The sequence below is a fragment of the Lynx rufus genome, unplaced genomic scaffold (genome assembly GCF_022079265.1).
Source record: "Lynx rufus isolate CCGP_SWC_20201006 ecotype Redwood Valley unplaced genomic scaffold, mLynRuf1.p SCAF_22, whole genome shotgun sequence".
Classification (NCBI taxonomy): domain Eukaryota; kingdom Metazoa; phylum Chordata; class Mammalia; order Carnivora; family Felidae; genus Lynx; species Lynx rufus.
In genome coordinates, this window is record NW_025814837.1 from 7,312,084 (window position 1) to 7,600,441 (window position 288,358).

The window sequence follows — 288,358 nt, forward strand, 5'->3', positions numbered from 1 at the left end:
TATGTTGCTGTAACAAACACCACCAAAATCTCAGTGGTTTAATACAATGGAAGTTAATTTCCTGCTCACACAAAATCTCCAGGCAGCTCTCAGGGTGACTCATCGCTCTAGCCCGCTTCCTTCCTGTGACTTAGGGGTGTATACTTAGAAATAGATGGAAATGTAGAAATCTTGGTGAACAGCAGTAATATCTACCATAGGGATCCATTTAACACAGGGGGCTGGGGATAAAATTAAATGGAAAATAGGGTAGTGACAATAGAGGATGAGCAGAGATTACCAGTTTGAGGAAGGTACCAAGTTCTGTGAGGAGTCTTTGGAAAAGCATTATTGTTCTTGTTATCATACAATATAATTATATAGGGAGACACTTAAAAGTAAAAACTTGTGTCTCTGCCTGTCAGGGTCACCTTATCATTTAACCAAGGTCAGTCTACTCCAGGCATTGATCATCCAAAGTCTTCTGTGACACAGGGGCTCGGAGTTATCTTCCATGTTGATTATATCCTAGGTGGCACATCAACCATTAAATAAGTAAGGTTACATCAACACAAGCAAATTTGCTAATTTTGCTGACCTTGATGGTCACTCTCTGCTTGAGGGTTGAATACGTGTGTGTGAAGAATGGAATATTTCAGCAGGATCAAATTGTCCCATGTTTCTCCTATGATTGCCTGAATCATGCCTTTGACATATTCAAAGGAATGTTGAAATGCAGCCTAGTGAGTAAAAATCAGTGTGAGAAAAATAAAATCATGGCTTTCAATAAGCTTTGTGGCTTCTTTCTCCAGAGAGCAGAGTTTACATCAGCTCAACTTGCTTCGTTCATCTCCCCACACTTCACATGCATAAAAGAGATAAAGCATTGATGAATGCTATAAGCTCTAAAATGCTCTACACACACAGGTTATCATAACGTGTTGCTGAGCACTGAGCAGTGCTTTGGATCGCAACAATTGTGTGTTGTCTCTGCTCACATCTATCAGTGGCACTCCCTTTAAAACGTTTGCCTCTCATAAAACTGTTCCCAAATAAGTATTTTTACATAACGTCAGCATCTTCCTAAAGCTAATATTCTGAGAGCTTCAATCACACGTTTCCACAAATGTTGAAAATGAGGAATTAGAAAGGAGAAGCAGAGCTTATCAGTGAATATTTTAAACCGTTTGCTCAAATCTTTCTCATTTTATCTGATTTATTTTTAGCTTGGAGTCCTTGCTGAACTGTAATACCTCTTTAAGTATAAATCTTAACCTCAAGAGATATGCTACAGTGAACCACTTATAAATGTATCAGTTAGACCATGTAAGACTGAGATGGAGGTGTTCATTACTGAGATGTGATGGCATTTATCAAGATGAGTAGTGAAGGTGGCACAAGATGACAGCTTGGCAGGGATCGCTGCCTTGTGAGGACCCTAGTGTTTAGTTACAGAGTAAATGTTGAAATAAGAAACAATGCCACCTTCGAGGCACTGCATGAGCTTTGAGTAAATATTGGTGAGTTGGCTAGAAAGTATTCTGTAGGTAAAGTTAAGGAAGGAGCTTAAATGACTCACCCAAGTCCCAATTCTAGTTATGTCCACTAGCAAAAACTGTGTCTCCATAGCATAATACAAAAAATGCCAGAAGGAAAAATACACTCATTATATAATATATATTGGTGTATACATCATAGGCTATGTTTAATGTAGATCAAAAGGAACAAAATGTTACCCTGATTCGTACAACACTGTGTGTTAGAGGTGTCCGTGATTTTATAGCAGATGGAAAAAAATCCCTCATAGAAGGGGTGCCTGGGTGGCTCAGTCGGTTAAGTGTTGGACTTCGGCTCAGGTCATGATCTCATGGTTTGTGGGTTTGAGGCCCGTGTCAGGCTCTGTGCTGAACTCTTGCTCAGAGCCTGGAGGCTGCTTTGGATTCTGTGTCTCCTTCTCTCTCTGCCCCTCCCCTGCTCGTGCTCTGTCTCACTCTGTGTCACAAACAAACAAACAAACAAAAACAAACGTAATTACAAAAATTTTAAAAAAAGAAAAAGAAAAAATCCCTCATATAAAATAAAATAAGTTGGACATGAATATTTTTATATGCTGTTTAGAACAGATGTAGACCATTTGTAGAAGGATCAACTCTTTCTGGATTCAGTATTTTAAACAAAAGGCAGCAGATAAAATTAATTTGTTGATTAGTAATTATCTCTTAAGTGGTGGAGTTATCTTCAAACTTACCTGTTTGGTCTCTGAGACCAAGAGATGAAATCTGTTAAAGTTTCCTGTTGTAGCTCCATGAAGCCCCAAATGCTTTGATCCCCTAAGAGACCAAGGGGATCACTGCCAACTCACTTTGGGACCCCCCTAGGACACAGTATAGCTGTTTTTTTAATGAATTCCTTGGTTATTAAACATTAGCATGCCAATTTTATTTTCTTTGCCATTTCCCTATGTCCTGCCAGTGAGTTGGTCAGCCAGTGTGACAATATCAGGAAATTGATTCCTTGCATTTCTTTAGAATCTTATTTCTAATGGTCTTTGATTCATCAGCAGAAATTTGCTCATCTTTGGCCTTTCTAATTTTAAAATTGCTTCAACCTTTTTAAGTTGTAATTTATTCAACAGTTTTGTGATGCCTTCCTCTGGGCAGTCACTCTGTTAGGTGCTATGTTTCCCCAAATGGTCTTTGGTCTTAAGGGCCTTAGAGTATAGGGAACGATGGACGTGTGTATAGTGTGGCTTGAGGCACATTAAAAGTTATGAATATGGCACCTGGGTGGCTCAGTCAGTTAAGTGTCTGACTCTTGATTTCAGCTCAGGTCATGATCTCATGGTTCATGGATTTGAGCCCTTCAGTGGGCTCTGTGCTGACAGCACTGAGCCTGCTTGGAATTCTCTCTCCCTTTCTCTGTACTCCACCCCTACTCTCTTTAAAATAAATAAACAAACTTAAAAAAAAATAAAAGGTATAAATAAAATGCTAAGAGAACACTGGACAGTCAGGAAGAAAGTCAGACAAGGGCTCTCATTTATGTTGGGTCTAGAAGGATGAAGAAGAGTGTACCAGGTGAGGATGGTTTGGGGTAAGGCAGAGTCTGTGGGCATATATTCCAGAGAAGGAATGTGGAAGCAAATGACGAGTTTAATGTGGCCGAAGAATAGGGTGTGTGGAATGGAAAGGTCAGTGGGGTAGACAAGAGAAGGCCTGGTGTGTCCAGCTGAGATGTTTAGATGTAAGATAGTGGCCAGCGGCCTCCGTGTGGGGTGAGAACACTCTAGAGTTGTGTGAGGTGATATGCTGGGTGTGAGAAGGAAGGGCGAAAACTCGGATGTCTATCTATAATCTGAGAAGGGACTTAGTGGCATATGGGTTGACATTGGTGCTCTTGCTTGATCTGCAAGTCAGACAGACAGAGGGACTTACCAGGTGCAAGGAATTGTGAGGGAAGGGTTGGGATCCACCACACTGAGGGGGTGTCTCTAAGCTCCTTACTCGTTCTCAAAGCAAACTGCAATTTGGTAGTAGTTTGTGTGTGCTTGCGTAAGTGCATTTATGTGTATTGTCTCGTTTGACTAATCTAAGACTCAAAAGATGGATAAATGACTTAAAAGGATTAAAGATAACATGAATGATACAAACATTAGTGGGTTTTCACAAAAGCCCTAATTGGTAGGTGATTTTGAAAAACGAGTATCGTAATTTCATAAGCTCATCCAATGATCTACTTCCTGTGTTTGTACATGTGGTTCTCTGTGAGATGTGCTGTGTGGCACAGCCAGCCATCAAAGCAAACATGGAAATAAAGTGCACTTGGGACCAGGTTTCAAGTTGCTTTATCACAAGGCAGTAAAACTGTCTAAAAATGATGAAGTGTTTTCAACCACATTATTCACACTAAACAACATTTTAGTGATAACAGAATATTTTGCCTATCATTAATACATGGAATATAAAATAGTGTATATTTCATCTTTACCTCACCCTTTAAAACGTCAGTTTTATGTTTTCTAATGTGTATAATATATTAATGCAGCAGTTGTATATCTATACTGTTTACAAATGAATATGCATGTGTGAGATAAGAAATGTACTTAGAGGAGTGCGGAGGCAGAAACAAGCCAGAAAAGGTGTCAGAGCAAAGGTGCCTATGATCAGGTTTATTGGTACCACTGGGGCATGGAGACTGTTCTGGAAATTCACTCAGAAGGTTAGTATCCTGATCTGGAGGAAAGCTGGTGAGGACCTGGAGCGGAGAGATCACCAAAACCTTCAGTCTTCAGTAGGAAGGGATGTGTATGGTGGGGGAGGGGAGGGAGGGAACAACGTTGGGGGCGGGGAAGGGTTTGCAAGTCTGCAGCTTGCCAGTCTCGGTAGAAGGAGAAACCATTGCTTGAGATGAAGAAATGGGATATTGAACAAGATACAGAGTTCAGTTTAGGACACATTAAGTCAGAGGTGCCCAAGGGATTCCACGGCGATGACTAGAGGGTGTTTTAAATATAATTCTGAAGCTCAGGAGAGCTGAGAGATACAGAGTTTATAATAGCTTTAATTTCTCCATCTGCAGCCCTTCCTACAAGTGCTGGTCTTAAAATACACCCCTTCGTCTAAGACAAATTAACACAACAGCTTACCATTTATAATTATTTATAATAAAATGAAAAAAAAATTAAGAATCAGCTTACCAATGCATAATGGGAAGGCATCCCTCAGCAGACGCTCTTAGGATTTTAATTGGGCATTTAGATGAATTTTGCATTCTGCTGGACCTCTCCAGAAGTGTCTTGTCCTTTGCTGGTTTTCTATGCGTACTGTTTTGGTTCTTTTTCAAATGTTATCTAGACTATAGTTTGTTATAAGATAGTCACTCTTTTTCATACTACATTCTATCTTTTCACACTGGAAACCTTGTTGTTCAAGGCAGACATCTATTTTTTCTTATTGTACCAGAGCAATTGGGAACGTTTCTGATTCTGTTGTACACGTGTCCCTTCTTTGGGAATCACAAGCATTGTGAAACCATGGCCACCGTCCTCTCTGAGTTGTTTATTGAGTGACCTGTCAAAGCATATTTTTGCTAAGTTATAAGGATGCCTTTCATACCATGCCATTTCCCCCAATTCCTTACCTTGCACTTACTAAGAATTACAGATAATTTACCTGTTTAATTTTCAGACTCCTTATAATTCTATTTGTTTTTAATTTTAGTTTTAGTTTTTTAGTTTTTGAAAGAGGGAGAACAGAAACAGGAAGAGAGGTAGAGGAGAGAGAGTCTCAAGCAAGCTCCACACTCAGTGCAGAGTCTGAGTCAGGTCTCGATCTCACAACCATGAGATCATGACCTGAGCTGAAATCAAGAGTCGGACGCTTAACTGGGTGAGCCACCCAGATGCACCCGTACGATTCTATTTCTAACCATTTATCTCATGAATAAGATTTTGTAATTAATACCAAATAAGTATTTATTTAAAATTTGAAATTTCTTACAGCATGGTCTTGTGGAGCTCATTATTTAATATCTCAAGCACTTATGCATTGTCTCCTTTATGAAAATGGAATTAATTTTAGTGCAAAGACATGTCTCTGCCCACTAGAATGCAAGCCCCATGAGGGCAAGAATTTTTGTCCATTTTGTGTCACATTTCTATTTTTAGTGTGTAGAACTGTGTTTGGGACATGACAGATGATAAAGAAATATTTTTGAATAATCAAATGAATACATAAATAAGCAGAATGGAATCAGAAATGTCTCAATTGAATTATCTTTCCATTTTTAAAATCTATATTATTATATTATATTATATTATATTATATTATATTATATTATATTATATTATTTCTCTGTAATTTAGCAACTCCATTAATTTTATTAAAAATTCAGCTTAATATAAGTTTATTAGGAGACAGTGACTTTCATACACAACAAATTTTAATTTTTCAGCATCTAGGAGAAAAAAATCTTTTAATCTTCTTTCAGCTGATAGGTTTTCTTAAGACTGAAAATACATCTTACGGAGTCCCCCAGCAATATTTAGGTAGGAAGGTTTAAGTTTAGTCTTAAAATTAAAAGCTAGCATTCATAAGGAACAGTTATTTCCAGAATATGGCAAAAAGGAAATAAATAAAAGAGAAATCTATAAAATATATTGAAATAATAGAACATGAGACCAAGAAATCAATTTCTTAAAGATAATAGCTGCCTGTACCAGAGAAGCTCTCAGCATATGGTACATTTCAAGGCGTTGCTAAAATTGCATTTAACCACATCCACAAACTCATTCTTGCCATTACCATAACCATTTCACAAAACGTTTTTTCTCCTCATCTAAAGTCTGAGAAGAGTAATTGGGAAAAAATGCCACTTAACTGTCTCCGAGAAATCCAGCTGCTGGGAGCTGTCATTGGCTCTGGGGACTCGGACAAGGCCCCCTGTCAGTGAGGATAATGATGAGGAGTGAGATCTGCGGTGGGAGGAGAGTCAGGCCCTGAAACTCCCCAGTCAATTGTGCTTTGAGAAACACTAATGTGTTTTGCCATGCTACCATGTGTCTCTTTGTTCTCCAAGAACGTCCATTCTGTTCACCACTCATGAGTGCACGTTTAGTTTTATCTCATAATTCGTAGTGTAAATGAGTAGATGCAGAGGGCAGAATATGCTCCCGTTGAGATTCCATAAGGCCCGTTCACAAGTCTTCTTCCTCCTCTTATTTTCTTTATTTTCATTCTTTTGAGGACCTTAGAGGATTAAACAAATTTTGGACAAGTCAAAAACATTGCTATGTTAATTGCAAACAGATACATGCTCTCCATAGTGATGATGATACAGAAACGGGGACCAGGAGCCCACATCACTGCCACAAGGACCTTTATGGTGGGTATAGATTTTCGTGGTTACCTACAGAATTGTGGTATTTTTTTGACGCCAGGTCAGACTCACTCTGGCTAAATTCTGAATTGGGAATAAGCTCTTTATTCGTGACAAACTCTAGCCAGCACCAAATGGAACCAAGTGCAACACTTTTTTTTGACATGCAAAAAACTGTACATATTTAATGTATACAATTTGATGAGTTTGGAAATAAGTGTACATCTGCCATTAAATGCAACACTTTTGATCCTGACTTCTAGAGACCTCAGATCCCAGAGACAGCACCTAGATGGCTTTACATGTGGGGAGAAAGTGCTGTGAATATAATGAACTCATCAAAAAGCCCAGATATAGTCAAATAGTTAACATATTATACAACATCTTATAGTTCAGTTATTTGATGGATTATTTGGTAACTGCTAAAAAAATGTTCAAATATTTAAGAGCATGGAAAAAATCATACTTTAATATCTTAAGGGACAAAAAACAAGATTCAAAAGTCTGATTCTTGTATATCCAGTATGATGTCATTTGAGTAAAATGTTTCCATATGTTTCTATGCATAGGGAAGTAAATAAGAAAATAAAATTGGAGGAAATATTTTAAAGTGGTGGTATTTCTGGATTACAGGGAATTTCTATTTTTGTAGTTTTCAGTTTGATCTATATCCATATATAGATATAGAGACAGCCAGGGAGACAGAGAGGAGACAGAGAGGAGACAGAGAGAGAGATTTTATGGAATTGGCTCCCACAATTGTAGGATGGTTGTGGAGGCTGGCAAGTCAGAAATCTAGAGGGCTAGCCCGTAGGCTGAATATTCAAGTAAAAGTTGATGTTGCAGTCTTGAGAGGAATTCCTTCTCTGGGAAACCTCAGTCATTTCTCTTGAAGCCTTCAACTCATTGGAAGAAGCCCACCCACATTATGGAGGGTTAATCCCATCTAAATCCCATCTGAAAAATACTCTCATGGGAACATCTAGACTAGTGTTTGGCCAAACAACTGAGCATCATAGCCTAGACAAGAGGACACATCAGATTACCCATCACAGCTTTCAAGCAATTCCCAGTCCTCTTTCTTTCTAGAAATAGGCAGATTTTCCAGGTAGGTGTTACATCCTTTCCCAGGCTGGCCATGAGCTTTTCATGTACATTTTCGTCTTCCCAACAACCACTGTTCAGGGGGGTGAGGTGGCCTCAGTGCCCCAGGAGTGCAGGTGAATTTTGGAATTCTTGCTCGGAATGCTAGGACAGCAGCTATAACTCCAGGGTGGAGTGGGAGTACAGCTGGGAAACTGCAAGATGGACCCCATGGAAGGCAGAACAGAGATGGCCTTCAGTCCCTGAATTAAACCAACTCTAACTTCCATCCTTCCTCTGGATTTTCAGTTACACAAACTATTTATTTCATCTCATTCTTCTGTTAGGTACAACCATGTTTCTGTGAATCTGTTGTCTTTTCCAGTTTTTCAACAAATATGGATTACTTTTATAAGGAAGCAATTTACTCTATTCATTGATTCTAAGGAAAACTTTTTTGCATTTTAAAACCTCTGAAATTGGGATGTGTCACGGCATGTCATAACTTAATAGAGCTTTCTTTTGTAGCATATATAAAAAAACAGTGATGTCTGGGCACATGGGTGGCTCAGTTGGTTAAGTGTTGGACTTCTGCTCAGGTCATGATCTCATGGTTCGTGGGTTTGAGCCCCACATCGGGCTCTATGCTGACAGCTCAGAGCCTGGAGCCTGCTTCGGATTCTGTGTCTCCCTCTCTCTCTGCCCCTCCCCTACTCACTCTCTGTCTCTCAAAAATAAATAAAACATTAAAAAAATAAAAAACAAACAATGATGTGTCTTATGTTCAGTAATGTTTTAGACTTGATAAAAAAATACGATGTTTTCGACTGGATAAAAGTTATTTTTAAGAGAGATGGAATGCAACTGACCAGGATACTTGGAGGGATGTGCCATATACCCCTGGGATCATATGGTGACCTGGATGCCTGTACATTTCTGGAAGGGTCCAAGAAGAAATCAATAACCTAGAACCTGGCCCTGCTGTACTAAATATTTAAAGACTGATACAAACTTGACTGATAGAGAACACTTGGTTCTCCATAATGAAAATAGGAGCAAATCTTTTCCTTTCAAAGACTCTGATACATTTTCAATGTCTATTTAAAAAAAAATTTTTTTTTTTAGTGTTTATTTATTTTTGAGAGAAAGAGACAATGTGAGGGGGAGAGGGAGAGAGAAAGAGGGAGACACAGAATTGGAAGCAGGCCCCAGGCTTTGAGCTCTCATCACAGAGCCTGATGCGGGGCTCAAACTCATGAACCGTGAGATCCATGACCTAAGCTGAAGTCGGACGCTCAACTGACTGAGCCATCTAAGCGCCCCAGCAATGTCTATTTTCTTTTTCTTGGACTCTACGGTTTGGTATTACTTTTGGTTTCAAATGGTTTCAAAATCAATTCCCTCAATCATGCTATTTCAGGCTCTTGTACATATGACTAATACATTAAAATTGTTTTAAATGTTTATTTTTGAGAGAGAGGGAGGATGTGAGTGGGGGAGGGGCAGAGAGAGAAGATGACAGAGGATCTGAAGCAGGCCCAAGTGGACAGCAGCGAGCCTGATGTGGGGCTCGAACTCACAAACTGGAGATCATGATCTGAGCTGAAGTCAGGTGCTTAACCAATTGAGCCACACAGGCATCCCAACATAAGACTAATACATTAATAATAACAATAATAATATCATATGTTGCCTATGTATAGTATTTTTAAAACTTGAAAAAAATTTAGATATATTATGTGATTTGATTCCAGTAATATTTCTGTGAGTTATGCAGGTTATTGTGATCTTTTTAATATTTAAGAGGCTTGCTTGGTGTCACAGAGTAGTTGGTAGAGGTGGGACTTCGAATGGACTAGAAAGGAAAGGCTGATAAATGAAGTTTTATTGCCTGAAGTTATGATCTGTGTCATTAGCAAAGATAGAATACAATTTTAGAGTTTTTTCAAACGCTGGTTCAAGGTTAAGGTCATCAATTCACGACTGTCTTTCTGTTCTCATGTATATTCCTCACTAAAAATGATCATTGTTTAACTGAGGCCATGTGATTCCCCTATCTTGAAAAGATCCTATTTACTTTGTCCTAACTCACACTGTACTGTAAATAATTGAGCAACGAACCATCCCAAGAACTAAGGTTTTAAGCACTATTATAATTTATTAGATTAATTTGAATTTTTAAGATGGTTTGGATTGTATATTGCATTTACATTTTCCTAAACTGGATCAGGCAGAAGTTATAGACAATGAACAGGGAAATAATGACAAGTTGGAATACAAGAAGTAGAATGAATTCAGGGAAAACTTACCCTTCTACTCCCGTTTATAGAAATCTCTGCTTGTTGTGAATTATGGTCCCATTTTATCCAGCTACACTTACTGTATTTTGTTTTAGTTATTTTTTTCCCACATCCTCCTCTTCACTATACGACGCATTTCTGGAAGGCAGGGACTACGTCTTACTTTTCTCTCGGGCATATTCTTTCTAGCATACCACCTGGCACATAGCAGGTGCTCAAAACATGTTGGCTGCATGGCTGTGCAGGAGAAGAGCAGGAGGAGAGCAGGGGTGGTCTTTAATTTCCTGGAGAAGTCGGTGGGCCCATGTGTTGAAAATTAAGGAGTAGGATCTGGTTTGGGGACCTGAAAGTGTGAAAGCGAGATTTCTGAGTTTAAGTCATAGGATTTCTGGGGATGGGAGATTGCAGGTGAGGTTGGCAGCCCCCCGATTTGGGCAGATGGGGGATTATCAACAGCTTGCTGCTTCCATTTTATATAAGAGAACAGCAGTGACTCAGGTAGATGGGATATTTGGGTCTTGTGATCTCAGTTTCCTCACTGATTCCTGGCAGTAAACAGCAAAAATTTTTTTAAGTTTATTTACTTACTTTGAGACAGAGAGTGAGAGAGCGGGAGCAGGGGAGGGGCGGAGAGAGAGGGTGAGAGAGAATCCCAAGCAGGCTCTGTGCTGTCAGCACAGAGCCTGATGCAGGGCCTGAACCCACAAACCGTGAGACCATGACCTGAGCTGAAATCAAGAGTTGAATGCTTAGCTGACTGAGCCACCCAGGTGCCCCCGTAACCAACATATTTTAAGCCTAAGCATTTTTCTTACTTTCTTCGAGAAGATCATTTATGTGAACACAACTATGGCTATTTAGTACTACCTAGTAAGATAGGACAATGTAGTGACTTATTTTATTTAGCTGGAATATGCCCTGTAAATTTCTAGGAAATTCACCAAAGGAAAGATTCCATTTAATAAGGTAAGACGATGTTTTAGGTAAGTCAGTAAAGTAGAACAAAGAGAAAATCTTGGCATATACCTCAAATCCTGAACATAAAGTAGTCTTTATTTATTTAAAGAAATTGATACTTTTCCCTCATATAATTGTGACTATTCAGTCAATCGTAATAATGGAAAGATAGACCAAGGACATGATTCTGATTATTTTAAAGGGGGTGGGAAAAGAAGCAATGGAGATCCAAAGTTCTCCATTCTCTTTACCTTGTGAATGGTTGAGGTATAAAGGTCATCGGCATGACTACTTACCGTGGCTGAACAGACAGTTGTGAAATCCAACTGAAGGTCATTTTACTATCTCTGAGAGTTCTGGCTCTGACAGGAAGAAGATGAAAATAATTTCAGAAAGAACCAGGCAGTACACAGATACAATTCAGATAAGAGGGTGAAAAGGTTGAAAACACAAATCATGGTGAAGAACTGGTAATCCAGAGGGCTTGTGGCCATCAGACTGCCCCCTTTTAAGATAAGAAGTAACATGGTGGTTTTAAACATAGGCTTACTGCATTCTAGCCTTTTAAAAGGTGAGTCTTTTGGTTGTCCTTGGAGGCAGCTTTTGTTTCTGGAAAAGACTATTTGTACTTGCTTTGATTTTTAGAAACGAATACTTAATTTATTCAAGTTGTGAATCCAAATCTAGTTTTGCCTTAAGATTTAAATTTAAACATGGGACTCCTGGGTTTCTCAGTCGGTTAAGCATCTGACTCTTGATCTCGGCTCAGGTCATGGTCTCACGCTTTGTGGAATCAAGCCTCACATTAGACTCTGTGCTGACAGCATGGAGCCTTCTTGGGATTCTCTCTCTCCCTGTCTCTTTTCCCCTCCCCAGCTCGTGCTCACACTCGTGCGTGCATTCTCTTTCTCAAAATAAAGAAATAAACTTAAAAAAATTTAAACTTGTAAGTCTAATTATTCTATTTACAAATCTCTATTTTGAAAATTAATTTCAAGGAATAGATATAAATTTAATATATTTGATTTTTAAAAAAGCAGTTAAAGTATCAGAACAGATACCCTCCCAGGCATTCAAATTATTTTTAAAATGTATTAAATCATATTTATAAACATGAATAATTTATATATATTATTCTAAATATCTCAGTATTGCTCATAAGCCCATAATTCTTTTGTATTTCCCTTTGAAATTACAAGTCTAAGTGAATTACCTAATCATACATTTCAAATAGGAATCACAAGATTCATCAGACTTTTCCTTTTTTAAATTTATTTTTTAAATATTTTTTAATTGACATATAATCAACATGTAACATTATATTAGTTTTAGTGTAAAATGTAATGGCTCAATATTGTATACATTGTAAAATGATCACCACAATCAGTCTCGTTATGACTCATCACCCTAGGACAAAACTTTTTTTTTTCTTATGATGAGAACTTTTAAGATTTACTCTCTTAGCAACTTTCAAATATGCAATACAATATTATTGACTATAGTCATCATGCTATACATTACATCTCCATGACTTATGTATTTTATACATATTTTGTATCTCTTGACACCCTCTACCCATTTCACCCACCCCAGATGCCTTTCTGCTCTGGGAACCACCAATCTATTCTCTGTGTCTATGAGTTTTGTTTGTGTGTGTGTGTGTGTGTGTGTGTGTGTGTGTGTGTGTGTGTTTCAGATTCCACATAAGCTACATTCATTTTTAAAAATTCCTTTCTTCTTTGGCTGCTCTGATTGGGTGAGTTTCACTGCCCTGTCCTCTAGATTCCTGATCCTTTCTTCTTTAAAAAAAAACTTTTTTTTAATGTTTTATTTATTTCTGAGAGAGAGAGAGGGAGACAGAATGTCAGCTGGGGAGGAGCAGAGAGAGAGAGAGAGAGAGAGAGAGAGAGGCACAGAATCTGAAGGAGGCTCCAGGCTCCCAGCTGTCAGCACAGAGCCTGTGCTCAGGCTTCATGATTTCGTGAGATCATGACCTGAGCCAAAGTCAGATGCTTAACTGACCGAGCCACTCAGGCACCCCACTGATCCTTTCTTCTACTTCATCTAGTCTGCTGGTGAACACTTACAGTGTATTTTTCAATTCCATTATTGTATTCTTCAGCTCTGTGACTTCTGTTACTTTCTGATGATTTCTATCTCTGTTGAAATTCTCACTGTGTTCATCCATTCTCCTCCCAAGTTTGGTGGGCATCTTTATGACTATCAGTTTGAATTCTTTATCAGGTAAGGAACTTACCTCAGTTTCTTTCAAGTTTTATTGTTGTTGCTGAGTTTTTTATCTTTTTCTTTCATTTGGAGCATATTCATGTTTCTTCACTTTGCTTGACTCTGTTGTTCCTATATATTAGGTAAAACAGTTACCTCTCCCAGTCTTAAGGGAGTGGCCCTGAATAGGAGATGAAACTTACCATTCAACCTTGTTCTAGCTCTTGGTTGTCTCCTGAAACTTTGTGATTGTCTAAGCAGCCTGATTTATTCTTGATAGCTCCCTGTTGTTGAGGGTGTGTCAAGACCTTTTAGTGTTCCAAAGGGAAGGGTTGGATCTCAGTCAGTACCTAGATTCAGGCTGATTGAAAGCCAGACCCTCAGGCAGCATCTTTTAAAGTCTGCATATATATAGTCCTGTGGGACCACAGCCCTAAACCCTGCTGGTCTCCAGACTAGGAAATGTGGGTGACAGTTGAAACCATTGGGTCTCCGGATGAGTGCAAAAGCTCCTTTCTGGGAGGTACCAGTAAGTTGTAGTGAGGCCAAAGGAGAGCACAAAGATGGCATCTCCTGGCCTATGTTTCCTGAGAGTACCTCTGTAGTTCTAGATGTGTGAAAAATTTGAAGCCTATTCCTGAAGCTGCAGCTCCAGGACAAGTAAAGAGGCCTTTTTCATAGGAAGGATGGGGTGTGGTTCAGCCTGCTGTCTATTCCTGGGGGGAGGAAGGGGGTGGTAACCTGCCAAGAACTGTTTCTCTGATTCCTTCAGTTCTGTGAGGCCCAGAAACATAAGCCCTCCATGCCACCAGAGCCAGGCAATCAAGGTGCACCCCCTGTGTGTAATTCACATGCCTGCTAGCTTTAGAGAGTCAGTAGAAGAGTGCAGGACAGAGGCATGTTGGTTGGTTTTAGCAAGGAAATAGGAGTGCAGGGATGGGGCATGCCTGCTGGCTTTAGTGGAGCAGTAGGAGAGTGCAATTCAGCACCAACAAGATAGAGGGAGAGCACAAAAATGGTGTCCACTATCTCCTCTGCCCCTGGACAGAGTCCTAATTGCCCCATTCCTCCAGCAGATTCTTTAAGATTAACAAGTGAATCTCCTTCACATATAGTCTAGGTGCTTTTGAAACTGCTGCTTTTGCACTGGGTCCTGGGGCAAGTAAATCTGTGCATGAGTCCTTGAAGAGCAGAATCTCAGTTCCCTATACCCCTTTAGTTCTTGTAGAGGTAAGCCTTGCTGGGTTTTGAAGACAGATATTTGGGGGACTTGTGTCTCTTGTTCAGGTCCCAAAAGTTGTGGGGCCTGTTGTGGGATACCAATCCCTTGTTCCTCAGGAAGAAGTTCTCTATGTGTGAGATCCCTCCCAATTGTGTAGCCATGCCAAAAGGGGGGGGGGGTGGTTTGCTGAGACTGTATCTCTGCCTCTCCTACCAGTCTTGATGTGACCCTTTTAACCTTTGCTGTGAAGAAGTTGTCCAGCTAATTTTCATGTCTTTTTCAGAGGGAATTGCTCCATATGTAGCTATAGATTTACTGTGTCCGTGAGAGGAGGTGAGTTCAGGATCTTTCTACACTGCCATTTGGAACTCAATTGATCTTTTATTCTCTTAATGAGTATACTCTTAATGCCAATTATGCATATGCTTTTCTAACATTTAATACAAGAATATTATATATTTAATTTTCTTTTTCATCTCTCTCCTTGAATCTAAATTTTTTCCCGAGGGGGGAGGGGGGAACAAAGGGGGAAATTTCTACCTAGTAAATCGGGGGTTACTCTTTTAATACCTCCTCAGATGGATAGGTTGCATATCTGCTGGTAATTTTATTTGGATCAAAGGAGGTTTATTGTCCTAAGACACTGCCAAGGCCTTGGAGCAGCATGAGTTCTCTGTATAGTGGCTTTACTAGGTCCTGACAAAAAGTAGACTCTTAGCCCACTCAAGTCCCTAAGATTCAGTTTGTACAAAATCTGATTCTTCTTCCTTGCAATAGCTTTACCACTTGACAGGATTCAACTAATCTCATCTCTTGATCCTGTTTTGAATTTATTTAATATTTTTCTAACCTGACAGGGCCTAAACTCTTATAAATATTTAAATGCTATCTGATTGGATTCTGCACATTCCTCATGGCTTTACCTGGTTCTTCAGCTACAACACTGAAGTCACCTTAACGATGGATAAAACCATTTGATTTAGTTTGGGTGTCTCCCAAAGTAGACCTTGAGACAAGAACAAGAGTTTCAGTAGGACATAAAACAAACACTGGGAAGTGAGACGGGGATGGAAGCCAACCGATGAGAAGTATATTATCAAGCCAGTCATCACTACGGGCTACTGGAGCTTAAGGTGAATGAGGAAGTGCTGGGAGCCAGCATGAAACATGTGTCTCAGAGTCATCTCATCCAAGAAGTAAGGGAGCTGGGGTATTTATATGCCAATTCCTGTTGCTCATATGTTGCATGCCGTTTCTGGAGGTAATTAATTCCCAGCACTTTCTGCCTACTACTCAGAAGGGCAAAGTGGCTTCAGTGGTCAGAGAATGCCGTCAGGAAAAGGAATATAGGGGCTGAATTGGTAGGAGCGTGAGTGTGCGGGTCATTTTCTTTCCTTAGAGCTTCAGTTGCACTTACCACCAACATGCTGATTTCATCACACTTGATTACTGTTACCTTCAAGTCTCCCAAATGCTGGAGATACTGCATAATCCAAGACATCCTCTTTCACACGCACTGTGCTCCAGTTTATCACGGGTGAGAGTCTTAGTAAATGGGGTTACCACAGCATGCCTGGGATTGTTACCACTCTACTTACTACCAGTAATGGAGCCTTTGGGGTCTTTTGGTTGGTCTCACTCAACTCTAGAGTCCCAGCCTGAGGATCTTCTTTTCAGGACTTCTTATCTCACTGAGTGTCTTAATTTGGGTTCTCACAGAGGTAGACTCTGAGAAACAGATTGGAGTGCAAAAAGTTTGTTTGGGAAGGTGAAGCAAATACAAATAGGAGAGTTGGGCAGTAAGACAGGGAGGGAAGCCAGTCCATAAAATGTATGTTTGGCCAGACACCAGTGTGGGCTGCTGGGCTTAATCCACTGGGGGATCTCTGGGAGCCTATGTAGAACACACCTTTCAGTATTATCTCACCCCTTCTTGGCTAAGGAGTCTGGGGTTTTACTTACTACCTCCCTTCCGCACTGGTGGACAGTTCCTACTGAAGCATGCTAATTCCCTGGCATTTTTGATCTGCTGCAAAGTGGCTAGAAAAAGCCCCCAAGGAAGGTAACGCAGGTGCTGGGTGGTGGGTGTTGAAGTCTGGCCTGCATGTACCAAGGTGGTAAGATCAAGGGGATATTTATGGGGCACTCGTGGTATCCCTTATACCATTGTTTCCCACTTCTTAAGACTTTTTTTTTTAAGTTGTATTTATTTAAGTATTCTCTACACTCAATGTGGGGCTCAAACTCATGACCCTGAGATCAAGAGTTGCATGCTTTTCCAACTGAGTCACCCAGGTACCCCTTAAGGTTTTTGTTCCAATTTGATGTTAGGTGTTTATATAAAATGAGAATATTTAAAGATTATTGAACAAATTAGAATGTCCAAAATTGCCAAAGCCTTTTAAACAACTATGAAGCATTTTCAGAGGGCTGGAGAGTAAGTGTGAATTTATAAGGGAAGACAGATTTGCTAAGCTGAGCTATTTGAGCTAAATTATTTATTTTTTACTTTTGCTAATAAGACTCCCAGATGTAGATGTGAAGGAATAGAATAAACATGTTTCTTGGATCACTAGAGGAAGGAAAGAATATGAGTCATGTGCATATAGCCAGACAGGGATTTGTTTAGAGAAGAATTAGCAGTGCTGGGCATTAATATACTTATTTTAGAATAAGTAAACAAGCTAGCTTTGAAGGTTGGGATCCTTCTGGTACGATGAGGTTGTAACAATAGAAATAGACAAGTTTTATTTTAATACTTAGCATGAGTAAGTTTTCTTTTCTCCTTCTTTCATTTTTCCTCCCTCCTTCCCCTCTCCTCCCTCTCTCCTTTCCTTCTTTCCTTCCTTCCTCCCTTCCTTCCTTTTTAAAGAATACATTTGGTAGGGGCGCCTGGATGGCTCAGTTGGTTAAGCATCTGATTTCACTCAGGTCATGATCTCAAGGTTCCTGAGTTCTGCATCGGGCTCTCTGCTGACAACACAGAGCCTGCTTTGGATCCTCTGTCCCCCTTTCTTTTTGCCCCTCCCCCTCCTGTGCATGAGCACACACTTTCTGCACCATTCTCTCTCTCAAAAATTAAAAAACATTAAAATAAAGAACACATTTTGTAGAGATTCAAGGAAATTATTGCTGATAATACATGAGCAAGGTCTTGTGTTAATGTGATAACCATGTTGAAACTTCTGGTTATCTGAAATTTTATAAACACCAAAGTCTAAAGTGAGGAGCATGACGTCAATTGTTCAGAAAACTTCTTAAAACAAAATTTTTTGTCTGAACCACTTTCGAATTACATACGTATTCTGACGATATAGTACAGGCACACAATTGCGGTAAGATATTCTGACTAAACAATAGCAATAACAATAGAAAATGTGTGTATGTGCGTGATGTGTGTGTGTGTGTGTGTGTGTGTGTGTGTAGGAAAAGGAGAATCCTTTCTTTTGATTTCTAAAATTGGCAGTTTTCACTACCACCCATCAAGCATTAGGTTTTCCATTGCTTGAAGTCTGTCTATTCATCAGTTATGTGGATCTATTATTGGTATCTTTTATGAGTGAAGCATTCGGCTGGGCACTGTGGGTAATACGAAGTCAAGTTCCACAGTTTTTGCCTGCATGTTGCTTGTGAGAGTAGGAGAGAAGACCCCAAGTCAGTGAGTTATAATACAATGGGGATCCTTCAGATGCTTATAGAGAACAAGGGTCATCTGACTTCAAAGGAGGGGCTAGTGACTCCACCGTAAAATTAGATGCTGAACAAAACTTCACCAGCTGCTGAAAGAAATGGCTGGCTGTGCTTGGTTAGAGAAGTGAATGGGAACCCCTGAGAAGGGTTTTTGAGTAGTCCTTTAAAACATGAAGGCTGCTACATAGATTCATCCCAAATGTAAATCTCTTAGGCAGGCCATGCTTCTCATGTGGAAAGAAGCTAGCCTCCCCTTCACAGTGTCTCTAAGTGGCTACAGATGTGGGATGGAGATCCCTACAAATACTCAGGAGCACTGAGTATACTTTGGCAAATATAAACTCTATGAAATGAACTGAATCTCTTCTAGATCCTTGGTTAGCGTGAAGCCAATTTCTATGAGCCATTAGCTGTGGTTAAAGTTGACTGTCCTGGTCCGGTTGCATGGTGGTCAGTGGACAGATCTGCTTCATTATCCACTTTCTCAGATCAGAAAGATCACTGGGGAGTCAGTAGTCCTGCCAGCCCTCTGTGTCATCATAGCAAGCTTGGAGGAACTTCTCTGCACTGTCACGACAACTTCCCCCAAACTGTCTCCTGAACACAATCCAGGTCTGAGGCTCATCCTCTCTGTTATCACCCATAGAACCGCTTAGAAAGCAGAGAACAAATGAGTCATGGTTAATATGCCTTCAAAAGAACAATAAACAAAGCTCAATCTAATTCGAAGGCAAAGCTAACATTTCTTTCAGTTACCTTTCTGGTATGATTTTTTGTTAAGAGGCAAAACAAAACCCAGACCATAATCTGTATTTGTGCCTTGACGAATGATCAGATGAAAGTGGGCCAATCAGCACATTCGGGGCAGGAGCGAGCCAAACTATTAATCTGAGGAATCTGTTATTCAGACTAGAGTACATTGGTTGGTGTGAAAAGCAGTACCACTGTATTTCAGTTTTCACTAGGAATCAAACTCTGGACCCTACTTACATCTTCAAATCACCTGATGTGGGTACACCACACCCCAGTTTGAGATAGGTGCTCTCCAAATACTCTTAAGCTTCATATTGCACTGACATTATTGATGTGTGTTTGCCACAAGCTGGTACATATCGGGCTAAACAGATACCTTGTGCTCTATCACCGTTGACAAGTGCAAGGCTTTGGCTTCAGCAGGAGGTTAGGCTATCTGGGCCACCTTGATAGGTGTTGTGAGTCAAGGACCCCCAACTATGTACATAGGAAGTGAAGCTAGCAACGACTCTGGGAACTGAGAACAAAGTTACCAACACTCAAAGGAAATGCCATGCCAACTAGGACCATAACGTGTTGTGGTCTGTTGTCCAGAATGGTGGAACATTTGATCAGAAAGAACATGGGGCTGAACACTCAGCTTTGGAAGTAAAGAGATGAAAGAGCGAGAGAGCTCAGGTCGAGGTCTATGCCAAGGATCTTGCTTGAAGCAAGGTAGGGGTGAAGGAGAGAAGAGCTCAGCCCTTGTAAAATGGGGTGGGCTGGAGTCGGGTGGGAAGTAGCTCCCCTGTCAGTCACAGGGGAGACAGAGCAAGGTTGGAGGCAGTAGACACAGTAGCGAGTGTGGGTTTGATGGTCCAAACACCGCAATCCGATGTAGGAGGACGTTCTTCTAGGTTTGGGGGATGGGAGGGTAGGAGAAGATGTAGAGAGAAGGATGGTGGCAGGTGGCCTGCTCACCTTACAAATACACTTGGGATGAGAATACACAGGGGGCTTTGCCTCTCATGCGAGATACTAGTAGCAATTTCTAAACCTGGCTGATAGGTAATTGATTCATTCCCTCATTCCACGCACATTTATTGAGTGACTGTTATACACATACACTGTCACTGGTCCTGGGGTTACAAGCACATCCTTCTAAGTGGTAAATGAACAGTTAGTTACAGCAGTGGCACTGCAGCCATAGGAATATATACATTGGGAGTGAGAAGAAGGTGATACCTGTTCAGCGTGGACCAGAGACTGGTGAGGAAAAGCTTCTTAGAGAAGTTGGTATCACACAAGCAGAGGAGACAGAGTGGAGGCACAGTGGAGAGAGAGGTTTGGTTCACAGCGGAAACTACAATATAGCAGTTCAGCATTGTTGGCCAGATGGTGAGATCCAGAATACGAGATGTGACTAAAGAGGGAAGCTGGCTATTTTCAGGGCTTCAGGGAAGAGAGCAGATCCATATATGCCATTAACTTACCACTCATAAAGAACTGCTACAGTAATAATAATATTTAACTTTTACTGAATGCTTATGATATTCTGGGCACTATGCTAAGCATTTTATGAATCTTAATTTATTTCATTTTCACAATCATCTCAGTCCTAGTATTATCTTTGTATCATGGATGGGAAAGCAGAAGCCTATAATGGGAGTTCACACCTAAGGGTAGGGGTGGGATGCCAACACAAGTCTGTTTGCCTAGAAAGTTCATGCCCTTTACAACTACCATGGCTGTCCAAAAGAAACACCTGGGAACAAAGAACTAGAAGACGTGGATCATGCAGATCAGAGACTTCAGGCCTGGGGTTGAGTACAAGGCCAATAGTGGACAGTCAGTCAGGACACCAAATCCTGAGTCCTACCTTATTTTCTGTCTTCCAGTCCTTGCCCATCTATCCTGTGAGTTTTTCCAGGGCACAGATCTGCGCACATCAATTCCATCAGTTTAAACTCTCCATCTGTTCATGATTCTCCAAATGTGGTCTGCTGACCACTGTGGGTCCCCGAGACCCTTTCAGTCTGTGAGGTCAAAACCATTTTTTTAAATTGGGGTATAACACCGTATTAGTTTCAAGCGTACAACATAACACTCTGATAAAATCATTTCCCTAACAACACCAAGGCATTGTTTGCCTTTATCAATGTGTAGGCATTTGCTTCAATGGTGCAAAGGACACTCCCAGTAAAAGAATGATCGATTTCACTCAATCAATAATGAAGTAAAATGATTCCTTTTATTAAATTGAGACCCTTGAGAACACATTTATGTGGTCAGCTGGGAAACACAAAAAATATTTCTGTTGCATATTGAAGAATTGTGTTTGTCCTGAGGAAAAGCACTCCTGTGATTGAGTTGTGAACTGAACTATACTTCTTCATTTTCGATGGTATACCCTTTTACTTTAAACAATGACTCTTGGACAAATATATTTAGATTTGGGTAACTTGGCATACGTGTTTCTCAAAAATGAATGAGTGAATCTGTCACCTTAAGAAAAATAGTGGACCTTTGTCATTGTTGACAATGCAAAAACCCAGTCTTTCAAGTGCAAATTAGAATTTTGGGAAACTGGAATCTGCTACTAACAGCACAACTTTCCAATACTTTTTTGACGAGATCAGTGGTGATATTAACAAATCTGATTTTCATAAATGTCACAAAATAAAATGTGTCAATATTTGGAAGATCTGCATAATTCAGCTAATAATATTTTCCAAATGAGCAGTGCATGATATTACAAAATTATGTTATATATTCAAAGGGCAAGATAGACCAACGGATTTTAATCTTAACAGCAGAAATGTTCACTGACATGGTTTCATATTCCACCTGGCAACTAGTGTTTAAGAAACTAGCACTTGCTAAATTTGGGCATAATATCAGAGAAAAATATCCATAATTATCGGAAAAGATTTTGAAATTAATCCTTTAAAATGCGTATCTGTGAGATGCAGAATTTTCTTCCATACTTCGACTAAAACAACATATTGCCAAAGATAGAATGAAGAGCAGTTTTAAGAATCCAGATGTTTTCTATTAGAAGTCAAATCTTAAGGAGATTTGCAAAGTGATGAAACAATGCTACTCTTCTCTCTAAATATTTTTTGTCTTGGAAAATATAGTTATTTTTCATAAAACACATTATTTATGTTAACATGTAATGGATTTACTGTTGTTATTTTAAATAAACGCTTAAGAACATTTCTGTTTTGAATTCTAATACGGTAAATATGGATAGATATAACACATATAAATAAAATGTAAAGTGTCCCTGCTAACAAAATATTTGGACGATACTTTTCTTTTGAGATTCTCCTTGATAAAGTATCTTCCCCCTATGTATTGCAATATAAACTGTTTAGTACTTACATGTTGGTGTGTACTTTGAGAACTCAAAGTTCATCAAAATTTATTTCTTTATTTTTATTTTATTTTAGAGAGAGAGAGAGAGAGCATGTGAGCAGGGGAGAGGGGCAGAGGGAGAGAGAGAAAATAATCTTGAGCAGGCTCCATGCTGACAAAGAAGCCTGACTCAGGACTCGATCCCATGACCCTGGGATCATAACCTGAGCTGAAATCAAGAATCAGATACTCAACCGACTGAATCATCCAGAGGTGTCCCAAATGAGTTTTTCTTTAAGGAAAAACTTTTACTTAAACACGAGTCTCTACCAGCTAGCCCTTTCTTGTTCAATACCACATGTTTAGATTGGAAAGGGATCTAATTTGCAAGATAACCTGATAGTTAGACATTCATTAACATACGGTGCTTGCTTGCCAGACATAGGAGCAGTCCTTTGACTTATTCCTCCAACCCCCTCCCCCCACTCGAACCTTGAAATATGGTAGATTCATCTAAGGGGAAAAATAAAGACTTTGTCCAGATATCTTTTAATATTCCCCGGAGTTGCTCTACTTGAACGGTTGGCCCCCATGTTTGGTAGCTCAGTGGTAACCTGCTTTAGGTCAGTTGAGATCATGGGCCATCTGCCTTGAAATGATGAAAGATCACTTCACAAAACCAGCCCATGTTTGGGAACAGCTAGTTATTTTTACTTCAGAGAAGGTAGTAATGAAGAAATTCTACAAAGTGTGAGGAAAAGTACAACATTTCTTATTCTATGCATACTTCAGCGTATCTGTCCTTCAGAATGTAGTTTTCCCTTGGTCAAAGATCAAAAAGTTTAAATACATGTGATCGAGCACCTTATGTACTTAGGTTTTTACTGTTGATTTAATAAACACTTAGCTGCAGCTTATACAATATAAGGCATATCTGTCAGATTTCCCCATGTGTGGAGCATGATATTAATTAAAGGTCACAACCACATCATTCTGTTCTTCAGGAATTTAGATAATGAGTGTCCTCTCATTTCTTCTGTCTGCTACCAATTTTAATGTAGCCTAGTGATAAATGTTTAAGAATATGTGCTTTCAGTGTTCTAATAAAAATGACTGTCAAAATGTGAACACACTCCACATTTCCTACGTATTCCATTAGTCATTATTGGAGGAAAAAATATGAATAATTTATTGGTGAAAGTTTGAATTAATCTGCTGACAACTTAAATCATGCTTAACGGGTCCTGAGGGTTTGGGGCCTTGGAGGAAAAAAAGGAATGCTTTTTGTTAATAAGAAAAGTAAGTCCTTGATGGACCAAGAAAATAATTTCACCTCTTACAGAAAAGGTCAGCACACGATCATATAATCTGTTTTCTCATAGTGTAATCATCTCAGGCAAACATTTTTTCTTTCATTATATTTATAACGTGTTTTTAATTCTACCAATTTGATGTGGATTCACCCACAGGTATATAATGATGTAATATAATTGGCTTAAAATGGATTTTAAAATCAAATATTTTTAAAAGGTCAGTTTTAGATCATTACATTTGAAAAAATCCAATGCATTTGAGTTTAGAATAAAAAATTTAAAAAACACTAAAAAGTGTAAATCATATAGAATAGCAGCAGTGTATGTAGTAAAGGCAGGTGGGGATAGGGATTGCGATGTAATGAGAGAGGATTTGAAAATGGGGAGTAGAGAGGAAGAAACAAATGAATGAGGATCTCTGAGAGTTGCCAATCCTAGGCAAAATGTAGGTGAATTAGAATAATCACAATTACAAAGGTAAACAAGGATGAGACATTTATAATGCTACGTGTGCAATGTTTTCTATTTAATCTTCAAAATGACACTCAAAATGGATTTTCCTGTTTTCAGATGAGGAACAAATGGAGGCACACATTTGTTTCTTAAGGTCAAACAATTTGTAAATGTTCTAGTCAGTATCACAATTGAGAAGTTGGCCCCAGAGTTCACGCCTTTTAGCACTGTGCTAAGCCCACACAGGCTGCTGTTTCCCTGCCTGGGGATTTGCCTGCCCAGACAAATTCCACTGTTCAGGACCGTGTTCTATGAAGACAGTCAGATAATTTTCCAGAGTGATTGTCACTCATTTACTCCACTGCCTCCCCTCCCTTTCTGTGGTCAATTCTGCAATCAGGCTTCCTCTCTCACCACCTTTTATAAATTTTCTTTTTTTATTTTGAAATAGTTTAAGACTCACAAGAAGTAGCAAAAATAGTACAGAGTTGTCTGTATCCTCCCCAGCACTTGGTATTATCATTAAAAAAAAAAAATTCAGCTGTCCTAATTAGGTATTAGATACCTAGTAGGTATCTCCTTATAGCTTTTGTTTGCATTTCCCTAATGGCTAAAAATATTGAAGATCTTTTCATGCGCTTACTTGACATTTATTATAGCATCTGATAAAATCTCTGCTCAAATCTTTGGTCTGTTTTCCAGTTGGATTGTTTGCTTATTTTCTGTTGAGTTTAGACACTTCTTTACACATTTCAGATACAAGTCTTTTGGTAGGCATATGATTTGCAAATATATTCTCCCAGTCTGTGGCTTGTCTTTTCATTCTCCTCACAGGGTTTTCTCAGAACAAGCATTTTTAACTTTGATAAATCCAATTTATTGATTTTTTTAAAGCTTATTCATTTATTTTGAGGGGGACATTCATTTATTCATTTATTTTAGCACGGGCAGGAGAGGGGCAGAGAGAGGGAGAAAGAGAAAATCCCAAGCAGGCTCTCACTGTCAGTACAGAGCTTCACCTGGGGTTTGATCTTACAAACCGCGAGATCATGACCTGAGCCGAAATTAAGACACTCAACTGCCTGAGCCACCCAGGCACCCCTATTGATTTTGTAATCATAGGGACCACATGACCTAGGTGACATGTCAAAAAACTCTTCGCCTACCTTCAGGTCATGAAGTGTTTCTCTATGTTTTCATCTAAACATTTGAGGGTTTTACGTTTTGTTTTTAGATCTATAGTTTATTTTGAGTGAAATGTTATAAGATGTGAAGTTTAGGTTAAAGTCTTTTTTTTTTTTTTTCCTGTGATTGTCCAATTATTCCAGTACCGTTTGTTGACAAGATTACTTTTCCTCCTCTCAGTTTTTTAAAGTGGTTCTCACCAAGGTTGCCAATGGCCTGTTTTCCTGATCAAAGGAACAATGGCCCATATGTGTTGGTGTGGAGTGCGTGCTTCCTACCAGCTTCATGCACCTGGCGGGTAAGAGGCTGGAGAAGGTTCCTGGGCCTCGGCCACCACCCACTGGAGGAGGGAAGCATGTTCAGGGATGGCAGGAACAGCCCAGGGTCTGCACACTGCCTGTTCAGGTGGTGGGAACCAGGTCTGTCTGCCCAGACTTTTCCACACTGTGACGGAAAACAATTTTCTCAAGAATGTTTGCCATCTGTACTCCTTGAAATGAAAAGTAATATTGTAGTTTAAATTTTTTATTTTAAAAATGATTTTTTTCCTATCACAAAAGTAGTGTAAGCTAATTATAATAAATCTGGAAAATAGGAAAACATTCTCTCCTCCTCTTCTTCCTCCTCCTCCTCCTCCTCCTCCTCCTCTTCCACCTTCTCCTCACTTCTGGGAACATGAACATTACTTTCTACTTCCGTGGAAGAAGAGGAAACATGAGAGGGGCTCAGGCAGATGGCTGGATATAGACGTTGAAACTAATATAGCAAAAAGTTAACGTGTTTCATCTTGATGGTAGGGACACGGGAGTCTATATTTTTCTAGTTTCATCTGCAGGCTTGAAATGTTTCAGAAATAAAATGAATAAAAGCCCTCAAGGTGTTTACTTTCCGATGAAGGGACACAAAGCATTCATGATCTCTATTATTAAATTATACTGAGTTGGGAGGTTAGAGGCAGGGTATCACCATCATCCCAGAGATGGTTGAATGATGCTCTTTGCTATTTGAGATGCACCAGTGCTTTTATTAAATGACATGAAAAATTGGAGAGAGTATAATCTGTCCTGGATGTTTGGGTAGGTGATGGATGGGAGATGGACGAGGTATTTTCTGTCCGCCTTTTTATAGGCATGCTAGTCTTTGGTATAGGTGACAGAATGAATAAATGACCGTATGGCAAATTTGGGAAATTTCCACATGTGTTAAGATAAAAAGGGCGGGCAAGGGAGTTGAGTGGCAGCTATTAACTCAGTAGGTCAGAATTGCCCTTCAGAGTCAACTCACAAATTTTAGAGAAGATTTTCTATGTTTGGTTTGCTGATGGGTCGGTTATATTTTAATATGTTCCTTTTTCAGACATGGCTTCCATCTGCCACCTAATTAGACTCTGGAGATTTAATATTGAAGCATAAATATTAATAGGTTCTAAAGAAGGACATGTCTGTCTAAAAGGCATAGCATTTTAAATGTGTACTTTCTAGTGGTGTCCACGTGTTAAAGTGAAGCAGAGAATTGGGGCAATTGTCTAGATGATTCAAGAAAAAAAAAATTACAAGGCTTTAATTACCTGGACAGTTCAGGCCAAATCTATTTTTGGTATAAAATATGCAGATACTGCTTCATCTTGTATAGACATGCACATGTACAGACATGTGCAAGCTGGACTTGTTTGCCTGCACCCCAACGCACAGTTTTACACATACACTTTTCCCCCTTTTGGGAAAATGAGAGCAAATTTGGAACATTTTCCCCACATTAGAGTCTTGTCTCACTTTGCACAAGCCCCTACTCTCCCTGGATCTCCCTCTGCTTGGCTATAGAATGTGGGGTTTGGACTTTATGAACCTTAAGCTACCTTTCATCTTCATGTTTTTAAATAAAAACCCCTATGAGTCCCCCTCCCTTCTTTAAAAAAATAGATTTTTTAAAAGCAGTTTTAGGTTCACAGAAAAATTATGTAGAATGTACAGATTTCCCCTGCCCCCCACACATGCATAGCCTCCCCCTCTATCAACATCCCCCATCACAGTGTACATTTATTGCAATTGATAAAGCTACATTGACACATCATAGTCACCCAAAGTCCTTAGCTTACATTAGGGTTCACTCCTGGTGTTATACATTCTGTGGGTTTGGACAAATGTGTCCATTTGGACAAATGACATGTATGCATTATTATAGTACTATACAAAATATTTTCATTGCTCTAAAAATTCCCTGTGCTCTGTCTATTCATCTCTCTCCTCCCAGCCCACTTAACCCCTGGCAACCACTGATCTTTTCACTGTCCCCAGAGGTTTACCTTTCTGGAATGTCATATAGTTGGAATCATACAAATATGCAGCCTTTTCAGATTGGCTTCTTTTGCTTAGTAATACGCATTTGAATTTCCTTCATGTCTGTTCATGGATTGATAGCTTCTTTTTAAAAAATTTTTTCTTTATTAATTACTTATTTAAACATTTTTTAAGTAGGCTCTGTGCTCGGTGTGGAGCCCAGCATGGGGCTTGAACTCATGACCCTGAGATCAAGACCTGAGCTGATATCAAGAGTCAGATGTTTAATCGAGTGAGCCACTCAGGCATCCCTAGTTTGTGATTATTTTCAACTAAGCCAACATGGGGGTTCATAAGCAGATTTTGTGGGAACTATTATGTAGCTTGTTTAAAAAGGCAGAATATTCTCAAAATAATGTTGTTTACTCGAAGCCCTCAGCCCAACATCTAAATTGGATGTGTGGTGGCAGAAGTATCATTTTTAGGTGAAAAGTACGTGCTCTTGATACCAAAACACTGTTTATGTAATTTTCAAGTACCTCTCCCTATATTGTATTTTGGGGGTCATCCACTTAGCAGTAATTGACAATTATTTACCAAGCATCTTTTAGGTGATAGGAACATGAGACACATAGTAAATGAAACATGGCCATTGCCATCAAGAATCTTTCAGTCAGTGGAACATACTAATAAGTGAAGAAGAAATTACGTTTCAGTGTGATGAGTGGTCCGGTAGGATAAGCCTAGGGGGCCTGGGAGCCTTGAGGAAGCTTCACACCCAATCCTGGATGTTTCATAGAGAAAAGAGCTTGGCTGAGGCAACGTGGCTAGGAACAGCTGGCTGGGAGGGGAATTCCTATGGTGCCAAGGGCCAGAGACACAAATCATATACAATTGCTCGCCAAAACCAGTATGAAAACAGCTACTCTATTCTATGTCGCCTTACGTTTTTAAGACCAGCAGTTGGGACGATTGCTCTTATATTTGTCCTGTATAAAGTTTTATATCATAATTAGCATAATTGTCATTAAAATTGTAATATCAATATTTCTAGAAGTTGCATTTGTTATTCATTCATTTAAATTATTACACATCCTCGTACTTTTGATTATAATTAGAATCTATTTAAAGTTTGAATGGTCATAAAACATAATAAGTAAGTGGTTATAATTTATAAATGTGTTAGGTAGAAAAAAAAAGAGATCTTTGCTATTATTAAAGTATTTTAGAAATCTCACAAGGATCATTTAAGAACACAATTTGTCAGAAGGAAAGAATTTGGGGTGAATTTTTAACATCCTTATTTATTAGCTTTTCTAAAGTATTTTTTTATAGTCCTTGGGCATTTTTTTGTAAGCCAGTATTCTTCTCCCAAGTTGTTAAAAACTTTCATGTGATAGCCTTAAACTTATGGATTCTGGCAACACTTGACATTATAAACACATAGATTTTTTGAGGAATGGAGCTTTTCTATAAATATTCACTCTGGATGAATACTCTTCTTGGGAGTGTTCTTTATTTTAACTCAAATAAATTTCATATTGGTTTATCAGTGCTTCGTTTATGAAATAGGAGATATAAGTGGTTTCAGATGTGTTGGGAATTCTTTTTATTCTTCAACATTTATTTAAACACCATCTAGAGAATACTTATTTGTAACTAGAGACTTGTTTGCTTTAAGACAGTTTAAAACTGCCTAAATGTTTTTTGTTTGTTTGTTTTTGTTTGCTTGTTTAGTTTTTCCACACACATACTCATTGTTTGAAAGCAGTTGGGGGCTCTTTAGAGAACTGGATATGAATTACATGGTCATGTATTTCATATTAAATTAGCCATTTTCTCTGACTTGTGGACTGGAAGTGTGAACAAAATGGAGAACAGTATTTTAAATATATGGTCAAACTACATTTGCCAGTTACAGGAGCTTGCTAAGGGATATTGCATAATATTAGATGCTAGAGTTTATTATTGGTTTAAGAAATATCATCGTGAGTTTTGTTTGTTTGTTTTTAGGGGAACTCTGAATTCTAGAACTTCTGCAGAAGAGTGCTGTAGTTCATAAGCACTGTGTTATTTATGTCACTGCGTTTTCACAATGCCCCTGTGGTTTCAGTTTGATGACATAATGGTCATAAATGAGCATTTGGGATAATATTTCTTGAACTCATTCAATTGATACATTTGAATTAAAATTCTGTCTCTTTTTCTGTTTGCTATTTGAAGTGGATACAAATGTTTGAGTTGTTGGTAGAGGGCATTGAGTTGCTTTGCTTCAAGGGGGTGAATGGGATGTATATTAGTAAAAGAACTTGAATTATTTTTTAAAAAAATGGTTTCAGTAAAGGTGACAGAAAAACTACCAACTTATTCTTGGTATCTTAGATATGAATTATTAAGTGGCTGAATATGGAAAGTTTATACCACAGAATTACAGCCAAGAGAAAATTTGTATTTGCTTTAGAACAAATCTAGCAGAAAATGAGTTTCAGGAATATTCACCAAGGCTTGCCCAGAGCAATGATTCCAAACCCCTTCTCTCTTGTGATATCCATGACACTCACATGTGTGATAGATTCCCATGGAAATACCCAGATATTGAAGAAATTCTCAGTATTTTTTCACTTGACTAATTGCTACAACTATTAACATTTACTGGCATCACGGTAAACTGGATTGCTATTCAGGATAAGCCGTGGTTATACACAGTTCTCACATATGCAAAGGAAATGAAGAAGAAAGACATAAGGACATGCTTGAATTTACTCTGTATCATATCTAAAAAAAGAAAATAATTTAAAAACGTTGATACTTTATTGTTTGCAGCAAATACATTGCAGCGTGCCTCATGCTTGATCGTTGCACACCAATCTGCTCTGATAGCATGTTTGATGACTGTTGGCCTAGAGGACTTTGGCTAGGGAGAACATCATGAATTATCCTGATTTCACTATTATTGTTGAAAAGTGGAATTCAAGGCCTGAATTAATCGCAACATACTGTTTTTATTGGAGTGAGCTGTTCACCAACAGCACTATTGATTATGTTTCTAAGAAAAATGCTTTGATGGAATTTTGAAATCAATACATCTATTTCCATTAGGACTTGAAATCATTTGTCATTTTTATGGAGGTGATGGTGACCCATCTGGGCATATAATTTGATGAATTATGGATAAGAATAATGGAATGTACTTCATTTACATCAATCAGGATTTTTCAGAATCTCTGATTGGGTATCATTACTGGAGTCTGGAGAATTAGAACTTGGACATATTTGAATAAATACTATATGTCAGGAATCGTGCTATATATGTCTTTGTTAGAATTAAGAGAAGGGTTGTTTTTCTTTGTCAACTGAGATGCTGTATAAAGGTTATAAAGACATGATCACATGCAATGACATGATCACAATATCAGCAAAATGGAGACAGTGAAGACAAGGAGAAGAGCATTTCTCAAGTGTTTTTTTTTTTTCAGCAGAGAAATAATCGAACAACAACAAAAATATTTGAAGATACTTTAAGAAAACATTTAAAGTGGAAGAGTGTTATTTTTGCCTTAAAAATAGCTGAATTAAATATTTTAAGATGAATTCAGCTTTTACAGAAGCAGGCATGATAAATCAAGGTAATAATATATAGAAGAAATAATGTAAGCTTTATTTCTTTTTTCCTTATTATAAAACATCCTTAGGGCAAAAGTAAGAATTTAATGAGACAGAAATAAAGACAAAAGAAAATACGTGTGTAGATAAAATGGTAAGTGATGTGTTAGGTAGTTTAACATACAGTGTAGAGACATATAGTACCGACTCGTTTTTGTAAAGAATGAAAGAATGAGTCAGTTTGATTGTTCCCTCAGGTAATTCCTCAAATAATGAAATGAATTTACCTACCTAATAATGAAATCAGTTTCATCACCAGAAGAAAGTGCTGGTAGACTTCTGAGCTGTTTTGCAAAAGCATGGATAATCTGTACTGGCTCTGTCTAATGGGTCCATCGATCCATTCATTTTTTAATTCAATACCTAAGTACTAAACTTTAAAGTGCACAATTAAAAAAAATAAATGATTTTTCAGCTTACTGAGAAGAGTGAATCAAACAGAAAGCATTCATAAGGGAAAAAACAGCAATGTTCTCCCCAATCTCCACCTCTGCAAAAAAAAATTAAAAATTAAAAAAATTAAAAAATTATAATATAGCCAAGTCATTGTGGTTAATTGTGCAGAGTCTCTGTTCTCCAAACACCTATGTACTCCCACAAATTCCCTAATACCTCATACTAGTTAAATAAGGTCATATGACTAGTTATGGTCAATGAGTTGGGAGTAGAAGTAGAATTGATGTGGGGCACTTCTAAGTCAAAGCACTTATTAACAGGTGTGTGACTCTCCAGGTCTCTCTCCCCTATTGTGGTGACCCAGAAGCCGTGTGTTCTGGATGGAATAGTTGTAATGGGGAATTAGACTGAGTCCCCAAATTGCCACTTTGAAGGGAGCTGCCCTGAGAGCCTGTAAACTCATGTCAGACTTGCTCTGTGTTAACCCACGGAGAGCTCATTGCTGTTGGTTTTACAGCACAGCTAATTCTATGCTGACTACGAAACAGCCAAAATCTGACATTCCATTGCTATTGCCATCAGATTTACTGGGACAAAACTCCCAAGCACATTGACCTCCATTCTTCAATTCCTTTGCTTGTGCATTAAATATAGGTTTTCATCATAATCTCTTCTATCTAAACCCTCCCCATATTACAAAGACTTTACTTAGGGCCCAATATTTTATCTGGACAAAGAAAGTGTGCTAGACTGCAGTAGGTCATATTTATTAAATATGAACGTGTCGAGGGCAACGTGATGTCAGCCCAGGCAGTTACCAACTATCCCAGACTGGAGCTGATAAGCACTCCAATGACTCCTATTGTCTAGATGATGATGGTGGCGATGGTAATACTAATACCAGCTAACATCACAATGGCACTTGCTGTGTACCAAGCAATGGTCTAAATCCTTTCTAGATGTTAACTCATGTAATTACTCCACTTGTAACTCACTTGTAACTGATGACTTTCTCCCTAATTTCTACCTTTCTGACTTCTACTCATTGTGAATACCCACCTCATCTCCCTACTTTGTGATACCTTTCCCAGCTCCTAGAGAAACAAATGGTCATTCCTTCTTCTGAGCTTCCTTATCACTTGGTACATATCTTTAGCTAAAAACTTATAACACGATACTGTAAGTATTTGTTGTGTCTGGATCGTCACATATGTTACAAGGGCTGTGTCTTGTTCAGTTTTGTATTCCCCAAGCTTGTACATTGTCTGTAACATCAATACATGTATGATGAATGGTTGAATAATTGAATGAACAAATCAGTGAATAAATGACTAAAATTATATGAGGTTTTTTTGTTTCTTATGATTGAGAGAGAACTGCTAAATAAGAAATTAGAAAAAAAATTTTTTTACAGTTAAAACATAAAAGATTTTTAAGCTTGAGAATGACTCTGAAAATTTATTTAAAATTTCTAGGCTTCATCTTCAAAGCAAGTTTTAATCAGATGTTTCCTTTGGCCTGAATATTCAGATGTGACCCAAGGGGGAAAGCAATACAAGACCATTAAAGGATTTTTTTTTTTCAAGGAAAATTCCCCTTGGTGCCTAGAAAACACTATTTCAGACCATTGGGGACATGGACAGAAATGGCCTAGGGATCTTAGCAAGGGTCTAAGGATCTAATTTTTTCATGATAAGGAGACATTAGACCTCTTTATGTAACTTAAGGGCAATGCTGTAGAAGCTTAAAACCTAATAGCAAAACAAAAGTGCTCATTGGTGCTTCACTAGGATTAATAGTTTACGTTAGGATTATATACTGTTTAATCAGATAGAAATAAATAATGCAACTGAAGGTTTTCTTTGTAAGTTAGAGCCTTCAGATAATTGAATCCGTTGAAACTTTGACTTATTTTTATTGCAACAGGTTAAATTCAGGGTCACTGATGGATCCTTTCAGGCAAAAGGATTATCTCAGGAAATAACTTCTCAACATTTCTTATTGTAATGTCAACTTGAGTAGCATTAAAGTTTTGTGACCCTAAGTTCTAAGAGGGAAATAAAAAAACACATCTTTATCCCTCCATTTGGTAATATTAGTGGAAATGGGCATTTACTGAGCCTCTGCTGTGTACCAGGAATGCTGTTAACTCTGTACAAATTTTACCTTATTAATTCATCTCAATGTCCTTTTGAGAGTTCTTCCACTATCTCCATTTTACAGACAAGGAAACTAAGGCACAGAGAGGTTAAGTCAATTGCCCATGTCACAATGCTGCATGGTTACTAGTTGACTCTAGAGCCCTATACTTAACCTGAATACACACAGGCTTCTCTTGAATGGAGATGTGGTCCTCTACTCTTTTCACAGTGTCCTAGGCTAGAGGACAAGCTGGGCTAGTGCAGGGCTCATTTCTCTGAGCACTTTTTTGTCAGAAAGTCTTTCACTCCTTGATCTACTATGATTGGTTGGGAGGCTGGAGGGAAGACCTTTTTCTGAGGATCCTTTACTACCCACAACTTGAATTTTGGTTTTGGCTTAAGGTTGGAGAATGAGGACTTTACATAAGCTACCTACTGTCCCTACTATTCAGAGGGGGAGTATGGGCTGCATTGTCCAGATAGCTATCAATTTTTTCATGAGTCTCTGTGTGATAACAGTTTCAAAGAGACTGCATGTTTTCAGGCAAACGTTAAAAAAAAAACCAACAAAAAAACAGAGTCTGGATTTCTAGGTAGGTTTAGTGAATATCTGGAATTCTTTTCTGAAAGTGCTTTTAGCACAAGTGGTTGGATCGTGTATTTTTTTCAATAGCCCTTAAGTGTCTATAAAGAACTCTGTAATTATGTCAATTTTATCTTTGTAGTGAATGTAAGTAATTAGGGAGCTCTGTAACTGAGTATGGATTTGTATGAATAACAATAAAAATGACAAATAATCCAATTAAAAGTGGGCAGAAGACATAAAGAGACATTTCTCCAAAGAAGACAGATGACCAACAGACATATGAAAAGATGCTCAGCATCACTAATCGTCAGAGAAATGCAAATAAAATCTAGGAGGTATCATCCCACACCGGTCACAGTGGTGAAAATCAAAAAAACAAGAAACAGCAGCATTGGCAAAGATGTGGAGAAAAAAGGAACGCTTGTGTGCTGTTGGTGGGAATGCATACTGGTGCAGCCACCGTGGAAAACAGTATGGGGGTTCCTCAAAAAGTTAAAAATAGAACTACTCTAGGATCCAGTAATCACACTACTGGGTATCTACCCCCCCAAATACAAAAACACTAATTCAGAGGGATACATGCCCTTCTATGTTTTTTGCAGCATTATTTACTATAGTCTAATTATGGAAGCAGCCTGAGTGTCCTTTGACAGATGAATGAATAAAGAAGATGTGGCACACCTATATGCAATATTATTTAGCCATTAAAATGGACGAAATCTTGCCATTTGCAACGACATGGCTGGAGCTAGAGGGTATAAGTCAAAGGGAAACAACTCAATCAGCGAAAGACAAATATCCTATGATTTCACTCATATGTGGAATTGAAGAAACAAAACAAACGAGCAAAGGAAAAAAGAGAGAGAGAGAGAAAGAAACCAAGAAACAGACTCTTAACTGCAGAGAACAAACCGATGATTATCAGAGGGGAGGTGGGTGGGGGATGGGTGAATTAGGTGATGGGGATTAAGCAGTGCACTTGTCTTGACAAGTACCAGGTGATGTATGGATGTGCTGAATCACTATACTCTCTACCTGAAACTAATATCACACAGCATGCTAACTATTTGCAATTAAGATAAAAACTTAATAAAAGATAATAAAAATAACAGATTATGTGTAGCAACTGAATTTCGATAATATTTGCACAATTTACAAAGCATAATAACACCTTGGTTTGCGAGCATAATTTGTTCCAGAAACATGCTTGTAATCCAAAGCACTTAAATATCAAAGCAGATTTCCCCATAAAAAATAATGGACACTCAGATGATTCATTCCACAGACCCCAAAATATTCATATAAAAATGATCACAATACTGTAATATAAGACAAAATAATAAAGAAAATACAAAATATAAAGACATAAACAAATTAATATGCACTTACCTTTGAAAATCTTCATGGCTGGTGTGAGGTAGATGGGAGAGGAGGGTTGTGTAGGATGACTTTCACTATCACTAACGGAATCACTGCTATCTATTGTCTCAGTGGAATCATTTTCTGCATGGAGGCCACTGTATATGCTCTCACGGATGTTGACTACAGTGCGGTATTAAACTCTTGTCATATACTGTATTTAATGTAACTGGAGATAAGCAGAGGAATCACTGATTTCTGCCAAACACGGTGGCCTGAGACAGAGCATCCGGGTATGGGAGCTGATCACCCACAATCCCGCAGAGAGAGAGGGAGAGAGAGAGAGAGAATAACCATTGGCTCACTTGTGATCATGTGACGTTCGGCATCACGTACTACTCGCATTGCCAGACCTCGCTCACTTACCAAGTTAAAATTTATTAGAAATGTTTGCTCGTCTTGCGGGACATTTGCAGAACAAGTTACTCGCAATGTACTTTCATTAGCATATTATAGAAACGGTTTGCGAGGCACGGAGAATGAGTGTTGTTAATTCCTATATTATAGATGAGGAAACAGACGAGGTAGTCTCGTGAGATTACATGACTTGACCAAGACAGCTGGACACTCACATTTTGTGTTCTGACTCAAATCTCATAGTTCCTGTGTTACAGCCCTTGACCCTCCTCCCCTGCTGAGACCCAGCTCTGTGACTGGCCTCGTGGGGAGACAGAGGACAATCAGAAGAAGAGGAGAAGAGGGCTGGGTAACACTGTCATAAATTATTGGAAGTTTACTTTCGACACCTGGGAACTTTAAGTGTGGGACTCGTAACTGACTTCACAGATTTTGATTCAGGTGCTGCGGGTTCTACTCATCTGGCTCACTGATGGAGGGTTTTAGATTTTCTGTCTCTATTTCTGGAATTTGTTTACTACAGCAACATATGATACACTCAATAAATATTTACAGTGCTCTCACCCACTTGCCTGGGATATTTCTTCCCCTCATGCCAGCCCAGCCCCATTCATTCTCAGAGTAAGTTGTGAAAGGAAGGATGACAGCTTTGGGTGTGTTACTTACTGTCAGTTCAGCACTGCCTGGCTTCTTTGCTGCTTTAATTGGCACTATAATTGGGAGCAAAAATTCACATTATCGTACACATGTTATAAGTAAGGCATTGTGCAAGGTATTTGGGGTGCACAGAAAATGACAACAAGCAAAACATTCCTTAAGGAGTTTTTAATCTAGTAAAGTCATTTCTAGGCCTAAAAGTCATATGCCAACTCCTATTTTTTCCTCTCTTAAGCAGCATAGATTATTCACTATTCAAAGACATAGTGCGATTAGGAAAAGAGGCGTATTCATTTATTTAATAAATAGTGGGTGGGTGCTATGTGATCAGGCCATATCTCAGGCCCTGTGGGTGCAATGGAGCCAGAGACTACCTTATCCCTTGCTTCTCTCAAATGGGGCATAGGGTGCCTGGGTGGCTCAGTCGGTTAAGCGTCCTACTCTAGATTTCAGCTCAGGTCATGATCTCATGGGTCATGAGTTCGAGCCCTGCATTAGGCTCCCAGCGTGGACCCTGCTTGGGACTCTCTCCTTCTGTCTCTCTCTCTCTCTTTCTCTGCCTCTCCCCAGCTTGCGCACGCTCTCTCTCAAAGTAAATAAATAAACTTAAAAAAAAAAAAAAGAGGTAAACATAAAAAAAGTGAAATGGTACAAGTTATATTACGTGTGATGAGGCAGTAAAGATGCCTCGTGCCCCCCACCCCTAAAAAACCCCCACAAAAACCAACAATGGACTAAGAAATGGAAAAGCAGATTTTAAGAGAAGATCTTCAAGCAGGATGTTTGGGAAAGGTATCTAAGAGGAGGTGACATTTAAACTGAGACCTAGTGGGGACAGGACTTAATCTTGGGAAAAGAGAGGAGGGGGGCATCCCGGGCAGAGGAAAGAACACATTCTAACTCTAACTCAAACTAGCAAAAACAGAGGGAGTTTGGGCTCTTCTGAGCAGCCAGTCCAGGGGCAGATCACGTTTCGGGCAAGGCCAGAGTCAAAGGCTCAACTGACTCAGTCAGGATTTGGTCACGCTCTCCACCTCACACCTCTGCTTTCCTGTGTATGCATGTCCTAAAAAGATTACTCTTGCTGCTCTGGGGCAAATGGATTATAAGGTGCAAGTGTGGGATTACTTGAACAAGTTAAGAAATTTCTGTAGCAATCGGGGTGAGATACGATGGTGGCTGGAATTAGGGAGACAGCACATAGATAGAAGTGGACAGAGAGAAGACCTTTCATTTTTGGGGAAGGTGTGGTAAGGCCAGTAAGATTTACCAACAGGAAGTGAGAGAAAGGAAGGAGTAAAACATAGTAAGGGCCAGGGCAGAATCTCGAGGTGTTTCGATGAGAAGCGTTTGGGTGAAGGTTGAGAACTCAGCAGGCTGGACTGGGAAGGGGCAGTGAAGAAGTGGGGAGAGCAGGAGAATGCCAGGATATGGACGCCAAGAAAGCACATTGTCTCGTGGATTCAGGGGTGGACTATGTCAAAAGCTGCCAGAGGGTGAGGGCGAGGGCAATGGACGCGGAGACAAAAGCGTGCGCTTTTATAACTCTATCCGTTGAAGGTAGACTTGAATCTTGAAATACTGGAAAGCACAAATAAGTTCACAGATAGTAGGTAAAATAATCTTTTGTGGGGCTATGATTCTCTGGAACTATTTTCAAAGCTTGTTAACATTTTTTTTTAAGTTTTCATTTATTTATTTTGAGAGAGAGAGAGAGAGGGAGAGAGAGAGTGCAGGGGAGGGGAAGAGAGAGGGAGAGAAAGAATCCCAAGCAGGCTCCAAGCTGACAGCACAGAGCTCAACTTGTGGCCCCACAAGGGGCTGGATCCCACAAACTGCAAGATTATGATCTGAGCTGAAATCAAGAGTCTGACGCTTAACCAACTGAGCCACCCAGCCGCCTTGCATGCTAACATTTATTATTGTTTTTCCCACAGCGTCTCTGTCAGGTGCCAGGTTAGAAATTGTTATTACCATTTCACACATGAAAAAGGGGAGGTTTGGTATGGCAAAAATGTTTATAGCTATGCACCCCAAATTCATGCCCTCTGAGGCTGAATGGTATTTCTCAGTCCCTGGTTCCTGTCCTTAAGTCTGCATGGCTGTATGACCCATTCTTGATGTTGGATAAGAGGGGAAGTGAGGATGTGTCCCTTTTGGGCCAGGCTATCACGAAGTGGGTAGGACTTTCCCATATTCTCTTTCCCTTTCCATCAGCCAAGAAGCTGAGGACTTTGATGCCCTCGTGAGAGGAGTAGTTTTAAAGCAGGAAGAGACTGGATCCCTCAATCACCATGGGAAGGATTCCTAGTGATTATTACTAGCTTACTAGTAATATCTACATTGAACCATCATGAGCAAGTAACCATATTTTACTACCAATGACATTTTGGTGTTTGTGACACAGCTAGTCTTATCTTAACTAATACATCTGGGAATATGAAGTGTCTTGCACAGTATCCCATAGTGAGATGAGTAGAACCCAGATAACCCCTTGCTAAGTGTACTGATGGTCCCCATTGCACAAGGCACCATGGGATCTAGGAGCAGAGGATGCATTTTATAGGAAACTCTAAAACTAAGTAAGCAGATAGTTGCACCAAATGGTCATTTAAAAAATAATGTTTCTGGGGCGCCTGGGTGGCTCAGTCGGTAAGCATCCGACTTGAGCTCAGGTCATGATTTTGTGGTTTGTGCATTTGAGCCCTACATCAGGCTCTTTGCTGACAGCTCGGAGCCTGGAGGCTGCTTCAGATTTTGTGTCTCCCTCTCTCTTTGCCCCTCCCCTGCTCATGCTCTCTCTCTCTCTCAAAAAAATAAACATTAAAAAAAAATTTTAAAGTAATGCTTCAGATTTTTGAAATAGGTAAAACTAATTTACTTGTCCTGGGCTCCTTATCCATCTGTGATTTAATAAGAAATGGCTTCTATTAGCTGCATAATATCATGTTTTTTTTTTTTTTGTGGTACAAGACTGAAATGCACTTCTAAGAGTGAGACACCAATAATGTGCATAACATTTTATCCCAGATGGCTCTCTCCTTTGCCAATTTTATGTGGAAGTCAACAGCTTGTCTGGGAGAATGCCTAAACACCCTTCCCAGGTCAAAGTTCTCCTCCTGTAACAACACACTCATGTGTTTTTCTCTAAGAAGACGGCTGCATTGTAAGGATAGACCCATTCTAAAGTCTAATTAGTCTTTGCTAAGAAAAAAGAAAGAAAAAGAAAGAAAAAAGTCCCCATTCTAACAAAAGTGTTAGATTTCATTATCCGGGGGCTGATGACCCCATTCATGGGTAATGATCAAGAATTCATTGTTACCAGGTTTTTGGTTAGTACTATTTCTAATGTTTTTTCCTTAAATAATTACCAGTCATTGGAGGAAATGATGCCAAAACTCCCACAAGTGGCTTGTCATTTTAAAAAATGGTTTCCCTGTTGGCCACTCGGTGTCCATATCAGCAGTTTGCAGCTCTCTCTTGCACACAGCAGAGAAAGTGTGCTGTCTTCAACCAGATACCAGAAAACGAAGCTGGAGGTTTTCCTTTTAACTTGAAATACTTGGCAATGGGTTTTACGTGGTAGATTTGGTGACTTGGGGACATCTTAACAGCATAGAGGATGGATGGGTATGCAGAGTACAGCAGAGAGAGCAAATGTGGTGCCCTGGGGCAACTTCAAGAAATACCCTGTCCATTCCTATACAGAGACATGTTAGTAGTTACTCCTTGCCTCCTCATTCTTCTGCGGCTATAGGTTCTTTTATTTATTTATTTATTTATTTATTTATTTAGAGAGTAAGCAGGGTAAGACAGAGAGAGACGGGGACAGAGGATCTAAAGTGGGCTCTGTGCTCCCTCCAGCAGCGAGCCCGATGCGGGGCTCAAACTCACGAACTGTGAGATCATGACCTGAGCTGAAGCAAGACGCTCAACCAACTGAACCACCCAGGTGCCCCTTATAGGTTCTTTTAAGTGCGAAGCCACATCTTCTCTTTGTTGTATGAGGCAAAGTTTTCCCTTTGCATCCAGAAGGGTCATGGGTGATGGGCATCCCCAAAAGGATGGGGAGACTGAGGCAGAGCCTGTTGGGCCCTGGTGTGTGTGGGTGTCTGTAAGGTTAGAAATGGCAGCATGGAGTGCAGGGAGTTTGTTGGGACAGAAGTGCAGGCCAAGTCAGAGAGGGTCTAGGCAAACTTAGGGCCAAAAACCTGAAAAGAGTTAAAATGAAGCTAAGATCAAAGATGGGCATTGAAGTTAACTGTATGGAGGGGCGCCTGGGTGGCTCATTCAATTAAGCTCTGTCTTTGGCTCAGGTCATATCTCATGGTTCATGAGTTAGAGCCCTGCATTGGGCTCTGCTCTGATATCAGAGCCTGCTTTGGATCCTCCCTTTCTCTCTCTCTCTGACCCTCCCCAGCTCTCTCTTTCTCTCTCTCCCTCAAAAATAAACATTAAAAAACATGCCCATGAAGTTAACTGTGTGGAGTCAAGTGCTCATGAAAGAGGACTCTGCCTGCCTCCATTTTGACTTCAAACTTTCTAGTTGGGTCTTTCCAGCTTGTCTCTTGACTGAGGTGGAAGACCCTGAGGGGAAAGCACCCCCTGCTGGGAACCAGCAATGCCCCCTCCAGGCATAAGGACTGCCAGGAGCCCAGCAAGACCCTGCCCATGATGGGGTCCAAAGACCATGATGGACTTGACCTTCACTGCCCACTCATCCTTGCCCCACATTTTCCTTATATAAACCTGTAAGTATTTTTGGCACTTTGGAGACGGTCTTTGAGACGCTAGTCTGCTGTCTTCCCCACGTTGGCCTCGCTGAAACAAGTTCCTTTCTTGGGTCACCACCACCCCCTTCTCTGCCTTTGGATTTTGCCAGAGGAGGCGAGTGGCGGAGCCTGGTCTGTTTGGGACTCCTGGAACCAAATGACCTTGCACCCCTGCACGCCAGCTACACTCAGAAGGAGGATACAGTAAAAACAGAGTAGGATCAAGATTTAAGTCACTCACTTAACCAAAGTTAGCTCTTGCTTATGCTTTTTTGGAATGATACTTCCTTAACATAATTTCTTAGAGTTCCTAATTCTCTTTAAGCTATTCTAGTCTTAGTCATTCGTGTGTGTGTGTGTGCGCGTGTGTGTGCGCATGTTCACATGCGTGTGTGTAGATATATTTCCCTCTGGGGAGATCTTTCAGGGTTCTAGTGTGAGATGCCAGAAAGCACTCTCTGTGCTGCAAACAGAGCCAGGACTTGCTCTGACATCCTTGCTTCCTTCTTTGGGCAGTGGGGTCAGTTTGGGCTGTAAAGCAAAGCACTGGGGAGTTGGGAATGTGCATCCAGCTGGTAGTTGAACCCAAATTCTGATCAAAGGAATGCTTTCTGCCGTTGAAGAAGCTCCAGGAAACCGGTGGAAGAAGCTCTGTGACAGAAGGACTACAAAACCCTAGGTGAGGTAGCACAAGAGATTTTGAGATTAAGATTTGAGATTCTTTTGCTGGGAGTGGTATCCATCCAGGAAAGGAAATACAATGAAAAGATCATAGTTTTCTTCCTTTTTTAAAAAATCAGTTTAATTCTCTTATTTCTATATGGCTACTGGGAGAAAAATTTTTTTGTCTTATTTAGCTTAAAGGAAAACAACAAAACCTCTAACAGTTTCTCCCAGTATTTTGCTTAAAAAACTCATGAACCAATAGGACTTGACTGAGCAGCTCAGAGCACCAGCAGAGGCTGACAGGTTGGGCAGGGAGGGGAGGGAATCTGAAGGGATTTCTGAAGAGAATTTCTAAGAAAAGAAAGAAAGATAATAGGAAACTGCTGGAGGCACAGGTTCAAATACAAGTGCCCGGTAGGGAACATCGGGAAGTTTGCCTCATAGCTGATCACCGGCCCCTCCCTTGTTTTTTCAAACTATTTACAGAAAAGTTTAATTCAATTTTACTAGGATTTAGGTTACTGTGGGGAAAAGAAGAAGTTAGTTACATGGGGGTCTATTTTTACTTTTTGGAGTGAATATTATTAATACAAAAGACACAAAAAGCCTGGATTTACGTATTAGATCTGTGAGAACAATTTTGGAAGAGACACATGTTGATTCTCTGGGTTTTTTTTTTTTCTCCTCAAAATGATACTTAAGTGATATTCCTAGCATCTCCTAAATGAATGCTGTTCTCCTTAAGATTATCCTTTATTCTTTGGTTGCACTTTTATAATAAATTTTCTTTAATAAGTGCAAAATGGAGAGTCCTAGAAGTAAACAAAATTAGGCTTAGTCTGAAAGAATGCATTTAGGAAAAGAAGAATTTTAATACAAATGAAAGTAATGGCCTCATCAGTTCCTTCCTTTTTCAGATTACTGGTGTGATTGCTTGAATCCTAAATTGTCACCTCACCTTGTTAATTATAAGCCACAACTAAGGAAAATGTTGACTCACTGAAGTTTTCTAGGCCCAAAGATGTATTAAATCTATACCATCGATGATGACAAGTCTAGCCAGCATTCAGATTTTTTTCTCTCATCCTCTCTTGGTATTTTGTTTTGAAAATTGGCATTTTATCCAATGTGAAGTTTATCTACAGATGATTACTTGACCCCGCTCAGGCCTTTGAACAAATTAAATCTGAGGAATCCTAGCTCATGGCTGTGGTTTGGGGCCTGCTGTTCTATTTTGTTCAGAAAACACTGTCTAGGGAACAATGAATAGAGTACTTTTTAAATGTACACGGAAGAAGAATTTGGCCTTCAATGAAGCTTCTGGTCCAGAGTTCATTGGACTCATGTAGAAACTTCAGCTTTCATTGAATTCCACCAGATTCAGAATTTAGTTTGTGTGCAAACAACAAAAGCAGAGAATGTGTCGGCAAAGAATAAATACCTTTTATTAATATCAGCTTCTGTTTTCTCTTGGTCTTCATGAACTTAATGTATGAATATTCAAAACTTCTGATAGTAAACGATCTCCATCATGAAAGCCTTCATTTAAGGATGTAGTAAACTGACTTCTAGTTATATAGAAGTACCATTTTTAAAATTTCAATATATTTTTGATGAATATGATTCTTTGCATTTGTGAAATGAATTATTTTGATTCTACCACAAATGTTGAAAGTAGTAGAATTATAAACAACGTCTTCTTTAGAGTGCGTTTAGCTTCTTTAGACCTATTGAGATTTGCATTGGAAATGGGTTAATATGAAAGGGACAAACACGTTTCATTGAAACCAGCTATAGATGTCCGTAAAACTGCTTAGAACAATGTACTGCTAAGCATCACGTTAATTTTCGTTAGTTATCCTTCACAACATGCTTGAGAAGTGGCCTGCAATTCTTGTTTCTTATTCTTTAAATGTTAGACTATTTTACCGAGTTTACCGAGGCCGATAGTGCAAGTAAGAAAGAAAGCAACATTTTCCCAATATAAATAAGTAGATGAAGAAATAAGCAAATGAGTAGAAAAGTGAGTGAGCGAGTAAAAGCATGAATAAATAAATAGAAGGTACACTGAGCATGACCTCTTCAGATAATTCTCAGAGTGATTCAAGTCTCATACCGTGAATGGGTAAGAAGCTATAGTTCGGCAGAACGTGGCTGTTTGAAGAAGAAATGCGTTCCTACCTGAGCCTCCATAAGCAATAATATGTACAGCTCTACTAGGTGGTTTACAAACATTGTACTATTTCTTTTTCCTGTTACTCATATAGCATTCGCCACCTAAGTGATCATTGACTTCGTAATAAGGAGACGTGGGCTTGGATCACAATTCTGCCCTGTGTATAGATAGCATGGCTGTTGGTAAACCTCGTTTTTCTAAGATTCAGTGTTCTCCTGTATAACATGGAGATGATGACAATCCCCTCATAAGGATGGCTCTGGTGACCAAGCCTGATAATGGTTATTGGAGGGTACTGTGAAAGGCAAAGAACTATGGAGATGGGAGGAACTGCCAGGGGCTGTAACCATCACTTTTTCACAAAGACAAAATGTGAAGGTGCCACATTTGGCGTGGAGTCCGTTAAGTCATTTTTGTCACAGACTTGGAGGCGACAGAAAACTGGTAGTGAGTGCCACTGTATTTATGCTTAAATCATTCCTCTTCAGAACTTACTAAGCTTATCGGAGCAAAGGATTAGAAGGAGAAATTACTTACATTATGGAAATAATCATTAAAAATATCAGTGCACAATTTTGAATCCAACTCTTCTCCTTGGGGGTTAAAAAATCAGCAAAGAGCAAAGCAAAACAAAATATAAAAAACCCTTTGTGAAATTATGGGAAAGAGTAAAAAAATATGTATTCCAGTGCTGAAATGCTCGTACAGCAGAACTTGTGAAGCCTCAAAAAGGCAATGTCTGGGGAGGAATTGACATACACGACCAGATGGGGGCTTACTGGGGTGGGTCACAAGTCTGCACTTAGATACGTACCTGCGTAAGCATCTGAGATATTTATTCAGCCACGTAAGAGAATTCTGGAACTGTTTTAACTGCTACGTGAGAAGGAGAGTAGGAAGCCCACCAGTTCTACCCAGTTAAGTCAATTATTGTTACCCCTCAGTGACATAAAGACAAATGATAAACACTAATTAGAAAACACTAAACCTAGGGGAGCCTAGGTGGCTCAGTCAGCGAAGTGTCCGACTTTGGCTCAGGTCGTGACCTCATGGCTCGTGAGTTCAAGCCCTGCGTCGGGCTCTGTGCTGACAGCTCAGAGCCTGGAGCCTGCTTTGGATTCTGTGTCTCCCTTTCTCTCTGCCCCTCCCCCACTCATTCTCTCTCCCTCTTTCTCTCTCCTTCAAAAATAAATAAACATAAAAAAAAAAAAGAAAACACTAAACCTATAATGAATGAACCAAATGGGTGAATCCTCAACTCTCTCCAGCTACTCTGTCAGGGGACTCACATTGTAGAGCTCCCAATTTAAGCTACTGTTTCCCAACCCAGTAGAAATCACCAGCACGTCCCTCGTCAGACTACCCTGGGCTTGGCCTGCAAATTCCCAGTTTCATATACCACTCCTCGGTAGTTTCAATAAACAAGTACTTTGAGAACAGCCAGCCAGGAGGGGAGAGATGGCTTGTTTTCAAACCCAAAGGGGACACGCGCCCTGCTTGCGGAGTGAACTGGGTTCGGGTGCGGCAAGGAAGGCTATGCTCGGAAGCCCAGGATCTGGCTCAGAAACACTGCGACCATTGTCTTTAGAGGCAACAAAAGGGGTTGTTGAAAAACCAAGCTTTAATATAAAGCCAAAAATCTGTGCTTGTCATTTTGTGTTTATTTGGCATTCACGTATGGCAGTCATTCTCGGCTCTCGCTGCTGTTTGTATTTAAAGGAAGGCCCATAGCCACGGAATGGGAGCCAGCTTCCAATATCTCACTCTTAAAAAAAACAAACCCCCAAATCCGGCTATCATTTCTATTCATATGTCCTTGGAGTTCCTGTCTGAACCGTTGGGGCTGCTGAGTGACAAGTCAGCGGGCTCCTTAACACCAGAGCCTGCTAACCCTCCTGGACAGTTCTTTGATAACTAGATACACATTTGTATTTACTTGGAGGAGGGGGACGACATTCCTTTGCCATTGGGTCAGATTTTCCTGTGCTCGTGCTCGCACTCTTTGTGGTTCTAGTTGGGCAGTTCCTGTCAAGTTGCAGGAGAAGGGGGAGTATAATCATTGCATAGTTCGTTTCAGCTTCTTGGTTAAGAGTACCATCAGGCCTCTGGTCTAGGGGAAACAAAGTTAAGCTAATCTTGAACATCAGAGGAAACTGATGGCGTCCTGTAACCTTTAACTGCTAGAGTGAATGAGAACTTGAAGGCAGGGTGACTGAGAGCTTCTGGTAACCTGGCAACAGGCAAGGGTCACTTCCCTGTTAATTGGTGTCTACAGAGCAGACCCATTTTTCTACGGTGATCAATGTAAGACTATCCTCATTCGTTAAAATAATCCAGTGCTGCTGACTTCATAGAAGAGGTGAAGGGAATTGATGACAGGGAGTTCTCTGAATGTAAAAGTTAACTAAGATAAACTGCTAGAACTGATGTGTGGGATAATAATACTTTCTTTTCGAATGGTGAATTATGGTTTTTCACAATGCTCTTCATTCATATTACTTCAAATTACTACATAGCTACATTCATATTTTATTATATTACTTTATTTGATCATCACAATAAATCTGTAAAGAACTTAAACTAGGTATCTGCACTCTCAATGTTGAGAATGAGAAGTTAAGAGATTAGCCTGGGGTCTAATGAGCCAGTCTACTGACCCAATCTCCTGATTACTAAAGCCACATTATTTTTCATTGTATCAACTGACTTCATGAAATGTTGACAGAGAGCCCAAACATAATAATTCAACAGTTGAGGGGCACCTGGGTGGCTCAGTCGGTTAAGTGTCTGACTCCTGATTTTGGCTCAGATCATGATCTGAGTTCGTGAGTTTGAACCTTGCATTGGGCTCTGCACTGACACTGCGGAGGCTGCTTGGGATGCTCTCTCACTTTCTCTCTCTGCCCCTCTCTCTCTTTCTCTCTCTCTCAAAAATAAATATTAAAAAAATGATTCAATCATTGAAATACAATAAAATGATAACGTGCCATCTTTTGAAAAATCTATAAGGCACATTCTGGTTCTTCAACTCAGTTCTGACCTGAACGACTGCTGGCAAGAGTCATTGCTGCTTCCTGTGCGCCCCACAGAGTACATTCCTCTCTACCTGCCTGCCCCACCCCTACATCCCTCCCCCTCCCCCCCTCCCCCACCATCCCCACACCCAGCCACTTTATTTTGGCTGTTAAAATCTGATTGTCACTTGACTTCAGTGGATATTTTCACATAATCCTGTCTTGAATTAATTTAGGGTATCTTTCTTATCGTCAAAGCTTACATTCAAAGGAGTTGCCTTTCCTTTGTTTTGTAGATTACAACTAAACCCAAAAGTCATTTCCTTTCATCCCCATTAAAAATGTTCACAATAATGAATCATCTCAGCCAAAGTGGTGTTGGAGCTCCTGGCCTAGAGAAACTAGTCAAAATCCTTTTTTAACCACATTTCAGAAGACCCAGGGAAAGCTGAAGAAAGTAACTGTAGGATCCTATGAAATTCGGATCAGCCCACTAGATGGCTAAAGTATAGTTATTCTGTGAATAACAGCCTCGGTCTATAAAGAAAGGACCTGGTGACTCCTTAGATCTTGAAGGAGTTAGTTATTCAATAAATACTCGTTGATGGTGAACAACAGGACTGGAAGTATTTCTCATTGGGATTTTATTTTCCCAAACATCTTTATAAAATGATATTTTGTGGAATGCTGAATATAAATATTTAAGAGACTCAGTAAAACTGAAATTCTAAGCACTTCCTGTTTCCAAGCTTTTGTTTGTTTTCCAGTGAGAATGTATAGTAATCCATTTTCAAACTCTGGTTTGCATGGATTTAAACAAGGCTCCCCTGGAGGTAGGAATGCCAGGGCAAGAATTAACCAGATTGTAATCTTTGTGCCTGGCAGTCTGACATCACTTGTAAACTCTGCCAAAATTCCTTTGGAAGCAGATGTTCCTGGAAGGGGAATGGTAATCATTTATCCTCTTACATTTGTTCAGTAAAAGCTGATTCATGGGAAATACGAGGATTAAGGTTATGGTTATAAACAACTCACTAGAGATGTACCTTTTCAGAGAGAATAAACATGATTACTCCAAAACATTTTTTGTTCTCTCCCGGCATTTCTCGTGTTTTAATTCATGCTTTCCTACCTCTGTATAGTCAGGGAGGAGTTGTCATATATTTGCCCCCTCCCCATTGCAATAGCTCCCATGTCCATATGTATGTAATTTATGGATCCTAGTAATTTTCCAATCACTAGTCTAGCATCCAAATATAAACTTCAAACCCTCTTCCTTGCACTTGTATATTGTCTCTTTTAGGAAAAAAAAAAAAAGTGGAATTAAAACACAAAACTCCAAAAGGGCCAAGTTTGTTGATAACTTATAAACAAAGAATACAGTGTGTTCCATGTCAACACTGATTACAATGGCCTTTGGTTGCTACAATGGGTGTGTACTGACAACATTAGGAGAATATTACGTCTAGTATAAAAATATTCAAGATTTTTAATTTTTTTTTTTTTTTTTGCTTTCAAGGAATACATGCAATTTGGAACAACAAACTGAGTAAAACTAATGTATGACCAGTTTGTACTTGTCTAAATCTCTAGCAGTTACTACGTATTTTTTTGGCAGTTACTATTTCTTCATTGGCAGTTACTATTCAACTGAATGAGTAATCAACTACTGGTAGAGATGCAAGTTCATCCAGAGGTGAACTCTTTCGGCAACTGCTGAAGCATCTTACCCAGGAAATCTTGGGGACCTTTTGTGTAATTTGTGGCGTGTTCTGTAGTTTTTCTGGGTTGTCAAACTTGCTTGTTACGTATTTTAAACCTCGAAATATTTAGAGCACAAAAAAGAAAATATGTCAGAACAAGCTTCCTCCAGAAATTGCAGGATAGGGGCAATTCTATCATGCCATATATAAATCCCACTAAATGTTAGTAACTATTCCAGAAATATCAAGCTGGCTTTTTTTTTTTCTTAATTGAGAACACAAACCTTTATAGCATGTATCTTATTTAATAAATGGAAAGGTCTGTATAGATGTTCCGTCTGTAGAGTCCAAGCTTATATGTTTATTTCCAGACTCTGTTCCAACACCCCATTGACATATTGGAGAGAATGAGCACTGGGTGGAAGAACAAAATGGAGAACATAGGGCTGAGTCTTAGCTACTCTCTCTGAGCTCAGGTCTAACAAATTTGATTTGCTCTTAGATGAACAAAATAATGTCCTCTCTTCAAAAAAAATGGGAGTGGAAATTAATGACCTACTCAAAACCTCTGAGGTAGCCTCAAGAACAAATTGCTTAATATAGTCAGTCGCCTTTTTTAAAGCTCAATATTATGCCAAAATTCACGACGGCAGACTCTCTTTAGGGTCTCTTAATTTTTGCAAACTCTCTTTAGCATCTAGATGTGTAAACAATTCTTATCTATAGGCTATCTCAGATAACCCCACAGTGAACCCGCAAGTCATTTTAGTTACCCCAAGGGAATTCTGCAGCTAATATGGTCTTGGCAGGACATCAGAATATAGTCCTGCAAAAAGTTAAACTTTTGACTGAAAAGACACGTTCATGTTAGATTAAGCATTTTCTGTTCTCCAAATGTCCCACTGTAGAGTGATATCTTGCTTTCTGATGCAGAATTCACCTGAGATCTGTTACCGGCCTGGGTGCTTGAGTGTCTCTTCACATGCTTTCTGGGGCACAAATCAGCATCTCCACATCTGAGAATAAGCAACATCACTTCCTAGCTTTGCGGCATGGCACCCGGGGGAATCTCCTCAACCTCCTGCTTACCAGAGTCTATTCCAGATAGATTTTCATCTCTTCCAAAGCTTCCATGAAAAATCCTGGCCATGACTACTGATATTTAGAAGAGTAGCCTGAGGAATGGTGTGTTCTCCCTGCTTTCTTTATTTCTTCTGTATTTATTGCTCAACCCCTTAGCACCAGGCATTGGGGTAAGTGATGTAAGTGAGGGTGGACCCTGTTCACCACAGGCATAGAGTCCGGTAAGGCAAATAAGTATACGTGCAATTTTTTACAAAGCTTTGCTCCTTCATCAGGCCAGGCCAGGACGGAGCTATGGTCTTGGAATAAATCCTGTTAGCTTTACACTCCTCACCATCACAGACTTGCAATTTAGCATTATGCGAATTGGTCACGTGAAGAATGACTTTGTGCTTTTTCGGAAAAAAAGGGAAGACTGTCCCTGGCACCGCCCAGTGTTCGTAATACAGAGACTTTTACAATGGCTGGAAAAACATGTCTCTGCCGTTGAACAAGTATGATGCTTGTGGTGGACAGTGGGAGCTAGGAAGCTAAGTTTTACAGGCAGTTTTCAGTATCTGTTCTAGCCTTGGTTTAGGTTTTCTGGTAAAATTATACTGTTCTTATTATCCTGTTAAAATATTTGGATCTCTCTCCATCAAGGAGGCTTCCTGGCTCTCTTTACAATGACAGGGGAAATACTGCTCTTTTCTCATATACTAACCCCTCTGAAGGCAGTATTTTTGAAAAGACTCGAAAGGATTTTGTGTTTCAGAGGACCATTGTTACCAAATTGGCTGTGAACCAGGGAAAAGATTCTTGCCCTAGGCTTCTTCAATATTCTACAACCAGACCTGCCCCATTACTCCTGACTTTGGCCGGTGAAGTCTTAGGGAAATGTTTCACGGGTGGGGAGTGGTTCTTGGTGTATTTTATAGCCTTACTTCAGTCTGATGTCTTAGAAAAATTTCGTCCTAAAATCTCCTTTCACCTTTCCTACCCTCCCAGTTCTGCTTTACTACCTCAAATAATATTTTAAACAAAAAAATCTCCAGGCTTAATATGTATTGCTAGGGTAACCAGAGAGAGCTGCAGGAATTAAACCAAAGCCAAGGAACTGAGCACAACTCCTTGGGTGATTCTTAGTCTTGGCTGGTGCCAGATCTAGCAGAGGTGAGTTGCAGTCTACTTAGCCCTGGATCAAGGGAGAAGCCTGCTTTCTGAAACTCTTCTGAGAAGCATATCATCTTATCATAGTAGGAAATTTCTTGTGTGTCCCTTCTGTTTTTTGTTTGATGGAATGCCCAGTCTTCTCCCCCATATTGACCTTGGCTGCAGATGTTTTCACAACAAAGACAACTCTCTAGGTTATACTTCTGGATGACTAAGCACTCCTGAAATGGGTATTGTGGGAATTAAATGTAGATGACACAGGCTTTTTGAAAGGTGTAAAGGATTATACAATTGTTAGTTATTTTCCCCCAATATATGGAATTTGGGAGGAAAAAAGGCTAAGAGGAAGGGAAGGAGAGAAAGTATATAGATTTTTGACCTTGAGATTCTTATAAAATTGTGGCAAAGAGGGGCATCTGGGTGGCTCAATCAGTTAAGCCTCAGACCCTTGATTTTGGCTCAGGTCTTGATATCATGGTTGGTGGGATTGAGCCTTGCCTGGGATTCTTTCTCTCCCTCTCTCTACCCCTCCCCCGCTTGTGCATGCAGTCTTGTTCTCTCTCTCTCTCTGTGTATTCTTACTACTGGTCAAATTTGCCTTGAAATGGTCCTAAAAATTGCAACCCTTCCTAGAGAGACATTTATTTTGTTGTTAAGAAAAAGAAAACAACAAAGTAGTTAAGAAAGTAAGTGGAAGAGGGTCATATCTGGTATGTTTACAAAAGGGTCAAATGTATGCAAGTTTTCCATCAATTAGAAGAGCAAATTAATGCCATGAAAACTCCTTTTCAGATAGAAAAACATATTGCTTTTAAACTTTATCTAATATTTCACCCATAAAAGTAGCCCATGCTTATTTTAGATTATGCAGGAAATACAGATGGAAGAAAAATATTTTACAAGTTTGTCCAAAAATCCATCATCCAAGGACAATCACTGTTAACACCTTAAAGTATTGCTTACCATTTTTTCTTTTAAGAAATCAAAATTATGCTCACTTGGTCTAAAAGTTTGTCACTTTCTAAATTCCTTTTCTTGGAAACAACTAATTTCATATTTTTTTATTCTTTTGGTATTTACCTCTAAATAATATGTTTGTATATATTCTTGTTATGTTTTAGGGATCATCTATGACTTCCCCACTATGGAAAATGAGAAGTTAGCTCTCCCCCTCCACAACGCACATGTACACATCTTCCCAAAATGATTATGTGTGATTTTAGCTGATTGTTATTTTGTGCTTACGTTATTATTGTATGTATGCTATTTATTTTTTTTTTATTTTTTTTTCAACGTTTATTTATTTTTGGGACAGAGAGAGACAGAGCATGAACGGGGGAGGGGCAGAGAGAGAGGGAGACACAGAATTGGAAACAGGCTCCAGGCTCCGAGCCATCAGCCCAGAGCCCGACGCGGGGCTCGAACTCCCAGACCGCGAGATCGTGACCTGGCTGAAGTCGGACACTTAACCGACTGCGCCACCCAGGCGCCCCTGTATGTATGCTATTTAAAGGTGAGATTGAAAGTTGAACTATGTGGTATACTGTGATTGCTTTTCCTTTTTTTGAACAACTTGGTAATTAATAATCTTCCTGATTTTCTTATTTATTTTCTAGGTATAAATGAATAGATCCAGGTTTTGTCAGCATGGACATTATACAGTATTGGAAACCCACTACAAAACAGAATACAAATTACAAATTTTCAAAAGGTTGGAAGGAGCCAGGATCCCTAAATCAGTATTTGGAGGAAAGCCACCCACGTATCAGGAATTTCCCTTTTGGGCATTTTGCTATACATAATCATCATTCTATATGGGTTTGATTGTTTTAGCAGTTAGCATGACATTATTTAATTTCCTTATGATAGTCCATTCTTCCTCTAAGGTGCTATTTTTTCCTGTTTTGGTCTCTATCACTCATGGTAAAGGCTTTTTCTCAAGTGTCTGGTTATACTTGGTTATCTGCTCATAAGGAGCTAATTGGTAGTCTTAGCATATGACCTTTTCTGTAGGGTACTCTGGTTGGCCCCATGTCAGTATTGTTAGGGCTTTTTTGGGGGCAGGAGTGGGGTTAGTCAGATTTCCCAGAGAGGGCTCTTTCATCTTTTATCTGAAGAGTAAATTCCTGGCTGCCAGTGTTCTGTGTGTTGAGTGGGGAAAGCCAGCTGGAGGGCCTCAGAATTTAGTGTTTATAGGATCACTAAATCCCTCTAGTATAACAATATTTTAATTTCTAGTCTTAGATTTCCTTATATTTGTTTTTAAGCTAAATTTATTTTTGCGTGAGTGTTCTGAAAACTAAAACTACCACCCCCATTTACAATGAGAATTGTAAACTTCACAAGGGACAAAGGGAAAGGAACTGATGTAAGCTGACCTTCCAGCATGCTCAGGAATCGGGCTGGGTGCTTTACATGTATTGTTTCCTTAAATTTGGCGCTCAAAGCTACCAATAGATAGTGTCAAATAGATACATAGTGCCATAAAATGGGAGAGCCATTTTTTAAACTTTATTTTTACACATCCAGAGACCAGGAGAAGAGTTTTATAATTTAGCCTTTCTTTCTCAGAAATATAACTGAGGCAAAGTCCTAAAATCAATAAAATGGTCCTTTTCCAAAAATAACAATTAAAAAAAAAGCCATTTTGAAGGGTCAATAAGGAAATGCTTTCTATCTTAACTTGGTTGTTATCGAGTGCCTAACACAGTCTCTAAGTTTTCAGTGTTGTCTTTGTGGATTGATCTCCCCAAGTGAGAGAAGGTAGGGAGCTGACCATAAGGGAGTGTGGAGATGGAAATCATAGTCAAACTGTCCATTTATTATGCCACAAAACTAATCCCCTAAGGCCCTGAGAGGAAAAACAAACACGAGTTTCCACTCAGTGTTTCTCAAGATTTCACTGAGAACACAGGAGTCGAGAACCAGCAAAGAGATTCTTTGAATATGATTAATTCAATTTGACACACATGCAATGAGCCACTTGACTGAGCCACCTCAAGCTGGAGAGCTGGTCTAATTGGCCCTTCCCAGATATTTTCAGAGAGTATCTGTTCTCAAGAAAGAGCAGCTACAAAGAGACTTCCAGAAAAATGGAATGCCAGAGAAACCATTTACCTACTGCCATCTGTGTTCCAACAGATGTTCTTGCCCAAGACTTATCCTTAGCAGCCCTCCTCCTCAGGAGCACAATTAGGAGACTGGAAAGCAAAGGAGACAACCACCAGTGTGATTTAGCCCCATTTTACACATGAGACAGGAGAACCAGACATGGGGAACATTACTGGTTCACTTGCTTTGTTTCTACCTATTACTGAACCGATTAGCACTGGGAAGAGGATGAATTGTCATTATTTAACTTGACTCATAAGCCTCTGATATTTTTATTAGGTTTTCTTTAAAGCAAGCATACACCTATTTTCCAATGGTCTGTGGCATACTAATGTTATTGAGCATCTCTTCAGGCAAAAAGAGAATCCTCTGTTTACTGAAGGCATAGAAAAATTCTCATTGTTAGACATGCCCTTCAAAGATGTTGGCTAACTCAAGTAGCCTTGTTACTGAATTGAAGAAACTGTCCAACCCTGGTGTTTCTTATCCATCCAGCCATTCTCCCATTTACTCTATTTATGGCATGAAACCTGGAAAAGATAGAATAGCCTGATGAAGGAAATAAAAATATCACCCACAATCCCATGATTTAGACCATCAACATTTTGATGTATATTTTTCCATGCACCAGCGCTCAAATATTTATCAAACCAGGATCATTCTTACACTATTTTATAACCTGGCTTTTGGCCGGACTTATGTAAACATCTTCCTTGGTGATAAATATGTATCTTCATCATCAGTTTTTATGGCTTCTTAGTATTCCAGCCTACCATATTTTGCCATAAGTAGTTTAAGTGTTCCTCTGTTAGTGTCTATTATCTTCTAATATTATAGATAAGGCTGCATGAACATACTTGTTTATGTATCTTTGAGTTCTCAAAAGCAGAGGTGGCTCCATCACAACATAGTGCCCCAGCATAGTCCATGGCATCAGAGTCCCAGTCTAGGTTTCCAAGGTGCCCAGAGAACCTCTTCCTGGGTGTTGCGTGTCTCAGTAGCTGATGTGCTCTGGTGGAATAATGAATCTGAAATTTTGCCAGCTTCTTCTCACCACACGTGGCCCTATCCCAACTTTGCAAATCTGCCCTTCTGGGACCACTAGGACCATGGAGTCCTACTCCCTGGTGATTCTTTGTATCATGGAGACAAAGGCCTCAATTCTTGGAGCAAAAGATTCTTCTTTGACAGAATACTTAAATGCAGCTGCTTCCAGTACTCACTGTATAGTTTAACTGCTGCGGTGTTACCCATGGGGATCCAACCAACTGAGGTTCCATTATGTTCATGTCCTTAGACTTGAGTATCTTTCCTGCTATGTATAGAAATGCACAAATCTGACTTACCAGTAACAAGATCCCTAGAATTTACCTTAAAAGAAACCCATATGCACCAAAACCCATAAAGTACCTAGGAATAAATCTAACCAAAGAGGTGAAAAATCTATACACTGAAAACTATACAAAGCTTATGAAAGAAATTGAAGAAGACACACAAAAAAAAAAAAAATGGAAAAAGATTCCATGCTCCTGGATAGGAAGAACAAATATTGTTAAAATGTCGATTCTACCCAAAGCAATCTACACATTCAATGCAATCCCTATCAAAATAACACCAGCATGCTTCACAGAGCTAGAACAAACAATCCTAAAATTTGTATGGAACCAGAAAAGACCCCGAATAGCCAAAGCAACCTTGAAAAAGAAAACCAAATCAGGAGGCATCACAATCCCAGACTTCAAGCTATTCTACAAAGCTGTAATCATCAAGACAGGATGGTACTGGCACAAGAACAGACATTCAGATCAATGGAACAGAATAGAGAACCCAGAAATGGACCCACAAACCTATGGCCAACTAATCTTTGACAAAGCAGGAAAGAATATCCACAGAATAAACACAGTCTCTGCAGCAAGTGGTGCTGAGAAAACTGGACAGTGACATGCAGAAGAATGAACCTGGACCACTTTCTTACACCATACACAAAAATAAACTCAAAATGGATGAAAGACCTCAATGTAAGACAGGAACCCATCAAAATCCTTAAGGAGAAAGCAGGCAAAAACCTCTTTGATCTTGGCCGCAGCAACTTCTTAGTCAACACTTCTCCTGAGGCAAGGGAAACAAAAGCAAACACGAACTACTGGGACCTCATCAAAATAAAAAGCTTCTCCACAGCAAAGGAAACAATCAGCAAAACTAAAAGGCAACCGACAGGATGGGAGAAGATATTTGCAAATGACATATCAGAAAAAGGATTAGTATCCAAAATCTATAAAGAACTTACCAAACTCAACATCCAAAAAAGAATCCAGTGAAGAAATGGGCAAAAGACATGAACAGAAACTTCTCCAAGGAAGACATCCAGATGGCCAACCCACACATGAAAAAATGCTCAACATCACTCATCATCAGGGAAATAGAAATCAAAACCACAATGAGATACGACCTCACACCTATCAGAATGGCTAAAATTAACAACTCTGGCAACAACAGATGTTGGCGAGGATGCGGATAAAGAGGATCTCTTTTGCATTGTTGGTGGGAATGCAAGCTGGTACAGCCACTCTGGAAAACAGTATGGAGGTTCCTCAAAAAACTAAAAGTAGAACTACCCCATGACCCAGCAATTGCACTACTAGGCATTTATCCAAGGGATACAGGTGTGCTGTTTTGAAGGGACACATGCCCCCCCATGTTTATAGCAGCACTATCAACAATAGCAAAAGTATGGAAAGAGCCCAAACGTCCATTGATGGATGAATGGATAAAGAAGATGTGGTATATATACATATTTATACAATGGAGTATTACTCGGCAATCAAAAATAATGAAATCTTGCCATTTGCAACTATGGGGATGGAACTGGAGGGTATTATGCTAAGTGAAATTAGTCAGTCAGAGAAAGACAAAAATCATATGACTTCACTCATATGAGGACTTTAAGAGACAAAACAGATGAACATAAGGGAAGGGAAACAAAAATAATATAAAAACAGGGAGGCGGACAAAACATAAGAGACTCACAAATACAGAGAACAAACTGAGGGTTACTGGAGGGGTTGTGGGAGGGGGGATGGACTAAATGGGTAAGGGGCACTAAGGAATCTACTCCTGAAATCATTGTTGCACTATATGCTAACTAATTTGGATGTAAATTAAAAAAAAAAAAAACAAATAAAAAAAAAAAAGAAGAAATCCATAGCCTTGCACCTCAAAGTGTGGCCCTCAGACCTGTATCAGCATCACCTGAGAAATTATTTGAAATGCAGATCTCAGTCCCCATCCCAGACTTACTAAATCAAAACACTGTACATTCAAGAAGCATGACACTTAGTTTAAGGAGGACTCCTGGCTTGTCATTCTATGCCCCGAGGACCCAACTGAACCTAATCCTAGAAGTCTAGGATTAAAGCTGATCTCCAGGTCAAGTGCCTCCTAAATTTTAAAGTGCACACAGATTCCCCGGGGCTCTTGAGGAAATGCTGACTCTAATTCAGTAGGTCCGGTTTGGAGCCCGGGCTTCTGCATTTGAAACTAGCTCTCAGGTGATGCCAATGCTATTGGTTGTTGGACCACATTTTGAGTAGCAAGAGGAAAGTCGTTCTTAAAATCTGTCAGACTATATTACCAGAGGCACTTGTTAAAAAATACAGATTCCCTGGCCCCGGCTAGACCTGCTAAGTCTGGTTAATGGATTCTTCAGGTGACTTTGGCAATTAGATAAATTTAGGAAATGCTGAGGTAGGGATCAGAGCTACATGTGGCTCCTAGGAGATGAGAGGATGAGACATTGAGATACAGCTGAAAGAGACTTGGAAAGACACCCATGGACCTGCCTTGGTCTCTCACCTCCAAATGGGATGGGGTGTCTGAGCTCCCACTAGTGGTCGTATCAGGTCAGGGTTTGCCCCGGCACTTGATGTAGAGCAGAGCCTCTTGGTTTCTTTCTCTAGTGCCTCTGGAGTGTTTATAGCATTTTCATGAACTGTAAATCAACCCCAGACTCTGTGAGCACAGACTTTCAGCAACATTCCAGCTCAGAGTTCCCAAAAATGCCATTCATGAAGTGTTGGAGCCAGACTCACAGATTCTGCTATTGGCTCTGCAAAGGAATCGGCTCCTTGAGCAAACAAAACACACAACCCAACATTGCATGGGAATCCAGAGGTTCCCCGGAGAGAGGCGAGAATGTAGGGGGTGATTACCGCTGCGGACCCTGAGTTTCTGTCCGCTCTTTGGAACTCTTCATTTGATTCCTGTTGCTCTCAGCACACTGACCTCCGGGAGGTGCCGATTCTCCTTCCTCACCAGCTCTAGCACACACCAAACAAAAGCCACAAATTCACTCATTCATTCATTCAACAAATAAGTGGGGAGCTTATAATTGCCAAGTACCTGGCTAGATGCTGTGATTCAAAGGATCGGGTCAAGTAACATAAACTGCTTGTAACCGTGTCAGATAGAAAGCAAGCTTTATGTTAGCTATTCCTATTCTCACACTCATCCCCTATGGAGTACAGCAAGGCTTTCCCTCTTCAAAAAAAATTGTGTCTCCAAAGGCAGGGAAAGGCGAGAAATTTTGCTCTAGTTGCTTAATACTCAACTGACAGGTCCCGCTTTCTGCTGCAAGTGCTGACTTGTCTTTCTTCTGTCAACAGACACTCCAGAAAGTTTTCATTGAAACAAAGGTATAAAATACACAGATATAGTGTTTTTAAAAACGTTTTTTAATGAAGAAATAATTCCATTCCAAAATATAGACACACAATTAAATAGTTTAATCACTTCAAAATATAACATGTCCCCAGGAGGTTCCAACACACACACGCACACACACAAAACAATACTTAACAGCAATACAAAAAAACCCATACAGTAGTAGTTTTGTTACAATACCAATGAATAGTGTGAAAGCTTTAGTGTCTCTGAATTGGTTATTTCAAATGGTGTCAAATTACAGTAGTCATAATTAAAAATGTCTTGCAGTTAATTAGCCTCCAGATGTAACGTTTCTGATTTTTTCCCCCTCTTTTTGGTTCAAAAGTAAAAATGCCCTTGCTTCTGAGGACACAGTGGAGTTCTTGTTTGTGGCTCCTTGGGCGGAATCAAACCAAGGTGATTGCAGCAACCAAAGGTTGCCGTATTTACAACGTCTATCTACAGTTAACAGCCCAGAACTAATAAGGGTGGACAAGGATGACCAAAATAAAAGCAGACATCAGTGCTAAATTATGATGCAACAGTTTGGCTCATGCATATAAGAAAATACATAGTATATCACAACAAAGGCCACACTCTTATGCAATTCAGTTCACATTACTACTTACAAATGAACCTTCCCTGCCTTATAGAGATCATTCGAGAATCCATTTTTCCCAATCTCCAGCACATCTCCCTCTGACCAACCGAACTTACCCCGACTTGCGTCCTGACCAACCACAACTGATTCCTGAATCTCATACAGTAGATTCTGCCCTCCATCCTCCCTCCCTCCATTCACATGGTGCAGTGGAGGAGGGTGGTTGGCTGTGTTAGACCAGTGCTCATTAACAGGCCATCATCCCTGATGATGATGGATGTGCAATTTGTTGTGGAACAAGAAAGAAACAACCCCTGCGAGATATAATTGTAGCTAATGGACAGGACAGGCGAAACCTGCTGGGTTTGCACTTAGAACAGGTCCCAAAGGTAAATTTGGAGAGCCAGGGAAAGAAACCCGCCAAGAAACACAAAAACCCAAAACAATACACGCCATTTTGTCTCGGTTACAGGACAGGGGTGCTTGAGTCTGGTCTCAGTGCTGACGTGGCGCTAAGAGAAAGAAAAGGTGGCTGGTTAGTCAGGAACTGGTCATTGGTGGCAGTCTGCAGAGTCCTTGCAATGGCTTTGTACGACGCTATCGACAACCGTGTGATGGAGTTGGCAATGAAAGCTATGACAAGGGGGAAGGCTATCAGCCCAATAGTTCATACCTTAGACAAATATTTTGATGGAGAAACACAAAGTGACAACAGAGGTCAGCTCGGTCCAGTCGGTGGCTGAGCGCCACTTGCAGGATCAGAGTTCCGAGTTCAAGAACTACCTGGCTATGATTGAGAGCTGACAGCAATGTAGGTAGCTGGGATGTAGTGGTTTTAAGTACCGAGTATGAGGCACGAGGGGCCACCTGCTCCATCTAGAGAGGTACGGTTTCACAGACGATGGGCAGTGGAAAGGAGATGAACGTTATGATAAACCAACGAAACCCAGAACAAAACCCATCTGTGCAAAGAAATCTGACAACCGTGCAGTTGGGCCACTTTGGTGTCAGCCTGTTTTCAGGGACATTTGTCAGGCTGGTTCTCTGGGGAAAGTATGATGAAGTACATCAACGGACAGAACGGGCTTCTTAGTAATGCCGGCGGAGAGCTTTACGGTCCCCAAGGCAAGCGATTTTGTTCCAAAGGGCAGCCAAGGAGATGGTTTGCGACCAAACGCAGGGACGGGAACAGCTGAGAGCCCTCTGGAGGGGGACCTGGAAGGTGTCCTGATGTGTCTTCTCAGCTGGGCACAGACCAACTATCGACTACCTGGGGTGGGGGAGAAGGTTTTTGCCAGCCCCGGAAGCAAAATCGAATTGCTGAAGCTTTGAGGTTGACTCAGAGCCTTTCTCGCTTATTCTGAATAAGGCCTTGTTAGAGATTTTGTTATGCAACTTTACCCTAAAGCAGTGGTTCTCAAACGTTAGCGTGCATCAGGGATCACCTGGACGGCTTATTAGAACACATCTGGTTGGGCCCAATATGCAGAGTTTGTGATTCAGCAGGCCTGGGTTGGGGCTTAAGAATTTGCATTTCTAAATAAATTCCCAAGTGATGCTGATGCTGCTGGTCCAGGGAACACACTTTGAGAGCCACTGCTCTAAACGGATGTTCTCTTCCTTCTTTTAAAGGAGACAGGAATGCCAGAGAAGTTGCCAACTTAAGTATAACATATTCAATATGTAGCAGGATTTTTGTCTCATCAAATCTTGAAACAAGTGGATTATTTTTTCATTTCCCCAGAACCCCTAAGGGAGGTCGTTAAGCGCTCCCCAACGAGGGCCCTCATAAAGGACCGTCAACAGAGGCTTTCATTCTTCCTTCTTCGACAGTTCTTTTGCACACTGGCTTTTCACTGAGTGCAAAATCCCAACTCGGCTTAGAGGAGCCTGTTTCCTCGCACATGACCACAGAAGGCTGCATGCAGAACACCAGGTAAGCCAGCTAAGGCAATAAACATTCAGAAATAAAAGGAGAGTGAGCATTTGGAAGCGCACTTGAAGCCTGTACATTTAAAGCTGAAGGGCTCCAAACGGCCTGATAGGGGAACCTGTGGATGAGCGGTGCGGTTAGACATGCTCCCTAAAGCTAAAACAAGAGGAACGAGCCCGTGGAAGAGTAGAGAGGACTTTAGTCCGTTTGGGGATCCTATGGCACCTGTGGTTTATAAACAGCTTTAGTAACGAGTATTTCAAAACATAGTTCACAGTTTTTAAGAAGATCTGTGCTGATTTTAAAAACTAGATTCTATATCATTTGAATGTTGCCTTTTTTTTTTTTTGAGTATGATAACTATTTGGAAAAAAAATATTTACACTAAATTCTATGGATGATTTGTTAGAGTATCTTGAAAGAAAACAACCCCAAGCTGGAAAGAAGCCCCGAAGACTGGATTATCCTGGTGTGATTGGTTCAAGTCACTGCTCACAGAGACTTAGAGACAAATGCGGATCGTGCGGGCCAAGGACCCTTCTTGGCTTCCGGGCTCTGAGTCTGGACACTCAGGTACCAAATCCTTCGGGGTTAGTGAATGATTGCAAGTGGTTGTTTTTTTCCCAACCGTGGTGGAAAAAAAAATGTACAGTGTATAATAAACTGTTTCGCTAAAATCTCAAAGAATTCAGAAATCAAACTTCCAGCTGTACACAGTATTAATATTGTCATTGTAAACGGAACAGGTTCAATATCATGTGCAAAGGTTGAAAATGCTTGTTAACACTGCCATCGTGAGTAACAGCAGCGTGGGTTTTCAGCCTGTGGGATACATCTGTGCGCGTGTGTGGCTGTAGTTCTGTTTTTTTGTTGTCCTTGCGGTGGTTGGTTTGTTTTGTTTGTTGTTAACCAGGGGTGAGCCATGTTACAGAAGATGTGGTTGAAAAGTTAGCTTCGAACAGACGTCAGAAGTCTTTTTTTTTTTTTTTTTCCCTTCTCAAAACACACACCTAAGAACTAGGAATCTTAGAACGAAAAGTTCGCTGCGCTCCGGTTGGCAGAACGCGTCTCTAGGGGTGGGGGGGGTCTGTCAGGAGCTGCTGTGCGGGCGGCTCCTCTCTCTCCAATGAGGCTGCTGCCAGGCCGGGTCTTCTCCTCTGTGTGGGTGGGTGCGGGGCTCTCCTTCACCACCAGCTTTCCTGTTACCTTCATCATCTGTCTGACTATAGCTTGCCTGGGAATAAGGAACGTGTGATTTTTTTCTTTTTTTAAGACGAAAACTGTCCTCTAAATCAGGGTTATGAAGCTTAGGATTCCCCCCACCCGCCTCCCCCAACACACACGTATTCACACACTCTCTCTCTGTCCTCCCTTCCTCTGACAATCCGAAACCAACGTCCGGGGACACTATGGGCTACTGCTATTGCTGCAGCGAGGACAGGAATCCTCTGTGTTGAGTCTCTTGCTTCACAGGAGCTGGAGGCATCTGGAGGGTTGAAGCCACACAAACAGGAATATTTGTGTTGTCCTCAGCCGACCAGCAGATGCGACCCCTAACCTACCATCAGAATGACATCATAATTAGAAAAAAATACCCACTTTCGATTGTCCAAGCCCCCGGTTTCTGAAGTTAGGATGTGGCTGGCCAAGGAGAGCGGGGTATCATGTGGCCAGAGGGAGGCAAAAGGGCCCAATCCAAGATCTGAGTCTGCCCAAATGGTGTTTTGGTGGATTCTTAAATTTAGTGTTAGACATTACATACACTGTTTCTTCCAAAGAGGCTCGTTGGAAAGCAAGGTTCGCTCTATTCACCCCTGTTAGTATTGATGAGTACATTCTTATCCTCAAACAGGACTGAAGCTCTTTTTGAGCAGAGGATGGGTCGTTTATTTCTTTGGCGTCCCACCCTCTGCCCCGTACCCACGTAGGGCTGTGCCTTAGTGGACCCCTAATGAACTTCCAGCAACGAAGCTGGCTTCAGGACTCTTGGGTAAGAAAGGCACGGCTTTGGGATAATTTCTGGTCTTGCAGCACAATCAGAAAGCCCAGACAAATCGATTTCAATAGCATAAACGGTTCCAAGATTTCAGCTGTATTTCTTGGCTGCCTCAAGAAAAATTATACTAGGATAGAACTAGCCACAAAGATGAAAAGTCACTGGCTTCTGGACTGATCCAGAAGATTTTAAGTAAATTTGGCCTAAGGAGCTGATTTAGTGACAGGCTAGTTCATGTTTAGAGTCCTGTGGAATGCCCGCTGGGGAGGTAGGAAATGGCAGAGGCCACGACTGTTTCAATTTTTCACCGCCAGATTGACAACAAAAGATGAAAAAAAAAATGGCCTGAGAACTTTTAGCGAACTGAGATCTTTGGCTTTTAGGTAGAAGACCCAAATGCCACTTCTTATCTGAGTTTATGTCAAGACATTTCATTAGTTTTTAAGAAAAATATTTTTCTAAGAACTAGTTACTGATGTTTAAATAATGTGCAGAGTAAAAACGATCCAATCGCTGGTACTAAGAGAAAGAAAATGCTGTTAAAGGAGAGGCTTGCTCCTTTGGGACTAGATTTGTTATAACCGGAATAGATATTTTCAGAAACAGCTCCTGGGAATTTTTTCACCATGGTCATAATGAATCAGGAGAGCATGTGCTGTGGCGTTCTCAAATCCAAGGGAGGTAGACTAAAATGCAGACAGTCAGATCCTTCTTTTCACACTAAAAAGGCCTCAAAGCTCCTGAAGTATATTCCTTAACAGCAGTTATGTCACGATTTCTACTTGCTTAATCCTAACCTGAGGACTGAGACGGGTCAGTCAGTAATGCGTGAGTTAGGATGTATTCTTTTCAAGTTGATTTGTCATTTAAGAGCTATATATTCCTTTTTAAATTTAGCAGCCAGAGTGGACTTTACTACCATCTGTCGGATAGACTTATGAAATCTATGGGTGGGAAAGACTACATCACTCAGGTAGACACAAGTCCCGGGGCCCTGCCAGCCAGAGACTGTGAGAGGTGCATTTACTCTGAACCGTATGGGGTACAGCTAAAGGGCCATTGGCTGGAGCCAAGAAAGGAGCTCGACTTATGAGACAGTGTGGCCAAAGGTGTATAAAAATATTTGCACATAGCTGAGTCCTAGCTTTGTTTATAAAAATACAGAGAGCAAGCTGGTTCTGAGTCCCGGAGGTTCCCATACACTTAAAAAATAACTACAGCAGCTCCCCAGGATGAAACTGCTTGTAAAGCACTAAGCATGGTTCCAGGCACGTATGTGTGCGCTCATAATAAATTATGGTGTGTCTGGCACCATGTTAAACTCTTTAAAAACTACACCCCGGTGAAGACAACTCCACTGTGAGGTGAGTATCATGATATATGTTGTGCAGAGGGAACAGAGGTTCACAGAGGTTTAATAATCTGTCAAGGTTATGCTGCTGTGATTTGGTGGAATCCGTGTTTGAAATCAGGTCTATTAGGGTCCAGAGTCTAAGCTTCAGATGGCTACACTCAAGTGGTCCTGCCAATCCAGTGCTATTCTCTCTACATTAAACACATTACTGAGGATTTCCCATGTAGGTAGGTAGGTCCTCGGGGGTGGGGAACCACATGCCATGTAAATGATATTTTAAATTAAGCTGTATCTTGCTGAATTCCACACTGAATCTGAATCAACTATTCCAAAAATATAAGGCTGCAGAATTTCTCCTCTCTGTTTTGCTTTTTTTTTTTTTTTTAAATAATACATGGTTTTGACTTTACTTGTTAAAGCACACACATTTGATCTTTGGGTCTTGAATACAGCATGATAAGAAGCTGACCCATCTCTGGACGTGATGAGCAAGCCTGGACTTTTCCTTCTCAAGGGACAGAGAGGCTGCAAACTCAGATGCTGTTAGTGGATTGGTGATGAGGCTTCATAGCCATAGAAGATTTCGGGGGCATCTCTGGTGTTACAGAAGTCTCTGTGCCAATTTTCCTAATTAACAGAGTAAAAAGTCAATTCCCAAGATTGTCTGCCAAATCTCCACTGGATTATAATGTAAAGCTCCACAGGCCGGGATGATTCTTTGACATCAGCAGGGAAGGAGGATATTTTATCACACAGAACACAGAAACACCTAAGAGAGAGTGATTGTGCATTTAGGTTACAAGTCATTGGAGTTCAGTATACAGTGGCCACGTTTCTTCCTAAATAAGACGGTACTTACTTGAGAGGAGAGTGATAAAAGGATATTGTATTCAACCTTGCAAGCTGACCTGCGGGTGACAAAGGACACAAACAAGAAAGGTGACATGTCAAGTCTGTGACGCGGTCAAGCTGGTGAATTATTTGGTTGGAAGCCATGCAGAAAGACAGACAGAGTCCAACGAACGAAAACAGCATTCCGACCCATCAAGCAAGCATGTGCTCACAGAGTAGTCAAGGAAAACCACTTCAACGTTCTCTAGGGCATGTGTCTTGAGTGGGAACCCACGGGCCTACTATGTCCTCCTACACCTTTTCTTTGCCTTTCCCTGGAAGCCACTGGGCATGGAAAGGAAAGGAGAGAAAGAGCTTAAGATTAACCGGCGAAAACTCCAGTTGGATCTTAAGCCATTAATAGAATTTCCCTTCATTTTACTCCTACAAGGTTAAGTTCCTAATTCATTCATGTAAATAAAAATCTAATATTTTATATGAAATGACTGTCTCCCTTTTAAAAAAATCTAGAATTTCAGTTACCGTTGTCACCCCAATCCAGAAACTGATATGGGCTCAAAGAGGGAGGCCTAACAGGCACCTTGAACAGCATGAACCAGAACATTGACTATTTAACCACATCCCTCTCTTCCTCTGTGCAGCAGAGCCAAATGAAATACGTGTAGGAATGCCATCCTTCAGAGTTCCCAGAGACACCCTGGCAGCTTCTTCATCCAGGCTAATTTCCCTCCGTGGACGGGTCATAGAAGTGGCAAAGTGAGAGCATTCTCCCTGGGTCTCCCCTTCAGGCAAATTTGACCGTTTCCGTTTCTGTAGCATTGACTCATGGCTTTACATACAATCACTGATTTTTTTTTCTTTTTTTTTTTTCTTTTTATGACTAAGCCTACATTTTAGTTGCTTCTAAAACGTTGTTAAACTGAAAAGGCTAATGGAACATTCCAAAGGCGCCAAACTTTATTTGATACTATTGGGGTGGGGTTGGTAGGCTCCAGTTTTTCTCTTGCTACATTCTTCTTGGGAAAATATTTCAAAACAATCCATAAACATACGAGAAGTAGAGGTAATCTGTTCTTTCTGCCTCTCTCTTTTTAAAAAATTTTTAATGTTTATTTTTATTTTTGAGACAGAAAGAGACAGAGCATGAGTAGGGGTAGGGCAGAAAGAGAGAGGGAGACACAGAATCTGAAGCAGGCTCCAGGCTCCAAGCTGTCAGCACAGAGCCCGACGTGGGGCTCAAACCCACAGACCGTGAGATCATGACCTGAGCCAAAGCCGGACGCCCAACCGACTGAGCCACCCAGGCGCCCCCTCTCTGCTTCTCTTTCCTTCACTAACAGACTAAGAGGGGGACGCTGCTCATCTAAGAGTGTGGAAGAGGTTTGTCTGCTTAATGGACAGAAAGCCTGACATGAAGAACTATCCCAAGGGGACCTGGGGGGAGGCAGTAGGTCTCAACCACGCAAACATCCCTGAACTCCCACAGCCTCAAGGAAACACCTGTGAATTACAGGGAAGAGAAACATTCAAGCAAGACAAACACTGCAGTAGAACTACTCCATGGGGAAAACGCATCCCTTTTAGGATGACTTACTAATTAACACTTATTTCCAATTGCATGTGTTATGTCCAGTAAATTCTCAGGTGGATTAATAGTATACTCCAGTATATATGAAAATCTGTCCATCCACACCCTGCTGAACATGGGGCCTACAGTTCACCGGTTCCCCATTTCTCCATGAGATTTGATACTCTCCCACATATTTATTTTGACATGAGGCGGGCAGTGGGGGAAGCTGAGGGCAAATGATTCAAGGGAGGAGATATATTTATGCTTATTCAGTTTCTGGGTGCCCTGTATCTTTTTTTTTTTTTTTAATCCATGAGAAAAAACATCTTTCCCAGCGATCTTGGAGGAAGATGGATTGTTTCCATCCATCCCCATGCATTTCCACTAAGGCAACGAGGTCTTTTTCACTTTTCGGGTCAGAATTTCTAAGAATTAATGGTGAGCTGTAGCTCTCAGAAGCATTTACAGTTCTTACTGTTTGGAATATGTGGAGTAAGAAATGCACGCAGAATATTCTGCAGAGGGAAGGTGGAAGAAAGGAGTGGGTGGGGATTTTCTGAGTCATGTCAAAGACCCAACCACCGAGGGGTGAGGGCCGGGGGGTTGGGGGCTGGGCCTGGCTCCCCATACCTGGTAGGTTTCATCCTGCAGCTTCTGCTTCAGGTACTCTTCCATTTTGAGCTCGTTCTCCAGCTGCCGGACAGAGTCATTTTCATAGTCCTCATCCTCTGGCTGCACGTAGGGGTCCCCATCTTCTGTGACCCTGGGAATACACCACAAGGGGTGTTTGGGAGCAAATCTTTTTTTTTTTACAGTTTATTTATTTGTTTATTTTGAGAGAGAGAGACAGAGAGAACGAGTCAGGAAGGGCAGAGAGAAAGGGAGACAGAGGATCCAAAGTGGGCTCTGGGCCAACATCAGAGCCTGATGAAGGGCTTTAACTCACGAACCATGAGATCATGACCTGAGGTGAAGTCAGACACTTAGCTGAGCCCCCCAGGTGCCCCTGGGAGCAAATCTTAAAAGTACGAGTGGAACTCCAGTGTTAGCTGTAGTTTGGGGCCCACTTCTTTGTTTCAATTAATTTCAATTCAGTGTCCTCTGTTACCTAACAGAAAAAATTTTTATAAACTTTGGAGGTTTGGAGAAAGACATGATCAAAGTATTCTCATATGCAGTTTTTCTATGGCACTCTGATGATCACTGGCCATCTGTGTTTTCCTCTGACTTACAGGAATGGGTTGCCCTTAAAGTGTTTGTCAATCTTAAAAAGGGCAGCCTTATCTTTTGGGAGGATATAGTCTTCTTAATCTGAGGACTTCTTTTCTTTTCTTTTCTTTTCTTTTCTTTTCTTTTCTTTTCTTTTCTTTTCTTTCTTTTCTTTTTTAATGGAAACCAAGATCACTTTCTATAAGGAAAGTGAGCCCTCTAGTGAAATAACGATTAAGGACATTTGTTCATAATTTAACCCTCTTTGTGTTATGTACATATGTAGGCACATGCACCCATGTGCTTTATTTTTATAGTAGAATAAGTCTTAGAATATCAGCTCCTCGGTGTCTGGAAGGTAATACTTGAACTCATAGCTCTGGATCTTAAAAATTTATACTAGCTCTGAATCTAAGAAATCTACTTAAATTATTCAGTTCTACCATGAAATAAATAGCTAGCAATGATCTCATTCACTAATGTGTGACTCTATTTCCATGTATTCACCCAGTTTATAAAAACCCTTCCTGAGACTGAACATAAATTCACGACCTAAATCATAGGACTAAAATATTCTCAGGGTAAAACACAGTACGTGTTTAGGTAGTGCAGATATTAAAACATCCCCTAAAGTGAAAAGAGTGGTCAAGTAGAAGTTTCTGGGTTGGAACTTAAATACCATTGTTTACATTTATTAATGTCTGTATGACATGTTCTCATTATATTTAGAGGTTTGGGGCCAGGCTAAATAGGTCTGTGAGGCCTCTATGAACTGTCCCTCCCCAATTCCCGCAGCCGTGTTGGTGGCTGGTTCTGGCACCAGCCTACCAGGGACAGTGGACTGGGGTAGACTTAGCTACAGGCTTGGATCTTGGGAGCAGGACAAGAAGACTTTAGGTGACCACATGTAAATGCTTCATTATAAAAAGTCAAACAGATATGTTATTTACCAGACTAACCTGATGGCCATTAATTCACCATTCTGAATAACAAATCAAATAATTCTAAATTACAGAGGAAAGGACAACAAACTAAAATTAAAAGCAGCAGCCTATCACTATTTGAAATCATGTTATAACTGTTTTGTTTTGATCTTAAGGCCTGCCTTTTCACAACCAGCTTTCAAACCACATTTATAATTCCCCATTACTACTGGTCTACTCGCTACTTGGATTGAGATCCAAAATGCCAGAAAGGCTTCTGGTTAGTTTCTTCTTTGGGTCCTGAAACTGGCCAGTTTATTTTTGAAGACTAGTCGGCAGAACTTTTCGCATTAAACATCATCACCCTTCTGCAGTATGTTTTTAATTAAAGTTTTAACTTTATTTTTTATTTTTTAGAGGGAGAGAGTGCAAGTGGGGGAGAGGAGAGGGGCAGAGGGATAGAGAGGGTCTTAAGCAGGCTGCATGCTCACTGTAGAGCTTGGGGCTTGATCCCATGACTCTGGGATCATGACCTGAGCCGAAATCAAGAGTCAGACGTTCTCAGCAGCCCTGCTTCCGTAATTTAAATGCTCAGTGATCCCCTTTGCCCTTCTGGCGAGCGCCTGCCCATGTCTCTCGCAGCTGCATGAGCCTCTCTTCAAGGTTCCCTTGCTTCCCTGCCTTCCTTACCTCCCAAATGGGCTCTGTACATCTGTCCTAGCTCCCCCTTTGTTTCTCAGCTTTGCTTTCCTGTCTACTTTGAGTTTGAACTGATTCAGGGGCACAGAAAGTCTAGAGGGGACGTCACTGATTCTGCTGGTTTCTGTCAAGCTACAGAAGCCTAATTGGAAGAAAATCTTTGTAAAATGTCTTTCAAAGGTCAGATTTATACACACTCAACAAGTTGACCAGATTGGATTTCTTTATAATGAGATTTTATATATTTACTTATTTCAATTCCAAGTGCTTTCATGGTGTTTACATTCATTCTGAATAGAGGCTTCTCCAGCATCACCTGGTCCTCTAAGGGCAAATACAGTAAATTTAGAAGATAGAATGATTGATCCCCTGAAGTAGTCTGTGAGTCCTGGAAGGCTGGGAGGGAGTTTTAAATACTATTTTGCATACAACGAGCACTGTGCCTTGGGTGAGGGAGGCTCTCAATGAGCACTGCTTGCTTTTAGTTATCGCTATTCTCACGATATAGTGAGAGGGCAAAGTTCCAATACCAAATTTAATGTAGCACCTTTCTACCTCTTCTGCGTCGTACCTTTCCAAAATAAAGGACTAAACAGCCATGTTTTTATTTTCTTATGTTCCCTACTGAGTATTCTGTTACTGAGGAATGTTCTGGAGCAGAAGATACTCACACGTCACTACGCATGGTGCTGGGGGTAGCGCCACCGTGGAGGTACCCAGGTTTTCGGGCGTGGATTTGTGCTAGAAAAGCCTTTTCAGTGGTTGGTGATGGAACCAGATCCTCAAACTGAGTCCGTGCAAACTCAGAATCCACATTACTCTCAGTTTCACTCCCCACCTCTATTAGGGACGATGGAAGAAATGAAGAATGGCTTAGGTTATTTTATGATTGGCCAATAAAGGGCTAGATTTAACATAAGTCAACCTTACGTTTATACAACCTGTGCTGTATAAAACATCAACCAGTTATTGTACATAAGTCAGTGGAGTTTATTATTTTTTTTTTCAAAATGACATTTGATACATGAATTTCTAGAAAATTATTTGGTATATGGTATTGTCTTTTTTTTAATCTCAATATTATGAGGAATTTTTGTGTTTTAACTGGCTTAGTTTCTTAATACTTCTCTTTTACCCTTTCTACAAAAGTCTTCATTAAACCTGTTCTTAATTTTGCTTAATATTATTTTAATTTAGGAACTACAAACCTTAAAATACTACATTCACTTAATATTTCAATGTATTATAAATATAAACTAATAGTATATGAAGTGTCCACATAAGAGTAACATTTTTAGTCATCATTTGCTAGGGCGGTGGGTACGTGCCATTAATCATGGTGTATTAACTACTGCCATTTTTATCCTAGTTGCTAATCTTAATCCAGACTAGCAGAAACAATTTTCATTACTTCAGTTCTTATTATAGCGGCTTTAAGAAACTTAAATCCGGAATTTTTTTAATATTGAAGTTTTATTTCTTATAATTTTTGTAATCTCAAACTATGGGACCAGAGTCGTGCCAGACAAATATCTTGCCAAGTGGGCTTATGGAACAGATGAGATGTATTAGTAACTGGTAAGATATTTATTTGCATATTCATGCTGTTAAAGTTTTAAAAACTCCACGTAGTATTATTAGCATAAAGAGTCTCACTCAACGTTATGCTCTTTATTTTCTGGGGAGATCTCTCTTTAGACATATCGCAAAGGTAAATTTCAATTTAGCCTCATTCAAATAGCCACGCGTTTCAAATTAACAGAGTTTAAATTAGTAAATAAAACATTTGACCTTCTAAAATAACTTTAGCTTCATGTCACATTGGATCATGATATTACAAGTTACAAATAATAGGTATTACAAATACTAGAATTACAAGTCAATTTTAGTATTTTTCTTTATTCCTATTGGCATGTTTCAAACTCTCTGCATTAAGCATGTAATTAACCGTCTTGTCAGCAAAATAGCAACAGTGCTGAAATATCTGAATATACCAAAAATATCATATAGATCTTAAAAAAAATCCTTTTTATATTTGACAATGAGGAGATCTCTAACACAGGCCCCTGGCACTTATAGATCCCTCTGCAAAGAGCAGACACACGAGAGGGGACCGGGGACTCACCGGAATTCAGCTCTTTCACAAGAGAGGACATGGTGTTAGTGATGGAATCTGCTGCTACCAGTAAGTCATTTCTTAAATTTCTTCTTGAACCTTGAGTGAAGAAGAAATGATCGTTAAAAAAAAAAAAATCACACAGCTTTTCCTTTCTTCCCCCCACTTTTTGTGCGGTTTATCATCTACATCAATATCCCGAAGCAAGAAAAACTTCCAAGACCTCTCCTTTTCAAAGGTGTTTTGGTTCATTTTCTGAAAAAATACATTGTCCTTAGGGTAATGGCTTCGATGTTAAGAAGACATGGCCACGGATGAGGGAGGGGCTCGTTTAATTGATTGTACAAATTGGGAGAGTTTTGCAAGTGAAAGGGGGTGGTATGATAATAAGACTGTGATGTGGCACAACCTGGGATGGTCCCAGGTAAACCAGTATCTATTGTCGCCTTTCTTAGGAAAACTCACACAGATGCAAAGTCTGGTTTTGCCCGGAGACTTGCACCTTGCCAGCTGCTGCTACCGTTTCAGCCGTGACCTGGTGGCTCAGCACATGGGATTGCCATCTCCATCACCACAGTCTCTATCTCTCATTAGGACCCTCAGAGTTCTCCCTATCATGATAGGTATCTCTGGGGAATGGGAACCCCTGAAGGCCCCAGAGCATACAAGACGGGGGGAGATTCTTCTCCTGCGCTAAGATCTGGGCAGAAGGTGTATGTCTAATACCCTGAATTGCAACTTAGACTAGGTTTCTCCATGGTAGACAAAGATTACGATGATGTTTCAGGCACACGAAGGGTTAAATGGGTATTTGTCGGCTGGCTTGGGTGTGAGGTAGAGATGGAACATAATATCTTTGGAAAAAAAGGCTCAAGATTCCAAACAGCTGACCTGCAGATGAACTTAGGCAGCAAGAGCTCTTTATGAGCTAGGAGCTGCCTATAGGCCACATTTCATCCTGTACTTTCTCAGAAAGTCAAACTTAGTAAAATAATAAATACATGTAAATTAAAAAATCAAGGGGATCAGAGAAAACAGTTATAATATAAAGCTCTTAGGGGCGCCTGGTGGCTCAGTCAGTTAAGTGGCGGACTTCAGCTCAGGTCATGATCTCTTGGTTTGTGAGTTCAAGCCCCATGTTGGGCTCTGTGCTGAAAGCTTGGAGCCTAGAGCCTGCTTCGGATTCTGTGTCTCCCTCTCTTTCTCTCTCTGCCTCTCCCCTGCTAGAACTCTCTCTCTGTCTCTCTCTCAAAAATAAACAAACATTAAAAAAATATAGAAAGCTCATAGATTTAAGATACTGTAAATTTCCTTAAGATCAGATTTAGAGAAAGGACATTTTTTCTTCTAAAGATGAAAAAAAGAAAGTTATTTTGAATAGCTTAAAAATTTTTTGTATAACTTATTTTCTTTTTCAGAAAAAAAAAGCCATATTATGGATCCTTCCTTTTCCCTCATAGCAGAGAGTACGTCATTCTCTTCCTTTAAAATGTAAGATTTTATCCCCTATACAAAATGGATGAGAATGTCTCTTTCCTCACACTCTTGCTATTTGTGGATATTACTAATGTTAATTTTTTTAAAAATCTGCTAGGCAAGAGGTGATACTTGTAATTCTACAATAGTTTGTGAGATTGGACACCTCTTTATATCTTTATTGGCAATTTATAGTTCTTCTTTCCATATCCCTCACTTATTTTTGTTTCGGGGATGTCTTTTTCTTACTGATTTCTATATGCTTTATGAGTAGCTCAAATTATGCAACTTGATTGCCACTTAATGCTGGAAACGTTTTCCTCAAGCCTATTTTTTGTCTTTTGACTTCATTTATGTTTCTTTTTGCCTTAAAACTAGTAGTCAACTATCTCTTTTCCTTAGATCTATATGTGAGGATCTGGAAGGACGTTCATGATATATTGCTAATTTAAAGCAACTTGCCGACCAAAATGCAATGGATGGTCTTGTTTGTGTGAAAAAGAAGGGTAGATGTTTATAAAAACACACTGAAACATACGTAATTATATGTACATGAAGAACTGAGAAGGGCCAAACTGTTTAATAGTGTTTACTTCTGGGAATGAGATTGGCAGAGTGAGGGTCTGCAGAAGCATTTTTTCCCCCGAACTTTCTGTAAATGTAAAAAGTGATGGCAAGAAAAAGTCTTAAAAGTCTTAAAATATTTCCAAATGAATACAATCACTTGTCTTGAAAGACCTTACCCCTACCCCTGGTGTGTGAATGGAAAAGGCAGCAGGTGGGAGAATACTGTTATATTTATCAGTCTTTGTGCTCCTGTTAACTACGGAGGCTGAACCTCCAACCCTTTGGCCCTGTATTACAGAGGCAATGGTCAAGTCTTTAGGGCAGCTGTAAAATGATTAAATTATCTGCTTGTTCATTGCAGGGCTGCATCCCACCTCAGCTGGGACTGTTTAACCTCAATTTGAGTTTGCTTTAACATAAAGGAAATAAGATCTTTCAGAACGTTAAAATGGGTTACATTTATAAAGTTTCCTGGGATATTGGTGAAAGGTTTTCCCTTCCCTTAATGAGCAAAGACTCATAAAAAATGGAGCACGGCGATAGAAGCTGAAAGAAGGTAAGATGGTGAAGTGAGTAACAGGCTAGCCTAAGGAGTTTCTGAAACAGCTCTGGGGCCAGGGGCCAAGGAATACCCTGGCATTTCCACACTGTGGCTCCGAAGATTCTAAACGCTCAACAGACCGTGGTGACTTATGTGCCACGTGAAAAAGCACAACACAACAACAAAACGTGACCCCACTTACTTTGTGCAAACGCCTCCTGAACATCACCCCCTACCCCCGTGAGGGAGTCCTGAGGCGTGTGGGACGGGCTGGAGCAGGCAGAGGCGGACCGCACAGGCATGGGGATGGGCCTGCTGATGGTGTGGCTGGGGGAGGAGCGAGGAGAGCCTGCCCCCTGGGTCTGGAGAGACAATGCAAGTCGTTAATTTGTTTTCCCAAAGCCTCCTTCAAAGGTTAAAAACAGTCACGGTGAGGTTCCCAAGCAGGAGGGCATCCTAGGTAGTTGAGATGGTAATCCTTAACCTGAGTTGCAGGTGCAGATAATTTAGGACCTTATTCTGTATAATCTGGAGTTTTGGTTACTTGTTGAAAGTTAAGAATATTAGTACAGCATCGTTCTATAATACACGATATGTGCGCCCATGTAATGAGGCTACTGTTAAGCGGTGAAATTTACAAGGTGTGTCTGTTTCCTCCTTGAAGGAAGTTCCACGTAGAATAAAAAGACGTTTATTAAGGACAAAGTTTGCAATATAAACGAAGAGACTATTTGGGATGGATGTGGTTTATACCTTCCTAAATATTCAGTCTGTCTGTCCTGGCATCATCTTTGAGGATAATTTATAGGCCAGATCCTGTCAAGCAATACTGGCGTCCCGCAGGAAATGTCCTTCTCTTCATCGATGAAAAAGCAGTTAATTTCAGCAATCAGAACAGTGGGGTTTAAGAGGGAGTAAAGAAAAAAAAGGAGAAAGCAACTAAAAGCCATTTCCCTCTATACCACAGTCCTCGGCATGAAACTGTTCACACCTTGAATTTCACAGCTATGTCTCCACACAATGAGGTTTCTTGGAAACACTTTCTGTGTTATAATAATTAGTTTACAAAGGAAGCCAGTCATGAATAAGAGGATGCAATGAGACCCTCTGGTGCATACTCAAAGGTGAGGTGTTCAGGTGCTCACATAGACTCCAGTCCAGATTGCTGGGTCCCGCCAGGGAGAGTGAGGACTCTTCCATAGCAAGGCCCAGAGATGCAGCACCAACCCATTCACACCCAGGGACGTGCACCCTGGGAGCACTGCTCTGGAGTGTTCGATTTAGACTTTGCTGAGGGTTGGGCTGCTTGCAGTTAAAACACACAACATCAATCCTGTCAAATGCCATGCTGTTAGCTTTCCAGGGCTTGGCATCACACATACAAGTCACATCTATAAATTGAGAAAAATCTAGAATTAAACACAAAGCAAAACAGAGCAGAGCACAGGAAATAACTCATGTGATCCAGTGGGCTGGGGATTCCACTCTTTTCATTCTCAACAGTACCTTGAATGGTCTGTCCGGGCCCAGGGAACGGAAGCTTGCCCCCTCGCGATGCTTTGCAGCCTGTGGCCCCAGCCCGCTCAAGGACAGGTCTGGTTTTCCCCAGCAAACCTTGCCGGTTCATCTCAATAGCCACGAAACCTCTGCTTCTGAGCTACCGTGGCACCCCCCCCCCCTTCCCACGCCAATAATACATGACCACATTTGAGTCATGCGTTGCCGTGTAGAAGGATCTTCATGTGCATTTCTCTCCATGACCCCCTGAAGTAGGGCATCATTACTCTCAAGATGCGATTGTGGACCCCAGTGCTCAGAGAGGTAAAAAGGTTTGCCCAGGAGGCAGAGCGGGACAGCTTGGGCTGGCCTCTGAGCATGGATGCTCTGTCTGCCCTTGGCTGCAGGGACCTGGCTGGGTTTTGCCTGCTGAGGGCCCATCAAAGGCATTTCGCTGCCTTGAGGGCTGCCTCCCCCTGGCAAGCCCTCTTGTGTGCCATTCTCCAGGCAGGGCCCTCAGCAGGGCTCCCTGCCCTTTCTTACCTGTCCTCTTTACCCAGGACCAGTCACGGCACCGGATGGAGGAAGGACTGGGATGGGAAGGTGGACAGAGGGGCTGAAGGGAGGAGGTTAATGGCAGGGATACCTCAGCTCTGGGGAGCCAGACCCTCTTCTGGGTAGCGGGTTCACGATAATAACAATACAACTCCACTTGTGTATGTGTTACAGTGGACAAAGCACTTTTCCGTACATTGTTTGGTTTCATTCTCCTCATTATTGGTGCTAGGAATGATAGTAGCTTATATGTGAATAGCAATTCGCAGTCTATGAAGCACTTTAACCCCAACCATTTCACTTAATCCTGCTAGCCACCATGTGAAGTATTCTATTCCCATTTTCCAGGTTAGCACACTGAGGCTCAGAGGTGCTAATTGGGTTACCCAGTGAGAGAGTGGCAGAAATAAATGAGATCCCCAGCCTTTCGCCTACAAGCCCAGGGCTTTCCCACCGCACCACAGCCGCTTCTGAGGATCGGGGGCCCTGTGACCAATCACCACACACTTCACTCATGGAGAAAGGTTTAGCAGCCTGAAGGCTGAGAAAACACAGTATCTGGACCCACCGGTGAGGGGTGTTGGAGTAGGGGCCCCAGGCTTCTGGCTGGGCTGTGCAATAGCTTTCAATCGCCGGATGGCGGGGTGCAGTGTGAGGGCCCTGGTGGTGGAAGAGACTGTGGGCCGATTATCAATCAGTACAGATACACCGGTGCAAATCTCTTATCTGCAAATTTGAAATCCAAGAAGCAACATTTGTCGTTTCATTACTGACATGAGGCTATTTCTATGGCGTCTGCACTGTACTGCCTTTCTAAAACCCAGAAAGATTCTGAATCCTGGGACACACCCGGACCCGGTGATTTCAGATGTGGGGCTGTGAGTTTGCATTTCAGTATCTTAATGGCCGTACTGGGGCTGCACGCACACCAGCACCACTGGCACCTTGTTCCATCAGGGTCTCCCTTGCAGGGTGCCCATGGCGCCGTCCTCTCCCTTTGGGCCTTCACCTGGCCCTTCTAACCTTCCAGTCGGTGAGTCTCTTACCTCTGGCGACACTCTTCCCTTCTCCTTGTGCCCTGGGCTCTCTCCTGCTGCGTTTGAGGCATTCCCAGCCCTAACTCTCCCTGCTTAATAATGCCTGGTCTCCAAAGTCAACTTTGCCCACTGCTTCCCTCCTGCTTCTTTCCTTCAAAACCCCTCTTCATGGTCTGTGTGAAGAGAAAAATAATTGACTATGGTGATGTGTTAAGGGAAAAACAATGGCCTGAATGTAAATGACACCAATGTGTAAATGACTGATAGGCACCATCTCCTAAATGAGTATCTAATTGGTGCAATTTCAAGCAGTCTGATTACGTGAAGAATTCAGGTAGAGATTCTGTGCTGGAGACAAGATCCAGTGGCATCTTCCCTGCAACTCCCAACCCCCAAGGAATGTCCAGACTCTGGCGGGGAGGCCCCTGGCTCCCTGGGTGACGATGGCCCTGTCTCTTTGTCCGGACACTGTCCAGTTGGATGCACAGTAGCTTCCTGGGACCTACTGCTGGAAATGCCATCTCTGGCCTTCCTTTCTGTTCTTTCTGTAGACTCACTAGGAAAGGACAGTTGCCTCTTGGTATTGGGGTTGATCAGTGGAGTTTCATTTTCGGGTAGTGACCACTGCGGAATGGTGGCCTCTGGCCTGTTCACGAAGTATATATAGCTGTCTGCTAACAACTTCAGAAGAGTTAGAGTGAGTGATCTCTGCGAACATCCTTTCCTGGAAATTACTTGATGATTAATGGAGTGAATACTTAAGGGACAACGGTCCATGCAGATCAATATATAGATCTAAAATTCCTGACAGGAGAGTTGATTTATGGAGGAAGGAAAACATACATCATACTTGGCAAATTTAAAATAGCTTGCTTCCTAGTGAATAGATGAAAAATTCATTTCTGCACTCCATCCTCTGAGCCCACTCAACCTGCTGTTGTATCAATTTTTAAGAAGCCTGACAAGATCCATACATTTTCTGATTTTTTCCAGGAAGTATTTTGGTTTCCACTCGGCACCAGAAAGGAGGGAGGCTTCAGGGAAGGGACCAAATGTGTAATTGCTGAACCAGCACTGCCTGGAGACACGGCTGAGCAGATGACCAGGGGACACGAGTGCACAACCCTCCCCCTGACTGAAAAGCCTACCTCTCAGGTTTGGCTGGGAATGCAGCCCTGTCAGCCAGGTTTGACTCAGCAGCCGGAGAAGGTACAGCAGAGTAGCGTTTAGCTATGTCCAACCCTCTTTTCACCCTCTCTTCCAGTTCACGTTCACTGACTATCATCATAGGGCTTGCTGTGTACGAAGGGCTGTGGGGGTAGGGATGAGGTGACTAATCCTAACTGGTCAGGCAGGAGGCGTCACTTAACTTGAGTCTTAATAGTGGAGATTTCCGGGCAGAAGAAAGGTCGTATTGCCAGGAGAGAAGAATATTCCAGGTCTTAGAGTGTCATGAGCGAGGGAAGAGAAGAGGAGGGGTATCGCAGAGAGCGCGAGGATGCTCCAGGTTTGCTGTGGGGAGTGAAGAGGGCTGAGGCTGGTCAGGGGGTGGTTTAATCTGAACCAGAAGGTCATCTCCTAAGGTTTTCAAGTAAAAAAAATAATTTTTACTTTCCTAGAATGAATTGACTAAATCCCTAATTTTAAAAAAGTTTGTGTGAGAGAGAGCCTGAGAGGGTATGCTTTGAACACTGGATGCCAGTCCTAATATTGTAGTTGATTATTTATGATGTGAATTGTCCCCCCACCCCCCACCCTGCCAACCCCATCCCATTTCTGATTGCTTCACCACTCCACAGAATACCCACCAGAGAAGATGGGTGAGGGAGATAAAGGAAGGTGAACTGATGCTGATAAAACTCGTTACTTCTGGCCCGCTCATATTCCTAATGTGTTTGGGAGAAGCAGAAACCTGAGAGACCATGATTTCCCAAGTTAACTGGGCCTCCAGTTATTAATAGAGAAGAGAATGGGGGCAGGAGATGGAATTTGAAATGATGTTTCACTTTCCTCCTCTGACTGAGCCACTCTTAGTTAACTGGAAGGAAGAGAAGTGAGTGTGTGTGTACATGCACGTGTGTGTGTAAAATAGGGGTCAAATCGCAAAAGTTTACATATTGTTGGATGTATGTGTATAAACATATACACACTTTTATACTAATATCTGACATGCATATAGTATTTTACAAAGTGCTTTCACATCCATTAGCTTTCAAAATCTCCCCCCAAATCCTGTGGGCCATGTATTAGCAGTCTGCTTGAGATAAATTACCAGGAAGTTAACTGACTAACTCAAGATCTTACAGGTATGAGAGAAGAACAGGGACCCTACCGTCCGGTCTAACACCAGTCACCTTTCTGCAAAAATTTTTTGAGACCTTACATCCTGAACTCAAAGTCAGGATATCTGGTTTTAGATTGGGACATGATACTGGAAACTGGAAGTCTACCAGAAACTTTGAAACATACTGTCATTGCAATTATACCCCAGCTGCCTTCATTATTACACTTTTTATGAGTGTTCTTTTTATGGTTCCTCCAATAAATCTTAAAAATACACAAAGAAGAAAGAGGGTAGGATAATTTTGATGCAAGTTTTGTAAAAAAAAATTTATTGCTTATGATACCATAATCATCATATTATATTACAGGCACTATTTTTTTTTTAAATTCATGTTCTCTCCTCAAGGGGGATAAATTCATGCATTATCTCTAACAAGAAACAGAAGTAGGAATTATATATACCAGTATCATAAAATACATTGAACCACAGAGACTTATGATAAAGCAAGTAGAGGTTATTAAATCAAGCACAATTTGTTGTGTGCAGTGTCTTAAATCTGATTTTACAAAGAGAATGTCCCCAAAGGGGTAAGGCTCATAAATAAAAATAGAATTTAGAAGCAGATGGCAGACTAAAACCTCTAAATTCTCTCCTTAGATCATGTTATACCAAGTCTATATATTTGAATGGCATATGTTTCTTTCCTTGTAGATCTGCCTACTCAGGATTGGGACATACAGGGTTCTGTCTGTAATTTTAACTGAAGGTCAGTATAATAATCAGCCACTTAACATCTGCTGCTGCATTTGTCCCGTTTATTATTCAGCACAAATTCTCTAAAGCTCCGAGTAAAGACTTCTTTTTCATATTTTATGCCAACAGAAATTTTGGTCCCCTGAGAACTGGTATTTCTGTTCCGATAAAACCACCAATTATGTTTTCCTTTTTTTTTTTTTTTTTTTTTTGCCTCATTGCCAAAAAGCTCAGAGGAACACCCTTGTCTCTTATGATTAGCATATTTGCATTTTCTCTTCGTTAGTTTCTGATCTTTCTCTTTTTATTTTATGAAGTCATTGCTGATGTCTTTTGTTGGGAGCTGCCTTGGGTCCTTTTGGAAAAGAGGCTTGACTATACAAGCACATCAATAAATGAGTAAGACAAGCAAATTCTCTCCCCACCCAGACATTGCATTGCTGACATCTGAGCGTTCCCGATGATGGCCCTTTAGAACCCAGGCAGCGGTACCCAGCTGAGGGCTGACTTTCAGAGATGCAGCCACTGTTGAGGGCTCCGTGGGAGGAGCTGGAAGGAAAGGAGGCAGTAATGCTCTATGGGTGCTGCCATGGTTTGGCTGTTTGCAGCCATGGGTTTATGAACTTCCTGGTCCACACAGCCTTTCAAGAATGTGTGGCCTGGGGAATGGTGGGAAATGGGCCCCTGAGGGAGACGGCTCAGCAAGGCTGATGGACTATAGGATGATTGCCCTCTCTCCACTAGGTGTGAGGTTATATTTGAGCTTTTTTCCCCTTTTTTCTGTGCACATGCTAAGTAAGAGACAGGAAAGGAAAGAGGCTGTTTGCACAGAGAAGCAGCACAGCAAGGCATTTTTCTCTACCATGATCTAAGTGCGCTGGAACTACAATAGCAATGCCCCGTGTACGCCTTTATGGGCAATTAGACAGGCTATAAATGTGCGTCCTTCACCAAGGGGGACTGTCTCTCATTAAAATTTGACTTTAGTAAAGCAACTTTTTTCACAAAATACAAAATAGTGTAATACATTGTCTTTATTGTCTGACATTACAGATTAGTTTTACACTTTCCTTTTTTACAGACCGTGGGAAGGAAGGGTAAAACTGTGTCCAGCATTTTGCAAACGTTCGTTGTTACACACAAACACACACAATGAATAACAGGAAAGAGAATACAGAAGAATAAAAGGTACGTTGAAATTGGACAGGCTGTGGTTCTAATCGATCCATGGAAATGATGTGAAACTTCCTGGTGATACCAGCAAATGGGATATAGCGTCATACACGGTTTGGTACGTGCACCTGAAATTAAAGTTGCTGTTCTTTTGCTTCTGTTTTGTTATTGTTATGTTTCGAGTAGGCTACTCCCTCTCATGGCTCTGAACCGGACCACAGGGTCAGACACAGGGTTCCAGTTGAGCGACTACAGTTAGAGAATCACAGTGTTCCTGCTTCCAGAGAAGATGTATGCAAGGGCCTTGTGAACTCCCGGAGCGGAGAGGTTCTTGGTGATAAGAGAAGGGCTGAAAGTTACCCATTCTTTTGAGATTATTACGAACCAGTGGTAGGGATTCCGTTCTCAAGAACTAAACAATGGGAAATGAGCAGATACTGAGGACAGTGTTTCTCCTGGACTGAACCCATTTTGGTGACCAGGGGGGAACAGGGCTTAGTAATTATGCAATGAAAAGAGATGTAACTGGCTTGTACAAAGAGGTCACACGCCTTTCCAGTAAAATGGAAACTGAACTAAATGAGAGGATGCAGAGAGGTTAGCTTGAGTGCTGTATGTAGCTTTAGTGGCCAGAGTGGGTGTCTCTGTTCAGAGAAGGGTCTGATCAATAACCCAGAAAAGCATGAGACTGGTTGGAAACTTAGACCCCTGGAGCTGTAAAAAGTCTCCAACACATTATGATTTTTTCCCCCTCTTCTAAAAGGTGTAATGGCTCTTCTTTTGATGCCCACAGTAGTAACAGTTATTAAAAAAAAAAAAAAAGCTAAATTTTATATGTCTCAATTCAAGCACTACATTGAAAAGGAAGCAAATTAGTATGATTTTTGTTCTCTTTCCAAACTGAAGCGTGAACAGACATTAGAGGCAAAAGCAATGGGAAAAACGGCAGGATGGCAGGCCCCTCCATAGTTAGTTAAGACCTGCAGTAGGGAACATAACTTACTCCCTGCTTCAGTTCTTCTTCCTACAGAAAGATTGAATCAATAACAGTTAGGTTACCCAGGGTTCCAGGCAGAATGCGTACACAGTGTGAGGGAATGCAAGATGGGGGAAACATCAACACGGCTTCGGTGGCGGCCTCTCCTACCTCAGTGACTTTAGTCCCAGGTCTATTTAGGTATGTGAGACTACAGACCATCTCATTCCTTCCTATGTCCATCCACCTTTCCACACGATCTATCCCTCTAGCCTGCTGTTTACACATCCCGATAGAACAGACTGTGCTGGGTTAGGCCAGGTCGATGCCAAGATGGCTGACAGTAAATAGAACCCCCCACCCCCACCCCCACCCCCACCCCATTGCTGTGGTGACAGAAGCTATAGGAATATAAGCAGTGGGCTATTTTCAAGGTTTCCTGTCATTCAGTGAAGGGAAAGATGAGATCGACCCTCTTCATTTGGTATATTTGAAAAGGAAAGCTGAAAGAGCTTTTCTGGATCATCAAATGAGACAACAGGGCAGAAACAGTGAGAGGCTATCCATTATCCAGTCCTGTCTCAATATATATAGTACAACAAAAACTGAGTTCTACACTTTACATGGCTAATATACTGAAAAGTAAATTTTGTTTAGTGAAGATAAAGCATTCCCAACACTGATGGCAGGAAAGGTTGTCTAAGGGGGGGAAAAAAAAAAGACCAAAGGAAACCAAAGAAGGAAGTGTTGCACTTATATGTAAGTGTGTGCCCAGTGCTAGGACACAGTAGGTTTCAACAAATATTTGTTAAATACATGAAAGAAAGATAGGAAGGAGGAAGGAAGAGAGAAAGAAAGCAATGAAAAAAGAAAAGAAAAAAAAGGAAAGACAGAAAAAGAGGAAGGGCGAAACAGTAAATGATGGTGTGTCGGGGATGCGAGGGATCCGGGGACTGAAAGGATGGACGCCTGTCTCACAGATGAGCTGCCCCAGGGACCGGGCAAGTTTCAGTATCAGTTCCCGCCTTTGGCATATCACAGTTCCAATCCGCAGTGGTTTCTGCTTGTCTACCTCAGGCGGGATGACCACCTAGCACTGACACCTCTCCTGGGCCGACTGTGGCCACGTGACCATAATTAGCCTACTTGTGATTTGACACGTGATTTAGTATATACTGAAGAAGGGGGTAGGGGTTTATGAAACGGAGAAGGCCACTTCCCAGTGAGACTAACAGGTTACAGCGCTCTGCAGAGGACTTCCCTAGATCATCTTATTAAACACTCTACCCGCAGAGAGCTAAGGGGGTATTCCTGTTTACAGTTTGTACTTGAGAGTCATGGAAGTTACGTGACTTGCTGCTAAAGCCTCACAGATGAGAGAAAATACTTCACTGAAACGATCAGTTAGTTACTCCTCTTAATAAAACTATAATCTCCAAAATTATGGCTATATCTTCATCTTGCAGAAGCATTAGCTTCTGCTCACTTTATTCAGAACTTCCGAAGCTATTAAATGTACAATATTCCTGAATAAATCCAGTTTTAGTACTTTCAAGCACATAGGAACTGGAAATAAGCCAAGAAGTTATCCTATGAGGGTCCTCAGTAGTCTGGTTCCAGGAAATGGATAAGAATGAGCCTGATAACTGACTGCTATCATTGGACATATCTAAGAAAAGATCCTACATCTGGGACTGAAGCCGTATTTTGGGGAAAATCACATATAGTAATTGGAGAAATCATTGCACATTATGTGTGAACGATTTTTATAAATGCCATAGTCACAGGTCTAGGAAATGTTTATTTGAAATGTCTTACCTTTAGTAGCTTCATGAGACCTTCTAACTGGACCATTAGCTCTCTCCGGCTCTCCTGGAGAGCAGACATTCTCTGTTCCAGCTCGTCCTTGCGCTGTCTAAGAAAGAAGTAGTCATCATCAGAACAGCATTCAACCCACTGAGCTGATCACACTTCCAAGTCTTGTGACACTAGTAGACCGCCAGAAAAAGGGCATCTCTGATCTCTGATGTGGTTTCCAGGCAGGGAAATGTCAAATGAACGAACAGTTATAGCTTGAGGTATACATTTGTTTGTTAGAAGTCATACCAAAACACAGATGAATTAAAATCCTCTTGGATATACTCCCCCTTCTACCCTGAATTAACCAGTCAATGAAATCTTTTCTGAATGCTTAGTATGTCCTGGGCCTTGTGTGATGCCATTGGGCCCCTTAAGACAACAAACAGAAACCAAACTGGCACCGAAAAAGGTCAACCCCACAGATCTTCCAAAACCAAGGACGCTTCTGTAAATCTCAAAGGGCATACTGATTACCCTAGTATTTGGAAATTGGAGTTTGAAAGTTTATTTTTCATTTCTTCCATTCTTAGTATGCAATATGGTACCTTTCAGAGGTGAAATATTCATAGTACAGAGTTTTTATAGTCAACTGAAGTTTTCTGGTTTGGGTTTGACTTCATAGGAGTTCCTACAGAATTGTTCCAACTGAAAATAACCTATAAGATTTGTGTTTGTTTAATTTTGTTTGTTTCGCAGAACTTCCATTAAACTGTCAGCAAGAATGGAAACCACAAAGGACAATCTATACTCCATCATTTATATTGACACTGAGAGGTACCAAGAATATCTTTAAAAGAGGGAAAAGAAATGAAACAGTATGGAGAAGAATATTAATGGTTCGTATTTCTGATGTATGTGTGTACTTTTCAAGTCAATTTCAAATCTATTATTTCATGATCATTAGTGAATAATATACACAATTTTTCCCCCGTGCCCCAAAGGCTTCTGCCTGAGTTTGAGATATTGGAACTTATATTTTAAAAATGTGTGACTGCTTTAACCATGTGTTAATGTATGAATGGATGTGCCTAGTCTCAATGGCACAGGCAAAAGATTAAGTCACACTGTAGCAGAGACTCTGAAATGAAAAACTGACAGTATGAAAATGTCACACTGACTTAGGTCAATGACTCATCCAATTGAAAGATATTTTGGGGGGAGCACAGGTTATGGATATAAATGAAACATTCCTAATTTGCTTTGATTCAGGTTTCTCTAATGAATTATGAATTTAAAATTTATAAACATACCTCAGCTCTTTTTGAATATATTTATATTTTTGGCTTTTATTGCCATTCAAGGCTTACTTACTCCCAGAACATTCCTTCCTTCCTTTTTCTTTTACAATTGCCTCTTTTCTGAATCCTGAAGGACAAGGAACATCATGATTTTATAGATTTTAATGGTATCTTATTTTAGTCTTTGTCTTCCTGGGCTGCAACATTCTAATTTTGAAAGTCTTACTCCATTCAAAAATATTCGTCAATGACAAATCCACTAGCTGTTTTATCTTTGACCTTGTCTGCACATGGTGTCCCAAATATATCCATGGTAGGGGTTGGTAGAAGGATAGATAATGTTTCTGACGTATTTCCAGTGTTCTTCTAGACACTGTTTTGTAATTTTTGGACTTTTGGTCATAGGAGCACTTTGTGGAGAGGGTTACAGTAAATTCTAATATTGTAGGTAAAAAATACTAAGGTAGGCATCTAAAAACTATGTGGAAAAGTTAACTGGTATTAATTTAGAATTAATCAACAATTAAAAAAACTTGTACAGTTTTCTTATAAGTAGTAATTTTTCAAAACATGACATCTACTCTTTCATGCATTGATTAAATTCAATTAAAAGAATTTCACGGGGCGCCTGGGTGGCCTAGTTGGTTGAGCGTCCAACTTGGGCTCAGGTCATGATCTTGTGGTTTGTGAGTTTGGGCCCCTCATCAGGCTCTGTGCTGACAGCTCAGAGCCTGGAGCCTGCTCTGGATTCTGTGTCTCCCTCTCTCTCTGCCCCTCCCCTGCTCGTACTCTGTCTCTGTCTCTCTCAGGAATGAATAAACATTAAAAAAAAAAAAAAAGAATTTCATGTAATAATGTCTTTATTTAATCTTCTCTATAAGTGGCTACCAAATGTGGGTCTGATTAACAAATTTGTGGTGTAGCTTCCATGGTTCCAAGTGGGAACAAGAAAACAAGGACTAAGTAGTGATTTTATTTTCATAGAGCTAAATGTATACCTCTGTAAAAGGAATGTCTTTTATTTTGAGATTCTGCCTGATAATTTCTAATTTTGCGTGTGTTTTTAAAATAATATATATGATATATATATATTTTAATGTTTATTTTTGAGAGAGATAGATGGAGTGTGCATGGGGGAGGGGCAGAGAGAGAGGGAGACACAGAATCTGAGGCAGGTTCCAGGCTCCGAGCTGTCAGCACAGAGACTGATGTGGGGCTTAAACTCACCAGCCGTGAGATCATGACCTGAGCTGAAGTTGAATGCTTGACCGACTGACGGAAACCCCCAGGTGCCCCTTGAGTGTACTTTAAAACCCATTTTCTCTTAGGACAATGTTGGGACAACAGGCAAAATTTTAATATAGATCATATATGAGACAATAATATCAACTTTTCTGAATTTGATGATGGTGCCATGGTTATGTAAGACAATACATTTTTACATAGGACATATACACAGAAATACTTAGTGGTAAAGGGTTATGATGTCTGCAACTTACTCTCAAAATGACTCATCAAAAATATGTATGCTATACATATACATATATACATATATATATATATACATATATATATATAAGCTTCTATAGGGAGATAGAGAAGGGTGTAGTAATATGTTTGTTATCTCTAGGTGAAGTATATAAGGACATCCATTGTGATTTTCTTACAACTCTTAAATTTTTTCAAAATAAAAAGTGAAAAAAATATACTGTCATTCATGAAACTGTTGTGATAAGAGATGATGGTAATTTTAAAAATATATCCCTATAGGGGTGACTTAGTCAACTGAGCATCCAGCTGTCGGTTTTGGCTCAGGTCATGATCTCACAGTTCATGACTCGGAGCCCTGCGTCGGGCTCCACGCTGACAGTGCAGAGCCTGCTTGGGATTCTCTCTCTCCCTCTCTTTCTGCTCCCTCCCCTGCCCTCTCTCTCTGCCCCACCCCTGCTCTCTCTCTCAAAATAAATAAATAAACTTAAAAAAAAATGTATCATCATATGGTAAAACAGAAAGTATTCAGCTTTGTGTTATTTCCCAAAAATAATTTAAAAATTAAGCTGGTCTATTAAATTCAACTCCGGAAACCAGACTTACACCAGAGGTTACACTTTCATTTTTCATTAATAGAACACAAAGTTACCTTAATTAGCAAGTTGTTGTTGTTGTTGTTGTTGTTGTTGTTGTTTTACATTTTATTTATTTTTGATAGAGAGAGACAGAGCACAAGTGGGGGAGGGGCAGAGAGAGACAGAGACACAGAATCCGAAGCAGGCTCCAGGATCTGAGCTGTCAGTACAGAGCCCAACGCGGGGCCCGAACTCACAAACCGTGAGATCATGACCTGAGCTGAAGTCAGATGCTTAACCGACTGAGCCACCCAGGCGCCCCGCAAGTTTTCTTGAAAAATAATTTTATACACATTGATAAGAATGTAATTTCGGGGGTATAAAATAAAGTGTTTATTTTTTTTGCAAGGTATAGATATGGAAATTATACTTTTTTTCCTCTTTGAGATTTGTAGTGTGAAGTTAGTTCCTTCACAGTTTTAATAAATGTTTTATCCTAGAAGATGGTATTGTCTTTGCAAACACAGTTCTTTAGCTATCTCTTAATCGTTTTGCAGCTTATCCATTCATGCCATCCATTTGGCACTTTTAAGACACTGTAAATAAAATAATGAGTAGGATACAGTTTTTGTCCTTAAGCGAAAGAGGAGGAGAAAGAAGTTCAAGACGACGATGGTGAGTGTACAATAAAAATATGAACAAATTGCTGCACTTCAGTGGTAACTCTGAAGAAGACGTCCAGTTCCATATGGTGGTAAAAATTTAAGGAAGGCTTGCTAGATAACCTTGCAAAACTCCCTCCAAAACTCCACCCAATGTAGAAAAGGAAAGGCCTCAGGAACTATGTGGAATGTTCCAGACCTTTCTCTGCTTTATCGGTGCCTCTTGGTTGCCTGAATTCTTGAAGTTACTAGTAAATCTCCATGCTGGAGTAAGATCTCTGATTTGTGTGAACCTGACTTTACATTGTAATCTGCTGTGTGGACTGGACATGCAGTTCTTCCCCCTTCTATGGCTTCTATTGTCGGATTAACAGCAATATCCTTGAGAAGGTCTGTAAGGCCACACAGTGTCACCGTCTACCCCTACCTACATCGTCAGCTCTGTCTCTTTCCATACATCCTTTCATTCACTGCATTCTAGGTCTATAGACCTTTCATTTCCTAAAAAAGTGCCACATTTGCTCCTGCCATTTGGTTTTTGGACCTATGGCCTCTATCTTCCAGGAGACCCTTTTACTGCTGTTTTAGCCCCTCTGCCACCCTTAATCCCTGTTCCCATTCATCCTTCATCCTTCAACTCAAACAATCCCTCTTTGTGGTAATCTTCTTTGACCACAGTGAAGGGCAGGTTGGATTATAATGTCTCTATTTATTTTTTCAAAAAACCAACTCTTGGTTTCATTGATCTGCTCTACAGTTTTTTTAGATTCTATATTGTTTATTTCTGCTCTGATCTTTATTATTATAATGTCTCTATTTAAAAGCAAGACTCCTAATAGTCCTTATCTCAGTTTGTAACTATATTCTCATTTGTGTGCTTATTTGATGTATGTCATTTTCCTACTGGACCACACATTCTGTGGGACCAGGACAGTATCTTTTTCAATTCAACTGTGGGCATCCTGTGTTTTAGAAATATTTGCTGAATGAACTAAATGAATAATAAAATGAGGGATGAAAGATCTGATAGTAGTGTAGATGGGTCAGGGGCCAGGAATCAATTAAGTGAGTAATAACAGTCCAGCAGGAGATAACTAAGACCCAAGAAAAGGAGATGGAATCCACATGTGCTACTCATTGTGTGGGATCTTGGGCAAATTATTTAACTTCTGTGAATCTCAGTTTCCATATCTATAAAAAGAGTACAATAATAGTGTCTATCTCCTGGGTTTGTTACAGCAATTACCCGGGACAGTGTATTATAGAGTTTAGTGCCTAGGGAGCGTCAGATTAGCACACGGAAATGCCTATCATATAACCCCACTTGGTTGTCAGATCTGGGTTGCAAACTTGGCTTTCAGCTTTCTTGTGTCTGATGTAAAAAGGAAAATGTGATTATTTAGAAAGGTCATAGTGCTCTTAAGATAAAAATGAACTGCATTAATGAAAAGCTGAGCTCTGCTCCTGTCTCCCCTCGTCCATTCCGCAGCTGAAAGAAATTTCTCCTGTTGGTTTCTCAATAAGAGGCACCAGAAGGTTGTAATGGACGGAGAAGATCTCTGTCCAAGGAGTTCCTGTGGCTGCTGCATGTGGCCACTCCTCAGTGTGAACAAAGGCCAAAGTGTGCAAGAAGCCATTGTTTTGGAGTCTGAAATGACTAAAGGATAAAAGTTAGAATACCCAAAGCAAGTTTCTTGACCTAGGATGTCAGGGTATCTGTGAAATCTCCAACTCATGGAAATGCTTACCAGAGAATTAATGGCTTATAAGGATCTAGAGAAATAGCCTTTAAGGGAGGGCATTCCTTCTTCTTCAAGGTAGAAGAAATGTGTAGAATATGGAGGCAGTTGGGATTTAGGTGTCTCAGGCCTCAGGCCTCTAGCTTCAGGCGTGGGCCACCGGCTGACAGGGAGCACCCAAAACACTGAAGTTTTTCACAGAGACAGACTCCTTAGCATGGGTTTGGGCTCAGCTGGGGATATGGGAATGCCCACAAGTCAGGGCCAGGAGGGTGGTTAGAACTATCAGTCTGTTCCAAGATAGCAATGCCAAGGAGGGAAGACATATCAGTTGGAGAACTATCATCAGTGACCCAGGCACATCAAGAAGCCTTCCTGGACGGCATCACCCAAATGGAACCAAATACTTTCGAAAGCAAATGCTAACAGGTGATCTGATGAAAATGTTTATGAAAAATTCCTAGTCATCATCCCTCCAACAGAGAATGGAACACTCAACGGAAGAGGCATAAAGAACATTTCAGGAGACAAGGTACCTAGATGTGGAGATGAATGATTACTCCATTTCCAAATTGGTTTATTCAGTTATGTTTCTGTGTAAGTTCGACTCACAGCTTGTGAGCTGGGAGGGCCCACATAGTCCTAGTAGGCAAATTTTCTTTCGAGCAGGCATTTACTTTTATATGCCTTTGAGGATAATGATATAGAATGTCACCTTTTCCTTCTTTCCACTTTCATCCCACCTGGGTGACGTGTAGTAGAACATGCAAGGACTTCTAATACATCTCCCTGAAGAAAGGACCAGAGATTATATAGTTTGAAAAGGAAGGATTTCTGTTTCTTCCACTAAATTCTTTAGTTATTCGAAAGTATGACATGATCCTTTCACATCAAGCAGCCCCTACAAGTTGCCGGTTCCATAGATCTCCTTTCCATAACTCATGCCTTTGGTGGCTCTGCCGTCTAGGCAGGTGCACAGGCCTGGAGAGAGGGAGAACGGGGCCTCCCTGAGAGCAGGCAGGGCCTGCAGCCTGGGCCAGATGTGCTGTGGTGCCTCGTCATGCGTGTGTCTGAAGAGCAGGGCTGGGATGGAACCCCCGGAAACATCCATGACTACAATCAATAGGAACTTGGTAAAATCCAAACATAACCATCCAGAACCTGCTTAATTTAGTCATTTTGTCCGGAAGAAGTTAATGGCACTCTAATGATGACAAGGGTTTCTGAGAAGAGGCATCTGTACTTGCTATAAAAAGCGTCCCTCAGAGTAAGATATACCTGGAATCTGGCACCGAAACTGGAAGATGGAAAGAATGTCATATCTGCTAACAACTAAAAGTGCCTTGTGAAATAGGACATTCCTATGAAGCAATGCCTTTGAATTTATGTTTGTGCTGTTTGCTACACACATAGGTTTGAGTATGTGTCATATTTCAAGGCATGGTGCTAAGCCGGTCTGAGGTGAAGCCCACAGCCACCCCCCAGCCTTTTGCACATGAGCACAGCATGTGCTATTCTCTACCTTCCTGACTCTGAAAAGTGCACTGAAATTCAAGGGTGGAACCTTCTAAGGGCCTTTCAGACTCAAATGTCTTATGGTGTCGGACTAGACAACAGCAGGTGTTTTAATTCATTAGCAGAACAAGAAGGTATGAGGTCTATTTTTTAAGGTCTGCATGTGAAGCTTTTACGGACCAAAATTGAGAGAAAATCAGACTCCTTTTTTGTGGGTTACAGGTAAATTTTTAAATGTAAAAGCCTGTGATGTTTATTTAGCTGTTTCTGTGTTTGCTGCGTTGATCACTTGTATCATAAACACATTGTCGATAGTGCAAATAACTAGAAAGAGCTGAGTTCAAATTTTTTTCAGTGAGAGATTTTGTTTGTAAAGAATGCTGTTTCCCCTTCACCGTGTCAAATGAAAGAATAAAATATACACAGCATCTCCTTAAAACCCCCAAATCTCAGTGAATAGGCCTGTGCTATTAAAAAAGAAACAGGGGTGTCTGGGGGGCTCGGTCAGTTAAGTGTCTGACTTCAGCTCAGGTCATGATCTCATGGTTTGTGAGTTTGAGCCCCATGGCGGGCTCTGTGCTCACAGCTCAGAGCCTGGAGCCTGCTTTAGATTCTGTGTCTCCCCCTCTCTCTCTGCACCCCCCCCCACTCTCTCTCCCTCAAAAATAAATAAACATTAAATTTTTTTTTTTTTTTTAAAAAGAAACAGCAAGCATGTCAGCAGCTATGGTGGCTAAGGGCTGTTTTCTGGCTGGACGCCGTTAGACTTTTGGAAGATCCCAGTCACTTGCATTTCCCAAGAGGCCTTGGGCTCCTCTCTTACCTGAGGAGCCGGAGTTCTGCCAGCAGAGTGGGGTTTTGCTGTGCCTTCTCTGGAGTGGGCTGAGAAGCTTGTTCATGCTCTAGCCGCAGCCTCTGGATCTCCTGTAAGATTTCTCTTGGGAGAGAGGAAGAAGGTAAGAAACTAGGGTCAGCTAACTTCCAGGATATCCAGGATGCTAACATCCGAGGGGGGCGGTCACCCTGTGTTTGGGAGCAGAAGAAAGTCTCACTAACCAACAGTGTTTATGAGGGACTGGCTGTAGCTAGATGGGTGCTACGGACAGCGGAAGGCTGACCTCAGCCCCAGCACATTCAAACTCTACAGTATGTTGTTGGAGACTTCAAGCTGAGTGTTCTCACCAGGACCTGATAATCGCTCTACTAAGTAACATAATACTGTGGTAACGTGTTCAACTTTGAAAAGTGTGCTGCTTAGGAGCAAAAATATATCTTCCGATTATTTCTGATCACAGCCTGACACCATCAAGTCATTGCAGCTACCGGCTAAGAGGTGCTTGGAGGGAAAACAGGATAAATGGTGCTCATTTCACAAAACTAAATAACCCCATTCTCTCACCAGGAATGACATTCCACTCACTGAATTTATCAGAGAAGCCCCCGGTTAGGCCAAAAATTTTTTTCTTATTCTTACCATTTTCAGCCTCAACAATGGATCTCAATGAGGGTAGCCTTGGAAGGAAAGTGCTTTTAAAAGGATTCACTGTAATTGAGTGTGTGACATAAGAGTGCTATTGGCATGACCCCTGTCAGGGGTGAGATGTGTCAGTCTATTATTGATGTCGGAGCCTGGGCTGCCCCGCACTGAGGTGAACATTAGGCCGCCATAAAGGATAGGTGACCTATGCAAGGCAAATTATCCCTAAGTGAGTTTGAAGCCATTAAGCAAGGTTACAAGACACATATTCTTGGGGGAGGGGTCAGTCTTCCATCCAGCAAAACGCACAAGAGACAGATAATAAGAACAAAGCACTAAGGCATAAGGAATGGAAGGTGAACTTGGTGAGCAAGGGCGATGGCTTTCCATCCGAAAGGCTGATTTACTACTGCCTGCTTCATAAACACACCAGCATTAAGAAGCTCTTTATTAGTTACTACCTCTCTCATGGGTATAGTGAGGAGACTGAACTATAATTCAGGGGTTTTCCACCTTTTTCTGTCCCCCTTTGGCATTCCCTGGTGGAAAACTTTAAGACAAATTTTCTATGGAAACTCAAAACGTCAAATGGTTAAAAGGGAGCCTGTTCTGGTGAAAGAAAGCCCTGTGCCGCAAGCCCTTCTTCCCCTTCTTCAGACCTCTATAGAGACCCCAGGTCCCACAGGGCCTGAAAATCAGTAAAGCTGAGATTTCGAAGTTCTCCGCCAGGACTAACATCCTGACATTCTATGACTCCCACTTGTTCTCCTTGTCAGTTCCAAGGACAGAACCATGATGCAGCATTTAGCTTAAGGAAGGAAAAGAGAGAAGCAGCTCTGATAAGAAAAATTATGGTAAGATCTGTAAAGAGTACTGAGTTCTTAGCCTCTCCCCAGGAACTATGCTCTCCTCTTTAATCTTCTTTTATTGAATCCTCATAAAAATTGTATACAGGTCCTGCTATTATCTGTTTCATGAATAAGGAAATCAAAGCACAGGCCAGTTAAAAGACTTGCCCAAGTTCAATAACAAGTAGGTGGTAGCGGTGATTTGAACCCAGGCGGTTAGCTCCAGAGGCCATGGATATCTGACTCCCTCTGTCTTTGGTGTTTGCTCTGACAGGTTTAGCCTATGCAGGCTGTGATTTATGTCATATAATGTAAAGAGTGCTGCTACTCCTAATACCAATCCCAATTAGTTCTTCCAAGTGTGCTATAAGGAAGCATTATCTTCTAACGATCATGGCTGAAAAGTCCATGAATCACCCAGAGTAGTCATGGAGTGAAGTGAGGAACTCTAACCTCCCCTGAAGCTCAGAGATCTGATTAGTGGGTTCATTGTCACCTTGGAGACCACGGGATTCCTAGGGCGAATTCCTACAGTGCAGAAGTTGACCTGGATAAGCTTCTGGGACGTGGTTCTGGGGTCCTTGGAGGGCATGAAGCCACCGGTTTAGACAAATGAGTTCAGGATGGACTAGATGCTCTTCAGGCATGGTGTGGGGAACTCTGTGGGCCACGAAAGGACTAAGAGACAGGACAAACTTCTCTTTCTGCCATCTCTTCTCATTCCCATTTCTTTATTCTCTCTCTGGTCCTACAAACACGCATTCAGAGTACAACATCCAGAAACGTCTTGGAAACAAGAAGTAAGACTGGTAGCACAGCATAGCTGGGGCCATTGGAACATCCATGGTGCTCCTAGCTGATTCTGGAATTCCGCATGGGGGCCGATGTCACTGGGGTATTTCCTTAAAGGAGGTCCTGATTTCACCTCATGCTGAGTGGAAGCAGAGGATTTGAAGGGAAAATAAAGTGCTTTGGAGAGGTAGGAGAGCAGGTAAACACTGCAACCAAGGTAAGGTATTTGTGGGCTTGAGAGTTTTCACTGTAGTCTTTTTCTCTTTCTAAGAACAGGAAAATATGCCAACCAAGTCTGCACCTTCTTTTTAATTTTTATCATAGAACGTTAAAAAACACTTTGACCATTTATCCCTAAATTCTCATGTCAAACTGTATAGGCATGAAACAAGGATCAGGACCTCCTCCTTTATTCAGTTTGATCTCAGAAGTGACATCAGTGTTTAAGAATGGGATTCAGTGGGGGCGCCTGGGTGCCTCGGTTGGTTAAGCATCTGACTTCCGCTCGGGTCATGATCTCATGGCTCATGAGTTCAAGCCCCACGTCGGGCTCTGTGCTGACAGCTCAGAGCCTGGAGACTGCTTTGGATTCTATGTCTCCCTCTTTCTCTCTGCCCCTCCCCTACTCATGCTCTGTTTCTCTGTCTCTCTCAAACATAAACATTAAAAAAAATTTAAAAAAGATTGGGATTCAGTGTTAAGACAGTTTGGTGCTCTTCTAAGAGATCTAGAATGTACACATTGCTCCCATGTTGGACCTACTCAGTATTGAGTTTGAGATCTAACTCTGCAATTAATTATTTTTCTCACTCAGTATATATTTACTGAGCTTCTGCAACATCCTAACCATGGGCCTAGAACCCAGAGGCCCTTTGGCATGGCCTCTGTTCTCAAAGAACTTCCATTTCAGTCAGGGAAGAAGGAAACAGACACATAGATGCAATTATTTCAGATAATGATGTCTCACACGCATACCAGGAGCTGTGATAGAGAGCGGTTCCTGGTGCAGGAGGTAGTGGGAACGATTCGACGGGAGGACTTGTGAGGTAAGACCTGAATGATGAGAAGGGCCTGCCCATGCAGCGACCCTAAGGAAGAGCGCCCTAAACTGAGAGAACAGCTAGTACACAGGCTGCAAGGAAAGAGGTGAGCAGGAGCACACTGAGCAGGATTTGCGGAGGCTGGCAAGGTAGGCAGGCATCAGCCCAGGTTAGACCTTGCAGACCACGGTAAGAAGGGTAGGTTTCAGTTGAAGTGTGACAGAAACCCATCAGAGGGTTTTGAACATAAAATAACATGATATGACTTGTGTTTCACACAGTGACAGGTTGGGCTGCTGCTAATGGTGGAAACGGAGTGGACAGTCTGGGATATGTTGTGGGGGTCGGCTGAGAATCAGTCTGTGTCGAATAGACAGAGTCCTGCTGATGGACTTGGGCATGGAGGTGTTTGGCTCCAACAACTGGGGGACAGTGGTGTCAGCCCAAATGCCTGATTTGCTTATTTAAAAGTTTATTTATCTTGAGAGAGAGGAAGAGAGAGCACAAGCAGGGTAGGGGCAGAGAGAGAGGGAGAGGGGATCCTAAGCAGGCTCTACTCTGCCAGCGCAGAGCCCGACATGGGGCTAGAACTCACAAACCATGAGATCATGAGCTGAGCCAAAACCACGAGTCAGACGCTAACCGACTCAGTCACCCGGGCGACTTCCAAATGCCTCTTTTAGAAGAGCCTTCTGTTTGTCTCTGGGTGGCACTCAGGAGGGCCCTTCTGAATGAGACAGCTCCTTAACAAAAACTCTGGGTGGCTCAGCGAGTTAAGCGTCCTACTCTTAATTTTGGCTCAGGTCATGATCTCACAGTTGGTGAGGTAGAGCCCCAAGTTGGGGCTGCTTGGTTTTCTCTCTCCCCTCTCCCTCTGCCCCACCCTCTGCTCCCACTCCCTCTCTTTCTCTCACAATAAATAAACTTTCAACAAAAACAAGCACGTCAGTAAAAGGGAAATGATACTGTCTAGAGAGGAAACATTAATTGCACTGATATCTCAGAACTGTATGTATGTTTTCTCATGAAGCTTTTGAAGATCTAAAATCTAAAGACGAGCTTCTCAGACGCCAATATCACTGACTAAAGACATCGTCCTTTAAATATGCATACAGCTGAAAAACCTGGATATTTTAAAGCATAACTATAAGTTTTCAGTGAACACACACTCTGATCAAAAAAGCCAGCATGTCTAAAAAGCCTTACCTGTTCTTGTTTTCTAGCTCTGCGATCAGCTGCCTCTGTTGCTTATTCGCATCAATGGTGAAGGAGATGTCAGGAGCACTTCTCTGCTGCGTCGGCTGCTGTAAAACATGTGGTTTATGCTGTTTAACATTGGGAATGGAAACCCACATGTGTGTGAGGAGACAGGAATCACGAGATATGCAGACAGGAAAGAAAAAAAACTATTTCTATCAAAACAGGAAAAGCAAGTACATGAAATTGCCATTCATCTCCTAAGGACCGACTTCTCTATGAATCTGGGGGGACGCCTCTGCGAGCAGAAGCAGAACAGAATTCTCTGGCAGGCAAACACACAAAACGTAGAAGACATAGTCTTGTAGCTTTCTGACTTGAAGTCTTTGGGAGCGATTTCATTCTTGCTGTGCTGTCCCCACTGTGACAGTTCTCTCAGTGTAGGTGGGTGTAAAAAATACTTCCCTGTTGAGATACCTCTCTAGAATTACTGTTCAATCACTGTAACGCACAATAAAAAAATTTCATGTTTGAAAATCACAGTTAATAGGATTTTCTTTTCTTCTTTTGGTCAACATACTTACTAGCATTTCTTTATTCATGTATGTAATTTTACATTAATGGATATATACATCCTTCCTCCACATTGATGGCATAACACTCATCACTCCTGGTCATGTTTTAACAACTAGTGTATATGCAGTCACAGCTTTCTCCATTCCCTCTCTCTCTCTCTCTCTCTCTATATATATATACGTATATATATATACACATACACAGAAATTAATCTTAACAAATTATATATATATGCAAATTTCCCTGACTAAATACACATACATATATACATATATATAAATATGGCCTATGATTATATGTAAATACATATATACATATGTATATTTATAGACATATTTTTTGTTGTAAAATCAAAGTATTATTGTATCAAATGAGTTCTTTTACACAATACATTGATAATAATTACAAGAGGATTTAAAAAAATTTTTTTTAACATTTATTTATTTTTTGAGAGACAGAGAGAGACATAGTGTGAGTAGGAGAGGGCAGAGAAAGAGGGAGTCACAGATTCCAAAGCCTGACTCGGGACTCAAACTCATGAACTGTGAGATCATGACTTGAGCTGAAGTTGGACATTTAACCGACTGAGCCACCCAGGTACCCCAAGAAGATTTTTTACAACAAGAATAGATTGATTTTCATATTTCCAAATAAAAGTCAACTTTTACATATGTATGTACATTTACATATGTATATACATGTAATCACATACTGTATTTATATACGTACATGTATGTGTGCATTTAATGAAGGTTTAATTTGTCATTTTTTATAAAAACAGAGTCAGATTATGTATAGTTCCCTGCGCTTTGCTTTCTTTGCTCTACAGTACATTTTAGAAGTTCCTCAATTGGTTTTTAAACAAATTTAAAAAAAAAAATCACAATTAATCTTTCCACTAAAGAATGCCAAGCTTTTAAAAATGGCATCAATTGCCTATGCCCCCAGAAATGAAAAAACTCAGCCTGCTTTTTAATGTCCAGACACCTGACTATAGAAAGATTAAGCTTGGTAAATGTCTGGCTCTCATAAAGCTTTTCTATGATTTTTTAATTGGCATTTCTTTTAACAAAGAAGTGATTTGTGTTGCTAACAAAGGATTCGGGGTCCTCTGTTTTATATCCTAAATGACTTCCCGTAGCTAAGCCTAGCGAACGGCAGCTTCGAGCTGTGATCCAGGTTTTTCCTCTGATTTCAGTACATAGTTTTCTGTTTCTTGTATATACTACATATCGATAAAAGTGGAAACTTATCTGAGCCAGTTGTGGATCTGAGTCATTCCTCTTTCTCTTAACTGATCAGGAATTGTCCAGACACACCTGGTGTTGGGCTGGTTCAGCAGTGTTGTAACAGAATACCTAAAGCTACGATTTATGCCACACCAGACCCGTAGCCGGACGGTGAAAAATAGAAGTAGAAGGCTCGTGTTTAGGTCCTGCAGGTCACACAGTAACAAGTTCTCAGCTTTGCTGTCGTCGCACCAACTGTAAGGATAACAGTGAACATGACAGACTCTCACTCAAACTACTTACAGACGAAGCGGACTCTGCTGCCAGTCTTGCCGCGTACCTGGCGATCAGTCTGTGTTCTTCATCGAGCCGGTTCGAACTCTCAAGCATGCTATTGAGAACAGAGCAAGAAGAAGACTGTGAGGCAGTGAGAAAGACGGATGGATGTATATTACCACCAGAGGCGCTTGCTATTTCAATTTTTCGGTGTAAAAATTTGAAAGCTATATGAAACCCTGTTAGGTTCACGATCTCAGACGTGGATTCATGGCACGATCTAACACGTGACCAGGAAGTTGCACTAATAAATCCTGTCTTCAGTCAATTAAATGTCTTACTAAGAAAACTCCAAACAAGAGTTACTTTTCTCATCAACATTTCTGATAAAAGAATATTTTCTCTTGGGGTCCCTGAGTGGCTCAGTCAGTTAAACATCTGACTCTAGGTTTCGGCTCAGGTCATGATCTCACAGTTTGTGAGTTTGAGCCCCGTGTCGGGCTCTGTGCTGACAGCAAGGAGCCTGCTTGGGATTCTCTCTTTCTCTTTTCCTCTCTCTTTCTCTCTCTCTGTTCCTCCTGTATGTTCTCTCTCTCTCAAATAAATAAATAAAACTTTAAAAAGTAATATTTTCTCTTCAGTTTTATTGCCTTTAACATTTTTATTTCCTTATTACATAAGAAATACATGTCCACAATGGACATGTCAGAAAATAAGGAAGCACAAAAAAACCCCAAAAAACCCAGTTGTGGTCAGCCTGCAGTGATACCTACCTCCTGATATTCACTCTTGTGTGTAATCCTCCTCCTTTAGTATGGGCTGGACTTACTGGCTTGCTTTTAATGAATAGAAACAGTCAGTTTCTATTCAGTTTCATGGACAGAAGTAATGGAATGTCACTTTCAAGATTAGGTTATAAAAAGACCATGGTTTCCATCCTGAGTATGATTTCTCTCTCTTGAGCTCATTGCATGGCTTGCTCTGTGGGAAGCTAGCTGCCATGTCATAAAGCAGCCCATGGAAAGGCCCATGTGATAAAGAACCAAAGCTAGCCAATAATAACCTTTTGAATGAAATCCCACACATAGACCCTTTAGATAAGATAGCAGCCCCAGCTAACAGCTTGATTGCAACCACATGACAAGCCTTGAGTCACGGGCACCATGCCGGATTCCTGACCCACTGTGGGATAGTAAATGTTTGTTCCATTAAGCTGCTAAGTTTTTGGACAATTAGTTATGAGGCAATAGATAACTAATACAAACTGTTGACTATAATATTACTACCCAGGTAACTTGCCATTTTCTATTTACTTCTAGAGCAGTGGAATTATAGGAGTGGCTTCTAATGACATTAATGGGAATTGTTTATCGTCTCTTATAATTGTAGATTGTTAATACTAGAATAAGGATGATCTGAGTCCCTAAAAAAACCTAAAGCAAATAGACGCATTATCAACTCTCCCGTATTTGAGAAGGCCCTTCACTTAAGAGTAAGTTTTGCATGCCATTAAAAAGTTTCTATGAAACATACCAGTAATGCCAATACTGTTAACAGGCTAGATGGTTACAGTTTGGCTTATCACTTATCATGGTGAGTACCAGCTCAGAATCAAGAATAGAAACTAGTTTCTCTCATCCTTAAATATATTCTCCTCCATTTATATTCCCCGCCCATGATTCTTAAAGAAAAAAGGTCAATACTCATGAGTATACACTGAAAGTAACACACTTCTATGCCAATGGTAAGGTTGTAAGAATCATCCACTGCAAAGACTTGAATCCACAAAAAGCAACATGCACTTATATTATTTACATGTATGTTCACACATAAAGTAAATATGCAACCCAGTCTTTTAATTTTTGTTCAAAAGTGAGAAGGTGAGTGAAAATCATGATGTGCTTCCAGAATATTAGCTGTGTCACTTCCAAATCGCTCTTCCCTGGCTGGCTGAATCCATTCCTGTAACATTGTCTCTTATCATTCAGAAAACATTCCTGTATCCAGTCTATACTCCTCACAGATATCCATATCTGTACCAGTCTATACTCCTCACACATATAAACTATACCTGTTGTTATCCTGAATACTTCCACTTTAGATTTAGCCCTTTTCTCTGGGCTACAATAACCACGTAGAATATTCCTGAATATCTACATTTACTAAGTCACTTCTCTACCCTCAATAAAAACTCTTCTCTTTTCCTTTTGTCCATAGGAGATAATGCATGTAAAACACATCAAGCTAATACGATGCCTAGAACACATTATTCTGCTTCTTAAGTAACCTGTTCAGATTCATTCATGATTCATGTCTCCTTCAAAATACTCCCATCCAACAACCATGTAGAGTAGGGCTTTTCAAGTATTAGCGTACATACGTATGACTCGGAGATCTTGTAAAAAATGTAGTTTCTCGTTCTGTAGCTGGGGGTGATAGGGTAGGTTGCGTGGGGTAGAACCTGAGAATCTGCATTCCTAAGGAAGCTTCCAAGATACACTGATACTGCTGGTCTAAGGACAAAACTTTCAGTGGCAAGGATCTAGAAGATCTTGAGAATAAAATGGAAAATCTAAACACATGAAATAAACCCCAAATGTAAACCATATAAAAGAAATAATTTTTTATGAGTATTTGATATCCATACAGCATCTACGATATTTTATAAACACTCCTTAACACAGAAAATTCTAGGTTCCAGGCTCACATATGTACGGTACCAATCCCCAGAGATTGAGATTTCAATCAGCATAACAAAGACTTGGAGTAAGAAATGATTCTAACAGCAAAAGGTGTTAGTTCTGGAGAACTGATGCCATAAAGCAGATGTTTGTCTCTATAACACAATGTCTGCACTCTGTAGTGGTTAAAAATAATAACTGAATTTCTTGTCATCGCTTTAATAAAAAAGTCACAGTGTGTTCACTTTAAACAAAAAACTACCCCACAAAGAAAACAATTTAATTTGATTTTAACATGTTTATCATTTCTGGCTGGTATTAGAAATAATATGCCTAATTTCAGCAGTCTGTGTAGACAACAGGGACGCTGCTCTTAGCCCGGAGCAATGATCTGTTTGCCTGAAAGTGACTTTGTCAAAAACATTTGCGTGTGTTTTGATAAATAAATAATAAAAAAAACTGATAAAAAACCTCATGATAAAAGTGCCTTTTATCATGAATGACCAGCAAGTATAAATAATATAAAGGCTACATTAAAAAAGCCTCTTGGAGATGTAAGACGTGAAGTTATGGGATCCTGTCTAGTAAGCTATAACTCATACTTCCATGCCTTCCCTCCCCCAGCCCTGAGTGAATGAGGGGTGGAGTGATATATTACCCCTTTGTGCACACAAACGATTTATGAGTCCACATGTGCCATTTTAGTATGTTCAAATTATACAAGGGTGAATGAGGCATTCCTCTGATAAATTCCATTATTTCAAGACTCCAATTACAAATAGTTGAAAATGAATGGCCAATAATCCCCAAATCGTTAGAGAAATACCGATTCCAACACTTTCTCCATCCCTGGCTATTCATTTCAAGACTTTATAATCAGTAATCTTGCTACAAGACCATGATGAATTGAAAAGTGGCTGCTGTGTAGACTGTATTTCAGAGCAGAAAAATCTATTATTTTGAAAGCTCTCCACTTTCTACCTTAAATGCATGGCCATTGTGTGTTGCTAGTGATCAAAAATGGAATCCTAAGAAACGTAAGTGGCCTCGGCTGAGGTAGGGCCTACTAAACTGTGATTTAGCAAAGGTTTCTGGGAACCTAGGGTTTGTTCACATTTGTTTGGTTTCTCTACAAGCCTGTACTGACTTCCCAGGCAGGACAGTCAACCAAATACTAATGTGGTCTAAAGGGCAGCGGAAATACTTCTAAGTTTTCTCTTAATATTTTTCTATCTTCCTGAATGGGTGAAAGGAATTTTATCACCAGAGATTAATTTTTTAAGGCCACTGGGCCTCAGGCACTACTCTTCTATTAAAATGCAAACAGCTGAGAGGAGGATTACCGCTTGAGAAGGCATTCCTAGTCTCCCTGAAGTGGAGGTTTACTTGATCAGGTTGTTTCGCAGTTGGTTGAGAGCAACATGCTATGGGAATAGAGCCCGTTCAGGCCTTCGGGAGAACAGTGAGCAGAAGAGAGGTGGGGCGGAAAGGAGCAAAGTGATTCTGGGGCCCAAGAAGTGGTTTTAGGGGACTAACGAACGCGGAGGGAAATGAACTAATTCTCAAAGCTTCAACTGGTCTCTTTAACGACTGGCTTAAAAGGAAAAGATAGGAAATCATGAAATGGCAATCTTCCTGGATAATAATGATAAAACTTACCAGGATAATGGCATCCTTATAGGATGCCTTCAAACTCCTTTATCGAGATCCTGACTTTACCAGCTCACTGTTGTAACACCAAGGCCTTGCATTCTACCCTCTTCAAACTCTCCATTTCCTTCCATTCCAATGATCACGGGTGTGTTCCAGGCCACTGTCATCCAGAATTGTCATGAAGCCCTCTCAATAGGTTCTTCCCATTTTAGACTTAGTCTTCCCTCCAATTCATTTTGCATCCTGTGGTCGGTGATCTTTTAAAAATGAATTTGGCTGTAACATTCCTATGCATAAAATCTTTCAATGGGTTCTCAGTTTTCAAACTCCTCCATAAGACTCAGAAGGTCCTGCATAATCTAGCTTCATCCTTTACCCCTGGTACTCTAGCAGCCTTACCGGGTCAAGTTCCTCAAGAAGTTCCACATTTTCTCTGCTCTGAACGATCTCTCTGCCTCCTCCACCAGCTTCCACTTGGCTGATTCCTCATCATCCTGCTGTTGGCTTCAGCTGCCATTTCCTACCCTCACTTCCAACCTCTAAATTCGGGATTTTGCTCCTCACATATCCCACGTCATCTCACTGCCCTTATTGTACCTGTTACCCTTTGCGTTCTCATTGCTTTTTCACTTGTCTTTATCCTTTACTAAACTGTAGCATTTTTGAGGAAAGAATGGTTCCATTTTGTCACCATTAGACCTTGAATGTTTAGCACAGCACTTGGAACACAGCAGGAAGTGCCTAAGCGTTAGTTGGACAAAAGAACAAATACAGGTTAGCTCTCTGGCTTGCAGCGTCATGGACTTTGGTCCACATTTCTATGTCCTTCTTGGCTCTGCGTGCATTCTCAACACTGGGAAAATCAGAAGGGTAAAGATAAAACACAGTACTTTAACACTAACCATGCCGTCTAAAATTGAACTGTGAAGTATTTACATTTGGCGGAATTGGAATCAAGATACACTCAGTTGCCGGATGCAGATTCCTTATCTGCTCTTTATAGGTGTTAAGGTTCACAGAAATGTCATTACACTCTTTCATATTTATCAACATCAGATCTTCCCCACCTGCAGTCATGGCAAATTCTCTTTGGTTCAAATTCTGTTGTTTTCAAGATTAGGAAAGCAGATGATGGTATCTGAAAAAGGTAAGCTCCCACTCAGAAGAAATGCTTACTCTTAGGGGTGAATACGGATAGGAATGATATATAAGAGTGGGTGCGAGGTGGGACTGGATCATTTCTGAATTCAAACCTCAGCCCTCTTAGTTACAAGCTGTGTGACCTTGGGCAAATCACTTAACCTTTCTGTGCTTCAGTTCTTTCATCTATAATACAGGGATATAGTGATAATATACCTCCTGGTGTGCTGGGAGGATTATTATGTACCGTTTAGAGCAGTGCCAGGGCACACGGTGAGACTCTATGGGAGTATTCCTTTTACTTTTACCTCTACAAAGCAGGTAACACTGTCTCAGTATAATCATTTTTGCATGATCATCTCCTTACCTATAACTTAGCTTTTTGCTCTCGAACGTTTGGTTGGTTACTGGCCAGTATTCTAGGGTATACCAAAAAAGAAGTAAGACCATTGAGTTGAATCAATGAAAGATTTTATGGAAGCACTAGGTGGACTTTACATTTCTGATTTCCTAAACAGAGGGACGAGTTAGCTGAACAGTGACAGCTTTCTCTTGTTTCCCCAAAGTGGCAACACTGCCATTTATTTGTAATCAAATGTCCCTTTTATACAATTTATCAAGCAACATATGAGACCAGGTCCCATGCCAAGTTCTTTATTTGAGCGCATTTGGAGAAAACATACTCTGAAGTTCATCCAGTTAACAATATTGATGAATACCCATGAGCTATCATTTTTTTCTACCATATTATAATGGACAGGTTTTACAATAGGAGATTTTAAATCTACTTTATTGTATGCCTTTAATCCTATTCAAAATTAAATAAGGAATCACTATTGAGTCATTCCCCCATGTGCCTAGTTCTACACTAGCTAATTTGCATCAATGACCTCATCGGATTGGTAGTGTCTCTCTTGTTTTCCATGGAAACTGAAAATGTATTAGAATCAGAGAAATGAACTCATCTTTTTTTTATAAAGTTAAAAAAATGTTTATTTATTTTTGACAGAGAGAGACAGAGTGCGAGTAGGGTAGGGGCAGAGAGAGAGGGAGACACAGAATCTGAAGCAGGCTCCAGGCTGTCAGCACAGAGCCCAATACGGGGCTTGAACTCACAAGCTGTGAGACCATGACCTGAGCTGAAGTCAAACACTCAACTGACTGAGCCACTCAGGGGCCCCGAGAAATGAGCTCATCTTAAAATCAATTTCCCATCTGAGTATTCTGAGAAAACTTCTGTGTACAATGTAGTCAATGCAGATATGCACGCTGGTGGTATGATATTCTTCAGATTGATATTTCTAGAATTCTAAGAGAATACCTTTCTCAGGAGTCTTGTTTTATACCTGAAACTCCTAAACATCTTATGGAAGAAAAAAATAGTATTAATACGGAAATGAAAACTCATATAAAAGAGATACTATCAGTGAGTGCAGATACTAATTTTTTTTCTTTCAACAGACTGCAACACATTTATATTTTTCAAAATCAACCTTTACTAAAAAGGGTCATATTTTAGCTTACATATTAAAAATATTAAAGGCATACACTTCAGCGGATTTAGTGTTGATGTTGTCATGGATTGAATTGTGTCTTCCCCAAAATTCATGTGTTGAAGCCCCAACCCCCAGTGCCTCAGAATGTGACCGTATTTGGAGTAGGTCTTTTAAAGAGGTTAACTAAGGTAAAATGAGGTCGTAGGGGTGGGGCCCTAAGCCAATATGATTGGTGTCCTTATAAGAAGAGGAAGAGAGCTAGAGATGTTTCTGCACAGAAAAAAGGCCATGTAAGAACACGGCAAGATGGCGGCCATCTGAGGCCAAGGAGAGGGACCTCAGGAGAAACCAGCCCTGCCGGCACCTTGGTCTTGGACCTCCAGCCTCCAGAACTGTGAGAAAATAAATTTCTGTTGTCAAAGATACAAAGTCTGTGGTATTTTGTTATAGTAGCTCTAGAAAACGAATACAAAGAAATCAGAGAACGTTAAAGTGACAAATAGATTCTTTCCCAATATCACTTTTAGTTTTTCTTTTTTCTTTGCCCCCCATCAGTCATTTTCCCCATGTCAGTGAATTGTTGATACGTGGGTTACCCAGGTTTACCACTGCTCCATAGGCAAAGTTGAATACGTTGCTTTTTCACCTACTTTATACTCTTACACAAAATGTTCAACTAAAGGGCTAATTTATAATAGGTGATTTATTTTAAAAGTAGAAATCTTTATTTTACTAGTAAAAAAGATTTTCCAAGAACTTCTAATAATTTTGTTTAGGGTGAGAGGGAATTTTATACCGATAGCACTATCAATATCCCATGACATTAACAGATATTTATTGTGCACCTACTGTGCGCCAGGCTCTGTGTTAGGTGCCAGAGATATGGCAATGAACAAGTCAGAGAAACTCCCTGCTTCACGGCGAAGATAGCTGGTAAACTAATCAACCAACCAACTTATCAACCAATGATTGCAGTTCTGGAAAGAATGAAATAAATGGTAGGCCATGATAGAGACTAGTATGGGAGACCTACTTGAGGAGATGCCTTTAATCTGAGTTTGAAGCCAGAGAAGCAGCCTTTACATACACATAAGGGAAGCCAGAGCATGGGTGTATGGCAGGAGATGTCAAGGGTCAAATGGGAAGAATGTTCTTGGCATAGGGTAGAACTAGTAACATGGTCTTGAGGCAGTTTTAGGAACTGTTTGTAGGACTGATCGAAGTGGATGCTGCTAAGTATTGTGACTGAGTTGGGAGAAGCCCATGACACTGAGGCTGGGATGGGGCTAGGCAAGGGCTGGGTCATGCACAGGCCTGTAGGCCATGGTCAGGGCTGGGGTGCAAACCAAGTGCAGTAGAAACCTATTAAAAGGTTTTAAGCAGGCAAGTCGGTAATAATTTAGACCCCATCTATGAAATCCAGAAATGGAATCAAATATATAATTTATTGGTATGGATATTTATACAATATAAAAATTATTTAAATAAATTTTCTTAAGAGAAAAACATAAGCAGAAAAAATTTTAACCTGTTTATGTGCAATCAGGGGTCTAATTAGGTGACAGTAATTGATCATGACATCAAAGGATAGACTGTAGCCTTTAACTGCACTCTCCCCCTTACAGAGGGAGGTCTTTTCAGAGCTGAGAATACTATGTCAGAAGCTTACGCATATGGTATCAAGGATATAATTAGAGTTGGGTAGAGTTGGGTAGAGTTGGAAGTTCTGGGCTGGTTTCCCATCTTCTTAGTCTGCCCATCAGTTGGTCCCAATAAACCACTAGCAAGGCCAGCACTTGATAAGCTTTAGGGAAGGGCAGAAAAAGCCCTCAACTCATTACATTTTGATATCCCTTCTCCCCCATTGGAAAAGGTGGCTGAAAACCGTTAAAGCTTTTAAGACTTCACTGAATTAGGAAGACAGCAGGAATTCTCCCTTGAGCCACAGTTCATTTATTTGGCTTATCTGACATCAGAACCAGCAAGAACACAAGGGTTTCTCTAATTTAGCAGCAGACTATTTATAAATGAGTCAGTTTCCCATTGTATTAAGTCCTTAATATGGGGAAAAGTCCCTCAGAGTTAAGCAGGAGCATACAGAATAATGACAAAACAAATATTTTAATCAAGAACAGCGGTTAGGTTCCTATCTGTAGACCATCTCATGAAGGATGTGCAAATAAGGAGCCTGAAGAATGGGGTGGAAAATAGATGGGATCCAGTGTCAGAAGACCTCTGCACAAGCCCTTGCTAGCATGTGACCTTGGGTAAGTCTCTTAATGTGTCAGAGCTAGCATTTACTTCTCAGTGAAATAGAATTGATAATATCCAAACTTATAGAGCTTTGATGAGCAAATAATGTGTAAGAAAGGGTTCTGTAATTTTCAAAGTACTCCAGTAATGTAAAATGTATTATTCATATCCAGGTTGCCATGATGAGATACAAGAGACTGAAGACAAAATTCTTACTCTTTTGAAGGTTGTAATTACAATGGGAAACAACAATGCATAGACTAAATACAAAAATGGTAACACAATCACCATTCCTATTACTAGTATGTGCTCAAAATATCTGTCAAAATGAAATAAAAATAACGTAGTAGGATCTGCAACTTCAGGAAATAGATATAGGGTAGATGCAGTGGGGAGCAGTGTCACGAAAAGCTTTCTGGAGGGCTTTCTGTTTATGTAGGTTTTATAAGAGGCAATGTAGCAGAGTAGTTAGGTGTTTGGGATGAGGTAGGTTAAATCCTGGATCCACTGTTTTGTAGCTGTATGACTGTGGGAGAGTCACGTGAACTCTGTAAACTGATACCTTTACTGATCTACAAAATGGGGATGAATGTATTTACTCTACAGGCTTACATTAAGGGCTAGGAGAAATTATGTAAATAAGGTTTTGACACAGTGCTTAGCAGGAAGCATGTGTTTTAAAAAACGGTAGCTGTTAGGACTATAACCCTGACATATCTCACCAGAGTTGAATGATGGTGAAGCATTATAACTATTATGACAGAGAAGGTGAGACATCACCCCATCACTTATATAATCACGGCAAGTGTGGGGAATGGTGAGGATCTAATTCAACAAAAAGGAAATACAGGAAAAATGAGAAATTCAAAAGAGAGTTGGGAATTTTTAAGAACAGGAGAAAGCATTGAGAAATACGGAGGGCAACAGCTATTCACAAGGAGTCGGCTTCGCTGGTCAGTCTTAAATTCTGCTTTGTTTTCCAAATAGATATGGCCTCCTGCGTTCATCAAGCAGATGTGAGGTGTCTCTGCTGAGACAGTTTTACTGTCTTAAGTGACCATCAAGTCATTGTGATCAATCACTTGAGTAGGGAAAAGGGCTGGTGGTGACAAACTGTGAGATTTCCTCTTTGGAGATTTCTTTCTCACAAATTTAATTAAGAAAAGGTCAAAGAAGAGTGCTGGAAGTAGCTGGAATGTGCTCAGAATTACGGGGGAGAGGACACAGTGTGAGACCACAGCTTTGCCTTCAGACATGATTGAATCTGTATTGACTTCTTCTTCGAGGACTGTCAATACATTTTTTTTTTTTTTGGTAATTCCATATTTAGTTCTATTGTTTCAGATACCATATAACATTGGGGAACCAAATTCACTGGGAGTAAGATTAAAGCTGTCACTCTTCTCGCTCATACTTTTGAGAGGCTGAGATATAATAAAGAAGAGGAACTGTGTGACCTACAAGTTCGGCAACTTTGAACAAAGGTGGGGTTAACCGAAGAGTGCTATTTAATTTTATCTTCGTGAAACTAGGACATGGTATAAAATGAAACTAGGGTGTTGCTTATATATTTTTAAGATAGAAATTAAGGTAAATATGTAACTTCTAATAGATGTACATCATTATCTCCTAAAACATCTCATGTACTAATTTCGTAAGAACAGTTACAGGCATCAGGAACAGGAAACAGTCCAGGAAGGAGAGTTCTAGAAACAAAGAAGTGGCTAACAATACCAAGTGGCGAAGGTGATGAGGACTGAGTAATGGCCATCATGTGTTTCAGGGATGCTTTTTGTGAAATTGTAATGGAAAGGAGGCCAGCTATTTTAAAGGCAATTTAATCCCCTGGTTCACTTAATAGTTAATAATTACAAAAAAAAAAGAAGTCCACTGGCCTTTAGTTCAGAGAAAGTTAGAGTTACTAAGCAAAATTCACATATTTCTAAGAAACTGGTAAACACATTTGTAAAGCAGGAGTCTAAACTAGGCTGAAACATGATAAATACATAGTCTGTCCACTTATTTTCATTTTTACTCAATGTATATTATCACAACCAAGTAACTTTAACCAATGAGAGGAATCTCCTACGTCGCAATTAAAATAGGAAGAGAAAATCTTTAAGAATGCCTTTATCTGAATACACAGGGGCTATCTGAATTCGTACATTTTAACACATTTGGAAGAAAGCTTTGCATATTCTGGGACTTGAAAGCAGACTTTATCAGGATGGCTACCCATAAACATTTGTAAGCCAGAGAAGAGTTGAAAGACAATTTCTCCCACTGTTACGATTAGGGAAATGATTTCCATGGTATGATCCCATCCTGTCACTTTTCCTCTCTTTTACTTCAATCTTAAATTAATGGAGCATTGTCTTCCAAATCAGTGGAGGTATCCATGTCCTTGGAATAAGAAAATTCTTGCATCACTATTTTGCGGGCATTTGACGTGGCACATATAATACAATCGACTGGGGAGACCCAGAGTCCGGCATCCACTGAAGGCTAATATTTAGCATGGCATCCATTTACACAAATTTTGCCTTTCGCTATGTTTAAACAAGGATATGAATTCCATGGTATATGAGTGGGAAGTGTTCAAACTAACGTCATGAAGGACGTCTGATTTGAATCAATTCAAAGATGACTTAGTGACCCTTAGGTCACTAAGGGCATCCACTTGCCCCTTGCTGAGACTTCTTGTCAAGGGAGCAGACTGTTACCCTGTCTAAGGACAGTCAAGCAGCCAAACCTGCACTAACCATTGTGGGTTGTTCCGGAGCCTGTTGACATACAACCCGATGAGAACATGTTCATCAGCCAGCCTGTCTGCCACATTCAGGCTGTACTGTATCCTGAAACAGGGCAGGAGGAAAGAAAGGGTGTTGGGAGGAGAGGCGGACAGAAATAGGCAAAGCAGGTGGGAGTGGGTTCGTGATAGAAAAGGCATTTGGAAAAGCAAGCAGGTAGAGGAAAAATAAGTGATGTTCTATGAAAAATCCAAGCAAAATCCAAGCAATGAAATACACAATTTCATTTCACTAAGTTTAAAAATAAAGATTTCCAATTAGGTAAAGTAACTTTTAAGAAAACAGAATTGCATTCTTCAAGCCAGTAAAGCCAAGAAATTCATCTGTACGGTAAACACACTGATTGGGTTGCAAGCAAAGAGTAAGTATCCTTTGGAAAATCAAATCTGAAGTTTAGTCATTTTAAAAAAAAAGGAAATCAGGGAAAGTGAATTACACAGATGTGTCTACTCAAAAGAACTACTTGGTGCCGTTAGTTGGGTTATAATAGAGCTGCTTTTGCTAAATCAAAGACGGTCTTTCAAACACAAAGCATTTTTGACACAAGGAATCTCCACTTTTAGTTGAGTTAATTCAGGGTTTCAGGACACTCTGGCTTTAACTTACCCTTTGCCCTTCAGAAAAGCTGGAGCAGCCCTAGCCAGCAGTTTGTTCTGCTCTACTTCACTGTCCTTGGGAGGAGAGCTAGTTAATAAGATGGGAAAGCCAAGAAGAGGGTAAACACAGCAATGCATTCAAGAATAGAACTGGCTACAGACACTCCCAAGTTTAGATCCAAGCTCCATTTGGACAGCTCTCTTGGTATTTTGAAATGTTCAAGATGTTTGCAGATTTCCACAGAGTTGAACTAGGAGTAGAAACCTGGCCCGAGAACCATAATTGCAATTACACAACCATCCATGATCCACGGGTTGACCTCTGCAATTTGTTTAACAAATAGATTGCATTGCCTGGACATCATGAAAATCCATTCAACATTCATTACAGACTATCATGTCAACAGTCGAATAGTTCACGGAATCCTGCCAGCCTTTAGATCCCACTTCTCCAGCCTTCCTTATTTTGTCCAACTTTCTGAGTTGAATACACACTTGAAAATTACCTAGTTAGAAGATTGCTGTCATATTAGAAGTGCTTTACCACTCCAGGCACAAGTCACCTGACCCTTGCTGAGAAGCTGCAAAGAAAACTTTCAGAGAAACAGAGAAATAGACCTTTGCTCCTTATAAATATATATTCATCTTCCCTGTGTCTGTAACTGGTGACTAGAATCCCATCATTATAGCAAATTCTTAACATTTTAGGTTCATTATGAGGAATACTCATTTTATTTAGTAATTTAAATGCCAGTTTGAAAAGTTTAAAGTGTAGTTTTATTGAGGGATAAATAGAAATAGAAATAATAATTCATAAAGTGTGGCCATGCCAAAGTGACCCAAGATCTACTGGTCATGTTTCACTGGGAAAATGGTATTGATTGTTAGTATTACAATTGTACTTGTAATGCGCTTAAAGGGAACTTGCTCCTTTGCAGGTTAAGAATTTTTTTCCCTGTAACACTGGTGGACCTAAAACTATCCACCCACCCCTTTCATGGTGAATACAAAAATTAACTGTCTGATTTGTTTGCTGGCAAGTTGTTAATTTCTTGGATTGAAATTACGACGTCTTATCAAAAACTTGCCCAACTTTTCAACAAGTTCTAAAATGTATGTACGTATTAAGATGGCTTGTAAAGTAGTTACAATCTTAAAAACTTTATGAGTTTTAAGGATTTATTACAAAGTATCACTCTTTCAGACCATGAAGCACACACACAAAAAAATACAAATGTGCAAGTAAATATCACATTAGGATTATGCATATTGTGATTAGAATTCTTGTTTTAGTATTGTATGTACTATAAGGTCGCTGGAAAACTTAAAAATAAAATTTGATTTATAAAGCAAATGTCTAGGAGAGAGTAGGCACTCATGTTTGTTGAATGTGTGATCTCACTTAGCTTTTCAGGAATGCACCTATTACTTAAAACTGCACACAAATGGAATTGACTTTAAGAATGAAATGATTAATGTTCTAGGAGAATTTAATTTCTTGATGAACATAATGATTTTTTTTCCAGCATTTTGATCTTCCCCTTCTAAGGTGATGAAACTGTCCATTAGGACAAAATAGCCACCTTACGCCACCATCATTGGTGGTATTTTCCCATCATCCCACCAAAACAGCATTCCAAACCTTGTCTCCTGAAGCATATCCCTCTGTATTCGTTATCCAGTAACTACAGTCTCTCTGCTGCCCAATTACCACCCTCCCCAACTTTTTGTTTTAGAACTCAAGATAGATGTAGCTATTATATAATTGGTTTCCAATCCCTGCAAGACCACTAAAAACATGGCGTGAAACATCAATAATTCTTCCTTCCAAACTTAACTACTTCTGCCCTGTTATGCTTTTTGTCCCTCGAATCCCAGAAATTGTGATGGTATTTCCTTAAATCAAAAGCCTAATAACTACACAGGTACAACTTCTGGTGCTGAATGCACAAGAAGAAAGAAAGGACCACTAAAGAAAAGAAACACAAGAGGATCAACCGTGAGGATGCGTTTGCCACCAATTACTCCAGTGAAGTCTCACAGGAAGAAGGTGATGTGTGGGCAGAGCCCCAGGAGTGCATCCTGCCACTTGGTCATTGCCAGGCACTAGCACAGGAGGAAGTCTGCTGATTTCAGGAAACGAGCAGTGGCCCCGATTGTCCTTCGGTGGCCTTATTCTTTTCCTCCTAATTCTTTGAGCCCCTCTCTCCTTCCCCTACTCCATTTGCCTGTTTCCCCTCTTCTCTTCCTTTTCTTCCTTTCTTCTTCTTCCCAAATCCTTTCCTCCTCCAAAGGGAGGAGGAGCAGACATTTTATCTGCATACATCTCTTTTCATTTTGTTGTCATTTTCTTTGCACTGGCCCTTGGCAGTGTGGGTTTGAAGAAATCATTAAAATTCTTTTATGTTTTTTCTGCCTCCCACATGACTTCTTGGGAAAACCAGTTCTTGGAAAATATGGAAATTACACTCTCTGCATTTATGAGTTTGTGGAAATATACCATTTACTTCATTTTGCTACAGCTCTTAGTATCTAGGGCCAAGAGCATTTCTGACTTTTGGTACTCATTGTCCACATAGTTTCTGTACTTCCTAGAACTAGTCTCAAATTCTCAAATTCTGGGAAGCCAAAAATATAACCATGTATAGAGGAAGCCAAGTTCATGATGAAGACAAAAAAAAAAAAGCCACTCTTTCTAAATGAAATGGATCAAGAACTTACAGAGTTGACAGGAGAGGCAGATTTCACCTAAGGCTTGGGTCTATAAAGACTTTTCATGTGAAGTATCTTCACCAGAATTTCTTTTGTGGCTCCCAAAGAGCCCGAGGAAGGAAAGCAGAGTGAAAAACTTTTCTCCTGAGTTGTGAGGAGACTAACAATATATAGTTTATTATCATTTCTTCAAAGCAATATACACTCACCATGTTTTACAGACTATACTAGATTTTTAAACTTTCATTTTGTAGCTTGGCTGTTTGTGTGGAGAAGTTAGGTCGTATTTCCAATTCATTGTGGGCTTTGGGATCAGGCACATTAAAACCTACATTCTTCCCCTGAAATAATGCTTTCGGCATGTCAGTGTGCAAAAATGCAACAAAGGCTTGCACACAACTCTATCTGTAAAAGCCTCTCCTTCTTCTGCATGCCTTGTTCTCAAATCAAAATGTGTCCTTCCTTTTAATTTCTGAAGGTGGGAACTAGTTGGAGCTCCTCTTGACCATGTACGATAAATCTTTTCTAATCTGAGTCCCGAGGAAAAGCAGGGTCACCATCTCTAAAACTCTGTACACATATCTCTTTTTCTCACTGTCTCTTTTTTTTCCCCCCACCAGGTCCCTGGCATTGTATAAGTTCATTCCTCTGTGCACACACTAACATTAACGGCTGTGGTGACCATCGTACCCTGGAGGGTATGACAAGGTAAATCTGAAGTTTATGTGCTCTGCTGGAAGAAAAAAAGGCAGGAAATATTCCTTTAGGTTTTTTTGTTTCTAAAAAATTTTGTATGTTCTTACTAATTCCTTTTCAGACTTCTGGAAAACAGCAACTATAAAGATAAATGGCCTTTTCCCAAATTTTTTCATATGCACACATACAATGATAAAATGAGTTCTGGAACAATAGAGCAAGTTCAAAATGTCTCGTATTTATTTATTTAAAATTCACCTTCGGTTTTGAAGGGTGACAACAGGTGTCAGCATTTTTGCTGAAGCGTAAACATTTTTGGGGTGGTCTAAGGTAACATGATCACACAGAAATGTTCCCCGGAGTCTTGCTTACACCTGAAATATGGTTTTAAAAGCCACTTTTGTTTATGCTGTGTTACTATATTAGCCCTGGTCAAACATTTTTTTTCTTTTATTAAACATGAAAATAAAAGAATTTAAATAAAAGTCCTGGATGTAGTCTCACAGAGCAGCAGTATTACATAAACACATTATGTAAGGTAAAATAATTCTTCTCACAATGGTTAAATGGAAAATGATATGTGAATAATGGCAAATTAAAAACAGATATATTCATTTTTATTGATTTTAAATAACTGATAACCTTGCATGGTGTTCAGACAGGTGAAGCATGGAAGTTGGTCCCTTCGGAAGTAACTGTTAATCGTGAACAAAATTTTGCTTCTCATGTATGTATGTAAACACATGCACACATATACGCGTATAGCCATACTTCTACGTGTGTACATGCACACTTATAAACATATATGTTCATAATATATATGAACATTTAATGTGCATATTCACATACGTGTATATGCACACACGGCATTGTTTATATATGTCAAAACTTACTGAATTGTGCACTTATTTTAAATATATTCATTGAATTGTACGTCAATTATATCTCAAAAAAGCTGTTTTTTATTTAATTTCTCTCACTATAATTAACCCAGACTAGCAACAAGGGCATTAAACTAAGTTAAAAACCATAAAAAAGTGTCCACAAGTCAGTTTTGTCGAGATAATTTCTGGACAAATTCTGTTTTCCTTTCCTTCTCTAGCTTTCCATATCTGAGATCTGAGACAAACCATCTGCCCCCTACAAATCAGCAAACAAGCATAAAAACTAGCTCAGTGTTTCAGCGGGAAAATTAGTTGTTATCAACTCAGGCTGGCATGAAAGCCAGACCACCTTTTAAGCAGGTACTGTGGAGGAAATAATAAGAGTTCTTAGGCCATAGGTGATTCACTACATTTACTATGTCGTCCCCCCAGATACCATCAAGCTGTGTCAATTGCATTTTAGCCAAAAGAGCATCTAGAAAAGTTTGCTGGGTGCAAGGCACACACAGAGAAGAACTAAAGCAGCCGCAGGAAGAGAATAAAGGTCATGGAAGGGCGGAAGGGAGGTGGCTGCAGGTGTAATCACGCGCTAATAGTTTTGTACGGAAACAGAGTGGAGTGTAAAGACCAGTGTACTTCCAATTTGAAAATAAAACTAGCACATTAGTGGAGCTCTGGGGCTATAGGAATAAAGAATTAACTTCAAAGAGTAATTATTTCAAATTTCATGAAATTTCAGACAACATAAAGAGTGAAAAAGAGTGAAGAAACCTTCAGGGTGGTCGGCTTATAAGTTTGTCTATTTTACGATGCTGATTTATACGTGTATCTATTTTCCTGACTGGAAAGGATGGGCTTTAATCTTAGAAAAAAAATGAACCATGGAGAAAACGTTGATTTTCAGAAGCCAATTCAATGCCTCGATTTTATTTCAATTCGCTTCTGATTACCAAAGCACAAATGCTTAGAATTTAGGTGTGACTGTTTTAAGTCTGATGAACGAATCTGGGTTGTGAGGCAAAGCATCTTAGGATAAGCAAAGTGTTTGAAAAAAACTGAAAAGAACACAGTGGATTAGCCTTTCTGTGGTTGAAAACCCAAACCAATCCACCAACTGACCAATCAGTCGACCAACACAAATCTCACAAATGCTGCTCCACTGGGAAGAATCCAGATTTGCGGAGTGGTTGGGGTGGATGGTGTGCCTTCCCCATGCACATAACTGAGTCTAATATGGTATCAGTTGTTAGCCAAATGTCATTGTGACAAACCAGAAACCAGCATATTAGATTGTGTTTGACACACTCTATGAATCACAAGCAATTTTCTGGTATTTGGGAGAGCGACAAGATCTGGCTATATATATAACGGACAAAGTGATTTGTGAGCAGTTATTAATTCAGAGGTTGCATTTGTGAAAACATATGTGAAACCTTTAAGAAATGGTTCTAAAATTGGAGGTAAAAGAACGTAGCCATTCAAACTTTTACTATGTTGTTGTGGCTAATGAAAAAGATGGCCATAAGTAAAGAAACTTATTTTACATAGGAAAGGCCTGGTTAACTTTCTCCCATAAACGGGGCAAGGATTTTGACAAGGTGATTGGGACTTTACAAAGGGGGCATGATGCCAGCAAAGATAGTAGATATGCAGGGGCTGAAGGTGGTGAAGGGGAGAAGGGACCCTTTGGGCCTGGCAATACTACTTACAATAATGACAGTCTATGTTTCATAAGCTTAGAAAATGTTGCTGCCACACCATACATGGCTACTGGAGCCTTTTCCTAGTGGTGATGATAGACCTCCACTGATCCAACATTTTTTCCCTTAAATTGACACATTTATGAGAAAATAATCTAGGTTTAGGGATATAGTTATGATCACAAAAATGCATGAGGTGAATTAGCCCATGAATTGGGTCCTTTGACCCACATTGTACCTAACTGCACACACACACACACACACACACACACACACACACACACATGAAGACATCAAACATTTAAGGGAGAGCGCCTTTGAGAATTTCCTCTTTTCTTTTACGTAAGGGAAAAGTGAATCAAGTGCACAGCTAGAAAGGGAAATAAGAACGGGGGGGCTGTGGCAGATGGTGGTGGTAACCAGAGCTACACACACTCATAAATCTGTGTGAGGTGTATTGCTAGGGTGTCAAAAGACTTCAAAGGTATACCCTACTGCCTTTTGAAGATCAAAGTGGTATGCTTGTAAAGGACTCTAGGTGAGTAATGCCAGGAGTTTGTAGAGAGGATTCTGGAGTGGTGATTTCAATTCATCCTTGTCCTGCTTTATCTTTCCCCAATCTGTCACAATACGAAAGGCCAAAAGCTCAGGCTAAATAAAATATCTGTGTGCTAAAGCTCCCTAATTTCTTAATGCTGCCTTAACACTGACCAATGCCATCCTTGCTTGCTTAAGTTTTAGGTTTTATTAGATTTTAAAAAGCGCAGTTGGGTTTGGGTAGGAGTGAGGGCAGAGCTCTAGGTCATATCTGTTTGGTTCAGTTCCAGTTGTAGGAAGAACAGGACCTATAATTTATGCCTACATTTGGCATGATGGGTTTCCATCGACCTTCGTGTACGGACGTGGCTAAGAAATAAACAGTGGGTCACCAACCAGCATTATCAAGTGATAGAAATTAAGCATTGAGAGCATAAAGGTCGTTTTTAAATTGCTACTTTAATAGGAATCAGGGGCACCTGGGTAGCTCAGTCGGTTGAGCAGCTGACTTCGGCTCAGGTCATGATCTTGTGGTTTATGGGTTTGAGCCCTGCATCGGGCTCTATGCTGACAGCTCGGAACCTGGAGCCTGCTTCAGATTCTGTGCCTCCCTCTCTCGCTGTCCCTCCACTGCTTGTGCTCTCTCTCTCTCAAAAATGAATAAACATTAAAAAATATACATATAAAAAAATAGGAATCAGACTGCCTGACCTGGGGGAAGAGTGGTCCAGACTTAGTAGGATAGTGGATACAAATTCTCAAGTTTTTTACTACAATATGGTCCAGCCATGTGGCACTGTCCTGGTCTTATGCCTTTAGTGCTCAAGATCATTCCAAGAGGCTCTTTGATTCAAGAATCTAAGAAATCACCAACTGGGGTCTTGCAAACTATACAAAAGCAGAGTTTCATCCAAAGAAGAAGATCGGCTTGGTACTCTTCATATATATGCATCTCATGTATACGGGTATGAGGCTGTGAAATCAATTAACATAAGCAGAAAAGAGAGGAAAGAGCTGAGAAGCCCAGTTCGAGTTGAAAATTCTCCACGGAATCTCATGAAATCCCGGAAGACTTCTATATCTCTACTAAGACATACGAGAAGAGGATTTTAGTGATGGAGGAGAATGACTAGCAGTCTAGCTATGGAACTACTAACTACGATTAGTGATGGAGCGCTGGGATACTGACCGTGAGCTGTGGTCAAGCTGATTTACATACAGCTTTATGAGCGAATGCTCTTCAGCCACAGGGCTGGATGCACTTATCCCCTCAGGTGACCTGAGGGGTGCAAACAATGAGACCTCATTAAAACCTTCCACGGACAGAGCAAGGCCCACTCAGAGAGGAAAGGCATTCAGTGTACACAGCTTTATTGAACAGCACCCTCAAAACAGAAACCAGAGGCTAACCTCCGTGGTGACAGAAAGAACCGCAGTCTTTAAACAACGTTATCTGTGGTTCACAGAGAACATTCCAACAGGACTGAAAATGGGAAAAAGGGGAAATGATCATAGTTTGGGTTAACGGGTACCACGCACCCTGGAGGAACCAGAACAGCTCAAAGTATATTATAGGGATATTTTAGAGGAGAGGAAGCCATGTTATCCATCTAGACGCATCCACCATAAGCACCGTCCGAGCTGAAATGATATAAAACGACCTTCAGTAAGGATGGGGTCTACCTCTGCTTGACATTTGCAGAATGCAGGGTTTCCTAATAAAAGCACACCTTTCTTAACATCATGGCAGATCTTCCCTAGATAGATGTACAGGCCCGTGTCTCTTACAGATTTTACACTTTATGATTTTGTTTTGGAAAAGATGGTTGAATATGCTTGTGGCTTTGAAAAGGAGCGCTTAAAGGAACACACAGCGCCTAAACCATGTTATTTCACTGTGGGTGTTCTGCGGTTCAAGTGCGTCCTCATTTCCCCTTGTTACAGACCTGCTTAATTTAGTGTGGGGGGGGGCAATACCGCCAACTACAACATTCTATTTATTATGCGAATTACAATTATGGGGAACATCTTCATCTCCCGTTCCTGCTGATGGGCAAATACAGGAACTCAGGGAAAAAAATCAGCAGTGTTCTGAGTCTCATTGTCTGCAAACCCTCACTTGAATGTACCAGGATATTACAGTGAAACTGGTACTTCAGAAACCTCACCAGGGGAAAAGGCTGATTATGTTTGCTTTATGAAACATGAGGTTGTTTTTTTCTTTTTTTTTTTTCCTGCTAAAAGGCATTTGAAATCTTAGGTTCATTACTCACTCCACTTTTCCTTACCTTTGTTTCTGCTTTCCTGTGAGCCTTCTCCACGTACTGATAAAATAAGTTCCTGGTACTTTACTGGTGAGATTTGATCAAATGATTTGGAGTATCTCTTGACCCTGCGTATTTATCAAGCTAGCTCTAAGAGAAGTATTTGCTTCACCTGTTCTTTGCTCACATGGGAGTGAATCTTTGTATAAAAAACAGGAGACCCTTTTAAAAAAGTTCTTGTTATAATCCCTGAAATCACTTATGTGGAAACTATACTTCCAAGTTTGATCTCCAGCTTTTAGCCCCAGGAACTCCAGAGTTCACCAAACTTTGAGATGAGATTATACAATGTTTCAGAACGTACATAAGAAATTTCCCATTGCATCTTGAAATTCCAATTCCCCGGCTTAAATGGGCCATTCCAAGTGATACAAAGGTGACTTTCTCAACGAGATGGAATACATGTGTGTTGATCATAAAACTTAAACATATCCCACATTCCTACTGTGGGTGAATCGTAAATGCAAGTTTCCAGAAGTGACATTAATCCCAAAAGCCATCCCAGCCATCTTCGAAGGCATCCAAATGAGCAAAAGTGAAAACTTGTGACAGATATTTACAAACTAGTTTCAAACAGTCATCTTCCACACTTGGCTTACATTAGAAAATTTTTCTTAACCCAGAATTAGGGGTCATTACGAAAGAGAGGGCTTATTTCATAATAAGATGGGAACTTACCTCCTGGTAATGAAAGGACTTCCTGAGGAGGGGACAGAGTGGGAGAAGAGGGTGTCATTCATGCTGGTTACAGGTCTGGGTGGCCTAAAACGAAGTACAGTGTGGGTGGAAAGTTAAAACAAATAAAAGTCACAGGTTAAAAACTATCCACCATCTCTCCAGGAAAAGGGCTGCAAAGATCAGAGCTCTATCATACCCAGGATCAACACAAAATTTTGTATTTTGCACTGAAATTATTTAAGTGTTCTGGGAAGTTACATTTCCTTGAAAACGTGGAATGTCCATTAACAATTAGGAGGAAGACCTCTGGATGCCATAGGAATATTTAACCGTGGGCTTTGAGCCTTGCTGTTTCACTGAGTCACATTCTTGAATGGAGCAAGGACTCTGGGGAAGCTTCAGGTCCACTGTGTTCTAAAAGGAGAAGCTCTGAAAAATTAATGATAAGCAGAATCTACATCCTCTTGGAAAGCAGAGGATTCCTGGGGCTTCAGAAGCTTTTCCTGTGCTCCGCATGACAATGGCCCTTTCTCAATACACCTGGTCTGGAGCGACTCAGTTGCAAAAGCATACCATGCCTTATTTATTCTATGTGAAGATGCTGTCAAACACCACACGGTTTAGTGAGTTTCTATTATCTGGATGTTCCGTATAATAGGGCACATAGTGCAAGGCATCCCATAAACTTCAGTTCTTCTCATATGATGAGAGAAAGAAAATAGGTTCAGTATTTCTCAGAATTGTACACGGCCTCAAGCTCTGACAACACGGGGTCTGCCATTCCAACGCTATTTTTCATTATCGCCTGGCATTCTGTCCCTATCGCTAAGGTCTTGGTTCAGGCAAAATGGTAGAGCTGAGATGCCTGTCTCATCTCCAAGTGGTTTTTAGTCTTAGGTTCACTGGAATATGCTCTATGAGATGGAATTGAGAGTTCAGAATATGGATAATGAGGCAGGGCATCATTTTGAGTCAGAGGACATTTGATCTCAGGGTAGTTCCATATTTGAGTTTGATGGTGCAGGATTCTTGAACACTAGATATAAATCACAGGAGCCTACAGAATCTAGTTGTGTTGGCTTGATCAAGAGACACATTTGCAATGGTTTAGTTTCTACCTTAGGGAACCAGCTGGTGTTGGATTCCACAATGCAGAGACCCTGGGGAAAAGGTAGACTTGTTTGTCTCAGTGCGTTTATGGGAGTGGACGCGATGCTATAATTTTGACAGCACTATTTGCAAAAATTCACTGAAATTGTGGTTCCCGGTACTCGGTGCTAAACAGTATTCTAAGATTTTAAAAGACATTATCTGTTGGATGAGGTCAAAATAGCGCTTAACTATTTCATCTACTGTAAATATATTAGCTGGAGTTTTGAAGACTATCTTAGCGTTTTGCATTATTTATCTAGGATGTGTCTTGGCCCACATGAGGCTAGTTTAAAACTAATTCTACCTTGAGCACAACACTTTCATTTCGTAAGAAGGATGTTAATCTTATGCAAATGTCCTATGTCATTTTTGAAAAGTTAGGTAAATCAGATTTTAAAACAGTAAGAAGAATGAAATACCTGCATTTTTAACTTTGCAAGAAGTTTGAAACTATCAACTTGACCCACGTTTCTGGTTTTCTTTTGTCTTTTTTAATTTTCCCTTTGTGCTCTAGCTCCAGGAAATGAGAAAACAAGTAGAGTTGGAATGCTTTTTACCGAGCCTAGTAAATTTACTCCATGGAACCTGGCCACCGCAAAGCTGAAACTGCAGTTTCTTAGTGAATGGCTTCATGTTTCAGGTTCATCATGGAAATGTTGAACTTGGGACACAACTATAACTAACCTTGGCAACAAATGGTGGCTGTCAAAGGAACTGAGGTTCCTGTTTTCTCCATAATCAAATGAGAAGTTACTTTACCTAATAAGTAGGTCACGCTGGGAATTTTAAACAGATTTATTCTTATGAACAAGAAATAGCTCCACAAGATAAAGTCACAGGGATCTAGTGCAAAATTTTCCCTGTGGACGAGACCTTCACAGAGGACGTTTTTATAAAATTGGCATTTGTCTTGTGAATGGAAAGTGTTCAGCTGAAGGCAGAATTACCTTTAAAGTGGCCTCATGTTACTCACTTGTTTTGTGTCTCATAACCACTTATGATTATAAGTCTTTATAAGCACACAGGGGACTATTGAACTACTTACCAAGTATCACTTTTGGCAGCAAGGAATTGAATAGAATAGAGACTGTTAATCATGGTAAAATTGACAAGAAATACAATAGCTAAGAACAAATGCCAAAATACCAAAATGTCGCCACTTAAGCAGCCTTATGTATCTATGATAATTTAGAATAGCTAAATGAACAGCATATTTTAAAATTAGAAGTCTTAGATACCCCTATCCAAAAAACAAAAAGAAAAAGACATGGGTATCTATTTAGGAAAAAGACATTTGAATAGTAAATGAGAGAAAAACGTCTAAAGTTAAAAACAGAAAAAAAATTCTGGTCTAATATAGATTGGGCATTCTGCGTGCAGAATTTCTTGTATGTTATTTCAATAATGAAATATTTTCTACAATTTGCATTTTAAAGTTGAGACTTTAAATTCACCCTGGAAAAATATATTATCAGTGAGTATAGATCACTCCTTTGATTCGAGGACTATTTGGAGAATCTGGTTAAATATATGGAACTTTTTCCAGAAAAAGGCGTATTAGTGGAGAATTTTAAGAGAATCCTGAAACTCTTCAAGGAACTCAAATTGTGCAGAGATTGCCCTCAGTTAGTTTACTGAATAACACATCAGAAATTAAAGTTAAAAGTTTGTTTACTCATTAGCCAATTAAATAACACACACACACACACACACACACACACACACACACACACACCAGGCCGGAGCATAATGGGGTACAGGCTTTGTGCTAGGTAATACTGCAGTGTGACTGACCATGAAATTTATTTCACTCTGCCTCACTTCCTAATTTTGTCTCCAAGTGGGAGGAAGCATCCTAATTCTGTTCCACTGCAAAGCTCTTAGAGTCAGGCTGTTCACATCCACTCTCTATTTTCCTTACACCCATCAGCTCTGATTGAACGTTGTTCTCTGGGGTGAAACTCTTAGCCAGGCTGATAGGAAATGACTCCATGGCAGAGGTCAGACAGCATAGACTTTTTCTCACTTAGTTTTATTCATTTATTAAAAATTTAGTGATTGTCTCTGGCTATGGGAAGAACAGTTGAGATCTTAATAAGAACAGCTCGTACGAGGTCGTTTTCTGCAGGTGATTGGCCCTTTGGGATACTTCCCAGATTTATTTACCCCTGGCTTATTTTCAGGCTTATTTTCAGGATAAAAATTTCCAAAAATAAGTTAACCACATTCTACCTAATTGGCTTACATTAGTTTTTTGGATGCTTAGCCCATGCCCGCAACAAAAGCCTCCAGGCTGTGTGTATTGCTGAAGGCAGTGAACCCTCAAAACACACTTGGGAGCAAACCAGACAGAGCCTTGTAGTATTTACATAAAGCCATAGACATGTCACAGCACAAATCATTTGATGGTATTTGCTTAGGTCCATCAGAGGAAAGAGTAACTACTTTCATAAAGGTCGCATCCATCACGGCATCTTTAATGGGTCATATTCTGAACTGCCTGAAGCATGGGCTTTGCCCTGGTGGATTCCTAATCTTGATAGGTCTGATCAGCTCAGCTCTGGATGTCAACAAGCAAACATAGGCCCTGCGGTGCAGGGGGTCCTGCTGAACGGTGCAAAACAAAAAGGAGTTTGTATAGAGGGGAGACCACCTTTTCTAGAGCCTTTCTGACATACCTTTGACTACATAATTCCTAACTGGGCACAGATGCAGATGATATGCTTGTTTCTTCTTTTCAGCCCAAGATAACACCAAGGAATAAATATTTTCTACTTTAGCCTCCCCTGTAATCTGGCCATGCAGGCCTGAGAGAGGCTCCCAGGCATGAGGCTTCTGGGGGGTGGAAAGAATGGGTGGTAGCACTCTTTCCTAGCCCACTTTCTACCCACCAAACTCGCAAATACTTTGGAGAAAGAATTTTTTAGTCTATTTTTGGATGTTCTGATGAATTTTACCACCCAACTCTCCCTCTTCAACCTTCCCACGCACAGGTCATGATTCTTCTAAAGTTGTGTAGTTTAGGATAAGACAATGACAATCTCCAGATTTGTTGACATCTTTAAGATGACTGGCTCTGCAGGTAAATGCAGCAAAGAGTTTTTATTTTGGGGACCCGAAGCACACATGATATTAAGGCTTAGTGCGCCTTAAAATTTTCTTAAAATTAATTCCATTGATTGTTAATGTTCAATTGTAAAAACTCTCTCACATCTATATTTTATAATGATGCTTTTTGAATATTTTCCACCTACAGGTGATTTACATTAGTGTTGCATACTTTACTTGCACATCAAGACAGAAGTACTGTATACCCCTAGAGTAAAAATTATAATCACGTTATTTTCACTTCCTTTCTTTTAAAATTAAAATGTAAAATATGGTCCCTGACAACAAACATGAATTTGCCTTGTATGTATGTGGACGTGTGTCAATGACGAAAGACATCTTTTCATCTGGAGGGCAGAGATACTCACACGATGTGCGCCAAGTTGAGTGGCTTCTCAGGCTGGTCAGGGAACATGGGGTGCAAGGGTTCACGGCTGGAAGCACAGCTCAGAGACTTGCTTAATGCATTAGTTAGCTTCTTAGCAGGTGATTTCTGGAAAGGAGAAGAAAGGTAGAAGTGACAATAACTAATATTTACGTAGTATTTTATGAGATGATTTGCTCTCACAATAGATGCTCGTTCACTCACTCATTCATTCACTGGTTTATGCATGAAGTCTTCTGTGAGTGTCTACCCTAAGTCAGAGAGTTGGCTCAATGCTGGGACTAAAGTGCCGGACAAGCCACCAGAGTACCTGCTTCCTGCTGCTTAGTGCTAGCAAATGCTGTGATAAGTGGAAGCAGTCATTGTGCATAGGACATCTGAGCTGGGACTCAAGGGACCAGCAGGAGTCCTTCTGATCAAAACTCAAGGGATTGAGAAAGTAATTCCAGATGGAGGAAGAAGAGACCCCACTCTGGAGAGGAAAGCAGAAGGCAGATCATTGAAGTCCTTCTATGCCACATCAAGGACTGTGGTCTTTATCTCAGATGCAGAGGGAGACAATGAAGAACTTAAATCATAGAGGTGACAGGATCAGAGGTGATTCTAGAAGGATTGCTCCTGCTTAAGAACAGAAAATGATTTGGGAGGAGATAGGAGTGGACGTGAGAAGATGAGCAGAAGGTTTCACAGGCATCCAGGTGCAAAATGTTTCAGCTGTGGCTGGATACATCCAGTAAAAAGGAAAAGTGGAGCTTCAATTTGAGGCTTTAGGGTTTAAAATTCATGTTCTTTCCAGAGCATCATGATCGCTCTTTTTCATTTAGACCAGTAGGATGTTTATCTTAAAATCTTCCAGCCAAATCTATCAAAAATAATCTATCACACTTAATAAATCTTTATGCCAACTTTTCCTTTCCATGAGAAGCCACTTACAACTTTGTCGCTTTCTTTTACACACAGAGCCCATAAGTGGCAATACAATGAAGTGACTTTTGTCTTCATTATTTAAAAGCTAAGTGATAGGGGCATTTAAGAAGTCCCTCTTTGGCTTTTGCTAGGAGATGTAATTCTGAGAACATTTAAAACACAGCCGCAGCAACAGCCCTTCACCCCCATAAACACTGGAGCCTCTTTATCCTCTTGAGGAGACTGATTCTACTTTGTAAAGACATTGCCCTGCCATATAATTTTAAGAGCCCACAATCCCTAAGAAAGAGACTCCTAAACTGACTTTGGTATTTATATAAAACAACAATGAAAAAATGCTTAGTCTTTGAACACTAGCCCTCCAGGATCTGAGATAGAGCAAGTTGGAAAATTGGCAGGATGCTGACCATAAGAAAATAGAAAGTGTTTTTTCCTATCTTCTGTACTAAATTGTATTTCATGATCTGTGTTAGTATATCGATCCTCAGCATGTGACTTAACCAACAGTGGGAGGTGGCATCTGAACTGGCATAAAGCCCTCAGCAGACGATGCCTTAGTGAATCACTGTGATGCCTTGAATTCACAACCTGACAGATGCTAGAAAAAAAGTAATTTATTTACACTGAATCTTGGTTCCCAATAATAATTCCTAGAGAGAACATTCTGACTTAAAATGCATTTTCTGAAGACCTCCTTTATAAAAAAAGAACAATAAGTTCCTCTTTAATAAAGACTATAGGTTAAGTGAAATACAGAAAATGTAGAAAAAAACTCAAAAGAAGTTTGCATTTTCTTTTAACGCAGAACTGTTCCAAGAGGGGTTGACAGGTCTGATGGTTCATGCAACAAAAACCAACCCATATATAGAGCAATACTTTCACAGAAGTACAAAGAACAACATCGGGGAACTGATCTTGGAGTGTAACTGAGACACAGGTCAGCCAACTAAACTGCATGAACAGCAAGCTCATGGGTCAAATTCCTCCCACACATCCATCACATGGACAGACACTGACAAGTCATTTTTGGCAAGTTGGTCACTCACACTATTTACAAAAAGATGATTTGCTCATATAGACACAATCTCCCCTCCTCCAAAAAAGTAAAAAAAAAAAAAAAGACGCGTGGCTCACACGTCTTTCCTTTATGCTCTAGTCGCGCACTTAACAGAACTTCGGAAACCAAGAAAAAAAGAAACAAACAATAATTTTTAAGCGATTCCCACAAACAAAATAAGACAAAACTTGGAAAGAGCCTTAACTTACTGTGAAAAAGAAATTATGTTCCAGAAGGTGCTTGGTCAGTTATTATCTAACCCAGTACTGAGTTGTCTGTATTCCAAGAAGTAACATAGTTTGAGTCTTCCTATAGCTTAAGTCTTAGGAAGCTACCCTGGATTCAGATACAACAATTAAGACATCCCAGGGAGGTGGGGGGTGGGACGGAAAGGAAAGGAAGGACTGTTAGAGAAGGTAGGTTTGCTCTTTCTCTCCCCATCCTTGATGTTCCCTTGCATTCTAAGCAACACTCATGCAGCCAAGTGTGTGTTGACTGGACCTGGCCTTACCCATGATGTGTACTCTTTCATTTGGTGTTGGTTGCTATGGGAACCACCGGCATGTCCCCTCCAGAAGCAGTCCTGACAGAGCTGGTAATTGTGACACTGTTGGCATCGGTAGCGGAATCCCATCATACTCTCGCTGTGGCAGTAAGAACATTCCACCGGATGGAAGACTAAGGGGGGCAGTAAATGAAGAAAAAAATGAGCAAATCAGAGTATGAGCCAGAATAAGGAAAAGTACAGCCGAATGGGAATTGCATTGTTTTGCTGTGTGCCATGATTTCAGATGATAGCCAATTTTGGCTGAGAGAAGCATCATGTTTATCCCTGGACTCTCGCTGTCCTTTTCAAGCATGTGTGTGGAAGGTGGAGGAAATGAAATGGGATAGAAGATAGGTCTTCTTTTAATACCAGATTTATGCAATGCCATTTGCTCTTTTACTCCCATCTCTTACACTACAAGAATATAAATTCCCCAAACTGACCCGTCTTTCCCCCAAACTGCTCTCTGTCTCTAGGAGACTAGCACAGCTCGCTGGAAGACTCAGAAGTACAATGATGAACACAACGGACTGTTCCATGGGTAGAGAGCAAATGTTAGAGAAATGGAAAATGAAAGGGAGAAAAAAGAAAGGGATATGAGGGAGAGTAGAAACACTGGATGAGAATGGATTTTTTTTTTTTTTAACAATGGAGTGGCTAATGGGCTTATTTCATGAGTGACATTGCCTCCATTTAACAATTGTTTTTTCTTTCCTGAGAGGCAGATGGACAGGCAGATGCCCAAAGAGATGTGTAAATTATCTGAATACAGTTCTAATTCAGGTAGTTCAAGAGACGCTTCACTCTCATTGGCAGACAATTTGAATTATAAAGCAGGTGAGCTAAAATACTCGAGATTTGAAGCTAACAAATAATCAGATCCAAGTAATTGTCTACATGCTACTAAGCAATGGCCTTTGGTCAAGTTATTTATGTAACCACAATCACCGAAAGCTTCCATTTGAAGCGTATAACTACAGATGAGCAAGGTACCATAACCTAATTTCTTTCCATCTCCTCCACCTATTCTTGGCCAAGTGCCCAGGAACAGTCAATGCCATGAATACCAGTATTGGAAGTTCATGCCTAAACATAACGCTATCATACTAAAAAATGTTATATTCATTATTGAAATTCTTCTGCGGCTAGAGCCAGTCTACAGCCACACTCCACTTGTAAGTGAGAGGCACACAGCGAGATTTAATGAGTCTATGGAATTGACTCTCCTAATTTTGCAGTGAGCCTCTAATGCCTTACGGATCAGGGAGAAAGGGTCTTTCGAAACTCAAAACGACTAAGCGACCTTGGCTTAATAACTGTAGACTTGAGAGAACAATTTCAATAATTTTAAAAACTGCCGTAGCTCAGTAGTAACTACTCACCATTTTCTACATTTGCCAGCCGATGCAGAAGGGGCAGCCAGACCAGACACTGCGGGGGAGGGTCGGACATGAGTGTGTCCAAGAAACCGTTTAAGGTGACCTTTTTCTGCATCAAAAAAACCCCACAAAAATTTAGAACAGAGAATAATGTGAATTTACCTGCTGCATACATGCCCTTTGCGATTAAAGAAAGAGGACATTCCATTAACCTCTAATACATGAAGAACGAGAATACAGTCTAATACCTAAAGAGCTAGTTCTGAATTTAAACCATTGGTTGCTTTAACACTTAAACACACATAGGACTGGATTATCTCCATTGAGGCTGAGTCAATATTGTCATAGGGAGAGCGACAATTCTGAGAGGGTCGCTTTTGTGTATGAGGGGCAGTATGAAAACGGTAAGGAAAGACAAACAGTAGACTTGCTCTCTACAACTTTACCCAGTCGTGGTAAAGCCACAATTCCCATAGCAGTCGCTCGGTCTTCTATATTTGTAGGACAACTTCCCTTCTAAACTTTCTCCACTTCTGTAAGTACTAAATACTTCATGGTTAATGTGCATGGTTCTTGCCATACAAGATTAGGAGGAAATCCTGTGAGGAGGGAGCGACCCTTCGCTGTTAGAACAGTCTATAGTTCCAAAAATTCTTTTTCCCTTCTTGATATATCTTTCCTCTTAACTCAGTTTGCATCTGTCTGCATTATCCTGGTCCTTTCTGATATAGAAAAGGAATGGATTTTAAATTTCCTTCAAAATGACAAAAATAAGAAGTTATATGAATACATGATATTATAGCAGGATGAATAACAAAAAAATAACAGGTTTATATGCAAAAATCACTATTTTATTTGAAATTTTGAATTGTAATATCAGGTGGATGGGGTAGTTTCTGGTTTGCTTGCTTGTTTTTTTTTTTTAATTTTATTTTAATTCCAGTATAGTTAACACACAGTGTTACATTCGTTGCAGGTGTACAATATAGTGTTTCAAAAATTCTACATGTTACTCAGTGCTCATCAAGATGAATGGTACTCTTGGGGCTCCTGGGTAGCTCAGTTGGTTGGGCGAAGGTCATGATCTCACAGTTTGTGAGTTCGAGCCCCGCGTCAGGCTCTCTGCTGATAGCTCACAGCCTGGAGCCTACTTCAGATTCTGGGTCTCCCCCTCTCTCTACCCCTCCCCTGCTCACGCTCTGTGTCTCTCTGTCTCTCAATAATAAATAAACATTAAAAAACAACATGATGGTACTCTTAATCCCCATCACCTATTTCACTCATCCCCCCACCCACCTCCCCTCTGGTCACCATCTGTTTAAGACCCCCCCCCCAAAAAGAAAGCAATCTTGAAAAATCTTGAAAAAGAAAAACAAAGCTGGAGGTGTCACAATTCTAGATTTCAAGATATACTACAAAGCCATAGTAATCAAAACAGTATTGCTGGCACAAAAATAGATACTTAGATCAATGGAACAGAACAGACAGCCCAGGGATAGATTTATATCTTTAGATAAGAAATCAGTTGTGAAGAGCTATCATACCTTTTCAAGGCACCTATCTGATACTAGTCCTTGTAATTTCACACACAAAATATTTTGGTACTCTTTAATTAATCTTTTTTATCAGCAGATAGTTACAATGGTAGCTTTCCCTCAAAATACTAGATAGCTTAAGTATTATAGGGTGGTAACATTATTATTAAAAGATATTTATGTAGGGGCGCCTGGGTGGCTCAGTAGGTTGTGTCCGACTTTGGCTCAGGTCATGATCTCATGGTCTGTGAGTCTGAGCCCCTCATTGGACTCTGTGCTGACAGCTTGGAGCCTGGAACTGCTTTGGATTCTGTGTCTCCCTCTCTCTCTGCCCCTCCTCCCCCTCTCAAAAATGAATAAACATTAAAAAAAAGCTATTTATGTAAAGTATAAGTAATGAGACAACATTTTTTAAGAAGTTACCACAATTTGTAGTATCTGAAATAATCCTGTCTTTCAAAACAATTACTTGGAATGGCTTGTACTTTCTCCAATGAAGCAATGCAAACAATTTTAGAATTTCATCATTCAAACTGCTGTTATAGCCAGTTTATGAAGCACAAATATAAACTGGTCTTATTATTTATTTATATTTGTGTTGCTTCTTCTTATACTTAAAAAAATCTTATCCATTTTGATCATCAGACTGGCTGAAAATCACTCCTGGAAGTCTCCAAAAATGCTATTATGATTTCAACACATATAAATTTTTCATCATTGAGGATATATAAAAAGAATTATGGAATAAGACAGTCTATAAGATATTTCAAAAGGAACTTTGTGCTGTGGTAACGTCATATATAAATCTTATTGAACATGTAGGTTGTATTAAAATAAAAGACAGTTATCAAGGGGTGCCTGTGTGGCTTAGTCAGTTGAACATCCAACTCTTGATTTTGGCTCAGGTCAATATCAATAGTTGGTGAGTTTGAGCCTCACATAGGGCTCTGCACTGACAGTGTGGAGCCTGCTTGGGATTATCTCTCTCTCCCTCCCCGCCCCCCCTTCTCCCTCCCGTTCTACCCCTCCCCAACATGTGCATGCTTGAGTTTTCTTTCTCTCTCTCTCTCTCACAAAATAGATAAACTTAAAAAAAGTCATCTAGAGAAACGAAACAAAATGAACTATTGGAACTACACCAAAATAAAAAAACTTCTGCAGAGCAAAGGAAACCATCAACAAAACAAACAGACAACCTACTGAATGGGTGAAGATATTTGCAAATAATACATCTGATAAGGCGTTAACACCCAGAATATATAGACAATTACACAACTCAACACCAAAAAACCAAATAATCCAATTAAAAATGGGCAGAGGACCTGAATATTTTTTCCAAAGAAGATATACATATGGCCAAGAGACACATGAAAAGATGCTCAACGTCACTAATCATGAGAGAAATGCAAATCAAAACCACAGTGAAATTTCACCCCACACCTATCAAAATGGTTAGAATCAAAAAGACAAGAAATAACAAATGTTGGCGAGGATGTGGAGAAAATGGAACCTCAGGCACTGTTGATGGGAATTAAGTTGGTGCAGCCACTGTGAAAAACAGTATGGATTAAAAGTTCTATTAAAAATAGAACTACCATATGACTCAGTAATCCCACTAGTGGGATTTACCCAAAGAAAATGACAATACGAATTCAAAAAGATATATGCACCATTGTGTTTACTGCAGCATTATTTACAATAGCCAAGATATGGAAGCAGTCCAAGGGTCCATCCATAGAGGAATGGGTAAAGAAGCTGAAAAAAATTAGGTTAATAAACTTGTGTTTTGAATTAATTCACAGTATTTTAACAGTTAATTTCAGTTAAAAGGTAAGACTCACTCTTTTTTTAAATTTATTTATTTTGAGAGAGAGAGAGTGAGAGAGAGCAAGTATGAGCAAGAGAGGGCCCATCAGAGAGACAGAGAGAATCCCAAGAAGGCTCCTTGCTATAAGCACAGAGCCCGACATGGGGCTTGATGTCTCACAAACTGTGAGATCATGACCTGAGCAGAAATCAAGAGGTAGTCACTTAACTGACTGAACCACCCACGTGCCCCAAGACTCACTAACTCTTAAATCAGTAAAATTCAGTATGGTAAGCATTTGTCATGTGCCTTTTATGAGATAGGGAAGCAACCTGTTTACGATATGAAGATGGTTAAGGTAGGAGGCTTAATGTTTTTTGTGAAAGGCTTCTTGGGGAAAGCAATGTTTGGGCAAGAAAAAGGAGTTGGAGGCAAGAAATGGGAGGACATTGGAGACAGAGAAGCACAGATTCAGAAAACGGAGTGGTTGGAGCAGGAACAGAGATAGAAGGCTGCATCTGGAGGCAGAGGGGTGAGCTGGAGAAGGATGGAAGGGCTCTCAGAGTCTGGAAGAAAGGGAGATTCACCCTGCAGGCGATTAGGCTGCTCAGCAGGTGAGTGGAGATGGGGTGTTGTGAGGGATAGATGAGAAGAGACGAAGCCTCTTTCATGTTCTCTCTGTGCAGTTTTACCCTGTTGTACTACTGTATGCATTTTGAGAACCTCTGAAGATGCCTCTTGAGGATGGCATTCGGAAATAGTTTGGAATGCAATGGGGTGTGCACCAAATAAACAAATCCAGGGGCCGGGGGCCAGGGTGGAGAATAATACAACAGGGCAGGCAACAGGTGCTGATGAGGAAAGTGACTGGAGACACGTTTAGAAGGTGAAATGAGCAGGACTTGTGGACTGATGAGAGCTGCTGGGTGAGGAAGTTGTGTAGAAGGAGGCTTAGGCGATGGAACCGTTCTGATGTTACCAACTCAAAGGGAAATCGAAAGGGGAGCATGCTTCATCTGGAGGCAGAGATGAGGGACCTAAGCTGGCCTGGGGGGTGGGGGAGTGGGAGAGGTCAGAAAGGCTGTCTGGATGACTCAACACGGGAGCAGAGTTAGCACTTAGTGTATCAAACCATCCCATCTCTCATTGGTTGTTGTGTACAGTTGCGATTCTACATAAATCCATGACCTGCAGGGATCTGAGGCACTTTCGACCTCCTAGGTCACAAGTAAACAGATGCATGAAGTTTACTAGCCAGGCAGTTAAATGCAGCTTCTCACTAGCGGCTCTGCACCGATTTCTTATTTAAGGGATCCTTTTAGAGGACATTCTTGGTTAGTTTGGATTTTTTAAAAATTTTAAACAAACCTTCAGTTTATGGCTTTGTAAACTACCATTGCATCACTCCAGAGAATGATGCCAGACATGAAGACTTTCTACGTGACTGGACAGGTATAAACACAGAAACCCTCAAGCACTAAATAGCTTCTCTGGGCTAATTTGTACCACCCTCAGTTAAAACATGTAACTCTGAACCCCTAACGCATCACGTTGTGGGGGATGCAGGCATCCATGTCTGTCATATTTTGGGCCTCCCTGATGGTGTGTTACACGTGGTATGTGATTCCTTTCTTGTTTCCTCTGCTAGACATTGGAGAAGCTTGGTGCTGGCCCAGACTTACGTTTCATACGAGGCTGAGTGACAATTCGGCCCTTTTGATCCTACAGTGATAATCGCAGGCATGACGCCGAGGGTATAGGGTTGTCTTAGAGATTGCATTGGACAATTCGAGTAAAGAACTTAGCACGGTGCCTGGCTCACGGTCAGGAGCCACCAATTATTATTTCCCAGGTATGCTGAGTTCAGTTCCTGGTTCAGAGGTCAGTTGTCAGAGACTGGAAGATGCGCTACAGTTTATCATGAAGAATTTGTCTAAGTAGTGACTTGGAGGAACATACCGAAGAAAAACTACTGTTTGAGAAATATTTCCTTTAACACATCCTGACCCCTGACCCCTCCCCGCCCCCCACCTACCTGTTGAGAGAAACAGGATCTAGCTGACTGTTCTGTGTAGCCAAATGAAGGACCTTCAAAGACCGCCGTGGGTAGTTTGAGAACTTCCCGCAGGAACTGATCATATCGTCCATAAACCATCACCCCACTGGAGTCAGAAATCATTGAGAAAATATCTGACGGAAGGGAAAAGGAATGATATTTATTCATCACTTAAATATTCTCCACTGTTTCAGTGCACCATATCTGCTGCAAATAACCGAAAATGTAGCAGAATAAGTAATTTTTTTATGAAAGAGTAACATAAAGGTTAATTGTTATGCTGAAGTATTCCTGGCATTGTGTTTCCTTTGGTGTCTTTTAGGTAGCTGATTCTGGAACACAGCATTGTGTTGGATAAAATTAGCATATTTTGATAAGACAGAGAATATCCCATTTTTATTTTAAGGTCAATTATCAACTCATACATCACTCAATGGAAGGAATTTTTGTATATGTGAGGAATATGCTGACCTCATTGAAACACACAATGGACATTTTCTACAACAATGGGGTATGTATGTATGTATCTAGCTAGCTATTTGCCCATCTATATTATCACAAAAACCTTTGAGTTTTGGTTTAAGGTACTGAAAAATGAAAGATGCAATGGGGATAAGAACATAATGAAAACACTTGATTAACTTCCCACAGAAGCAGAAAACTTTCTATAAATCACAGTGTTCTAGGTGCAAGGTACTTGATTTACAGGGAAGGGTCTTTTGACTCACGCAGTGGAGGGGAAGCCTGGCCTTGGGGAAGATCAATGAGGTAAAGTCAGAGTCCCAGACAGAGCCTGTGTCTTCATTGAACCTCTGTTCTTCCGTTTCTGCCACTATGGGCACTTAGTGATATTAATGGCATAATTTCTCAAGGTACTTTATAATTCCTCTGTGGAAGTCACTATGGGAATGAAAGCGTCTGCTATCGTAGTTTGTCACTGTGCGAGACTGTGACTAGGAGGGTACAGCTGTTGGGACAAACTGTTGTAAATTCAACATGCTGCCTCTGTTCAGTTTGGGCTTAATGTCTCAAGGTCAAAATGCAGTGTGGGGACATGGTTTTTACACTGCAGTCAGATGTTAAGCACATTACAGGCTTTAGCTGGATTATGTTTTGAGGCTGTGAATTGGCGCTCATTTCCTTCAAATACTCCAGTTCTAAAGGATTTCTACTGTTTCAAATAGTTTATCAATTATAAGGCTAAAGAAAATTCACCCAAGCAACAAAATTAATGTTGTTTTCATTTGCCTTCACAACTGTTAACTTGGTGAATTTTCTCTCTTATGTTTCATTTTAACTTGTTAAAAAAAAAAAAAAAGAAAAAGAAAGAAAGAAAAGAAAAAAAGTTGCCCAAAGCAAAACACTCTTATGTAATCCCATATATAGAAACTCAAGAATTCCAATAAAAAGAGGGAAAAGGAAACCCAGGAAAAGTAAATGGACTTTCTTGTAGGAGCGTAGGAGCTGACACCTTGTGTGTTTTTAGGCACGTTGGTTAACTACGATTGGGACATCCTGACCATCTTCTGGGCTTTATTTCTAGGGCAGGACACAGTTTTGAAAAGTAGCCTAGGCCTTTCAAATCTCCCACTGAAAAAATTTAGACAACATTTCTAACTAGAGCAAAGGCAGAAGGAGTACCAACACTGACCTTTCACAAACTTGAAGCTCATATGAAACTCCGTTGTGTTGATGAAGTTTTGCTAAGCAATAGCCGAACTAGGGCTAGGTCACTGGGATTAATGGGATGGGGCCGTTAATGGCCACTCTGGTTTTTAACAATAAACGAGGGAACTCTGAGGAAGCTATCAAAATGATATGTTTGTACCTGAGTCCTGGGCTCTCTGTTTTATATATATATTGTTATATGACTATATATGTGTGTATATATATATATATATATATATATATATATACACACACACACACACACACACGTATGTATATAGCCATATATACTATGCAATATGCTGATAATATGTAATATATGTGTATGTAATAAAATATAAGGCTACTTCAAAGATTAAATTAGTTAATGGATGAAAAGCATGCAGATGTAAAAGACACAGAATAGTGCTTGGCCCCTAGTACACAGTACAGAAATGTTAGCTACTTTTACTATTGATTTCTTTTCACGTTTTTTTCTGTCATTTACTTCATATGCTTACACACTGCCTCCCCAATGGGATTGCTCTGTACTGTTCCCAATCATACTCTAAATCACCACTGTGATTTAGATACATACAATAATAGATTAGAAGAATTTACATTCATTGATTCATTCAACTAAAATTCACTTAGCACATACTAAATGTGTAAAATTGTGCTAAGCAATGAAGGTACAGAAAAATCAGGACATAGTTTTTTTTTATATTTATTTTTTTAGTGAACTAAAACAAAATTTTATTTTTAAATGGTATCAAACTTAACAACAAATTGCAAGAATAAGTACTACAAAGGACACTCACATACCCTTTATCCAGATTCATCTATTAACACTTTATTCCATTTATTTTATCATTCTATCATCTATCTATCCATCTACCATCTGTCTACAGCTACTTGTCCATGTGTACATATGTATGTACAAACATGTTTTCTGAATTGAGACTAATTTGCATATAACATGGCCTTTACCTCTGAACACGGCCATGGGTCCTCCCTAAGAAGAAGGGTATGTCCTTTTATGAGACTACAGCAAGGGTTAGCAAACTTTTTTGGTAAAGGGCCAGATAGTAATATTTTAGGTTTTGTGGATCACACATGGTCTCTGTCACACATTCCTCTTTGTACTTTATACAACCCTTTAAAATTTTTTTTTTTTTCAACGTTTATTTATTTTTGGGACAGAGAGAGACAGAGCATGAACGGGCGAGGGGCAGAGAGAGAGGGAGACACAGAATCGGAAACAGGCTCCAGGCTCTGAGCCATCAGCCCAGAGCCCGACGCGGGGCTCGAACTCACAGACCGCAAGATCGTGACCTGGCTGAAGTCGGACGCTTAACCGACTGCGCCACCCAGGCACCCCTATACAACCCTTTAAAAATGGGAAAACTATTCTTAGCTGATGGGCCATAGCTTGTTGACCCTGGATTACAGTGTAGTTATCCACTTCAGTATATGTAACATTGATACACTAATCTTATCTAATATTATCTAGCCTACTGGCCATATTCCAATTTTGTGAATTGGTCAGTAACAGGGCATAGATTTTGACCTCTGGGAGGTCCCAGTCTCCTGAGGATACAGAGACATGCTTACATAGTGCATCATATGACATCATAAATTGTAACACGGTGGCGTGAATACCAGAACAGGAGGCAGCAAGGGTTCAAAGAGGGTTTCCAGAGTGAGGAGTGGGTCAGGGAAGACTTCCTTTCACAGGTGACTTTTAGGTCTTCTTAGGTGATAGAGGTGGCTTCTAGGCCAAGTATAAAGGACAATCAGGGGCCAGTGAAGCTTTAGGAAATAGCACCAGGATGGGCACAGGCATGCTCAAGCATGATGCACTCAAGCTCTTCAAGTAGTTCATTGTCAAGGGGCCTTGGGTGCACATAAGGGCTCGGTGGGAGATGAGGCAGAGATATGAAGAGCTTCTAGCCTCTTCTAAGGAATTTAGGTGGTGTCCAGGAGATGTTGGGGAGATACTAAAGACTTAAGGCAGGCCAGTGAGTCAGAAATATTACCGTGGAGGTAGGTGTGGAGGCAAAACAACCAGTTCCGTTATAGAAACTCAACAAATCCACGGTGTTTGCTATAATGCTGGTCTTTTAAACAAAACCAAACGAGCCCTCCTCAGAAGCTTTAGAACAGCACCTGATTTTCTAGGCTAATGGCATTAAATTCAGAATTCTTTATGGTTCTTAGGACTATCTGGGAGCCCCGAGAAAGAAGCATAAACAGGTGCTCCAACTCATGACAACAATAGCTTATAACTGGACCAAGAACAATTTGACAGAAACAGGTGTTTTATTCCGTCAAGTTTATGTTTAGGTCCGTGTGTGTGCTATGGCTGCAGGGGGCGCCCTCACACTCTAGGCAGCTGGAAGGCACGCGGTGGACACCCTGCACAATTGGTTCCTGGTGGCCCTCAGCACTGGAAATGGTGATGCACCATGGAGTTGTTGTCCTTTCTAATGCATTTTAAAGCACTTTGAAAAATTCAGTTGAAAATTTTCTGTTTTCTGCTTTTTGCTTTCTCAAATTCCTAATTTGTTTTCAGCAATTACTCTTGCCCCACACTCACAGGAAGGGGCTAGTTGGAACAAACTAAATATCCTTCATCCCTATGCACAAAAACAGAAAAATTGCCAGACAAGCACAGCTGGCCTATTGGCTGAAGCGAATTAGAACTTAAAGAAGGGAAAACAAAAACCCTCAAATCCTGAGAAATTCCATATCCTTTCATTTGATTTTTTCTTTTTGACAAAAGCAATGCAGAAAATCATTACTTCGCCTGTTTTATCATTAAGTGCAGCCGAAGCCGGCAAAAGAAGACCAGAGAAAACAGAATCCTGCTCGGCAAGAGTCAGCCACTGTGGTCTACGGGCAGATTTGCCTGTATTTGCGTATTTAGTTAATAGTTACCACTGAAATTAAAAATATTGGTGACTCAAGATATGCATTTTTGACTATTAACATTTTGGAGAGATTCTTCCAACCAAACTGCTTTCAGTTAAATTGTTTTTATCAAAGTGCTCTCAATCGATTAACCAGAATACCACTAAAACCTTCCTGGGATTAAGTACACAAAGAGTGACTCCTGAGCCCCAGAGCTGGGGGCATATTAGGCTGTGATTCAGGTCCACTACTCTGGGAGAGGGCAATGTGATATATCTCAAGATCACACTCTCTGTTTTTGTGGTTCTACAGAAGTCGTGACACCGAAACTTATTTCCGCAGACTGGAGAACATAGTTTACTCCCAGTGAGACTCATGCGTTTAACTTCTTTCACTGTGCTGAAAAGGATTTACTTTGGCCACAGATAGCATGCATGCTTTGCTCTCTGATGGTGGGGTGAGGAGAAAGCACCCTCGCAATTACATTGTTTGCTTTGAATTCCTGGATGTGCCGGGTTTTGACACTTGGTGAAGGTCTGCTCAGAAACTTAGTTACCTTGAGCTTAACTCTGCAGACACAGGTTGCTTGTTTACCTAACAACCATTCCCTTTGTCTTTATTGACCCCAAGTTTCTTCCTGGGCTAAGAAGGGAAAGCAGAGGCCTTTCCCAGCCCAGGGGGCAGAGGTGGGCTCCTCCCTCACCATCATGGGCACCCCTTTCTTGTTACCAGTAACTGGTGTAGCAACTGGTTTCTGATGCCACACTGGGGGCTGGGGACCTCTGGAGTGAGATGGGACTCTTGAGATTGCAGTATCCTTTTTCCCCCAGCAGAGGGACAAAATCTGACACTGAGGAAGCCTGAATGGAGGGATGCACAGCACTGTGAACCTTGCTGGCACAGCATTAGTTAGCCTGGTTCATGCAAGGCCCCAAGGACCCCAAGGAAGGTCAGAAAACTGGTTCTTTTAGTGTTCCTCAAACGTATTTTAATATGGAATCCTTTTGTCTATGTGCCTATTAATATAACATTGAGTAAGTATTTGGAAATGTTTCTCAAGACTTAAAAAGAAAAAGTATCTGATGTCCTCAGCATAAGTGGCCAATCATGACATGAGATCATCAGGCAAGGCCCTCAAGATTTTTTCCTCTGCCCTGGTTCATTTCGCTAAACTTTCTCCTCTCAGCCGAACCCCGAAGGAAATGCTTCCTGGATTACTCTGGAGCTATATTTCAAAAAAGGACATTGGGGGGCGCCTGGGTGGCTCAGTTGGTTAAGTGTCCCACTTCGGCTCAGGTCATGATCTCACAGTTAGTGAGTTCGAGCCCCGCGTCGGGCTCTGTGCTGACAGCTCAGAGCCTGGAGCCTGCTTCACATTCTGTGTCTCCCTCTCTCTCTGCCCCTTCCCTGCTCATGCTGTGTCTCTCTCTGTCTCAAAAATGAATAAACATTAAAAAAAATTTTTTTTTTTTTAAAAAGGACATTGGTCCCATCACCTTCTCATTTCACTACTATCCTCAATTAAGCACTGAGGCAGATAGTTTTTAATTTTCAAAATCTCTTTCGGGTAACTAAAGAGAAACTAAACTCTCCCTTGTCAGGTCTGCTTGGGCTTCTCTGAATCCTTACTTCACTTGGCTAGTCCATGAAAGGAGGTTCCCAGGGTGAGGGGAGATGTGTGGTTGTGGGGTTTCCATGTGCCTTCCACCACTTATCTACTGGCCCAATGACAGAACTCTGCTGTGCAGCATGTCTGGGGAAATTCCAGAGGATTTTTTTTTTTTCCTTTCTGTATCTTCCTTCATTTTTCAGTCTTGGTGCATCAAGAAGCAAGAGATCACACTCAAAAGCTGACAGGCAGCAGGTGAGAAAAGAGCCTGGAGGCGGCGAATCACAGATGATTAGAACTGGGAGGGAACCTCCGGGCGTCTAACAAAATCCCCAAGTTTGGGACAGAGATGGGAGCTGAGGACTAAAGAAGTGAGGTAATGTCCACAGAATAACTCAGCAAATTAGTCACACGGCTGGGCTTGCAGCTGGGGTTCCCGGTTCCATGACAGTGCTCCTTTCCCACACAGCATTATAGCCCAAACCCATAGTATTTCAGGTAAGGGAAAGGGTTAAGTGGAAATTTTTCTTTTAAACACTGCATCACTTAGAAATAGTTAGAAATGAAAATTCTTGTCCCCGAGTCCCACCTTCGGTCTTCTGAATCAAAAACTCTGGGAGTGGTACCCAGAAATCTATAGTTTAAAAAGCTCTCCAGATGATTCTATAGATCCGAAAATTTCAGAACCACTAGAGAAAAAAAAAAAAGTCACGTTCAAATCCTGGTACCATCTTAGCTCTAATGACTTCATTCTACCCGAGTCTCAGCTTCTTTACCGAAAGCAAACCAAATGCCTGTGTTTTCCTGGTTAAAAAACTACCACATTTTGGGGCGCCTGGGTGGCGCAGTCGGTTAAGCGTCCGACTTCAGCCAGGTCACAATCTCGCGGTCCGTGAGTTCGAGCCCCACGTCGGGCTCTGGGCTGATGGCTCGGAGCCTGGAGCCTGTTTCCGATTCTGTGTCTCCCTCTCTCTCTCTGCCCCTCCCCCGTTCATGCTCTGTCTCTCTCTGTCCCAAAAATAAATAAACGTTGAAAAAAAAATTAAAAAAAAAAACTACCACATTTAGTGACAAAATGTACATAAAAGGCCCACAATCACTCGATGCACCCTAGCTATCACATTTTTATTGGAATCCAGTTAATTCTCAGTCTATAGCATCTCTGTGTGATTCTTATGCCTGTAACCCTGGAAATGTCTATTTTGAAACCTTCGGAATTCCCAGTGACTTGAACAGCACCGGCTGAGAATAATGAGGAAATGTGCCAGGAGTTTTGGCTTTGGATTACCTAAAAAAAGAAGGCTTCCCGACATGGCCTTCATGTCCCTGTGATGATGGACTTATACCTGTGAGGCAGTACAGTACAATCAACTTGAAAGAGTATATATCTTACTTTAGTATTACAAAAAGCCTAGTGGGTGATACTCAACAGGTTGTAACATAATAATCCATAAGTAGAAGGAAAATATTAATATCATTAACATTTACCTAATATGAAAATATTTCTTTGACACAATGCAAAGATCCACGAAGACTGTATCTCAAGTAGCTCTCGTAGAATGAGGAAAGTCAAAGTGGGCGGCAGGACACAGAGGACATGGGGAAAGGAGAATGGTATACGGGAGGGATTGGCAAAGAGAGACACAAAGAATAACTTACATCTTAATTTGTCCATGATCTTCCCTCCACACAACGTGGCTAAAGCCATTTTGACAGCAAATACTGAAATTTTACCATGGCCTTCCCTGTTTAATAACAGAAAAAAAAAAAAAAAAGATGTCATTTGGAGAACTTCCAGTAATGCGATTTGACATTTTCTGTTCTGTAGAAATCATAGGACACTGTAGCTGCATACATTATGTGAACATATCCATTTTAGAAAAGACCATGAATACAACTGAACACAAGTTTCTGAAAAGCTGACTATTCAATGTTTCATTTTTTCAAGAGATAGCAGCATCTTCAAGTTATTCTTTGTCTATGTCACTTGTTCAAAGCATGAGCTGGCCGCTAGAGGGATATGTACTATTTAGCCATGGATTACAATTACAGAACATGATTTTCACTTGGGGTTTCATAAAATAATTTTATGCATGATGATTCCACAGTCTCCATAATTTAATTAAACATGGTTTCAGGAAAAAAACATTTTTGGTAGGAGAATTCCTGAATTTTATTAGAGTAACTATGGGGATTTTTCCATCACACCTTTTTTTTCTTCACCCATCATTTCCTACCCACAAGCTGACTGTGTTTGTGTGATACATTTACTTTCCAAAGAGAGTTGATATTTTAAAGGGGCAAAAGTAAGAGCTCTGTTTGAGCTCCTTCTACCAAATTGACATTAGAGCTGCCAAATCTTCATCGATTCAGGAAGTGTAACTGACTTGTCCTTCACAAAATGTGATATAAAGGGCACACTGTAAGAAGTATAATATTTCAGCTAAATGATTTTGCAGCTGGGATAAACTGTTCTTTCTTGTATCCTTGGAATCAGAAAGTGTATCACATTAGTAACTCATTTCTCTGATAGTTGCTACTCTTAAGAATGATCAACAGAGTTATTTTAAATAATAATGTGGCTTAAACGTAAGTAAAGTCAGTACTGACAAGGGTTTAATACACAGAATAAATCATTTATATGACTAAGATCCATATATATGACATTTTAGAAGAATAAGGTGCAATAAACAATTGTGTCTTTGTTCCTTATTAGACTCCAGAGATAGATGATGTTATTCACCCTTGCTGCTGTCATTCTTAGCATAGTACCTCAAATACAGCCAGCCAGAATGTGAAAGTGACTGAGCCCTATGCTGTTTGCTCTCCCATTTATATTTCTAAGCCTAAGCACCAGATGTATGTAATTAGTTATCGGATACCTCATGTCAAACTAAGTGTGTTCAAGGTAGAGCTCGTTATCCTTACAAAGCCCTCCCATAATACTCAGACCAACCCACTACTATCTGCTCTGGTTGTTAGTCCCTCTTCCGGTTGTCAGACTCACCATGCACCTAGTTACCCAAAAATGAACTCTGGGGAAGGGGTTAACCTTGACTTTGTTCTCTTCCTTAATTCACCACCACCTCAAATGTGTGAGGGACTCAAATATATGTCTGAACTGTACATTAAGGCCATTCCCTGCTTTGCATTCCAACTGTCATTGCTTTATCGGCTCTTGCTTAAACACTGTAATAATTTCTTAAAATGATCTCTCTGCTTGCACACTCACATCACAAAATCGACCATATTATTTTTTTTTTATGTTTACTTTTGAGAGAGAAAAGAGAGAGAGACAGTATGCAAGGGGGGGGGCAGTGCTGAGAGAGAGGGAATCATGGAACCCGAAGCAGGCTCCAGGCTCTGAGCTGGCAGCACAGAGTCCAACGTGGGGCTCGAACCCACAGACGGAGAGATCGTGACCTGAGCCGAAGTCGGATGCTCAATCAACTGAGCCACCCAGGCACCCTGATGATATTATTTCATTATTTAAAACTCTAATTGCTTCCGTTTGCCTACAGGCTATGATTACAAGTTTATCTGTGTTCTCCAGTCTTCCCTGCTACCATTTCTGTTGAACCTCACTCCATAGTCCCATGTTCAATGCCCCTGCCCTTCCTACCACCTTTTGCCCAGGACTCTGTCACCTGTTCATCAAAGACTCAGCTCCATATATCATCACTCCATTTGCTCTGAAAACAGCTTTTCCCCTGGATGTGCAGGCAAATGCTCTTCCCTCCACTTCTACTTACTATTTGGCACCTATCACACTGAGCGACCTTTGTTTATTTACATATCTGCATGTAATTTGACCCCACACTGTGAGATTCCTGGGGGCAGAGGCCATATATGTCTTCTCAATTAGTTGAATTCCTACAGCCTTGTACTTCGTCTCCCCCATAATTAGTGAACAATATATTTCTTATATTAATTAATGACTATCAATCTTTATAATAGGTGCCCCTAGAATTGCAAATGGCCACTCATTTAGTTGTTTGCTAATTTGGGAGCAGGTAAGCTGTAATAAAAACGCGATGCTTTTGTCAAAAAAAAACCTCATTCAGAATTATTCCATGTGCATTGTATTCCCAACTGCATGGATAACTTGAAGTATCAAAAATTTATTCTAGGAAATCATTAGTTCCCTTTCCTAAGCTGAAACATGGTTCAAATTATGAGAACAGGGAAATCTACAAAATGTGGAAGAACAGGAGAAATGCCAATGATAAGGTTTCCTTCAAAATGCAGAGAAATTGAGGAGCATTATATGTGAGATTTCAAGAGCAATACAAGTTTCTTTCAATGAATCAGAGAGAACAATTTAACTCAAGAAAGAGGATAGACCACAGATAATGATGGAACAGAGAGTTCTCCACAGGATGAAATGATGATAGCTCACAGATGAATTCTTAAGCCTTAGCTTTTAATGAAGAAGATCCTAGGGAGATCGCCAGTTCTGTATTGTTCTTGGAAATGCAAGATTAATGCTATTACATCCAGGAGTGGTTGTATCAGAGCTATTCTGCCAAATTGACACAATAAATCTAGATAAATCACCAAGTGGAGGGCAGTTCAATGAGAGTTTTGCAGGAACTCAAGGGTGAAATTAGGCCACTGGAATGTATTGTTATGCAAGCCACTGTGCCATATTGCAAAGGTGACCCTGGTCACAAAGAAGGATTCAGGGGGTATGCAGGAATGTAGATCTCCATAAGCACACCAATAGTGGGTGAATTTAGACCTTGCTCAGCCCTAGCAGTGGATAAATCTTGAAGGAATTTAAGGAGTGAGTGGAGACGAATGATGTCACAATGGAAAAGGGGGACACACCAAGGACTTAAATACAAATGGATCTTTTTAAAGAACATTTTCAGTAGATAAAACAGGATGAAGAAAAGGTTGGGGAGAGAGATTTTCTAAAGACGTTTGACAAGATTCCACACCGAGGGCCATTACTTAAACTCATCTTGGGATCAGGGTCCTGTGTGTGTGTGTGTGTGTGAGAGAGAGAGAGAGAGAGAGAGAGAGAGAGAGAGAGAGAGAGAGAGAAAGAAAGTGGCATTAACAATGCAAGTAAGGAGTAGGGAGACATCGGTGCACCCCGAGGGGAGAAGTACAAGAGTTGTGCTCATCAGGTATCATCCCTAACGGGGCCGTGTGATTCACAAACAGATCGGGAAATCCCTTAAGTATCTAGGAAGTGGAAAGTCAAGCTCAGGAGGATGGATAACAGAAAACTCCCAGGAGTCTAGTGCAAACCAGCAGGAAAGCAGCATATTGTTCCAAAGTGAGTCTGCACACGCAATGCCTCTAGGAGTAAAGCAGTAAAACTGCCCATATGGAATGTTGGCCGTCGGCCACAATTCCGGAAGAAGACCTGCCAAAGTGTACTGAGGATGAAAAACGTAGATTGTCCCTAATGCTGCAGGCCAAACAGCCTTGGAACGGCAACACTAGGAAGAGTGCTAGAAAAAGTCTATGCTTCTGTTTGTACTAAGAGCTATGGCAGCACATCTCCAACTTCATGTGTGCCTTTTTTTAAAAAAAAAAATTATGTTTACTTATTTTTGAAAGAAAGACAGAGCATGAGCCGGGGAGGGGCAGAGAGAGAGGGAGATACAGAATCCAAAGCAGGCTCCAGGCTCTGAGCTGTCAGCACAGAACTCAAGGACCTTGAGATCATGACTTGAGCTGAAGTCAGACGCTTAACGGACTGAGCCACCCACGTTTCCCCACGTGCAGTTCTAATCGCCATCTAAAGAAAGAGCAGAGCCAGGTATGTTTGCGAATACTGCATGCAGTATACAGTGTATCTATCAGAACCGTCCATTTGATGGGTGGGCTGGGCCTTCGAATCAATGACAAGACTGACAATGAGCCATTCTTGGTGGAGAAAAGTTGCTAGCGCAGTTGACTGATTGGTAGTGTAGAAGGTACAGCAAAAACTTTAAAGTGAAATGTACTACTGGCCTATCATTTTTTGTTTAAAAAATTGTACTTTTAAAGTAAAAATTTTAGGGCCGCCTGGGTGGCTCAGTCGGTTGAGCGTCCGACTTCAGCTCAGGTCACGATCTCGGGGTCCGTGAGTTCGAGCCCCGCGTGGGGCTCTGGGCTGATGGCTCAGAGCCTGGAGCCTGTTTCAGATTCTGTGTCTCTCCCTCTCTCTGCCCCTCCCCCGTTCATGCTCTGTCTCTCTCTGTCCCCAAAATAAATAAACGTTAAAAAAAATTTTTTTAAGTAAAAATTTTATTTTAATATTTTCCCTTTTAATGTAGAGCAGGAACACAACGCATAATACATGCTTTCCTCTTTTTTTCCCACTATTTGGTTTTTAGCAGAATGGAATATATTCTATTTTTTTAGGCCAATCAGCCGGAAGCTTTTGCCAATACAAACTCTACTTTCCTATTTAGCTTGAGGTAAAAAACTACCCAATTAAATTGCTATGCTGGTGCGTAATTAACACCTTGAAAGGTATTTAAGACAATCAGAAAATTAGCAAAAGTGCAAACCGAAATTGCTTTATAAATCAAGGTTTCCTTAAATCTTTTATTTCCCTTATACTTTGTTTTTTCACTCTGAAAACTTCCAAATTTTCCTAAGAGGTAACCAATCAAAATGGAAACAAGAGGGCGCCTGGGTGGCTCAGTTATTTAAGCATCTGACTCTTGTTTTCAGCTCAGGTCATGATCTCACGGTTCATGAGATTGAGCTCCATGTTGGGGTCTGTGCTGGCAGGATGGAGCTTGCTTGGGATTCTCTCTCTCTCTCTCTCTCTCTCTCTCTCTCTCTCTCTCCCTCCCTCCCTCTCTCTTTCTCACCCTCCTACCCTCCCCCCTTCAAAATAAATAAATAAACATTTTAAAAATATTAAAAAATGGAAATAAGAAAACACCCTTTAGTTAAAATATATACAGAGATTTGTAGAGTGTCTGTCTTAAAAACATACATTACTTTAAGGTTTGACTCATTCATCATAGTAAAAAGTAACTATTACACTGGGCTTTTTTCATGACCTCAAAAAGAGAGAAACTGATTTCTTTTAACTAAGAAGGTATTAGTTTTAGGGAAAATTTGTCTGGGAGGGAAAATCTGCTTTTGACAAGAAGGAAAAACAACAAATAGATATTGATAGGTCTGAGATGCTAGGCTGAATTCAGAACAGAATGTAAATTTTCTCCAAGTTGCCAAGTGAGTTTCCTGTTTGAAATTAGAGAATCTCATGATAAATTTTAAGTCCTTGAAAGTGAGATTTGGATTCTGACTCTATTTGGAACAGGCTGATGGAATTATTTTTCTATTTGAGAGCACTGAAACCAGAAGCTCTTCTTTTACCAACATATTTCACAAAAACATTTGGTAAGCATTTTGATGAGCACAGAACTCAAATTTCTCTTTCTCGCACATTTTGGTAGCTTAATTAACTGAGAAAATTGTTTCCTCCTCTTTCTTCCAAAACATGCCTCTATCGTAACTCATTTCTCTATCTGGGAGTCATTTTGTTCATAGGGATCACTCATTTCATAACTCAGCAATTATTTATTGACCATGTCTCACAGGTTGGGGATCTAAAGATGAATAAGGTATGGCTCCCACCCTCAGTTTGCTCATAGTTTATCGGAGAAAAAGAATCAAAACTCATTCATATTTTTTTTAGAGTTTATTTATTTTGAAAGAGAGAGAGACAGTGGGAGAGGGGCAAATAGAGAGGAAGAGAGAGAGAAGCCCAAGCAGGCTCCGTACTGTCAGTACAAAGCCCAGTGAGGGGCTTGAACTCATGAACTGTGAGACTGTGACCTGAGCTGAAGTCAGACACCTAACAACAGAGCTCTCAGGCACCCCGACACCGGTTAGTTTTAATACAGCATGTTTTTCAGAGGGTAGGGACCTCACCCCACTCATCTTTCATCCCCAGCCTATCATGGCACCCAGTGCAAAGCAAGTTCTTAATATACGTTAGTTAAGTTAATGGATGCACACGTGAAAAGGATTTTTTTTTTCGATTTACCACTTAAGTTTTCTATTGAGAAATACTAAAATGCTTGAGAAAAATCATGAAGATTGGCCTTACGGTCCATAATATTAGGTTGTGCGGTCATGTGACACCTTGAATTTGGAAGTAAGCACATACATAATTACTCTTATTTGGGGGATGATGAAGTTAACATGTGCACAGATAGAAATCCCTTAATTGGCTGTGGCATCTCTCTGGCCTTCCCATCATGTTAGCAAAACATTTGGGGAAAGAATTCGTCATAACACCTGGCCACGCGAGTTTGCCGGGAGTTTCTCCAGCATGGAAGGAGGCAATACTGTGGACATATCTCCTTTACCCCTATGAAACTCTTTTTTGCCACTCACGCAAAGTGGAAGTCTGACATAAAGGCAAGTGACATTAAGAATGTTCATTTTATCTACAATTGTGGAAATTCTTCAGAGAGAGTCTATTTTCGTGACAAGCAGGAACCTTGAAACAAAGTATTTTCTACTAGAACAAAATTTTAGCGATTAGAGGAGAATGTTCCGTGGAAGTCTTGAGTTTAAGACGTGGTACGAAAGAAAATCACCAAGCAAACACTAGGTTAAATATCTAGTTCTAGCCGTATAGACAATAAAAAGAAAAAAGAACATTTGATTTTATAGACCTCGTCTCTTTTTCCTTTGCTCTCACACAACCACACAGCCTCAAATGTGAACCATCCATCTCACTGGTGCGCAGAGAAAGGGCTGTGTACTTTGTACTACATCTTGCATTAAACATCAAAATTATTTTTTAAACTCAAAAGGCAGACGGATTTGGGCAGAGTTCCAGAATATTTTATATCCACGAGTCTGAAATAGTGCTGTGGTACCTTTCATAGCATTGGAGGGGGTGTGTGGGGAAGCTCAGGAGTGGGAGTGGATGTTCAAATGGCTCAGCAAGGTGCAATATGTCAAACAGAGGATTCTGTATTCTCTGTGAAAGACTATTATATGATAGATTTGGAATTCTGGATGGCTGTCATAAAACTGACTCTAAATCTACAATGTAATATGTGTTAAGTCCAAATATTTCCTTCACATACACTCTGTCAGACATGTCTGAGTACCACAAACTGGAAAGGTTAGGAATGTGGGCAACATAAAAATATCCTGTAAAAGCTGGGTAAGTTTGGGGGGAAAAGTACCTTAATTTCTCATTTAAAAATGTAATAGAAAGCATGAATACAGCTGAACTTACACTGATGCCTGAAACAAATGATTCTTCTTCCCCACTGACCTCACCTAGTGTGACACTGTATTACCTACACACTATGTAACCTCCACATGTCCCAGCCGTATCGCTTACTCAACCTGAAAAGTTATAATCCCTTAGTGCCCAACCAGTAGGACTGTGGGCAAACAATAAATGGTATTAGCTATTACCACAATGAGTAATATGATTACTAATTACATTAGTACATAATCACTATTAGTATATATAATTACTGATTACATTAGTACATTATTACTATCATTGGAGAACTGGCTTTAAGAATATAGCATGACACCTGAGAAGAGGAACACCACCATTCTTTTTCATCTTTACCCTTTCCTCCTATGAGATTTGCATGGCTGAATATATGTGAAAATAACATTTGCTAAAAACAAGGCCACCGTCACCTAATCTACCTTAGGAAGAACTTCCCTAAGAAAGAAGATTCTAGTGAATTGAAATGAGATTAAGTCAACAGACTAAAGTTGTTGTTCATGTTTCCCAAGAAATGAAGAAGGGAGTACGAGAACTACAGGGAAGTCTTTTGTGAAAATAGGATACTCCCACACTAGTAGTCGCAGCCGTCTGTTTTCTTCTCTTGTGGAACAGAAGTAAAAATAGAGGGTATGAATCTAGGTGACAGAGCAAACCTGGACTCCCTAGTCTTGGTAATATATTAGAGATTAAGGAGGACTTAGTTTCAGAAAAAGAATGAAAAGAAATTAGTGTGTTGAGCTAAGAAAAGTCAATCTTTGATCTGTATTCATTCATTCATTCATTCATTCATTCATTCATTCATTCGTAGATTCATTATGAGCTGGACATTGTCTCAGGTGCTGTGGATACAAAGAGTAAGCCATGGTCCCACTGTATAGTAGCTTGTGGGAGGCAGTCATATAAATAGGAAGACATGCACCATAAAAGAATAACAAAATCATTTGAAAGGAACAGTAGGACCTGGGGAGGAGGGGGGTCAACTCAGCCATGAGAGGTGAAGAGCTTCACAGCGGATCAGTTTGTGACCCCATCTCTTTGAAAGGTCAATATAGACTTTTAAGAAGTAGTGTCAAGGTCACAATTATACCTCAATAAAGCTGTTGAAAAAAATGATTGTCATCTTGTAACTTTCTGCCATGTTGTTTTTCTTTTGTTACTCTCAGTTTTCCTAAAAAATAATAGTTAACAGTGGGAAGAAAAGCTGCCTCCAGGTTGTTAGCAAATAAGGGAAAGAGGCAGGCTAATTCCTGGGGTGTGCAGAAGAAAAGAGATGAGATACAGAGACTGGCTCTGGCTGTTTTCTAATTCTTCACTCTCAGTCCCTCATCCCCGATTCTGACACCTTTCCCACCCTTCCCAGGTACACCTGTCATTTTCCTAGGGACTCTGGAGGAGACAGTGTCTGGGATGGAAAGGTCTGCTTAGAAGTTGATTGGTCATCGACCACTGGTTGACTCTTGCTAGGATATAGCCATTTTTAGGAGGAAAGTCAGGAAAAACATCTTCTAGACTCAAGGGACTGATATTCAGAGACAGAATGGCAAACATAAGCATAGTCTCTGGGCATGAATCCTAGCTCCTAACATTCGAGAAATCATCCTACATCTGTAGCAATGCCCTCTATCTTCTAAGAGGCTGAGTTGGTGGAGAAACCTTGCAACCAGGACGCTAGCTGTGGTCTGCAGTGAGCATGTCTGGGGGAGGACTGAGACGCAGGTGTTTCTCTGGGGAGAGAAGTGAAAGAGTGATATTTTGGGGGAGGTATGGTTGCGAGAAGGCAAGTCTGGTTCTCAAGGATACAGGCAAGTGCAGTGGGCTTTGAACCTCATTTCAGGTTACCATATTCATGGAAGACTCCACCAGCTGGGTCTGGTGAATTTGAAGGCATTGCCAAAATAATGACCAAGTTTCTCTGAATGCAAGTTCTTATTTTCAGTCTTCATGAATTTAAATTGCTATACTGTCCTTCCTTCAAAAAAAATATACACATATATATAATCTCTTTAGAATGCAAGTTTAAATTTTTATTTTAGACTTTTTTGGTTTTTTTTAAATGTTCATTCAAATTACAGCAAATGAGAAAATCTCCCAAATGTTTCAGTGATTCTATAAGAGCAACAGCATATCCTTGATGTACTAGGCTCATTCACGTCTACCAAAATGCAGAAGGCTCCCTTAAATGCTTGGGTTCTGTCGTGGGATAGGTGGTAGGAAGCAACATCAGATTTCCATACTGGATCTCATTTGGAGAAACAGGAGTTTACTATTATAAGAAATTGAATTGAACATTCATTTTATTCTTAAGTTTCGCTTCTTACATTCACTTTTAAGTGAATATTTCCGGTTATAGTCTCTTTCCAGCTACTGATACTTCCTTATGGCTCACATCCCACATCGTCTAGATTTTCAAAAGCCATCAGATGGAAGTTTGAGAATCAGCAGAACTGCCTATACTCATTTGCAATGCCAAAACAGAGAAGGCAGAAGCATCTGTAGACTGGGGTCTCTATATGGATGTGTCTGTAAATCTGTAAAATGAGATTTCTCTATGTGGATGTTTTAAAAAATCTACTATAATGAGATTACTGAAAGTATACATCAGGGCCCTTTTTATCTGTAAGAAGAGTAAGAACCAAACAGATATTCCATGTGAATGTTCACGTTGATGGCTCCTGACCTTGGGATAGTCTTTAAGCTTAGCATTCATCAACCTTGAAATAATTATCAGTAGCTACTTAGAGAACATCTACAGCCCTATTTTTTAAAAGTGATCTTCCCAATATTTCTAAACAGAAGTGAAAAATCTAACTCTATTGTATATTTCTCATGTTATGAGAAATACTGAGATATGATATGTCATATAAAATATGAGACATGTATATATTATAACTCTAACATATTTCACAAGGTCCTCCTTCCTTAATATTAATCTGGCCCAGTTTCTATATTTATGGAGTGGATACAATTATTTTTTTATCTTTGATTCCTTATGAATCCTCCAGCAATACTCTAAGATCTGGCAAGAATTCTATTTTTCTTTTTACATTCTCCGTTGTTCCACTTATAACAAATAAGCCCCCTGAAGACTAGTGGGAAGTCTGAAAGCTTCTGTGCTCTTGTCAAGGGGGGAGGATGGAAATGCCATTACAGAAATTCCATAGCCTGGCTCCATTCTGTCACCTGTCATGTGGAACCATAGCCTTCTCTACCTGCCTGCCACTTGGTTACCATAGTGATTAGGCCAAAGCAGTACATCAGTTCTGAATTCTGCACAGGCTAAGCATGGGATCTATCAAGCCGGACTGCTTGTTTCAGAACTGTTTATTTCAAGTCGAGAATTACTCAAAATTTAAACATCATGAGACAATACTCTACACAGGTCAAACCAAGCACGGATAATTCTGTTACCACTCTAGGTTGTAAAGTGACAGCTGGTAGCTTTCGTGAGCGGCATAATAACATTAGCCTGGCTGGAACATCTCCAGTGCCAGGCTTAGATATTCCCAAGCATTGGCCAGACAATGAGACTAAGCAAAATCTTTTGAGAGTCTTAAAATGTGATTGCTGAAAGGTCAAGTTAGCAATTTTCCGTTTTAATATTCAAAACCAGTAGTGAAAGTGGGGATGCTGATACCATATCTAGACTAAAGGCAATCAGCCAAAGACCTTTTGAAATCTTAGGCTGATAAAGTAATTCAGGGGAGTTTTTACATTTCACAAGGCTGCCACATATGCCTTGGAAAAGAAATCTTAGCTGAATACCTAAATCCCTACTCTGCCACTAACACGCTGAGAGACACTGGTCAAGGGACAGCCTCTTTGTGCTTCAGGTCCTTCATCTGTAAAATGAGAGAATTGGAAGAACAGTCTTTAATATTTCAGCCAGCTCTGAAATTCTCTCATTCTATGAGACAAAATTATAAGATAACGAGGCTGAGATTTAATTATCATGTGCGGAAGGCATTACACTGTTTTACGTGGCACATTATTGACTGATCCATTTAACGCAAGCCATGGCTCCTTTCACTAGGCTGATCAAGAAACCCTCTTCGATCTCTCTGTTTGCTCTAGGATCTTGTTATGACACCTCAGAAACACTGTCTTAGGCAATCTGCAAAGAGGAGAGTTGAAAACGTCCTTCCACTGCACGCTTCATTAAACTGCTCCACAGGCATGCCATCGTGCGACACTTTCAAGCCCCTGTAGCTTTTAGGAAGCATGGGATGAGTTCAACAAAGGTCAGCATACAAAATACAATTGTCCTCAATTTCCTATGGCACTTTTTTACTGTTTTTTTCCCCCATGGCATTTAAAATTTATGTTAAACACAGACAGATTTTATTGAGATAAGTTTCTGATCAAGAAAAAGAGGCAGCTAGCTACTCTAGAAAATCATTTGGAAGAGACCAAGAAGGACAAGAGGAGGGAGAGACCAAACATGCAGAGAGGAACAGCTATTCAGAGGGAGCTTACGGATCAAAGGCTGCCAGCAGGAAGTTAAGCAGGAGGCTGATGGACTGTTCCACCTGGATTTGGTGAGTGGTCGGCATCCGTTTGTTGAGCTGGTAGAAAATGGTGGAAAGCACAGCCTCCAAGCGGGCCACACTGAGTTCTATGTTAGGGTCCAGGTTGTTCAGAGCATTTTCCCGCAACGCTTCTATGACGTTCCAAATGTCCACCAGGTGCACTACATACAATTAAAGCAGAGGGGACACATCAGCCCAAAATGCAGGGAAAGGTAAACTCATTATTTTACACGTACCATCTGTCCTATTTTGTCAAGGCACCTCAAAGTCCTCAATATGAGTTCAACTCTTGTAGGGGTTGACATAAGCAAATGTACATAGACAGTGCATGATCTCAAAGACTTGATGTACCGTGTATAATACCAAGAAAATTATTTCCTGAAAACCACAGTAGATAGTTACTTCTAATCTTCAACGTGACCCTTGAAATGCAGCTACTATCTTTACATTACATATGAGAAACTGAGGACCAGGGAAGTTAACTGACAAATGCAAGGGTCCAAGGCCAGTCAATGGCAAAACTGGTATTCAAATCCACGTCTATCCACGTCATTTTCAAAAAACGCTGAAATAAAAACTGTCGACATACAACATCGTGTATGTGTAACTTCAAGGTATACAACATATTGATTTGATAGATTTATATATTGCAATGTGATTATCACCCTAGCATTAGCTAACACATCATGTCCCAGAATTATAATTTCTTTTTTTGTGGTGAGAACATTTAAGATCTAGTTTCTTAGCAACTTTGAAGTGTATGGCACTTGTGATTAAAATTAACAAGTCTCTCTGGCTTTAAAGCATTTTCCCACTGTACACACCGACCCCTTGAAAGAAAGAGACACAAAGCCAGCACTTAAATTCTAGCATTCGAAAAGATATCAAACCTGCGTTTATTTAAAATATTTTAATTTATTTATATATTTTTCATAGTATAAGGTTTGAAATAAAAAAAAGAGAAAGTTAAGGAAGGTGGGAAGACAGGCAGGGGAAAAAGGAAAAGTTATCAGCAGAATTAAGTCACGGATCACTTATTTAACCTGGTCAAGAACAGCTTCTTGGCTACACTATTGACTAACTCATAGAACTTAAGTCATGGTTACTTTCACTAGTGTCAAGAATTCCATTTCTATTTCTTCCCTGGTCATGCTCAAGCCTTGTTATAACACCCCAGAAAGCATTGCCACAATCAGGACAGTGATCGTCTCCATCCCAAAGGTTTCCTCTGGTTCCTTTTAATCCAGCCCACTCCTCACCCCAGGCAACCACAGATATACTTTCCAAAATGGTTTTCCAGGATTCTAGATAGCATGGTACTCATGCGGTACGTACTTTTATTTTGTCTGGATCCTTTTACTTGGTATAATTACTTTGAGAGTCATCCGCGTTGTTGCATGTATTAATAGTTTGTTCCTTAATATTGTTGAATAGCATTCTGTTCGTGGATAGATCACAATTTGGTTTTCAACTCACCTGTTGATAGACACTTGAGTTGTTTCAGTTTGGGGTTATTATGAATGAAGTTGCTATGAACAGCCACGTACAAATGTTTGTATAGACATAAGCTCCATTTCTCTTGGTAAATACTTGGAAATGAAATGGGCTAGGTTGTATGGTTGGTATATGTTGAATGTTTGAGAAACTCCCCAGGTGTGTTCCAATATAGTTGTGGTATTTCACATCTACATCAACAACATATGAGAATTCCAGTGTCCCCACAACTTCGCCATATTTAAGGTTCACTTTTCATCATGTTTTTGCTCTTGAAACTAAGTATGTTGTCTTTCTCAATGAAATACACACTTAGGTTTCAGTTCCTGAAAAATGTGCCCTCCACGTATGCGTTTCTACTTACTCGTAAGTTTTAGTTTCCTGCTTCTTTACTCATTTCTGACACTATATTAAAAAAACACTAACATGTATTGAACTTCTGGACTTGGGAGTCCAAATGAGCACTGGACTTGAAGTCCAAAGACCGAGGTCTAAATACGGCCCTTCTACTTCAAGTGCATGCCCTCATAGCCTTGAAGACATAGAGCTTCATTGTCCCCATCTACAGAGTGAGGACAGTGCTCCTTACATGGGAAAAATCATGAATTCAAAAGTGGTAATGCCTGACACACAGGACAATATGTTGCACTTGAACAAAGGTACAATGTAAATCATGTAAAACTAAAAAAAAAAAAAAAAAAAAAAAACAGAATAAAACAACTTTCCAGCATATCTCTTATTTGGGACAGAAGAATACAAATCACTTTCTAACTGAAATACTTACATATCTATTAGATTTGGATAAACTCAGACTTATGGGATTCCAAATTTATAACCTTCTCTGTATGTCCTACAAGGAAATTATTTGTATTTCTTAATGCTATTTATCCAATTTTTCAAGTCAGCATCCAAGGTACTTCCAGGTAGACGGCATCTATAAGTTTTTGTTTGTTTGTTTGTTTGTTTGTTTGTTTAATTAACTTCTTGAGGAATTAAATTAATTTCTGCAGGAACTGGGTTCCTATAATTATTCCCTTTATGTTTGATGTACAGATCCTCTGGATCTAGTCCTTGGGGATACGTCTGGGTGCAGGATGCAAAGATGTTGTTCCTGCTTCAAGGAACTAACAGGTGGGGATTTGGACATGACTCACAATTACACAGATAATAAGAAATGGTGACCTGTTGTGGTGGACAGGGTGCTACATACAAAATGGGATTACGAGATGGTCGTGAAGGGCCCAGAGGAATAAGATAAGGCTGGAGGAGTACTGTGGCTACGGCAAATCTTTTGGCCTTTACACTAAAAGTATGAAGACACAGGTGTTAAACAGAGTGACACGCTCAGAAATGCAGCTGAAAACTATCATTTCGGACAGTAAGGGCAGAAAGCAATGGAGGTGGGCAGGCATGCACGGGGGAAGTGGCTGGAGCCTGTTACCGTCATCCCAGCAGAGATGATGGTCTTTTTGCATAGGGATGGCGGTACACAGAAAACTGTAATCATGCACACTATAATACTTATTTTCCAAGAGTGGCAAAAGACACACATTTTGCAGTCACAAAGATTGAAGTTTCACCCCTGGCTCTACTAATAATTATAAAACTGTGGGCAAGTTACTCCTCCTCTATATACTTTACGGTTTCCTTTCTAGAAATGAGGAGAATACCATCCAGAGACAGTTATAGCGAGGAGAAAAGAGAAAATGTATACACAGGTGCTGGTCACAGAGCTTGGCACATAGGTGCTCAACAAATGATAACTACTAGTGTTAAGATAATTAAACACCTTCTCATCTATAGCCATGCTACGCCATTATCAACTTACAAGGTCTGTGAATCCAAACCCAACTTTCAGCCCAGTGCCCCCAAATTCGATAAGTTAATTAACATGTAATTTTGAGCATATATCGTGTTGGCCATACAAAAGAAGGCCAAACTACATCTCAGCCCCAAAGACAGATAATATTTAGTTTAACTGTCGTTACGTTCTCAGTTAGTGGAGTTTGAATCGGTTTTACCGTGTTTGATAATTAGAGACCTGGTGAGGAAGGCCCTCTTTCATAAAGACTTATCAGAAATTTTATTCCATTGGTAACTGCTTTGGGAGGTGCAGATTACAGTGCAGAATAGTGCAGGTTCCTGGACGGTAGGTTGGGTTTCGACTGGCTTCTCCTATCGACTATCCATGTGACCTTGAGCAAATCACTTAATGTCCTTAAGTTTCAGTTTCCACATCTGTAAGATGGGGACAACAAGAGTTGTTCCACTGCAGGGTTATTGGGGGGATCAAATGAGACAATCCATAGAAAGCACTTAACTCAGTGCTCAGTGCATAGAAGTATTTAATACCTATTAATTATTATTAAAAGGTATCACAAGCCTTCTGCTTAATGAAGTAGGAGCAATAAGAAATGTGCTAAGTTTAGAGTCATAAGGAAGCTATTAGGAAGTCTGTTTTAAAAGTCTGACAGTTGTATAAAGATGTTTGTTTACTCTTGAGCCATCAAAATCACTTTGGAAAATGGACATTTAGGTTTTGCAGTGATGACTGAATACCACTAGATGGCACTGTGCACACTTTGCTAAATAGCCATCAAGCTTTAACTGTCCGTCATAGAGCACCTGCTATTAGGCACAGACGAGACGAAGTGGGGTTTCCTCATCTATAAAACGGCATCCATTTTTATACTAATATACTAGATAAGGCAACAGTTTGTATAATAAAATTATTTGGTTAACATTAACCATATCAAAAATAAACGTGTTCTTAACGGTAGTATTTAGCACTTCATAGAATCTTACAAATAATATTAATGTTAATTTTGGACATTATTAATACCTAAAAGTTTGTATTCATAAATAAATGGAAATATACAAAGCTTCAGCAGTTTGTTTTAAATTCAGGCAATCTTAAGTAGAAAAGGGCTTGGTCAGAGGCAGGGGTGTGGGGGGAAGTGTTTGTATGTGGCTAGAGAGGAGTTTGCTATTCTCAAGTAATGTTTCTTATCTGTTTGCTGATGTTACACTATTTTTTTTTTTTAGGAAATGAACTTTTTTTTAAACACTTATTTATTTTTTGAGAGACAGAGAGCATAAGCAGGGGAGGGGTAGAGAGAGAGAGGGAGTCACAGAATCTGAAGCAGGCTCCAGGCTCTGAGCAGTCAGCACAGAGCCCAATGCAGGGCTCGAATTCACTAGCCGTGAGATCATGACCTGAGCTGAAGTTGGAGGCCTAACTGACCGAGCCACCCAGGCGCCCCAGAAATGAACTCTTTAGCTCACTGTTAGCAATGACTTAAATCCAAGTATCTCTGGGAAAAGTGCAAAAATACCAAACTCATTTATATCTAGGTAGAAATGACTGATGTCATAAACTTTATTAGAAGTAGGAGAATCATATAAATAGGGTAAAAGATGGAAGAGAGGGTACAGAAAGGGTAGGAATATCAAAAAAAAAAAAAAAAAAACTTTAGGATGTAGTCTGTTTCATTATTTAGTCCAGGGCTGGCCTTACCTGGACCACATCACAGAGATTGGGTCCAGGTCAGTGAATCTAAGCACGACACCTTTTTTTTTTTTTTTTTTAAAGCATGTAGCGATCTCAAAATTCCCAAGCCCACATTATACCACTTACTGATTTCAAAATTTAGGAAGGTGGGGAAAGCGTTTCCTAAAGCTCTCCAGGTGATTCTGATAATCACAGATTTAGAAACCTTTAGGCGGCTTTCAAAGGGCTTCCAGCTGGGGAAGGTCAACAAACAATCATAGCGACTTAACTCCTGTCCTTTTGGTGTAGTGGCTTTCGACAATGGCTGCACACTGGAATCACCTACAAGGTTGTAAAATAGCTCCCTGGTGCTGCCTCAGCTGGTCCAGGACCATACTTGGAGTCACAAGGCATTAGGCTTATTAGAAATGCAGAATCTTAGGGGCGCCTGGGTGGCTCAGTCAGTTAAGCGTCCGACTTCAGCTCAGGTCACGATCTCATGGTCCATGAGTTCGAGCCCCGCGTCGGGCTCTGGGCTGATGATGGCCCAGAGCCTGGAGCCTGCTTCCGATTCTGTGTCTCCCTCTCTCTCTGACCCTCCCCCGTTCATGCTCTGCCTCTCTCTGTCTCAAAAATAAATAAACGTTAAAAAAAAAAAAGAAATGCAGAATCTTAGGCCCCCACCCCAGAACCAGAAACTGCATTTTAACATCCCCAGGCAGTTTAAGTATGACAGGCATGCTGGCAGTCAGTGGTTCTCTGTCCTTTGGCATTAAGACAGCCTGCTATGTTCTCATAGGTTGTGAAGTGTGTTACAAGGAGCTGATAACTATAAGTTAACTTACGCAGTTTAAGAATGATTTATGGGGTGCCTGGGTGGCTCAGTTACTTGAATGTCTGAGTCTTGATTTTGGCTCAGGTCATGATCCCAGGGTCGTGGGAGAGAGTCCCATGCTGGGCACTGCGCTGAGCATGGAGCCTGCTTGGGATTCTCTCTCTCCGTCCACCCCTCTCCCTGGTTCACACACACACACACACACACACACACACACACACTGTCTCTCTCTCTCTCTCTCTCAAAAAAGAATGATTTCTATAGTCACGTATATATACATTGTTTTAGAGGGGTTGTGATTCACTTCTATAAGAAGGTCACTCATTGCATCATGATGTGCTTTCTTGCCTGGGAGAAAAGTAAATTGCAGTTACGCTGGGAATTGATATAACCTGTTGATATACCACTGGGGATATATATATATATATATGTGTATATATATATATGTATACACACACACACACACACACACCCTCTAGTGTGTAGACAGGGGTGTGTATGTGTGTATGTGTACGCTCATGCACATACCCTCTCAACCCCCACCCACCTTGCTTAAAGTGACGGTAACTGTTGTCTGAGGCTTTGTTAGGATTCGGTTTCCAATCTCTGAGACAAGCAGGTGCAAGCAGGGAGAATTCTGATGTTGACTTACTCATCAAATCCCATAGCAAAGGGGGTAGGTTCTTTCTCCTGAAACCAATTCTTTCCTCCCCAGATCTAAGTTTCCTGACTTTCAGGAAAATTCCCCAGCAGGAATTTCCCATTGTGACCACTCTGTAGATTAGGAGAACCGAGTTCAGGTGCTTTTTCCGATTAGGTTATACTGCAGGTTTGAAGTGTCGAACTGTGTTCATTCACATAGTGGATTATTAAAATATGTTTGTAGGCTTATAGGAGAGTTCATTATGGAGATTCATTCACTTAGTTTTCCAATAAAATTCTGATGCCCTTAGCACTAAGCGGAGCACACATGGAAGCATTGAGTTTTTCCTAGGACAGCTCTCACATGCAAGTCTCAGTCAGTATTCAAAATGCCAACTAGATTTAAGTAAGAATGCTTTCAAGGAGCCTCCCATGTGGGTCAGACTGCCACATGGGCAGGGTGTGAGGAGGTGGAGAGAAGAACATGTCCCCTTGTGAGTGTCAGGAACAACTTCAGGTTCCTCTCCAAACTCATTGTCTCAGCCAGGCGAAAACCAGTCTTCTATCTTAGCCTTCCATTAGAGAGACTAACAACTTCATGCATAAGTATTTATTCAGCCCTTATTATGTTTCAGTATTCTTCTGCGTTCTAGAATTAGAGTGAAGAAGACAGGCAGGTCCCTGAGCACACAGAACTTACAGGTGGTGGAGAACAGAGGGACCCAGCAAGGAGCACGGCGTAGGCAACAACAATCTAGTTTCTCTTACAGAGAAAAATGGGCTTAGAGATCGTGGACTTGGATTCAAGTGTTTCTTCATGCACAACAGGAATAATAATATCAAACTTTCTTACAGGTGTTCTGGGGCACAACAGAAACTACATGGAAAAGAGTAAACTCTGAAGCACCATCTACAGTTTAGGCATTATTCTTATTTTTGAGAGAAAACAGGCATTAACATTTACTTTCATATTCCGATAAAACTATAACCTCCCAATTCTTTCAGTTCTTCGCTCCACTCTGTCAGTGATAAAGATGTTTGTCCCTTAATATAAGATTTCTTCTATAATTTCAGGTTTGTTTTTCTCTTTTTAAAAGTGTTTCCTTTGTTTTTGAGAGAGAGAGAGAGTGTGCTAGTGGGGGAAAGGCAGAGAAAGAGGGAGACACAGAACCTGAAGCAGGCTCCAGGCTCTGAACTGTCAGCGCAGAGCCCAATGTGGGGCTCAAACTCCTGAGCCGTGAGATCATGACTTGAGCGGAAGTTGGACACTTAACTGAGCCACCCAGGTGCCCCTCAGGTTTGTTTTCCTCTTAACGGGTGTGATGATAGAAATCTGTAAGAGACTGTACCAGAGTGATGACTAGTTTAGTTGACTTCCAGATCAACTACTCATCTTGAAATTCAGAAAGCCTCAGCTCATGAGAAGAAAAGAATATGTCAACGTGTCACTAACTTATCATACATCTATTGCACATACAGGCATTAACATACAGAGGGAGACGGCCATATGCTTATACATCCAGAGCTGGGAAAGGAAGCAAGAAATGAGATTCCATCACATTTTGAAAAGAAATGAAATCCAACCAGTAACTTTAAAGATTCTACGATACATTATGCCTGATGTTAGAGGGGACTAAACAAAATACGAGAGCCTGGGATTGTAATTCCCACGGGGAGAGACATGTTCAGATGGCCTAACCGAACATCAGGATGAGACACTCTGTCATCAAAGGGCCACATCCATAGAACAGATTAAAAAACAAAACAAAACAAAACACTACTGGAGTTCAAAATACAGTGATGCTATGCAGGCTGGAAACTTTGGAAAGGTGTAGAGGAGGAAGAGGTAGGGCTCGAGTTGGTTTCTGAATCACAGCAGGATCTGACACATAAAGATGAGTTGGGGAGGATACTCCGGGAAGAAGATGATCTAGCGACCGAGAGCAGAGAACAATGAAGGAAGAAGGCGCAACCAGGTCTTGCACTGACCTGACTGGGCCAGCACAGTTTACATGCTGAGTGTACTGGGAAGCAGGGTCTGTCACTTTGTAACCTTTCCTATTGTCCATTATTTGACACTTGTCTAATTTTTCAGTGAGCAAATAGATCGAGAATTTGCATCCCGTGAAGTTTCATACTAAGTTTCATTTTCAAAATACCTAATGTGAGCTAATTCCCATCCCTGTCTACAGCCAATGAGTCCAGTGGTGAAAATCAGAAGTGCTCTTTGGAGCAGCGAGTGCGTCTCGAACTGTGGCCCCCGATTCCACAGGTCTGGAGTTTGGCCAGGGTATCCCCAGGTTTTGGCTATTCCTTAGGTGATTTTGAAGAGCAAGGGTGTTTGGACCACTGCTAGTGAGCATGACTTAACGAGACAAGAGACAGGAAGAAGAGGAAATGGATGTCTTGAGCCAGGGGAATTCATATAAAAGGTATCACAAGAATCCCGGGAAAATTGTGGTCAAGAAAGCCTTGTGCAAATTAGCCGGTCGTTAAGATTTTCTCAAAGAAATAATTTATTTTTATGTCCTATCAGGTCTTTGATCATGACAAAACAGTGTTTAAAAAGCTAGTAGGGAAGAGAAATTCAGTTCAGTTGCATGCTTCACCAGGGTCAACAAATGCATTTTCATGTGATTACACTGAAGATATTAGCCACCTTGACCAAACATGCAGTTGGGAAAGAAAATGTTAATAAAAGACAAGTTTTGTATTTGATTTCCACTCATGAGCCATGAGCTGCATCTTTCTAAAATATGAATCTGAACAGCATTTGAGTAGCTCACCAAATTATTTTATGCTTCCAAAGTCAACATCTTCCTTGCTCCCACAGTATACCTTTATCACCAAGATGGTTCTCTTTGCTAAGGATCCTTGGAGAGAATCATCATAGCCTACAAAGATCGCATTTTAGTTTTACTTTTAGTTTCCTGGGTAAGGTGCATGATAGAATAGAAAGGGCTTCAAGAAAAGGCCTACAACATATTTTTGGTGTAAAATCAAATAGGATATCATGCCAATCCTCAAAGGCCCTGGGAGTACATCTACTGCCTATTAGGAAAAAGTATTCAGTTTTTCCTTAAATTGTGTTTGTAGACCAGCATCATTATTCAAAATGAGGTATAATAATTGTTGGCTCAATAGCTGTCATACTGTAAATTAAATTTAACTAAATTCAATTGAGCAAGCATTTATTAAGCCTATTATTTTCCAAAGTATTGTACCAATGATTGTAAAAATAATAAGAGAAAGTAAATGAAAAGAAAGATCTGAACAATAACTAATTTCTCACTGCCAGCGTTTAACTTTGTTCGGAATATATTTAATAACTTTAGAAGCAAGAAGATTTAGTATCTTATCTCCTCTCTGGGTAGTCATTTTAGCCTTCACTACACGGTTTGTTTCTTCGATGTCCCTTTAGCATTCCCTACATTGTAGTGGCCCAGTTTGGGCTTTTACTGCCTTCTACTTAGATTTTTACAGTAAGACTTAGTCATCGCCAGTGTATGCCCTTTTCCATCTGCCCTAAGAAATGGTGTAAGTCCCAGCTCTGGCTATGCCAGGCTCCATTGCCTATCGAGTAAAATCCAAGCTTCTAGGCTTGAAAACCAATGTTTGAACTCCAGTCTCCCAATCTTTAACCTCATTTCCTACTCATTTCCAGCTTTTTCCAAGAGTCTTATGACCCAGACATGTTGGGCTTCTTATAATTCCAGAATATGCCATTGGCTTTCTTGCACTGGCTTTATACTCTTCATCAGGTGCACTCTTCATTTGGCTGTCTTTCAAAGCATTACATACATGTGTGCCCGAGGAGGCCCCAATACCTTTATGTGGAACTATGCTCTCCCATTTGTTGCTCCTGGATAACGTCATATATCAGATCATTCACGACACTCTAAATTTCCCACAGTTATTAATGGACAGGCTGTTCCCTCCACTTTTTAAAAATATTTATTTATTTATTTTAAAAGGGAGAGAGAGGGAGAGCAAGAATTCCAAGCAGGCTCCACGCTGTCAGACACAAGCCCTGATGCAGGGCTTGAACCTACGAACTGTGAGATCATGACCTGAGCTGAAATCAAGAGTCGGACACTCAATTGACTGAGCCACCCAGGTGTCCATCTCCACCTTTTTTTGATAAGGCTTTGACTGAACTTTGGAAGAGAGGAGGGTCTCTGAAATGATGAACTAAATTTTATGGTTAGGGTCATGTATGCTTTTGGGGGAAAGGATCTGTGGCTTTCATCAATTCTCCCAAAGATACATGAGGAGAAAAGTTTAAGAACCACAGCACTAAATTATACTAACTTGAAGACATGTACTCTGTCTTGTTCATCTTTGTATTCCTCAGAGCTACTTGCATAATGCCTTGTTCAAACTGGGTGCTCACTAATGCTTAGCGAATGGAATGGGGTAGAGTGTCTACTCCGTTTGCCAGACCCTACATATAACCTCTAGAAGCTTTCCCTTTACCGCAGTGTGTCAGGAAAGCTCAATGAGACTCATTGAGCATGACTTCCCACAGGACTTTCATTATTCCTTACACACTATGACTTGAACAGATGGCCAGAATCTCAGATGCCAGAGGCCACGTTTCAAGAGAAAGAGCATCCACAAGGCTGGCAACCATGAGGAACAGTCTTCTTCTTTATAGCTCTCAGTTGCTCTCAGTGACCCTGCATCATGTGCCAATGCGGCCATGATGAACACTAACAAAGTACACAGGGACACTGAAGAGCAGGTAAGGGGCAATCGGCAGGGAAGTGTCACTTTTTTCTGCACTCACTCTGTACCATTTAAGTATATAATTAATTGTCTTTGTGCAATAGGAGTAAAAAATGGGACAGAAATTGAAAATGCATTCGATTCACCCATTCAGAAAATAGTTATGATTCAGTTTCCTAGTGCTTGGAAAATTGTTTGGGAGATACGTTAGCATTTGGGGTGAAGAGATCTCTAGATGGCTAATCAGCAGTACAGATTGTCTGCAGGTATCTTGAGTGAAGTTAACATGAGAAATGTATCCTTTTAAAATTTTTATTTAATTTTATTTTTTAAAAATATTTTAATGTTTATTTATTTTTAAAGTTTTTTTTTTAATGTTTATTTATTTTTGAGAGAGAGACAGAGACAGAGTGCAAGCAGGGGAGGAGCAGAGAGAGAGAGACACACACACAGAATCCAAAGCAGGCTCCAGGCTCCAAGCTGTGAGCACAGAGCCCAATGCGGGGCTTGAACTCATGAACCACGAGATCACAATCTGGGCCGAGGTCAGATGCTTAACCGACTGAGCCACGCAGGCACCCCTAATGTTTATTTACTTTTGAGAGAGAGAGAGAGAAAGAGATTGGGAGGGGCAGAGAGAGAGGGAGACAGGATCTGAAGCAGGCTCTAGGCTCTGAACTGTCAGCACAGAGACTGATGTGGGGCTCGAAATCATGGACTGCGAGATCATGACTTGAGCCGAAGGCGGACGCTTGACCGACTGAGCCACCCAAGTGCCCCGAGAAATGTATCTTTTGAAAAAAATCTTTAAAAGGCAGTAGAAAACACTAATGAGGAAATGTCCAACACAGAAAACCAAGATACACAGGAGGCAATGTTTCAGACCCCTCTCTTGTATCTTTTCAAAACCTTGGCTCACCTTTTCTCCAGCCCCTGCAGAAGGAACCATCATGGCACAGACTTTGATCAGCTCAGGGCAGCTGCAACCAGACAGCACCTGGCCTCAGGCCCTTGCTCCATACCTTCAATGGAACACCTGGAACCAGCCTAGCACTCACACAAGTGTAACCCAGAAGCACGGGGTTATTAACACTTGTAGGCCCCCCTTGACCAATGCAGGACAGAGCAGCTACGTTAGTACTTCCTCCTTGTATCCCCTGGCTGGAGAGTTCTGCGGCCTTTCAAAAGGTTCCTTAGAAATTCCTGCATTGTCTGTTGGCTTTCCTCCCTCGTTCCACTTCTGCTCTGGAATGGCAAATGAGCAGGCTTCCACAGAAGCCTTGTTGTGGAGTCTGCTTTCCGGAAAACACGGGCTAATGCGCTGATTCTAGCCAAGTCTCTATAACTGGTTGAACCCTTTCAGAAAATAAATGAGAAGAAAATGGTGATTCTGACCATGTTCAAAAACAGATTCTGATTCTGTGTGGTCAACATAACTTTTTGTCAACTTATCCTTTCCCACAATATGACATCACTTTCTTATTCAGCAGTGTTGGATTTGGGAATTAAAATGCATTATACTTGATCTTAAGTGAGGTTTATTATTCTTGAGAAACTAAGCTGCTCAGGGCTGATGCATTATTAGCTTTGTAGCAGGCTCAGTGGTCCATATGCTTGACCAACATTGCAGGACAGGCTCTCTGTTTACCATGGCATTTGGCTAATACTTGGAAGTTAGAAGCTGAGTTCTCAGATGATTTTACCTGGTGTTTATTCAGGGAATCCACCTAACATCTCTTATGCTATGCTCTCCTCATCCGGAATGAACAGAACCTTACCGTTCCTGATTAAAAAGGAGGTCAAGGGGAATTCGTAGCCCAACACCATGAATGATAAAAAATAGCTAGACAATTTATTTCAAGAGCTACAGATATACTTGATTTCTTTAACCACCACACTTATAAGTAATTTTTTTTCCCTCAGAAAATGACAGTTTGCTCAGGGGGCTGACAGGCTAGATATAAGCTTACATAGCGAAGTTTTACAGCGTATCTACTATTTGATACTCACAAAATCTGAAGATTTCTTAAAAACAGACCATATCATTAGATTCTAAACTTGAGGTTCTTCTAATACTCTTCTAATACTAGTTTATACACTAAGGAATATTATCATACGTCCCCCCCCATGGTCTAGAATAATGCTTGGCATGCAGTACACCTCAGTCCACATTTGTTGGGTGAGTAAATAAATGAGTGACTGCTGGTGACACCAACAAAATGTGAACACAACCTCCTTGGTTTAGTTGTCATGGATCACAGGTGTGGTTATGTGGGAGTGGCCACTATTCTATCCTTGTCCTCCTGACTGTCTTTTGTTTCATCTTAGTGTTTACCAGAGCCCCCAAGGTCCTGGGAGCCAGGCTGTGGGACAGCACCCTCTGGGGGGCCCTTCATTGCTCACTGGCTCTGGGCTGATCCAGTAGGTGCCCATGAACACAGCTTGGCCGACCATAAGGGAAGGCCATTGAGTCTTACTTGCTGGATGGGCCTGGGAAGCTTGAAAGGCATTCCTGTGCACGCATCACTCTTTCCCAACGGGCTGGGGCATTTAAAGATGAGGTTCTTTCCTAAACTGCTAGTGCAAAAGTGTTCGGTTGTCCTGATTTCCTGGTATAATGCAGAAGCGGGAGAAAGGGAAGAAGCTGCTTTAATTAAACCCATATCACATGCACCAGAACCTTAAAGGCATAGCTTTGTGTCTACCAGAAGTGTGCTCTAGTTAAGAGGAAATGACTTTGCCATAGGTCCAGGGTGCCCGGAAAGAAGCTGGGTCTTCAACCAGGGTGCCTGGAAAGGGGCAGGTTCCTCCATGCAGGGTGCCTGGAGAGGGGCTGGTTCTCCACTGCCATATCACACAGGCATCTTGAATGGTTTTAGGTCCTGCTGTCCCCACCAGCTTCGCCCCAGGGAACTTTTAGGAATGTAGTATTCTAGCACGATGTCCTTCTCTTTATTCTAAACAAGTGTCTAGAAAGAATTTCATCAAGAATGAAAATATGTATCCAAATCACTTGGAACACAGATAATTATGCTCCAAGGTTTTGCCATCTGCCACTTGTTTCCCTAATTGAACATTCCTGCTCTTCCTTGTGACTCTTTGAGAGGAAAGAGTCCTATCTCTCGCCTTCAGACATACCTCTTTCGGGATCTGTTCCTATTGCTTGAGATTTTACTTTGAACTTTGGTTTTTCACCCAAGGCTGTCTATGTCATTACCTGGAAAGCAGAAAAGTCCATGATCTTGGGCAGTGTGGTAGGCAGAACCCTAAGATGCCCCCTTCCTCTTCATACCTCCCTGGACAAGATTCCTGGTCCTCAGTGTTGATATACCTTCTCCACTGTTTAAGCAAATGCTAATTCAGGTACTGCTGTGAAGGGATTTCGCAGATGTAATTAAGGTCTCAAATCAGTTGACCTTAAGATAGGGAGACCTTCTGGGTGAGCCTGACCTAATCACTTGAGTCTTTTATTTTTTTATTATTATTTTTAATGTTTATTTTTGAGAGAGAGAGAGAGAGAGAGAGAAGAGAAGAGAGAGAGAGAGAGATGAGAGCGTGTGATTTGGGCATAGAGAGAGGGAGACACAGGATCTGAAAGAGGCTCTGTGTTGTCAGTGCAGAGCCCGAAGCGGGGCTCAAACTCATGAACCAGGAGATCAACACCTGAACTGAAATCGAGTCGGACGCTTAATGGACTGAGCCACTCAGGCGCACCCATAAGTCTTTTAAAAGAGGAGTGTTTTCTCTGGCTGATCCCAGAGAAGGAAGTCAGAGAGACCCACTCTACCTGGCATTGAAGTAGAAGCAAACATCTATGGGGCCACGTGGCAAGGAAGGCAGGGGGCTTGTAGGAACTGGGAATGGTCCCCAGCTGACTGTCCACAGGAGTGGGGACCTCAATCCTTCAACCATAAGGAAATGAATTCTGTCAACAGCCAGTTCACTCAGAAGAGAGCCACAGACCTTGTGAGACCCTAGGCTGTGTTTGATTTCTGACCTACGGAAAGTGGAAAGAGTAAGATAGTAAATGTGTGTTGTATTAAGTTGCTAAGTATGGGTAATTTGTTATGTAACAATAGAAAACTGGTACAGGCCACCAAAATCCCACATACTTAAGAATATGGCAGGGAGGAAGAATATGCTACTATACCAAATCAAAGAAAAACGAATGGGGTATTAGTATTTATTTCTAAAAACATATGTAAAGCCTACTCCTGAAGCATAAGACTAGTCAGTTGGCTGGTGAAAAGTGAATCTAGTGAAGCATACTCATTCACTCATAGAAGAATATTTATTCAGGACCCACCACATATATAGCACTCACATGGGTTAATTTCACAGTGACAGAGAAGCCATTAGGTAAACCGGTGTCTGCATTTTTTTTGTTGTTGTTGTTCTAGAAACCCTGAAAGAAATTTAGAGCTACTAAAGGCAAAGCATGTGTTCTAACTTTAAATTATAACCGGATGAAGAATACTTATAAAAATGTTTCTTTTTTTTTTTTTTTTTTAATTTTTTTTTTTTCAACGTTTATTTATTTTTGGGACAGAGAGAGACAGAGCATGAACGGGGGAGGGGCAGAGAGAGAGGGAGACACAGAATCGGAAACAGGCTCCAGGCTCTGAGCCATCAGCCCAGAGCCCGACGCGGGGCTCGAACTCACGGACCGCGAGATCGTGACCTGGCTGAAGTCGGACGCTTAACCGACTGCGCCACCCAGGCGCCCCAAAAATGTTTCTTTTATTAGAGGGAAGACATTTGAGAAGCTCTGAAAGCTCAGATACTAATATATACCTTTCCTCTTTTCCTTTTAAGTGAAATTTTAATTAAATTTTAGCTGATATGAGTGACAAAAGGAAAATTCAGACTGTGACCAGAAGAACTAAAGGAAAGTGCCTTCGTACTTTTGTTTCTACTATTAAACAGGAGGGATTTGAGATTTCTGATTTATTTCTCTCATTCTCTTTTATTGTTCATGAACTTAAGGCTGCGTTCCATTGACTCCAAAGTAATTTCTGAAAAATGATCTGCTGACATTACAGGGTATCTGGATCATTAACCATGTCAGCGCTGACCGAGGAAATAATGTTCTGGCAGAAAATAGTTATTTGTTTAAAACAAAGGCTGAGAATGTTGCCATTTCACACATCCTTATGCCTACATGGCATATAGGGTATTTATTTTTGTGGAAAGTTCTTAGGAAACCCAGAAGTTAAAGAGAAGGCTGTTGATTAGAAAGCAGTATTAGGAATAGTATAGTATTAGGAATAGTATATAGTATAGCAGTATTAGGAATAGTATATAATAGCAGTATTAGGAATAGAATATGCATATTCTCCATTCAGTCCTATTCCTCCTAGAAAATAAGATTGCCAACTTGCTGCCCCCTAACTTTTAGGGGTACAAATTCCTTTGTTCCATTAGGGAATGTGCTAGTCATGGCACGGGGAGGGAGGGTATGACAGTGTGCAAAGATGAAGGGTAAGGGAAAGAAGCTGACTTAAAAATAGATCCCATGGAGGAAAGTTGAAGGAATAAAGAATCTTCTGCTTGAAAAAAGAAAAGATGGGGGCGCCTGGGTGGCTCAGTCAGTTAAGTGTCCAGCTCTCGGTTTTGGCTCAGGTCATGATCTCATGGTTTGTGAGTTTGAGCCCTGCACTGGGCTCTGTGCTAGCGTGGAGCCTGCTTAGGATTCTCTCTCTCTCCCTTTCTTTCTGCCCCTCCCCTGCTTGCGCTGTCTCTGTCTCTCTCAAAAATAAATAAACTTGAAAAAGGAGAAAAAGAAAACAGAAAAGATGGTTTCTCACAATTTTTGTTTTCTTTTCTTTTTAATGTTTTTTTTTTTTTGAGACACACACACACACACAGCCACGCACACACACACACACAGCACGAACAGTGGAGGGGCAGAGAGAGAGGGAGACACAGACTCTGAAGCAGGCTCCAGGCTCTGAGCTGTCAGCACAGAGCCCGATGTGGGGCTTGAACTCATCAACTGTGAGATTATGATCTGAGCCAAAGTCGGCTGCTCAACCGACTGAGTCACCCAGGTGCCCCACAATTTTCCTTTTATAACAGAGGTTGGTAAATATCTTTTTTGTGTGTGTGGACAATGGGGCACTACTGTATTACATAGTAATATTATGGCATATATATAAAAAGAGAAAAATTTATACAATGATGAAATTAAAAATACAATAATGGAGTGCGATTTTTTTTTAATGCTTGTCTGCCAACGAGAAGACTGGAATTTTTGTGGGGAGGGATAACATTTTGCTTAACAGGGATTATAAGTAGCATTCCCTATTCTAAAATTATTAAAAATATTCATCTGTAAAAACTCCTATTTCACAGTCTCTACAAAAGTTAGGGCTGCATTTAGTGCACAGGCTACAGTTTTCTAGCCTTTTGTAATGGAGGCTTTTTAGAATCCTGGGAACCAGTTATTCTCAGCATCCATCAGGAATTGTATTAAAGGGAATGAACATGAATGGCGGTGATAGGAATCAGTGTTCTATATGGGAAACCATAAAGAGAGTAGGCAAGGGCTGTGGGGACAGAAACACAGGGAATTAACTAACCCTTCTGATATCTGAGATCAGATAGAAAACAAATCTCTTAAAAGTCTATATCCAGACAATATTTTTTTGTAGGCGATGACTTCACAAGGGTCAGTTTTTATGCTTTTCACCTCTATCATGTAGTTTATAAGTTTAGTTTTGTTAATATACAAAATCAATTTTACCTCTAAATAAGGTCTGGACTGAAAAACAACCTGTTCTCCATCAAAGTCCATTGATTTCTACGAAGTAAATGCTATGTAAGAATTTCCAATAAAGCAATGTACTTACAAACACACTACCTGGACTTTTTGTTCTTATTGCTTTCATTGTAGAGTAAAACTCCATTACAAAGTACAATTATTTATGGTGGATTATGTTTCATTGCAGACGAAAATGACCTTCCTCTAAGGGGGGTAGGTTCAATGTTGACTGATATTATGTCACATAAACATCAGGTCCTGGTTATCTTAAAAAGAAGGCTCTGGGGCGCCTGGGTGGCGCAGTCGGTTAAGCGTCCGACTTCAGCCAGGTCACGATCTCGCGGTCCGTGAGTTCGAGCCCCGCGTCAGGCTCTGGGCTGATGGCTCAGAGCCTGGAGCCTGTTTCCGATTCTGTGTCTCCCTCTCTCTCTGCCCCTCCCCCGTTCATGCTCTGTCTCTCTCTGTCCCAAAAATAAATAAACGTTGAAAAAAAAAAAAAAAAAAAGAAGGCTCTACCTTTAAGATAAAACAGACTCAGCTGTGTTAGCATTTTGCAAGCCCCTCCAGATCACAACTGTTATGTTTACTGTCAGGAAGGAAAACTCAGCAAACACATATTGTACGTGCATGCAATGCTTCTGCTCAAGGTGGAAATGATTTTATAAAGCAGCTTCATTTAGCATCCAAAACCTGCTCATTTCTCTTCCTTAAGCCTTAGTTTTGTATAGTTTGTATAGAACGTAATTTTTTCCTCATCTTAAAATAGATGAAGTTTGTCAGGCATAACACTTCCCCATGTAATGTCCACTAACTCTTTAAGAACCAGGCTAGATGTCTCCCTCTGCAGGAAACTCCTCTTACTGGCCCTCACACCAGGGCACTGCTTCCCTGGTGCTCCCACAACACTGCACACATACCCCTACCATTACACTTCCACACTGCGTTAGGAGTCTGTTTAAAATTCCATCCACCCAGTTAGACTTGGCGCAACTTTTTTTTTTTTTTTTAATTTTTTTTTTTCAACGTTTATTTATTTTTAGGACAGAGAGAGACAGAGCATGAACGGGGGAGGGGCAGAGAGAGAGGGAGACACAGAATTGGAAACAGGCTCCAGGTTCTGAGCCATCAGCCCAGAGCCCGATGCGGGGCTCGAACTCACGGACCGCGAGATCGTGACCTGGCTGAAGTCGGACGCTTAACCGACTGCGCCACCCAGGCGCCCCAACTTGGCGCAACTTTAAGGCAGAGAGCGTGTCTTACTCACATTGCTTCATCCCGGGCACCTAAGCATGGTGCTGAACACACAGGAGGAGCTCATTATAAGCTTTCTAAATTAAAAGGTAAATGAATGGGTGCACTGAGAGTCAACTGGGCAGGTATGAAAGTTCTATTTCCACCCAGGGATGGACTAGCACTGTTTTCCCCGAGATCAATGTGACAATGACATGATGCTGGATGCAGGATAAGGATGAAGACCGGAAAAGAATAGGAAGAGGAAAAGGAGATGCCCCTGGAATGAGAAAGGGCCATGACCTGAGAGCAACAGGAAAGCAATGTCACCCCAGGGTGGTGGGAGCCAGTTAGGGCCTTTGTGATGTTGGCTGCAGGGGTGGTTGTCAAATCACTGATTCTTTTTTTCTTCTCTCTCTCCCTCCCTCCCATCCCCCTCTCCCTCCCTCTTTCCCTCCCCTTCCTTCCTTCCTTCCTTCCTTCCTTCCTTCCTTCCTTCCTTCCTTCTCTTTATTATTTACTTTTTAGTTCACCCCTATGATTTTGTAATACCTTTTTGCAATTTCCCGTCTCTGCTGAAAGACCTGAGGAAACTCTGCTTGGCAAAGCTCTGAGGACAGAATTCTTGTCCCTGCTCCTTCTCCTCACCCTTCTATTTTAAGGACCATTGAGTGGTAATGAGGAAATCACGTGGGAGGATTCTATCACTTTTTCATTGCCGAAAACATGGAGATTTTTCCTTGTGTTTTAATATGGGTGGTGGGGTTGGGGAGGTGGGGGGAGAAAAGCTTTTCTTTAATGTGAGCCTCTTCCTTGTCCTCAAAAGACCTTTTATAGACTCATCAGTGCCCAGGGCTGCAAGGACATCCACAAATTCCTTCCTCCATCTGTAGTGTGCAGTGTTCTTCTCATTGCCTCCCCACTTTCTTTTTTTTTTTTTATTGGTTTAGCTTCCTGAAAGGAGTCAAACATGTCTTTGATATTTTGCTGATCTGTTTTTACTCCTTTGTCATCCTGCCCCAAACTTCAGCCCCGTGTCCAGCCACTGAGGCTGAGGAATAAGCTGTAGATGAGCAACTCGAAGACCAAATACACATTGCCCACGCCATTAGTAACGATTTGCTGTAAGCCAGGAAGCCTGGGGCTGGGGCTGGCCTGCCCAGGGCCCCCAAGAAACACCTGCTGGAGACTCGGGGAGGATAGAGGTGTGGAAACGGCTGGTTTCTACATTCAATGTTCATAATCCCTAGGCCACTTATTCAAAACTGTGTATGTACTCAGGGGAACATTATGGTTTTCATTTTTCTAATCCATTCAATACTAATTAGAAAATAAGAACAGTTATTAATTTTTCCAGCAGACAGTTTACAAAAAGAAAAGAGTAAGTTCATGTACAGGAAATATGAGGCGATTTTTCTCTCCAACAGAAAATGGATGGGGTGTGATATGATGGAAGCGACGGTGCAGCAGAAGATGTAAAGGGCTCGCTGTGATTAGTGATCTAGCTGGCCGCTGACATTTTAAAATTTGGGAAAAAGATGAAGCAAGTCCCTTTGTTTCTTAAAATATTACTGCCTCTTCTCTTCCTGTTGTCTGATGTAGGCAAATGCAGTCAATACTCTGAAACAAAGTGCTAATTTTGTAGCTTCAGAAAGAAAATCCTATGTTTTCCAGGAGCTTGTAAACATTCTCCTATACTTGCAAAGGACACGCAAATACAAAGAGGACTTCATACTCGATATTTTATAAAGTTCTTGGAAGCCATTTTGATGGCACAGCATCGACACTACCAAGGCTACAGAAGAGAAGAAAAATATCCACCCAGATTTAAACCATTCCAAGGACAGGAAGTTGGACACATCTCGAGGCTTATCCATTTCAATACTTTAGCCGTTGAGAGCAGCAATTCAGCCTTCAGAATCACTTACGAATAGTCTCTCTACCTTTTGCGTATCATAGTCCTCTTCCTATTGTTGTGTAAACATATTTTTTTTATCAACACTTAGGAGAAAAACAGTTTTAATAAACTGTAACAAATGTAAACGATAGGATTCGTGAGGGTAATTAGTCCAAACAACTGGCATACTTACAGTTGCATTTCTTCTGCACAAACCTAAGCTTGCATGCTGTTCTGTAGGTGGAGAGTCGGATACGATCCAGATCTTGAGCCCCTGGTGGGGGGGAGAAACGTACACATATGGTATGCCATGTGTGTGGAAAGGGATTTATAATATTTACAAAGAAAGCAACTACAGATACAACCCATTCACTTAATTTGATTTTTACCTTTATTAGAACACGAACACAACTTTAAGACTTGAAAAGGTCTGGCCTCATACCCTTCAAACACTAGGGGAAAAGAACACAAGTATCCAACACGGGAGATGAGGTTGTCAACCATGTTTGTGGGCCAAGGAACACAGCCTCAGCCCTGCGGTGTCTGCCGCCTCTGAGAACAATCTAGTCAAGCTGTGACTTAACCAGCAAGATGACAGCACTATCATCCAATAACCATTTTAGATGCGCGGTGATTGGTCATCAGAATACGGCTGTGAGAGGAGTACTCGCTGAAAGCTGGGCCTCTTTGCTGTGTGACTAATTGCTTTTAGAAACCTCAGTTTTCTCATCTGGAAGATGGGGGTGATGATACTACTACTAATCATTTTACAGAATTATGAGGATACATGAGTGACTATAATTAAGCACAGAGGGCACTGCCTGGCACGTAGTTCGAGCTGTGTAAGTATTCATTAGTATTACTAGGGTCTATCCTGCAAACCTGCCTGTCAACCTCACAGGAGACTTTCTAAAAACAACCACTACTCTTTTTTATACCGGAGCTTCCGTTTCCTCTCTAACATAGAAGTACGTGTTCCCCATATTCTTCAACTACTTTCCTCATTCTACTCTTCCTCTCAAGAATCCAGCATGGTTTCTGACGCTCACAGCACCAGGTCTGAATGTTCTGCTCAGAATCCAATCCAAGCTCTTCCCATGCCACCTACCCAACGGTATTTCCCACCACCCTCTACCCAGGACCTCTGCCCGGCTTGGGCGAGTCTCCACACAATGCCCTGCAGATGGGCTCTTTGTCCCATTCACACCAGAGATCCTGGTGGTCCTCCCACCCTTCTCTGAATGGGCTCATCTCTAGACTGTGTCTAAGACAAAGCAGACTTTCAACAAATGTCTGTTCTTTTCTGCTTCTCAATATTTGGCATTCGTTAAGCCCTGTTTATGGTTCATAACAGATATAAAGGCAGAGAGCTATTTTTGACATATATTGAACTTCACCAGTAAAAGTGCTACATGAATGCTTCAAAATATAATAGGGCAGCAAGTAAATGAGCTGGCCTAGAAGTAATTATATTGGGAGGCCAATTAAGTGCTTTTCTAATCAAACTCGGGATGAATTAGCACGTGTCCTGCACTGAGAGCATCAACATTCCCTTGATTCAAACTGATCTCTTTAGATTCATTCACAAATGATACCAATACTCCTATTGCTTTATAGTTTTATGAGGCAGATCATTAAACATTCATTCTTATGAGAGTTGATTACTTGACAAACAGGCTCATTGATACTGAGTTCCTGAAGAACCAAAGAGAGAGGGCTTAACCCTCACCCAGTGCAGGAATTCTCCTAAACGGAGAATGTTCTCAAGAGCGGGACAGGTAGACAATGGCCATAGAAGATTATTTCCAATGACAGGAATGATTATCACTTGTGAAAATAAATGAGCTTTAGAGTAAACCTTAATCTGTCATTTCCCAGTTATGTGAACTTTGACAAGTTTTTACTTGGTCTCTGATTTCTTCATGTATATGGAGATAACAGCATCAGCTTTACCAGCTGGTAACCTCTGAAGCTTGTATATAGTGAGCACCTACTAGCAGGTGGGACTCCTAAAAAGGTTTCCTGTACATTTCCTTAGCAACAATAAGTGATAGAAATTTCTTTTTTATATTTGAGCTTTAATTTGCCTCCTGATAAGTTCAATCCACTTGATGTGATTTCCCTTCTGGAGACACAGAAGGTTTGCTTCTAGCCACTTGATAATTTACACATTGGGAAGCACCTTGATTAGCATCTTCATTACCATCTGAAGGTTATGTAGAAAAGCCCCTGCCCTTGTGGAGTTTAAAGTTTGGCGGGGGACATAACCTCTTGACCTTTTGACATTGGAGCCGTTCAACTCCATAACCATTGCATGCACAATGTCTATCACAGAGTGAGGCCTACAATAGGGCTTCAATACGTGGATGTTGCTATCATTATTCTCTATTATCATCAGACAGTTTTGAGACCTTCATCCATTCTGGTCCTTCTGCTCTATGGATGGCTCATATCTCATTGAAGTGAGATATACAAAATTAACCCAAATTTGCCTCCTCTGTATAGAATATATAGAAAGCAATCATGACCAGTTTTGATAGGGACAATTATGAATGCAATTAATTTTTTTTTTATTTTACAGAGAGAGAGAGAGAAAATGGGAGAGAGGGGCAGAAGGAGAGAGAGAGAGACAGACAGAGAGAGAGAGAATTTTAAGCAGGCTCCATGCTCAACACGGAGCCTGATGTTGGGCTCGATCCCAAGACCTCAGGTTCATGACCTGAGCCAAAATCAAGAGCTGGGACGCTCAACTGACTGAGCCACCCAGGCACCCCACGAATGCAATTTTAAAAAATAAATGGCTCGTTCCTCTAGTTCTTTTCATTAAAAAGCTTAGGGGCACCTGGGTGGCGTAGTCGGTTAAGGGTCCGACTTCAGCCAGGTCACGATCTCGCGGTCCGTGAGTTCGAGCCCCGCGTCAGGCTCTGGGCTGATGGCTCGGAGCCTGGAGCCTGTTTCCGATTCTGTGTCTCCCTCTCTCTCTGCCCCTCCCCCGTTCATGCTCTGTCTCTCTCTGTCCCCAAAATAAATAAACGTTAAAAAAAAAGCTGAAAAAAATCATATGTATTTACATATGATCACATCTTTTCTATTTTCAAATTAAATGCTTATTTGGAGGCTGAAGATAGGACTTCATATCTATCTGGTTAGTTTCTTTTAATTTTTATCTCATGCTTGTAATTGTTCTGACAGTTTTAAAAATTTTGATTTTGCCACTGGCATTTCCAAAGGCCTTCCCAGTTTTGTGTCCTCTGTAAATCTGAGAGGCTCATTTAGAAACTTAATTCTCTAGGGTTCTGGATAACCAGAGACAGAGAGACTATCAGAAATACCTGAACACTAAATCTGCCTTTTCCCCTGATGAGGATGTACTTTTACTGATGCTGAGCTTGGCTCAACAGTCAAGAGAGTCTCAGTATCTGAAAATAATCCTTTAAAAGAAGACATTAGGGACATAGATGAGTTGCGTGAATTCTTTAAGAATAATGATAATCCGCAGGTATAAAAGGGCTGTGATGCAGCAGACAATTAAATGTCTTAGTTCCAGCAAAACTTTATCCTCTGAGGACAGAAATACTAGCTCCTCTGCACCTCCCTCTCATAGAGGCTCTAGGGGCAATTTGGCAAAGGTGCACCTCTCCTACATGTAGTAATGATGATGCTTAGGGACGGGAGTGCACTGACTGTTCTCCCCTGCCCTATCATGATGTGGACTTAACTGACCCTCTTTTTGTTCAAGAATCAGGAAGGGGTCTGAGGGTCTCTAGATGTTTCCTATTTGTAGAAGTTCTTCCTGGCTGAAGTTCAAAGGGGATGCACCTTGCACAGACCATGTAAGTGGCAACCACAGGACCCATCTGGATTCTGGGACCCAAAAACGCTGAGCTGAGACACGCTGCACAGGCTCTTGCTCTGCTTATCCCCCTTGTTTAAAATATTTATTTGTCCCACCCCCAATAAACCAGAAACTTAATTCAGTTTTACAGGGGTAGTCTCTTCTTGAAAGTCTGTAAGTTTGTAGTTTGCCTTGGGAGTAGTTGCAGGTCTTCTGTGTCCAAGTTATTGGTTAAAACCAAGCACCTGAACAGGGCCACACATAGACTCTTCTAGTATGCTACTAGAGGCTGCCTTCCAAGTTGATTGACCCATTGCTTATTCCTGCAGATATGGTCACAACACCACCTATAAATCAACCTAATTGTATGGCAAACTGACTCACATCTCCAACACATGCACAACATAAGAGACTTTGTCAGTATCTTGTTGAATTAAGGTTCATTTTTATGCTATAGTATTTTCCTGAGCTAGCAGTCTAGAAGCCTTATTAAAAAGGGAAATTAGCTGACTTAATTCCTTTATAAAAAAGATAGAATTTGAATAAATGCATAAAGAAGTCAATAGAGCAATCCTTGTTCTTAGCATGTTGAAATGTCTAGGATTAGCACTATATTTTTTCCATGACCTGAAAATGAATCCATCTTATCATAAAACCTACAAGTTCATACCCTAGACTCTCAAGAAGCCATATTCTTCCTTCTTAATAAAAAATGAGTATAGCATTTCCCTATTTTTAATTTTTTTGCAATGGTCTCATTATTTCTGAAAAAAATGGATGATATTTTTCCCTGTATTATTGTATCACTGGGATATAATTCTTTAAAACATGCAGATTCAACTCATTTAAATAATACCTTAGATTTGCTTCATAATTATACAGAAGGGACTGGGGCTAAATAATTAAGGGCAGAGATGAATATTACTGTCTCCACTTCTTTATATTTTTGAAACTTTTCATAATGAACATTTAAAGCTAATCCACTTAAGGCAATTTGATGCTCTTGTATCTTGTCTTCCAATCTCTTATATCCACGTCATACTTGGAAGAAGGTGATAAAGACAAAAACAAAGATGCAGTTAAGAAATTCTGATTGATCACACTGTTATCTCCTACAAATCCTGTTTTTCCTTTTTTTTGTTCTTCCTTTCAAGATTTTTCTCTGCTCTTCCTCTCTGTCCTTCCTTTCCTCCTTCTCTCCCTCTCTTCCTTCCTCCTACCTCTTACATTCTTTCCCTCCATTCGTCCATCTATCTATTTATCCAACCAACCAACCAACCAACCAACCAACCAACCAACCTATCTTACCTACTTCTTGGCTTTAGTTTTATTACATTCTAATAATTTTTAAAATTTTTGTAATTATTTGTTTTGAGAGACAGACACAGTGTGAGTGGGGGAAGGGCGGAGAGTGAGGGAGACAGAATCCGAAGCAGACTCTAGGCTCTGAGTTGTCGGCAAGAGCCCGACGTGGGGCTTGAACCCATGAACCATGAGATCATGACCTGAGCTGAAGTCCGACACTTAATCGACTGAGCCAGCCAGGTGCCCCTAGTTTTATTACATTCTAAATAGTTTCACACAATTAAAGTATATTTTGCCTTTCATGTTTTGATAGCTCATTATAAAGCCTTTTATAAAGTCATTAAGATAATTAAATATCTCATTCATTTTTCAAATTTGCTCAACAAATATTTACAGAATAAAGATGAAGCCTATGAAGATTCCATGTCTGAACTCTTCCATGCTTGGTGATTGTGTGTGTGTGTGTGTGTGTGTGTGTGAAGTAGAGAGAGAGTGAGAGAGAGGTAAAGGAGCTAGGGGGTCAAGGATAATGGTCAAATTTCTCTCTTAGGACACTTAGTGGGGTGGGGAGGCCCTCTCTGAGCCAAGGTACAAACAGGAGGCATAGGTTTGCAGGTGCGTGAATGAAGAGTTCAGTTTTGGGCTTACATGGATTGAGATGCTTGTGGATGTCCAAGTGGAGGTATCAGCGGCAGTTGGAGATACAGATATGGAACTCCTGACTATGGAATACATTCTCAGAATTACCAACAAACATAAAATGTAGCAATTTGTCTTAACTGGGCCAAGACTGGGAATATTCTTCCAAGAGAAGACTCTGCATACAGCCATGGGCACTGTTAGTGGAATAAATGGTGAGCCCACCTCAAGTTGTTTCATTAGTAGAAGGCTTGACAGTGAGGAAGCAAGGCTGGAGGGACACTGACTTTATATGCTGACTATTCTGGATAAGATGGTTCAGGAGAACATGGATGTGGTTTTGAAGGACTCCTTGAAACTTGGGAGCCATGACAATAAAGGTGAAGCCTTGAGAGAAAGTAAAATTGTATATGGAGGGACTTGTTCAAGAACAAAGCTTTGGTATGATCTGGCTTCAGGGTGTCTGGGATCTGCTAAGAGACAGAAAAAGAGAACGGCAGTGGTCAAAATCAGCAGGAGACCAGACTTGGGTGGTGACATCAGAGAGTATTTCCAGGATGGTGACCCATGGTATTAACATCTTAAAGAGGCTGAAGAGCAAGAGAAATGAAGAAGAAGTGGAAATAGTCCACCATGGCCTATAGTGGTGTGTATGGTGGGCTCATAGCAGTGGGCTCATTCGTGTCGTTGTTTTCAATTTTTGAAATCAATTTTCCTAAAAGTCACAGTGTGCATTGCAAAATCATGCTGTAGGTTCCATTCCCATTAGCCACGTGCTGACTTGTAGTCTACTTCCTGAAGAACTATTTGCCTTTGAAGGATTCGGGTGCTTTCCAAGTACCTACACTTGCCTCCATTTGATTTTCCATCGCTCCTCCGAGCAGAGGCCAGTGGTATCATTGTGATTTCTCCTCAGGCCCTTCCTTATCCTGTTAGATAGCCTTCCTTATTCTGAAGGAATGTCTTCCAATCACTCTCCTCTCATTAAAACCTACCTATCCTGTGCCCTGTAGGCTTTTAAACCAACATTTATTCAGCATCTAAAGAGAATGGATTTGAAGGTAAAAGTCTATGGTTTACCTTCCTTAAGCTACCTTAGGAAGCATTCACAACAATGACTGACAAGTTCATAAGTAAGTGTCATATAAGGCCGAGTGATGTCCTCTGAGAGCAGAAAAAGAGAAGGTGATTTAATTCCAAGAACAATTTATTCTGCTAAAAGCCAATCTGATAAACTTATTTGATGGCTGAAAAGCCAAGGTGAGGATGACATTTACATTTAACTAGTCTTTTTAGTTTTAATCTAAGGTACCAAATAAACTGATAATTAGGGCATTATACTGAAGGGAATTTTTGGTTAAGGGCAACCTGTCTAGAATTTCTTTAATCGAAGTTGGTGGCCACAGAGTTAGTGTTTCGTTTTGCTTTTTTTTTTTTTTAAGACAAGGCTAGTCTTTTTTTGCTTATATGTGAGTCCACGCTATCCTTAATTTCATTTCTTTGCCATTTCTTTTTGCTTCTGAGGCCTGTGGTTATGAGCTCAGAGTAGATGTTTAATGCATACGTGCTGTAATCACCTGAATTTGCCTAAATTTCTTACCAGTTATTCTTATCAATTATTGTTCTCTGTTCGCTATGTCCTTTGTTCTCTGGCCTTTGTAAGGCTAAGATGCCTTAACATTTCCCTGAGCCTGACTAAATTTCAGACAGGCTTCTTCCTGACTCTAAGCCTCTGAGCTCCTTTTCTTAGAGCATTTACTTTAGAAAACTTTTCATTGTAAATTCTGTGTCTGCCCCTTGGAGAAGTAATCTCCTAGCCTCTCGACAGGTTTACATCCCAGAAATATCTTTCTTAAGGACCTGGGAACCAAACCTTTGAAATGCAATCATTGGAGCAGATCTCTCAGTCTCTGTGGAGGGTAGAAGCTTAACCTCCTGATTGGGACAACTGGCAAACACAACTGATCACCTTCCCCACGAATAATCTTTAGGACTTTAGCAGTAGCTCGCTACTAGCTCACTCTGGCATTTAAAAACCCTCCTGCCTTCCAGGGAGTTGAGTTCAATCTCCCTTCTCTCGTGTGATAGTCTTGACTGCATTGCAATAGTCTTGAATTAAGTCTTCCCTGCCTTAACACCTTCACATGCAATTTTTCTTTGGCATTTGTAATTTCCGAAACAAAAATCTCTTTGGCACTTTCTTTTGCTGTTTAAAAAATAATTATTTCTAGAAAATATTCAGCTGACCAGATTTACAATTTTCTCCTTTTTTAGCTCCCTCACAGATTCTTGGAGGAACTTACTTTCCAAGGCCTGAGGTCAGTCTTCCCTGTTAATAGCTTCCTTGTCTTTGTTTGCAGTCCTTCAGAGAGAGTTGCTGGGGTAACCCATGTTATTTTTCAACTATTTCACACATTCTCAGTGAGATCACCTTTCTCTTTTGTTTGACAATCTATCTATCGAAATCAATTCTTCCCTTTGAAATCAGCCAGTTGTCTTATCTGGCAGAATCTTGCTGTGGACATGTCCTACTTAGTGTTGATCTAAATATAATGCTCACGAAAGCATTGTTAAGGTCAGATATGTTTACCTGTTTTTGGCCAACATCTGAGTCTATTATTTAGCATACTCAAGGAAAAAAGATACATCTTTGTGTGGCTTGCTTAACAATTCTGATCACTAATCAGGAGAACTCATAAAATGATTTAAGGGGTGCCTGGGTGGCTCAGTCAGTGAAGCACCTGACTCTTGGTTTTGGCTCAGGTCATGCGTTGAGCTCTGTGCTGACAGTGAGGAGTCTGCTTGGCGTTCTCTTTCTCCCTCTCTCTCTCTCTGTCCGTGCCCCACTCACACTGTCTCTCTCAGAATAAATAAATAAACTTAAAAAATAAAAAAAAACGATTTAATAAAGTGCACGATGCATGACAACCTTGAGAAGTTTCTATGAAAAGATAAAGTTACAATTTGGGAACGAATGCAGTTTTCCTGTCTCGCTCACTTGAAAAACTTAGAGTTTTTCTGTTTCTGTGGCTGCAAAACTTATGTCCATCATCCTTTGATTCAGACAACTTTAACACGGAAGACATTAGTGACATATGTATTTGTGCCAGGAATTGCCCCAGGTAGAATTGCCCCAGGAGGAACTGTGACAGGGGACTTAAACTTACATGAGTATTTACAAAAGCATCAAATAAGCACATTTTTAGAATTCTTGCAGTGTGTTGGCTGGTACATCTTTAATGTAACAAGGATATTCAAAGCTTTCCTCCAAGGCTTTACCGGTTCGTTATGTTAAATTTTAATATAGTTTTCTTTTTCTGACAAACCACTGGCCCATAATGTATGTGGCTCCTGACTTTCAGTCTAAGAATCTATGGTGTGGAAGGACACCTGTGTTGCTTTGCATTTTGTGTAGATGAGCAGCAATAATTAGGTTCCTTCCTCTGTTAGATTTGCATCAACAAAGGTCACAACTCCAGGTGACCGGCCATGCCAGAAGTGAATATACAGGACCAAATATGGCCTAGGAAATTGGAAGGTCATGGCTGCAATTCTCTCAGGCACTTCAGACGTGTCTCTGAAAGTGGAAAAAAGCAAGGAGCATGATTGAGATTTCTCACATCAATTTTAATTTTCTTTCCTTTTTGTTAGTTCTGATGCGGTCTCGGTGCCTCCAGATTATTGGGAAATGATAAAGGAAAATATGAATCTTATTATCTGGGACTTTCCTTTATCTGCTCCCGACCCTCATTCTTGCCAAATCAGTTCCAATCTTCAGTGGAAACCTAATTTTGTCTAGAGCCTTCTCAGAGAGAAAGGCTTACAACTCATGTCTGCTCATCCTTATTCCCTGTGCAGGGAAGGAGAGATAAAAAGACAATAAGGGAATTGTACTTTTTTCTTTATAAAATGTAATTTGAGGTGGGTGCCCCCACCATGTCAAGTTCTCTTTTTTCCAACATGGACATGTGCTATCATATTGCAGTTAAGACGTTCAATAATTCGTTTCACGAATTATATCTAGTGCCTACAATATGCCAGATGCTGTGATAATGAGGGGGCATGAACACAGACTTTAAAATTTTGTGTACTGTATTAATGCCAACACTAAATAGTGGTTATCACGTGTCTGTGTGTGGGTATACACGCGTTCGGCTCAACGAAACTTTCTCCTTCATAGAAAACATACACTCCAGTAATACATTATGATGATTCACTGACTAGTTTAACTCTTACCTGATAGGAAGCAAAAATGCCTAAATGTACATTTTATACAAAGAATTTAGGGTTTTAAGGACAAGCACAAGTGCCATAAGGATTAAATGGTTATTTCCAGTCTTTCTGTGAGGATTCAATGGAAACTACGTGGTGTTCCTTAAAAATTCCATACTTACTCATCTCTGCAAACAGCTGTCTTCTTTCTGCCATGGTATTTCCTCTTTTCCCACTATCTTCAATCATTCTATGGGACAAAATGGTTATAATGTTATTACCCTCCTGCTAATGAGGCAAACAACCATTTCTATGTAAACACACTTGCTATAGTTATGCCACACACACAAACTATTTAAAACTGTGTATTTAAAAAGTATAGCTTTACTTTCACCAATTTAAATTGCCACGCATATTTTCCCATACGCGATGTTGTTGTAATTGTTGGAGGGGTATAAAATGTTTATTTGCTAACATAAAAATAACCACAATAGCAGATGACCTTGTGCAAAACTGAATACAACCATCTGCCATCTGTTAGGTGACTCATTTCACATATAGTTTCTCTTTCAGTTTTGGGAATCCCTACAAAGAATATAGAACAGATATTATGGATTCCATTCGACAAATGATGAGATCGAGAGTCTCAAAGTGAATGGCGTAGACATTTGGACTCCAGACCAGTTTGCCTTCCGCCATATTCTGCAGGAGGTTGTCCCCATGCACCTCAAATCTCAGTTTACAAGGAGGTCATTTTCCAAATATTGATCTCCCATTTGAGTGTCTGGAACCTGCAACAGTTTTTCTGTACGTAATAATTTCATGCAAGGTGGTTAGGTTCACATCTCTCTACTTAACCATACCACTGTCTGCAGTAACCATTTAAAAAGTACTAGGAAAATGCCAACAGTTAAGACACACAATAAAAAAATATTTAAAAATTAAAATTTGACTTGAGGAAAAAGAAGATAATGAGAAAAGTTAATGGAAATGTTGTTTAGCCCAATAGACTTTAGAGGACTTTGGGCTAAATAGTAAAGGTTTTATAGGTTGGTGGAGTTGATTTTTTATTATACTGAAACTTTTAAAAACTAAAGTTTCCTCTCTCATACACTCAATGAATATACACATATACTAACATGTTTTGATTCTCAGGCATGGTAAACAGAAGGCACAGCTGATCTTTTTGCCTCCCTTTAATGGACCCTGCTCTTTCTCTGTCTATGCTATTTTTTGGTCTGGATTTCTCTCTCTCTGTGCCTAGCTAATCTGCAATAACCCATCAGCTCTTGGTTTAGGTGGGTCTTGCTCTGAAATTCTTCCTAACTCTCTAAGATTGGCTGGGTTTGGTGCCTTTCCTCTGAACCTCCACAGCCTGCTTGCTATCCCTTTTTTCTCAATGCTGAAAATTCACTTGATAAATCTTTATTGAGTGCCTTCTGTACTTCAGGAATCACATTAAGTTCTGGGTATACAGTGATCAAGTCAGACAGAGTTCCTGTCCCTCAAGTGTTTATACTCTAGTGGGGGGCGGGGATACAAAAGCATAGAAGCAATGAAACCACAAAGAAGTAATTATAGGCATAGAAGTGGATAGATAGGTGAGTGTGAGAGCCACTGACTACCTGAGGGTAAATTTAACAGAACTAGGTTGTAGAAGATGGCTCAAAAGATAATGGGGCTGTGCACAAATAACTCACCCGAGAGTAAAAGAAAATATTAGTGGTGACAACCAAAGTGATGTCAGTCAAACTGGTCAAACAGCCTCACCAGCTGTTTCTATGATGGAAGGGTTATTTGCCTACTGCCAGGAAGGGAAAGAAGGACATGGAACAGCCTTGGTTTACAGAGTTAAGGGAGGAGCGTGCTCCCATTCATGATGGGTGATGATGTAACCGGGGTCTGGCCTAAATACTAATTGGAAAAGAGTGGAGTTATTAATGAAGTGTCTTCAATTTGGTAAAAATTCACTGCTGAACACAGGTACTTTCTTTTTATGATTTTAAATATGCAAGTATGGTGGATATATAGAGATCTGGAGAAAGACACACCCTTCCTGATTCATATAACCCCATCTCCTTTACTCCAGAGGAAGTGGGTAGATAATAATCTTACACTCACAAAATAGTCTGGATACAGCTTCCAATCTTTATTTCAAGAGCTTAGAAACCGAACCGGAGCAATAGAGAGACAGGGGATAGAACCAACGATACGTTCCTGCATCTGTCTGTATGTTGAAATGAGATGAAAAGAACCTTTAAAAATAAATCACAAAGAATGGCAGGCTGGAAAGTTCTGATGGAAAATATGGGGGAAAGGAAGACTAGGCACCAAACTCACAGTGCTTACTTCCTGAATCCCGCCATCGGTACTGTTTGCGACATCTCTTTCCTAATTAGCTTTTTGTGTCTCTCTGTAAGGCCTTTGAAGGCAGTAACTTCAAAAATTCTAAATCCTTCACAGTGCTTAGCAAAATCCAACCAGTAAATGATAGGTCCAGTTAGTATTTTTGAAAAAAAAAAAAAAAGAATGGAACAAAAATAGAGGAAAAACAGTAAGAGCTAAGTTTGCTCTCCATGAAACAGACCTTCACCTATATTTCCCAAAAGCGACTCACAGAAGAGTTCAGTTCAGATTACACTGGTTTCAGAAATTACTTGAAATGAGAGAAATTAATTTACATCTATTAGGACCTAGGGCCATACATTGTAAAGCAAAATCTTATCTGAGGAAATAGAAGTTGCAAATAGATGTAGACTACACTGGTGTCACCTTTTGGTCTGTTCATCATCATTCTGTGATTAATTAACTCGTAAAAGAACCATCATTAGTTACATAATAGGAATTAATTCTCACTTGGAAGTAAAATGCTTACCCTATGAGGACAAGAAGCAGAAACTCAGTAGTGTGAAATAACGGAAAGTGTGTGGAATATAATTAAAAATGTAAAAAGAAAGTAACACATCTCTCAATTGACCCCTAAAGTTTCCTGGGAAGCAGCACCATTAGATCAAATTGAGAATACACGCTTCCTACCCATTGACCACAGTCATCACGGGAACAAGGGGAGGCCTGCTAGTTTATAGCTTACAGGGATGCCACAGAGGGACTTATGGACAGTCAGCTTATGAATCAAATAGGCAAGGACCACCACCGTGCTCCTTAGTTTCCAATTTAACTCCGATCAGTGGGCCTTGAGATACACAATGCTTGACTTTAGAAAGAAAGAAAAGCAAAACTTTCAGTGGGGGCAAGAGGAGGTGTTTTTACAGAGAGCTATCTTGCTTCTGCAATTGTCAGGAAGCTCGGCTTTTCATGAATTTAGTGTATCAACAGCTGCCCAAAGTCATGGAGGAGATGAAGGGGAAAAGAACCCATCTGTGACAATACAAATGTCACAAGGTGTGTGGCTCACCAACATGCCTAATTTGGTGAGTTTCTGTTACTCCTTCATGTAGACAAGATGCTTGCAACCTTAGAATTTACCAGATTACATAAATGTCAAAACAGCAAAAGGAACTAACAGGTGATGAATAAGTGATGAGCCCCATTAAGACATTTCCTTTACTAAGGTTCAGTCCCATGAATTATACAGAGTATGTGTTGTTTTCACTTCTGAGAAGCTATCCATTTCATTTACTTAAGAAATATTTATAAGGTAGCTATAATTTGTCAGATACTCTGCTTGTTTCTCAAGATCCAAAGATGAATAAGACATGATCCTCGCTTTTAAGAAGCTCACGGTTTAGAAGAAGAAACAGATTATTCCAAATGATAATTGTAATTTGGTGTAATATGTAAAATAATGAAAATATGTATTACTAAAGATAGTAGTTTATTTCTGGGAACTCTGAAGGAAGCATCAAAGGGTGACTCTGGAACAGAGTTTTAAAGGAAAATCAAGAATTTTCCAGATAGAAATAAGTGGAGAAAGGGTAATCAGAGTTAGAGGCAATCCGGGAAAAAAAAAACCACGGAGCTTTAACAAGAGTACAGTGTGTGAGAACTGGGAATAATTCAGTATTGGTGAGTGCAAGTGTGAGCAGAGATGCCGGAACGGGCATCAGATTAGAAGGTCTATTCTTCATGTCGAGACAGAGCAGGGCTTTCCTGTAGAAGACTGGATGCTACCCAAGGTTAAGTAGGGAACTGATGTGTACACATTTAGATTGTGGCAAGATGACTCCAGCGTACTGAGCGGAGGAGAGATCAATTAGGTAGGGGGGCTAAGGAATGGGAGCGCATGATTAAGGGAAGAGTCCAGTTCACCGGATACTTGCGTGATTCGGAAGCAAGGATATGACGTCTTACGCTCAAGGACTGATTTGAGCGTCAGGGCAGATGCGATGGGGCTTAGTGATTTGCAGTCCACATGAAGAACAGTGGAGGACAGGAGCTCAGCCTTTGCTCTCCCACCCCACTTCACACAGTCGAGGAAACAATCTGCAACAGCAATGACTTCACAGAAAGGGAGTTCGCCAACTCACCTTCTTCCAGCATTGCCAACAAAAGGGGGCTACAAAACCAGACAGGGAGGGCTCCTGCTCTCTGCCCCTCTTTCTGGGGGAGGGATGAAATAACAGTAGAAGAGGTGGGAGCCAGCAAGAAGCAAAGAATAAATCACAATACAGGGCACAGTGTTAGAAGACACGCGAGTTACATCTTGGCATCGTGAGAATAAGTTCACATTGAAGTATCACATTCTTGGGTTGCTTCCTTCATGACACTTCTTTAATCCAACATCACCCATACCAAACACACTATTACACATGACAGAAGTTTCAAATGTAAAATCTTAAACTGGTGGTGTCTTACATTTGTATAACTTTCTAAAGATTATAAAATGTTTCTCCCTATAACCTTGTGCAGAGCTTGGGGATATATTATTATTCCCAAGTTACAGCTGAAGAACTTGAGACCCAGGCAGGTAAAAAGCATTTCCCCAAAACACATTTTTTTTTTTTTTTCTGGCAGGGGAAGAAAACTAATCCATTTTTTTCTTGCTTTTAAGTTTTAAATCCCTAACCTAGTATGAATTCCAATCACCAGTACTCTTTCTCCAGCTGCCACTGTTCAATACAAATTAAGGCTTCCTGACACTGGTAAACTGAAAATAAGTTGATAGAACTTGGGGATTAAGAGGCCAAAAGGAGATGGAGGGGAGAGGCCCACGGCTCTCTCGAACTTCAGGAGAAATTCATGCCTTTGTGTGCTACTCCCTAACGGAATCCTCCTATTCTAAAACATCGTCATACCGGAAATAATCATGGAGATGGAAATGAATCCCAGCGTCCAGATTGATGTAAACCCAGACACATATAAATGCACCACGTCACCCACAGGTTCACACTCTCACGTTTTAAACCCACAAAGGCCGATGATGTTTTTAGAAACGTCTGGCTCTGCTTTGTCTCTGCTCCACTAGAGCAAACACTGAAGACGTGCAGACCTTGTGTTTAGTATGACGAGACTGTTTCCATGCTTTATTTTCCTCTGCTTTGCTCCAGGTGGATGGCAGGAGGGCGCTGGGTTCAGCAATCACCACCCGCTGCAATCCCTGAAGTTAATAACTGCAGTGAAGGCCATTTCAAGCTCCTTTCCTCCTCTAATTGATTTATTGGTGGCATATAAATGCCTGTTTCCATTTCTGTTAATGAAAGAGGCCTCTGATAGGACTTTCGCAGATTTACATTCTCGTCCTAATCTTTGGCAATATAATAAAAAAAGTATTCAGAGCTCCTTCCTGAGGCAAAGTATAATTGCACTTGCTTTTACTTCCCAGTCCTTTATCAAGATGAGCCCCTGAAAGTAGGGAAATGCTGTTACTAAAATAAATGGCTATAATGGGTTTCAGATTTCTTTTACTTTGAATGTCATCTTTTGGAACTTGGGTTTTGTGTTTGCGGGGTGATAGGTATGAGCTCACTATTTTAGTATAAGCACCAGCTGGATGCGTTATCAGGTATTTGATCTCTCTTCAAAATTACCCACTTTCAGAGTTCTCAGCTGTGGCTGCCCATCACATTAGCCTGGGGACCTTGTAAAAATGCAAATACCCAGACCTACCAAAAATCTGGGGTTGGAGCCCAGTGTTTATGTTTTTAAAAGCACTATAGGTGCTCCTGATACACAGCCAGGTTTGAGCTAGAAATAGCATACCAGTTGAGGGGCGCCTGGGTGGCTCAGTCGGTTGAGTGTCCGACTCTCGGTTTCAGCTCAGGTGGAGATCTCGGGGGTTTTGTGACATCGAGCCCCGCATCCGGCTATGCGCTGACCATATGGAGCCTGCTTGGGATTTTCCCTCTCTCTCTCTGCTCCTCCCCCCTGCTCATGCTCTCTCTCTCAAAATAAATAAATAAATTAAAAAAAATAAATAAAATAAACCAATAAATAAAATAAAAATCAATCAATAAATAAAAATCAATAAAAAAATAAATTTATGTTAAATAAGTAAATAAAATAAATAAATAAATAAAAATAATGTTATGCTATTTGCATAACATTAGGTTGGAGTTCTTCCGTTGCTTTGTAATATGTTTCTCCTGTTTGTAAGACTCACTTTAAACTGTACTTTGAGCCCAGGGAGAAGAGAATTAATTCTTTGGGGAATGTAAATATACATGAACATTTACGTACAATGATATGGGTACCTAATGAGGCAAACTTTAAGAAATAGAAGAATGCCATTAAAAAGTAGAGAAAACCATTTTTATTCTGGAAACAACTACTCTCAGCAGTACTGTCAAGTCAGGAAGGGACCTGCTGTTCTGGGGGAAGCGTGTACCAGACGTTTAAGGACATTTGGTTTTGTTTGGTTTTGTTTGCTTTCGTTTGGCTTGGGAAGAGTCTAGGACTCCTGCTCATTAGCAGCCGCGATCACCTGCACCTCCCCCTTCTTATTAGCAAGGGCTTGAAGATTGCAGAGCAAAGCTGGGAGCAACCTGGAAAGGGTAAAGAGGAGCCTTTTGGAAGGATGATGATCAAAATATGAACTCTGTAATGTGGGGATCGAAGTTATTAGGATGCTTCTGAAGGACTGGAGAGCCCCGTCTAGGAGCTCCATTAATAGGACCTCTCTTCATTTAAAAGGACCTCTCCTGGGGTGTCTGGGTGGCTCAGTCAGTTAAGCAGCCGACTTAGGCTCAGGTCACGATCTTGTGGTTCATGAGTTTGAGCCTTGTGTCGGGCTCTCTGATGTCAGTGAGGAGCCCACTTTGGATCCTCTGTCTCCCCTACTCTCATCCCCACTTGGGCACATTCTCTCTCCCTCTCAAAAGTAAATAAACATTAAAAAAGAAAGGACCTCTCCAAAGGGAAAAAAACTATACGAGGGGGGCTGTCTATACTGATGCTTCCAACACTGCATGAGGACCTAAGATTTTTCAGAGAACCACCTTTTTTTATTCAATATGATGTGACTTTGAGACAATTGTGTGTGCATGCATGTGTGTGTGTGCGTGTGTGCATCTATACTTCTCAGGAGGTATGTTATGTGTATAGGCCACTTGGTCAGGGTGGAGCTATGGTTGTCTCTGACCCTGGAGAGAGAGGTTTCTTTGTCCCCCTACTGGGACTGCTGAATTCTTAACTTCTGGGGGATGGGTTTTAGGAAATGACTACCTTCTACTCATTTTGGAACTTCTCAATTCAGTGTAAGATGTCATTGTTCATGAACACAGGCCCGTTTCTTTTTCCTACATATCTAATATACGAAAACAAATCAATGAAAAGTTCCCCCCCAGAAGTAGAAGACTATTTTTCGTTAATCTTGTAATAGGAAAACCCTATTTTTTTTTATTTTTATTTATTTATTTATTTTTTTTAATTTTTTTTTTCAACGTTTATTATTTATTTTTGGGACAGAGAGAGACAGAGCATGAACGGGGGAGGGGCAGAGAGAGAGGGAGACACAGAATTGGAAACAGGCTCCAGGCTCTGAGCCATCAGCCCAGAGCCCGACGCGGGGCTCGAACTCACGGACCGCGAGATCGTGACCTGGCTGAAGTCGGACGCTTAACCGACTGCGCCACCCAGGCGCCCCAGGAAAACCCTATTTTATAACTACATTTTGTGCCCCACTTATTATAGTGAGATTACACTGTATATATACATAGACACTTATAAAAGTGAAATCTTTTGAAAAACTTTAAGATTGTAATTCCAAGTTTTGTTCAAGTGACTGAGTTAACTTCACCATCTCAATAAAGAGGCTCCAAAATGACAGAATGTATTAGCTGATTAAGGAGTGCAATGTTGTCCAGTCCCTAGTTTAAGGTTTAGATCCTTTTAATGATTTGATAAAAGGACCCTTGCCCCACCAAAATGTTATGTACGTACACGAATATACAAATAAAGGAATTAATAGTTGCTTACGTGGGCAGGTTTAGAGGAAGAAGGCCAGGAGTTGGTGAGGATCAAAGGTAGCTTTGTTTTATAGGGAGTACCAACTGTTAGTGAAAGGGAGCAGCCAGTCACAGTAGGCGATCTGCAAAGCAACTGCCCAGAGAGAGGGCAAGAAGGCTCGTGGGGGGCCTCTTGAGGTCAGGCAAACAGGAAAGACATCGAGCACAAGGCAGTGATGGGCTTCTCACGTGGTAGCAGCCTGCACGCCTGGGTGTACACACTTACTATTCACGTGTCAGGCAGAAACTCGCATCCGAGAAACCCAAAGTGCTTTAGGACATTATGGCGTGACTCTTGGTGCTTAAAAGGATTCTAACTCATCTTTGTTTCGAAAGAAATTATAAACGAGTAATAGAAAGTTGATAGGTCCCCCTTGTCCAATTCTAATGCTCTAGGGGGGAAAAAACTGAAGCACCTACTGACGATGGGTCAGTTGTTATCTGGATTTCTAGGACTCACTTCCAGGAGAAGAACTGGGAGAAGCGAAGTGAGAATAAGAGTAGGACATGGCATTGAGCATGGAGATATAGGCCAGGGAGACTTGTGTGCTTTAAAATGGCCTTTTTAAGATTTTTTAGGGTTAGGGAGTGCTACGTGTGGAGGAGAGGTAGAAAAGACAAAGCCAGATAAGGAAATTGTTTTCTGCAACAGGACAAGAAAATCAAACTTTCTCTGGGAGAAGAAATGGTAGTAATAAGAATAATTGCCACAACACTACTTAAAACCATTACCATCTTACAAAAAGGCTTGCCCTGTCCCAGCATTATGTAGGTCTTTCCTCATTATGCTCTTAAAAAAACAGCATTGATATTGTTATTCCCCATTTACCGACGTGGACACTGAACTTCAGAGAAACTAAGTAATTGTCCAATTGTCCAAACCAGATACGTCTGACTACAGAGCCCACCAGGCTTCTTAAGAAAGACCAAAATGGCATTGTATGAAGTAAGACTCAAGCGAACTTCTCCTTTTTTCCTGGGGATGGTGTTGATGGGATATTCCCACACATACACACACTGAACTAGGCTGAAGCATCACTGAAGACGCACATGAGCGGATGCCAAGGGGAGCTGGGCAGCATGGAGTTAAGGGGCTGCTCAATACCACGATTTCGTGAAGGAAACAGACCTACAAGTCATAAAGCTCGTGGGTTTTCTGCATTCCCTTTCATGTCCTTCTACTTCTCCTCTATTCTCTCTTTCTTGGATCCAGCCTCCTCGTCTTGCCTTTTTCTTTTCCTTTCCTTAACTCTGTTCTTTTATCCACTTCCTTCATTTCTATGTATCTTAGGGGATCTGACTCAAACCAACAAAGTAGAGAAGCTTGAGAAAGAAAGACCAAGCAAGTATAGTGGGAAAAGAGAAAAAAGAATGTTATATGGTGGGTAAGTTCTGCAGATCTGATGTGCAGCATGGTGACCGTGGTAAGTAATGATGTATTTTAGGCTTGGACTTTGCTAAGAGGGTAAATCTTAAGCTTTCTCATAAAAAATAAAAAGTAACTACTTGACATGATGCGTGTGTTAATTAACTTGCTTGTGGGAGTCATTTCAAAATGTACAGATATATCAAATCATGTTGTACACTTCACATATATTACAGTTTTATTTGTCAATTACACCTCAATAAAGCTGGGGAAATTAAGTTTATGCCCTTAAAATGCAAATTTCCCTGGGAGAATCAGGAAGTTCACCTTAGTGTAATTAATTTGGTTGGTTTCCCCTAATATCTGGCTGAAACAAACTCACTGAGGACACAGCACTTTTGATTGACCGGGAAAAGGAAATAACAACTCTCGGGTGCTTTCTGGGAAGGTCAGGTTTGAATGATATGCTCCAGAAGCCACATGAGGAAATTGTCTTTTGAGATAAAGATGATGGGAGGGCAAATGGAAGGAGAGGGCTAAGATAGGCAGGTGGGAGGATGTCAGTGTGGCCATTACTATCTTTTTACAGATTCAGAACCAGTAACAAAGCGTGAAAAGAACACAGGGTTCCGATTACAGTCCACGAAGGATATGAAAAGATGAGAGTGTCTGCTAAGTTATTTTTAAACTCCCTTCCTCCTTACTAATTCTTCTGTATGTCTCTCAAAATTTATCTGTGCCAGAACAAATAATTTTTTTTTATTTTAAAATTTTTTTTTTCAACGTTTATTTATTTTTGGGACAGAGAGAGACAGAGCATGAATGGGGGAGGGGCAGAGAGAGAGGGAGACACAGAATCGGAAACAGGCTCCAGGCTCTGAGCCATCAGCCCAGAGCCCGACGCGGGGCTCGAACTCACGGACCATGAGATCGTGACCTGGCTGAAGTCGGACGCTTAACCGACTGCGCCACCCAGGCGCCCCCAGAACAAATAATTTTTAAAGGGCAAATCTTACATTTAACAAATTTTCAGTCTAGTAAAATTAGTGTCCGTAAAAAGGAGAATGGAGGCCAACCCATAGTTAAATATTAAATAAATTCGTATCATGATATTCTTTCCCTTGTCTCCTCAAATTCTCTCAGTGGAGAATATCTCAGGCTGATACAATATAAAACAGCCCAGAAAATGGCATTGACATTGTAGGGACTCTGATGATGGCTATCCAGAAAATCACAGCCAAGTATATGGGGTTAATATATGCACATGCCAAAATTAAATAGGCCACAAAGAAAAGAAACAGGCCGACTGGATGCGCTGCCAGAAGTTATGTGCTGTAAGATCCCCGGCAGTAAACAATGGCATTCTGCACACCAAGGTCCTTTCCCTGAGACGAAGGCTGACTGGCATGACAGGAGTGCAGAATGGAAAGAGAAGAAACAGAGGCAGCCCTTATTTCTTGCCTCTGGGTCTGTTTCTATGAATTATGAGCCTCTTAGTTACGTCCCTTCCTTTGAAGAGAACTTGTCTGAGATTAAGGAACGACTGGAAGAAATCTCTGTTTTTTGAGAGAACCATGGCTCTAAGTTGGTGGCTGCCAAGAATTCTAGTGGGGAGGGATAGCTGGTGGGAAGGCGCCTTCTTTTTCAGTCCTGAATCACACAGGCCCTCTGGATCATTCTGTTGAGGTAGAGGCATGAATGCCTGGGTTATGTAGCAGGAAGGGACTAGGAGATTCATTCACTGAGAATGATAACAATAATAGTTAACATGTATTAAATGCTTACGATGCGTGGTAGGCTCTGAACTATAAGCATTTCACACGCATTATCCTATGTATTTCTTACTCTAATTCTGAGATAGCTCATATTATACTACCCTGTTTTGTGGAGGAGAAAACCAAGGCTGAAGAGGTAGACAGAATAATGGCCTCCCAAGAATGCACACATCCGAATCTCCAGGATTTGTGATTATGTTTCCTGACACGGCAAAAAGGACTTTTGCAGATGTGATTACATTAAGCATTTTGAGATGGGGAGAGTATCCTGGCTTAGGTGGGTGGGTCCAATGTAATTATGAGTCCTTCTGAAGGAAAGAGATACGTTGAGAATGGAGGTAGGACCCACAAGCCAAGGGATGCAGGTGGCCCCTGGAAGCTGGAAAAGGAAAGAAAATGAACTCTCCTCTAGAACTTACAGAATGAAAGCAACCTTGCCAATACCCTGATTTTAGCACAGTCAGACCCATGCTGGACTTCTGGGCCTCCAGAACTGAAAGGTAATACATTGGTGTTGTTTTAAACCCCTAAATGTGTGATAATTTGTTACAGCAGCAATAGGACACTCATACAGCTTGAAAGATTAAGGAACTCCCTCCAAATCACATTGTTGGTAGCCACAGAACCAGGACTGGCACTTTACAAGTCTCTCCAGAGGCTCTCTACGTAACCAATTATGCTGCGCGACCAAGCTATGCCTCCTTAGGCTCTGCAAGCTCCCAAATACCATTCATTCACTTATGGAGACCTCCTGTGTCACTTCTTAATGTCCATGAGCTTATCTAATCCTCAGATCTGGAGGTGTTATCATTTCTATTTTACAGATGAGAAAAGTGAGGCTGCAAGATTTCTTAAGAGCTAAAATGTACACCTAGGTCAGTCTACCGGACTTTCATCCCAGGTGTTTTAGCTTCTTCACCCAACTGCCATATACATTTGACCAACATTTAGTTGGCATCTGTTAAACACCAGCATGAAACATAAACTTGACTTTGAGCACTGTGTCCCTCAGTAATTTTTGAACGAATCTAGATGGTTCTATAGGAGTAAATATATCAACTACGATCTAGGAATATTCCACCCCAGAGGGCAGGTGGCAGAATCTTTGGACACAAAGTTATCACTGACACAAGCCCTTTCAATCTCAGCAGCTTAATGATTAGAATTAATTAGGCTACACTCTGATCCTATCTATATCAACACATTTAATTAGCTCTGACTGATTAATTAATACGGCCAAATTTAATAGAGGTAAATCTAGTAAAGAATATTTTCAGATTATTCAGATATGAGATCACACATCTGACTATCACAATAGATGAATCATTTGGAACCCCAATCTACCACATACCAAAAATCATCTGGATGGAAGAATACACTGTTTCTAATAGATACAATATTCTGAAACATAGAAGTTGCTAGCTAACCAAAGGGTCTGGAAATGAGGTGCCTGCTGCAGGGAACTTTATGATCTCCAAAAGCCTTTCCCATGATCAATTACATTAACTCAATTAAAAGATCACATCCTTTTATTATGTTATGTTACTTTTACCATAATATAAAGGACAAAGTGATACACAATACGATTATGTAGAAAACGGATCTGCCTAGAGAACCAGAAAACAAAGCTAATTATTGAATCATAATCTCCCAAGTTAAGTGGTAAATGGAACAAATAAAACATACACATGCACACACAACGTGTTTCTCTGATTCAGTGGTCCCCACACTTCAAACTACCCCACTTCCACAGACACGCCTCTAGAAACTCACAGGGATGCAAAGTAAGAGCTGTAGCACCTGGACACAATATTTTTAGCCAATGCGGACATGCTTTTGAGATTGTAAAAGTCATCCTTTTCATGCATCACTCTGTGTCTGCTCTGGGAATCTGTGAATACTGAAAGCAAGTGTTCCAGATTCACGCTTCAGTGTCTGCATTTATGGAAACAAGTGTCCCTGGACATCGTGAGAACATAACAAAGGGTATTAAGGCTCAGCACCCAGAATGAACGAGCAGTTCCTTTTTAAATACAGGCTTTTGCGGAGGGACACTCAAGCCATTTCCTGCCGCTGCTGGCCACACAGACTAAGCGCCCACCATTTCACTGTCATTTAATGCACCGGAGCAGTGATGCATTTAATAGCACGTTAGTGACTTCAAAGACTTAATGAGTCTAAACTACTACCTGGAAATGATTAGGTACTGAGAGAAATAACTACTGAAAAACTGTTCTCTAAAAGCTCCAAAAAACTGTCGAAAGGGATTCTGGGACTTCGGCGGTTTGCTGTACGTGACCAAGAGTATCCTTTGAGCTCGCATAGTGGAGACATCCATCAGAGAGGCTCCTTTCCAGCCGTGAGCTGTCGTATTATCAGGCTTGAACATGAATCAGTCTTGTCTCTTACACAGTTACATCAAGTCAAGGCATTTCAAATAAAATACAGAGCCGGCATAACATTTCAGAGGCAATAAAAAAAGGTTTATCAATAAAGGAGTCAGACCAAGAAGCTCCTCATCATTATCTCCCCATTTGTAATATGTCTGTAATACTGTTTTCGAACTCCATGGTGTCACTTGGTGAGAACAAAGACACTCAGAAATCAAGTGATAGGTTTAGGGCTGCACAATGAAGTAGCAAAATCAAAAATTTTAAATTCTTGGGTCCTGGTTCGAGATGCTTTTCAGTATATAACATTGTATAATACTGCCTTCCTGGGTCAATGACACTTTTCCTCTTTTCTGATTTACAGATCTATTTCTTGGAGCCAGTGCCTCTCGTGTCAAACGCTCTGGAGAACTTTTATCAAGAAATGAGTATGGGGTGTTAGGGATGGGTGTGGGGGGCTAAAGAATGAGAACCTTGGAGTTCACAAGTGATTGTTATAATCATAAGGGCCTGCAGGAGTCTTTTCAAGAGAGCAAGTCATTGCCCTGTGGACCCATATGCCTGAAAATGTTTTAAACTTGAGTTATTGTTCTCCAAGGTCCATTAATAGTCTGCAAAGCAGCCAAGCTAATGAGACCTTGAAATGACAGTTTTTTAAAGTTTGGAGTGCCTTTGTTCATCCAAACTCTAGCATTATGCCAATGTTTCATGGAGGTGTTAGGGGGAAGACTAGTTGTGATAGTCAAAATAGAAACAGACTAAACCTCTCACCTCCAAGCAAAAAGAAAAAAAAAATGATGGTCATTTTTAGTTTTTAAATATGTCCCTTATCAGTATGACCGGTGTGCTTATTTTTAATATAGAGCCTGCTTATATCCTAATCACACAGAGTCAGAGTCAGGTGTTTTTTAGTTTAAAAAGTTCAAGCTAATTATGCGGTTTTTTCTCTGCCGAAGTTGTCAAGAGTCATTTGCAATATGCTTTTGGAAACTTTCTCTAGCGTAACATTCAGGGCTAATCCTCCATTAACGTGGTGTTCACGGCTCTGGGCTCTCAGAACCAGGACCCTCCAAGAACTGTGAACTCTGCATGAGATTCTAGACATACGGGGTGAGGGAAAGAGGCATTCCTATTAGACTGGCATTTCTTATCGTCAAATACTCTCCTCTTACAGACACAGTAGACTCCTTATAGTAGAGGGAAGGGGTGTATCAGACCAGGACAGCAGATGGGAGAGAATAAGAGGTCAAGGTGCAGGAAAAGGGAACAGGAGGCAGAGGAGCTAAGGAGGGTGAGGTGTCCAGGCTGGGCTTGGTTTCCTCGGCAATCTGCATTGTTAGTAAACCACATGAATGGCAAACAACCCATGTGGACACCTTTGTTTTGAAAGAAGTAGACCTACTACGTTGTTGAATTTCTGAAGTCCCTGGGATCCTCTCACTAGCAGAGGCTTTTTTGTGGGTTCCTTTCTTGGGTTAGATGTCATGCTTTATTATGGTTGTGTATCACAATGTATCATTGTGATTACATGAGCTCATTTAATAGCCATACCTATTGTGTCTAATGGCCTTCACAGTAAACTAAGATGCATTTTGAAGAACAGTAAGTACATGCAGGATGGACTTCCCACCACCTTTAATTTAAAGTCCAGATCCTTACAATGGATTTGTAGGTCCTGAGCAATCTGGCTCCTGGGTTAATCCTTGGTCCACATTACTCTGTTCATTCACTGCACTGCAGTTCCACGTGCCTCGGGGCCTTCTCTTCCTTAGCCTGGAATATTACCTTTTCCTTTCCCTGCGTAAATCCCAAACCCCCATGAGCCCCAAACCTGGCTAGCTCCCATTAGCATCACTACCCGAGGGCAGCCTTTCCTAATTTCCCTAATACACTCAAGCTGTATGCTTTCATAATGCCTTCGTCATTTACTTTTATAACAGTTATCACAATTACAGTCATAAAACACTTTATGAAATTGGTTTTTGGGGTCTGTATCACTCAGAAGACTGTCCGTTTCACGAAAGGCATGCAGCGTCTCAATGATGTTCATTAGCACCACTCGTGCCTAGAAGGAATGAATGAAGTCAAGGAGGATGATTATACTGGCTGCAGGCCATTCAGGTGGTTTCCACTGTACAGAGGAGGAAAAGCGGAGCCATTGGAAGATTTCTGCGCACAAGAGTTAAAAAATGCAAGCACTAATGACAGAATATTCATCTGACAGGATGAACTGGAGAAGCAAGGAGATGAAAACGATTTGGAAGATCAGACTTGGAAAGGCTGGTGGTCGCACTCAGAGGTAGAGAGCTTTTCCTCTCTCAGAACAGCCGCTGATTGTATATCCTGTTAAGAGGGAGGACCGTTCCGTAGATGGCTCAGTTGTTGCTAAGAGAAACTACTCAGAAATAAAATGAGAGAAATCGTTCACTTTTACTCTTATGGCTTCAAATATATTTTTAAGAAATGAGGAGATAGGGTAAAGGAGAACAGACAATCTCAGGAGGAATAAGATTTCACCTAAATAAGTGAAGTTTCACGATCATTGCACAGAATAATTTTGCGCACTTATATACCATTTTAACTTTTAAACCATAGGCTGTCTGTAGAACTTAAGATACCTAACAACAACCTTCGTAGGTACAATTTGACTCCCCTCTCCCTCCTGATTATTAGCTAGCTCTTTCTTTGATGATTAAGATACTCTATATACATCAAAAACAAATAGTCTGTTTCAGGTAAGCCCCGAATGGTTAATTTTAGGTAACTGTGAATATTTCCAAAGACACCAAATATCCTTCAAATACTGACACTTTCACTGTCCAGCGGTTTGAAAATGAATACAAATGAATTTTTACTACTCCCCAGTTTTAACATCTTCCTGAGCCAAAGAAGATGAGAAGTTGCCTCATCTTCTCATGGCATCTCATGCCCTTCTGGACAAGACTGGGGAATGCAGTACAGTAGGAAGAACGAATTATATGAGCAACAAATAGAGGATTATTCCCCAGATTCTGTCATGTCTAGAACTAGATAGGTTATTTTTTTTTTAATTTTTTAAGTTTCTTTGTTTATTTTGAGAGAGACAGAGACAGTGTGAGTGGGGGAGGTGCAGAGAGAGGAGGAGAGAGGAGAGAGAGAATCCCAAGCAGGCTCCACCCTACCAACACAGAGCCTGATGTGGGTCTTAAACTCACAAAACCGACAGATCATGACCTGAGCTGGAACCAAGAGTCGAATGCTTAACCGAGTGAGCCACCAAGGCGCCCCCCAGATAGGTTTTTTTTTTAATTTTTAATGGTTATTTATTTTTGAGAGAGAGGGCAAGAGGGCATGAATATGAGTGGGGGAGGGGCAGAAAGAGAGGGAGACACAGAATCTGAAAAATGCTCCAGGCTCTGAGCTGTCAGCACAGAGCCTCATGAGGGGCTTGAACTCATGAACTGCCGCGAGCCTAACAACCTGAGCCTAAATCAGACGCTTACGGACTGAGCCACCCTCCCGCCCCTCACAAGATAGGTTATTTTTAATGCAGGGTATTGAAGCATAATTTCTAACTCCATGGCATAGATGCCTTCTGTGTATATTTGTTGTAAGGTTAAATTCTGTATATTGAACACTATTTTTCCATTGATTTCAATTTATAAATGAGTAATAAATAATAGTATGAACAGAAATCGTAAGGTCATAGGAAGTAGTATTTGGGGATTGGGTGGGGTGAACACTCTGTGGTGCAATAATAATAGTAATGATAATAATAATGATAATAATAATAATAATAAAGTTAACAGCAAAAAAATTCAACTCATTTTATGGTATCTTTGTGCTCTTTTTGGCGTATGATGCTTGCCTTGCATTTATGAAATGCCCGGCATATTATAAGGTTGCCAGATTGAGTATGACTCGAATATTGCATAGGACATCCTTACACTGCAAGATTATTAATTGCTCCTGAAATTCAAATTTAATTTCACATCCTGTATTTTATCTGACAGTCCTACTGAAAGAGTGCCCTAGACTCAGAAAAATATTTGTTAGGTGATTTAATTATCTTTCCTTTGGATTATAGAAGAGTCTCTTCCAGGCCGCTGATTTTAATTTTGCCATGGGATCTTTTCTTCAAATCACTTCCTTAACTGGAGCCAAGCATCTGAAAAAAACAACAGTTGCTCTGGAGGGAAAAGAGGGGAAGGAGGGCTGAGCCCAGCCCACTCAGGCTCCCATCCGGCACCACTGTTGAAAATCCATTTATTGAGCTCAGAATCTGCACTGTTAGATGAGGAGGCCCACAGAAGAGGGTGACTGTAGATCCAGTGTCTTTGTTTTGCAAGATACAATCCCTGCACATAAAGGCAACTTCGCAGTACAGGAATGAGTTACACTCCTAAAGTTAATTTACAAGTCTCATTACAGCACATTTTCCTCTTCAGAAAATGCTATCATGTGAAAGTTAGATTATTAGGTGATCCAGCAAGGTAGCTACGAAGTGAAATATCTGCCATGGGAAAATACTAGGGAAAAAAAGCTAGCTATTTCACATAGATTACGGGTAAGATGGGTTTTCCTGAACTAGTCCGAAAGCCTATTGATCATGGTTTGTGTCAGTGAAACAAGGTAGAGGTAGGCAAACAAAGATTCTCTCATCCTTTTTTTAAGCTTTAGGGAGGCTGATAAATGCATTGGAATAGGTAGGAGATGAATCTGGTGGGGAGAGCTGAAAATTCAGAGTAATAAGGGATGAACGGACAAGCCGTGGATCTGCTCATCCTTCCCAAACTCTTCAAGAGCTCACAACACTTGGAGAACATCTTACGTGACTTCACCATCCCTCACCTGCCCTGTCACTTCTTCCTATAAAGTCACTAGCTCTAAAGAAAGAGAAAAATCCTCCATACCTAGTATCTTTCCACTTATTCATTCATCTATTTATTAATGCAACGAAGAGTTAAATATGCAGGCCAGGCACTGTATGAGTCATTGGTGACACAGTGATAAGACAGAAATAGTTTCTGCCCTCAGGAAACTTACAGTTTATGGGGAAGACAGACATGAGAATATGACTGCAAAAATAATTAATTATCATTGTGGTAAGTGAGACCCAGAGAATACAATTACTGCCAACACTGGCTACCTAATACAGAATCATCATTAGCAGCAGCAGCATTTATTATGCATTTACTATGCATAAAGGATTTTTATGTCTTCATATCTAAAATTCATACAAATCTTGGGAAATATCAAGGTATGTATTATAATTATTATTACTTTTTATTTTATTAAAAAAATTTTTTGAATGTTTATTCATTTCTGAGACAGAGACAGAGCATGAGAGGGGGAGGGGCAGAGAGAGAGAGGGAGACACAGAATCTGAAGCAAGCTCCAGGCTCTGAGCTGTCAGCATAGAGCCCGACATGGGGCTCGAACTCAAAAACCGTGAGATCATGACCTGAGCCGAAGTCAGTCGCTCAACCAACCGACTGAGCCACCCAGGCGCCCCTATTACTTTTTATTTTTATTTTTTTAAGTTTTATTTTTATTTATTTTGAGAGAGAGAGAGAGAGAGAGCATGAGTGGGAGAGGGACAGAGAGAGAGAGAGAAAGGGAGAATCCCAAGCAGGCTCCACACTGTCAGCGCAGAGCCCAATGTGGGGCTCGAACTCATGAACCGTGAGATCGTGACCTGAGCTGAGTTAGAAGCTTAACTGATTGAGCCACTCAGGCGCCCCTGATTATTATTACTTTTTAAAAAGGATAACGGAAAACTTCTTTTTTTTTCTATTTATAACCTTGACTATTTTTTGAAGATGCCATTGGAAAACCTTTTGTTCTGCAAGCATCTTGATGAATTTTGAGTATGAATGTTTGGAATAAGAACAGAAGAGAGCTAGATTTCTCTGCCTAGCAGGAGGGAAAATATTTGCAGTTCCTAAGAAACAATCTGGAGTCATGTGTGAGGAGTAAAAAAGAAGAGGAAACGTAAGAATGACGTTAGAGAGATGAAAAGGACTGGATGCCCCACCTCCCACCTCCCCCAGTCCTTGCCAAACCCATACCTTCAGTGAAGTTAGTAGATGTGTCAGTTTGAGTGGATTGTTTGTGGACACTGGCAAAGGGGCAGGGTTTCACTTGCAATCTGATAAAGGGGGCAAAGAGAACACAGCTTGCATACTCTTACAGCCAGACACATAATAGGTTAAGGGACAGTAATCCCCGAGAATTCCCAAAGGTTATGGGAAGGGCTTACACTTTCAAATTGGTTCACACCAACTTTATCTGACTCCCTTAAGGGGGGGGGGGTAGGAAGTTCCAGCTGATAACTGAGTTATCCAAATGAGGACATAGGGACTCAGAGGGGTCCCAAAGCTAGTTATTGTGTGAAAATTACATTTGAACCTAAATCTGCCTTAAGGTCTGTACTCTTCCTATTTTGTCAGGCTTCCTCAGTTTTGTCAAGAAAGGCACAAGGGGCCATAAGGTCATATTTCTCACCCCCTATGACTCTAGGGACTTAGCCCCAGACCAACCAAAGTAATGGCTGGCTATTCTCACACGTCGGAATCCCCAGCACTCATGTGGTTCTTTAATGCTTAACATTCCAAGTACTTTTACCTAATGGATGGAATTTTCCTTCTTCTGAATGAAGAACTAAATAGATTGTGCTAAATAAATCCCAAGAGTTTGAGAGTGCTTTTTTACTACAAATCACTCATCCAGCTGTTCCTTCATGGGTATTATCCACTATATGCAGCTTTGCCAAAGCACAGACACTCAGCTGGGGAGCAAATGTAGAACTTGAATTTGCTATACTTGTGGACAGACATCAAGAGCGACGTGTACATCCTGTAGGCTTTGGAAAGAAAACTGGGGACATACTGTCCTGGTTAAAGCAAATGCCTACGTTTATTTTGGGAATTATTTCTTGGAACTGTAAGGAGATGAGTTTTTTCATGCAGAACCAAGGGCAGGAAACAAGAAGGTTAAGGGAACACAAATCCTGGGTTCTTAAAGCTCTACTAAACTTAGCTGGTGTGTGCTGGAGGTTTAATCACTAGGTAGAGTAAATCCTCAGCAGGTATAAATAAACTTAGGTTCCTTTTAGATCATCTGTTTTGATTGGGGAACTGCCAGACCTACAAGGGCCATTTATTCTAGGTGGCCATTTATGTCTCTCCACCTTGCATTTCCCATCTCTTGTCTTTGCATCCTCCTTTAGATGATGTTTACTTGTATGTATGTATTTTTACTGTTTATTTATTTTTCAGAGAGAGTGAGACAGAGCACAAGTGGGGAAGGGGCCGAGAGAGAGAGGGAGACACAGAGTACAAAGCAGGGTCCAGGCTCTGAGCTGTCAGCACAGAGCCCGACGCGGGGCTCGAACTCACGATGGTGAGATCATGACCTGAGCCGAAGTTGGACACTCAACTGAGCCACCCAGGCACCCCAGATGATGTTGACTTTTATATTTCTGAAGAGTACTTAGCATGCTGTTGAAAATACTCTTTGAGTGTCAAATACAGAAGAGGCCCAATTTTCTGGGAAAAAGTTTAAAAACTTGAGTGTGGAATTCGTTCAACACATTGGAAGCCCGCATCTGATTTTAGCATATGGAAAATATCCAACATTTTACCTACCGCACCTGCTCTGGTATATTGTTCTCTGTGTTAGTCCTGCTCAGAGCCATGTTCGCAGAAGGGAGACAGACTGACAGTCACCTAAATGTTTCCTTTTGGAAGGTGAAAGCTTTCGTTGGCCCCCTTGCCTTTTCTCACATGCAGAAACATAAAATGTCTCTGTGCTCCTTGACTGCAGATGAAGCAGCCGTAGAGCGTAAGAAAGACAAACATTTGGGAGAGGAGGTTTGGCTATGGCTTTAAACATACCCTAGTTCGAATCCCCTCACGTCCACATTCTACCTGCACATTTTGGGGCAAATAACTTAAGTTTCTCTTACCCTCAATTTCCTCCTTTGAAATTTCAAGAAGGACATTTACCTCATGCAATTCTGTGAGGACTGAGTGAGGGAATTTTGTCGAATGCCTGGCCCTGGTACCTTCTAGTTTCTGTCACTGACATCTGTCACACCGTCCTCCCAATATTCCCTTTCCTCCTTTTCACCTCTAACCCCTCTTGTCATCTATTCCAGTGTTTGCTGTGGGGCTGACTTTGTTTCCCTTCAGACACAGTAGAATGCCCACACCCCCACCCCACCACGGTGACCATTCAGCGCTGTGCATCCAACCCAAGCCAGCCTTTGCCGCTTACTTGCTGGGATCTTGTTTGAGGTACTAAGAAGAATTCCCTGCTGGGGACGCGAAGGGGGGTGGTATGTGATTAGGGGCTGCTGGTGGCCATCCTACCTGCCAGCTGGAAAGCCCCTGTCTGTGGGTGAGTGGGAGACACAGATCTGGTTATGCTGTTTGGGTAGGACTCACGGGAATACAGTTAAGCAGAAACGAGCAGAGCCCGGTAACAAGAAAAGATAGCACTTTGGGGATGTCCTCTGGGTCTCTGGAGTCTAAACAACCATGAAGCCAAGGGTACCTGGGCTCTTTTATTTACATAAACCACTTCCTCCTTTTAAACTCCTTGGAGAGGTATTTCTTGTTCCTGTAGTAGGAAGAGCTTATTCTAATTCCCTTCTGTCCTCATGCATTATTTTTTCTCAAATTAATGAAAGGGCCTTGTTTTTTCCCTTTCTTTCTCAAAACCGTTTTTGCCCTGAGTCCTTACTATTTAGAAAAATGTCAAAGATTATAGAAAAGAAAAATCAAAACCCTGCTATTAATGTTTTGGTTGATATCCTTCTTGCCTCTTTTCCACACATTCACATTGAGCATTTAATCTCAAATTCTGCCTCTATAATCTAATTTATATCACAGCATTGCGAAAAGTAGCACATATTCACTGACAAAAGCTTAGAAAACACAGGAAAGTAAAGATAGAAAAATTAATGTATTACCATACATTAATCATTACTAACATTTTGTTTTCTTCTATTTTTCTCTACTTTTCAATTTCAATATCAGGATTCGATGACAGATGATATTTTATCATAAAGTATAGTATCTCTCACTAAACACTTTATTATAAGACATTTTAGATGGTTTTCATCATACGACTGTACCATAATTTAATCTATTAAATAATCTACTAAATTTATTAAATTATTTTATTTATCCCTTGCTGGGATTTAGTTGTTTAAAAAATGATTATTTTAAATAACACCGTGATTCATTCCATGCCTGCAAATTTTTGTGTAAAAGTATTTCCATTTTATTTTTTTAAATTTTTTTTTTTCAACGTTTATTTATTTTTGGGACAGAGAGAGACAGAGCATGAACGGGGGAGGGGCAGAGAGAGAGGGAGACACAGAGTCGGAAACAGGCTCCAGGCTCTGAGCCATCAGCTCAGAGCCTGACGCGGGGCTCGAACTCCCGGACCGCGAGATCGTGACCTGGCTGAAGTCGGACGCTTAACCGACTGCGCCACCCAGGCGCCCCAAGTATTTCCATTTTAGATAGCCCTAAAAGCAGAATTACTAAGTCAATGCTCATCAGCATTTTAAGTCAATTAAAAATATTATCAAACTGCTCACCAGAAAATTTGTAGTAAGTTCCATTCCTACTGATAATTTATGAAATAGTTTGATAAACACCCCTTTGGTGGCCACATAGGATTTCTTAGCTATATAGAATGACCTTCACTGTTCATTTTTCTGTTACAAGATATATCCAATTTTTTCACTGCTATAAATAATGCTAAAAAGAAAGATGCCTGTACATAAATATTTGTATCCATCTCACATTATTTCTCCAGGTGATTTCAAAAAGGAAATTGTTATTAAAGGGTGTAGTTATTTTCAAAATCATCGATACATACTGATATCTGTCAAACTGCTTTCCAGAATTATTGTATTAATTTACATTTCCACCAATAAAGTGTGAGAATGGCTTCCAAACTCACTAGCATGACATGTTGCCACTATCAGAGCCAAACAACTCAACAACAAAATATCTAAAAATATTTGCTACTTTGAAAGGTGTTACAGCAAGGTTTTATTTCTTTGATTAAAAGTGAAGTTTAATATTTTTTTCATGCCTTTTTACTTTCACTTGGTTGTGAGCTACATATTCATGCCCCTTTCTCATCGCGACTCTTAGCATTTTCCTCTGTGGCTTGCAAAAGTTCTTTATATTAAGGCTATTGACCTATTATCTCACCTATGTGGACGAGAGGTGCATTTCATGAATTATTTCTTTTTCACATACACTTTTCAGCACTACGACGCTGGACTTCTCTGACAAGTATACCATCTGTATGTAACATATGCCCTGTCTACACAAGGACACAGCACAGAACATTGGTTAAGATGTAGGGTGCCTTAAACTGGGATGACAGTGTCTCCTTTTTACGACTGTTGTGTAGAGTAACTGATATAGCAAACAGTTTTTGATGCCCTGTCTATAGCAAGTTCTTACCACTGTTAGCTCTTCCTTATATATTTTCCTTGACTATCATTCACCTAGAATTTTGTTAATGACATTTTTTGATGTCAAGAAATTAAAAATGTTAATGTCAAATAAAACTTTTTCCCACTATGAACCTCCATTTTTATACTTATAAGACCCTTTTCTTTTGCAGATCACTCAAAAATCCTCCAGATATTTACTCAAAAGGAAAGAAAAAATATACATATATTTAAATATTTTAACATGAATGTTCACAGTGGCTTTATTTGTAATAGTCAAAAACTGGAAAAAAATCTCAATGTCTATCAACAGATTAATGGATAAACAATAAACAAACAGCAATAAAAATGAACATATTATTGATTCATGCAATGACATGGTTGAATCTGAAAATAACTATGCTGAGTGAAAGAAACTAGATAAAATGAGTATGCACCATATGATGCCATATACAAAACCCTAGAAAATGCAGACTGATTTATGGTGAGCAAAAGTGGGTCTGTGGTTGCTTGGGGATATGGAGAAGGGGTAAGAGGGCGGCATAACCAAGGGCCATGAGAAAACTTTTGGGGATGACAGAAATGCTATCTGGATTCTAGAGATGGTTTAAAGATCAAAACATATTAATTTGTACACTGTAAATAATGGTATGCTGTCACTTATATCTCAATAAAGCTGTTTTAAAAATTCTTCTATTTTTTCCCCTAATACTTAAAGTCTGATTTATTATAAGTATTTAAATCTAATCTAGCTGGAATTTATTTTGTAGTACAAATGAAGACCTTTTCCTTTCCCATAAAACTTATTGTATAATAATAATAATAGTAATAATCTTCCCTATTGATACGCACTGCCTTGTTTAGCATATACTAATACATATGCTAGTATTTGTTTATACCCCAGGGTTTTCTCTGTATCAACACTCTCTTTAGTTATAGTTCAACTTAATTATAATTACAGCTTTATAATGTATTTAATAGCTAGTAAGCAAAGCTGCCCTTCATCTTAATTCTCTTCTTGCCCAACCCTAATCCTAAACAGGAGTCTCAGATCTTAGCATTACTGTCAGAAGAGAACATTTAAACCCAAAGGATTATTTTGATACAATGTTAAACACCAAAGGTAATAAATGTTGCAATGCAGAACAACTTTTTTACATTTTAAGGCCAAGTGTGATCAGAAGGAAGCCTCAACGACAGCAGCACTAGCTGAAGTGAAGGAACGTCAGCAAAGCCAAATTGGAAACACTTGTTGCTGGCAAGCCTTGCCACTGGCTTTGTTTCTCCTGCTGAGACTTCAACCCCGATGCTCACACGGAACTAGCCAGAGGGAAGAGTATTTTTGATATCTCTGGGAGACAAGAAAGACAGCTAAACTCATGAGCAGTGTTGGGTAAGAAGACAGTTGTAAAGAAGATTGGATAATACAAGAGCAAAATGCATACCTAGGAATGGAACGGGACATTGTTCTGATAAATCCTATCGGTAGGATTAAATTGAATATTGTCTGGTTGTTGCATGAAGATGGGAGAGAGTTGTTTGGAGGCTCAGAATAATTTCCTTTTATTGGCTTTACATAGGCATAAAGCATCTGCCTTATTGCCTTTTGTTTTCGGCCATTTGAATTATTTTAAATCCACTTGTTTAGATGTTGGATGTGACACCTTTTTCTTAAACTAAAAAGAACTGTTTCTCATTTTTATTCACATTAGTTTCCCACATTTGTAATTACAATCTCTGACTATTCCCTTTACCGCAAAATTATTTTTTCATCAGGTGTATGCGAATCACAGTGATTACTACAAAGGGACAATAACCAGGCAGGTGACACTTATTAAATACCTACTGTGTACATAAACTGCCTTGAAGTATGAAGAAAAAAGAGGATTCAATCTGAATAAATCTGAATAAATGCCAGAGCTCTTTATTTGTAACAGAAGTCTTCTAAAGGCAAATTGCTATCACTAAGGAGATTTTTACTTTTAAAGGTGAGAGGGACTTCGAGGGAAGCAGCATGTCTTAGTAAATCAGCACATTAAAATCCATGCTTTGCTGGCTCAGTGCCTCCAAGAAATTCATCCATTCATCTTTAAAAAGTGGATAATGATGTCATCTCCCTTGTAGGAATATTAGGAGGTTCAAATATAATGCAACCTAAATACTTTGCAAACAGCAAACCACAATACACATGTTAGCTATTATGGTTAATAAAAGCTTGTTACTTCTCCAGATAATAAATGACACATAACATTTGCAGAGATTACTCTGGAGACCCCATGAATCATAACATGATCATCATACTCCCTAATAGTTCAAAGAAACTATGGCCATTTAAGCTCATGGGCAAGTAGCCATCTGAGATGAGGGTTGCATAGCAGAGGATAAATATCTAAAGATAGATTTTCCCACCTCATTCCCCCAGCCTGCCCTTCCCTAAGTAGCAGAGTGGAGGGAGGACAGCTGGTCTCCTTCCTCATCCTCTTACTGGAGTAGTCCCTGGCACACTTTCCCAGTGACATCATCAGCCAAACCACTGACGTCACAGATAAAGACAATGGGAGCGATAGAAGTGACCGAACCAGAAGACAAGGCAACCGCTGGTCACCCATCCTGAGGCTTTGCCTTGCTCTCTTTTGCCGTCCCCTGACTCCTTCCACAGTCCTCACATTTCTGCCAGCCTGAGCCATGGTGTCCTCAACCCTCCTTTGCTCATTTCTCATGCACAATCCACAGTAGTGCCATTCTGTCCAGAAGTCCAGCCTCAGAGGGGCTCTTTCACTGTCTGCATCTGTAATTCTAAGTATCTTTAATTCTGCGTCTGTTGACATTCTTACTTCAGTTAGATTGCAAGCCACCTCATTTTCCATGAAATCACTTCTGTACAGAGGATGACAATCCACCTACCCCCAACTAACCCATGTTATAGGCAAAACAGATCAGAATCCAAGTTTGTGTCTGACTGTGTACGAGGGTCTAGCTGGGTTCTGCCTGGAATCACCCGCATGACCTTGAAGACTCTATTACCAATCCAGTCCCTTATGACTATGCCTTTCCATCCTCTGGCCTGATTCCTTTTCCTGGCTGCCAGCCTCTCACGAACTCCCTTAGGTTATGCAAATGTCAGACTGCAATGAGCAAATTGACATGTTCTTCAAATACCAAGCACGGAAGGGAATCTCACTTGTTCACATCAGTACCATACAGGTCACAGTAGTCATTCTCTGTCAAAAGGTCAGAGTTGTGTAGATGTGTATATGGAACAGTTCTATAAGGCACATTTTTTTGAGGTAAAACGTCAACTGTGCCAGTGCAACTGACTGATAATGTGTGGGTGGAAAGAAGCTTCCTCCACTTTATAATGGGCATGCTCGTAAACAAAGCTTTACTCACACCTACGTGAGAAAAAAGCCAAAGCTGCCCTAAAAATCTTACTATTTTTGAGCAGTGTTATGTAGAATGACATAAATATCAGAACATCTTCTAAATCTTATTACACAATAATAATTGCTAACATCTTTAAGAATTTACTATCTGTCAGATACTCTGAAAGCACTTTGTAAGTATCATCCCCTTACATATAATAGACTTTACATAGATCAGGAGCAGGCAAGATGGCATAATGGTTGAGTCCATTAACTAGAGCGCGCTCTCTCTCTCTCTGTCTCTCTCTCTCTCTCTTATTAACTGTAAGCCCTTGGGGAGATTACTTAACCTCTCTAGCCTTGGTTTCTTTATGCATAAACTAAAGATGATCTATGATAAAAGGCTCATGGGGTTGTTGTGATGGGATAATAACTACATGTATTCAATGAGTTCTGTGTTCTAGGTATTGTTCTCTAAATGAGGGTTCCTCAACTTAAAAACAAATGAGTAAACTAAGCACGTTTAGAACTGTACCTGGCACTCAGAAAGTGTTCTGCTTTTTTATCAGAAAATGTACAGAACTCTCATTTGATGTGCTCTGTACGTCCTCCTGTATGTTTGGGTTTTCCACTGCCGTCCCACATACTGGAAAGAACTATATGGCCAGCACATTGCTATTCCCTCCTCACCCTATTTGGTTTGTCCTCCTGATAGACTACTGTGGATCCCCTTGGGCAATACCCCTCTCCTCCTTCCTGCTCTTTGTTGTCAAGACAACATTCCATCTCCTCCACTTCTCCCCCTCCCCCATTTCCCAATATTCCTCTCCAACCACAGTGACCATACAAGTTTGGAAGAAATTGAAAATAACTTCTTGGAAAACAGTAGAGGCCCTAATGCTGGAAGTAACATCTTCTATTATCTTCCAGTCTGTGAATGAACCAGGATATACCGTGAAGAGGAAAAAAAAAGCCACCTCAATGGGCAAAGGCAGGAGAATAATAATATACCCAAATCAGAAGTTCATTTACGAGACTACTTCTACAATGATAAAGGGAACTGTGTTCTGACCTTTCTCAATGAGTTCTTAGTATAGACTTTAAAATTCCGTGTGTGTTAGAAAGAAAAAAGACAACACTATATGTCCATATCAAAGCACATTAAGGTTTTAACAAAAGGGAAAAATTTATAAATATAAAGTTACATTTCTTTATAACCTCAGTTCTACCACATCTCCAAATAATACTGTGATGTGCCACATGCTTCAAGAACATAGATGATAGTAAGTGGCACTTGCTTCCAACAGGATGATTTACGAAAGTTGGTCTTGTTAGGAAAACTTGCATTATCTTAGATATGCTCTGTTTCCTTGGCCACAATAATCTTGCTGCAGTGATGCATGCAGTAATTGACGATTTTCAAGGAGGCTTAAAAAATAAGCCAGATGTTCTCTCCCTGACTTACTGTAAGACAGATAACCGGCAAAACACATCTCAAATTGACTCTTTTTCAACTTCTGCTTTCATGCCCTGAGCTTACAACCTCCTTCCCTCATCCTTGCTCTGAGCTGTACCATTAACTTCTTCACTTATTTCTGTCCATCCGGTATGGCTTCTCCCCAGTCGGTGGTGGTGGTCATGGTGGTGGTGACAGACGATATGATGATGATGATGGTGGTGGTGGTGACAGCGGTGGTGACGATGTGATAATGATGATGGTGCTGGCAGTGGTGATGATGATGATGGTGGTGAAGATGGTGTAACGATGGTGGTGGTGATGGTGGTGGTGACAGTGGTGGAGACAAATACGTGATGATGGTGGTGGTGATGATGATGGTGGTGATGGTAGTGGTGATGGCGATCTGGTCCTGAACACCTTCTGAGTTCTATTCTTGTTACGTCTTCATGACTCACTTACGTTTTCAGAAATTTCTGATTCTCACCTTTCCCTGATTTTTCCCAACTGTTCCCTCTCTATAGATCTTCCTTTCCCCAATCTCCCATTTAATGCTCACTATTTTTAAAGTTTATCCCAATGCTTCCTTCTGCACAAAACATTTTTCTCACCCCTCCTCTGTAACATCTGGTCTGTGTCTTATGATTCCTAATCATATTTCAAGGAAACTTTGAATCTAGGGACTCTGGACTGTCACTCTGTTTTCAATGTCGAGTACAGTGTCCGATTGTGAAATAATAGAAAATATATATTGGTCTCTGCCCCTGAGTCCTGGCATAGAGCTCTAACACCCTTGTCATTTCCTAAGTGATAAGAACATTAGGACCATGTTTTGTTCTAATATTTGATCTTGTCCCTGGCTCCTGACACAGAGCTCCTAAACACTTTGGGATTTTCTAAATGATAGGAGTGAGTGTCTTTGTTCTAATGAGATGACTATCAGTGGGCAACTGCATAGCTTTGGGATGGGGGCCAGTCACTAGAAAGATCAAGCCATGACTTGAAGCTTGGAACTTTCAACTCCATCCCCGTTCTCTAGGGGGAGTGATTAATAATGGATTGTCCCAAACTGATGAAACCTCCAGAAATACCAAAAGTATGGGGTTTGGATGTGTTGGTGAACACATCCATTGTGACAGGACAGGTGGTGCACCCCAACTCCACTGGGACAGAAATGCCTGCGCTCAGCACTCTTTTGGAACTCACCCTGTGTATCTCTTCATCTGGCTGTTCACTGTTATCCTTTCTCATAGTCTCTAGTGAGCAAGGCAAAAGAATATTTGGGACCAAGATTTCTCTGAACAATCTTGGACTTACAGTCATAGAATCAAACAATCTCCCTGTTAAGTATTTCCTTGAATGAAAGGGAAATTTCACTAAGAATATTCACCTTCTTATCCTATATCACCCTTATTCATCAGAAATGCTTGAAATGAATGCCCACATTCAATAAACGACCCGATTTGTTGTGCTTAATTCTAGAGCCACAGTGTTCAATAAGAAAGTGCTAGTCATAGATGGCCATTTAAACTTAAATTACTTGGCATTAAATAAAATCAGAAATACAGTTCCTCAGTCACACTAGTCATATTTTGAGAGCTCAACAGCTATAGGTGGTTAGTAGTTACCACACTGGACGGCACAGACATAGAATGTTTAGCACCATGGAAGGTTCTACTGAACAACACTGCTCTAGATCTCTGCCCTCTTCACTACACCTAAAGGTGAGTTTACCATCAAGACCAATTATCCTCTGCCCATCCTTATATGAGAAGAAATTTATTTTGAGTAAATTTCAAACAATAATACTTGGGAAGTATATCCTATCCAAAATATTTACCGTTTTTCTACCAAAGTCAAAGCATTCCATATTTTACCATTTGGCACATTCTTTCAGTGAAATTATAAAAATGAACCCTCCCTCTTCCACTTGATATGGGGGCTTTTTATTTGCAACACCAGTTGTGAAGACAAATGCACCTAAATGGATAAAGAGATCCACAGGTTTTTATTTTCTACTCTCTAACATTAGGATTTTAATGATCCTTTATGTTCCTATATTTATATTAATTCAGTTAGTCCATTGCAGCACCCTGGCATTCTGAATCTTTAGCCAAGACCCTTTTCTCTATATGATGCTGCCTAATCATGTTCTATTTATAGAGTAGAGAAGTGGAACAGTTAGATAAACATATAGCCATGTCTGTGACCTATTACGACTTTACAGCTATCAGAGCAGAAATATAAGCTGGTGTGTTTGTTACATTTTTCAGATTCTTTTTCTTCAGAATGGCTGCCCTTGTTTACACATAAACACCACGACAATGAAAAACCCCGTGTCTATATCTATCTATATCTATATCTATATCTATATCTATATCTATATCTATATCCATATCATCTATATCTGTATGTGTTTTACTATTTATTTTGTTAGGATATTTTCCTTATAGTAGAATTGTTGGGTCCAAGGGTATATAATTTTTAAAGCTTTTACTATGCATTGCTATGTTGACCCTACCCTGCTCCAAAAATATCAATTTATACTCTGAAAAACAATGGATGTGAGTTCCCATTTTCCACACTTTCCTTAACATCGGGTATTATTTCCCTCTCCTCCCCCTGCATCTCTCTTTTAAACATATTTGCTAAGGATTAAAATGATATTTGTTTAATTTGTAGGTATTTAAAAATAGTTAGTGAATACAACACCAAAGGCACAATCCATGGAAGAAATAATTGATAAGCTGGGCTTCATTAAAATTAAAGATTTTTGCTCTGTGAAAGACAATATCAAGAGAATGAGAAGACAAGCCACAGACTGAGATTATGTATTTGCAAAAGACACATCTGATAAAGGACTGTTATCAAAATATACAAAGAACTCTTAAACTCAACAACAACAAAAAAAGCAATTAAAATACAGACCAATGACCTAAACAAATACCTTACTAAAGAAGATATACAGATGGCAAAGAGGCATATGAAAAGATGTCCACATCATATGTTATTAAGGAAAGGCAAATTAAAACAACGAGATACCATTAGGCAACTCTGCTCAAAATCCAGAACAGCAACAACACCAAATGCTAATGAGATGTGGACTAACAGGAACTCGCATTCATTATTGGTGGGAATTCAAAATGATACCACTACTTAGGAAGACAGTGTGGAAGTTTCATACAAAACTGAACATACTCTGACCATATGATCCAGTCATCCTACTCCATGTTATTTCCTAAAGGAGTTGAAAACTTATGTCGACACAAAACCCTGCACATGGATGTTTTAGCTTTATTCATAACTGCTCAAACTTGGAAACAACCGAGATATCCTTCAGTAGGTGAGTGAATAAATAAACTGTGATACATCCAGACAATGTAGTATTATTCAGAGCTAAAGAGAAATGAGTTATCAAGATACGAAAAGACATGAAGGAACCTTAAATGCATATTACTAAGTAGAAGAAGCCAATGTGAGAAGGCTATATAACGTATTATTCCAACTATATGATATTCTGGAAAAGGCAAAGCCAGAGAGACGATAAGAAAAATCAGTGATTTCCAGGAAAGAGGGTGGAGGAGAAGGGAGAGATAAAAGGGCAGAGCACGGAGGATTTTTAGGACAGTGAAAACACCCTGTGTAATATTATAATAATGGACAGATACCATTATACATCTGTCCAAACCCATAGAATGGACAATGCCAAGAGGGAACCATAAGGTAAACTCTGATCTTTGGGTGATTATGATGTATCAGTTTAGGTTCATCCTTGGTAAAAAAAAAAATGGACAATTCTAGGGAGTCATCTTGATAATAGTGGAAGCTATGCAGGTGTGTAATAACTTCATATAACCATTACTTTGTGGTTTCTGCCACTGAAAGCATACCTTTCTATCTCAAGTTTTGTATTTTCTTCTACTACTTTGGTGGAGCCACATTATATATTGGAATTGTCAATCCATATGGTATTTTCTTTCATGTGAGGGTAGGTAGAGGCAAGTGATATTTCTGGGTATAATATTCCCCAAACAAACACAAATTAATAGGTTTGAGACATAAAATACTGTTATTTATTTAAAAAATAATTTAAAATTTAAAAAGATGATTAAAAAATTGAAATGGTGTCAATAGTGAATATTTCATAATATACATACCAGGTAGAGGGAAATTCTTATAATAATATCACTCTAAAATGGATCAGGCTAATGTTATCATGAAAGTGGAACCAGTTGATTGTTTCTTTTTGTATATTAAAAATGTAACAAATTGTTCATTCCTAGCAATGAGTTTACTTTTTTCCTATCAGATATTGGACTACATATTGCACAATTATTGATAAGTTTAATCATTATTAATGAAAGTTTCCAATGCTTATTGAACAAAGTCAACATCCTTTATAATAAGTTCTGATAACATAACAGAAACACCTGTTGTTAGTGAGTTCTAAATGTTATTAATGGAATTAATTAAATTTGAAAGTAAATATCTGAAAATCATATCACCCATTAGAAATTTCTACTTTCTTTTTAAAAACATTGGCCTTTTACTACATACAGAGCTTAGAGCTTTCTAATAAAGTCTATCTTATTCTCCGAATTAATCATTATTGCCATTGTCATCATCATGATCGTGATCACGGTGCCATTACTTTTCTTTCATTTGAAACATTTAAGAATATTTTTAAAAAGTCCAATTCTTTTCATACAAAAAAATTACATAGTTGTCAATAATAAAACCTACTTTAATGAAGTCATAGGTTTAAAAATAACAATTCCTAAAAATGGAATATCTAGCTGATAGAGTCATCAATCTTTAGAAATTTTGTCTTGGGGTTCAACAGTTATCATTAATTTTATTGAAAAAGCTATAAGAGTCAATATGATTCTTCTTCATCATGGCTCTGTTGAACATTTATCTCCTTAATAGAGGTAAACGCAGATAATTAGCTATTTGAGAGGCTAGGGAGCTCTAGAAATTAAAGCTAAAATGTTAAGAAACACTGCCGATCATTCAAAATGAAAAATAAAGCCTGATTTAAAGAAAGGTTGACAAAAATATGATTCGATTAAAACACTTTGGCAACATTTCTAATTTAAAACAGGCACATCAAAAATCATTTTGTACCTTAAGAATGTAAATATCAAAACAACTAGAAAAGAAACTTCCATATAGCCATTATGGACAACAGGTTTCTCAAAAAACTAAAAATAGAACTACCAGAGATCCAACAATCTCTTTTCTGAGTATATCCACAAAGGAAATTAAATCAGCACATGGAAGAGATATCTGTGCTCCCATGTTCACCGCAGCATTATTCAGAATACCCAAGATACAAAATGACCTAAGTGTCCATCAACGTATGAATGGATAAAGACTTTGTGATATATACATACAATGGAATATTTACAAAGAAGATCCTGCCATTTGCAACAACATGAATGAACCTAGAAGACACTCTACTAAGTGAAGTAAGCCAGACACAGAAAGAAAAATACTGCATGTTCTCACTCACATCAGATGGGGAGGTGGGGGAAATGAGATGTTGGTCAGCGTGTACGAAGTTGCAGTTATGTAGGAAGAACAAGTCTAGAGATCTAATGTACAGCATAATGACCATAGGTAATAATACTGTATATTGCATACTGGAAGTTTGCAAATTCCATGCACTCTTACCACACACCAAAAAGTAGCAAGTATGTGAGGAAACATATGTTAATTAGCTTGACTGCAGTAATTATTTCACTATCATAGTGAAATGTGTGAATCAAATCATGTTGTATACCTTAAATACATACAGTTATTATAAAAAATAAAATTGAATAGGAGCTTCTGTCTTATAGACATCTCAGGTATGATGACCTGAGAAATGGACACGTACATATGGCCTGGTGTCAGGTGTATAAAAATCATAGAAATTTGGATATATATTGTTTTTTATATACATCTAGCTCTAATGGCTAAGCTGGCTGATATCTTAGCCCAAAGACTGAGACTATAGAAACTATAGGAACTGAAACAAGAGGAATTTGTTTTCATTCCAATTACAGAATGGACTGAAGCCTGATCAAGTACTTCGAACACGGAATAGTGGAATGCTCGTACTTTTCAGTAATTTCACTTCATCCACACTACTCCATCTCTCTTCTTTATATATAGATATTTAACCCGTTACAGTACTGCTGGGAAAGAAGAAAGCTTGGTTAAGAGATCATTTACACTTTTATCTTTGCCTTTCATCTCTCTTTCTTGTGTCCTCTCCTTCTGTCTCTGACTCTCCCTCCCTTCCTTTGGCCTCCTTCCCTTCCTTATTTTTCCTTTAATAAAAACAGACCACTTTCTACCTCAGGTATTGTCAATATTGAGAATTTCACACTTTAAAATATCTTCCCAGGTACCATCTTTCACTGCTTCTTGGGAACTTCCTGTTCTTAGCTAATAACAACTTATGCTCGTGAGCATATTTTATGTTCCAGAGTTGATGCTCATAGCTTGTTCCATGTTCAAAACAACAAAGGGTAAAAGGAAAGAATGATTTCAGATACACGCATGGGCATTTTACACCTGTTCAGTGTTGTTACAATACTTTTGATATTTGCTATCATGGAAACAGTGCCCTTTATTTGAAGCTATGGCAAAAAAAATATTTTGAAAAAATGATTATAATTCCTTGCTCAAAGTTAGAAGATGACCCAGATGTATGAAAATTAGAGAGACTAAGGAAATAGCAATGAAAATCACAGAGCATAAATGGATATAACAAAAGCTGTTTCCCTTTTTGAAGAAAGAGAGGTATATGATCAAACTTGGGATCATTTCTTGGCTTTTATCCAAGTCAGTGCCAATTAGTGGCAAATAATCGACTTTAGCTAGGAAAGTATTTTTTGAAAGACTTTCGTGTATGAAAACACTCCAGGTGGAGAGTGAATCCGCTTGAGTAACAGCGGGGCTCTGCTCCTGTTTTAGTTCGGCTTTGTCTCTAACGCTGCCGGGACAAGTTTCTCCCAAGCCGAGAGAAGTTGGCTAAGTTAGCCCTTGACTAAAAAATTAAAGTCAATCCTAACATCTGATGAGAAAGACCAACAACAGACATCAATAGAAACCGCGACGAAGGAAGCAACAGAAGTTATTAGCAAAGAAATTTTCTCCTTTAACTTGCCCTGCGCATATCAAAGGCACCTCTTTTGAAACAAGCTGCTAGGGCGATGTGTAAACAACGCAGGGAGAGGCTTCTGTGCTCTGAGAATGGAAGGTTCCCCACGCACCGCATTGTTTACATTCGGCTCTCTCCAGCCTCTAAGCAAGAGTTCCTTTTATACTGACCCGTATTGTATCTACTTCTATTTTCAAATCCTCTGAAGCATATAGACCACAATGCCTGAAAGAACATAATACGAAACGGAAATAAAATATGTTGTAAAAATTGTAGATAAAACCGAACTACTCATGTTAGATGGGGCTGGCAGGAATAGGATGAAAGAGGAATAAATGCCCAAATACAACAAAAACACTATGTAACACGCGGGAGAATTTTGCCCTACTGTTAATTTAGTATAAGAGACAAGCAGCTTAGGACCGACACCACGAACAAGGTGTCCTCTAGGAAAAGCGGACCATTTTTAAAGTTCAAAACAAGGAAACATTTTGCCCTGTTTTACATTGACCTGAAGACAGGGATTATTGCATTCTTATTACTTCTTTCCAGTTTTCTTACTTCTACTTGCACACACAGCCTCACACACATACTACCAAAGTGCCAGAAAAAAGTCACAGTGTTTTAGACTTTCAAATTAATAAAGGGTGAAAACGGGGGTGGGGGCGAGGGAGCTGGAAGCAGGGGAAGGGAGAAATTTGTCCTGTGCCCACGGAGGGCTGGGGGTGGGGGCGACAGTGAAATTCCACCCAGCAAGTCCTGCTCCTGCAACAGAAGAAGAGTTCAGTTTCATAGATTGAGTTGTACCTTACCTGGTTTTGCAGTTAAAGACACCAACATGCCCCTAATTCTTCCTCTAAGGTACTACATATGCTGAAAGCTATAGTATTTGACCTTACACATTTCCACAGAAGAAACTCCAAAGCAACCTTTAACTTCAATAAAACGCTGTGTTCATTCTTCCCCTTGTGCTCAACGCACAGCAATCTAATACACCTCATCATGTGGTCCGTTACCATGGTAGCAATGAATCCAGCTGCTGAAATACAAAAGACTGACAAAAAGTTGCCTTTTTCCCCTCCACCCACCCTGACAAAGTCAGATTTTTTTTTTCTGTATGACAAGTCTAATTTGAATATGTTTCTGTTGCTGACTCAACCTCGTGAGCAAGGAAAAAAAAAAAAAAAGAAACGAATAGCAGAGGTATAAGAATAAAAGGGCCCCCACAGCCCTGAAACAAATGAAATAACTATATGCATTTTTTTAAGTTGCCACTAATCCCTCAAAATACTGATCATTATCTACTACTTCTTCCAACCAAGTATTTTTAAACGCCAGTTACTAACTCAAAAGAAAAAAAAAGGAGCAATAGTCTCATAGCTCCTTTAAATATAGATATAAAAGTTAAGTAATTCAATAAACACAGATGTTGAAAACACTGCATCAGTATAGGAAGGGCTAGTCTCAAAGGATTTTCCTAGAGCAAACTTCTAATCACAGTTCAGAGGTGGGAGGCAAAATTCTTCAACTTCTTTTCATCAAACCCTGTGGTTAGCCATTATTTAAACAGATTAAGTCCCAGTTCTGTTTTATTTATTTATTTAAGTTTATTTACTTATTTATTTATTTTGAGAGAGAGAGACAGCACAAGTGGGGGAGGGGCAGAGAGAGGAGAGTGAGAGAATCCCAAGCAACTGTCAGTGCAGAGCCCGATGAGGGGTGGCGGTGGGGGGGGGGGGGGCTTGAGCCCATGAACTGTGAGATCATGACCTGAGCCAAAATAAAAAGTTGGATGCTTACCATACTGAGCCACCCAGGCGCCCCTCCTATTTTAAGTGATCACAGATTTGGATCTGTGGTGACGCAGCCTGATAGAATCAACCAAAGCATACTTGGGGGTTCCATATTAAGAGAAGTTTGGAGCTGGGACAGTTGCAACTCTGAAGAATCCTGGGACCCCCAAGCCCATGGCTATGCAATTAATATTTAAGGAACCACCTTCAGTTTATTCGCATGTGCTTTAAGGACGCCTGATGGGAGGCTAGGGTGACAGGCTTCACCTGGCCACAGCTGTGGTCCCTCCCTCCCACCATGGACATCCTTCACAGCTGGTGCTCTCTCCACCATCAGGCGAGCAGCTATTCTGTCCCTCGGGTCATGCATGGCCAATCCCCTGCTTCCACAGCTTTGCTTACTTTCCAGATTTAGCTCAAATTCCATAATAATTTGTTTACATATCTATTCTCTCTCTTTAGACATGGACTCTCCTAAGAAGGGGAATGTTGCCCTATTTATCTTTTCATACCATGGAACCAGCAAAGGTTTGGCATAATGTCGGGCTCGGTGGCTATTTCTTGAATGAATAAAGCAGGGAATGAATGCTTTATGTCAGCACAGTGGAGGAAACCTCAACTCCTCCAGGACTGTGTTCACAGCATTCTCTGCTGTGGTTAAGCCCCTGAGGGGGGGTTCGCTCAGGCTTTTCCTTACTATCCCACTCTGCACAGGGAGGGAGGCAAGAGTAGCAACCACCGAGTTACTCAGATGTGGTTTTAAAATCGGTTCTTACCCAGACTGGCTTTGTGATCTTGGATAGATTATTTAACCTCTCTAAACCTTGGTTACTCTTATGTAAAATTTCTACTTTCAAAAGTTATGAAAAAGGATTAAATGAGATGGTCCAAGAAAATTACCAAGCACTGAGCTTGAAACACAGTTAGGTGCTCAATACATTATCGCTAGAGTTATTTAGCAAAAATGTTTATGAGTTTTGAACAAAAGGGACAAGAAAGCTCATTCACACCTGACTTTCCCTTGATGATAAAACTGTCATTTTCAACCAGATACACATTGTCAATGATACGCTTTATAATATGAGTAGTGACACAGCATAATACAGAGACCATTTCAGGTAACTAGCCAGGATTGCCTGCTCCCACTTACAAACTATCTAGAGGAGATGATGACCAGTCAAAAGGTTTTACATATTCCCAATGTGAAGTAACGGTGGAAAGAGTATTAAAGTTGGTAGTTGATTAAAAAAAAAAAAAACTTTTTAAAACTTTTTAATTTTTTTAGATTTTATTTATTTTTTTTTTTAGTGTTTTTATTTATTTTTGAGACAGAGAGAGACAGAGCATGAGCAGGGGAGGGGCAGAGAGAGAGAGGGAGACACAGAATCCAAGGCAGGCTCCAGGCTCTGAGCTGTCAGCACAGAGTCCAACACAGGGCTCGAACTCACAGACCGTGAGATCATGACCTGAGCCGAAGTCGGACGCTTAACCGACTGAGCCACCCAGGCGCCCCTAAAACTTTTTAAAAAGAATTGTCATCAGAAAGAGCCTCAGAATAGAAATTATATACAGAGACCACGTTTTTAACAAATGTACCAATGTTAGCTTAACAGCCTTTAAAAGGTCACCTTGATCAGTAACAAGGGCTGTAAACTGCTCGCCACTACAGACTTTTAGTTGCTTTTCTCCACAGTCATCTAACTCAGGAAATTGCCAGGCACCAAAGCCAATTGCATAGGAAAAGTAGCATTAAAATCCCTTTGAAGCCTTCTAGTGCAAAGAAGCCACCAGGGGTTAAAAAAAAAAAAAGAAAACGACAACAAGAAAAACAAAACCTGTGGCAGAGAAAAAACTTTCATGGCAGGAAGTTGCTATAAAGAATAAAATGCATGCTGCACATCACAAGATTTCTCTATCATTAAAAGAAAGACCTACAGCAAATCAGCAGAGATTATTAAAACAGCTCCAGCACTGCTGCAACTCTGAAAAATCCTTCAGGGTGGTGACTCGTCATGACACAGTCCTACAAAGCGTGGAAGTGAGGCAGAATAGACGAAAAGGCAAGAAGCATATCCACTGGAAAGTCAGAGCCCCTTAATCCTTGTCAGGGCAGCTGATGAAGGAAAGACTCAGAACCGCAATCTGAATAATTCATAATTATTCTCATGCGTGGCTGGCTCAATAGAAACGCGTTCACTGCTTGTACTCATTTCTTGGTGAGTCTTTACCTTGTGTCTTTTTCCCTCCTACAGATTGCTTATGCATCCCACCATTCTTCATTTTGTCAACTGAAGAGCGTATCATTTATCTAGTCAATGTAGACCCCTCCTAGGGATTAACTATGATGAGCACACATCCTTTGTCAGATGTCAAGCAACTTGTTTGATTCTCTCTCTTAAGCATTCAGGAAATATGATGCCAATATATTTGGTTTCACAAAGTTTGAAATCCCCTTTTGCCAATGTTAAGATTAACCTCTTGTTCAGTGTGAACAAAATTTGTAACATAATGTGCTGGGATGACCCACCTAATTTCATATGAAGAATCTTAACAGCTGGGGGAAACAGTTTCGAGACATAATGCTTCAGAATTATAAGAAAGATGAGCCAAGCCTTGGATGCACAGGCCTGGGAGAGAGCTTAAAGGGTTGTTTGCCTCACTGCTGTCTCTTCAGACATGAGGGCACTTAATTTCCCACAAACTTGAGGTAGCAACATGGGCTCAGAGGTCACATGCTTGAATTCAACAGGATGGCTACCAAAAAAAAAAAAAAAGAACCCCCCCCCCAAAAAAAAAAACCCAAAAAACAACTGGCTGCTAATGTCAATGAAATCAAAACAAGACAAAACAATTTGAACCCCTGCAAAGTCCATTTTTTCAGGTCACATTTTCAAATTGTTATTTAGTTTAGAATACCACAAAGAGCTTTATTGTTAGGGCGCTGGTTTAAATCAAATAAGAAAACTCGTTCACAGCAACAACAAAAAAGATTGCGATCTATTGAACAATTTTTGCAGGCACATAGTTTCTCCAGCTGCTTTGAGCAGCTGACCTAAAAAATATTAATCGGATTAGTATCTATTCTACTCATGAAAATTTCTTATGAAAGAACAAGGCTATTGCGAGGCATCTCAGTTTATATAACTCAATATCAAGATATTCTATTTTACCCTGAAGATGTTTTCAAAACATGCACTCCTCTTTTGAATTGTATTAACGGTGCTATAAATAAGTATCTGGTTTTAAATAGCACTGTGAAATTGATGGCTACAGATCCCACAGATAACTAATTGTGAACCCTGAATCATTTTGCCCTATTCACATATGGAAATTTATTCCCAAATTTCTGTTTTTGTATTTTTAATCTTTTCAAAATTCAAGAATATATCTGGATTCTTCCTTAGTGAAAAACATACTTGGTTTTTAAACCTAAGAATAAAATAATAAATAATAAAACCTGACATGACGTGCCCATTTTCTCACTGAAAGGTAATATTACAAGTCCAATGTAGAGAAGTTGAGGAATATAGATTTATGAAATAACATCAAAAGCACATATAATTTATTTATCCGAGGTAACTGATATTGACATTTTGATGTATTTCTTAATTTTTATATACTAACAATCTTGGATGATTTTGACTATAGCTTTCTTTCACCTAAAGAAAGACATGTAAAATAAACATACTGTGCTATTATACATTATTTGAAAATATTTTTTAATAGTTGCATAAAATTCTACTATTTGGATGTGTCAGAATTCACTTAGCCATCCCTCATTGTGAAATAAATATTTAGTCTTTTCCCGGTCTCTTTTTATAAGTGATACATCTTTGTATGTACGTTTTTGATTATACCTTGGGTTATTTCCTTAGAACAGATTCCTGTGTGGGAGTGGGAATTATTGAGTTTAAATTAGAAAATCTAAGCATAGAATGTTAGAATTAGAGGACTCATACCTATAATTCAGTGTAATACTGACTTTATTGATGAGGAAACAGGTGAAATAACGGTCTCAAAGTCCTGCCATGTGTTCACCGTGCTTTTCTTTTAAGATTAAAAAAATGTTTATTTATTATATATTTTTGACAAAGAGAGAGCACGAGCAGGGGAGGGGCAGAGAGGGGCGGGGGGGAGACACAGAATCCAAAGCAGGCTCCAGGCTCTGCACTGTCAGCCCAGAGCTCAATGTGAGCTCGAACTCATGAACCACAAGATCATGACCTAAGCTAAAGTTGGAGGCTCAACCGACTGAGCCACCCAGGTGCCCTGACTTTGCTGTTTGTAATATTACCCTGCTGACTCTAAATTCATGTCTGAGGGGCCCCTTCCCAGTTCCAGTTTGGCATCCTCTGTGAAACTCCACAAATGTGCTCCAGGGTCCAAGGCAGGACCAGGAGTTACTTGGAGGCAGGTAACACAGTTTTGTTGCTGTTGCCGTTGTTGTTGTTTGGTCAGAGGCAATCAGCGTGGCAACATCTCTACAGCCCCCTTCCACTGACAGCAAAACAGAGTGGATACTGAGAAGAAGCAAATATTCTCTCAGGTCAAAATCTGTCCTGAGGAGAACAAAATGGAAAAAGGTTCCAAGAGAGTTGTGAGGTCAGGATGCTCTGAGTTTGAGTTGATATAAAATCAGGCAGAGGTCTTTGATAGACTCCGAGTTCTTTTCTGTCCTTGTATCCGGTTGGGAAACCAGATCTGTGGGGTTTGAGTGGCAGACTGTCAGGGAACTTGTAGGAGCAGGGGACTAAGTACTTGTCTGGTCACCCTCTGTGACAATCCCATATCCTGTAAAGCCAGGCGTGTTTGCAGAGCCACGATGACGTCTTCGTTTGACAGAATATATTCTTTCTCAGTTCGAGGGAAAAGAGGAGGACATTTCTGAAAATCAGGTCTACTCATGAAGTCAAAGAAACAGGCATATTCCCGAGAAGTCACTCTTGAAAGAATTCATTTTCCTAATCTGAATACACAGTTACACAAAATTATTACTTCTTGGTCTCTTCCGCCTGACTTATTCTAAAATAAGATGACTTATTCTAATTCAATAAATTTTAATTAAGTGTCTTCTAAAAGCCCATATTGTATAGATGTAGGCGGGAGAAATATAAATAGCCTACAGCCTAGAAGGGGAGATAAGAATATGGATAAAGAAAATATAGCCGTAGATACAATATATGAAAAAAATATAATTAACTGACTTGAGAGTAGAGAGATAATTTAATTAGGTCCGTTTAGGCAGAACATTTAGGGGGGGAAATCATCCATTCAGTGTGCCCCAAGCTTGGAAAGTGGTTGCTGTTGGGATATTAGGTGTATTTTCCCAGATGCTTTTGCTTTGTGCTTGGGTACTAGGGCTACATCTGCGCGGTATACACGCTAAAAGCTCCATGGACGGATGCCTGATGTACCTAAGAGCATATTCAGTGACCAAGATTAGATATAGGAGTGATAAGTTACTGAGTTTCTCCCTTCCTTTGTTACGTGCTCCTCAGAAAGGATAAGTAATTAGTTGGTGGCAAGGTGAGGGGTGCGGGGGTGGGGGTAGTAGCTGTCTCTACAGTCGTATGTGTGTATAAATCGTAGGTAATGAGATGGAGAGACTGGGAAGCAAATGCCATGCCATGCACCTTGTGGGCACTCAATCAAAGTTCATTATCGATGCCAACTTTGATGAAAATAAAGGGTATTATAACATGAAGCAAGTTAGGAGAATAATTAAAGGCAAGACTATAGGAGAAGAAATTATTAAGGAAAAACAGATTAAACAGTTGGAAAAGGATACAAGGTGACTTAGGGGGAAAGATAAAAGTATATGTGGTTAAAGAGAACATATAGCACAATTATCCAGGGGGTAAGAGAAAAAGAATACTGACGAGGAGCGCCTGAGCGGCTCGGTCCATTAAGTGTCTTGACTCTTGATTTCTGCTCACGTCATCATCTCACGGTTCCTGAGATCAAGCCCCATATTCGGCTCTGAGCTGACAGCATGGAGGCTGCTTGGGACTCTGTCTCTCTCCCTCTCTTTCTGCCCCTCCCCTGCTCGTGGGCTCTCTCTCAAAATAAATAGTTTTTTTTTTTTTTATAAAAGAATACTGAAGAAATACACAATTGAGAAAGTTGTCTGAATAACTGAAGACAAGTTGACAAAGCAGTGTCTGAAATGTCATTGTATATACCTACATGAATTTCATGATCGGAATGAATGATAAAGTTTCATTTGATAGCTAAGCACGCCTTATATAAATTGACCCACACTATAAAGATATTGGGCGCTTTGGACCCTCCTGGGTGTCTGTGGTGGTAAACACTCCATCAGTAGAGATCACCTAACATCTCCGAGGTTCTGGTACGTGACACCAGGGAGTTCACTGGAGTCAACCCGGGAGGCATTATCCTTCTCCATACTTCACACTGGTTAATTCTCCATCAGGCCACTGCATTCTGTTTAGAGCCTCTCAGTGACATGTGAAATGGAGAAACTGGAGAAACCATCATACAACGGGGGGGGGGGGGGGGGGGGATGAGCAGGAAGGGAAGTCGCATAAAAGCCGGCCAGGGAGGCACTTACGCATGTGAAAGGCTATCTGCGCATAAGTAATGGTGAGCAGGGGGTCTTCATTTGTTTACGGAAGGCAACACGCTATGTGTTCGCCAGGTGAGACATCAGAAAGGACCCCTGACATAATAACAAAACCAGGGCGTGTAAGTAACACAAGGCCGAGAGGCCTCAGCTCCTACTTTGTTCATCACAGATGAATCGCCACTCACATTCATTATACAGGTAACGACACTTGACCTCCCAGTGGAGACACAATTCTGTGTTCATATGTTCCTATACACACACATTGAGAAGACAGAAACCTTCAGTCATACATCCAATTCTGTGGCTTGGATTGCCCACCCATACGATCACACTTGTGGCACTTAATATGCAAAGTGTAAGAACAACTCTATTTGTTTCATCTATTCAGGCTCTATGATATCTTTGATAAACATTGTAGGCCGATTAAAAAAATGAGAGTAATCAAAAATATTTTCTAATCACTTATAACTCCACTGGCCACAAGTAATAGTTTTGAATTGATCTATTCATATCTGTTTCTAAGTACCTATGTAGTTTCATTTTAATTTTTTTTTCAACGTTTTTATTTATTTTTGGGACAGAGACAGAGCATGAACGGGGGAGGGGCAGAGAGAGAGGGAGACACAGAATCGGAAACAGGCTCCAGGCTCCGAGCCATCAGCCCAGACCGTGAGATCGTGACCTGGTTGAAGTCGGACGCTTAACCGACTGCGCCACCCAGGCGCCCCTGTAGCTTCATTTTAAAATGGATTGCCGGATGGGTGAAATGGGTGGTGGGGATTAAAGAGGACACTTATCACGGTGAGCACGGAGCCATGTATAGAATTATTGAATCGCTACATTGTACACCTGACTCTAATGTAATGCTGTATGTGAACTAGACTGGAATTAAAATAAAAAACTTAAAAATTAAAAATACACAGAAACACACTTTGAGAATGGTAAAAAACAAAAATGCAAAACAAGAGAGAATAAAACGGATTGCTACCTTTTTTCTTTTTTTCTGTTTTTTGAGAGAGAGAGCATATGAGCGGGGGAGAAGGGCAGAGGAAGAGAGAGAAAGAAATCTCAAGCAGGCTCCACGCTCAGCAAGGAGCCCAGTGCGAGGCTCAGTCCCACAACCCCGGGACAATGACCTGAGCTGAAACAAAGAGTGGGACAGTTGAGCCACCCAGGAACCCCTAGATTGTTAGTTTTAAAACTGCAACATTTTCCATATTCTAAAGGAGGCTACAGGCCTCATGACTACCTTTGAGGAAGAATGCTCTTTTTTTTTTTTTTTGGAATAAACTTTAAAGGGCTTATCATTTATATATAAACTAGTCTACAAGGGAGGGATGAAGGAAGAGAAATTAGGTCATCCTGTGAGACAGAGGAAAATGCTCCCTTCAGTATGAGTTGTATAGCTGAAAGACTGTGAGTTGTTAACCGGAATAAGAAGGGTTTGGGGACTAGATCCAGGGAGGATGGGCGTTGAAGTTCTGGACACGGGGAGCAAGGTCCAGGTCAGAGGGAATTCCTACGTGTAGGGGAACCAGGTTCTAAAACATGGTGGCCCAGGAGGAAACAGCCAATATGGGATCCCTTTTGAACGGTATGACTATGGTCTAAGGAATAATGATGCTGATGACTAATTTTAAATATTCTGAGTTATAATAGCTCTGTTATCATCAAGATTTTAGGAAAGCCTTGAGAATTGCCCTTAGCTTCACAGTGAGTAATTAAGTCTGTGTCCGTGCTTGGAATGGGGTCTAAAGAAAGAATAGGCTCCCTGAGAAAGTGGTATTTGAGATGACACCTGCGAAGAATGGGGAGGAGTCTTTGAAGCAAAGGGGCGAGCATGTGTGAGGTCTCTGAGAGGGGAGAGAGCCCAGTGTGCTCAAGGAACACAAGGAGACCAGTGTGTTTGGAGCGCTATGCATAAAGGGCAGAGGGTCACGGCATGCAGACGTTGGCAGACCAAGGATTTGAGGGATTCTAAAATTTATTCTAAGTGCAGTGGGGAGGTCTGAAGGATTTAAAACATGAGAGGAACATAATCCAACTTTTATTTTTTACAAGAGTGTCCTGGCTATGGGGTGGAGAACGGACAGGAGAGGGGCAAGAGTATTTAAAGAGCAGCCAGTCTGAGGGCCAACTGTGGATTCTGAACCAAAATGCCACCAGTGGAGACACTGAGAAGTGTACATGTTTGAAACAGATTATGGAGACAGAATTGACAGGACCCCAGTACAGACTGAATGAGGGAGGACGAGTGAGAATAGAATGGAAAGAAGGGGTGCTTGGGTGGCTCGGTGGGTTAAGTGAATTACTCTTGATTTCAGCTCATGATCTCGTGGTTCCTGAGACAGAGCCCCACGTTGGGCTTTTTGCTGATGGCAGAGGGGTGGGGGGTGGGGCGTGGGAGGGGGAAGTCTGCTTTGGATACTATGTCTTTCTCTCTCTCTGACCCTCCTCTGCACGCTCTTGTGCTCCTGCTCTCTCTCTCTCAAAGATAAATAAACATTAAAAAAAAAAAAAGTGGAAAGAAAAACTCCCAGCATTCAGAAATAAATGGAGGTGCCATTTACGACAATGCAGAAGTTGGCTACAGGAGCTTGTTGCGGGAATGCGACAATGGGTAAGCAAGGCAAAGTGCTGAATTTGAAATGTTTCTGAGGCACTGCCTCAGTAATGTCACATAAGCTGTGTCTATATCTGCTTGAAGCCCTAAAGACAGGGCCCGAATGGAGATGTACATGTGACAGCTGTAGGTGTAAGAGACTTTTGTAAAGCCAGGGGAAAACATCCATGGAGAAACGTGCCCAAGACTCCTCTCCAAGACAGAGGTTCGGGGAGGTAAGAGGAAATCCTTGTGAGTGTGTTTCTATGGAAGCTGAAGGGGAGTTCTTCAGGAATGAAGGGGTGGTCTTTGAGTTGAAAGCTACTGAGAGGCTGAGTAAGATGAGAATGGGAAAAGCATTCATTAGCTTTAGAATAGGGAGATAATGAAGACCTCAATAAAACCCCTTTTCATGAAAGGGTGAGGGACAGAAGAATGGGAGGTGAGGATGTGGACTCAGACTGGGTAAACCAGTTTTTGTTTTTGAGAAAGCTGGATCTGTAGGGGAGCAAGAAGTAGGGCAGCAAATGAAAGGAAACATGAAATCAAGGGGATGTTTCAAATACAGGAGACTCTAGAAAATATTTACATGCAGAAAACAGCGGTCCACTAAGGCCAGACAGACTGATGACATGGGAGAGAAAATGGCTGACTGCATGTGCACAGTCCTAAGAGGGTAAAGGGGGACCAGATACAGAGTAAAAGTGCAGAAATTAATTCTTCTGTGATGTGAAGGGAGAAGGATGCAGATGAGGGTATGTGTGTACATTTGGGCATGGAAAGAGGGAGTTCCTTTCTAGTGGCTTCTGTCATCTCAATGAAGTCAAAAGCAAGGCTGCTAGCTCAGAATGAGGAATGGGGAGAAGGCTTTGACGCAAGGGGAGAAATAATGAGCTAGTCATTGTGGAGAGTAGAGTGAGCAGACTACTGAAATAGTAGGACTGCCACGGAATGTTGCGAGCACATCTGACATCGTGATCATGACTCTAGGATGCTCAGTCGCGTGGCTTTCTTTGACAAAGCTCAGCCAAATAGGTGAAAGTACAGGAAAGGCAGGTAAGTGGGTTCATCTACTTGGCTTGGCTGTTGCCTGGCGAATAGATGGTAGGAAAGACATGCAGGGAGGTGAAGGTACATAAAAGGAAAAGGACCATGGAGTCTAACCAGGCAAGGAGGGAAGTAAAAACAGAAGGTGGTTGTTTGATAGTGAGAAAGAATAAGGACAAAAAGACTTTGTAATGAACACAAAGAGTTGCAAGTGTGGAGATCAGGACAAGCTGGAGGGGGAGGATATGGTGTTTGGAGAGCGAGATATCTTGCTTTCTTTTTGATGGTGCAAGTGGTTCAAAGAAGTAGATGGCTGAGGACAAATGGAGGGATTTATTTCTGGATATGAGGAAGGTATTGATTGGATCATCCACGGTATACTGAAGTTATCAAGAATAGAGCACCTAAGCAGCACCAATGAAAGTTCTGTAGGAAACAGATCTAAGCTCTAATCCTGTGATCTAGATTTTGTATGGTGGGAGGTGCTGGTGGCTTTCTTCATCACTGCATTGATAGAGCTTCCTTAACTATTAATTCAACACCAGAGGAAAACAGCCGAGAAAGGCGGAAAGAAACAAGGTCCTGACCACAAGATCCTTTGAGCCTCTGAACTGCCTTTATTTGCAGCCTGACCATTCCTATTTTGTTAAGCTGGCCTGAGTGATTTTTAATTTTTTTTGTCACTTGCAAATACAAGGCATAAACTAATACAAAAGTGTCTATTTCACAAAAGAGAAATACATGGAAATATAATGGATTTGTTGCTTACCTAATATCCATTTTTCTTTGCTGGTGGAATTGTTATCTGTACTTCCACCATAGGTCACGAGGAAGGGTCAAAGTCAATCACTGCTATTGCAATCACCTTGTCAGCGGTGCCAGTAAAACATAAAGGAAAAGCTGCTGGGGGGGTGTAGTGGATTGAGTAGTGCAAGGGTTCATTTTACGTGTCAATTTGACTGGGTCGTGGTTGCCCAGATATTTCATTAAACATTATTCTGGATGTGTCTATGAGGGTGTTTCTGGATGAGGTTAACATTTGAATGGGTAGATTTAGTAAAGCGGATTGCCCTTTCCAACGTTGAATGTTTGAAAAGAACAAAATGCTGAGCAAGAGAGAATGTGCTCTCTGCCTGATGGTCTTGGGGCTGGGACACTGGTCTTCTCCTGCCTTCAGACTCACACTGGAACTTACTTCATTAGCTCTCCGGCTTCTCAGGCCTTTGGGTTGCAGACACAGGGGCTTCCCAGACTCCATAATTGTGTGAACCAATCCCTTATAAAAAAATCTCCTTCTCTATATATCCTATTATAGCTCCTAATACAAGTAGTCGCCCTATAAACTTCATGGTCACCAAGAAACTCAGAATGTGACCTTATTTGGAAATAGTCTTTGCAAATGTAATTAATTAAGGAGCAAGAGGAGATCCTACTGGTTAGCGTGGGCCCTGATAAGAGGAGAGGACGAGGAGAAAGACACACCCAGAGAAACCCATGGGGAGATTGGGACAGAGATTTGAGTGATGCAGATACAAGCTAAGGAAGTCAACGATCGCTGGAGCCACCAGAAGTTAGGAAGAGGCAAGGAAGGACTCTTCCCTAGAATCTTTAGAGGGAGCATGGCCCTGCCAACATCTTGATTTCAGAATTCTCTATTTTAGAAACTATGAGAGAATAAATTTCTATTACTTCAAGCCACCAAGTTTGCAATCATTTGTTATAATGTCCGTAGGAAACGAATACAGGGAGTTTCCGGGAAAAGTCTCTTTACTCAAACAAGAGGCTCATGGGGAGAAGAGAAAAAGTTGATGGACAAGGAAATGGCAAAAGGTTCCATGTGGCTGGGGCACAGGTTGAGTGGTGAGTCAACTCCCAAGAAGAGCCTGAAGAGGTATCCGGGCTCAGCGTGCTATCACCGGAAGCATAGAAAAGCAGCAGATGCTAGACTGTGTGAAGGACCAGGTCAAGGGAATTATGAGTGGAGAAGCAAAAACCATTCTCTGAAAACAGGTCTTTGTTTTCTTTTTACATGTTACAGACGATGGCCTTCTTTTTCTGCATGTGTTGGCTAAAGTGAATTGTCTGCTTCCTGTTTTGTGATTGTCCACATTCCCTGGGGATTCTGCACTGCCTACGCCCAACTGCTGCCCTTGCTCTTGGGGTAGTTCAGACTCCCTGAGGGGCAGGCAATGAGCGGGAGAGAGGGCTTCTCTGACAGGAGAAATCAGCTTGTCACCCCATCGCCCTCAGTGTGAGGAGACTGCTTGCTACTCGGGCGTCTCTGTTTCATACAATCAAACGTTTGGTGCACAATTTGGTCCTTTTTACACTCTATGCCCTGACCTGAAATCCCATCTTCCCCACTAAGGTCACCTTCCAAAGAGGGACGTTTTAAAGTGAAATTTCCTTTTTCAGGAAGACTCTGTCCCCTTCAAACACTGTCATCTCTTAGCCAACACAAGTTCCTAGAACCCAGTCACTCACTCTGGACGTTGACAGGGGACAAACGGGCTGTGACGAACTACCCTGTCAGCCTGCTCCGATGACACATATGCATTCTAACGGGGACCCTCTGGAGATGCAGAGTTTCAGACAACACAGGAGGCAGCTGATGCAGGTAGTTTTGGATCGAGGAGCATAGGGACCTGACAGGAGCTGATCTTTGGAGCCTCATCTACTTTGAATTCAAAATCCACTACCTGCTGACTGCATGGCCTTGAGCAAGTTACTTAACCCCCCAAACCTCAATTTCATCGTCTAAAAATAAGGGTAAGAGTCACACCTACCTAACAAAGCGGCCGTGAAGAATAAGTAGCTGACGTATAAAGGCAACCTAATGTGGAGCCTGCTATGAATCACTGTGGTTCTCAATATTTCAGAGCAGGGGTTCTCAACCTGGATGCTACTGACACTTTGGGACAGGTAAATTCTCTCCTTTAGGAGACTATTCTGAGCACTGTAGGATGTTAAGCAGAATCGTGACTTCTACTCACTAGAGGCTAAAAGCATTCCACACCTCCTCCATCCCTGAGACATGACAATACAGATGTCTACCAATATCACCAAATGTTCCGTGGGGGGCAAAATTGCCCACGAGTGAGAACCACTGCTTCAGAGTCAAATGGCAGGTCTTTGCACACCTCTTAATAACAGTGGATGATGATTTTCTGCCTTGCCTCGATGTGGGGTAGAGGCCACACAAATGATTTGGTTATGAGTAATAACATTTTTCCTACTTCAGTAAAAAACTATTTTTTTTCCGAGCACTGAAGCCTGTGTGTCTTGTCTGGTGTGCTTCTTCAAATTTTCCTCTCTATGGGCAAGGGAGGTTGAAACACGTTGTGAGGGTGGGATCTGACAGTGGAATCACTTTCCAACACTGGCATTCCTTGGTTATCTTATTTTCCTCCTTAAACACTCATACCCATCTCGCTTCCAACTCAATAGGATGGTCATTACTATTTTCATGAAAAATGTAATGTCCCCCTCCTCCTTTTCTTGAGTAAAATACTTAATGAAGGGGCAACATTTCATCCTGGGTGTTTGGAATCCCAGGCTTACAACCAAGTAACCCAGTTAGAACAGAATGGCATTGTAAGGATGCACTTTGATTTGCTGGTTGTGTTTTCTTCAGAAGGCATCAGGCAGGAATTTTTTATTTTGTGGGTTGATTTCATCATCCAGCTAAACGTGCTCTTAAGTCTACCCAGTTTCCCTTTGCTTCTACATTTCTTTAAAAAAATTTTTTTATAAATGTTTATTTATTTTTTGAGAGAGAGAGAGAATGAGCAGGGGATGGGCCGAGAGAGACGCACAGAGAGCTGTCAGCACAGAGCCCAATGCGAGGTTCAAACCCAAGAACCATGAGATCATGACCTGAGCTGAAGTCGGATGCCCAACACACTGAGCCACCCAGATGCCCCACTTCTACGTTGCTTTTTAAAACATTGGCCTTTCAGGGGTGCTTGGGTGGCTCAGTCAATCAAGCATCTGACTAAGGCTCAGGTTTGTGATCTCATGGTTCATGGGTTCGAGCCCTGCACTGGGCTCTGCATTATGGAGCCTACTTGGGATTCTTTCTCTCCCTCTTTCTCTGCCCCTGCCTCCCCCTCTCAAAATAAATAAATTGAAAAAAAAAATAAAATAAAAGGGAAAGAATCCCTGTTTCAGAATCCTTAAAAACTTCAACTTGAAAAAGGTAATACTACCAAAGAATTGAATAAACACTGAAATATTTTCCTCCCAAAACTGATCAAACAGAATCTAAACATTTAGAAAAAGCTGTTTGAGAAAGTGGGTCCTAGCAGACATTTCATTCTGTATTCTGTAAAAAGTGTATCAAAGACGTTAGGCTCTGGTCTTGTTGCTTTTCTAGTCATTCTCCTTTCCCCTATCAGACCATCTAGAAGAACATCATATTAAATGCTAATTTTCATTTTTATGATTTAATGAGCTACTTCTGAGAAAGCTACTGTTTCGCCAGCCCATTAGAAATGTCTGGAATGGCGAGTGCTGAATTAAGCCTTAGGTCACCCGGCTGAAAGTAATGTCAGTGTTTCCGTTATTCGTTTATGTTCTTTAGCCCCTCGGACACACCTCCACTGGTTACTAGGCAACCACAGCTTCCTGCAGTTAGTATACATTAAGCATGAACTCTATGCGTGAGTATGGAAAGGATCTGAATATTCGAATGAGAAGGCAATCATGAGCTGCACCGGACTATTATCTTTGTTATTAGGTAAGACAAAATGTAGGGAACTTCACTATTTGTCAGAAAGTGGATTAATAATATCTTACCGAAAAGCTTTCATGCTTACAGGTGCACCCGTACACACAATAGCCTCAGAGCTGGCGGATATGGAAAACCTCAAAGGAGTCCTCTTTAGGAGATGGAGAAATCCCTGTTAAGAACTGTGTTTAGGACAGGAATCTGTAAACCCTGCTTCTTAGGCCCTTTCACTCCTTGTACGGCGGGAAGGGAGAATCTAGGAGAGAAGGGGAAGGGTTTTATATCGGGATAATTTTACCACTGTACTTAAGGTCTGCCAATGTTCCCTGCCCAAGGAGAATTCAAAGTGTCGTGGGGACGTGCCAGCGACTCAGGTGGGGGCGTGCTTTGTGTTACTCACGGCGGCACTGTTGGCCACGTAGGAGGTGTGTGAACTGAGCGGGGCTGTATCCGTGCCGGATAAAACAGAACTCTACTGAATTGAGGTCATGAGAGGCTCCTTTGCAGTGGCTGAATTGGGAAGAATGTAGTCTTATCTGGTGATGAGGCTTTTTTATCTTCAAATGTGCCTTTCGTGGATGCTACTACTCTGGGAAGAAATTCAACTTCGGAAGGGAAACCATGTGATACTACAGTTGTTCATACATATTAGGAAAAGGTGGTGTAATAATAAAAACATGCTCTTAGAAAAAGACAGCCACCCTACTTATCTATGCAACTAGAATTGGAAGAATAGTATGATACGCACACATAAACACAGAAAAAATTCCAGCCTACTGTTATAGAATTGTAAGGAACGACAGAAAAGAGAGCTACATTATTCATCTATCTTTGATCATTTGAAACTATCAGATTCCCTGTGTAATATTTTCCTGAAATAAACTGTACAGATGTAAAAGTCAGGTTCTGAAAGTTACAAAAATCAACTGATGGTTAAAATACAAGCGCAAACCATAAGCTGTCACTCACACGAATGCACTAACATTAAAGCACATTACGATGAACTTTTGTAAACACACCATAACCCTTAGTTTTTGATAGGAAAGCGTTGTTCCGTCCATTTTTGTGATGATCATGGTTTTAAAAATCCTGCTTACGTAAAGGTAAATAGCATTCTGCAAACTCTTCTGGGAAATTAAAGGGGAAATCAGCACACAAAAGAGAGAACTCAACAGGCAGGGCCATAACCGGGAGCTGTGAATAGAAGTCTTAGTTTTTCTAAGATATTTTATATATATATATATATATATATATATATATATATATATATATATATATTTATATATAAATATATATATTTATTTATTTTACTCAGAAATAGACACTGCAGGGTACATATGCTACTCATATTAAAAAAAAACTCTTTCTCACTCTGGAATATTAACAAGTTATCCACATAACAGTAGTAGACCAAAGACACAGGCCTGTCTCTTTTTGTTTTAATATACGGGGTGTTTATAGATCGCACTATTTTACATTTTTCTAAGAAACGAGTACACTGCAATCACTTTAGTTGCCATTTTTAGCATCACATCATGCCTGTCAGCACCTGGACTATTTTGGTATTCCCGTTAAAGGGCCGTTTATGGCTTTTGTGCTCCGGCTTCACACATGTGCACACCAGACAATACGCAGGATGTGAGCCAGGAAGACATTTCTGGTTTTGCTCAGCCATATGTCCAACACCTAGCAAAGCTCCTGATACTTCTCAATAAATACTTGATGAATGGTAAATCTACTTCTTTGTTTTGTGTATAAAACCAAATCAACCTTGTTTTCTGAGTCTTTTCTTACATCTAGAAACTTCTCCTGGAGGAAAATAAGGTCAAGAGTATAGAAATACTGGCTCATTTGTTGTATGATGGGCAGGAGTTTGGTGGTAGGAGACTCAAATAGGTCCTCGTTGCAACTTTGCTGCTCATTTGGGGGGTACTACTTAACCTCTCGGCCTTAACTTCCTCAAATGTAAAATTAGGAGTTGCTACGTGGCCCTGAAATTCATATGTTGAAATCCTAATGCCCAATGTGATGGTATCAGAATGTGGGAGGGGACTGTGGGGTTGATTGGGTCATGAGGGTGGAGCTGTCATGAGTGGGATTATAAAGAAGGCCTGACAGAGCTCCCTAGCCCCTTCTGCATGTAAGGACACAGACGGCAAGTGCCTGCTTTGAACCAGGAAATGGGCCCTCATCAGAATGAGACCATGCCGGTGCCCTAATGTACTTCCCAGCCCGCAGAATTGTGAGAAATTTCATTCTTTATAAGCTACCCAGTCTTTGGCATTTTGTTATAGAGGCTTGAATGGACTAAGAGAGGGGTCTAGGTGAAATAATCAGAAATATCCTTTCCGATGCTTAAATTCTGTGATCCTAAGACATAATCGATGGCAAATCAAAGTAGGATATTACCTGAAATAATTATGCCTTATTTATCTCAGGCTCCCAGGTGCCTAGCACAGAGCCAGGAAACATTAAGAGATGTGTAATATATTCTTAAAGAGCAAATGAGCGAATGATCATTATAGGTATAAATGTGGCCTAAGCATCGTCAAAATTTTTCACCAATGGAAGAAACCCTCCTCTATGGATACCGATATTTGCAATTAAAATGAAGTCAGAAGATTGCTGTTTGCAAATTTAGAGTTTTATTCATACCAATTATTTTTCTTATACATGATAATTGAATAGTGTGATTTTTAGAAAAATTCAGAACACGTTTATGTACCCTCTTAAGAAGTGCTAAGCATGTCATTATGTCTACAGAATGATTAACTTTGTATCCAAAACAAATTTTTTATAATTAATTACAAATATTCATTTCATAAATATTTTTAAAGAGAAAAAAGAGAGACAGAAATCCTTGCCTTAAAAAGCCCCCAGCACTGGTGGTGATTCTATATAATGCATAGCCCTAAAATTCTATCAGTCGACAGCATTAGACATCATCTCCAAGCTTACGCTCACATCAATACATGAGGTTTTTGCACAGTCTCAGAACCACAAGGTGCTGTATCTTTGAAACTCTTGTTGAACAGAAATATTGCTAATTTTGGCATCAACCTAAACATAAACTTATTTGCCAATGAGAAAAAGATCTGGAGACTTAAAAATAGCTTATTCCTCAGGAAGTACTTTAAATGGAAAATTCTAGCATTATCTTATATATATATTCTTATAGGATTAAATTGCAAAGCTTTTTTAGTGAGGTAGTGTGCTCCAGTGGAAAGATACGGCTTAACATTCTCATTCTGCCACTTAGCAGAAATGTGACATCGGCAAGTTACCTACACTCTTGGAACCCTACTATTCTTATCTGAATAAGAAGGGAAACAATAGCTAATTTGAGAGGATAATATGAAGTTAGGTAAGATAACGTTCATGGAGTCTCTGGATTGGTGCTTGGCACACCTCTGTAAAGTCCCCTTTCCCCTAAGGGAGCTCACCCTTTGCTTGTAATGCTGGATGAAGTGTTACGATCTTTACCACACTGGAAGCACCGAAGCATATCTCAAAACAATGACCCTCCAGACTTCATTCAAAACCAGAAATGAAACTACTGTGAGCTTGGTATAGGCAAATCAAAGATAAAGAAAAAACTTGGCATTTGTCCCTGAAGAATATTTTGGAGGGAAAACAGACAGGTAACGTGAGAAATGACAAGAGGCTGTGAGTGACTGAATGAGATCGCTGTTCTCTCTACCGTCTACAATTGGAGCTGATCTCCTGGTAATGGCTCAAAGGGCTACATGAATTCTGAGAAGGACTGACGATGATCTGTTGACCCAGGAGGAGGTCATCAATGACTTAACTGAAATGGTGACAGCAACAGCTGTGATGTGTCTCCAAAGATGACTGGGGTGTTGCAAGTCACTGGAGAGTGCATGTGTGCATGTGGGTGAGGGGGATTTGGAGAGGAGTGTGGGTGACGGGAGAGTCCAGGCAGAAAAACCAGCATGAGCAAAAGTAAAGGCTCAGAGAGCATGGCTTAGAGAGGGCAGATCACGTGATTCCTATGCTGGCAAAGACCAACCGATGAGGGACAACAGTAGGCCTTGAGACTCAAGAGGTCTGCTTGCTAAGGAATACACGAAATATTACTGTATTTATTATATATTATATTTATATTATAAATATTATAACTTGCTAAGGAATATACGAAATAGATTTTGTTGATGGTGCCCCCAGCACCAGCTGTGATACTGGAGTGGCCCTAGTGTATTTAGATCATATCGGCTACTGTTTCTTGGGCTCCTACCATGTACCAGGAACTGTGCTTTGTTGTTTATGGATATTATTTTCTAGTCTTCACAACTTATACATAACTTTTGAGGTTAAGGATCCGAGGCTCAGAGAGGTCAAGGAACTTGCTGCTCAAGGTTACATGTTCTTCAATGAAGCAAATGAAATAAAAGGAGAAATAGGATTTTTAAAGTACTCATTTCAGATAAAACCTTTAAAGAATGGAAATAATGAGATTTGAATATAAATCAGGAAGTTGATTTAGACAGTCACGTTTTAAAAGAAAAGGGAGAATAGGAACGTTGAAAAGGGAGAATTTGTGTTGCAAGTGAGGCCATTCACGATTAGGGCGAGATCTCTTAACACGGGCATGTTTTGAAATGACGTAAGGTTTTTAATAATAAAAAATGTTGCTCTGTGTTTTAAAGTTAATTGATGATTATATTACATGAGAGACAGTGAACATCATAATTAAGTACTCAGGGTCTGAAGCCAGACTGTCCAGATTTGAATTTTTACCCCCCAACTTAACCACAGGCAGTTTATTTAAACTCCCCGGGCCCTAGTTTCCTTATCTTTAAATAAGGAAATATAATATTAGTTATGTCATAGGATTGTTTAAGCATGAAATGAAATATACGTGTATATAGAATATTGTTTGGCATAAAGTAAGAACAAGTAAGCATTAGGTATCATCGCTTTGGGCCTTAGTCTTTCTTCACCAACCATTTATTTAGAAGTTATCTACAGTGAGCCAAGGGCTGGGCCAGCTTCCAGGAATACCAAGATGGATTACAGATGATTTCTGCCTTTAAACACATTTGATTTTTTCCAATATCCTACTTTGTGGCTCAGCAGAAATACTACTGACTACATCTTGTTTAAAGCACTTTCCTGAACTATTTGGGCAGCAGTAATTTAAAATCTCCATTGACAATGTTGCTCATTAGTGTAAGGACTCACACCTCCACTCCTCCTACCCTTCCTCCAACATGAGGAGGGGTTCAGCCTGAGCTATCTTTTATGACATGTGTCCCTTGACCCACCAGGCAACGTTATGAAGTTACTGAGGTTATTTCAATAGGTCCCCTCCTACTTATGTGAACCAAACCTCCAGAAGCTGAGTTTCTGCATCACTCCCTCAGGAGTCTCTGGCTTGCTAACTCATTAGACTTTTGTGTGATGTAGTATGCATTATTAATGGATGCATTTCTTTCCCTGAGAGGTTTTTTTTTTTAAATATGGCTTTATAAAGCCTCATTTCCATAAGCTGGAGAGAAATGTTAATGATTAGAACTTTCAGTGCTGCACTAAACTAAGGAAGGTTTGTTTGAGAACATCAGTTATTCACTGCTTAAACCACACCACAAAGCTATTCACCCCTGTGTCTCTCAATTTTAGGTTATCAAGGGATCCAAGTCATTCTTCTTGTAATGGCATTTTCACATTGTCTGAAAGGATCCTCAATTAGGCATTGCAGGTTTACCATTAACATTGTTTGAATAGATGAAAATTGTTGGTAGGAGGAACACCATGTCCTTTTGAATGTACCCACAAAACATTAAAATGGACAGATTAACAGTCACGATAACCTCGGAGAAAAGACTGAAAAGGAAAATGCCTCCATAAATAAGTGAGAAGGAAATGAAAAAGGCAAGGTACTTGCATTTAAAATAACCAAGTGAAGTGATTTTGTGAAAAGCTACTGTAATATCAAGGAAGCCCTTTAGAGTAGCATGGTTGAGACAGTGGTAAATTGTTTGCCTGCCAAAAAAAAAAAAAAAAGACACAATGTGGCATCTGATCACTTAGCATTCCAATATAGCCAGTATTTAATATAGGAGATGTGAAATGATCAGATCATAGGGCATCTTTAAGTAGCAAACTATCATTACTGAAAGAGAAAGGTCACATCCATAATCAAATAGATTAAGTCTAGACTTAAATGTGAACGCAGGAATGGGACAGAGGCCCTAAGGAGCAGTTCTCATCTGTAGAGAAGTCTGTGCAATGTGAGTATTTAAAAAGTAACAATCATATTTGGTGCATACCTGAGAATTTAAAAATCTTCCCATTAATTTGATATGTAAAATAAGAATATGACAATGATTTCCTCAGTAGCAGCGAATTAACGCTACAACGTTGTACAGCTTAGAACATGGCTTCAATAAATTAAGTTAAATTTTTTTCAGTGTAGAAAAACCACCCAACTTTACATTTAACTTGAAATGCATTTCCTAAGAATCATTTTCCTTGGGAGAAGCAAGGAATCCCTGTTCTCTGTTTTCCCCCAAATTTTGGGAGACATTAATGAAGGATTTGTTGGTCAATTTCAATCTAACCAGAAATGAGAAAACACTCTAAATATTTTAAAAAGATGGAATTTAACCTAGAGAAATGGTTACCTGGATGATGGAAGAACTGAGAGCTAGACAGGGGATAGTGAATGAACTTGGAGATCAGCAGCAGGAAGCCAAAGGCATTACCACCCACGAGGTCTCAAGGGAGAAAGGGAAGAGGTGATATTACTGGAGCTCAGAGTTCAAGGTCACTGGGGAAGCTGGAGACAACGGGGTGAGTCTCAGGGCAGAAAATACAGCCCATAGGGGTCAGCTGCCATGGAACCAGTAGAGTAGGAGCAGGGAAGGAATGGACTAGAAGGCAAAAACAGGCACAGACCAGCAAAACTGGAAAATAGAGTTAAGTAAAGACGTTTCTCATTTTCATTTTATCCTCCAGAATGTTACACCAGACAAGTTGATTTACTGATATTTTCAAAGGGCTCTAAGTTTAGCTCCTGGGAACCGCCTTCAGCAACCATCTTGTAAATAAACGAAATCACCATTTTAGTTCCACACGCAATCTCAATAAACCACATTTGCACACCCTGAAGATTGTGAGAGAATGAGCCCCTTCGCTTTGACGTTCATAAAAAGGATAAAGGAAGCAAGGATGGGTGTCTTTAGGATTAGATTTAGAAAGTGGTCATTGCTCTGTCAGTTGCATTGTTTTATTCAGAACTGTGAACAGAGGTTTATTCTGCTGTTCCGGAAATCGCCACTCTTCAAAGTAGATAATAAAACCACACTTTGAAAGCTGGACTCAGGAGGAGGTGGAAAGCCACACAATTTCCTCCATAAGACCACCTCTCAATTCCTCCATTCCTTTCCATTCTGCTGATAAACGACAATGGCATATTGCAGACTAATAGTAAAGCACCGATTTGCAAGCCTTTGTCTTTCATAGCATGGAAGGGTAGTTATGAATGATGATGTAAAAAATATTTGTATCCATCCATTTTATGGCCAAGCAAAACAAAGCTTAATGTGTGTGAGCACGTGTGTGTGCTTAATCATGCACAGCAGTTCAGAAACTGCACCTAACCTAAACCATGTCCTACTTTAATTTAAGCAGTATAAAATCTCCCCAGGGCAGCCTGTGAAATGTTAGCCTTGTCTCTCACACACAGACTTGTTAATGATCAAACTGTCACTACCATCATGAAATTTTCCCCCAGTTTATGCCTTTAGAACACAGTTTTGTCTTATTCTGGCTTATTACTCTGAAACTAAGTACTTTTGTATATTTAAAAAATTATGACCTTTAGAGTAGAATGGCGTATATGAGGCATTTGCTTCATAGGAACCAGGAAGAATGTTAGGGCATCTGTACCTCACACCTCACACTTCAGGTGATTTCTAACAGTAACAAAGCCACAAAAAGCACAGAAACCAAGTCTTTGACTGTGTGGCACCTCACTAACAGTACAGAACATTGACAACATTTAACGCCGTTTTCTTTTCACGCAAAGGAGAGAAGCACTTTAAGGGGAAATAGTTCAATGTCCATCTTAAAGTCTTGGTTTCAGATGCACTCACCTAAAATTCAATGAAGAAACAGCATGAACTTTCCAAAACCATCTATTTTCTCTTCTTCGAAATGGCAGTTGACTATGGCATTTAAAGACTTTCCGAGCACTTCATCCAGGGATCGGTAAATCTTCATTTATCTGCAATGAGAAAACATGCTTTTGTTTAGCTAGGTAACTTACACTTGCATGTTTCCTACAAACAAGAAGCCAGAATGGGCAGATCTACAACATACGGTATTTTTCAAATCCCCTCATACACTAGTAATGCTTTGTAATACTCAAACTCAGAATCTTGGTTTTCATTTACTCTAAGAAATATTTAGAAAAATGGACGTTGGTGACAGAAGACACTTTACAGATGAGGAGGGTGAGGCCCAGGAGGGTGAAGCGACCGTCCAAGATTAAGAAGCTGGTTAGTAACAGAGAGTGGCTTTGAACCTTGCGCTCCTGACATACTTCTCTGTTGTTAGTTGATTAAAAACCCAGAAATGTGAAAACACGGAATCTTCTGTGTTTTCCAAGTAGGTAATTTTCTGGAATATTGTGTCACCATAATTTCTACCAAAGCCAAGGAAATTAGAGCTGAGGTCAGAGTCCTCAGATGAGCATTTCCTCGAGTGGTTTAAGCCTGAGCAATCACAAGTAGAATGTCTACAAGAGAAGACTACCGCAAGGGCAACCTGACGTTATTTAATGATCCGTATGATTTATCAGGTTATGTAGTGATAACATAAATAACAAATAGTTCATAAAATTGCCTGTTAATATTTCTTCACAAAGCTGAATGATTTTCTAGTCTTGTGCCTTCTGGGAAAACTCACAGAAAAGAACTGAAAAGAGAGAGGTTCTAGATGGCACTCCCCAGAAGAGTCCCCGGTGGTGACTCAGGCACTCTCTCACCATCTGCCATCAGCTAGTCTCTCTCACCAATCTTTCTTCTTCCCTTTCTCCATCTCCTTACCAACTTACAGGCTGGATGTTACCACCCCAGGTGCTGGACAGCTTGAAGCGGCAGGAAGCTGAAGCTCAGGAAAGCCCATGTTAAGATGAAGGAAAGCAGTGGGGAGGGTGGAGATGGTAGAAAATAAAGGGGAGAAGGCGTCTGATGACAGTGGGGTAGAAAAGGAAGGGACAGGAGCCTACCTTCGCACCCCAGATGGGAGAAAGAAAGGTACCCTCTGTCTCCAGTTCCACGCTTACACTTTCCCTCCCAAGTAACTTCTTCAAACCCAGTTATCAAAAAGGATTACAGTAATTATTTTAGCTCTCATGGTTTCTAGGATGCTATGATTCTAGGCTCCTAGAGAAAATTCTATACAATAACTCCCCCTTGCTGTAATCTAAGTTTTCAGATATATTCATTATTGCATGAGATTTATTTCACAGGAGATAAAGACATGTTCACTATCCAATTAACCCTTGTTCTGTGTCATATTAGACCCCAGTCATCTTTCCCTATACTTGGATTCTTGGTACATACTTGGCATTCTTTGAATTAAATGTATTATTACAACAGTAGTGCTTTCAAACATTTTTGTTTGTTTGTTTTCTTAAAGTACATGCTACTTTTTTTTTTTTAATTGGGGTTTCTGGTGAATTAGACCAATGCATCTGGGAATAAGTTACATATTACAAATGTCCTCTCAACCTCATGAATGCAGCTCTCCAAGCACCAGGATCAGGAAATAAATGGAAACCTTGCACAATCTTAAACACTTTTTTGTAAGAGTATATAATGTGTGTATATATATGTATTACATATATGTGTATAATAAAGTTTATACACTTAGATGAACTTACATCTAGCTATATCTGGCAATACAGAGTCACTCAAGAAATCCCTTGGTATTGTATTGGCCTGGGGACTTCTTGGGATCATGCTGCTGGTTTTTGCACCACCACCTGGCAATCTGGGGAAAAGATGTTTTGCATTTTTGGTTTTTGTCCGCGTCTCTGGATTATTCCAGACTGCAAGAGACTAGGAGGGAGACGAGACTATGCTCAGAGGGAGATGCTGTGGTAAAGTACCCCACAGGGCAGCTCAGGTTGCACGCCTTCATTGAGATCTATGACTCCAATAAAAGTTGCAACTTGAATGATACCTTGATTGGAAGCTGGCATTCGTGTTTGCTCTTCCTCCTCCGCTAGAAATGGCCCTGTTTCAGTTTCTATGTCTCACCCGGGCAGTGATCAAAAGCAGACGTCGAGTCTGGAGGCAGCCCTCTCCTTACCCCCCTTGGCTTCTATTCCCCCCGCGACTACTTCAGAGTACACAGAGCTGAGTATCTATAATTCTTTGTACTCTGAGCCTGAGGGTGGCAGTCTCCCAAAGTGCCACTGAATTAAAGGCATCCATCCTTCTCTCTCCTCTTGCTGCGGCCCCCTGGACACTTGAAAAGCAAAAGTCTCACGTGAACACTGGGTGGGAATAAAAACCAGTACCTTTCTCTCTTCAAATTCTTCCTTAAATTCTATGTCAGCTACCAAATTCTAGTTTCAGTAACTTGTGGCTAGAAATTAACATTTAGTGCCCGGAAATAAAATAAAATACCGTCTCCATCTTCTAGATCCCCGAAAAGCCTTCAGTCACCGCCTGGATTGAAGGTAGAAGTCGATACCTTGCCACAAGAGAAAGGAGTATTTTGTCCAATTGGGATGCCTTATTTTAATTTTTTTTTCAACGTTTATTTATTTTTGGGACAGAGAGAGACAGAGCATGAACGGGGGAGGGGCAGAGAGAGAGAGGGAGACACAGAATCGGAAACAGGCTCCAGGCTCTGAGCCATCAGCCCAGGGCCCGACGCGGGGCTCGAACTCACGGACCGCGAGATCGTGACCTGGCTGAAGTCGGACGCTTAACCGACTGTGCCACCTAGGCACCCCGATGGGATGCCTTATTTTAGACATATAGGTTGGGTGGGAGTGGCAGGAAGCAGATTTTTGATTAATAAAATAAACCCCTCAACTCAGAGGACATAAAAATAGAATGGGCCATCTGAAAAAAGTAACTTTCAAACTAACGGTATCAACTTAAGTCTTGATAATCACTTAACGACGGTGGGATTTGGTAAAGCACACGCATTTATCACACAAGAATGGTGTAACTGGTCAGTGCCAACAGAGATTATGTGGGAGCCGGATGAATATTAGACCGGAGTGGAGTTAATCACATTTTTTATTCCTATTTATGCCTTTACTGATCTTCCCACCCAAAACAGCACCCCTTCCTCCTTAACTACTGTTTACTCTGATACATTCTCCTGCGTAGCACTTGTACTGTTATTATTTTTTTTTTAAATTATTATTTTTTTCAATGTTTATTTATTTTTGGGACAGAGAGAGACAGAGCATGAACGGGGGAGGGGCAGAGAGAGAGAGGGAGACACAGAATCGGAAACAGGCTCCAGGCTCTGAGCCATCAGCCCAGAGCCTGATGCGGGGCTCGAACTCCCGGACCGCGAGATCGTGACCTGGCTGAAGTCGGACGCTTAACCGACTGCGCCACCCAGGCGCCCCTGTACTGTTATTATTTATTCATTGTTTGTCACTTCACATTAGAGTATAAGCTCCCCAAGGGCAGGAGTTTTGTTCACTGCTCTATCTCTGATGCTTCGAACACGGCCTGTCCCATAGTAGGCCTGCAGCACTATTTATTGCATGAATAATATACATAAATGGAGACTTCTCTTTTCTTATCAACATTTGATCCAATTTCCTCGTTCTTACCCCTATCAGTCGGCACCGTTCTGAAAATGATTCAGTTGGATGCATTAAAGGCTTTTATTCACACTGAAAAGACAAAGAATCCAAGCGGGCATTTTATCTTTCATTGCTGTGTAGGGAAAAGATCGCCTGCATGTTAAATGGAGGATTGGAGATGGTGGCCTCCAGCAGTTATTCTGTAGCCTTTTCTTCTTCTTCAGTTATGCTCGGGAGACTACAGTGCCATGAGTCTAGTTGACTGGATTTCAGAGGTATGGACCCCACAGTCAGATCACTGTAGTCACAGGGGGCAGGTTCTGTGTTCTGAGCAGCAGCTACAGACGAAGACCATAGACTTACAAATGGCGCTCCAGAGAAATGTGCACATGGAGAGCCACACTGCATTCAGAAACATAAGAAACCTGGTCTTTTCTGTGTTTGACATTGTCTGTTAAAGGATATTGGCTAAGAATGATTAAAGTCACTTGCGAAACATCAACTACTTGCCCAAATAATTTCTCAACAACTGAAATAGGTCCTGTTGTTTTTATGAGGGACTCTTTGTTGTCATAGTCACAAACGGCCTGCTAGGGTCTCATGCCAGGGCTGAGGCGGAGCTCAGGGTTCTGGCTACCCCTCTTCTGCAAACACAGCATCGGCCATATTCTCAACAACAAAGAAGCTGGAAGGGGAAGAAAAATAATTCCGAAAGGCACCTGCAGCATCTTCTAGTGCTGTAGAAAGGGGACTGAACTATGATTAGAAGTTGGGGTTTTATTTTTGTCTCTATACTAACTAGTTGGGCAAGTCATTTACTGTTAACTGAGTTTCAGTTTTCTCATGGTAAACAGACAGCAATGGTCCTCAACCAGGGGTGATTTTATACCACCGCAGGGATATTTGGTAATGTCTGGAGAAAGTTTTAGTGGTGGAGGGAAGGTAGGTGCTACTGATATCTAGCAGATAGAGGCCAGGGATGCTGTTGAACACCCTATAATGTACAGGATAGTCCCCAACAAAAAATAATGATCCAGTCCAAAATGACAGTGGAGTGCCATTTAGAACCATCCAAACCCTGGTCTGGATGTCTCAAGTCCCTCTCAGTTCCTAACATCATTTTATAATTCTACCACTGGTCCCATCTAGACCTCTGAAGTTGCACAAGTTAATCCTAATTCCCTTTCTGAAGCTTCCTTCCATTCTGTATATGACATCGATCTCCTTCCTATACCTCCCAGCTCTATTCTTAGATGCCCTCCACCACCAGACCTTGATGTTTCCACACCAGCCTTTGAGTTCCTTCCTCATAGCACATGTGATCATGTAAAATTACCAGGGATTGCTTTTTCTGTCTGTAAGAGCATGTGCAACTTGAGGGCAGAGACTGTCTTGCTTATTTCTTCATCATCTTTAGCACGTCATCTATCCTGATGAATACTAATCCTCCTATTTGTTTGAACGCGACACCTGGGTGGCTCAGTCAGTTAAGCATTTGACTCTTGATTTGGGCTCCGGTCATGATCTCACCGTTTGTGAGATGGAGCCCTATCTTGGGCTCTGTCCCAAGAGCCTGCTTGGGACTCTCTTCCTCTCTCTCTGTCCCTCCCCCACTCATGCTGATGCGCTCTCTTCCTCTCTCTCAAAAGTAAATAAACTAAAAAAAAAAATGTTTGAGTAAATGACTGGTGGTGGAACAATCAGCAAACATGAAGCTCAGCATTTTCTCACTTGGTTCCTACAGGAGGTTGTGGTGTAAACTTAGTCTGATCATCTCACCAGATTTTGATCTATTGGCCCAAGAATGTCAAAGTGCCTTGGAAAGCTACAGTAAAATGGATGTGGGATAGTGGTCCTTGGACTGAACTGAGAATCCCCCCAGACACAATGATATTAGGTCAGAGTCAGGGAGAAGACTGCTTGGAAAGAGGCCTTTCTGGATGCCTTTTTTTTTTATGTTTATTGTTTTATTTTTGAGAGAGAGAGGGAGAAAGCACACATGAGCACGGGACGGCAGGGAGAGAGGGGCACAGAGGATTTGAAGCAGCTCCGTGCTGACAGCAGCAAAAGCCTGATGTGGGGCTCAGATCGTGACCCGAGCTGAAGTCAGACTTTTAACCAACTGAGCCACCCAGGCACCCCTGCCTTTCTGGACGCTTTAAAGCTGGAGACATAGTCCTCAGGGACACTTTTGGGCACCCTCTCTGTTCCAAGGATTTGTTCGCATTGACAGAGAGTTTAGTTTGAGAACTAGGCAGGTCTTGGCTGTTTGTACATATTTCCTATTAAGGGCACAGACTGTTACTTCAAGCTCCTAGGATCAAGAGGCTGTAGCTGTGGGACAGTCTAACTGTTCAGCTCCAGCGTGGCCCCGTCACAGAAGGGCAAGATCACACAGCCTGGTGGACTCTTCCCACAGGGGATTCTAGGTCCCATGGGAAGCCCTACTGAGACTGGCTGCATCTGTCTCTCTGAAGTTTTTACGTCTGTCCAAATAATCAAAGCAATTAATCTAATTTCAGAGGGGGGGTGTGCACCTGTCATTTCTTTCCCTCAAATTACAGCCTAATGGTGGCAGACACATGGGCTGTACGTCACGACTTAAGAAATATAGGTGTGTATCCAGGGAAAGTAGAGTTCCCGCCATGCTGTCCCTCTCAGTCACCTGCTTTAACACTCCCTAGAACACATAACAAGACGGCAAGAGGAGATTCCAGAAGGTGTAAGAGAACGGCACGGTATTCAGCTTCACTCCTGACATTTCACCAATAGACAAGGTTAAGCAATCATTCTTCCTCACTTAGGCTAAAGTAAGATAAAATGGAAAGAACAACAACATTTGGACAAAACAGCTCTCAGAAGGAATGGACATATGCATTCAGCAGTGAATGTAGAATGACTTTACACCGTGAAGCCAGAGGCCTGCTGACATTCAGAGCCTCTTAAATAAAAACTATGGTGACTTGCCTGTCAACATCAGTTCAGCTGGGTATTCAGTCCACTGTTTTAAAGGTGCTGAGAAGGAAGAAAGTGGTTTATAAAGAATTTCTCAGTTCTGTTTTGTGCACAGCAGTTTTTTCAGAGGAACTGCCTTTGTGTTTCTTTTTTCTGTTGTATTTTACTCTGAGGATAAGGCAGGTACTTACCCAGATGACATCTGCCTTTTATTTTTTTCTTGATTATTAAAATGTTCATTTATTTTTGAGAGAGAGAGAGAGACGCAGAGCATGAGTGAGGGAGGGGCAGAGAGAGAGACACACACACACAGAATCCAAAGCAGGCTCCAGGCTCTGAGCTGTCAGCACAGAGCCCGATGTGGGGCTTGAACCCATCAACCTTGAAATCATGACCTGAGCCATTGGCCGCTTAACCAACTGAGCCAGCCAGGTGCCCTGACATTTGCATTTTAAAAAGATGTCCCTCACCCTGTATGTTTAAGGACTTGCACTGCACCTGGCCTGTGCTGCTCAAAGAGGAGTTCAATCTCTAAGAATTCACTTGAGTGCCATAACTGTTTTCTCTTTAAAAAGAAGACATTTAAAAATAATTAGCCAAATGCTAGTATGTATGAATAAACAAGTTTAATATAAATGAATCAAGAGATGGCTGGAAACTTACAAAGTCATTTTGATAAAGTAACTTTCTTTTTAGACAATGTGGAATATGTAATAAATTAGAAAGAAAGCTAATGTTACCCACACTACACTACCCAGAGGCAATCCCTGCAACGATTTTATAGATTTGCTTCCAATTACATATATGCATATATGTATTTGCACACACATATACAGACACAGAGTTTTTAATGAAATTAATGGATTATAAACTATTTATGATTTTGTTTCAAGTTTTTGTTTGTTTTATTTTTTGTATCCTATCATTAGTGATCCAAACATATTCAGCATAAATACTTCTCCCTTTTTGGCTATGAGATTATTTTATCAAACTTATTAGCGAAAGGATATGACATATATGACGATAATGGGACATCTGTACTCACTAAATGATTCTTTAGTTTCTTCCAGTACTGTAACACACTCACATTCTGCTACATTTCAGGTAAGGCAGAACTTACAAGTTCTTATAAGTTCTACATCATTAGTAGAACTTATTTTGTTCTGGAAATCTCTATTGCACAAAAGCCATGCATCCCAAAATATCAGATAAAGAGGAGTCATTTTCCCAGAATTCACATTTGAAAAGAGCGATTATCTCATACTGTATCTTTTTAAAAAATAAAATGGCAGGGGCACTTGGGTGGCTCAGTTGGTTGAGCGTCTGACTTCGGCTCAGGTCATGATCTCACTGCTTGTAAGTTCGAGCCCTGCATCAGGCTCTGTGCTCACAGCTCAGAGCCTGGTGCCTGCTTCGGATTCTGTCTCTCCATCTCTCGGCCCCTCCCCCGCTCACGCTCTGTGTCTCTCTGTCTCTCAATAATAAATCAACATTAAAAAATTTAAAAAATAATAAAATTGCAAACTAATGAGTGTCTCATGTGCTTACAAAAACAATCACTAAACTTCAGCACCTCAGGTTTTCTTAGATAAAAATCTCCTTTCACGAATAAAGTAGAACAACACACAAGTAAAACAGTATAGTCAACGAGCCCTCCATAGTGAAGACCTCATTAAAACTTTAAATTCTCCATGTTGGAATTAATTCCAAGTAGGGCATAAAGATGAACATACTTTTGCTGCCCAGGAAAAAATTATTTACCCAAGATCAGTCTGTTTTCTCTTGTGTCACAGTATACCTGCCAGTTTGGTCAAAAAGAGAATTAAATTGAACTTGGAAGGTTAAATCAAAATGTGCCAAAGTTTCATTCAATTAATTTTTAAGAAGACGAACTTTTAATTAGCCACATGCAGGTATATCATAGATTCTATTGAAATCTCCCTGGGAATACGTGACCATCGGTACCTTGCTCATATTTTCTGTTCATTCATTTGCTAAAGTGCTGCACAGTTCTAAGAGATTAATGATACGAAGTGTTTGACGTGAAATGTGTTTGTTTGATTTGACCGTGATGTAAACATCAAGACAAATAAAAAAGAAGAAAGGAAGGAAGGAGTCCAGGACGGAGGGAAAGAAGTAGGCCATGAAACTGGATATAGGGGGAAAAAACCAAAATTAAAAAAAGATTTCCTAGGACCTTAAACCAGTTACATTAGTGACATTAAAAAAGGACATGGGTGAATAGAGGAGTATGTGAGTCATATGGACGGGTCTTTTCTTAGACAAAGAAATACTTTTTCTGGAAATCATAAGGAGAAAGAAGGATCTAATTCTGGGAATGGATGTTCGGGGTTTGCCCTTCAGTGCTGTATTTCTACCTTGATTGATGGCTTTGAATGTGCCAAATGTCTTAGTAGCCACCTGAGGGCTACTGAGAACCTCACTTGCCATTCACATCTGACTTACAGGGGATAAGTATCTTTTATGAAAATGAAGATAAAAGACACAGCATTTAATTTGGTATCAGTAAGGTGCTATGACACTTGGAAGTTAAAAAGAGAGATAACCATATGCTACATAATAGGTTCTCAGACTTTTTGTTCTGAAAACCCCAAAGAGCTTTTGTTTATGTGTGTTATATCTATCGATATTTACCTATTAGAAATTGGCTTAGAAATTTTAGAAACATTTATAAACTATTTGTACAACAATGATAAACCCATTAGATCTAACATAAATAATATCTATTGTTAATAAAATAGCAATATTTTTCCAAAACCAAAAATACAGTGAGAAGTATGGTGTGGTTTTCACGCGTTTGGAAATCTAATGTTTGGCTTAATAGAAAGAAGATCACTGGATTTTCATATCTGCTTCTGCATTTAACCTATCGCAATATGTTGTTTCAGCTGAAGAATATGAAGAAATTCCAAACTTACAAAAGCCTGAAGTTTTTTACAATAATTTCTTTAATGTTTATTCGTTTTTGAGAGAGAGAGAGAGAGAGAGAGAGAGAGAGCACACGTGGTAGCGGGACAGAGAGAGAGGGAGACCCAGAATCCGAGGCAGGCTCCAGGCTCTGAGCTGTCAGCACAGAGCCTGACACAGGGCTTGAACTCATGAGCCATGAGATCATAACCTCAGCCAAAATCACATGCTTAACTGACTGAGCCACCCAGGCGCCCCTAAAGGTGTGCAGTTTGAAAAGGTAGTATTTGATAGTCTTTCAGATGACTGGATAGTTTTCTTCAAAAGACACGGAAACTCAATAAGCAATTGTTTCTTAAAGGTGAGTTGCAGTGTGGAAACTGAGCCATATCGATGAACTTTGCATAGTCCATTACACTAAAATTCATTATCGGTCTCGTATTTTGTATAGAGCTTTTTACTCTTGTATGATTTTATAACATCGATTAGTAGGGAAGTATTGGCTCACTGAGTTATACACATCTTCCAAATGTTGATGCTTTTCAGTTTTAATGACAAAAAGTCCTATTTGTTAATACTGCCATCAATCTCATCAGGGAAGTCTTTTAGGTTTTGGGAAGCTGTCAAGCATACAGGGGCAAGTGCAAGCTTTCTAAAATTCTTTTTTTTTTAATGTTTATTTATGTTTCAGAGACACACACATGCACACACACACACACACACACACACACAGAATTTGAGTGGGGGAGGGGCAGAGAGAGAGAGAGAGAGAGGGAGACACAGAGTCCAAAGCAGGCTCCAGGCTCTGAGCTGTCAGCACAGAGCGCGACGCGGGGCTCGAACTCATGGACCGTGAGATCACGACCTCAGCTGAAGTTGGACGCTTAACCGACTGAGACACCCAGGCGCCCCTCCCAAAATTCTAAGTTTTACTTTAAAGTTTGAATTTTATCATTATCAGAAAACACTCTTAGTTTTCTCTGAAGTGACGGGCTCACTTCATTCATTTTCAAGGAAATCCGTGCCAAGTACCATGTCTGGATAACCATAGTCTGTCTGCCCGTTGTTCTTTCAAGTAAACATGTTGTTCTATAAAAGGAGCGGCTAGTTCAGTTTGCACGCCACATGATTTTACTTGGAGGCAGCCATTGTCTCTTAATATATTTCAAGAGCTTTTTATGTACACTTCCCCGTTCCTCACACAGAATATTAAAAAGAGGTGTACTTGAGTTTCAAGATTTAATTAGATTTTGTTGCTGTAGCTGATGCTTGCTTTGCTTTTTTTACTGTAAGTGCGTGGCACCGAAGAATATAATTACTACCAGGACACGCTGTGGCTGCTGCCTTGATTGTAATAAGGTTACAGTAAGTTTTACACCCCCCCCCCATTGCTTCTGTGTCATCAGTGCGAATGTCCACATAGTGAAAATTGCAAATAGTATGTTAGAGTTACTATTAAATAGTTCGACCTCAAGGATCCCCTGAAGTGTCTTGGGGACTTCCCTCTGAGAACCATTGCCCTAAAAGAAAGGGAATATAGTAAGGAGGCTGAGCGAAGCCTCTGTGATTGGACAGACTCAATCTCTGTGATATTGGGCAAGTTATATAGCCAACTCGAAGCCTCATGTGCCACGCTTACAAAACTGGAATAACAGATCTTACCTCATAGGGTTCTTTCAAAGATTAAAGGAGATCACTTAGTACAGCACCTGACACACAGCAAACACAACAGATGTTAACTATTATTGCTAATATTTATATTACCTCTTGTGGGGTTTTTTTTTATGTTTTTATTTATTTTTGAGAGAGAGAGGCCACGCGTGAGTGGGGGAGGGGCAGAGAGAGAGGGCGTCATAGAATCTGAAGCAGGCTCCAGGCTGTGAGCTGTCAGCACAGAGCCTGATGCAGGGCTCGAACTCACGAGCCATGAGATCATGATCTGAGCTGAAGTCGGACGCTCAACCGACTGAGCCGGTCAGGCGCCCCATATTACCTCTTGGTTTGAAGATCAAGAAGCAATGAAGTGAGTAAATCCTTACATAAGCTGTACTTGTTGGAATTTGTTTATGCTACAGCAATCCAACTTTATTTCTACATTTCCTCTGTGAATACAAACTGCAGGCAGATATGTTCTTTCCTCCCACTATGTTAAGGCAAAGATTTGCCCTTCATATGCTGATTTTACAAATCCTTGTGTAGTCAATCATGGGAGCTATTTCTTGGCAGCTAGAGTTGGTGGTGACAAATGAAAGATGGTATTTCGACTGGGACCCATGATCTCCCAATCCCTTATCGTGTGTGGGAAGCAGATAATACCAGTGGTTTGCACTACGATCAGAAAGCTAGGTCAAAAGGACCCCTTTTGGGGCGCCTGGGTGGCGCAGTCGGTTAAGCGTCCGACTTCAGCCAGGTCACTATCTCGCGGTCCGTGAGGTCGAGCCCCGCGTCGGGCTCTGGGCTGATGGCTCAGAGCCTGGAGCCTGCTTCCGATTCTGTGTCTCCCTCTCTCTCTGCCCCTCCCCCGTTCATGCTCTGTCTCTCTCTGTCCCAAAATAAATAAACGTTGAAAAAAAAAATTAAAAAAAAAAAAAAGGACCCCTTTTGCCAAAGACCCTATAGAACAAGCACTTGAGATATGTCTTTCCTAGAATGCTTACGCTTGCCCTAGTCTCAGTCCTCTAGATTTTACCGTTTCGTGGAGAAAATTGAATTCAAGGAAATGGATGGTAAGGAGAAAAGGGAAAAGGAGGGGATTTACTTCAACAAGGGGCAAAGTGTGTGTATGTGTGTGCGTGTGCACATGTGCACACACGTGTGCATGGATGTTGTACTCGAACAAACAGTACTTTGGCAGAGACTAAGTGCTGTAAAACTCTAAGCTCATAGGCCCATATAAGTGATATAAATGGGGAAATAGGTTCGTATAAGTCAAGGCACCCTGTGCCTGCATAGTTTACCTCTATGCATATGTTTTACTACCCCCAAAGAAATACGCTCTCTTACTTTCCTTAAAATTATAAGAGATTTTCTTGGTCTCTTTTTATTTTTGTCACTTTTGGTAGTGACTGGAGTAAAAAAACCCAAGCTTTTTATAATAAGAAAACAACAATGCAGGATTATTTATACGTGGCATATGATATTTGGTTTCAGTGTTGGGAAAAATAGAATGGTAGTAGGGGGCGCCTGGGTGGCGCAGTCGGTTAAGCGTCCGACTTCAGCCAGGTCACGATCTCGCGGTCCGGGAGTTCGAGCCCCGCGTCGGGCTCTGGGCTGATGGCTCAGAGCCTGGAGCCTGTTTCCGATTCTGTGTCTCCCTCTCTCTCTGCCCCTCCCCCGTTCATGCTCTGTCTCTCTCTGTCCCAAAAATAAATAAACGTTGAAAAAAAAAATTAAAAAAAAAATAGAATGGTAGTGATGGAGTTGAAATGAAGAGTGTGTGCCCTGGTTAAGGACAGCACCTCCCTCTGGCTGTGCTACGTAGAAGCAGGGGCTCAGGACGGCCACATCTTATTTTCATGTTCAGGATGCAAATCCAGATTTTTACATGAACTCCTCAAATTTATAAACGTTGCCTCCAACTGGACAGGACACACGAAACACGTCTGCACGGTTTGCAGGTTGCCAAATTTTGGGTTTCTCCAAAGGTAATGATTGCATTTCCCTCCCATCTCAGGTGCCAATAAACTTGGCATTTGACTCACCTCCATCACCATTCACTGGGGGTTCAAGGGTGGTAATAGAGGGTAGAGAGGAGCCTCGATCTCCCCCTAGTGGTCAGAAAGTGCCAAAAACAACTAGCTGAACACACATAGTTCAGCTCCCAAGTATGCGAAACTCACTAAAATCAGCAAAGCCGACTTTGGCTATTCTGTGTGAGATGTGAATCACATGGTAATTTTAATGCTAGTGCAGATAAGGTTGTATAGACATATATAGATGACTACAGTGTGAAGGATCATCTTACCCACTAGCTAGAGCAGTATCTATTAGTCACTGGTTAATTTGATCCCAGTTTTAAGTATTTAACAGCAGCTTAGCACTTATTAATTAATGGAGAACATCTTATTATACCCCTTTGCTTCGAAGCTAAACTTGAGGAGAGCATTTTAGGCTGGGAGATGGGATCAATTTTGCAATTTTGCAAAAAATTAAGTAGAATGCTAAATAAGTCAGTAACTATTATTACAGGGCTAATAAAGATTCTTGATAAAGTTGAAAAACATATCCCATGATAGCCTTGTTTCATCTGGATACCCATGTTGTCTTAGAACACTGTCCCCACGTATTATGTGCCTGCAACTCAAATGTCAACTTTCAAGGATGGATCCCTCTGAATACTCATTTCCTTGCTGTTTTGCCCTCCTTGACACACTCAGATAATTTAATGACCTGAAATACAATTGCTTTTAGAAGCTCAATACTTTATTATACTTTTGTTTTAAAAACAGTTTTTGAATTGAGAGTATGTCAGCAAAAGCAACCAAAAGAATGTGGATGTTGTTACAAGGTCAGCTTTTCAGAAGCTGTAGGCTGGCGTTATTGGCATTCTGTCAAACAATCACCACGGGCAGCCGAGCCATTCATGGGCAATGAGTCAGCAGCTGTGACAACACAAAATACGGTAACCCATTAATGTGCAAGATAATAGGTACACATGCTCCCTCAGAAAGCACCGGGGAGAGGAAATATTTTATTTTTCATACTTGGGATAGGTCATTAAAACTCAGATGTTTGTGTGTGTGTGTGTGTGTGTGTGTGTGTGTGTGTGTGTGTGTTAGAATCTAGATTAAAATATTTGTACGGATGGATTTCTTCTGTGAAGGAAAACATATTCAAATAGCTAAGATATCAGAAGCGAGGCATTTCAAATGGGATATTGTTGGTTAAGAGGAGTCATGTTTTAGATCAGGGCTGTCCAGTGGAGTAGCTACTGGCCACATGTAGCTTTTTCAGTTGAAATGTGCCTAATCCAAACTGAGATATGATGTTAAACGTAAAACAGACCACGGATTTCAAATATAACCTATAAAACATGAATGAATAATATCTTAGTAACAACTTCTTATATTGATTACATGTCAAAATGATAATACTTTTGGTGTATTGGGTTAAGTAGAATGGATTTAAATTATTTACCTGTTTTTATTTTTTAATGTGGCGACTAGAAAATTTTAAATTATATATGGGGCTGGCATTATATTTCAATTGGCAAGTGCTTTAGAAGAAATCTGATATTCATCTCCTTCCAGTATCTCTCTCTCATACACACACACACGCACACACACACACACACACACACACACGAAGGGAGAGAAAGTGGGGCCACAGTAGTGATGCATCTGAAAAACAGTCTTCATAATTGCATTTATGGTGCTGATATTGGAGATCCCAGTTCTCTATGCCAAAGAATAGGTACAAGACAGTCCATAGCACTGAAAGATGTCTCACCCTGAATTGCCAATTGGCTGCAACTTTGGGTCCAGGGGTGAAAGGGCATTTGTCATAGTTCATTTAATTCTGGCCTCCTTGCTAAGAATGAAAGGGCACAGCTGAAGATGCCGAGAATTGTCTTTCCTTTATCACTGTTTAGGGAAGAACAACATGAGCTCCGGAAAAATGAATTGGTAATGCTTCTTGAACTTTCAATCTGTTTGAGACTTGCATGCTCTCAAGAATGACTGTGATGGTCAAATTGTACTGTAACACACTGAGCTACAGCTTTTATTTAATAAGAATTTTGATAAAAGCAAAATCTAGATGCCAGTTTGGCTATTTAAGTCAATCAGTGAAAAATGGTACTAGCTCGATTGGTCTGGACGTGTTTCTTACGTTTTGGCACTGTTCCTGGACTATCCTCCCCCCTTATTCCAGCAGTATTGAGAGGCTCTTGGCAACATTTCTCCTGTACCTGCTGCTCTATCTTTTTTGAGCTTCAATCCTTGAATCCATTCCATCCCTGGCTTATTTCATCTTCTTCTTAGCCTCAACTCCTTAGAGGACTTTGGCGTCCTGGAGTCGAACAAATGTTGGGGTTCTAAACTTACCCGTGTCTTATCCTTAAAACTCTCTTTTATCTGTTTTAACTTTAACTATTAACTTGAATTTTTATGAACAGAGCTGGAAAACAGCTGAGCAGAGATTCCATGCACGGTGGCTGGGCCATTCTGAATGGCTGCCCGATGAATGGTGTATTCTGAACACCAAGTATTCTGTCCCCAATAATAAAACAAAATAATTAATACAACACAATAAAAAGGTGTTCCTGGCTCCTAAACTAGCTGGAAGAAAAGGTGAGGTTCCTCATATGCTTCTTCATTAGAACTATGTAGTGTCTTTACTCCTTCCTAAATAAATAAGCTGATTTTGTCCTTCCAATTCAGAAACATGGGTCTCTGGGGGGACTTTTATTGGAGAGTGGCTCATCATGCTCCCCTAAAATCTCTTTCTAGAATTCTTCCATTTCTAAATGGATATATGTAAAATGGAGTATATTCATTTAAAGTTATGGACTATTTTAAAGAAAAATGAAAGGTTTGTATTTTAATCGTTTTTCATATATATGATTTCTCATCTAAAAAAGAATGAGTGCTGCATTGAGTGTCACAACATGAACATTTCCATAAGGGATGAAAACTAGATAAACACTTTTATACTCTTTAAGGTAACTGGTTTTTAAAAAATCTTTTCAGTTTAGACAATGACATGAATTTGATTGATACCACATCTTCCTTTTTTCTTTTTAAGTTTTTATTTATTGTGTGAAAAAGAGCATGAGTGGGGAAGGGGCAGAGAGAGAGGGAGAGAGAGAATCCCAAGCAGGTTTCACGTTGTCAGCACGGAGCTCATCTTGGGCTTGAATTCACGGACCCTGCGATCATGACCCGAGCCAAAACCAAGAGTTGGTCACTTAACCAACTGAGGCACCCAGGCGCCCCATCACATTTTACCTCTTGACAAGTTTGTTTTATTTAATCTAAATTCGTGACAAGCATTTCTGAGCAATGAAAAAGTGCCTCTATTTGGGGAGTACACAAAAGCAAGAAAAGTTTAGGTACACTAGGACAGGCTTATCGCATTTGCAGAACAGCTCTCTTATATTGTCTCATTCCAACGGTTGGGACTAAAAAGATGTTGAGTAAAAATTTGCAAATATGAAAGATTATATAAAATAGACTGACTTAATGCCACTCAAGTTTTAGATGACTGTATTACAGTAATTGAACAAAACATTTCAACATCTAAAAGTCAATTTTTCTCTTCTCTTTACTTTAGATTTTATTACTAAGAAGTATAGAAATAAGGAATCCTATAAATTCTAAGATTTTATGGTTGTTAATGAAACTCCTTCAGAGAAGCCAAACAAAGAAAAACCACACACACCACCGAAGGCCCTGACATCTGTAAAACGTGATTTGGAGAACTTGACAGGTTTGGGACATTTGGACATGAGAGAAAAAAGCACCTTGAGATTGCTCGCTGACCTGGAAGTTTAGGAAGAAAGGGCTTAGTGGCGACTGGAGGCTCATCTCAAGTCCTTCTAGCACCCCATCCCATTAACCAAAGAAGTAAAAGGGTACAATTCTCAGATGTTTAAAGTAAGAGCCCCCAAACATGATTTCTAGCAGGGCAATGTGCAGAAGATAAAATCCAAACCATACGATCTTCATTGGCTTACCTAAGATAAATAGCGTTAATGAACGGCTTACTTCACCTTTTCTAGGATCGACAGTCTGTGCTTACTGCTGGTGTTTTGCAACATTAAAGTCTGACAATAAAATCATGGCTGGGATATGTTTAAATAAAGAAATAAGAAGAACTTATAACTAAAACTTCATAAAAAGAACTTATAAATTGTTAAAGTTCAGTAATGAGATAAGCTGTCCTCTAGTGGGATTTCCCAAACCACAGAATTACTGCCGAGAACATAAATCCATTCCTAAAATTCGATTCTTTTCATCAACAGTAAGAGAAATAGTTGACAGTTAAATATTACTCTGCATGTGTGTATTAATATACAGGTATGTGTGTATGTGCATATATGTGTAACACTGCTCTCATTTGCTCATTTAAAGGTAGCATGTGAAAGCTGATAGGTTTGAGAATGAGTTAAAATGATGATTCAATTTCTGTGTATGTATGAATATTGGCTTTTTTTCTCAAATAGTCTGCCTACTCTATGGCAAGACTGTAAGACTCCTAGAAAGACCAGCCCATTCACACTTCAACAAAATGAGTTTTATTGTACTCAAATGCATCAAGTTCTTTGATTAGGAAAATACTCAGGCAATCTGACTTCCAGAAAAATTTATCTATTATTATTTTTTAATAGTAAACCTAAGTACCTATAGAAAAGAGAACATAATTTAACCTGAGTAGCTAACATTTCTGTGATGAAAAATGGAAACACATAAGGAAATTGACAGCTGAATGGGCCAAGTGTGCAACAGTCTGCTAATATATCTAAGAGCTCTTCCTTCTCATTTGATAATAGTTAATAAAGATGAACATAATACTCAAAACCACTTGTCTGCATAGCTATGGCTGTAACCGCATTTGCCTTTACTAAAGTCAAGCAAGCACGATTCTGAGCATCTTCAGGCAGGGGAATGGTGGTGTGGGGAGGGGAGGGGAGGTGCTGGTGGGTGGGAATGATCTGTATTATGATAGGGTGATGGTCATCTTCCTCTTACTCCAAAGTACCACCAATTGTGTAACACAGAAGGAGGTAATGATTTCCGATAACTGACCCAGAAAAGACTGTGTGTGGGTGTGTCCAAGGTGGCAAGGCCACCTTTAAGCCCATACTTTTATTTGCCTGTCTACTGAGATTGGGGTTTTCTCTTCTGCCTGGCTGAATTATAGAGTATCTTATGCTGTCAGTAGGCTACAGGGTTCTGAAGAAAAAAGTACATACAGATTAGCAAAAGAATTTCTCAACATTGTTATTGCTGTGTATTTTTTCTTCTTTTGAAGTTTTACAGTTAAGTTTGAAAATACATACATGGTGGAAAATTATCCTACGTGGAAAGGTAAGCTCGAAAATCTGAATTTTGGGTTCAGAGTGTGAGGTTTGTTTTCAGAACGTGTCCAGGAAATTAACTTCCACAACTCAGCTTTGTTCTAGCCGATAGTGAAGTTAATGTGTGTGCTCTGAATCTATAATAGCAAGAGCCAGAAAGAAGTACAGCTTAGTGACCAAGAGCAGAGAATTACAGCTATGACTTATTTTTCTCTACAGGTATCTCCTCATCTTGATTGTAAGGAAAACAATAGTGCTGCCCTAGAGTAATCTGGAAGATCGACTTCGATAATGTATTGTATGTACCCGGCACATAGCTCTCACTCAATGACTAGTAACTGCTCTAGGATTATTATAAACAGGATAAGGAAAGAGAAGTAACTAAATAAAAGCTGGGCATGGGACATTTCCAAAGTGTCATTTCATTTCATTAAAAAAAATTTTTTTAATGTTTATTTATTTTTTGAGAGAGAGAGATAGAGCATGAGCAGGGGAGGAGCGGAGAGAAAGGGAGGCATAGAATCCGAAGCAGCCTCCAGGCTCCGTCCGAGCTGTCAGCACAGAGTCAGATGCAGGGGGCTTTCTCCCAAACCCAGGAGATCATGACCTGAGCCGAAATCAGACACTTAACCAACTGAGCCACCCAGGCGCCCCTCCAGAGTGTCATTTCTTAAGTGAAAATCTCCTCCCTGTCAATCAGCAGCAGCTCTATTATATCAGCTATTTAAGAGTATCACCAATCCAGCTGAAAGATTGTTGTCCGATCATAGAAAAGAAAATTGAGTACGGTGACCAGGTTAAAGACTGAGTCTCCACAAGCCTATAACTAAATCCAGTTCCTTGGCAAGGCTCCACCCTACCCAAAACTTCCCCTGGGAAGGATACTCTGAATGTTAGCTATAGGAGGTTATCTGAAATGGCCTTCTGAGAGCCCACAAGGAAAGTTCTCAAAACGTTTCATGCAATTTCAAATAAAGCTCAAATGGGTGGGGGCAAGCAGGCTGAAGTGGGCAATATATCTGAAGACATGTACTGTGGGTCTCCCATACAAAACTGTCTGCTATCTCAGCAAAATTTTGTCATTGGTATTTAGAAATTCCCTAGGGTGGGGGCACCTGGGTGGCTCAGTTGATTAAGCATCTGACTTTTGATTTTGGCTCAAGTCATGATCTCACGGTTCGTGGGATGGAGCTCCATGTTAGGCTCTCAGCTGACAGTGCTGAGCCTGCTTGGGATTCTCTCTCTCTTCCTCTCCCCCACCCCTCTCTGTGTCTCTGAAAATAAATAAATAAACATTAAAAAAATAAAAATTCCCTAGGGCTGAGTGGTTTTTCCTTGTCCTTTTACTCAAATAGACCACTAACACACGGGAGAGAATTAAGCCTCAACTATAGTATTCACTGTGGAGACAATCAGGATTCAACTTTAGTAGCCACTGTGAATCACAGAACCTGCCAGAAGTACCACTGGTGTGCCTAGGAAATACAGAAGTAACCATGAAAAATGCTAGCTGTAAATTCATGTAGAGAGCTATAAAATGGAAAAGCTAAAGGTGAGGCAGAATTTTATTTTTAGCAATCCACAGGTAGAAGTCTACTCATTTTTCTTCATTTCTGATTTACCATGATAGTAAGAATATACAAAAAGCAGGAGTAAATGCCTAGTACAGAGCTAAAGGTAGAGGTGGTGATACAGTTTCAAGTACTTTAGGCGTGTAATCCTTCATAACATGTTATTCCCTCATGGGGTTTTTATGTAAATCTTGGGATCTTGTAATAAGCAGTGATTTTTTTTTTTTGAGAAATTGAACTGGATTCGGGTTTAATCACTTTGAAACAAATAATTTAGTTGCTGTGCTTGGCAACGTGGGTCATTGCCGCTCCTGGACTCAGGCAATGGTACATTGGACCTGGACTCTGTCCCCGACAACACAGACATCTTGTAGAGGTTTCAGACTCATGACGGAATTAGCTGGAACGCAGTATCCAAAGTGGCAAGAGCCAGACGAGAGATTTATTTAGAATATTAGGATTTTAAAGGATGAAGAAAAATGGAAGAGATTATTCCAACTGGAGCACCTGGGGGCCTTCACAGAAGAAATGTCATTTAAAAGTAGCACAGCTCCCTCTACATGTTGGTGCTTAAAAAATATTTTATAGCCTGAGTGAGTGAAAGGTATTGGAGGGATGAAGGCTCATAATGCCTGGCACACGCCCGTTACTCAAGACATGCTTCCTCGATTGAACTACAGACTTTGAGGAAGGGCATTCCAGGCGAGGAAATACGCAAACTCATGTGGAGTCATAATGGGAAGGGCGCTTGAAAAGGTGGAGGGATTAAGCAGCCTGGATTGTATCAGGTGGATGAAGAGGACTGACCGACCGCTCATTTTGCAGCCACTGCAGGATACAGTCCATATTCCTTGACATAAATCCCAAGGCTTTCTGAGGTCTGGTGCCTGCCCACATCTCCAGCCTTCTCTTTCTGTTATTCCCCTCTCCATTCATGCTGGACTTCTTCCCGTTCCTCAATACACGGCATTTTCTCTCACCTTCAAGCATCACACACACTAGTCCTCTGGCAATCACTCCACGTTTGTCCTTCATTTTCCCCATCTGTCTGGCTGACTCCTACTTACCTCCAGGTGTCAGCTTTAACATCACTTCTTCCAGGAAGCCTACCAGCCCCCTGTACTGGTTAGCTCCCCCTTCTATGCTCTCCCACTGATCCTATACTTCTCACTGCACCTTACTGTAATTCCCTGTGATACCCTGTAATCACTAGTTTCCCTGTTTGTGGTAGGCTCTCTGAATGCAGAGACCTTGTCTTTTTGGTGGCTACATTCCTAATACCTAGTATCAATTCCTAGAATACTTAGTCAATGTGTTTGTTGACTGAGTGACTCAGACAAGACCGGAGATGGTGTTAGGAATGTTGATCATACCTTCTATTAGTAAATAAGGATTTAAAAAATCAAAATGGCGGGCGCCTGAGTGGATCAGTCGGTTAAGTGTATGGCTCTTGACTTCAGCACAGGTCACGATCTCACGGTTTGTGAGTAGGAGCCCTGCATCGGGCTCTGTGCAGACTGTGTGGAGCCTGCTCGAGATTCTCTCTTTCTCCTACTCTTCTCTTCCCCTCTTCAGCTTGTGCTCTCTTTCTCTCTCAAAATAAATAAATAAACTTAAAAAAAATCAAAGTGGTTGGTAATGGTGTGTGGTCATTAAAATGTTATAAAGATCAAGTAACAACGATTGTTAACATTTATTGAGCGCCTACCATGCCAAGTTCTGTGCTGATTACTTTCCAAACATCATGTCACTCAACCCTCATAGTAATATTATGAGGAAGGCATTGCTTATAAGAAAATGAAATCATAAATACAATCACATATAAATAAAATCTACCTTCTTTACAAACATTTTGTGTCTGCACCTTAAATGACTTTTGTAGTTTCGACTACTATAGCTCATGAGATATATATGAAGTGTCCGAAGGGAATAGGGAAGTAGTTGTATAAAGACAGACTAAAAAATATGGGGCATTAAAAAGAAGATGTGAAGTCTATTAAGCTTTGAATGGTCTGGAAAAGATGACAACAGACTTATCCGCAGGAAATTCACTAAAACGTCAAAGAGGTAGGTGAAGATCCATAAAAGGATGTTACTAAGAGTAGGTTGAAAATAGAAAATAATGTTTAAACTTTCAAATGACTCATGAATCATAGAGCTGTAATGAATTACTAATGGACATTAGGATTTAGAGGCAAATTCTTAATTTGACAGTAAGAAGAATAGCTGTCTTCTTCCATAACACATCTCCTGGTGCCACTGTAATAGAAAATACACACGTTTTCCACAGGATCAGGAGTCTAATTGAATGCACGAATGTTATGTTCTTTCCTGACATTAGGGAAGTTATTCACAAGTACTCATTTGTAGCAGCTTGTTCATATGCACCTAGCGTAGTGCCTGTTTTTAAGGTCAATAAACCTTCGTTGAGCACTAAGAGTGACCAGGGTTGCCACAAGCTAAGAACCTGAATTTTCATTCTATTTTGAGGTAGAGACATTGGCTTCAAATCCAAAAGATGATTAAGAGCATCTAAAAAGGAAGGGGTCTAATTACCACCATTACTATAAAAAGACTGTGTCCCAAGGGGAGAATAGGAGTAAAGCAGGTATGTACAAGTGGGGAAAACAACACACACACACACACACACACACACACACACACACACCCCTTCCTTTTTTTCACTGTTTTTAGTTGATTCACATAACTAGAACTTTGCCCTTGAAATAGAATGGAGAGTTCACCTGACTCATAGTTTTTCTGCTTTATGGTTCATTTTTAGTGTTTTGGCAGTAAATCCAAATGCTTGGAAGGTCAACTTTTTCTTTTTAAACACTTTGCTTTTAGAACATGAAGGTTTTCATTTTCTGTACCAGATGCCAGAAAGCAATGTAGCCAGAGATCTGCTTGGCTGATCTCTTAAAGTTAAAAAAAAAAAAAAAAAGTAAGACTCCTTGGACTGTCAAGTTCTCCTGTGTAATTGACTTTTTTTTAAAGTTTATTTATTTTGAGAGACAGGGAGAGTGAAGCAGGGGAGGGGTAGAGAGAGAGGAAGAATCCTAAGCAGGCTCAGTGCTGTTCATGCAGGGCTGTAACTCATGAACTGTGAGATCATGACCTAAGCGAAAATCAAAGGGTCAGAGGCTCAACCAAGTGAGCCACTTAGGTGCCCCTGTGTAATTAACTTTAGTCCTGAGGGGTTTTTTGTTTTTGTTTTTGTTTGTTTTTCTTTTGGATGGGGAGAAGTACCAGTTTTGAAATAAGTGAAATCTGCAGATACCTGCCTGGAATTACAAGTAACACCATGGAATTTGAAAGCATACTTTATGCTATTTTTATATTCCTATCCTACTTCCACATACAAACTAAAATCAGAACAACAAAGTGAATTTACAAGATTCTCTCAATTTCCTGTGACTGGTTTGGATCACGTATAGCATAATCTTGCACTAAGGTGGCTACATGACAGGAAAGAACAGGGCGAAACAAAGAAATAACTTTAACGAATTTTGGAAAGAATGTTTTTAAACAGAACGGGGCCCACGTCAAAGAGAAAGTGAGCAATACCACACGGGACATGAAATGAAAAAATAAGGTTATCAGCATCAGTGTGCTCGGCAGAAACAACCAAAAATCTCTTTGGAAAAATCATACCCCTCACTCCCCATCCCCCATTTTCTCTCCAGAGATCAAAAGCCATCAAAGAATTTTACCACTCAAAATAACACATTTTGGATGAAAATTATCCAAATACACTTTTAAAATGGAAACAACATTCAACACATATTAATGCCATTCCCAGAAGGGCCCCAGAAAGGAGGCTGTATCTTTAGAATGAGGGAGGGAATCTCCTGGATGTATTTCACTGATTGTGGGTATATCGTCCCTGTAGGAAATCTGCCAAGGCTTCCCAGAATTCTTACTTGCGCGTAGCAGCAATTTTACAGACATATCAATTCCCAAGATCATAATATCCCTTTATCCATATCACCTTAAAAGCTGATTGATAAACACTAGGATAGCCCTCAAAACACCTCTGGGAAATCACGATAATGTCCTTTTTCAAGATGAGAAATACAGACAGAGATAAATTTCCAAGCCAAGAACAAATGGGGAAAGGGAGGTGAGCAGAATGGAATTCGAGAGCATCAAATTCCCAGCCCTCTGTACAGAGTGTTCTTATCTCCAAAGAAATTTTAATAAAGGCCTGAACCATGACAACTAACTCTGAAATAGTAGAACACTGGCTTCAAGGATAAAGTTTTAACACCATTTCAATATTTGAATTACTTCTTAAAACATTAAGCTGAAAAATTAAAACAGAAACAGCAGTACCACATTAAGAAGATAAAAAAGATGGTCCAAAATTTATCTTTTTTAAAAAAAGTTTTATGGGTAAAATATTTAGACACTAAAGGTAAAGACCCATTTACCCATCAGCACGTTAACATAAACCCAAACCGTCCACTGTAATTACGCAATTTATCCAAATAAATTCTTGAACACAAAGAAGCCCAGAAACACAACATCATCTGGAGCAAATTTTGAGAACCCCAAGAATCTAGCCTAAATTTAAAAGCTTGTTATTTGACTGATCTTTGAGTAAATCTTCAGAGGTGGGACAAAGGTGCTACAGAAATCTGAAGGAAGCAACACTAAATGTCTCCTGTCTGGTGGCAGCACAGTCATTGTAACGACATTCCAAAAAAAATAAAATAAAATAACACAGTTACAGATTCTATTGCTGTAGAAGTCCATCTGCTCCAATTTCCTTTACATACAACGTGTATTTCGAGTCCCTCCATCTCCTGTGCCTCCATCTTGTTCTAAACCACTGCCCTGGTTTAGTCATCTTATTTGGATGATTTGCTGTGTAGCCTCCTAATTAGTCTCTCTGCTCCTACCCTGACCCCACCTCAACCCATTCTTCACAGAAAGCTGGAACGATCTTTTAACATGAAAATAGGATCACATCACCTCTTACCCTTCTTTATCCTTTCCACTCTCCTTCCATTATGCCTGCAGGAAAGACAAAAACCCTGAACACATTATAGAACACTTCCCTGGGACAGCCCTTGCCTACTTCTCGAGTCTGACTTCCACATGACCACCCAGCCCCTCTGGGTTCCTGCCATAGCCTTGCTGCAGCTCTTCGACATACCCATGTCTTCCCAGCTCAGATCTTTGGAATGTGGTGTTCCCTCTGCTTGCAAAATTCTGTCACCCAACTCGGCTAACTTACTCATCCTTCAGGTTTCAAAGTCAATAGTGCTTCCTCAGAAAGACCTTGATCACCCAAATGAATTTAGATTTCCCTACTGCTTTTTTTTTTCATAGCAGCGATTCTTTTTCCATCATATATTTTCATTCATTCATTCATTCATTCATTCATTCATGCCTTCAGGCGTGCATTATTCAGTAATTATCATTGAGCACCAACTATGCACCAAGCACTGTTTAAGTGTTAGAGAGCCATGGTCCATGTTCTCATGAAGCCTACATTAATGTGTAATTGTATGTTTGTCTTTTCTTTTAGATTGTGAGCTCTATGAGACCAAATAATACAAGAAGAGTCTAGAACCTGTTAAATTTTCTATACTTTCTCAGTGACAAAGCTAGCCCCAGAAGCCAGTCCCTAATAGTGCTTTTCCTCATTTTTAGGAACGTATGAAATAGTAGGTGTGGCAGAGACAATTAGTGTTCTCTTTTTACCCTAGGAACACAGCTATACTACATTTCCCAGATTTCCCTGTAGTTAAGTCATGTGATTCACTTTCAGCCAATGATACGTGAGCCACTTTCAGGCCTGTCTCTATAAAGCTTTCTTGAGTTCTCATCTACGCTTTTTTCTCTACTGTTGGCAGAAACAGAGGACTCCGTAGTCTAAGAGGATGAAATGGACCTGATTCTCTGAATCTCACTGTGGAGGAAAGCCACCTATTGACCAAGAAAGACTACCTGAGATATACATGAAAGAGAAAATTTGGGATTTAGCTATAATAATAGAAAGCATTATTACTTGTTATTTGTTATATATTTGGCTTTTCTACAAATATTGGCATTTAAGGACATTAACCAAAGAGGCTACTGTGCATTATCCCATTTTGAATCCTGGCATATTTCCTAAAGAAGGCCATTGGACAGTTCCCCTTCTGTTCACATTCAAGTCAAGTGAAGATCATAGGTCCATCTTAATTCCTCTCACAATTCTGTGAACCTCTCGAGCATAAATATTATCAGTGTCAAATCAATGTCAAACATAAAGAACAATAATTTAAATATGTGGTCTATGCTTTAAAAAATTTTAGCATGAAATTTGGTATTTCTGATGTCATATTGTTTATAAAATAAAAGCAATCCAAAATTGCTATTTTATCCCAAGATAAAATACATTGACTTTTGGGGAATCAAGGGGTTAAAAATTAAAACCAGTGATTGTTACTCTAGTAAATTAATTTGCTTAATAGCTCAAACTGACTTTTGGGTATTATGTAAATATAAGCAACGTTGGACATAAAATATACTTTTTTCATAATAAAGCACAAAATATGGTAGGTACAGTTTTTTGTAGTTTGTGTGAGCCGTATCCTTTTCATTTTATATTGAGCCAAAAATGCTTAAATCTAAAACACAAGTTTATTACTAATCTTAAGCATAAATACATTTTGAGTTTGATATAGACAAATAAGACAGGAATATGCCTGATGTTTCACTGTGATTTTTTCATCATCTAATGAGGAATATTTTATTGCTATTCGGGTCATTCTAAAGTGACTAATACAACGACCTTTTAAGATGTTGTATTAAAAGGTGAGGATTGCTGACAAATCAGGAAGCACAATCAGACATTCCTCAAAATATTCAACAACAAAATCAAAAGCCAACTAAGCATGTACATATCCAGTCAATGCATTTAAAATTATCCTACCCTACCCAGTTAAGACATAATTAGGAAGGGGCGGGATTTCTGGGATGTATGTCTCTACCTCTGTTTCTTGACCTCTGCATTAGATTAAGGGAATACATGAAAATGTGCCCAGAGGAAATATTAATAAATGAGATGCAGTATTACACAAAACAGAAGACTATGAAGTGAATTAATGAATAGAAAATGATGTCAGCCAGCTTCTAAAGTCAACACAGCTAAGGAAGCATCCAAATTATTATTATTATTATTTTTTCCTCTCTTCCAGCCTCCCGGGAAAGATGCTGCGGGAAAATGAAGGGATTCTGCGTTTGCTCCCATAACATTTATTGTATGTGCTTGCTCAAAGTCCTGGTCTAGGATCTCTACTTCGCTGGTGTGGATGTGACCCCTCCTTGCACTTGAAGGTACTATAGACACATCCCCTCTATAAATCTGATCTCTTATTAAGGTCTGTTCCTTACCTTCCACATACAGAGACACATATTTGCTGACTACTCTATGAACACGGATATCTGGAAGGAGAGGGCTGGATGTATTACTAAAGTTAATATTCCTTTAACAAAGCCTAAAGTAATCCTCCTCTTCCCTCAGTCGGTATAATTCTCAATTACCTGATCACACCACAGGGTAGAAGTAATAACACTCTCAACCTTCGCCAGCTTTATGAACAGGCTCAAAAAACTATATGCAAGTTTCATTAACCGCAAAGAGCAATATCTTAGCAGGTATATCCAGGGTTTACTGTAAGTGGTTAACAATGAGGGTAATAAACACATTTAAAACCACATCATTCATTTAATTAAATCCTTCACATAATTTAAAGATATCCAGAGGTCTTCCAGAATCAGAATCTACAAAGTACAGCCTGGCTTTATGTTAATCTGTCTTTCTAAGAAGATGACAACTACGTTATGTCAAAAAGCTATGTAATAAATAAGCCGAGAAACTTAGGGAAAGATTGAATTTTCTTCCAGGGTGAAAGTGATCAGAATGAATGCATCCAGTTTACCACCTCACACATGTGCACTAAAAACCCTTACAGGGCAATAGCTATAGGAATGAATTTATCATTGTGAAAATAAATACAAATACTTAATATATATTAAAATATGTTCTCGAGGACAAGAACATTAGAAGGAATGTGATGAGCTGTTTAGAGTCCTATGTCTTTTTATATTTATTGTAATAAAGGATTTATTGTGGAAAGGTCTGAACATTCTGGCAAGCTGTAGCAACCGTAGGAAACACTAATGCCAGATACATTTTATATCCATATTAGGCTGAAGAAAAAAGACGGGTTGACGTGAGCTGCAAATTAGGGTTTTCTTTTGCTCAAAATTTTTGTAAAACATCAGTAATGTTCTCTTCAGATTCTAAAGTGAGGTGCCAAATTTTGTACTTCTAGAACATTCCTGATGATTACAAGCACACAAATCAACAGTGATTGCATCAAACCAGTAACTTGAAACTACAGTTAGAGGTGTTTGACTTCACACCCCGGGAGAGATTTTAGCTCCCCTGTAGAATTTAAGATCTATTTCAAAGTCTGTCTTTCCACAAAGTCTTTTAAAATGACAACTGTGTTTAAGCTGGAATCTTTAAAAAGTTCTTTTATTAGCTGCCATTGTAATTGTATTCTCTATATATCTCAATTAACACAAAGATTATAAATAGTCCTACATAATTCACATCCACAAAGATATCATCTTGATAATAATACAGTCAACTCCTACATACCCCATGAATCATTCAGCTCTGTGGCTATTTGGACCCTCTGTCTCCTTTATTTTTCTATCGTTTCACTCTCTCTCTCTATATTTCCACTGATTATTAAGAACTCCACTAGAGGGTGAATAGGACAATAAATGGATATAAGTGGACTAAGATCTATCAAGGAAAGGCAGAAGCAATTTACTCAAATGGGGTTTGGCTTATTTGTGGACTTCAGATATCTGTGTTATTCCTATTACTTGCTACCCCCATAATCATATTGGCCATTATAAGAGTGATAGATAATTTACAGAAAACAACCTGCAGTGGAAAAAGGATGTACTATTTGGGGAATTGTAGAGTTTTGTTCTACAAATTTAGGTTTGGGTTACAGAAGGTCACAATTTTTATAGGTATATAAAGATGATGCATAATGATGTTGGGGATATGACAGATCGCATACATTGGGAAGACACAATCTGATTGCTGGGAATCATGTAATGATAATAATTTTATTAAGATTTCATAATGGCAACTAACCCTAAAATGTGCAGCAGAAAATATAATTCAAGTTTTTAAAAAGGACGGCTTCTATCATTTAATCTAAAATATGTTTAAGGAAAAACTTGGGATAATGGTCAGCTATTTCTGGCCAACGGTCTAGATAAGGAAACAGAGGCTCTTGGTGACATTGTTGCCCACATGTCTGTTTCACTCGGCGAATATATCCTTGAAACTTCTGCAGAGAATAATAAAGAATAAATAGATCTCATTAAAGACATGAAATGTGTGGAGATGAAAGTAAATCACAACTGAGCTAATTAGCAAATTATTGATAGGTCTTTTGTCATACTGTATTCAAACTCAGGAGCTGGGAATAGGCTCCTGTCATTTAAGAATGATTCTTGTCACAAAATAAGAAGGTGCTAATGCAAATCATACACTTTTTTTGTACCTCTTAATCCCCAGTGTTAATTTTGAAAATGAAAACTAGCATCATGCATTCTTCTGATACTGATATTCCAAAATGTTTGGGATGCATGTTTACCACCATGATGAGAAACTATGAGTTCTGATTGTGGTTAAAAACACCAGAGGTAAACATTAGAGAGGCCCAGAGAGGCTAAGCAGCATGACACATCTCGCCACTCTGCTTTTAAGTTACACATTCATTCTACCCACGAAATGCTGGCAATGCCTCCAAGTTAAAAGAATGTTACCAGAAATAGTCACCAACTTCCCCCCCCCCCACCCCAACCACCACCACTTTTTTCCCTCTAGTCACAGGCTGCAGCCCAACCTAATATCCAGAGATGTTTGTGACAGCCTGTTGCTGAGTTATGGCATGTTAGTCACTGGCACGGATTCCAGGTTAGTGCTCAACAGGCGTGGGGCAGGACAGCACCGCTGTGACATTTCTGGGAGGGTTTGAAGCAGAAAGACTCGCACTGGAGCCAAGGCAACATGACTCCCCAGGAAAGCCGAACCTCAAGTAATGTGGAACGCGCAAGCTGTTTTCCTGTCAGGAGACTGCACTCCCTCTAAGGTGGCAAGGTTGTGTACTTGAATGGCATTCAAGAGTTTCAAATAGCGAAGAAAGGTGCTCATTCTCAAATCAGTAGGCTCTCTCAGAGCCCCAGGGGATATCAACAGGGAGGGTGGGTTTGCTGAGAGACACCCAGCTTCTACTTGGGCAACCACTGAAGGGGACCTCAGTGCTGCTCCGAGTGGCTTTGTCCTTTGTGTCCTGGAGCTATTTTTGATTCCGCTGTAGAATGCCCCGGAGGATTCCCAGAATGCCTCATTAGCTCCTCACAGACTTTGTGGTTGTGGACAGAATGTCGAGAGACCTTCGTTGGAAAGCTTCTGTTCACTGTAGTAGTACCTCATACCGGGTGGATAATCAACATATATTATTTGAAAGGCAGCTATTGAGTAATGAAGTAATAAAATCAGGGTTTTGGATACAGTACAACCCCTTTATAATAATGGTGCTGGGGACAGTATTAATGCCTACTTGGTGGGTTTGCCAGGACTTCGCTCTGTGTGACTTTTCAGGGATTACTATGTAACTCTCAGCATACCTGAAACTATGCCATGTAACTTATTCAACTTAGTTCCTGGGTACCCAATGCTTTCTGTCCGGGCTTTCTGCCTCTTCTCTACATCCCTCAACTCTAAGCTACAGGCCCTCATGTCAACTTATGTACATTAAAACAAACTACAGAGCCAAAGACAGAATTCCTCAGCTCTGCGCATACCTGAAATACAGTATTTGGTTATCTGGGGCCACACATGTATTTATTTATTTATTTATTTATTTATTTATTTATTTATTATTTGTTTGTTTATTTATTGAATGCATGTTTATTTATTAAATGTATATTTTTTGTTTGTCTGTTTGTTTATTTAAGAGAGAGAAAGGGCATGAGAAGGGAGGGGCAGGGAGGGAGGGAGACACAGAATCTGAAGCAGGCTCCAGGCTCTGAGCTGTCAGCACGAAGCCAGATTCGCAGCTCAAACTCCTGAACCCTGAACCTGAGTCGAAGTTGGACGTTTAACTGACTGGACCACCCAGGCACCTCTGGGGCCACACTTTTAGAAGCACTGATATCTGATGGGAGGGAGAGAGCTGTGTCTCATGCTATCAAAGGCTGGACCGGTTAAATGCATTATTGGTAATGTTCCACCTGGAGAAAGGAAGACTCAAGAGATACATGAGGGAGCAGCAAGGCAGAGGGTGGAAGGAAGATCTGGACATAACAAACTGGAGACCTCATCCCGAGTTGCAATGAAACACCCGGGGCTGCCCAGGTCAGTGGCGAGTTCCCAGCCTTGGTGAGGATAATTTTTCCAGGACTCAATTACATTAATCAGATGCTTCACTCATAGCAGGGTACACAAATTATTCAACAAATGTGAATTGCCACATGGTTAATAATTATATTTGTTTTTAGGCATGGAATTGATAAACAACTAATACGTTTCTGTAGATGTCTGAGATTCTCTGATTTGATAGGCAGTTAAAGTCCAATCACTGCCTTAGGCTCACATATTATCTACTCTGGGTTCTGGAAATCTTCGAGGAGTTTTTATTTTTATATTTATTTAAACTAGCAGCAACATTTAGTAGACATGACCTCGTCAGTTATTTGATTTAAAATTCTTTTTTAACATTTATTCATTTTTGAGAGACAGAGACAGAGCATGAGTGGGGGAGGGGCAGAGAGAGGGAGACACAGAATGTGAAGCAGGCTCTAGGCTCTGAGCTGTCAGCACAGAGCCCGACGCGGGGCTCGAACTCACGAACTGTGAGATCATGACCTGAGCTGAAGTCAGACGTTTAACCAACTGAGCCACCCAGGCACCCCAATTCTGAAATGTTAGTATGAAAATAGATAGTAGTCAGTTGTGGGGGAGACTAGGTGAGGGCTGGAAGGAAATCTAAACTCTGTCCTGATGTATATAGATGAAGCAAACAGGCAGGCAGGCTGGGCTTAGGGAGATATTCTCGGCAGCTGGACAAGGCATGGTGTCCAGGAAATCTGGCAATAAGCAAGAGGTCTAGAAAGACTGGTAGGAGTATGAAGGGATAGGTGCTTGCACTGAGCATGTGACCTGGATTATAGCAGCACTTGAGAAATGTTTATAGGATGAATGAGCAAACGAATGAACGTCTGCAAACCGGCAGAGGGGATCTTCATCATGGGGACTGGCTCTCGGGGTGAGACTGCAGGCCCCAAGGGAACAGAGACAGAGGGTGGGAAGTTACTGGATCTGGGACACTGACACAGAATAAAACCAGGACAATTGCCTGCGTACTAAATCTGTATATGCTTGTATTTCTGACAGTGTTGGGAACAGTAGATACCGCCAAGCTGAGGGACACGCAAGCAGGGAGCTGTTGCTGTTGGGAGCTAACAAAACGGTCTGCAAGGTGCAAATAGAAAGGAACTGCTCACAAAATGGTGCCGATAATCTGAAAATATAAAAAAGGTCTTTTATCTCTGACTGTCCCCCGACTGCAGTTAACAGCAGTTTCGGAAAGATTTTGAAACTCAGAGCAGCAGAAATTTGCACCAAAAGCTTATTGTAGAACTTTAAAAAAAAAAAAAAGCATCATTTATATACCTCCAAAGGCAGTTTGTTTTCAAGTCTGCACAGGGTAGCATGGTTCAGAAGCTGGGGGAGTGGGGCCGGCGCTGTCACAAGCTATTCTGTTGGTATTTGCTGGCCTGTCAGCACACCTTGGTCATCTCCAAGTGGAGCGAAATGTCAAGGCTACAGGGTAGCCAGGTGGGAACAAGGAGATCTCGAATGCCTCCACCTATTCTGACTTCGTATTTCCTCACTTCTGAAAGCTGGGGTAGGTCAAGGGGACCCATGTTTATAGCTTGAGCATGAATTACTGCAACCCAAGTAGGCCCATAAAGGCCTCTGCTGGAAGGAGTTTTCGCACTAGTAGGTCATGTACCCATCAGAGGGAGTTCTGTTTTAGCAGAGCTTCAGGGCGTGAGGAAAGCTTGAGGGTGAGGTCCCAGACTACCCTGTTTAAATAGGCCCCTGCTCTATCCTTCTCTATCACTCTACTTTGATATTTTCTGAAACTGTACTATTTTATCTCTTTTTCTGCTTGTTTTAGCTCAATCTTTGAAGCTTCGTGAAAGCAAGGATGAGGCCAGTGAGTCTTAAGCAGCAGTGATTTTGCTGCCTTACTCTAGGGGACATTTGCCAATGTCTGGAGCCATTTTTGGTTGTCACCACTGGGTAGGGTTGATGCTACAGGTGTCTTGGGGTAGATGATAGGCCTGCTGCTAAACATCCTACAATGCACAGGACAGGCTGCTCAACGAGGAAGTATTTGTCAAAAATGTCAGTATGCCCCCGTTGAGAATCTCTGGTCTAGGTTGTATTTCCAGTTCCTAGAACAATGCCTGGAAAGTGGTAGGTGATCGATAAATACTTACTACAAATATGAGTGTCGGGGAAAATTGCTCAAACCAATTATTTCTCATAGGAGGATAAACTTTTTGTTTTCACTGTGGGCACAAGTACCAGATTTTCATATGCTCGCAAATTAAGTGAACAAAAAGCTTACAAATTAAGGTGATGGTGGCAGACCCCGACCAAGAACAGAAAGGTAGGAACGAAGATGTCCTCTGAGAATTAAACTACAAATCAACACAATGAACTGAGCCAGGGTGTGTGATGTCCTCGTGGAGATAGAAAATAGTGCCCAGGCAAAGCCAACTTGAGTATCAGTGTAGAATTGCACTGAAAAACATGACTTATGGAGTCAGACTGCCTACATCCCAATCTCAGTTTCACCACATCCAGGCAGGTAAATTAGCTGAGCCTTGTGTCTCTGTTTCCTCATCTGTAACACGGCAATAATTATAGCACTTCTCAGAGAGTTGCTATAGGAATAAATGAGATAATACATTAAAAATGGTTTAGTAAATGCAATGCCTAGGACACAATGAGCCCTCAGTAAACAACGAGCTGTTGTTTACATGACCAAACTATAACTTCACTTAGCATGTGAACAGATGGAAAGGAATAAAGTGTTAAAGAGAACTGCAGGGGGAGTCAGCAATGGAAGCATTGAAAAGCAAGAGTCAGAGAGGGAATTTATTTTTACGGCCGTCCTATCAGATGCGAGACATGTTATTGTGTTCCACATCCATTACCTCATTTTATTTCCAGGGCTAATCCTTAGCTAAAGGAGGCTAAGTCACTAATCAAAGGACACATAGCAGTGACAAGTGGTGTTGAGATGTCTGGGAGCTGTCTGACAATGGGCCATCCCTGCTCTTTCCACTGCATCATGAGGAGCTGCCCAGTCAAAAATGACAATGACCAAACCACGTGGAGAAGATTCTAATGGCAAATTTACCTTTGCCGTGGAAATGTATGCTTAGCTCAATGCTCTCAAATATTTGAATGACCCAACTAATTTCCCTTAAACTGATTTAATCTTATTAGGTCACTCTGATTCTATTTCCCTTCCTATATGTGCCTACAGGTAAGGAACAGGCATTTAGCCCACGCGCGTATCCTTGTAGCATTTACATCTATCAGTATAAAATGTAATACACTGCTTTGTGGTTTCGTAAGTTCGTCTCTGTGATTCTGGATAATAGGAGTCTACCTCTCATGGAGAACTCTGTCGGCACCTGTAAACAACGGGTGGTGTAGCCCCCACACTGTAATGTTCAGAGGAGACAACACCAGCTGCTGGACAGAGGCTTTGTGAAGCGTAGACCCCGATGTACACAAATCTTTGGCCTAGTGGTATCTGAGAGCCAAATGGAATGCCATTTTCATGAACTAATTTACAATATTTACACATATAAGAATTTCACCTCTTTGTATATGTTCTCCTTCGGTAGTACTTTCTTTTCTTTCCAGTTCTGGGGTGGAAATGTATTATTATTATTATTAATTTTAACCTTAACGGGCAGCATTTTTTAGGCAACTGGTGGCTTTACACTTCCGACGGACCTGATAAGAGCTGCTGAAGGGGGGCAGTGAGCTGCACTTAATGAAATCCTGGTTGTTAAAAGGAAATAGAAGAATAGAAGATAGCAATGGTGACAAGTTGAGAGACAAGTAGGCTTGGGGTTGAAGACATGCCTACTTTCCTTACTCTTGGCACAATGTTAGGATGCAATTCCCTCCATTCCCTTTCTTTTGGAACAATTTAGGGGGGAATATCAGTAATTAAGTAAACAGGGCATTGCATATGTAAGTATGGAATTTATTTATTTAGAAGCCCCAGTCTTCTTGGAGGCTACTAAGTAGCCAGCAGGAGCCAACCATTTTCAACCCTCTTTTCTGGGCTGAATTCAGAACAGGTGATCTGGAAGTTGGGAGCAACGGCAACATCTCCTATTATGTATCCATTGGACATCAATCTCTTCTACAGCATTTCAAAGCTATCACCAAACAGATTACTAAAGTCATTTTATCCATACCAGTCTTCTGCAGTTTAGCTGACAATTGCATATTCTGACGACACAGTCATGACTTTGGATTCTGTAACTTGACTTAAGAGCTGTGGGAGAAGAGGAGATGCTTTAAAATAAGACAACACAAGATAAGCTTAGAAAGAAGTTTTGCACAACAGCATCTCTCTAAATGTGGTCCACGGGCCCTGGGAGAGGGGGGGTTGCAAGACTTTTTTGGGGCATACACAAGATCAGTATAATGTTCGTAATAATACAAATACGTTACACGCCTTCCTCATCATGTCATTTGCAGAGTTGGTACAAGAGCAACAATGAATAAAACTTGTGGCGGGGCGTGTGGCTGGTTTGGTCAGATGAGCGTCCAACTCTCGATTTTGGCTCAAGTTATGATCCCAGGGTTGTGGGACTGAGCCCTTCATCAGGCTCCGCACGGAGTGTGGACACTGCTAAGATTCTCTCTCTCTCTCTCTCTCTCTCTTTCTCCCCCCCTCTCTCTCTCTTTCTCCCTCTGCTCCTCTCCCCTGCTTGCTCTCTCTCTTTAAAACTTGCTTCACCCCAGCAAGAATCAAGGGAGTGACATCAGACTGCACTAGTAGGTTTTAAATGCAGTGAAAAAAAGCATTTGCTTCGTTTGTCTTTGATGCCACAGTGAAAATTATTAATTATTGATTTTATGAAATCTCAACCCTCAATGACATGTGTCTTGAAAATTTTGTGTGATGAAATAAGAAATACATATAAAGTGCTTCTGCTGCACACCAAAGGGTGTATGTGTGTGTGTGTGTGTGTGTGTGTGTGTGTAAAGCACTCGTGCAACTGTCTAGCAGCTGGACAAGCAGCTATTTCATGGAACACAATTTTAAGTGAAAGAAACACTGATGGGCAAATGACAGTTATTCAGGCTTGGGTATTTCACAAATATCTTTTCAAAAATGAACAAAGCGAGCCATCCCTTCAAGTAAAACAAATGACAGTATGTGTTTCGAATGATAAAACTGGAACTTTCAAGCAAGCATTAGAATTTTGGAAAGCTAACATCTACCACCAGGAGTACGATGGCTTCCCAACACCTAGAAGATTTTTCTGATGGGAACCATGGTGATATTAACAGAAGTGATTTTCTTTTTGTTATTGTAAAGTGAATATGTCAATATTTGGAAGATCTGCGTAACCTAGCCAATATTTTCCAAATTACCAATGCATCGTGTTGTAATATGATATAAACACAAAAAGTCTATATAAAGGATGAGATGGGTAATGGATTTTAATGTAATGGATTATGCAAAGTTCATTGATATGATTTAAGATTCCACACTGCAACTTAGGGGCACCTAGCTGGCTCGGTCAATTGAGTGTCTGACTCTTGATTTCGGTTCAGGTCATGATCTTGTGGTTCATGAGTTCAAGCCCCACACTGGGCTCTGCACTGACATCGCAGGGTCTGCTTGGAATTCTTTCTCTCTCTCTCTCTGCCCCTCCCATGTGTTCTTCCACTATCTCTCTCTCTCAAAATAAATAAATAAACTTTAAAAAAAGACTCCACACTGCAACTCACTAGTTGTTGAGTTTAGATGTCATATCAAAGACTATCCACACCACATTTATCCGAAAAAGCTATGAAAATACTCCTGCCTTTTCTAACCACCCATCTCAGTGAGTCTTGATTTTCTTCATACAGTTCAACCGAAACAATATATTATAATAGATTAAACGCAAAGGCAGATATTAGAATTCAACTGTCCTTTATTAAGACAGACATTAAAGAGATTTGCAAAAATGTAAAACCATCCAACTTTTCTTATTAATTTTTGTTGATAAATTAGTCATTTTTTAAAAATATATTATTTATGTTAATTAAATAGTTTGTTATTTTGGATTGAATTAATAAATAAGACATTTAAAATTTCTTAGCTTTAATTTCAAATTCATACAATATTAGATGTTACCTGCACAAACAAAAGCTCTTTGGAGTTCTCAATAATTTTTAAGAGCATGAAGAGACTCTGAGACTCAAAAGTTCAAGAATAGCTAATGTACTGAAATGAACTGGGCAAAGGAAGTAAATATTTTAGAAAAAGGTGATGAAAAATACAACCACAAAGAATGAAAGGTAAAATCTCTGGAGGGTAGGTTGTTTAAATCTCAGCCTGAAATCTGAAAAGTGACTTGAAATACACTGAATAGATAGGTACTATCTTTTCTTTTCCTTTTCGTTTGATGTTAGTTTTCCCCAGTAAGACTATCAACTACCATCAATTGGACATCTGCTATGTGCTGCACAATCTATTACGGCATTTGCGTAAGTTATCACAAGCAATTGAATTGACACTACTCTTCATTTAAGCTCACAAAACCAGTTTTGGTGGTGCCCAAATATTTGCTCGATTTTTTTTAAGTTTATTTATTTATTTTGAGAGAGAGAGAGAGCGTGAGCAGGAGAGGGGCAGAGAGAGAGGGAGAGAGAGAGGATCCTAAGCGGGTTTGGTGCTGTCACCACAGGGCCCGACCTGGGGCTCGAACGTATGAACCGTGAGATCATGACCTGAGCCAAAACCAAGGGTTGGACACATAACCAACTAAGCCATCCAGATGCCCCATATTTGGTTGCGTTTTTAAGAAAGGCAGGCTCACTCTGGAAAGCAGTGTGGAGGTTCCTCAAAAAATTAAAAATAGACCTACCCTATGACCCAGCAGTAGCACTGCTAGGAATTTACCCAAGGGATACAGGAGTCCTGATGCATAGGGGCACTTGTACCCCAATGTTTATAGCAGCACCCTCAACAATAGCCAAATTATGGAAAGAGCCTAAATGTCCTTCAACTGATGAATGGATAAAGAAGTTGTGGTTTATATACACAATGGAGTACTACGTGGCAATGAGAAAGAATGAAATAGGGCCCTTTGTAGCAATGTGGATGGAACTGGAGAGTGTGATGCTAAGTGAAATAAGCCATACAGAGAAAGACAGATACCATATGTGTTCACTCTTAGGTGGATCCTGAGAAACTTAACAGAAACCCATGGGGGAGGGGAAGGAAAAAAAAAAGAGGTTAGAGTGGGAGAGAGCCAAAGCATAAGAGACTCTTAAAAACTGAGAACAAACTGAGGGTTGATGGGGGGGTGGGAGGGAGGGAAGGGTAGGTGATGGGCATTGAAGAGGGCATCTTTTGGGATGAGCACTGGGTGTTGTATGGAAACCAATTTGACAATAAATTTCATATATTAAAAAAATAAAATAAAATAAAATGCTTAAAAGAAAAAAAAAAGAAAGGCAGGCTCTGTTTTCCCATTTATTCTCTTTTTCTCCTAAGCTGGAAACTCAGGAAACTGGTAGTACTCTACTGACCTTCAGGTGTGTCTTTGGGGCCAGTCCAATTCTTTTATTAAAATAATGATGGGTAGTCAGACAGGGAAGTAGAAATGTGGGGAGAGAGAGGGAAGTAGAAAAAGGGGGGGGGAGAGAATGTGTGTGTGTGTTTCTCCACAAAAACATGTTCTGTTTAGCATTTATGGAGCCCGTTCAGTTAATAACCTGTTTATTGCACATATTCAAAAATGTTTCTGCATATCATCTCTTGCCTCTCCCATCCCACCTGCCTCCTTTACTGTTTCTCAGTTTACAATTTTTCCACTTCATCAAATATTATGCCTTGTAATGTACTTGATTCAGTCCCTTTCTTTCTACAAAAGAGCTTTATACCTCTCCATTTTCTTATTGAATTTAACATCTATCCAAGCACTAGTATTCAAGATTTCAAAAAAATTTTTTTCTTACTGTTTCATAGTTTCCTGGGTTTCTGGTATTGCAATATTATATCTTCCACATTGGTTAATATAGGTCCACAGGATTTCAACTATTTTAGAGTTTAAATAGGATTTTTGTAGGCTGGTCAGAGCACCAGCCCTTTCTAGCATTATGTTCCGAACTCTAAATAATCAGCTTGCAGTTTAAGTTACCTTGAACTCAACCATGTAGAGAATTGTCTGAATCCAGATATCAGAATAGTTACTACTGCTTTATCACAATTGTGGTACATGACTATATTCTGGATATTCCTCAGTCATCAAATACGGCACAGTGCTTACATGGCCAGGCTCTGGAGTGCAACTATTTGGGTTTGAAGATTGTTATTAGTTACAGGTGAGACTATCTTAAAGGAAAAAGAAAGTCTCATTTGATGGATTCAAATGAAAGTAAGCTTTATTTGCTGTTCCTTTTCCAGTTCTTTTAGCTGTAAGGTTAGGTTGTGTACTCGAGACTTTTCTTGCGTCTTGAAAGTAAGCATTCACATGCTCTAACTGAGGAGTTGAAAAACAATGGAAAATCTTGCATGAATTAATATTAAGATTTC

The 288,358-nt window shown here is 40.4% G+C and overlaps 1 protein-coding gene across 1 annotated transcript; it reads right to left on the bottom strand.

Moving 5' to 3' along the window:
- Positions 1–62,870: 62,870 nt before the first annotated feature.
- DTNA (dystrobrevin alpha) lies at positions 62,871–224,250 on the bottom strand. Its single transcript, XM_047087002.1, has 24 exons — positions 224,168–224,250; positions 187,169–187,236; positions 177,189–177,269; positions 155,864–156,077; positions 143,818–143,903; positions 135,969–136,123; positions 130,595–130,700; positions 129,177–129,343; positions 126,665–126,789; positions 124,234–124,242; positions 122,037–122,120; positions 120,224–120,313; positions 112,516–112,593; positions 111,862–111,954; positions 99,904–99,991; positions 97,805–97,902; positions 93,265–93,378; positions 85,180–85,276; positions 83,389–83,409; positions 75,289–75,448; positions 72,512–72,601; positions 71,058–71,226; positions 68,186–68,354; positions 62,871–63,017 (listed from the first exon to the last, which is right to left on the bottom strand). The coding sequence occupies exons 2-24, from the start codon at positions 187,233–187,235 to the stop codon at positions 62,874–62,876; spliced, it is 2,505 nt and encodes an 834-aa protein (XP_046942958.1). The 5' UTR covers position 187,236; positions 224,168–224,250; the 3' UTR covers positions 62,871–62,873.
- Between the last annotated feature and the right edge of the window lie 64,108 nt (positions 224,251–288,358).

Bases quoted from the DNA above. Each gene is read 5' to 3' on its own strand.
- DTNA (XM_047087002.1), bottom strand. From the start codon at position 187,235: ATGATTGAAGATAGTGGGAAAAGAGGAAATACCATGGCAGAAAGAAGA. The intron at 143,904-155,863 runs GTAAGCTCCCTC...GTTATTAAACAG, and splicing joins CTGCTGGCAGCCTTTGATCC to GGAAGGCCATGGTAAAATTT. The intron at 136,124-143,817 runs GTAAGTTATTCT...CCCTTCCGTCAG, and splicing joins GATCATGGACAAATTAAGAT to ATATTTTCTCAATGATTTCT.